Genomic DNA, 230,903 nt, shown 5'->3' with positions numbered 1-230,903 from the left:
AAATACTTTTGCATTTCCACGTATTTCACACATTGCTCATATCCTCGGGTTAACTAATAACAAGGTTTGGTTGCACAATGATACACATATTGCAATCAAGTGGTGGAGGATATTCAAAACGAGGGAGTATTAAAGTCTAATAACTAATTTTATGCTCACTTTCATTGCTAGATGGGCATTTTAATGGTTATATATGCTGCTGAAATACTGATTCATAATTTTTGGTCAGAAAATTTGTAGGCTGTGTATTGTTAATAAGTCCCTCCAGGATTTCCCGGGATTTTTTTTTTTTTTTTTTTTTTTCGGCCTAAAATGCCTGATTTTGCGGCAGCTTTTCCAAAAAATTGCGGTGAAAGTTGAGATGATTTGAAGCTTCTTTTATTAAAGTCATGGGCATTTGCAACATGGGCATTTGCAAATTACCTTGAACACTCTTTTTTTTTTTTTTTTTTTAGCCTTAAAAAGCACGAGGAATCAATGATTTTAAACAAACATTCATTCTTTTGTTTTGGGCAGCCAATGAGAACATAGCGTCACAGAACGCTAGCCAATCAGAGCGGAGCGTCACAAAACGTCAGCCAATGAGAGCGCAGTGTCACAGAACATAAACCAATCAGAGCGTAGCGTCACAGAACGTCAGCCAATGAGAGCGCAGCATCATGGAACGCCAGCCAATGAGAGCAGAGCATCACAGAACGCCAGCCACTGAGAGCGCAGCGTCACAGAACGCCAGCCAATGAGAGTGCAGCGTCACAGAACGTCAACCAATCAGAGTGCAGCGTCACAGAACGGCAGCCAATGAGACCACAGCGTCACAGAGCGTCAACCAATCAGAGCGCAGCGTCACGGAACGTCAACCAATGAGAGCGCAGCGTCACGGAACGCCAGCCAATGAGAGCAGAGCGTCACGGAACGTCAGCCAATGACAGTGCAGCGTCACAGAACATCAACCAATGAGAGCGCAGCGTCACAGAATACCAGCCAATCAGAGCGCAGCGTCACAGAACACCAGCCAATCAGAGTGCAGCGTCACAGAACATCAACCAATGAGAGCGCAGCGTCACAGAATACCAGCCAGTCAGAGCGCAACGTCACAGAACACCAGCCAATCAGAGCGCAGCGTCACAGAACGCCAGCCAATCAGAGCGCAGCGTCACGGAACATCAGCCAATCAGAGTGCAGCGTCACTGGAACATCAACCAATGAGAGCGCAGCGTCACAGAACGCCAGCCACTCAGAGTGCAGCGTCACGGAACATCAACCAATGAGAGCGCAGCATCACAGAACACCAGCCAGTCAGAGCGCAGCGTCACAGAACACCAGCCAATCAGAGCGCAGCATCACAGAACATCAACCAATCAGAGCACAGCGTCACAGATCATCAACCAATCAGAGCACAGCGTCACAGAACGCAAGCCAATGAGAGCGCAGCATCACAGAACGCCAGCCAATGAGAGCGCAGCGTCACGGAACGCCAGCCAATCAGAGCACAGCGTCACAGAACATCAACCAATCAGAGCGCAGCGTCACAGAACGCCAGCCAATGAGAGCACAGCGTCACAGAACGTCAACCAATCAGAGCGCAGTGTCATGTAACGTCAGCCAATGAGAGCGCAGCGTCACGGAACGCCAGCCAATGAGAGCAGAGCGTCACGGAACGTCAGCCAATGACAGTGCAGCGTCACAGAACATCGACCAGTCAGAGTGCAGCGTCACGGAACGCCAGCCAATGAGAGCACAGCGTCACGGAACGCCAGCCAATCAGAGCGCAGCGTCACAGAACATCAACCAAAGAGAGCACAGCGTCACAGAACGCCAGCCAATCAGAGCGCAGCGTCACAGAACATCAACCAATCAGAGCGCAGTGTCACAGAATGCCAGCCAATCAGAGCGCAGCGTCACGGAACGTCAGCCAATCAGAGCGCAGCGTCACGGAACGTCAGCCAATCAGAATGCAGCATCACGGAACGTCAGCCAATCAGAGCGCAGCGTCACGGAATGTCAACCAATCAGAGCGTAGCATCACAGAATGTCAGCCAATGAGAGCGCAGCGTCACAGAATGCCAGCCAATCAGAGCAGTGCGTCACAGAACATCAACCAATCAGAGCGTAGCGTCACAGAACATTAGCCAATGAGAGCGCAGCGTCACAGAACGTCAGCCAATGAGAGTGCAGTGTCATTGGGACTTGTCTCGTCTGTCCTCTTCCATTTTCAGCCGTTCTCCTGCATGTTTTACGGTTGAAAAGTGTCTGTGGAGCGGCCACTTTCGTTCGTGTTCCACCACAATATTGCAGGCAGTGCAGAACAGTATACTTCCGCTTTTGTGGAACACATCTGGAAACTGACTTGCACAAACTTTGGCAGTGATATTTTGTCGGTAAATATGAGTGTTTTGAATCGCGCATGTCTTCATCTTCTCAATCGTCAACAAGGAAGTGAACGTGATGACGTGATGTCACGTAGACAGGGGTGGGCGAAAGGGGGCTAAGGTGATTAATCAAATTTGCAGAAAATTCGCGGTGATTGGACAAAATTGCAGCGCCGCACAGAATTCGTGGTGATTGGTTGAATTTGCGTTCATAGTTGAGATCACAACATCGCGAATTCCTGGAGGGACTGGTTAATTATGCATTATTATTTTGTGTTTGGGTCATAAAGATAAGGTTTAATCGGTATCAATAACATAGGTGTTTTCTAAAGCATTCATCCCCAAAGACTGGGTCAGGAACCTTCAGGTCGGTTGTGAGTGATTTTATCAGTGTCGCTGAGTGAGTACATGTGTAAGCTTTATATTACCTGTAATAATCTGATAATGAGGGATTCAATACTGAAGATAGTGTGAAAAGATACGCAATTTATTTTGGTGATGAGAGGTAAAAACAATATATTTAATAGTAAGAAGAAGAATGGCCTATTGCCCTAAAATGGTGATAATAAATAAATATAAATATTGATTTTGTTGTTGTGATTTATTAAACATATTTCTCATCAAGGCTGGTTCTAAATAACATCATAAAGCAATGTACAAATTTCATTTTAAAGATGTGACTCCCCACATGGAAGAAAAGTACATTAGCCACAAGTATTGGGTAATGGAGAAAATAAAATATATTCCACTGAAATCTAGTTGATTGGAAATGTAAAGTAGCTAAAAGGGAAGAAAAATACTCAAATAAAGGACAACTGTCTTGAGTACTTGAGTAAAACTATCCATCACTGACAAATTTTGTTCAATAATTCAGTGCGAGAGTGATATACTGCTACTGAAAAGAAAAAAAAAACAAACAAAAAAAAAAACAGGACTGTAAGATTTGTCATCAGTCAAAAAAAAGTTTACTGTTGTTTATTATGCAGATAATTTATTCAAGTAAAAGTATGTAAGTTTTAACAGTAAAATTTACCTAATATGATAAGTAACATTATTGTGTAGTAAAATGATGAAAATTTGTAATCTGATAAGCAGTGTAGTGGTGAGTCATCTGTGTAAGTTCTCTTTACTCAGGTCATTGTTCATCCTTAACTGTTTTCAAAGTTCAGCTGGGCTAGTTTTTGTTATTGAAAATGTTTCTTTTCTCATCTAAGGGACTTTATCAGATTAAGACATTTTGGGACTGACACTCTGCGACTGCTACAGAACTGATGCAGTCTCTTGGATGAAAGGTTAAATGTTTTCAGGAACAAGATCCAGTCCAGCTGAACTTTGAAAAACAACTGAGAATGTAATGGAGAGTCAATCATAAAATGAAATCCCTCAAGTAGAGTGCTGCACATGTACATTACATTTGGAGCTATAGCCCTGAGTAGAAGTATCTATATTATAAAAGGGAAGTGGACTGTTTGTGTGTGTGTGTCTTGGGCATCACACAAAATCCTGGAAGGGCTGCCTGCTGCACTTTGGCATATTTATGTATTTTTGGTCAAGGAAGAAACTAGCAAAAACGGCCAGGTGATAGGGCTAATATTGTGGGAGATATTAGTAATTTTGGAATACAATAGCCTTACAATTACGTTGCTATGCCCAGAATCATAGAATTGAAGTGGGTTTCTTACCTAGCATCAGATAAACAATAGGAACACATTGCCATGGTGTCAAATTTTATGTGCAGAAACAGACATGCCATCTGAGAGGTTATTCAACTGAAAATGCCAGTGGAACCTCTCATGTTATTTCTCTCTTTCTTACTCTCTCTCTCTCTCTGTCTCTCTCATGTTATTTTTTCTCTCTTGCTCTCTCATATATTTTTTTTCTCTCTCATGTTAAATTTCTCTCTCTCTCTCTCTCTCTCTCTCTCTCTCTCTCTCTCTCTCTCTCTGGTTCCCTATGGGTCAACGCGCTGGTTTTAGTGTTAGAAGTCAAGTTATACTTTTAGTTTGCATACTAAACTCAGACGTCATTAAATGTGTTTAATCTCACCGGCTGTCATTCGTCCTCCAGACCAATAGGAGGCAGCAATTCACCTTTAACCTGTTGACTAAACTACGAAGAAGTAACGCCATTTGATTTGATCACAGTGATGTCAAATATCTGTCATTCTGGGGCGAATTTTCTGCGTTTTTATCCGGATTCTACATCAGATGAGTTTTGACAAGTTTGTTCCGAGGGCAGATTAGTTTTAGTTTGATTTAAATATGAGAAAAAGGAGATGAACAGGGCGCAGAAGTCATCACTAAACAGCAGAAGGTGGTCATTGACTTAATGTGTGTTTTAAAGGAGGTTTTATGGGGTTTTGTGTATTTACAGCGGTCCACGGTGGGTCCAGTGAAGCGGATCTGACCTGGACCATGACATCCACACAGAAGGCGCAGGATGGATCATTCTGAAGCGGGTCTGACAACCTGCTCCTCCGGTCCGCTTCAGTCCACATCACCGCTCCACTTCCTGTGTAAACCTCCCTCCTACAGACTCCACAAGTCCGCTTGGACACGTAGCTCAGTGTGGACGGACTGATCCGCATCGGAGACACCCTGAACCCCAGCCATGTCCCGGTCCAGTCGGCGGTACAAGCCTCTGCAGCAGAGCAACGGCGGCGGCTCCTTCCCCGGCTGTGACCGGATGCGGATGCCTCGGGCCCGGGTACTACTGCTGTGTCTGCTCGGGGTCCTGGTCCTGGCGGTGGTCCTGGGGGTCTACCTGTCCAACGATACCACCGGTCCACATGTGAACCGCATCCCGGCCGCAGACCTGACCAGGGACAGGGTAAGTCTGGACAGTCACAGAACATCTAAAGAGACCAGTAGAAAACATTAAAATGGTCAAATACAGAAATCTGTCTATCAGTAAGTATACTAAACATCTACAGAGAGATGCAAATACTGGAAGAAAACTAAACAGTCATTATAGATTTAACAGCAGACAATAGTGGAATGACAATAAACGATGCAATAAATAAATCCTATGTAAAATGGAATGGTGCAGGTGGGTATGGTTGTAGTGTTGCTTTAGCATCAGCTGTCTCTTCTTCTACTACAAATGGCTTAAAGATTCAAGATTAAATGTGTTGTCATATGCACAGTGAGGAAATGTGTTCCCTGTACAATGTACAATCTTTGCTTTGTTGTCACAAAATGCCAAATGTATAGGAAACAAGTATAAATAGGTAAAAGATTAAAAAAAAAAAAAAATAGAAGAAGATAGATAAAAAAAAAAAAAAATAATAATAATAATAATAATAATAATAAGTGCAAAAATACGCAGTACAAATGTACATGGTGCAATTCTGTCAGTGCAAATAAAAATGTAAATAGGTTACATGAGGTAGTCCGTGGTTGTAAACTTAAGTTAACTGGAACTTATGCAAGACCATCCCAGACCATGTGACTTCATGTCAAATACATGGTGATCCCGTGTTACATCCAAGCCCACTAGGGTTTAATCATGTGATATGACTCCAAAAGAATTAACAAAAGGTTTATTAAGATAAAAGGAGTCTTCTAGAAGAAACGTCCTTAAAACTATTAATGAACTGTGGTAGCTATATTACAAGTAGGTTTAAAAAAAATGTAAATAATAATAATAATAATAGATTTTATAAGGCTGACAAAAATATGCTGTGCTTTTCACTGCATGTTCCCTTACATCTGTAGAATCTGATTCGTTAGCATCTTTGTAGAACCATGATGCTTCATTTACTATTATCATTTACCTTTATCCACAAACTGCAGCAGATGTTTTCATTCTGTAAAACTATGAAAACCAATAAAGAGTTTGATCCAATGTTGTGTGTAGGGAGTGATTATAATAGAGAATGACCAATAATAGATTTTTTATCAATAGTTAATTAAAAGAACAAACTGAAATCGGCCAGTATCATCCTTGCATCTATATACAGGGTTCCCACGGGGAGTTAAAAAGTCTTAAAAGTCTGGAATTTACAAATTTGCATGTAGTACCTTAAAAAAGTCTTTAAAATGTATTAAATTTGATATGGTAGGTCTTACGTTATGTTGCCATAAACTTGTTTACTGTATTGTGTTTAAATATGTCTGGGAAATGTCCAAGCTGCAAAGAAAGTAACGTTAGTCTACTCAGGTCCACCCATTCCAACCCAACAATTTGTATTGAAATTAGGAACCAATTATTGCTAACTTTGCAGCCCCCAGTGAAAAATGATTACAGAACATTCAGCCCAACACATGTGCAAGGTTCAAGGTTACTTTATTTGTACCTGTGGGTAGATTTGTTTTGCAGACGAGGTGATTGCTTTTGGCGTTACAGTGCAGTCGTTAGTTATGCGCACGTCGCCCAAGAAAGCTGACTTTGGGAATGTTTTTTGAAATGTGCATTAAATTCTGTTTCAAGTAGTCTTAAAAAGGTCTTAAAAAGTGTTAAATTTAACTTGAAGAAACCTGTAGGAACCCTGTATATAAAAGTTGAATCAGAAACCAGATAACTGTTGGAACTTGAACATATAAATAAATAAAAAAATGTGGAACTGAACACGAAACTAACTGTAAAGGTCAGTAGGTGGAAGTGATATTTCACCTTTTATCTGTCATTTTCCCTCAGAGTTGGCATTTTGTGGTTTTTAAACCTAATATTACCTTTGCTGCTAAGTGAAAACCTGTGTAATTATAGTGGTTTGAATTATCAAGTGAATTATACATCAGATTGAAATCATTCTGTAATTTTATTTCTCTATAAATAATACATCTAAGTGTTTTCAGCCTTGATTTTCACCAGTTTAACTAAAAACTGTCATAGGAATGTTATACCAAATAGGTGAAACTGGTGATGTTACAATTCTGTTACAACTATATCTAGTCTAATGTTTATAATTTTACATCTCTATGCAGTGTCTTTTCATAGCATGTTAGGTAAGGGTTGTAAATTGTTTAATTTTCTTCAATAATATGAACTGTCCTGAAGATGCCTAAGAGGGGTTCATGTCAGTGAAATTAATCAGCCACATCCTGATGTGTTGATCATCTGTGCTATAATCTTTCACAGTAACCAGATATAACATGTGTTAAAGAGCTGATGGGCCTGAAATATGAGTTCAGTATTAAATGTTTCCTTTTGGGAGTACAGTACTTTGTCTTCCTACAGTCTTTCTCCTCTCCTTACTGTTGTGAAAGGGACAGAGTCGATAAGTAATGGCATATTTTTAGAAATGTTCAGAACCACTAAGAGCGTCCAGGTGTGCAGCTTGTCTCGGATCACACAGCTCTGGAAAACACTGAGGGGCCTCGCCACACATCCAGACCTGAGAAGATTGTTAAAAATTTGTGTGAATTGTTTTCTTTGCATTATTTGAGATCTGCATTATTAAACAGCCTTTGTTTTTGGACTTTAACATACAGTAGGGTGCCAGATAAATTTAATCAATAGCGGTAAATTACATCATATGTTCTTTATCATGAAAAAAAGGTCCCAAGAAGGTAGCATCGTCATTTTCTGTATTGTAGGCAGTATATTTATTCCATTTTTACACAAGTCTGCCCCTAAATATGAGTGAGATATTAGTTTTTTCCTTACAAAAAGCTTTTTAACTGTATATCCATCCATTCCTTAAGACTTCATGTTCTATCACTTCTTAGCAACATAGTCTTTATTAATGATAAACAAAATTTAACACATAGCAGTGCTTATTAATAAACTGATTACAACAAAATGACAGAGCTTAAAATCATAATTAACATCAACTTAATATCCTAAAATCTTTTCTAGAATTAAACATACTTGTGGCTAAACATTGCATTTGTGAACATAAGAGATGGAGAATGATTGACGTCCATGTGTTCGCACCGTCTCCAGCATTATTGCAGCCATGGCCTAGGAGGTTGCAGAATTTTTCCCCAGAGATATTGTTGGCTGATGTGCCCTTGAGTGAGACACTTAACCTCCCATTTGCTCCCCAGGCACCCAACATGGAAGCTGTAAGTCTGCAGTGTGTGGTGTTCCTGCTAGTGATGGGATAAATGGAGAGGGTGAATTTCAGTGTGTGTTACATGTGTGCATATAAAATAAACTGACAAATAAAGATTCTTAATTAATTTGTTGTTGTTCTGCAAATAAAAGTTCAAAGATGCAGCATTTTTACTTGGAATTTGGGAGAAATGTTAGTGGTGTCTACAGTTACTATAATAAAACATACACCTTTCACTGTAGTCCCTTCTTTTATTGGTGTTCTTTACTGTTTTATTCTGTTCAATAATGGGCTTTACAATCTGTAAAATATTCTTGAATCTTGATTTGAGAAAACAAATATGCCCTCAAAACTTTTAACAGGACAAAAGGGGGAAGTAGCAGAGGAGGGGTCATATTATACTGTACTTACAGAATGAGCATAATAATCTGGAAGGTCAGAATGACAGTTATTCTGTAAACAAAGCTGCTTTACTCTCTCTGCTCTTCTACCGGTGTTTTGGTTTGGGTTTTTTTTTTTTTGCTGTTTTTCTTAATTATGAGTCTTGTGTCTTGTGTTTCCAGCTTTCCCACAAACCCAGTAAGTGCTCTCCAGCTCAGATCCGACGTCTGGCATCACAGGTGGATGGGACTCGGCTTTGGGAGACTCACCTGAGGCCCATCCTGATCGAGAGACTCCCCGGAACCCCAGGCAGCCTGACTGTACAGCAGGTGTGGCACTTTGTACACACTCAACTCAACTTGGACTGTTCTTTTTGTTTTATTTTTATTTCACACAGCAGATTTGCATAATATAATAAAACTTCACATTAAAAGTGGTTTCATGAATGTGTAGGATTCATGTCATTCAAGGACAGTATAATGAAGGCCTGATATTTAAACAATTAAGTCATTTTTACCATGAAGATTTCTGTTTCCCTGACTCAAAAAGGTGAACAAATAACCACAACAAAAAGTAAACAAAAGAGCATCAGTGTCAGCCCAGAAAATAAAAAAAAAAAAAAAAGAAAGTGTCAGCCCAGAATTTCCTAGGTGGTCACCTTAATTGCAAAATTTAAATTTTCAGTAGAATAGAATAAAAAAGTCCCATATTCTTATGTAATGTCACATTTATCACTGTGATTTTATTTTTGGACACATAACGTTGCTGATCCTCGATCTGACCAACTGGACCAACGTGAGATCGTAACACTGCCCCCACAGCCTTGTGCTATAGGCACTAGGCATTCATCCTCCCCGACTCTCTCCCTGATCACTCTGGGACAGGGTCTGGACTCGTCAGACCACATTAGAACTCAGTCCTGTCCCTATGTTCTGAATCAAACTGGTGGTTGTTTAAGAAATGATGCTACTCACTGTATCACTAAACCTCCTTCCTTCATCCTCTCCTCACTTTGCTCCTCTTCAGCACATCATCTCTACTCTGTCGTCGTTGTCCGCTGGCTGGTCCATAGACTTAGACTCCTTCCAGTCTCCGACCCCTCGTGGTCAGGTGACTTTCACCAACATCGTAGCCACTCTGGACCCTTCGGCTCCACGCCGGCTGCTCCTGGCCTGTCACCATGACTCCAAGTTCCTGCCTCCGGACCCGCGAGTCCCCGAGAGAGTGTTCCTGGGGGTCAGTGACTCTGCGGTGCCCTGCGCTATGATCCTGGAGCTTGCCACTTCTCTGGATGCACAGCTGAGGACATTTAAACAGCAGGTATGTGTGTAGCAAGGCAACAACTACAGGGTGTCCCATAAGTCTCCATACATAGGACACATAATACATATGGTTCTAACATGTATTTCTTTATATTTCTTCTTTATAGTTCTTCAGCAGTGGAGGACACGCATTGAAATGTGTTCTTGACAAAATGGCAGTCATATAGAGCATATTATATAAATAAAAATGGTTTATGTCAAGAAACATTTATTTTTCCTATGTATGGAGACTTATGGGACACCCTGTACAACAAAGACACATATTCCTAATAGAACCAAATAGTCTTGTCTTCAGCGAGAACGAATGGCTCCAGGGTAAACTCATATGTTTGATAAAATTTCATAAAACTAGGAAAAGTTTGGTCCAGTCTTACAGACGTATTGAAGTGATATCACATCACTTAACAAAAAGTGACATTAAAACTAGAACTAGCAGCATTTGGTTGACTGAAATAAAAGAAAACATGAAAACTAAATGAATACTCAAGCAAACAATGCAGCACACACTAAAACGAAATAGAATTGTAGGCTGAGTTTCCCCTAATGATAATGGTTCCTGGTGTACAAGAATAAAATGTTGTTTGTACTTCATGGAAGCTTTTAAAAACAAGTTTTGTAAATTAAATGTGATGTCATTCTCTCATCCTACCTTTTTCATCTCCTATAAATGAAAGATTTCCTCATTATTCCTACATTTTAACTCTATAACTGAATTAAAACCAATCATTTCCCTAAAGTAAAGCTAAGCTACATATTCGAACCAACTGAAACAAGTGGTTCCAGGCACAACAAACCCCACCCCTCGCACATATTGTAGCTTATTTTGGCATTGATCCAACTGATGTCATCATGTCTATGTGTATGCAGATGTCAGCATATCAACTGATTCTATATATGTGCCAAGTTTGAAGTAAATTGAAACAAAATTGATGTTTTTATAGACATTTGAAATTTTGCCCATTACAAGTAAATGGGGAAATTAAAGACTGAAAAAATTCATGAAAAATGTGAACTTTGACCTACTTTTCCCAACATGTAATGACATTTATTCTGGGTCACTGGCAATCTATAAACCCATTTTGGTCTGAATTCAACCAATAGTTTTGCTGTGAGAGTGTTAACAAACAAACTAACCAAACCAAAAACAATACCCCTTGCCTCCCCTTTGGGGGGTGGGGTAACTAAGAAACAAACTGACTAAATAAAAATAACTGATGAAAACTACAACACTGTGTTTCATCTAACATGTAAACCGTGTTTTCTCCATTCTCCTTTGTCTCTTCCTGCAAATGATAATAGAAAGGTGTGAGATGCTGACAGAGAAGTTTTTCCTCCTTTTTTCCCTGAGACTCTTTATTTTGTCCCTCAGCCTCTGTAGCTGCAGTACAGGACACAAACTGCTGACTCCAGTCGGCTGATTTCAGTGCAGCAGTCATCTGTATATAGCACTATCTCTCCAGAGACGGTGATTTATGTAGTTAGAGCTGCACACACATGCATACTGCGACAACACTGCAGAACTACTGCTTTCATTTGATTTCCTTTCCTTCTTTCTCATCCTAGAAACTCCCAGTAACTCTTCAACTTGTATTTTTCGACGGGGAGGAGTCATTTGAGGAGTGGACCGCCACAGACTCCCTGTACGGGTCCCGTCACCTGGCTGAACGCATGGCCAACACCCCTCACCCTGCAGCCTCCACACATACTACCATGCTCCAGGCTGTGGTGAGAAGTGCACATCACCCTATGGTCCTCCTCAAATCTGATCCAGACACACTCTGAATGATTTACTCACAGGCTAAATTCGATAACCTGTCTAAACGCAGCATGTTAATGCCAAATAAAATACAAATAAACCAAATAAGAAGAAAAATAAATAAATATTGCAGCTTTAAGTGGGGTCATGTCCATGTGAATACCCCTCTTGATATTCATGACTTTAGGTGAAAATTTTCCAGAGGAGTTTCCAAAAAAATGAGGCAGTTATGGTTCATTTTTTATATTACATTGTAGTTTTAGTAATACCTACAATGATTAATGAATTAGCTGTCAACTATTAATTTAATTTGCAACTGTTTTGATAATTCTTAAGAAAAAAGTCAAAATTTTACTGATTTGAGTTTCACTATTGTAATTATTTTCTTGTTTCTTTCCTTTTATGTTTTAACAAACCAAATATCTGTGATTGTGTGAACCAAACAGCTCATTTAAGGATATAATCTTGGGGCATGACGAGCAATTTTCCACCATTTTCTGACATTTTATGAACCAAACAATCCACCATGTGTGTATATAATCCACTATGGAAGTAATCTTTAAGTGGCAGGCCTAATTTTTAGTCACATAGAGAAGGGACAATGTTAGTCACATTTTTTTTTTTTTTTTTTTACAAATATCAGTCTAATTTTAAATAACATATCACTAAATAAAATAAGTATCACATAAAATAAAGACCTGTAAAATTGTAATATTATTATTGTGCCAAAAATGCCAAAAAAGTTTCATATCGCTCAATATTGTATTATGATAAATGTCTAATCTTCATGTCTTTCTAGTTTAAAAATTGATATTTGGTTCTGAGTGAAAGTTGCAAAAACCTGATGGTTATTTTAAACAAATTATGATTTAATTGTCAATGATAAATCATATTATTTTTTAGACTAGACAGGAGTGCAATGCATTAACTGAACCTGTTATCCATAAATGTATACAGCTTCATCCCTCATGTTTTCTCTTCAGGCCTACATCTCTGTTTTCTGTCTCCATAATTGTCGTCTTTCCTGTCTGCAATTTCTACTGAGCCGTGACTTTATCTTGTGTATATTTAGTATTTCATTGTCATTTCCAGCCGCTGTCTGTCTCCTGTATTTCAGGATCTCTTTGTGCTGCTGGACCTTCTTGGTGGTCCTGACCCTTTGATTGCAAATCATTTTGACAACACAGCACGATGGTTTGACCGTCTGATCGCAGCAGGTAAATACTGGAAGCTTTAGATGGGGCTGTATCTGTGGGGGAACATTTTGAACTCTGTGTAACATGTCTATTTCCTCAGAAAAGAGACTCCATCGACAGGGTCTGTTGACGTCTCACCCATCTGAGCAGACGTACTTCAGGAAAGACGTGTACCTCGGACCTGTACAGGACGACCACATCCCCTTCCTTCATAAAGGTGAGTGGCATAGATGCACACGGATGGACACCCTTCACATTTTACACAAATCTCAAATATTATCATGAAATATTTACAGAAAAGTCTTTGTTGTGCTTCAAAAGGTGTGTCTGCATCACACAAACAAATGCAAATGATTTCTTTTGTTTATTGTCAAGAAGAAAGAATAACAAATCTAAACTCTTAACAGTTTCAACATGTCATGCCCTGGATGTGTTTCTTTATCTTGCTGAAACATCCGGTTTTGACCTCAACAGAATAGAGCATGTTGGATTCTGAGAATGAGATTTTTTAGAACATCAATGGTAAAAGTCAGTTTTAATAGCAAGGTTAGCCCTCCTTGGGGGAGAAGATGTGGTCTAATTGGGGATTTCTCACATGTTTTTTAGGACTGTCCTAACCTAAGGGTTTGTTGGGATAAAATTCAGAAGGAAATACAAGAAATTTTAGACTTGAATACCCCATTTGAACCGCACCAGATAATTACGTTACGTTACGATACGATGCAATACGATTACGATACGATACGATACATTGTACTTTATGGTCCCCTAAGGGAAATTTGTCTTGGACTCCAAGAGCTGCACAGGTGAAGCTGCCAATTAATAACACAGAAGTATTAGACTAGAACAAAGGTGCAATCACATAAACCACACATATTACACATACCCATATCGCACAAGACTCTCATAAATAGTTAAAAAGAAACAGGCTAGCAATAAATAACAGTGACAAAGAATAAAATACAGCAAGATAAGATTAGGGATAACACCATTATTGCACAATCCCACTACTTTTTCATGAAACATTATTCAAAACCCTGATTGAAGTGGGCACGAACGAGTTTTTAAAGGAGTTCAGTTTACATTTGGGGACTCTGTATCACCTACCAGACGATAGGAGTTCATACTCAGGGTAAAGGATGTATGAAGGATCTCTAGGGAATGTATGTTTAGAGGGATTGAGGACAAAAAATATATACATGCTTAGAGTTCTTGTGTCACTGGCTCATAAAATTATCACTAAACTGGCTTAAACCTCACCCACCCACTGTGGACCAGTGAATCCAAAGAATGGAAGCTGTGGACTATATGGAAAACATAACTGCACGTATGGAACTCCAGATGCACACTTACTTGGAAAGATGGTCCCCTGTTAAGTCATATCTGGCAAAGAAGATATGTTGCTGACTTGTGGAGGGGTGTTGTTTGTTTTTTTTTCTTTTTCTTTCTCTCTGCTTACTTTTCCCTGCACACGAGTGTGTATAAGTAGGAAAAATATGGATAAAACAAGAATTGTACAATTTGTATGAGACTGAACTGTATGTTAAGGAATTTATTCTAATAAATGTTTAAAAAAAAAAAAAAAAGAACAGAGCATGTGCAGAAGGGAGCATGTGGGTTTGGAGAATGCAGTGTTAATGTAAAATATCATAAATGTATGGGGTGTCCAAAAAACCTTTTTCCACCACTGTACACATGTGATGTGGTTAGTTTCATTCAACACTTCTTTCCTCTCTCTTCTAACATTCACACAGGCGTCCCCGTGCTCCACGTCATTGCCACCCCCTTCCCACAGTTCTGGCACACATTGGATGACACGGAGGAGAACATGCACCGTCCCACTGTGGAAAACCTGACCAAGATCCTGGCCGTGTTCCTGGCTGAGTACCTCGGCTTCTGAACCCGAAACACACACAGTGATGTTCATTTGTCAGTATTGAACCTGTAAACCTCCGCTCACTTTCACTCTGCTGTGGTGGACACGGCACACGATTGAAGACAGAAGACGGACGGAACCTGGATATTTGTGAACGAACACAGTGGATCAGGAAGGTAATGACTTGAACTAAACTGTGCGTCACACTGGAATATCAGCTAAAGTTTACCAAAGACTAGTCTGTGCTGGACTGTTAGTCATCATGGGTGCATCTGACCGACACGCGTCCAAATGACCAGGATAATAATAAGTCTTAAATCTTCAATAAATTGTCAACTGTGCTGTTGAATGAGCACAGTACCTGAGGAATGTGTCGGTGAATTCCAAAACATGCTAAATGATTATTTTTATGAATAATTAATCATTTCTGTGAATAAAATCAGAGCCTTATCCTTTCGATATGACTGAGGACTGTTTGAACGACCTCTAAGTCATACCTGTGAATATTTATTTTATGTTCACTTAAGTGAAGATGCATTAGGCCTTATATCACCTGCTCTTATGAATACCAGCTCTAAAATGTAGCTAAAATCCACATTTGTTGGTTTAATGTTAAGAGTCAAAATTTAACTCTGTAAACTAAAGGTTTACTGAAATGTCTGAAACAAAACGTCTGTGTTTTTTAATGACTTTTACTAGAGTTTGATTTAATTATGAGACAGGCCCACTTGAAATAAAAGGTAAATAAGATAAAACAAAAAAACAAAAAAACAAAAACGGTACCATTTCATCCTCGAGTTTGTGTAACTGTTTCTCTGATTGTTCCAAACATCTGGATTCTATGTGTGAATATTAATAATATATAAGAGACTTTCTGAAGTGAGATCCTGTCAGAGCTTTACAATGCATCTGTGAACAAGGATGTTGAATTTAACCCAGACATACAGTGCTGATGTTTTATTTCTGCCTTGTATCTCTATGTGTTAACACCCTGATGCAATGTCTGATAAGCCATGTTTTGGTAATAAAGTTTACTTTTCAAGTATTTGTGTGATTACATGGACTTTATATTACAAAACAGACTTTAAAAAGAATGACTGGGAAAATCTAGTGAATCGTCTATAACAGAATATGAGCTGACCTTTGTTTGTAATCAGTTTTTAACAGATTTAGATATGATATGAGGCATGTTCAATGCATACTTTTTGTTTTTATTTCATAAACAAAAACATTAATGGATCTGTTGCATTTGACACTAACATGCATTTGCAAATGTTTCTGACTTAAATATTCACGTAAAAGAAATCAATAAAAAGTCCTTCATTTGACAGTTAAAGATGAGAATGTAGTAACAAAGGGCTGGAGGTTGAAGGTCATTATCAGAAGGAGGACTAATTTCTCCAAACCCATTAGTAACATAAAAATAAAACAAAGAGTGTCACACAAAAAAAGGCAGAGAAAACTATATTTCCTCACAACACAATGGATTCCTCACATTTCAAGCACAAGAGGGCGCTGGTTGTGTGTGTTTACTGGATAAACTGAGGAGGCAGAACAGAACTTCATCTGCAGGGAGGCTGTTAAATTCAGTGATTCAGATCCATCATGTGACTGCAGTCAAACATCTAATTCATCAGGATAATTACCTCCGCCAAGGAGGTTATGTTTTTGCCGGCGTTGGTTTGTCTGTTTTTCTGTGTCTGTTTGTCTGTCTGTGTGCAAGATAACTCAAAAAGTTATGGACAGATTTGGATGAAAATTTCAGGAAATGTTGATACTGGCACAAGGAACAAATGATTAAATTTTGGTGGTGGTGGTGGGGGGGGGGGCAGTGATCTGCCTTGGCGGAGGTCTGCTTTTCTAGTGTAAACGTGTATTTGCTCAGCACAGTGTAAGAGTCAGAGCTGCATCATAACAGAAAAATGCAGGATAAACTGAGGTTAAAAAAAATCCTTCTGTCTCGTTGAGCATTATGTTTACTCTATACTGAGACTTTTCTTGGATGGTTAGTCTTAGAAAAGCATTAAACCCACTTTACTGGTGAGAGGAAATCAGAAGTGATTATGAGATAATCTGATGTGATATACTGTATGAAATGTTTTTATTCTGATATTCATGTTCAGACTTTTTTTTTTTTTTTTTTTTTTTTTTTTTTACTGTTGTTTGTTACCCCACCCCCTGAAGGGGAGGCAAGGGGTGTTGTTTTTGGTTCTGTTTGTTTTTTCTTTGTTTGTTAACACTCTAGCAACAAGACTATTGGTTGAATTCATACCAAACTGGGTTTATACATTGCCAGTGACCCAGAATAGATCTGATTACATTTTGGGAACAGTAGATCAAAGTTCAAATTTTTTATGAATTCTCAAAATCTTTTTTCGTCTCCTGTTTACTTATAATGGACAAGATTTCAAATATTTCTAAAAACATCAATTTTGTGTCAATTTACCTCAAACTTGGCACATATATAGAGGCAATTGATATGCTGACATCAGCACACACATAGACATGAAAACATCAGCTGGATTGATGCCAAAATAAGATACAATACATGCAAGGGATGGAGTTTGTTATGCCTGGCACCACTTGTTTTGCTCTTTTTTTGAAGGGTGACCAATTATATTAATAGTTATTTTGTATTATATAATTTTCAACTGTAATAGTTGAAGCCAATTCATCCTCAGAGACTATGTCCAACATCATCTAATATAATAATAACATAACATCCATCCACTGGTAAAGTCAAACTTTAGCCCTTTAGTTTCCTTTTGGGTGTAACATGCTGTTGTAGGATTTGAATTCATGTATTTTGAACTTCATCAACAGATCACACAAGCTAACATGTAACTTTGTTTTGATTTTCTCTGCCATGGGGTTAAAGATCTAAAAAGTAAACTTTACTGGACAACAATGCTACTACTGAAGAAGCTGAATCAGTGATCTTGGAAACAGGAGCCACAGATGTGTCCATTTTATAAAATCAGGAGCTTCGATCACATCAGCAACTCAAGCTCTAAGTGACGTTCTTGTGAAATGGACCGGCAAAACCTCCAGTACTGCAGAAGGAATGGACAACGCTGCGGTTTCATCAGCAATTCTGTTAATGCTGATGATGCGGCCTCTGAAATAGAGCAGTCAGACATTAAAGAATTACATTTTATTGAGACCAGAGATGCTGCAGGAGGGAGCACATGTACACCTCACCTCAGTTTAGTTTATCAGAGACTTTTTTATCTCAGTACATTCAGACATTTGGTTTATGTTGGTATCATACTCAGTGTATATTATTTTTTTCCTGTCAGAGAATTGAACAATTATTCATATATCTATATTAAAAAGGAATGAATAGATTTGTAAAACATGGTGGTGAAGCCTTCACATGGAGTTATTATATGTATTGGTTTATTATTTTTTTCAGATTCCAGCTTCTTACATTTTAATTTAATTTTCTGTCATTATTCCAGACTTTGTTTTAAGATCAAAGCAAAACCTTTAATGGTGTTATCTTGGGCTTGTTATTTTGATATATCCAACTGTACAGAAGTTTATTCATCTAATGTGACATACAAAGGCATATGCAGTGGTAAGTATAAATATCTCTTAACACTTCTGCAGCGTTTTTCCATTTACTTTGTTTTTTTTTTTTTACCTTACTACCTTCAGTTCTCCAGTGTGATGATCTTTTCACAGTGAAGCTAAATTCTTAAGAATCTCTGTTAAATCCTATGGACCTTTACCCTATTTCATTGCACATAGAAAATAAAATACATCATTGTGTCTACCTTGATGCAGCAGCTCATCTCCTCACAAATCTCAGAAGTTGTTTAGTAGAGGAAACCCTCGTCTTATACGATGCTTCCTCTGTCCCCTGGGCTCCGGCCCCTTGGTCTCAGGCTGGAGCTACAGCTGCTGAAGGATTTGGCGTCTATGTGGGGAAAAGGGGAAGCCCTCCAGCGGGGTGTAGAGGCCAGAGACGTGGCCCTGGTGAAAGGCCACTGCAGCTTTAGCCTTCAGCACGTTCTCCAGCTCCCCAAGGTGAAGGGAGGAAGAGGAGGAGAGGGGAGGAAGAGCCCAGAGGAAGCCTCAGAAAAGATCCATGCAAACACTCTGCAAGAGAACCTCATACATGCAGACCACCTGCTCCACTGTGGAAGTGGATAGAGGTCCTCAAAGGTCTTATTTATATTCAGTCTGTGTTGTATCTAAGTTTGCGCTAAATTGAGCTGAATGCTGTCAGTCCACGAACAAAAAGGAATGAAATGCATGTGTTTAGCATCACTAATCATGCTCTAGCAGAATCAAACTACTTGGATTATAACATATCATAAACCTGTCCCTCAACATGTCCGTGGATGTCCTACAGCAGGGGTGTCAAACTCATTTCAGTTTAGGGGCCACATACAGCTAAATTTGATCACCAGTGGGTCAGACCAGTAAAATACTAGCATGAAAACCTATAAATAATGACAACTACAGTTTTTTCTCTTTGTTTTAGTGCAGAAAGACAAAATTACAATAGACACATGGTTATAATTACAAACTATCCTTTCACAGAAAATGTGAATACCCTGAAATTTCTTAAGAACATTATGTCTCATCATTTAGACATGTGCAATACAACTCACAGATCACAATGGATATAGAAAAGCACAAAATGGGTAATAACAGGCATATATATTATTGTTAAAATTGCACTTATTTTTCTTCAGAAATTTCAGGTTGTTAATAGGTTATTCACATTTTTTGTGAAAAGATATTTCTTTATTAAAACTGCTGGAGATCAAATTGGGCTCTACTGTATGTGGCCCTTGAACTGTTTCCCAGTATCTGTCAGTTTCTTTAGTGTAATTTTTATGCTTGGCAAATTCATCCTCTGGGCTGGATTGGACCCTTTAGCAGGCTGGTTTTGGTATGTCTGTCACTTTCCTGTCCTAAAGTATAATCTTGACCTTATATTGTTTTCTCCTAGACAAATAGAGAGAACATGTTGCAGAGCAGCAAGAAAATGCATTTGAATAAAATTTTCATTCCAAATTAGAAGCAAAATATTCTGATGAATGATTCCCTGTACAGCACATAAAAGACAACAGACAATAATTACATTCTTCTTCATTCCTCTGTTATAATAAACATCAAACATTTTGTAATTGTAGTTTATTACAATGTCATGTAATATAAAAAATATAATGCATTTGAATACAAAAAAAGTAAAACAATAACCTTGAACAACAAAAAAAATCCCTTTCAATCTATCACAAAGGTCAATGGAATTACAACATCTTTGGTTAAATCTGGAGTCATATATGGTATGTATAGAGTAGGAGAGTAGAAAAATCCTGGCCTACAAACAAACAAGAAGAAAAATGTGCATAAAATGTGCAAAAGCACACATCAATGTTTACATACTTTGGTAAGATATGGCCCATGTACAGAAACAAAGGCCACCGTATTTTTACATTTTCAAGGACATATTTCCCTTTACTCCTAAAATTATCAGTCAAATTCAACAAAACCCATTTTTAGGTCATTTAATGATCTACCAAAGGCCATGTGGACTTAAACAAGGAGGCGACGCATTTCAGAATGTAGCGTTAACCTAGTTTCCATCAAAATGACTTTTAATATCTATAGTCTGAGATTAAAACCTGACAGTTTTAATTAAAATATGACTTCCTATCAGCGTATTTCACAAGGACCCTCCCTCACAAGAACTTTCAGTTGAAACTAGAAACTGATTGATACATGCTTTAAATATTAAAAAGTAGAAAAAAGACAAACAACAATCATAGTAAAAACAAAAAACAACACAAAGGCCATTATTGTAACTGGATGTGACACTGAAGTGTAGTTTTGTGTACCATAATGGGCCAAAGGTTTGACCACCACATGTTTGGACAGTGTAAAGCTCATACACTGACTTTAGGTTTAAAGTAAAGGATCTATTGGTGCGTTTGTCATAAACACATGACAATTATAAACCATAAAACTGAGTATGAACCTAGTCTCTGTCATAACAATGTAGCGGCGCAGCGTAAACATTGAGTGAATGAAATGTGCAAAATATACAAACACAGGAGAAACTATCACATTACACCTCACTGGACCTCCAACTAATACAGAAATAGAAGTTGTCTATATTAGGTAAATCCAAACATTTGGTTGGGTGTATACAGAAATCCTAAACTTGTACAAAATGTTTCTCAAAAATATCAAAACGCTAAGCTTTAATGTAAGGCACTTATCAGTATCAACAAAATATCATATCATAGTGAGATCACAGCAAACGTTTTAGTGTCATGCACTCTCATGCTTCATTCAACAGCTCAGCATTTTAAGTTTTTTTTTTCATCTCCCAAGTGAACTGACTTTTACGTCGATGAGCCACAAAGGGCCCTGCAGAGAACCCAACACAATTTGCATAGAAAATAAACCCTTTTCTGTTAAATGTCTAATAATGCAGAGAACTATTCCTATCAAAAACTGTTAATTACAGTAGTTGTAAACCTCAACTTCAGTAACTTATAATGACGAAATACTGTTGTAATTCATGGCTGAAAATGTGAACTGTAACAGCTTCACATAATGCTAATAGTCAGCTCTGTTAGTGAAGAATGAATTTGACGCTGTACTCCTGGACTGCTGTGTCAATAATGAAAAAGCAGAAGAAATGCAGACATGTGATTAACTGAATTCTCCACAGGCACACGATATCCTGCTATTTCTAGATTTAGCCTCTGCCAAATAGTCTGGGGAGTAGTTATTGTGGTGGCTCCATAACAAGCTACTGCTATGGCCAACAAAAACCACGGATAGATGAACTTTGTGAGCAGTCCACAAAACTGCAAAAAACAACTGACAAACCAGGCAAAGGTGCAGCACTGTGTGTGATATTACATATTCAAAGACCTGTAACGAGGCCAAGAGTACTAATCCGAGGTCGGTCATCTGTCTGGATCTGATAAAACAGGTTAGACACAGTTTATGAAGACTCCTATATGCACATACAGACTTTGCTCCATGAATTGACTTGTACTTTATATTCCCCATGGCAGGTGACGTACTGAACAAGCAGACAAACATCCTATATACTAGTAACCCAATCAGCTGGAATAGAGCCATCAAGATTGAGCTCAAAAGTGCCAGCTAAGGCCTGAACCACACTAATTCCAGAAGAGATATTTTTGTGTGACCTTCAATTTACAAAACGTCGAATCCCATCAAATATCAAAATACTGTACACACAAAAACCCAGAAACAACTAATGCTGAAACAAACCGCTGTTTGTGGCAAACTTTAAACATGTGAATCAAGTACTATTGTGCACACCAGAAGTTTTTGCCTGCTGATGATATTCAACAGCCGTGTCAAGGCAAGTTGTGAACCTCAGGGCTGATGTAACGTAAAGAAACAGCAGCTATTGTTGTTTTTGCATAAGGCACATGTTCATCACACAAAGCAACAACAGGCATGTGCAAATTGGGATGTGATGTCATTAGGTGTGTTTCTATTCAGCTCTTCCTGTTTGTGTTTTCAATTTGCGCATTAAAAAACACCAAAAAACACAAATGCCCAATATCTAAAGTAAAACGTGAAACAGCGCAAAAATGTCATACCTAAAGAGTTGGAAAAGTTAACATATCAATAAAATCTGTCTAAACACCTATCACATCTGTCAGTTCTCCAATCCACAGCTCAGGTAGTATGTTATCATATGAAATACTAAATCTAACAAACCGTTTTAAACCATAATGATGAAGCTCTGACTTTTAAAATTCATATTACAATAGTGGATGGAAAGGCACACAAATCCATATTCTCTTTAGGAGATTTTCTGAAAAAAAAAAAAAAAAAAAGTTCCAAATTTGTAATAAATTTGTAAGGAAATCTGATAATTTTTTCTTAGACTCTGCGTTTGTCATGTCAACATCACTGCTCTTTGGAAGGAAAGCTCTAAAATGTTGTTTGAGGATGAGAGGCTCAAATAAATATCTACATTACTGGTGATAGGGACTTGGTCCAAGATGGTAGTGGGTTTCACTGAACGAGTGTTTCTGCTGCACATGTCAGAACATCCTTTACATATTCATACAGTTCATAACAGACTGGTGTTAAAGGACTGACACTGGGTAATAAAATTATTGTAATAACTCAAAAAACAAACATAGTCTGTAACTGGATGTATATTCCCTTGGTTTTGTTTATAGAGTTATTAAAACGTCTACAAGCCCAGATCGTCATCCACAGGGACAGACTGTAGCTGGGTCAGAATCTTGGAGTCCCCGTCCATCTCCTCTGGACTTCCTAGTGGAGAACTGGTCTCCACGTCCTGCTCCGGAGAGGGACTCCCCAGGATCAGAGACTCTCCTCCGGGCAGGCCTAGCAGTGCCGGGTCTACGGGCAGATCCCCCTTCCCACGGATGTCAAACAGTGTCAGACCTGCTGAAGTGGACAGGGACACAGGGCTCCATGCCGGCTGGGACACCTGTGTGTTGGGTGTCATGCCGCTGTACATCGGACTGAGGGTGAGCATGCTCTCTGGGGTGAGAGTGTTCGGGGGGGTGGGGGTGACTGAGTGGTCCAGAATATGAGCAGAGGGGACAGCGGATGTCTGGCTGGTTGCAATCCCAGTCTCTGAAGCGCAGTAGAGCGGAGAGGAGCTGATGAAGTTGAGAGGAGATGATGTAAGCGCGCTGGTAGGTGGGGCTGGGGTAGTTACAGGCTGCGAGGCTACATGGGGGGTGGAGGAGGTCAGAATGGGACTCACTCCATTCACAGAGACTGGTGATGCTTCCGATACTGGTTTCAGGGGCAAACTGGTCAGCTGAATACCTGCTGGGATAGTCAAAATGAGCTTCCCTTGCTGGACACTCAGGTAGGGGCTTCCACTGAGGAGGAGGTTACCTAGAGCAGAAAAAAAGACAATACTCAATAAAAAAAATGTTTCATGCATCTTCAGGAGAAAACATTGTCTGCAAATGTTGATGCTTTACACAAACATATTACTAAAAAAGATTCATGTTTAAACTCTGGTTGAGTTGAATATCTCCAAACTAAACATACAGAAAGAGCATTTAGTTAAGAGACAAGTTATGCTGCTAACAACTAAAACAAACTGCTTAGATTTGCCACAAATGTAGACTTTTTTAATTCCAGGTTGAAAACATTTATCTTTTTATATGCCTATGTACTTACACTCAATAGATAAACTTCCTTTGCCTCAACTAATGGTCAGCTAATCGGATATTCCCATGAACAAATCACTAGAACACTCTCAAAGCTTGCCATTTTCTGCATATAGTTGTCAGCTCAGAGAATGAGTGAAAGGGACTTTGGCCACTCAAATAAATCACTTATTAGTCTCCTTTGGTTCTCATTATAAGCCCTAAACCTAAACACCCCTAGTATTAACCTCCTACATTTGTGAATGACTATTGAATTCATTGTACCTGGAGTGGCAGAGGGGAGTTGAATGATCCCAGAGTTTAAGAGCTGCACACCAGGTGCCACGCTGGGTGGAGTACCCACACTCTGAATAGGCCTGATCTGGTTTATCCGAAGAGGACTCTGTGCAACCCCTCCAGCTGCAGGAGGTGAAGTCAGAATCTGCAACGGCATTCCAGCAGAAGGGATAGAGAGTGATGGGCTGGCAGGTACCACTTGGGGGAAAGAGATATTGGAAGATGTTTGAATGGAGGACACTGGGACCAGCTGAGGCATGGACAGGGGGACTAACTGTGCAGAAGCTGGTGTGACTTTAGCCTGGGGTCCTGGGACCACTTGTGTTGGGGAAGAAATGGAAATAACTTGTGGGATTTGCATTTTGCTTGCGGTAGAGTTTGTGGTTTGGTCCGTGAGTTGGTTTGGCATTCGCTGTGAGAGCTGATTGTTAGGGAGCTGCGAGAGAGACACTATGGTAGTGGCACCTTCAGGTAGTGTCGACGCTTCCTGTTGCTGTTGCACCAGTCTGTTGCCTGTGTTTATTGTGCTTTGGAACTGAGGAGGTGGAGATGCAAGGGGAGACACTGGGACCAACTGGGGACACTGGGACATCTGGGCTCCTGAAGAGTGCTGGACCAGCTGAGACACTGGTATACCCTGAATTGAAGGCACAACCTGGGGAAGAGAGAAGACCTGAGGGGTGGAGGGGCTGGAGGAAACTACAGAGCTAGACGGACTTAAGTGGGAACTAGAGGTGGCAAAGACGACGTACTCCCCTTGCTGACTGGAGAGTGAGGTGGAGATAACCATGCCAGCAGATGACATCGAGGCTGGGTGGGTGAGAGACTGCTGGTGATGGGTGGTTTGTGTTAGCACTAGTGATGGGAGGCTGGTTGGGGAGGACAGAGTTGGTGAAGACGGGGATAAAGACGATGTAGATGAAGCTATCTGGTTGCTGCCATTTGATTTTGCTTCCATTTCGTCAGAGACGCTGATGAAATCAAGAGTGTTGTCACTCTCCGTCTTGGTTCGCAGAGGAACAGAGATGAGAGATGGCTGGTTTGAGGAGGCGGTGGCATTTGTGCTAAGAACGACTGCTGAAAGAGCGCTTGGCTTGCATTCTAGAGCTGAGGACTCCTGTTCTGGTGCAGAAACTACCTGATGCGGTGGCTTGGTTATTACCTGAGCACCGTTCAGTATCAAAGAAGAGCCACCAGCTGCAACAGGACTCAGGGTGACTGTCTGACAATCACCCAAGTTTAATCCATTGATTATGACCCCTGCGCCAGCACCAGAGATCAGGGAGTTTCCATTGAGTAGTAACGGTTGAGAGGCTGTGAGGAAGCCACTGGACCCGTTGAGGATGAGCTGGCCTCCTGTGGTACAGGGGACTGCAGAGAAAGAGATAATGGATGTCTCCTCTGGTTTCTCAGGGGTGTCGTCCATGACGCTGGCCTCATCCTCTGTGCTGTGGTTCCCATCAGACTCACTGGAACAGAAGACAAACAAATAAATTAATAAAAGGGAAACACTATATATTTTTTCTCAAACTTCTTTTAAATTACTTTATTAGTTCTTAATGTAGATGTCTTCTTCCAGACGCCCTGATAAAAATGCCAAAAACAATAATTTCCCCTTAAACAGTGCCAAGATGTTAAGCATCCAGACACTGACACATTAAATCTTAATTAATCTAGCTGCTTCCAGGAGGTTTGTCGAGGTGGTCATCGTTTCAGGCTGGGTCTCTTATTCCTACTACTATAGGTCAATCAGTTTGTTAAGGCCGATATACTGTAATAGCAGGAAAAATAGCAATCCAGATTAACTAACTGATATCAACTAAATATCTCAAAAAAGTTGACACCGATGGAATAAACCTCCATTTATTAAAAACTGGAAAATTTTAGAACTGAACGTGTTAGTCAAAGTAATAAACATCTACATGAATATGTCAATGCAACTGATGAACAAAGTTGGAGATGAGCATCAAACTTTCAAAACTTGTGTGCGATTTTTACCTGTTTATCTGTCTTTGTTTTTTAAATGAATAATTCCAAATTAGAGGCCTGATATTAAACATTGACCACTACGCAAGCCAAGGTCTACCAACAAAATATTATATCAATCTGTTGTTTTTCACCAGTCTGGGATTCTATGAACTTAAATGCAAAAGGGGTATACTTGTTTTATTGTTGCAAAGGTTTTTCTGAATATTTCAGTCTTCTTGAACCACATCACATGAAGAACAAAGTTAAGAGACTGTTTAAATTTGGCTGGATTTGCAATTGTTTCATGAAACAAGCATTATTCTATTATATACTACACTGTAGGTTTATTTTTGCTTACTTTACGCTCATTAGACCCATCCGTGTCAAAGAAGGCATATCCTCTCTTCCCAATAAACATAATATCATGCTTTAAAATGCACTTCAGTAGAAAAACTGAAAGATTTTCAGTTGAACCACACCTGCTGCCCCAAAAATGGTATAAAATCTTCAGTTTGTTCCTGTAATGGCAATGTCATCACATGGAATTATATCGCACATGAACAAAAATACTTAATATTAACACATGAATTTCCATTGTGTAAGGCAGAAAAAGTGACTTGTTCAGCAAAATATATCATTCAATGAACATAAAAACTACATCCAATGTTATTTGGCAAACCACATGGGTGTTATTGAGGAATCAATGTTGCAGAGATTGACTGTGTTTCCATGTTGACTACAGAGCCTCTGAATGTCCAAATAAGTCATTTCTGATGATGATGAAAAGCTGAATTATTTACATGTAAAATTTTAGATCAGTAGATGCTTTTGGTGCCAGTGGCTGTTTAGATCTTATAGAGTTAAAAACAATGTAAGGGGTAAAACAATACCTAAAATACAAGATAAAAATTATGGAAAAAAGAAAGTGTCTTTACAGTGAATAAAAAATTTGGTCTATGGCAATTCATGACATTCTTGTAAATTTTTACCCATAAGGAGACACTGAAGTTCAATGTTGGGAATCACTGGCTTAGAAAATGGTAGTGCTATAGTTAGTGTTAAGTATTTTGTTTACGTGCCACATAATATCATGTACATTGCCATTACAGACGCAAACTGAGTATTTCATACCATTTTTGGGGCAGTGGGTATTGTACAGCTGAATATCTTTGAACAAATTTTTTTCTCTTGACATGCACTTTAAGAAACACATTTCTAAACCACCACCGAAGGGAAATATCCCTCTGATTTTCATTAGTGTGATCTGAAAGTTGAATAGCTGAAGCTAAACGTCTTATAAGCATTACATTTTCCCTTTGGAGGCAGTGCTGTACGTATGGGCCCCAATAAATAAACATTAAATAATTCAATAGAATCACATTTATAAGGGTGTGCTGAGATATGAGGAGCAGATTAAATTAGATATCTACACTCTGGTCAGCTTTTCCATCCTGTTTCTGCCACAAAGCAGGATGTGAGAGACTTGTGAGTGTTGTAAAGAGGACCAGATCACAAGTCCTAGGAGGTCTGATAAGATAAACCATGTTTTCTCTCTTATCTCCCTCCAATTCCCAGCAACTCACTGATAAAAAAAACAATGTAATTAGAATCTTGGTGTGAATGCAACCTAACACGTTTCAGTAGTTCACTTCCCCCTTCTTTCCCTTTCCTTCCACCTCGGTCCTGGGCCTGGTCCTGGGGCTGTGCAGGGCCCAGCTGCAGTGCACTGTTTCAGGAAACTTGAGCCATGGTGGGCGCTGGATCTCACATTTCATAACAAAGCAACATGCTCTTGGTCTCAGACCTGTGCTGCTTTACGGCTGTCAACAAGCAGCTCCAGTGCCCTCATACTTACTGACAGGACACCTTTTCCAACCTTTTACAAGTGCATCGTGGGCGCATACTTGTGACCTGTGCAGACCTGTTTAGTGCCGAGCTTTATTTACGCAGGGACTTCCACAGACTGACTGAGGGATCGGTGAAAACATCCTGCAGCTTTTCGACCAACAAAAGAACCCAGCTGTCGCCTGAATAACACCAGCTCTACCTGTCTGATCCTTAGTCACATAAACGTGAACACAAGTGTGGTGCGTGTGGACGCGCTCTTGCCTTTTGCTGTGCGTCCCGGACGGGGTCCTGTCCCTCTGCCTGCGGTTCTTGAACCAGTTGCTGACCTGTTTCAGAGACAGTCCGGTCACTTTGGCCAGGTTCTTCTTCTCGTCCGGAGTGGGGTACCTGTTGCTTTTGTAACACTCCTTCAGGGCGTTTCTGGACTTCTCCTTGAGGAGGTACACGGTCTCCTCTCCATCCCAGATGGTTTTGGGTAAAGGGAACTTCTTTCGGAGCCGGTACTTGTCCACGGCTCCCAGGCTGCGGCCCCGGGACCTCTCCGCCTCCTTGTAGCGGGCTTTCAGGTACAGGTCCTGCAGGAACCCATGGTTAGACGGGTGGAAGTCGTGGCTCTCCAGGATGGCGTACAGCTCCTTGAATTCCTCCCGGTGGAAAGCCACCAGAGCCTGGGCCTTCAGCAGGGTCTCGTTGCCACGTAGCAGCTCGGACGAAGGAGGTATGGTGGATAGAAACCTCCACAGGCGATCCACATTGCCCGCCTGCAGAAGGGCCTCGCACAGACATGATACTTGGTCAGTGGAAAAACTCAGAGCCGACTTTTGGAAACTTTGGAGTAACTGTTCCGAAACGTGGAGTGCATCTTTTTCTTCTTTGACCTCTGTTGTCCTGGGCTCTTCTGAGCTGTTCTCTGATTGTTCTGTAGAGTCCAAAGACAAGGAAGCCATTTTTACTTTAACTTTTTTTCCTCCAGTAGTTCCTCCGCCTCCTCCTCTCCCTCCCTCCGCAGCTCTCCCTTTCTCTGCCAGTCGACGAAACCATGAATGTGTCTGCAAAAAAAAAAAAAAACAGCCCTCCGTCAATCACGCCCCTTCTGCAAAACTTACTCTACAGAATGCATGGAAAATCATTTAGACCAGAAGTGTCAAAATTACTGTATTTCAGGGGCCACATACAGCCCACTGTGGTCTCCAGTAAAATAATAACCTATAAATAATGACAACTCCAAAGTTTTCTCTGTGCTTTAATGTAATAAAGTGAAATTACATGAAAGTGTTGACATTTACAAACTATCCTTTTACAAAAAATTTGAATATGCTGAACAAATACAAATAACCTGAAATGTGTTAAGAAAAGTAAGTGCAATTTTAACAATATTATGCCTGTTACTAAATGTTTTGTCTTTGTAGATTCACTGTCATCTGTCTGTAAATTGTAATGTACATCTGTAAATGGCATAATCTTGTTAAGATTGCACTTATTTTTCTTAAGAAATTTCAGGTTGTTCATGGTTTTAAAGGATACTTTGTAGCTGGAGGTGGATCTGGATTGTTGTAGATCAAAAATATTCAGTAAAAGGCGTTTACTTCTCTTGGGATATGATAATTTGTAGATGTAAACATTTTTAAGTAACTACTTTTTTTTGTTTGTTTTTTTTGTTTGTTTTTTTTTTGTTTTTTTTACACAAAAACAAAGAACAATCTGGAGTTGTCATCATTTACAAGTTAATATGATTGTATATCTTTGGCCCACTTGAGATCATATTGGTCTGTATGAAGCCCCTGAACTAAAATGAGTTTGACTCCCTTAACTGTTATCGCAGTGTAATTTTTGCATTTCATAAATTCATCCCATGGGCCAGATTGGACCCTTTGGGGGGCTGGCTGGGGCCTGCGGTGAGAATGTCTGACACCCTTATATATTTAGAATTTTTTTTCCCCAGGCCTTAATACTTAACTGACCAAAATACTTCCCACAAGGCATTGCTGTTGGTTAATACAATAGTAAGATTACATTTCACCAAAACCATGAGTTAAGTATATTTTAACTTGAATAAGATTGCATTTCTATTTGTTTATGTACATTTGTACAATAGATTTATAAATCTTCCATTTGAAAGAACCTGTGAGGTGAGTGTATTGAAAAGTGCAGACACTGTTTTGAACTAGACCTAGCTCTAAGACAAACATTCCTTTTGAGTAAAACCCATTCCCCCATTAATTCTCACAATTTCACATTTTGACCCAAGACTGTATCTATAGCCAACTTACATTTTTGACTTAATTTTTCTGTATTTGTGACTCAAATTTGGTTTCAATTCTGGAGGCATTTTACTTGTAGACTGGGTTTATTAATACCACATACTTTTACTTCAGACAATAAACTTTCTAAACTGCATATCTGTATATTGGTGGGTTTTGAACAATGCAGATCATAACTTGCGTTTTTTTGTGTGTCTGACAGCTCTTGCCAATTTGATTTTCTTTTTACATTTCAATCTAACATCTATAATTGTTCATGTGTCAAACTGCTTTAATTCTCATTCACTTTGTATGGATTGTACATCAAAAAGTAGTTGTATCTGTGCACAGCAGGAGCTCAGAATATAGTCTGAAATCCTGAAAAATGACAGTTGTAATGTGCATAATCTCTTTGTTTATTCAGGTGGTGCTTGTCGTCAACCCAGTTTTCCAACTGCAATGTTTGGTGTGTTTCCCAGTGCAAATACTCTCTGTTCAAACACACTAGTAACCATTCACGAATAGTGTCATGTGAATTTATGGCATGCTAAATAACACGCGTCTGTATGGTTACATGTGGAAATACAACCTATACAACCTTGTTCTTAGGCACACACTGTATTTATATAGGGTTTTACTCCTGGTCTTTTTCATGATAAAGGTGCCATGGTTCCTCTGTATATTTTAAGACCTGCAGATGAGTGTGTCAATGAAGACTGAGACCTTCATCTTGATCAACAGCTTCAGGAATGTAAATCTTCTGTGGTGGATTTAGGGCCTGCGCAGCCCCCTTCGTCTTCTGCTCTGTGGGATGTTTGGTTTTAGCTCTTTACATCCTTTGATCTTCTCACTTCTGCCCATACATGTCCTCTTATCTCCTCTCACTGCTTTAGTTTTATTACCCAATCAAGCTAATCTGTCTCATAATATTTTAAATAGTTAGTAAAACAACACCACAAAATAAAACTTTTTATTGATTTTACTTGTTGAGTGGTACAGATTCTTGATCAAACAAATAGTCCTCACAAAAAATCAAGATTTTTGGTATCATAGTGTCATTTACTTTTGATAACACAATTTGAACTGCATGTTTATATTTCTTTTATACAATGGGCATAATCATTAATTGATAGTGACTTATGGGCTCTATAGTTCCTTAATTGTATGAAATTAAGGTTTAGGCATTTTTGCACTAGTCACTGTATTTATTTATTTATTTATTTATTTATTTAAATATACAGAAAACTATAGGACAATCCATTAACTTGAAAATTTGTCACTGCAGTATTTTAGTGTACATATTATGTGCTATAAATTTACAGGAATTTACTGTCTGCTGAGTTGCACTAATATTTCAGTAAATTTTGAGTAATTACTGTAATGTAATGTAATGTAATGCACTGCAATATATTGTGGTTTTACAATAATATTCATGTATTATGTTTTGTTGCTATCATACTCACCTATTTTAAACTCTGAATTTACAGTAATCAAAGAGATTGATACAATATTATCTTGAGATTTTACATGAAACTTTCACAGTAACATTATGTCTAGAATGCTGCAGAAACACAGTACTTCACTATGATTTTCATCTTCCCTGCTGTAAACAAATTATTGTATATTACTGTGACTGTACTGCAACTATTGCAGCAGTAGTTGCAGTACAGTAATAATTGCTCAATAATTTACAGTGAAATTATGACATATTGTGCACAATACATACATTATACACTACCAGTCAAAAGTTTGGACTCACCTTCTCATTTAAATGACATGAGATGGACCGCAGATGGCCAACAAGTGCTCAGCATCACTGGTAACTCCTTCAAGACTTGAAAAACATTTCAGGTGACTACCTCATGAAGCTCATTGAGAGAATGCCAAGAATGTGCAAAGCAGTAGTAAAAGCAAAATGTGGCTATGTTGAAGAATCTAAAATGTAAAACATGTTTTGAGTTCTGTCACACTTTTTTTTAACTACATAATTCCATATGTGTTCATTCATAGTTTTGATGCCTTCAGTGATCTACACTGTAAATAGTCGTTGGAAATAAAGAAAAAACAGGTGAGTCCAAACTTTTGACTGGTAGTGTATGTTTAAAGTTTAGGTTTATTGAAGAAAAACTGTATTGTATGTTTTATTTTTTAATTGCCCATCAGATCATTTACTGCAATTATTGCTGCTGTAGTGTTGTTGTTTTTTTTTAACTGGTACAAGATTGGAGACAAACTTTGTTGGATAGTGGTAAAGATTGTAGAATAGCGTCCCTCCGTGGTCATGGCGTCGCAGTTGTATCATTCTATTTGATGATGGGTTGCTGATTGTGTCCGTCAGCACTTGGCCCACCTACTTTGCTTTCGTTTGGTTACACTATTGGTTAAAGCGTTTGCTTCAGGACTTGATTGGTCCTTCCCCTGTCAGGAGGCGGGTAGAAGGTTCCAGAGCTGGGCGTAGCAGGAATTGATGCTTGTATTATTCTGGCACAAGCACAGTTAAGAGTTTTTACACCATTTTCAATTTGCAAACAACGCAACCGTCATGGAATCGTCAGTGGCCTGACATTGCCTGGTGATATAAAGAAGATTAGTTTAAGCTAAAGTTTACAATACAGTCGAAGGGGAATCTGCGTGTTCGTAAGTTTCCTTTCTGTGGAACCGCGGGTCTTCAGTGCGACAACGTGACTCCGGTGCCGTAGCTTCTAAACCGTTAGCATAGACTGGCTACATACTCTAAGACGGCTGAAATAAGAACATACACAAGGGAACACAGCAGCCCATAGTGTTAATTTCTGTATAAGAGCGCGTTTTGTTAACTTGACTACAAGGTACCACCAAGAGGGGGCATGCATTTGGGATGGGCGTAGTCTTGTTTAGTGGACCTGTTAACCGGGATTGAAGTTCTGATTTTGTTCATCGTTATTAGAAGCTCTGCCATAGGTTAAAACTCTGTGCTATTTGCTGACAGTCCACTGGTACAACCGATGCATTCATTAATTGCATATTCGTTTTTGTCAACTCCTTTCCCTCTGTAGTGTTTGAGCAGTGACCTAGCTGTGTCCATCCCACCTGCATAATGGACAGTGGAGTGACAGTTATCACCAACCCCACTGTGAATGTGCGCCTGACCACCACCCTGTCCTCCTTTGAGGTACAGCGCAGGTTCAACAGAGGGATAAGTGTAGCAGAACTGAAGGTGAGACCTCTTTACTTATCTCACACATTGAACTTGTCTCATGCATAAATACACGTCTTGTATTCTGACCTGAGAAGCGTGAAATAAAGTTGTTTTATGTACATCCCACTCTCTTTAACAGACACGTACAATTTTATGTGTTTTTTTTTTTTTTATTTGTGTCTTCTTCAGGGGAAATTGGAGATGATTGTGGGTGCACTTGCCTCTTGTATGGATTTGGAATTGTACAGCATAAATGACAAGTTCCTGCAGAAAATAGATGACAATGAAGCCTTGCTGGGCTCTTACCCTGTGGATGATGACTGCAGAATACATGTATGTATTTTAACAACTCAAAACCACTGATATTTTGGAGTACTTTGCTACAATTGTGCAGATATGACTTTGGTTACATGTCAGATGTTTCGTTATTGAACGTAATACAGATTTGCCCTTCTTAATCATTGAACATGTTTAACATAATAAGATGTCATCATGAATGTCAAGTTATGTTTCCATCTTCATATTTCATGAAGGGGATTAAAAATTACATTGAATGGAGCATGCTGCACATTTAGAAAACCCTCAGGCACTCTCCTTTAAACAGCAAAAACTTTTTTTATTCAGTTCATTATCACCATACTCTGACAGTAAAGGCATTTAAAACATCTCTTGGTTTCTTGACGCTTTAGCACTGAAGGAATATTTGTTTTCTTTTTGTTTTATACTTTGGGTAGATTAGTTAATAAACAACTAATTAGCCTTTTTGTTTTATCGAACACTTATATTCATCAATAAGGCAGATTTTTACTGTCAACTACATTATCATCATTAGTAATATCTGTAATACAATATTGCTTACATGCTCTTGTGATTAGGAACTGATATTTCAATGGGGGTTAAACAAAAATAATCACAGGTATTGACTTTTAAAAACTAACATAATGAATGTGACTTTTTTTGCTCAGGTTATTGATCGAAGTGGTGGTAAGATGGGCGAGTTCAGTGATGTTTCCAAAGTGGAGAAGTTTGAACTGTCAGATGAAGCTTATGACAAGAAAACAGGTATAGTGTTATCTATACGTGTACTGCACATCAGCCAATGAAATCAACTCAGTTTTATTTCTATAGCCGCAAATCACAGATTAACATTAGGCTTATGGTAGTTCTCTTTACTGTAATATTATTTTTAGTACTTTTTGAAACAGGGTAAATAAACCATTCTCTTTAATTGGCGTATCAAATGAGGACATCGAATATTATTGCAATTTAATATATATGTATAACTGGACAAACAAAAGTAAAAAGGTCAGAAGATGTTTCAGTTTTCATACAAACACCATCAGCAGTGGTAAAATGTGACATAGGAAGTAAATCTGGTAAGAAATGCACACAAAGAGGTCATGTGATCAGCACATGACATGTGATAAGAAATCACAACCAGATAACCAGTAACTTGGGCTGTTTTCAAAGAAGATTTACTTCCTGGCACATTTTACAAGTGGTGATGGTGTTTGGATGAACACCGAAATGACTTGTTGACCATTTGATTTGAGTTACATAGACAATAAATAAACTTGAAAGATCGAAAATTTTATTTGAGCAGATTATTTGGTTCATAAAAAATATTCAGCCATTGTCATTTAGCTTTATGCAAATATATCTACAGTATTCCAAAAACTAACTCCGTGGCATACTCTCACATTTTATTACATAATTTTGAAAAACTATTGGGTCTTATTTAATACAGAACATTTTAAGAGAATGAGAAAAGTATCATCCATTCACTATAATCTGATTTCCTTTCTTTCAGACTCAGCAAGGTCATTCATGAAGAAGCAGCGTGTTGGTCGCTACAACGAAGAAGACATGGCCAAGAAGAAAGCTGAACTTGCTGCTCGGGAAGAGGAACAGAAAGCTGCTGCTGATGCCATTTCTGTTGGCAACCGATGCCAAGTGCAGGTTCCCGGGCAGCCCACCAAGCTTGGCACAGTCATGTATGTTGGTAAGTGAGGATGAAACTTAGCTGCTTTATTTTGTGTAGGACACTGGTTTAAAGCCTGAGGATTGTCTCTCCAGTAGAGTAGCATTTGTGTGTTGTATACTATGGTGCCTGAGACCTTTTGTGCTAAATCAGCAAGAAATTCAGTAGGTTTTTCAGCCCGTCTCACCAGTTTCATCAGCATTGAGCAACAACACTAACCACAGGACTCCCACCAGAAATGTCTTTGTTATTTTGCTTTGTTAAATTTAGGTCTGGGTCATTTGCAAACTCATGGCTTGTGTCAGCACAAAATTAGAAAATCTACCCTAACCATCTGACTAGTATATATAATAATGTCTCACTATCAGACAATTTAGAGACTCAACAAACAATCTACCTCATGCCCGTTGACTGACCATGTTGTCTAAAAAAACTATGAGTAATCAGACGTAGTTTTTACCAGCATTTTATTTAGCTATTTTAAATATTTGTGATTTTCATTTACTCTACATGATCATATTTTAGAAATCTGATGCCATTAACAGTTCTCCTTCAATAACTGGCAATTACTGTTTATTGATCACAAGTTAGGAAGTTGTACATCAAACACGTCACCTAATTGAGAGATCTGTCTGGGTTAATAATAATAATAATAATAATAATAATAATGATAATAATAATAATTTAGTCACAGTTGGAGGAGGGGTTAAGAGCCAAAATTGGAGGATTTTGATATATAATTTGCATACCTTGCTTCTACAGCCCTCTCCTCTCAGTCCGAATCAAAAGAAGAAAAAATGACAAGATCTAATGTTTCATGCTGTTATGGAAAAGTGAAACAACTTTTTCTTAGCTGTGTAGTGCAAAATAGAGCAGTAGAATTGTGGTCAGGTCATGTCTGATGTAATCTGATCAGCAGTGTGTAATTACAGCTGTCAAGAGAGAATGATGATTGTTGTGCTAATGACCACCTTGTCAGGCTTGTACTGACCTCACTACTTAACAGGATTGAGTGTCACTGAAGATCTCCTATCTTCGCTATCATCAGTTTGTTTAACACCTTAGTCAATAACTTAATTTGTATATTTATACTTTTACTACACTGTAAATATTGTAGTAATTGTTTTTATTATGTTGTTTTATATGGACTTGTGTCAACAAGCAGCTGTTTGTGCAACAACTATGGCAGTACAAACCTTAGTCAATGCACTATCAATGAGAAGTGATTTGGAGTTTATTGAATAAAATAGAGAAACTGTACTTGTTAATGGCCTAATAGTTTTAGAATAACGCATTAATATGTGGTTTATACCAAAGCAAAGTGTCAGTCTTTCCTAATAACTACCTACATAGTTTTGTATCTTAATATAAAGTGTTACCTAACAATAGTTGAGTAAAAATGTGAAGAATATTGTTGTCATGTTGATTGCAGGAACGACAGATTTTAAGCCAGGCTACTGGGTTGGTGTGAAGTATGACGAGCCCCTGGGAAAACACAGTGGAAGGTTGGATCTCTGTCATTATGTCACTATCCACAAAGTTGATCATGTTAAGAGACTGGTTTTGATTTTGTCTTCCTTTAATTCTCTTTCAACAGTGTTGGTGGGAAGTGCTACTTTGAATGTGAGAACAAATATGGTGCATTTGTGAAGCCTCTGAGTGTGACTGTGGGAGACTTCCCTGAAGAGGATTACGGTCTGGATGAGATGTAGGACTGTATGGTCTCCCCTTCAAAGGGCTAGACTGCATTTGAGCATCAACCTCAATCCAATCACCAATGAAAGTCATTGTTATTGTACCCTTTTGGTTTTGTCTTATATTTCTTGGGATGCATTATCCAAAGAGTGGTGTCTAAAGGTATCCTGACTTCATTTCCTCATAGTAACACAAAGGTAACATAGCAGTGGCTGCCGTAAACACAAAAGAGGAGCTCATATTAGGTTGTAAAGGAGGATGTACAGCAGCATAATGAAGGTTCAGATCTTCTGTTTAGTTTTATCAAATTGATTTACCAGCACTTGTTCTCTTTTGCAGTTGTGCTCTTTAGGTTTCTCACAGTGGGAGCCCAGATCAAATGTTTGGAAACCTTCACTTCTCTTCATTTAGTGTGTACAAAGATGATTGTATATAAGTGTTAATAGTCAGTTGTAGTCATAGTAGTTTTGGTTTATTGTAAATTGTTGAAAGAGTGGTCCATTGACAGTAATTATTGGATCACACAGGGGAAGGAAATGTTCACCATCAGACAATTAAAATGAAAATTGTATTCTCAACAAACATCAAGTCACACAGATTAGCTGTCAAGATCAAAACATGAAATCACTCCTCAGCGGTTCACGTGAAACACAGCATCACCCTCATCTTTTCTCCCTGCATCAGTTGACATAAACATAAAAATACTAGATATGGCAATGACAAAGTGTCCAAGATTAGATGCATCATTTCCTTTGAGACAAACATACATTTCTTATATTTCTATTTCTTTTTTTTGGTATGTAGTTTGAAAAACAGTCCCATTTACTTGTTAATGTTAACATATTAATGTAATTTCCCCTAATTTTTGTGACTGAATAGCTCAAGTTTAGTTTTAAAATGTCTCCACTTGAATATTAATATTGAATATTAAGATTATGTCAGCAGGGAGGACCACATTTAAAGTAAATGAAAGCGTAATGCAATTTATATCAATTCAGATTGAAAGTAGACCTCAGTCAAATTCAAGGGTGCTTTTTTGTACACCAATTGATGACAAAATGAGGGTTTAGATTGTAAATTTACAGTGACCAATAAAGATTTGCAGCAACTGTATATTTACAAAAATGTTGGATTCTGCGTTGCATTTAGTTTTCTTAGATGTGTCTCAGTCTGTATGATGTAACAAATATAACTTGTACTAACATTTTTAATGACCTTCAGCTTCATGTTACATCATAATTATTAAAGTTCCTTTTTTGGTCTGTTTCACATGAGCATGACACATTTTATCATGTGTAGTTTGAGGACATTTTCCACTTCTCTTTTTTTCCCTCTGTCATCTAGCCTCTAGTGTTTTGCATTTTATGTACACATAGGAACATCTTTGTGTGTATATAGCTGTTGCATAAATATAACATGGATATGAGAGTTGAAATAGAACTTTGATGGTATGAATGTTTAAGTACGTTCTTGTTACATTAAAAGTTACAACTTAAATGTGTTTACTATGCCGGTTTCTCCATGGTACAATGCATCAAAATGTTCACCTAACAGTGAAGCGCTACATCACTGCCTCTCATAGTCCGTCATACCATCAGTTTCCCTAACGGTCAGCTTTTGTCAATGTACATTTCACGAATGATACTGTATGCCTTACTAACTGTTGAAATGTCATCTCAAGATTACAAATGAAATGTTAATTCATTATTCTGGTGGTTTCTTTTCCTTTAATTATTTTCAATACATACATAATGAATGCTGCTCATTTTGTAGAAGAAAAACAATGTCAGTCTCTTAGGTGCTGTTGTTACGATGTGCCAAAGGGTAATGTAATAATAATAAAACAGTTTGACAGTACTGTAGTTTATCAGATGAAATAGATGTGTTTGTACAAACAGTATAAACAATATTGTGTTCTATGCTTAACAATTCGTATTTAATCTTGTGTCTGCGTACTTTGACCAGTCAGCTAATTGTATTTCTTCTGCAGAGTATTTCAGAGTGCAGTGTAGTAGAAAAATGAAGCAAGGTACTAATAGCAGCAGTATTCAACCTTAAATGCAATATTCAGAGCTTCAAAACTAGAACCTGGTCTTATTTATTGTATCAAGTTTAAAAAGTTGCTTCAGCTGCCAGATACATAAGATTCTATTGTCGGTATATAAGCAGAGTTTACTTTACTGAAACTCCTGAAGATGGATGACTAAGCACAGCGTTTCATACTGTTTCATCAGCGGTGTCACTAAAAAGAGCTTACAATATTTATCAGCCTCACTGTTTTTATCACTCCCCTGAAAACACGTCACTTCTACGACACTTCAACGGAACTCTCGCGATACGATGCGCAGTTTCCCAGCCAGCAGTAGTGTGGTGTGTGCGCGACAGAGACAAGGAAAGATGGCGACGCAGGAGAGCGAGGCGACTAAGGCTACCGTGAGCAACGGCGAGGTAAAATGAATGACACTCCTGTAACCGCATTCGCTTTTTACCACCCGAGGTAGAGTAGCTAATTGGTTCTTCGGTTCTCTGCGTGTGAGGCCGTTAACATTTTAACGTGTTACCGATCGTTTCACGAGCTCCAGTGACGTTTGCAGTGCCGGTAGGTTTTAAAACGACCCCCTCCTTCCGTTAACGATGTGCTGAGAGATCCTAACGGCTACCGGTTGAGAGCGGTGTTGATGGATAAATCTCACCTGAAGACGTCAAATAACATAAGGGGGGCGGTGCGAGCAGTTGCCCGGTGGTCAGGTCGGGGTAGCCGGCTGACTCCTGCGGTGTGTCAGTTAGCTTTCACCAGGCCTGAACCTGAACAGCGCAGCTTGACTCACCAGGCCAGTCTCAAGCAGCTCAACCAATTTCTTACCTACTTAGCCCAAAATATAAGACATTTTGCGTTCATACTTTCACATCCTGCACACATTTAATACCGAGAAGTGCGTACCTGGTAGGCCTTTCTATTAAATTGACTACTTAGATGAAGGACAGGCAGTTTGGCTAACAGTGGATTTGACCGCTTGATTATTTTATAACATCATCAGTCCAGGTGATGAAGCACTGCTACTCATACCATTCATGAAAATGTCGATCACATGCCAACAGAAGAGAATCAACAGTCTCCAGAAGCAAACGGAAATGTTGCTCCTCACACTGTTAAGATAATTTGCCAATATATTTTGTATTATACTTGACTGATAGTTGAAGTCTCTTAGGTCCAGGTTTGACATGATTTTAATCTTGGTTTTTGTGTGTTTCAGGTTTAGTCATAGGTCATTCTTAGCCTGAAGTCATACTTGTCACCACAAAGATTTCCATCAGTTAACGTCAAAGCAGGATGTACTCCATTCTTTGAAAAAACTCAAAGGTAGAACAACACTTGTTTCATGGAAACAGTGTATATTGTTTTCAAAGCACATTTTAATGATTTGATTGAAATATACAGGTATAACTTATTCAAACACACAACACTGAAATCATAGACACTCAGTCCTTGGATTGAGTTCAAGAACATTAGAGGATTCTTGCTAATTGTCAGGGATTTGTTCTCAGAAAAACAGATGCTTATCTGAAAAATGCACTGCATGTATGGCACAAACACACTGCACTGGGTCTCACTTTATTAAAGAGAGAATACTCTCCACATAACTGCTATAGATTTTGTTGAGAGGGCCACTTGTGATGGTCTGTTATCAGATTAATCAAGAGGAAACGCTAAGTGGCTAGTAGCCAGATATCACAAGAGGTGTCATCTTCTCCTTTTCATTTTCTCGGTTTAATTTCATTTTCTGCTGAGTAGAGATTTAACAGTAATTACTGCACATGTCCTAATATCATTTGTCCTCTTGGGTGTAAATGCCAACTTTATTTTGAACAATATAATGTCTATAGGGGATGCATTTCACTGTCTTCGTTAGAAGAACGGCTGTTGCTCTGTGAACCATTTTAACTTTTTGCACCTAAAGTGACAATCCAGTGTGAACATTTTCTTTCCTTCCTGACAATTGGTTAATTTTTAATCCCTGTTAGGCATGCAAATGGTAAATTATTATCTTAACCTGGTGCTGACAACCTGTTTCTATTGTAGAGGATATTGGCAATCTTTCTGTGTTAATGGTTATTACACAGATCCCTCCAAGAGACACAAATCCATGCTTTTCAATATTAATAGAATAGTATCCATTGTAACCCAACTGGAGTTGGCCATGAGAATGAAAGGCCTATTTTGAGCCACTTCATGCCCATGAAATACGCTGTTTATGACGGTAATGCCAGCCCCCACTTCTTTGTAGGCCCACTCATCACCTTAATAAATGTTAGCAGTAAACATTTTTAGCAGTAAGTTGTGTGTGTTTGTAGAAGCCAGACTCCGGTCTCCCTTGTATTGGTGACAACAGGGGAGATTAGATGTTTAGATAGTGAATGAGTCTCATGACTTGGCATGTGCTTGTCTATTGTCTCACTTGAATAGAAATGTAGCCTGCGTGTCAGGGGTTACATGGACATGCTGAAGCTGGGAGCGGTGAAACTATTGAAGAACAAACTAATGAATTTTACAGATGCACAGATTATGCTTGATACAATTATAGCCAACAAGCTCACATTTTAATGTTCATGTGAGTGTAACCTTTGAAGTGTTGGTTCAATAACACAATAAAACCTCCTAAAATTCAGTAGTTCGCAGTCACATGAACTAATAGATGTTAAACACTAGCCATTTTGTCTCAGCGTATGTATCCCATCATGTTATTTAGTCAGTAATTGTTAAAAGCTGGACATTTATCTTCTGGCTTGTTGTTTTCAGTTATAAATATGGCAATTATTTGTTTACAACATAATAAATCAGTTGTGTGTTTAAGTTTTGTTTTTGTGTTTTTTTTACCCTACGGTCTTTACATAGATCAAATTAGACTCCTGTAGTTACCACTTTTGGGTTTTAGTTAAGCCCAATGCCTGTGTCTAACTAATAGCTGCTTTAGTTACTCTTGATACCCAGGCAGCTGTTGATGATATTTATTTCATAGCCTGTTGCCATCAAAGTATAATTGGTGTGACACTCCTGACCTGCCATATTTGTGGTTGTAGGTGAGCAGCAATGGGACTGCTGCAACAACAGATGGGCAAACTGTGCAGGCAGCTGGAAATGCACAGGACGCTCAACAGCAACAGCAGCAACAAGCACCAAATGCATGGCAGGTCATTAAAGGAGTTCTCTTCAGGTGAGTGATTCCTTTTCTGTGTTTTAAATTGTGGTAATGTCTTTTCACAAATGTAAAAAAAGATACTAGGGGGATTTAAATGTAGAATGTATGTGATGTGAGACCTGAAAAATGACAAGTGGCTTTGCCCCTGCACATAGCAAAAGCCATGAGTGCTTTAATATAGTCTATATGCATGTAGTTGATGCAGTTTGTTATGTTTGCAGGAGATGTGTGCTGTTTGCTGTTTTCGTGTGCATGGTTTTGTGGTTAGTAGAACTTAACAAAGTGAATATTTACTGTCACTATATTAGAAACGGGATAACTGAACATCTAAGTCCCAATAATTAATCAATAAACATGAAAACATCTGCCCTATATCCTTTTGAAATATTCTTTTGGTGGCGATTGATTGGCCATATTGTTTAACCCTTTATCAGGCAAGTGACTATTTGTGGTAATTTCCGCGCACATTACTAGACAGTGACAGCAACAGTTACAGTGAGGACAGTGAGTCAACAATCTTAGGTCCATTGTAGTCTACAGGGTCTGCAAGGTCCACCTCTGCATGAACAGTAAATGTACCTGCTTTGTTAGGTACCGTGAAGTAATGGTACTGTAAGTAATGATGTTCAAAGGGATCATGTGTATGTTGACAGGTGTCTGGATCAGCAATTACTTTGGTTTAATGTTCTAAAATACATGTTCCTTTCACCTTACATGTGTTTTTCTTGTATTTTTTCTATATACTTTTAGTAATTTTTTTCCCTGCTGCTTACAGGCAAGGAACCAAATATGGACACTTAATTGACCTTGATTTTCTACATGACATTAAAAAATTTTTGAAAAATTTCACAAAAGTAATAAAGTTTTGTTATGTTCTCCAATAACATACTAAGGTTGAAATTTTGAATTTTAGAATATTTCTATGAGTGCCCTATAAAGGGTTAATCTGTGTGTCTCAATTTGTTAGTCTCTAGAGTTTTGCAAAAATAGATTATATTTCCAAAAGTGTGGCCTAAGTAATCATGAAAAAAAAAAAATACAACAGGTCATGGTCTATTATCATATGTGAGTAAAGCAATACAAACCATGGCACTTTCACCATAACTCTGTAGTTATGAGTTGTTTTTTCTATCTTTTGTTGTTTTTCCGACATTCAGATCTACATTTTAAATATTTTTTGGTTAAAGTTCTGTGCAGCAAGTATGTTGAAGCCAGTGCCGTACACTTTTGCTGTTTTTGGAAGCAGTTACTTCGCCACTCAGCTACCTTGAAGTTGAGAGGAACAATTTGATTCATTAAACATTTTGTTGTGTTAACATTTATCAGGTTTAGCATTTTAACACAGGAACTGTGGTGTAAATAGTGTAAATAAACCTAAAATACTGCATAGTGTGTGCTGATAAAACAAAAATGAAGACACTCCCTCCATTCACATGTTAAATGTAATGCAGCCTGACTGGATACCTTTTAGTCAGATTAGCCTCTTTGTAGTTTCAGTATCCTGTAGTAGCTATATAGTTCTAAAGAGAAAAGGCCAAACACTGTGGCATTTTTACTGACATTTGTCTATTGTAAATGTAAATAATAATCTAAGTTTATACTCTTTTCTTTTTTTCTCTTCTTTTTTTAATTTCTTCAGAATTTTCATAATCTGGGCAATCAGTAGCTGGTTCCGCCGAGGGCCATCAACTCCAGACCCAAACACACCAGCCGGGGCACCCAGAGTACCCAGCAGGAACCTCTTTCCCAAGGACACCCTCATGGTATTTCACTTGTCCCCTCTTTTGACTTGTGGTTATGCGTAAATTAATTTAAATCTGTTTATTCGTCAACACATCCCCTCATACTCTGAGCCCCTGATGAACTGTATTTAGACATAAAACACATGTCCCTGTCACACTTAGCTGCTCAATCTCCCTGGACTTTCTAATGTCATAAACACCTTTCCTCCGTCTCTGTGCCTGTAGGACTTGTACGTCTATGTTTCCCAGGAGGAGGTGTTCTCTGACTTCAACAACACAGAGGCCCTGTTCTGGTTCCACAGGGACCTGGTCTATGGAGACTGGACCACAGGGGAGAATGGGGATGGCTGCTACCAGCATTATAAGGAGATGGACATCCCAGAGGTGGGGAAGGCAAAATGATTGAGGAAAGAAGGGTGGTGCAATGTGAAATATTTGTAACTGGGGGTGAGAAGAGGGAGGGTAGTGACAGACTAGAAATGGATAGTGAGAAGTAGCAGATGGAAACATGTTTGACCTGTTTTTAACTTAAAATCTCTTTTGGGTGTCTGCTTGTAGAAAGTGCAGCAGAATGGCTCCTTGTACATACACGTCTACTTCACTAAAAGTGGGTTCAACCCAGACCCCAAACGCAAAGGCCAGTATCGCAGACTGGCAACAGTTCATGCAACACGAAGTGAGTACAAGTATAGAACATTACACAAATCTGTAAACCTTCAACAAAAGGTTTATTAATGTACTGACTTGTGTGTTTATTTCAAAGAGTTAACAGCTCATGTTGTGTATTTACTCCCTCAGTGCTAAACAAATTTAAACGCAGAAAGTTTCTGAAGACCAAGAATCTGCTAACAGGAGAGACGGAAGCAGATCCTGAGATGATAAAGGTTCAAATTTTTAATCTATTATGAAATATATGGGGCATAGTCCTTTTGAAATACATATGTGGCCTCACAACCAAGTAGTAATAAATAAAGTAGAATAAATGTGAGTAGGACATGTTTATTTAAATAATTAAGTTGAATGAATCAAGCTGCCAGTGCTTGCACAAATGGTTGCCTGTGTAGATTAATTCGTGAAATTGCATTACAGAATTCATTTTAGTAACAAGGAGATAATTTCTCTTTAGTTTGTGGAAGGGTTCACACAGGAACGTATTCTCTAAATGAAAAATTAAGAACTTAATGTGCTAATAATGTAAATGATAGGTAACATTATGGTGTTTTTTGAAAAAGTCACTTGTTTCTGCACTAATACTGTTGATTTTTGGAAGAAATGTGAAATATTTGTTTAAACTCATCACTGATGCATCTTAAATGTATTTCTTGACAGCGGGCAGAGAGCCATGGTCCAGTTGAAATAATCTCTCACTGGCACCCAAACCTCACCATCAATATGGTGGATGACCACACTGCCTGGGTCAAGGGCTCTGTCCCTCCTCCTCTAGACCAGCGTAAGATCCACTACTCATCTCTTTACCATACAGAGAAAGTTTTTAACATTGCCTAATTGCAAAGTGGTTTAATGTACCAGATAGTGAGTGTTGCTTTATGAGTAATTTTAATTTATGGAAAACCACATGCTAACTTTGTACAACCTTTGTTTACTTTTTATTGTGTCTCACTAGATGTTAAGTTTGATGCAGTAAGCGGCGACTACTATCCAATCGTGTACTTCAACGACTACTGGAACCTTCAGAAGGATTACTATCCCATTAATGAGACCCTGACAAAACTCCCACTTCGCCTCACCTTCTGCCCGCTGTCTCTGTGGCGCTGGCAGTTGTATGCTGCACAGAACGCACGTTCACCGTGGAATTTCCTACCTGAGGACACCTATGAACAGTCTGATGAAGACCAAGACTCTGTTAAGGTCATTATTACTCTTATTTTTCTTAGTTTTAACTAGGGATGCACCGATACCACTTTTTTCCAGACCAAGTACAAGTACTTACATTTGAGTACTTGCCAGTACCGAGTACCGATATAAATACTTAATAATACCATTACAGTTCTTAGTTACTTTTGAAAATGTGCTTTATTGTCGTTGTCATTACTCTGACTGTAACAGAGTGCTGCTACTGACATTTAATGCATTGGAATGAGCATTTCTCAATCAATTCACCAGGGGGCACCGCTCTTAATTAACCATACTGGACAAATACCACGAAGAAGAGTAAAGTTTTTTGAGAAGAAGATGAAAGTCAGTAATTACAAGCATGGAGACGACAGAGGTAGCGTCTCAGCTAGTAAGGTTTAAAAGCAAAGCTTCAGAAGGTAGGGAAAAGATAAATGAGCGTTAAGGCTAGTATTCATTTCCACTGGCGGAGGTCCGCACTGCTCCTTACTGACATTATAAGTAGGACGGAAACTGGCCCAGCCCTGGGGAGTTGTCATAAATATGTCGGTAGTTTTTCGCTAACTCACACAATTGCTCTTTGAAAAGATCCTCTACCTCCATGGTTCCCAGTGGTATTCTCCGTCTGGGTACACATCCGCGAGCACCTGGAAAATGGATGGAATTTATGCAGAGGATGGACAGAACGCTCCATTCATATCTGTCTGTGTCTTTAACGTTACTTGCAGTCAGTGTTACTTTTGTCACCGTCATTTATTTTGACAAATCTTTACACTCCCCACACTCCTCCACCACGTACCTGCTGCTGTAAGTGGTATCGGTGCGGTTGTATTGGAGTACTTTTACGAGTACAAGTACACACGCTGAGTATTGGACCCGATATTGGTATTGGTATCGGTACATCCCTAGTTTTAACCCTACATATAAAACATTTCAGTGACATTTTAGGTGTTTAACTATTCTGTGTTATTTTGTTGCGTCTTAGTTTTCAGAAAATCATCACAATCTAAAAGAAACTGTAATGCTGTACATAGGTCACCTAGTGTTTTAATATATCCTTGTAACATATTTGGCCTTGTAGAATAATCTTGTGCAACAGACACCCTGCTTTGTGTCCCGAATAAAGTGCAGGTGGTGCACTTTTTCAGCTGCAGCCTCTGGACTTAATTCAAACACAAATTTGGGATTGTTTGTGTTACATTTCCGACTGTAGTTACAATAAACTTTCTGTTTGTAAAGGTGGCCCTTCTGGAAACCAACCCCTATCTCCTGGGACTGACCATTGTTGTCTCTATTGTGCACAGCATCTTTGAGTTCTTAGCCTTCAAGAATGGTGAGGTCACAAGAGTATTTGGGATTTCTTTCTCCAACAAGTTATTATAGTGTTGTCATCACCATCTTTTTTTCTCTTTGTCTCAGACATCCAGTTCTGGAACAGCCGGCAGTCTTTGGAAGGTCTGTCGGTACGGTCCATCATCTTCGGTGTGTTCCAGTCTCTGGTTGTGCTGCTGTACATTCTAGACAATGAGACCAACTTTGTGGTGCAAGTCAGTGTCTTTATTGGCCTTCTTATCGACCTATGGAAAATCACCAAGGTCATGGATGTCAAAGTAAGTCCCATTTTGTTTATTTTTATGTTTATTTAATTGTTCTAAAATGGGTGACTATTGAATGTAGCCATAGAGATGTAAAAACTACACTACTGTACATAGTAAATACTGGTTCATACATTATGTCATGCATTTGTACTTCTTATATTCCACTAACCACCAGATGTGTCTTTCTTAAGTTGGATAGAGAGAACAAAATCGGAGGAGTGCTCCCAAGATTGGTATTCACTGACAAATCAACATATGTGGAGTCTTCGACGAAAATCTATGATGACGTAAGTTAAACCATGACTTGACTGAGCACTTATACAGGCTGTTAGAGAGGATATGTAACATGTCAGATATATGATACTATATTAATATGTTGTAGGAGGGCAAGCATGTTTTACCTTTTTGTGTCAACAGAATATCCTATAAATAGATTCATTGTTTTGTTTGTTTTTTTTCCCCCCACAGATGGCCTTTAAGTACTTGTCGTGGCTTCTCTACCCTCTGTTTGGCTGCTATGCTGTCTACAGTTTATTGTACGTAGAGCACAAAGGCTGGTACTCATGGGTACTCAGCATGCTCTATGGCTTCTTGTTAACTTTTGGTAAGTTTATCTGAAGATTATACACTCCACTACCTATCTCTCATTTGTCTGTCCTTTGTTTTCTAAATTCAGGTCAGGTGTTAAACTGATGTTGATGACTCATAAACAGAGCTGGAAGCTAATTATTATTATTATTGTCTCTTAATCACTTTGTCTCTAAGTGGATGCATACACAGCTCATGTTTTCATACTTGCATCATGGTTACGTATCCAATTCCCAGGGGTCCACTAATGCTCTGTGTATAAATAGTGCACAGAAGGGCACATTCAGTCATGTCATCTGCTTTGTAGTTCACTGCCTCTGGTGTACAATTGTTCATACTGCCTAACTGATGTCTTACCTTATGTCTTTAAGGTTTCATTACAATGACGCCACAGCTTTTCATCAATTACAAAATGAAGTCTGTGGCCCACCTCCCATGGAGGATGCTCACCTACAAGGCTCTCAATACCTTTATTGATGACCTGTTTGCCTTTGTCATCAAGATGCCCATGATGTACAGGATAGGATGCCTCAGAGATGGTGCGTCTCCCTTTGTCTACTTGTTTACAGCACAGTGCATTTGTCTTTGAATATAGCAGAACAACAGCAGGTAAAACTAGTTAGTGTCCTCTTCTTACATTCAGGAGGAGCTATTTCTGGTTTAGATGAAGATGAGCAGAGAGGTGCAGTGTTTTTTGCTGGAGGTGGTTTCAGATTTTGCTCAGTGGTCACCACGGTGATAGCTAAAGTAGGCGGGGAGTTAATTTGGACAAATATATGGTTCATTTAGAGAAAATGCTCTGCCTCTCTTTCTTTTCAGGTTATGTCCTGTTACATTTTGATTAGAGGAAATTCAGTATTGTTATTCACTGCATTCTATTTGACTCAATATAATTAACAGATTAATTGTCAAATCATAATTAAAACCCTTTGTGTATCACCAAACCTGTTAAATAAACCCTCTAGCTCCATCTGGTGTCACTTTGCTAAGTTCTCCTCCTCGATTCATGAACTCATGTTGCAGTCTTAATTGTACAAGTTAAGTAGGTTTTACTAGACATCATTAACAAACTGGTTTCAAATACTCTGTTTGGCTCACAGGCTGCTTTTAAGGAACTGTTGACATGACAGTTTCATCGAGACAAAATTAGACATCAGCTGTTAAAGCTATTGTAAAAATCAAGTTCAGTATTTGTGGTTGTCCTCATTGACATCTACCTCTGCAAACGGCTGCTTATTTTTCTGAAGTAGTTTGAATTCATAACTAGATGAATTTTGGATGGTGGATCCATCTCCTGAATTCATTCATTTATTTACTGGAGTATTTCACTGAATGGGCCAACTTTAATGTTATTGTTATTAATATTATTATTATTCATATAAATTATACTATTTATTTCTAATGGGACTGACCTTTGTTTCCCCCACAGATGTTGTGTTCTTCATCTACCTTTACCAGCGTTGGATCTACCGGGTCGATCCCAACAGGGTCAATGAGTTTGGTACCAGTGGAGTAGACCACACTCAGAACAACACAGCAGCAGCAGACGCTGCTCCTGCAGTCACAGCCATCACAGACAAATCAGAGGGGGAGAAGAAGAACGATTAAGCATGACCACAACCTTATCTGCCTCCCTTGCTCTCACTGCTGGGGCAAAGAGGACTTGTGAAAATCAGGCAGGGAAGATAGTCGCTGTTTAGCAGTCATGGACGCCGCTACTAAAAAAAATACGCAGTTTCACTGTTCCCTCTGATTTCTGTGTGGATCCACAGAGAATCATATTCAGTGTAGACTTGGTAAATTCTTATTTCTGTTCCCCGCCCATCCCCACCCTCTTGTTTTGCAGTTCCAGTGAAGTAAAACAAAACGTGATGTACTGTATTCTGTATGATTTTCAGAGGGTAACAGTGTCTCCGACTTGAGGTTGGGAGGGGAACGGGTTGCAGTTACACTTTTTTTTTTTTTTTTATCTTTTTTTTTTTATACGGGGAAGAAAGAGGCCAAGTGCAACTTTTGATCTTTGTGTAGATTCCTTGTGAATTTTTCTTTTCATTCCATGTGAGCACCATTTTTCGGATTGCCTGGAAACTGGTGAGTAGTGCTGGAGGAAACTGGAAAGGTCCTGAGCCAAAATGGAGGTTTAGAACAGACTGGAAGGAGAAGGATGATCCTACAAGACACTACCCACAAGACAGTGACTACTACCTTCAATTTTAAACAAATGTTTAATGTTCTGAACTTGGAACATAAAAAAATAACAGCCTTGTTGGTATTAATATAAATATATTAATATTGTCAATGACTTAATTTTTGTTTTCAGTCACTGAAACATTCTTTTGTATGTCCTAAATCTGTACAGAATCTCAGCTTATGTTAATAATACTGATGTCAGAACTGTCCAGCAATAGCTAATTTGTAAGTTTAATTTCTTTTCCTCCTTCAGCCAGATTTCTCATTTTTAAATTGTTTCACGCTCCAAACCAATTACCTTGACAGGCAGGATGGAGACAGTCAGGAGTGTACCAGAAGAATTACAGTGTCTCTTGTTTTTATTTTGAGTGCTGTAAATCCTGAAACTAAGAGGGTTCCATGTTGGTACATATTAAATTTTGAGCATTCATGTTTATAGTAAAAAATTAAGTGTGATTTAAAAACGTCTAAGCACATTTATTTTGTTCTAATTTAACCCAAGCAATCAATGACCTGACTGGGTTTTCTTTTTACATGTTAAATTAGTTTTAAAGTACTTTTAAAGTGTGTGTGTGTAAACTCGTAAAGGTTTGAGTTCAGAAAAACCTTTATCTTTTATTGCACTAGCCATGTTCCTCTTTAACGGTTTGGCTTTAAGGACAATATTCATGTGTTCTGTTTGCAGAACTAGTTGCATGTGTGCTTTTATAAAACTTTGAGCAAGGGACTAATTATAATGCATTCAGATATCCTAAATGTTATTATTTTAAACCTTCCTCCAAACAGCCACATCTTGATACTGTTTTGCATGACTACTGTGGCACATGGTACATTACAAATCCACATTACTAATAATACTCCTTCAAGGACAGAAATGTCATTTAATGTGTTTGATAATATAAAGTATGTTCAGCTTTGTTTCTACTCATACTTAAGATTTTTTTAAGTTTCAAAAATTGTCATAATTGTACTTCAATCTGAATGTCACACTGGAGGCCTAGTGATGGATGGACTGGTTCCTTTAACATGTCATCTCACTAGTGTCACTTACCTTTTATCCTTTTATGAAGCATCTGCAACACACAAGGGCAAAGAGTGTCTCAGAACCAGTCTTCAGACCATCTCAGTCTGGCTCACAAAGTCTCAAAAAACAACACATGCAAAAAAAAAAAAAAAAAAACACTGCAAAGACAATATTGTGCTTCAGCTTGAAGACAGTATTTCATAGGTGATAGAGGAATGAACAGGGATTTTTCAACCTAGTGTTGTAACTAGAAAGAGGAAAAACAGCAAAATTGTTTTCTAACTTGACTTCCAGGTAGACAATTCTTCCCAAGTTGTAACAAAAAAATTACGGGGACTCTTGGCCATATGTTGCAACACAAGTTTCTGAAACTGTAAACCTTTTGTCTGATGGTGAATTTTTGTAGAATTTCATATTTAAAATCTTGAGTAACATGTACAGTGTTGCTTAATCATGCAACTTGCAAGATGTAGCCTCCTAAAAGTTGGGTTGCTTTGCTGCTTTTTGAAAGGTGTATTTTCAGTTGTGTGTTCTGTTCTGTAGTGGAAACTTCCTTCCTGCACATTTACACATTGTTTCAGTGCAAATGGAAGTCACCTGACCTACATCCTCATGTTCTGAACTTGACCCAAACCTTATGTTTATTAGTAAGTACATGTTATTCATCTGTCTATATGTTTTACTTAGATTTTCTGATTATTATTGTTTGGTTCTGTGAGTCAGCACTTCCTCTAAACAGTTGAATTTTCACTTTCCGTTTCCTCTAACTCGTCTATTCTCTGCGCCACCAGCAGGTGTCACTGCTGTGCTTCATAATCTAATATTTTAAGGCAGTCGGTGAAACGTGCACTGAGACTATTGGTTCAGTTTCACGACTATAAATATTCATGACAAATTTAGAAATTCCCACTTCTCCGTCGTTCTATCGGAAACGGGCTCCGGGAGACATGATGCAACCAAGAGAAACGTCCACACGTGATTAAAACTCACGGGAAGAGGATGGAGGCTCATTTACATATTCACTTCTGCTGCTTTGCATAGTGGTGAGGTCTTCGGGTTATTAATGGAAACAAAAGTAGTTTTTGGGGGGTCACGGGTCTCGTTTGGGTTGAATATTTAATGCGAGTCATAGCGGGCTCGTAAAATTCTCGTACCTGTCCTCCCGTGGGGGTTTTTCCCGTTAAGGGAGGCGTCGTGACGCGCAGGGGATTTCCACTCCCTCCGCCGCTGCGCACAAGGAGAGAGCGAGAGAGAGAGAGAGAGAGAGAGAGAGAGAGACGCACAAAACTACAGCAGCCTAAAGTTCACTCATCATTCTACACATGGCCTCGGATCCAACGAACTCCTCCTCGCGGGTCGGTTCACACATCCACAGCCGGAGGGTACACTGAAGATCCGCGTCCAGACCTGATCCACCACCGGAACCAAAAGTTTCCAGCGACCAGAGCGCACCGCCATTTATCCTGTTGGACGGAGTTCAGGGGCTCCAGGCGGACATCACTGTCTCCTTGAGGGACTCTTCATATGCGATGAAAGACATGGATATCTATGATAGTCAAGGTAGGTTTTAATTTAAAGGCTGATGTGAAGTGTGAGGTGAAAGCGCTGACATCACCAGCAGTAGTGACTGTCAGAGGAGCCAACACCCATGTTCAGAAGAAGCACAGCACTCACATTTACTGCTCTGCTCTGTACTGATCATTCAGCTTAAACAGTGTGAGTAGTTTACTGTCATTATCTGTGTGTTTTCTGTTCTCTATCCACTGACAGGGCTTTTTGTTTGTCCTGCAGAGCAGCCTCTCACAGACTTTGGTGAGTCCTCATTCTCATTTTGCTTTTACTTCTTCATGTGCATGTGTGACCTGCTGTAACCTGGAGCAGGAGAAGTAGATCAGCATTAGTATTTCTGCTTCCTCATCTCGTGTGTTGATCTTTCACACAAAACATACACTGATATGCAAAACAACAACGCAGTTCTATTTAACCCATAAAGACCCAGGGCTACTTATGTGGCAGTTCCTAAACAGTTTCTTCTCTTTATTTAACCTTTCTTTAGTAATTTATCACCATTTGTTATAATATTATCCTCTGTATTTTGTGTTTTTGCAGTAAAAATCAGGTATTTTCCTATATTTAATTCACTGATCATGTAGCTGTTCATAAAAGCTCAGATTAAAGTTGAGGGTTATATCAGAAATAGAAAACTGAAGAAAAAGTGACTTTGTCAGCAAAATATATTATCAAGTGAACAGAAAACAAGTGTGTCCATCCACTGTCACTGATCCAACTCCATGGCTTTTACTGGTGAATCAATGTTGTAGAAGATGACAGTGTTTCCATGGTAACCACGGAGCCTCTGAATGTCCAAATGGGTCATATCTTATGACCGTGAAAAGATGAATAACTGCATTTTATACCAATTATTTACATGTATTGATAGGATTAGTGGATTAACAGGTATTAAACAGTATAGATCAGTAAATGGTTTGGGTCACTGGTGGCTGTTTGGGTCTTTATGGGTTAATTCTAGTTTATCCAGAACCAAATTAATGCATTACAATGTGACTGTATGTTTTAAGCAACAGTACTAATACATCTGTACAACTAACTATTAGATAGGTGTTAATAGCTAGTTGTACAGATACTATTGTACAGATAATAGTACAACTAATAATATGTGGAATGACATGCATATTAGTGCAGAGAAGCTCCCACAAACACACAAACAGTGTGTTTTGCTGACAGTGTTTTTCTAGGACAGGAGTGACCATTGGACCTTTTCCTAATATTACAAGGCAAAGTTATCTTATCTCATCTCATCTCATCTCATCTCATCTCATCCTATTATGTATTAGTGAAAATGCCAAATTAATACATTTTTATCAGGGGCAAAAGATCCCATTAGTGAGAATGTTACAAGCACAAATATCAGAACAATTCGACCATTCGTTGTTCTTGCCGAAAGTGTTTTGACATGCAAATTTATTTAGTGACTCAACTAAAACTGAAAGTAGTAACTGGTCTTTAGAAATGGGTGGTTTATACGATCAGTAAAATGTTGCAAGATATTGAGCTCTGCTGTGTCGTAATATAAAAAAAATAGGACTTTGTGGAGAAAATTGCACTTTTAAGTTCAGTTTGTATATTAAAGAAGATGTTTTGATGCATAACACACTTAACATACATAGGGAAATGTATAATATTGTTTAGATGATAGGAAGTGATACTACTGCAGCACAACAAATAGTTCTTAAATAATCAGACTGTTTCAAGATATGGATATAATCTACACATTATATATCAAAATGATCATAGTGAAGAGTAAAATGAGCACATGGTGAATTGATAGAGATGACTAAAGTTCACCTGCTCTGTCAACACACAAAATACAGAGATCTGATGCATCACATCTTTAACTTCTTAAATTATTATGTAACAACCTACATTTTTGAGGCAGTAAGTCAGCATCAAAAGGGCACTTTTCAGGATTTGCTATTGGCAGATAGTGGGTGATGACTAATATCAGGCTTTTCAGGTAGAATTACTGAGTTTAGGGGAGAATAGTAGCTAAAAAAAAAAAAAAAAAGAAATTATTCCAAGAATATCTTAGGTTATTGATTAGGTGTATATCAACTAATACATTTCCTTGCAAATGTTCAGTGTTATTTCTTTATTTATTTATTTATGTGTTTTTTAGTTTGACTTGGATGTTTCTACTAAAATCAAAAGTAGCAAATTTTCAACAATATTGATTATTTTTCAGGGGTTGTGATAATTAGATTTATTAGTACTATTATATCTTGTATATGTATGCACTATCAGCCAACCTCTACTAAGTATTGATCACATCTATTAAATATGCATCATCTACAGTGTTCTCTTTGAGCAGTCAATGCTGCATTTTCATTGTGTAAAGTCTGGTTTAAAGCAGTGATTTTCAACTAGTTTCACTTTGGGATCCACATTTTCCTCAGGTTACTAAATCATAACCCACTTTTACAGAATTCAAATTAAGGAAATGTGTTTTCTAGAAAACAGGCTTATAAACACGTGTTCATTGTCACAAAATATATGTATATTTTCCTCACTGCAATTAGAACACATTGCTCTATTAATAATGTTAATGTGAATATCCCAACTACACATCTATGTTTGCACACAAAATATGTAAGACATACAAAACAGGGTCTGATATTTTGGTTCTGACTTGTCACAGAAATAGTGTTTTTGTAACTCCCTGTTAAACACATTCAGGGTAATACACTGTTGCCCATAGTTAAAATAAAATATTTATACCTCTTCTCGTGAAATAATTGTGATTATGTGATTTGTTCTTGATAAAGTGTAACTATGATTCAGTATGTAATCATTGCACTGGGTCAAAGGTGATTACTGGTTTTTATAAAAAGTCTGAAAACTAAATTATTCCAACTTTATATTTGTGCTACATCTTTCCTTTATATTGTAAATGTAGCCTGTCATGTTTGTTTTACCATGCCCATAGTTAGACACAGATTAGATAAAAAGCCATTAATAAGCTTGTTTTTTTTTTTTTTAACCACACACTTCACAATCCAGTTGAGAAAGTGGGGTTAAGCACCACTGGAAAGTACCAGTCCTCAGAGAGAGATGTGTTACATGTGCAGTACTGTGGGGAAGTCTCAGGCCACCCTTAGCTTGTTGTTTGTACATGGTTGCACTGAGAATAATATCTGTTTCTCAAGCTCTGTATGCAACAAAAAACAGAGAATACTGTGCACAGCATTAAAAACCCATAAAAAAATATAATCTACTTGGCCTCTACAAGACACAGTATTTAGTGTGATCTCTGTTCTCATGGTATAAAGTAGCTCCAATAATTGTTTGATGGAAAACAACAGATTAGTTACACTTAATGTCTGTGCTGAATGAGTTCATGTCCAATGGAAGGTCACAATAAATACTAGATACTTCAGTCTGTTTTTTTTTCTTTTGAAATTCTGGTCTTTAATGCTATTCTAGACTGAGAAGTACATGTGTACATTATAATATATAATGGTACTTTTGCTAAAACAACAAACTTACTTGTGTCCTAAAATTTTTGCGCAGTACTGTACATTATATTTATATGTTGACATTGTTTGATTAATTAATATCTATTTCTTATCTTCAGTGTCCATAGAGGTATTAACTTTGTGTATTTTTTCCACAGAACTTGTTGAAGAAGTTCTCCGACAGGATGATATGTGGACTGTTGACCCCCTTCCCGGACCACCTCGTCCTCCTGCCAGCTTCCTGGTCGAGAATCATAGCCCAAACCACAGGATGTCTCGGCAGACCTCCTCACCGCCGTCCCAGCAGCCTGTGCTGGTCCCAAGAGGCACTGGATGCACAGTAAGTGGATTAAGAACCGGAAAATCCTTTGCTTTTATTTTGCAAGGTGAGGTGATTTGGGTTGTGTTGATCGGCTGTTGGGATTCCAGTGCTGTTGGATTCCTACATTTCTAAGGATGACACAGACAAGAGGCGTGTAGTCCTTTCTTTCTGGTGTGTGCATGCGTGTGTGTATATGTGTTGATAGAGGAAGCAGTAACAGACAGGACAGATCATTCTTCTTTTTAGTCCAACGGCCTGAAAGGTCTAATGGACTATTGGTATCAGTTGGTGTCTGTCTGTCTGTAAACAATTTTTCAACAATCTTGGTCTCCGAAACCATCATGCAGAATGACTTGATATTTATTGTGGAACATCTTTGGGGTATGGTCTACCAAGTTTGTTCAAAGAATTGGGAAATATTGATTTTTAAAATTTTTTATGAATCTTTGAAATTTTACAAATCATTGGTTTATAATGGGACAAATTTCAAAGTGCTATAATTTGAAAACATTTGAAGATATTGTTATAATTACTGTTGGCAATAGATAGGAAGTCACAAATGGGCTTTCATTTGGTGCCATGACCTTTGACCTTGAGTGACCTTGAAACGTCAAACCTAAGGTCATCTATGTCCAGATCTCTAGAAACTTCTTCTCCAAAGCTGTCCGCCAGAATCAACTAAAATTCATAGCAGAGGTTCCTTGGGTCAAGGTCTATCAAGATTGTTCAAATAATTGACAAAGATCGATTTTTGATTTTTTATGAATTTTGGAAATTTGGTGCCATGACCCTTTAACCTTGAGTTATCTTGAAAGGTCAAACAAATGTTAATTAATGTCTTTGGACAACAAGACCCATTGTCCTATTTTTTTTATTATTTTATTTAGGAGAGGAGCATCACAACAGACTCAAAACGCAGTTCAGTACCCAAAAGACCTGTACATAAAGCTTTTTATATTTTTAGCTTGTTCACCCAGACGTTAAAGGAAATTATATATTGACATGTGATCATTTATATGAAAATGTTGGCTTGCTGTTTTCTCAGCTTATGTATATCCAAGTTACTCTATAGGATATACACTGTTGCCCATAAAAATGGAGTAACATATTTTTACCTCTTCTTGTGAAATAACTGTGACAATGCGATTTATTCTTTAGATTCTGATCAGATAATGATATTTTGTGGAAAAAGACAAGTTTTTCTCAATTTTCTCTATTTTGATACATTAACCTTTGAATTTACTCAAAGCTTTGATGAACACCTACATGATCAGTAAATTAAATACAGGAAAATGCCTGATTGTTGCTGAAAAAATGTAAAATATAGGGGATATTATAATATATTGCTGCCCGTAAAGTTGGAATAAAATACTTTTTTGCCTCCTCTCATGAAACCACTGTGAAAATGTGATTTATTCCTGATAGATAAAGTGTTACTGGGACTCATTATGTAATCATTGTATCTGGTCAAAGATGATTACTGATGTGTATAAATAGGAATAAAAAAGAGGAATGTGTCAGAGAAAACAAAATTATTCCAATTTTTTGGGCAACAGTCTATAATGCTAACCTTACCTTGGTCATTAAACTTCTTCTGATTATCTGGTTCTAGCTTCTGATATTATAATGTTGTAATAATTTAACATGTTGTTTTTCACTGAACACAGTCAGAACACATTACCATTAGCTCAGAAAACAGTACAGTCAGCATATAAAGTGATGAAAATAAGACCTTTACAGCTTTAAATGTACACAAACTGATCTTTTGTGTATATCTGTCACGAGGCCAGTAAAAAGTCATTAAAACGTGAGGAAGCTGTTGTTATCTCTGGATGTAAAACAGTGACAACAACTGTTTTGTTTATGTCTGTGCGGTGGAGGAACCATCATGTCTAGTTTGCCAACGATGGCGTGTTTATTGTGTCAGGCTTTTTACCAGAAAGCACGTGGTTTACAGTCAGCAGGAGATCAGAAGGACTGTAATCTGCTCAGACTGTAGTGACGGCGCTGTGTGCTTTAACAGCCAAAGTAGGGCACAAGAAAACAACATTAAGTCCACATAACAGACCACAACGGCGTGTAATGACTAGATTTTGGGGTTTATGTGTAGTTTGGTTTAAGAAAAAAAAAAAAAAAAAAAAAAAAAAGCCTTTTACTCTGTGAACAAGAGGAGGAGGAGGAGGAGAAGGAGGAGGAGCGGTTAGAAAACTTGAAGGACTGTAATCTGATTCCTACTTTCAGTTTGCCGTCGTTTCTGTTTACAAGCCAAACCCAGCAGAGGTGAAAGGTCACATTCTTCATCCCGCTTCCCCAATTGGTCGATCCACGTTTAGTTGAGCTGACTTCCTATTTCCTGTTCGCTGGTTCAGTCTGCCAAGCTTTTGTTTAGCCTCAGTGTTTTAAGGCTAACGCGCTCGCTGACATCTGTGCCACAATAGGACGCTGTGACATATGATCTCCTGCAGATGCATCACCCAGATGTCTGCAGCGACGATGTAATGAGCTCCCAGCCTACTTAACTGCCACTTCAGTGACAAAGATCAACATTTGTGCTTCTTTGTTCACTGCAGGTTTGACTTTCAGCTCTTAAGTTCGTCTCATTTTTGTTAAAACCTCAGTGTGATTTGTGATGTTTACTTTTTGCCTGTGGTACTTTGGTTCACTTTTCAAGGCCGTCGAAGGCCGCAGAGTGATGTTTGAAGTTAAGGATCTGCTGTGTATAGACAAAGTAACGGTACGAGTGAGGGGGCAACGGAAAAGCCCATGGTCTGTGGTGTAACGGAAAAAAATAAGACATCAAAATTCATAAGGAGGAGCCAAATGAACACATGCTTTACTCTGATAGAAAGCACATGTATGGATATTGCTGCTATTTCACTGTTAAGATGAAATGTGCTATGTCAACTGTCTTAATAAGTGGAAGATGTTTGTAAGTCTTTGGCTGCAGCAAGTGGCAGAATTACTTGACTAGAGAAAAAATCAGTTAGATAAGAGATGAAATGCCAAGTATTTGCTGATTTCAGTTTCTTTAATATAAACATGTTCTTGGAATTGTATGATAGTCATTGAGAAATCCTTGGCTTTTGGATGATGCCTTGGGAGGATTTTTATAGTTAGATATTTTGAAGATCTGTGGAACTCTGAGGTGCCAAATGTTAATCTGGACACAATGATTGTTTAATATTGTACATGACTTTAGCTGTTTAACCCACAATGACCCAAACACCTACTGGTAATCAAAAGCATCTACTGACCTAAAATGTTTCATACCTATTGATCCACTATTCCTATCAATACATGTAAATATTTGGTATAAAATGCAGTTTTTTTTTAAATCTTTTTATGGTCATCAGATATGACCCGTTTGGATGTTCAGGGGCTCTATAATGAACATTTACTTACATATTTACTTTAATGTGAAATGCTGCTACAAAATGGACAGTCTATCCTTGATATGTATAGCAATTTTGTGTTTTGTGCATAGTCAGAATTTAGTCTGATATGTGTAGGATTTTTGAGTTATGGGCATATGACATAGGAATTTAGGGTAGGTTAATTATAAATTAAACTTCATCCCTTTTCGAATGTTGGACTTTCTTTTATATAATCCTTTTGTTGTTTGGTTTTAATGCAAATTCGAAATAAACAAACTAGAAAAGCACTCTGAGAGCGCAGACCTCCGCCAAGGCAGATCAGTGCCCCCCTCAGTCACCACCAAAATTTAATAATTTGTTCCTTGTGCCAGTATCAACATTTCCTGAAATTTTCATCCAAATCCGTTCTTAATTTTTTGAGTTATCTTGCTCATGGACAGACAGACAGACAAACAAACCAACGCTGGCAAAAACATAACTTCCTTGGTGGAGGTAACAAACAAACATGAAAACACCATCATCTTCCACAACACTGATTCACCAGTAAAACCTGTGGAGTTCGATAAATGAGTGGATGTAGACACTTGGTTGATGTTCAGTTAATGATCTATTTTACTGTAAAAGTCACTTTTTTCAGTTTTGTCTGTTTCTGATATAATAACCCTCAACTTTAATCTGAGCTTTTATGAACATCTACATGATCAGTGAATAAAATATAGGAAAGTACCTGATTTTCACTGAGAAAACACAAAACACAGAGGATAATATGATAATAAATGGTGATAAATCACTTAGGAAAAGTTAAATATAGAGAAAAACTAATTTGGGTTAATATCCTCTTGACATAACACACTTTTTGCATGACTAATAATATGTGTTGCTTCTTTTTTGCAGCCATCCTACAACTTTCACAACACTCCACCCTTGCAACCGTCTTGCAGTTCCAGGGAAATGAGTTCAACTCCTTCTTCCAGGGAATCCTCCTCGCGCCACGGTCGAGGCTCGTTGACCTCAAAGAGCTCCGCCGTCTGTATCCAGTCTTCTCAGAATCTGTCAAGCGCAGAGATGCTGGAGCGGGTCCTGGAGAAGCCGACGCTGGTGGTAGTGGAGGAGCCCAAAGACAGAGGGATGAGGTTTCGCTATGAGTGCGAGGGGCGTTCGGCGGGCAGCATCCTGGGGGCGTCTAGCACTGATACCAACAAGACGCAGCCTACAATAGAGGTAACCATGAGTTTCTGTTGCAGAAAATGAAAGGGGTGGGTTATCACTGTTGCTGATTTTTCTCAGTGTAACTCCTGTATGGGTGGGGGGTGGTGGTGGAAGGATGTGGGCTGATAGAGTGAATTAGAAAGTCCCCGTAAATCCAAACTCGAATGTGGTCAAAGACAGGCGGTTTATCCCCAACCCTCATACCGACAAACACTCCTACACACTCATCTTCATACACATTAACCCATAAACACAATGTGCTGTAATTGTATATTGTATAATGTATAATGTGAATTTAATTTGGTGAATTATAAGGAAATGATTCGTCTTAGCTCTGTACATCCATTTTTATAATCTTTATCAGCTGTTTCTGTCTCTTCTTCATTGTCATTTCAAACCTGCATCTTGCGCCCTCTTTCTCATCTTACCATCCTGCTGCTTCTTTCAGATTCAGGGTCCCATTGACCACATTAAGAAGATCGCGGTCACCGTTTCCTTGGTGACCAAAGACCTTCCACACCGGCCTCATCCCCACTGCCTTGTGGGTAAAGATTGCCCTAATGGGTCAGGAATCTGCGTCGTCTCGTTGAATCCTCATAATAACCGACGTCACAGGTACACATCAGTTTTATACAAATCTTTTTCTTACCTTAGCGTTACTGATAACTAATAACCTGTTATTGACTTGCAGTTTTTCCAACCTTGGTATCCAGTGTGTGAGGAGGAAAGAACTGGATGCTTCACTTCAGAAGAGGAGAAGCCAAAATATCGACCCCTTTAAAAGTAAGAGTCATTGGAAGTGCTCAGCCTTTTGGTTAAAGGTTCAGTGTGTGTTCTTCAGTCACATCTACAGGAGTGTAGCTACTGTTATACCCCCGCCCTTCCTCTGAGGTGGCCACTCTTGTTTTTTGTTTTTTTTAAGATAGTGGACATTAACTCTCTACCACCCACCTTGTTTGGTCTGGACTTCTTTCTTTCCCCTCGACCAGAGTACAAACCAAACAACCCATCTTTGGTCAGACTGAAAGATTTAATCTAACACATTTTAGGTGGTTCAGACACTCAAGCTATCAAAAATTTAAAAAACAAAGGAAGAACAAAATGAAAAAGAACACAGAAGAAATTAGCCAAATTACCACTGTGCCAACATCAGTCACTCCTTCTCTATAAACCAACTACTGTTAAGTTTAGGCAGATGGAGCACATGTAGATAACAAGAGAGCGTATCATGCAAAGTTGTTTAGATTGGTCTCAAACTATGGTGTGAAAACAAAACTGAACCAGACGCCATCAGACATAGCTGGTTATTGTAATTCACATTAATGCTGGATCATCTGCTGGAAAATAGAAAAATGAAGACAAGGAAATCAGAAACATGGAGGTACAATATGGTGGATTAGCAGATATAAACATCTCAATCTACCTCAGCAAAAACACAGTAAGTCTTGTTTTCATGTGATTTTACATGAATGAAAATATGAGTATCAGGTAGATTTTAGACCTTAACAAACCATGAAAGCGTGTGAAACTTATCTGTCTGTTTCTGTTATCTTCTGTGTGGTTGTGATGTGTGACTGAGTCACTGTGGTCTGGTTGCCTTTTTGTGAAGTGTCTACTTTACATTGTTTTCTTGGTCCTTTTTTGACAACTATGTACATTAAGTTGTTTTGTAAAATCCTGAAAACATCTCAGTATTTAGTATAGTATTTAGGCCAAAAGGGGCCCACCAAAGGGTCCAATCTGGCCCTTGGGATGAATTTATGAAATGCAAATGTTATACTGAGACATAAACAGTCAAGGTTTTTTGTTGCATATTCGGGAAAAAAAAAAGCAACTGAAGTCAAGTGTGTCAAACCAGTCAAATACTATCATAATAATCTATGAATAATGAGAACTTCAAATTTTTCTCCTTGTTTTAGTGGAAAAACAACAACTAAAAGTACATGAAAATGTTTACATTTACAAACTATCTTTTCACAAAAATATGAATAACCTGAACAAATATGAACAAACTGAAATGCCTGAAGAGACACAAGTACAATTTTAACAATTACTAAATGTTCTATGCTTTTGTAGATGCACTGCTATCATCTGGAAGTTGTAATACACATGTGTGAATGATAAATTGAGGAATAATATTGTTAAAATTGCACTTATTTAGCTTTAAAAAATTCAGGTTGTTGATGTTATTCACATTTTGTAAATGATAGTTTGTAGATGTAAACATTTTCAGGATGTAATTTTACTTTTCCACTGTAAAACATATTGAAAAGTTTGGAGTTGTCATTATTTCTAAGTTATTAGGTTATTATTTTACTGAACTGGCCCACTGGAGATCATAATGGGCTGTACGTGACCCCTGATTTAGATCCTCTTAAATCATACACACTGGACTTTTAAATGTATAGAATAACTTAAGTGGCATCTTGATGGACTTATCTTTTCGTTTCTCAGCTGGTCATTCAAAGGGAATTGAAGACATGGACATGAATGCTGTGCGTCTCTGTTTTGAGAGTGAGCTTGAGTGGGAGGACGGCAAAAAGGACTCTCTGTACCCGGTGGTGTCCAAACCCATTTATGACAAAAGTAAGACTCTGGACACACAAACACACAGTCCTGACTGAGATTTCCAACATATGTAAATGGATTTCTAGATTTTAACACTGATGCATGCATGTTTTCTCACAGAAGCCACAACTACATCTCAGCTGAAGATCACTCGATTGAACCTGGACCGAGGCTCCTGCATCGGAAAGACAGAGGTCTACATGTTGTGTGACAAAGTGCAGAAAGGTGAGAGGAAACTGATTTTACTCAGGTTTAGGGTAAGACTGAAAAAGTATTACATCAATTTATGTTTAGAAAACTTCTGATATATAATTTGGAAATCTATCAGACATATTTCCAAATTGGATGGTCTAGATTCTGGTCTGTGATTTAGCTGTTGAGGAAAATAGCATCATAATTAACTATGGTTTGGGGAAAAATTCACAGTGATTCTGATTGGAGTGGAATTCTTTTCGGGCAAAATTGAAAGCGCTGTTTGTTGATGTTGCTCAAAAGATGAGTAATCATTTAAGTTTCATAGTGTGCTTAAGGAGTGTTCATCCTACAAATATCATGGTTGGTTTGGGCTCTTTGTGCAGCCGTGAATACTCAAAGCTTACATTCAGTTTATGTCGATTTCTATGCAATTTACAGGAGATGTTGCTGCATTACTGCAACACACCCTGATGTTTCAGGCTTTTTTGTTTTTGTACCCCTGTTAAAATCTGTTATAGAAAAGATAAGATGAGATTTTATTTATTCCTCTGTGGGGAAATTTCAGAGTTTAACAGCGGCAACACACAACAAGCAAGTGCAGAGAAAAAGACAGGTAGAAAAAAAATGAGTGAAAATGAAAATATAAAGAGAAAAATAAGAAATTTGGTATTCGCATGAATATTCATACAAAAACAGAATTTGAATTAAAAATTGAATGTTAATTTACATATTTATATCATCATGATGGCACTTGTACATGGTGTGAAATGGGGGTAGATTAAAAAATAAAAATAAATAATTTATAAGCAATAAAACTAGAGGAACTGTATTATATCAAAAGAGGATTTGCATTGAATGTTGTTCTCATTACTGCAAAGCCATTCATAAAAATGAGCCACGCCTATTTTAGTTCTTCATTTTCCTCTTTGTTGCTGCTGATCACAGACGACATCGAGATCGTCTTCAGGCGAGACTCGTGGAAAGCGAACGGGGAGTTTGCACAGACGGACGTGCATCGACAGGTTGGCATTGTGTTTAAGACTCCGCCCTATCAGGACCAGAGCCTCACAGAGGAAGTGGAAGTGAGTCTCTGCCTGCGACGCATCTCAGACCAGATGGAGAGCGAGCCTGTTACCTTCACATACCTGCCTCACAACCCAGGTGAGTGATCCAGTTAAGACCTGCAGCAGGTTAATGGGATATCTGACATTTCTACTCAGTCCAATTCATTTATGATAATAATAATGATAATAATAATAATAATAATAATAATAATAATAATAATAATAATGATAATAATAATAGGTGGATAGCTGAATAAGTGGATTTTCCGTGAGCAGTAGATGGGCTTGGGTCATAACCACTGAATCATCTTCTTTTCAGATCCTTATGAGGTGAGGCGTAAAAGAAAGATTAAGTCGGACAGAGAGAACCCTTGTGCGACAGGTGAGACTTGGCTCTTATTTGTCCTCTTTCTGCATTCTGACACATCGTGTGGTTCAGTCATTACAACAAATTATTATTATTATTATTATTATTATTATTATTATTCAAAACAGAACCTCTGAGTCTGAGCAAGTTAAACTATATATAGTGAAACATTCTTGTGAGATAAATCAGTCATTTAACAAATATATTAAGTGACTGACAGACATCTACAGTGACATTAATTTGCAATAAAAATGTATTACTTCTCCTGTATGCTCATCATCAAGCAGCTTTATGAAAAGATCAGTAAGTTTTGAGTAGTTTGTTCTTGAGCTTAATCTGAGGTGGGAATTTACATTATTTCTTAGCAATAAAAATACTAGACAATCTAGTTACTGTGATTTTCAACTGTACTGTAGGAACTAACAGGCTTATTTAAATTATAGTAAACACATAAATCAGCCTAAAAGTTATAATTATCAAATAACTGAGAAGATAAATAGTGTTTTGTTCCCTCAAAAGGCTAATGAAATTTTTTACATTTTGATAAGGATTAATTTAGGATGATTTGAATAAACTAAATTATTTACAAAGCTAGAATGGGTGCAGCTTTTCTCTGTTACACATTAGTCATTAGCCCTAGGAATGCCCGTCCAATCATGAAGTAAATATTTAAATTAAAGGAGTAATATTTTGCTGTTTTTTTAAAAAATGGAATTATGCATTTTAAAACATTTCCCTGTGGTCTACATAAACTGTAAATGCTATGCTTGGGTCTGAATTCTTCATTAATTCAACTCCACAGGTCCATCTTCAACCCTATTTCTGAGTAATGACACCAGAAAGGTTGTTTTGAGCGCTGGCCCTTTAAATGCAAATGAGCCACTGCACGCCCCACCCCTTCCAGGTTGCTGGATGTGCTGCTTTGTCCTTTTCAGCCACGTGTGTTCATTAGTACAACCAACAACTGAATATTTTAGCTAATCGGCTCGAAGTTTGGACATATTTTCAGTATGGACCACAACTGCTGCTGCTGATAAACAATTATGTCGTACTCGGAGAAATGTTCATTGGAAGTCTTGACCTTATATGTGCAAATGTCGTGATATAACTGGTTATAGACGTAACAAATTAAGCAAGAATTTAAACAGGTTGTAGAAATCCACTCGATTTTTGCCAGAATGAATATAAAGATAGCTTTGCAGCACCTGGAGGGTTCAAATTCAAACTTTTTGAACTGTTGGGATCAAAATACACAAATAAATGAACCAAAGACTACTAAAAGTGGGTTTAGCAAAATATGACCCCTTTAACATACAAAAGGGAAAGAACTCGATGCAGAGTTGGAATATTTAGTCCATTACCTTAAAGCTGACATATCTTAATTTTTCTTCTACAGAAGAGAGTGTTGCTGCCCCAGAGTCGTCTTTCCACTTTCCACAAACTCAACTTGGCAGTGATGACATGAGCCTCCTCACTCAGCTGCTAGAAACACCTGCACTCATGGAAATTTTTTCAGACACAAACATCATCTCTGCGATGTCCTCTGGCTTCGACCAAGGGCCTGACGCCAACGCCACATTTATGGATATGAACTTTAACCAGAACCCTGGTCAGGACTTTACCCAGTACAGCGACTTGCAGTTTAACAGGCTGGTGACAGAGAACTGGAGCTCAGAGCCACAGGACGGTTCCTTCAACATGGTTCAGGTGAAGAAAGAAGATGACGATCATGACCTATGAGGAAGAGTCAGTCAGGGTCATATACTGTCGTATTCTTTAGTCATGTTGGAAATGTGCTTGTTGCTTTGTTGCCTGGAGTTAAATGAAAAAATCAGACCCATCGCATTGTTCTTCTGGTGAATATGAAACCCATGTCAGATGCAAGTTAGCTTAGCTTAGCATAATGACAGAGAACAGCCATGGATGTAATACTAAGATCTTAATACATCTACAGAAACAGCAGCTTTCTCTTTAAAAACTGATATAACAATCATACATGAAGAGGAGACGGTCAGTTAATCAGACAGTGTTGGCCAAAAATTAACCATATTCATTTTATGACGAACCAGATAATTGTTGAAGTAAACGTCTAAGTTTAAGTAATTAATACCTGAACTGATCTGGGTCACTGAACTGTATTTTGAACTACTGCACTGGTCTACAATTTTTTATGAACTCTCAGTCTCAGATAAAAAAAAATGTGCTAAACCTTACATTAATAGGATGAATTGGAAAACAAATGACAAAAATGTTGGTTAGCTGTTTTCAGTGTATATGATAAATTATTACACATATATATATTAGTTTATATACATTTGTACAATAGATTTATAAATCTGCAACTAGACAAAACCTAAAAAGTGAATGTATTGTCTTGTACAGATAGTGTTTTGAAGTAGATCTGAAACAAATATTCCTTTTGAGTAAAACCCATTCTCTCATTAATTCTCACAACTTCACATTTTGACCAGACCATTTCTTAGAAACTACACCCAAATGACATTTTTGACTTAATATTTCTTTATTAATGAATCAAACTTGGTAAAGTTTCATTACTTTTATTCTGGAAGCATTTTACTTGTAGACCAGTGTTGCATTTCCCTAAAAGTCAGTAGTTCTTGTCAAGAAGCTGAATATTATTCATCAGCCAACTTCTCCCAAAATGTGCTATCAGTGCAGATTAATCAACCTGTCTTTACTTCAGAGAAAACAAGATGAGCCATCGGTAGTTTCTGTGATTTCCTTTCTTGGCTCTCTGAAGTCTTGCTGCCAAACCAAGAGTATAAACTAAAAGTAAATCATGAAATAGTCTTTCATAGAACATGTAAAACCACATTTCATTTTTCTACTTGTTTATAATAAATCAAACAGATCTAACCTTTTAGTTGCTGCTGGTAGAAAAAGTAGTAGTTGTTTCTGTCTTACAGTGTTTGTGCTAATTTCAGCTAACTTGATGGCTGATGGTGGCATAAAATTAAATGTCCCAAATTGAAAATGAAGCATCATCTGCATGCACTGTGTAAAGTGTTGTGAGTCTCATGTACTGTTTGCAGGCCTTGCTGGTCAAGGCTTCAGCTACTAGGAGCTGGTTACCATTCCTTAATATGTGACCATACATGAAGCAAGCATTAAGCAGAAGAAGTGACTCTCACAATCAATGTGAAGCTTAAAAAGACAATCTAGGAACTGCTGTCTGAGTAAGGAGACAAAGACTGAAACACCTGTAATGTTTGCGTTAGTTTGGGAAAAGGTCCTGACAGACTTCCCATTGGATTGTGTTGTCAGTAGCAAATGGATTTTAGATTAACTGCAAAATGTAAAAAAAAAATTGCTCCAACTTCAGTTGTTTTGCTGTCACTCTCTCGTTTCCACCTCAGCTGACTTGTTTAATATTTAATCGACTGTAATGCAATAGAAACCAGTCTTCATAATCATAGCTCTGTGTGTGTGTGTGCCGGTTCCTTTTGTTCTGCAGTTTCACTCATGCTAAGCATTCTAATTTCCACTCACAGCTTGTCACATGTCCTACCCGCTGTAGATATGTAGTATACGTGTTGCAAAGAAAAATAAATATGTCAAACATGTTATTTGTGTCCTGTTTTAACTTCCCTTGGAACTAACTTTTGTAATGCCTTACAAAAAGTAGGACATCATGAACAAAAAGCCAGGCAGTGACTATCTTTAGCTCCCGTATCTACTGACTCACTTATAAATAACAATGAGCCATGGCAGAAACATGTTGATGGTTTTGTGCTCTTGACATTAGAGCTTTAAAGGTTGGAAACATCACAGAAGAATCTGGAGCAACTTGTTTTACCAAGAAATTAGAGAGAAGTGTTTTGATGAAAAGTCTTTGTCATATATAACTAATGCAGTCCTTGTGGTCTATCTGTCACAGCGGGTTAACTTCACATAAGCAACAATGCCTTGTCTTCTCAAAAAGTTGTTTGTCACAACCTACAATAATCTCCATTCCTCTTTTTGTCATCAGTACAGTCGGGTTTGGTGTGGTCTCTGTTGACTCATCCTGTCTTCTATAAGGCCAGATGGCCTCTGGAAACTTAATGTTGGTTTACACATTGAGAAAGAGTGGAAAAAAGAAAAAGAACTTAACCTCAGATGACCTACTTAAAAACCGTTTGTGGGCATATGTTATTTCCATTCCACTATAATCTAATGATTACTTCCTTCAAAGTGTCTAGATGCATGCTATGTGGGGTAATAAAGGCCACTATCACTCAGTAATATGAGAGGCAACTCTACAGGAGGGTTATATTCTGAACAAGAAAATGTGTTGCTCTGAGATGGACAATAGACAAAGGCCCAACTAAAACACAGCATCACAGGACTGAACTTCAATATGTGCCAATAAACTAGATCAGGGGCTCCCAAAGTGGGGTACACATACCCCCAGGGGTACTTGGAAGAAGCCCAGGGAGTACTTGAATTAAAAAAAAAAAAAATACGTTAAATAAGTTATCATGTACTGAATACAAAATAAATGATGAGAATTAATGCTGAAATATAAAACACAATAAATACATTCATATAATAGTTTTATTGTCAGTCATCTTGTTTAAGCTTTGGTAACATTTTAAGAACATTTCTATTTTATATTATTCAAAATGAGTTTATTTGAGTAGCTAAGTAATTATTTTTTGTTGATGAAAGGTTAATTTATTATTTAATGACCAATTTATTTATTTTTCTTATCAATGAAAAAGGACACATTTCAGTTTAGATTTTACACACAAAATGTACTTTAAAAAATGTGCTATTTTTATATATTAAAGTTAAATATATGTTGTTTGTTTACAAAGTTTTGAAAATATGACACCTTTGGCACAGGAACTAATTTTGCCAATTTTTTTTTAACCAAAAATGCTGAAGCAAGAGCTGGGGGGTACTAAAAAAAAGTAGAAAAAAGTAAAAAAGTATATTTCAGGGGGTACTCCACTGTAAAAAGTTTGAGAACCACTGGTCTAGATCATATGCAAGTTACATAACAGAGCCAAAATGTGTCATAAAATATGGGACCCTTTAATGTTGTCCATCAGTTCATACATTGCTGCTGTTTCTGTGAGAGGGTTTGTATGATGTAGAAGTGGAAGTAACCTGTCTTAATGGACATGTGTGTGCCATCTGTGAGTATCTATGAGCCACAATTCCCTACCTTGTTCTTTTGTGTTCGTTCAATAACAATGGAGAGGAAAAAAAAGAACTATCAATATGTATTGAGGGACAAATCTTCAAATTAACAGTCAAAAAACTGTTATTCATAACATTAATCCTCAAAGACCTAACCAGCCACCAGTGACCAAAAGCATCCTCTGATCTAAAATGTTTAATAACTTATGAACCCCTAAGGCTCCATAGTGAAAATGGAAACACTGTCATCTTCTACAGCATTGACTCACCAATAAAAGATGTTTATTTTTATAATCAGTTAATGATATAATTTACTTAAACAGTCACTTTTTCGTCATTTTTATCCGTTTCAATATAATAACCTTTGAATTTACTCTTAGCTTTTATGAACATCTACGTGGTCAATGAATTAAATATATATCTGAAAATAACTGATTTCACTTAGAGGTTAAATAAGGATAAAAATTCATTTGGAAGACTCTACAAAAACACCTCTAGGTCTTTAAGGGATAAACAAAGATCAATCCACACAGTGAATAATTACATTTTACCTAAATAGAAAACAAATGTACTTTCTGATTCTGCCCTTTCCTCCCCCTGGTCATGACCATGGATCATGTCACCTCTGTAAAATCTTCCCTTTTCCACCTCCATTCCACATCATGTGTTGGATGAGCAGATGCTGCCCTTTGTGTCTCGGCCGTCACTGTTGACTTGACCTGAACACATGGCACAAAGCCACTGGGAAACTCCACACTGGGCTGGTGTCCAACTGCCTAGTATCTACTGTACACACATTAAACGAATACTACTTTACCCTGGTGCAAAGACACGTCTGAACACATCCACATCATTAGCCTTTACACATGGTGATCATCTGTTACAGGCAGCAGAGCAGTACTTTAACATATCAGATTCTAACCAAACCAGCTATAGGAACAAGGGAAGGACTTCATTAACAGCCACCAGCGATGAAAAGTATCCACTAATCAATAATATGAAATATCTTCTGAATAACTAGTCCTATCATTATCTTGTAATAGTTCAGATAAAATGCAGTTCCTCAGCTTTTCTGCAAACATCACATGTTTCTATTTTGGATGTTCAGAGGCACCGTAGTCAACAGAGAAACACTGCCACATTCTGAAACATCAATTCACCTGTAAAATCCTGTAGTTTGACAGATTACAGTGGCTGTAGCTACTTGTTTTCATGTTCAGTTAATAATAAATTTTACTGAAAAGTAATTTTTTCCTCAGTTTTCTCCATATTGATAACTGTTGAATTTCCTTAGAACATCTCCATGATTGGTGAATTAAACATAGGAAAATACTTGATTTTCACTGAAAAAATGTAAAACGCATACTGTAATACACTGTTTCCTATGAAGTTGAAATAAAATATTTGTACCTCTTCTCATGAAATGATAATGACAATGTGATTTATTGTTGATAGATAAAGTGCAACTGGGACTCAGTATGTAATCATTGGACCTGGTCAAAGGTGATTACTACTGTGTGTAAATAGGAATAAAAAGAGGAATGTGTCTAAAAACAATATTATTCCAACTTTATGGGTAACAGTGTAAATGGTGATAAATCACTTAGATAAGGTTAAACCTGGAGAGAAGTTTATCTGGAAGTTGCTACAATATATGCAGTTCTGCTCATAGGTTCACATACCCTTGCAGGATTTGTGATTCTTTGGCCATTTTTCAGAGAATGTGAATGATAATACAAAAACTTTTCTTTCACTTGTGGCTAGTGGTTGGGTGAAGCCATTTATTATCAAACAAATGTGTTTGCTCTTTTTAAAATCATACTGACAACAGAAACTATCCAAATGACCCTGATCTAAAGTTTACATACCCTAGTTCTTAATCCTCTGTATTGGCCCCTTTAACATTAATGACAGTTTGAAGTCTTTTGTGGTAGTTGTGGATGAGGCACTTTATTTTCTCAGATGGTAAAGCTGCCCATTCTTGTTAGTAAAACACCTTCATTTTGGGTTTTCTTGCATGAACTGCATGTTTAAGACCTCCCCAAAGTGGCTCAATGATATTGAGGTCAGAAGACTGAGATGGACACTCTTTCACCTTCACTTTTTTCAGCTGTAGCCAATGACAGGTCAACTTGGCCTTGAGTTTTGGGTCATTGTCATGTTGGAACATCCAAGACTGTCCCATGTGCATCCTGCCAGGATATGTAAATTTATGAGCACAACTGTATAATAATATTTCCAGATCCTCAGGTGTTAAAGTGGTATTCACATAATTTGCTTTGTATTTTATTTAGGTGAGAACCTTTAGAGAGAGGACATGAATTTTGCAGCTGAGTAAATGATCAACATAAACAAGTGGATTAACCATGAGAGTGAAAACTATAAGTGATGTCTTTGATATTAAAAACATCATTTCCATGCGACTGCTCTTTGTATCTAAACAGGACACTAGACTTCTTACATGACACAGAACAAGTCACTTAAATACCTGGCCTCACCTCAGTTGTAACGAGAGGCCATTATGTCTTGTCTGTTCATGTTCTTGAAGACTGCAGTCGTGTCCCTGCTGTATTCTGAATTAACTGTGACCTCACCTGTCCTCGGTTTGCAGAGGGGTCCACAAGTTTGTGGAGATTCTGGGGAATACAGCGCAGACACAGTGAGTCAAATGTGGTTAAAAACTTCAAGTATAGCCAAGGAGTTGCAGAGAGGTGTGTGTGGTTTTAAAATCAACTGTTTGCTGTCAAAAAGGGAAAGTATCACTTTCGGTTGTGTGTTTTATTGAGGTTAGGTCACATTGGCAAGTTCTCAAACAGTGATCAGGTGATGAACTGCTTACCTCTCAGCACTTTCTGGAAAAAACACTCACATTACACTAAATGAAGACCTGTATCGGTGATGTAAGATCCTCTAAATACAGTATTAAACTATTTGTATTTTTGATATTCCTGCAGTTGAATCCATTTATCTGCATATGAAAGTAAAAACTGGACACATTAAGTCATGTCCCATGCATAGAACCTCCTGGGAGAACTTCTGGATAAGACACCTGTAGACATTGTTTTTTTTTTCTTGAAATAAACAAAGCTATTACTCTGGGGAAAATAAAAATCACACACGCTTCAAAAAATGTCACCACAATCAGTTTCTTGCCGATTAAGAACATAAAAGCATCTTTTCATTTTTAAATCTACTGCTGCTGTTCCTAAAGTCACTTTTTAAACACAGTAACTTCAGAATTGGGTTTTATACTCGTTTTTTTAATATCAGACCTGTACACTAGCCTACTGATGATAAAAACCACATCCAGTCCACATAAAATAACTTTAAATCAAGTAATGACCTAAATCCATATTTTAAGGGGTTGCTTTCAGGGTCAAGGAACTGATTTCTACCATACATGTTTCCTTTAGTGTGTTTATATTCAATATCACATGTTCATGGATATGACCTAAAGGGACTATAAGCTCTGATTGTCTGGTTGTGTATGTCCCACATGACCTTACTACTCTGCATTATTTGGATAACACTGTGTTTGATCAGGATTTATTTGATTTTTTTTAAAATTCAAAATTAGATTAGTTCAAGATTTAATAGAGAAGTGAATAAAAAGGAAAAGAGGCTCATAGCTTTCAACAGTTAACAGTAATATTGATGGGAGGCATCTCCAAATTGTATGCATTTTAGTCTATCCCTATTTCTAAATAAGGAATGAATCTGTGAGTTTGCAGGTGGCGGCAGGTATTATTTTTTCTGTTGCCAAGATACAACACCCACGGGAGTCCCCACACCAGTAGGGACTCCCCATCGTACGAGAACAGCCTTCTCCAACCACAAACAACCACCGCTTTAACTTAGAGCCGATCAGGGCTGAAAGGGTGAAAGTGAAACCTGGTGACAAATGGCTGTTTAATGTTTTCATAAAACCTGACGCCATTTTTTCCATTGGGTCCAAGCACCATATAAGGAAGTTTCATTCATGATGTCAGTACAATGTGTCAGATTTCACTATGTTTGGTCATGCTGATGGGAAATATCCCCATTAATGTAAACATTTTACTCTTTAGTACAATCAATGCATCTCACAGTTCTATCCTTACATATATCCTAATATGGACAAATCTGCAGACATCCGTATTTTTTAAAATGTATTTTATCATTTAATATAAGTTTTATGTTCCTAACTCTCTTTCCTGTATAAATGGTGGCTGAATTAAGAATCTTGTATTAATGACAGAACTGCAAATTCTATATTATTTCTATCTGTCTAGTTTTTATAAAGTGGCTTTGTACAAGTCATTTATGAATGAAGTTTATGGTAAAAATAAGTCAGTGAATCACTAGAAATTGGTTAAAGCCTGAAGCACCCACAACTGAAGAATGGATCAATATCATACAGGACATCTAGATTCTGGAGAAATTGTCATTTTGTTTAAAGGGTCAGAGGGAATGTTTTTTCATTATTTGGCCAAAATGGACAAACAATATAAAACCTGTAACTGATGTGAATTGAATACATCGGTTATGTGAAAACATTTATATGATATACCTTTCTGTTTAGGTTAATGCAAATATACGCACCTTAGTGTGTTTTATCTTGTTGATGTAGTAGTGGAGTAAGCCCTCTCCTCCCGCCTACTTTTCTTTCTTTCTTTTTTTCTTTTTTCTATATTTGACTAAAAATCTTGGCTAAGCATCTTCGCTCAGATTTGATGTATGGATATTGAATTGTACCTGAAGGGAAGCTTTGTATGACATGCTTTTCCAAATAAACAAAGAATGGAAAAAAAAAAGTCAGTGAAAATTATTATCTAAACAATCTGTGGTGAGACTGTCCTGCTCAGTTAAAACATTTTAGCGCCATCTACTGGAAAATCACAGAAAAAGCATAACCTCAGTGATAGCTACGTACCTAGTTGAGTATTGATTATATGGATATTTAGGTATTGAGTTAAGGCTTTACAAACCTTTTAATGACATTTGGGACACCGTGACTGAGCTTGATGACTAAGTCTTAATCAAATACGACTATATTACCTAACATGTCATTAAAAATGTAGAATTAATGTATTATGCTACAGATACCATGTTTACTGTTTTACCTACAGTTTACTAAATGCTTCTAATCACTTTTTTTTTTGTTTTAACTCTTATAACACATTGTTGCTAAATACTGATCTGTATTACTGTTAATCTATGCAATATGTCGATAAAAGTATTCTTTATTTGGGTTCTGTCTTTGAATGAATGTCATCCTTACATTTCCCTGCATGATTCATGGATACAGATTTTAACTTATCACATTTAGGAAGCAGAATTAGTCCAGCCCAGTGGTTAATTTTTTGTCTTTTATGTCATTTTCAACTTTTTGCATCTTTGGTTTTATCACACTAAAATCACTTTTGTCCTGATAAGTCTTTTATCTCTTTGGATTTATGAGTCTTTCATGTCATTTATATCATGTGTGTTACATTTGACACATCTCCTCTGCATTTCCAATTTTGGTGGGATAAACATTCATGAATCCCTTCAGAGAAAACCTTTTTTCAGTTTGAATTAAGAAAATGAATTCATGTATCATACTATTGTTATACAATACTGTATATATTTTCCTCAGCCAACTGGTGACCCATTTGGGAAACACAGGTATATAATAATATTAAGTGGCGAATAAAACATCTAAATTAAGTTCCAGGTTCTTATTTCTTTATGATGTCCAACAAATAAAATTATATCACATCAGAACAAAACTAAACAGAACTAACCCACATTCTGTATCTGTATCAGACAACAGTATTTTACTGGCCCCAAACTGCGTAATGCATTATCAGACAAATCTCAACTTTAACAGTTATAATGAAAATGCTTTTCGGAAGAAGAACCTGAGAAATCCAATTTTGTGCTGCTGAGTACTGAAATCATAATTTAATAGCAAGTTTGTTAATTTCCTCAGTTTGCAGTGTGATTAGATTAAGGGGAAACTACATAATCCGTTTTTTACATCATACACTGACCACATGAGTCTATCTTTGCATACAAACTATTTTTAAACATATAGTGAGTTTAAAAAGGTTTTCCCCAATTTACATACCGGAATCCTGAGTTCCAAAGTAGGCAACATATTAAACAGCGTCTGAAGTACAGATCAGCAGAAACAAGGTTTAAGAAAAAGTGAATGTTTTATTTTTAAATATCCTTTTCTTTGTGTTGTATTTACACAGATCTTAAATCTTATTCAGGGGTCTTCAATGAAAGAGGAAATAAAACATCTTCAGTACGCATTAGTCCAACATGTCCTTTTCATTTGGGCCACTTTCATTATGTGTCGCTCCATTATGGTGACAAACACTGCACAGTCTCTCCCAGGTGTTCATTCAACACAAGTGTCAAACAGAAACTTTGTGACTCCCACCATGAAAAGAGGAGCAACAGTTCAACCTACTGAATCCTTCAGTTTGATGCGGTGCTGATGTCCCACTCATCATTTCTTCTCTGTAAGATGTGGCTCTAAGAGTTTCTGAATATGCAGCTCCTCCACCAGTTGGTCCACACAGGCCTTAAACAAAGGCTCAGGCTCCTAAAAAATAAAAATAAAAACACAGTCAGAATTCAGAGAATACAATAATACAAAAAAATAATACTGGACATTGTCATACGACTATGAAATAAGTCCATTTCTAAATATCATTTGAAACCGAACAGGATGTTTTTGTTTCAGTGACTGCAGCCCACAACAATGAAACAGTCTCGTTACTGCTGTGAGGTTTAACAGGCGATAAAATCTGAATGAACTGTGTTTGAGGACTATGTTACCTTGTGCTCCAGCTGCCTCTGTTTCTCAACGGCCTCTTCCAGACTCAGACCCACCCACTCTGCCTCCTCCTCTGGGATCTCAAACTGCTGCTCACCACACAGAAACAACAAAATTAACACATTAGTTGATTTTTAAGGTGTATCTCAAGTCAACTACCTGGTAAACATTTCTACCAAACTGTTTATAATGGAGAGCCACTGTTTCAATTATCAGTTATTATGAGAGGACAGCATTATTGAATGTTCCTTTGTATTGCTGATCACTTATACATAAACACATCACATAAACATATATGCGTGTTAACTTTACTTACTTTCTGAATGAGACTTAAAGTAGCAAAGCAAACAGAATGTATGCAAGACTTTCAAAAGAGAATCAATAACATGAGTTTTTTGCAAACGGACATAAGTGATGGCATAGAATAATGACTCATTGAGTGAGAACGCATCCCTACCTTGTATTTGCTGTAGACTTTCTCCCTCTTGACAGGGTCGTCAGGGTAAAGCTCTTTGTCTTTGCGTGCCAGGCGAAGCAACATTGCCCTCTTCAGGTCCATTCCCAGTTTGGAGTTCAGGTCTTCTTTCGGTGTCTAAAAAGAGTTAAAGTGTAATTTTACCCCTGCTGTAACTACACCGGCAACATTATTCTGAAAATCACCACAAAATCAAAAAGAGGCCAAGAGTGTGGCAATTAGAGGCTGAATGTCCAGGTGTGGATGTTAGACAGGAGTAGTTCAGGGACATCCGAAAAACAGAGAATCATAGGATGCTTATGAAGCTTTGAAAGGGTCAGTTTGTGTTTCTGTACTGATTTTATCACATGGCAAAGGCACATCTAAAACTTCAATATCAGTTAAAGTGTTGAAATAATTTTGATGGCTTTTTTTTGCTGTCATACTGTCCTTTTCCATGGGGAGCTGAAATCCTGAAGCCTCTGACTCCTACTTTGACAAAAAGAAACCTTCTACAGCCTGTGTTGTGTCATTGTGGTGTTTTAATATGTTATTGCGAATTCAAACAAATTAACTGATTGAGGCAAAGGTTTAACAAGGTAAAATCTCTGTCCCTGTGTGTGTTGAATGGTTTTGAATAGAGTGATATAACTATCAGTTTAAGTTGCAAGAAAATGAATGAGGTTTGGCAGAATCTGAAGGACCGGTGGACTGAACATAATAGAGTAGAAGCAGTAAAATGGATTTTCAATGCAAATTTCATGAAGTAGAGTTGTACTTGCATCAAGATGTGAATGCTCAAAAACATTTCAAAGCAGAATGTAGGAGTTGAGCTGTTTTCACTTTTAATACTAACCTTAAGATTTTTACATATTTGTCACTTTGTAAATGTATTATCACTAGTATGAATGTGTTTCTTCATATGATAAAATTCCCTTCACAGATTAAAAATCACATTTGTCATGTTATAGTGTCACTTTAAAAATCACATGTATGTGCAAGCATTGAGAAACATAATTTTGTTAACAAATTCTAAATCTAGAAGGTGAAAGTTTTCTTTCTCTTACTTTGAGGATATAAAAGTCGAAGCCATAAGCAGCATCGATGAGGTTCAGGGTGCGGGGCGTGACAGTGACAGTGAACTTGTTATCGAGGATCTCGCTGTAAAGCTCTCGCTTTAAGAGCTGAGGTTTCCATGTCTTTTTCAAACGAGTGGACAACTACAAAAAAAAAAAAAAAAAAAGAAAAGGCAGACATCACAAACTGAGGTTAGAAATTGAAAATTTACAGCGTATTCTTATATGATGTTTTTTTTTTTTTTTTAAATGCAAATTGGACATTTTACAATTAGCATTTAGTTCTCAGCTTTCATTTAAATACAAAATGCAGATAGTGTCATTATGAGCTCAAGTAGAGATTGTTTTAACAATATTTTTCTATTAAACACTAAAAAAAGAAAAAGAATATCAATCACATTTCCAACAAATCAAGGAGGTATATTCAGCATGTAATTTTTGGACAATATTTATCAAATCCTGAAATTTTTCAAGCTGAAAATAGAAAAAAAGAATAAAAACAATGACATAATCAAGAAAAGTGTTTTGCCTTAACACTCTGTTCTATTGCCCAAAATTCTGATTAAAACTGGAATTTTATTAAAATAATAAATTTTTATATGTGAGGTTGACAATAAAAGTAATGCGCGGTTTAATTCCCAGCACATACTTTTGTGATCTCAGTAACTTCAATTATGACATTCTATATTCATTCATTCAAGTTGTGGCACAGAGAGCAACAGCTTTCATATGCATCTTTATCATAACCATAGATGCAAATAAATGCAAAAATCTAATTAACTTTGAGGACTTTCACAAGGCCATGTAGTGTATTACCTTTTAGTAATGTTTATGTAAAAACAGCCTCTCTGTAGACTCACTTTGTCATTGTTGGCGTATCTGTAGCCTGATATCCAGCCCTCTCCTCCCCACAGACCATCCTGGGAAAATGGAGGGTAGTAGATTGGAATTGGGACATCTTGCACTCGTTCCTTCTGCCCCGTCTTTGGATTAGCTCGGTATTGGACTCCCAGGGGCCTCCAGTGGACAGGTGTAGGCTCCTTCTGCTCCAGGGACTTGAGGTAGTGTTTAGGGAGCCGGGTATAGATGCCCTGCTTCAACTTTAGGGCTTCCCAGATTTTGGGTGGGTATTTATGAAGTGGCATAGTGGTCTTTACAAGTTCAATCTAGAAGACATGAGGAGTAAATGGTTATACTAAATTTCAAATGGATACTGGTAGTACTGAGGATATAATAACACTAGTTATTGCAAGACATATTTTACAATACTGAAAGACATTTTTATTTGGGGTTGTTTGTTATGCCTATGAGAACAGTTTTCGTCCATTGAATTAGAACTGGGCTATATGACCAAAAAGGTGGATCTTGATTTTTTTTTTTTTTTCCCAGCAACTTGAAATTTCCAATACAGTTTTAATACAGATTCAATAACAATTTGCTACATTCTATGCCATATTTTGTAGACAAACCTATTCACAACATATCTATTGCAATAAGTGTTCAAGTTGCTGTTTGTATCTCTGTTGCATTAAAATAACTGTTTCTATAAAAATATAGATTTTGCAATTTAGTTTTTTCCCTTAGTTTCAGAGGCCAACATCTGCTCAATCACAATAATGCTACTAATTTCCTCCCAATGTTGAATAAGAACTTGCAGTCAGTGTTCACTGGCTTTCACATTAAATCAAAATTAAAAAAAAAAATTATTGAAGTTACATAGACATTCAGTCTCAAACTTAGAAAGTACATTTCGTTTTATCTTGCTGTGTCTTATAAATTTTCATCTTTTATTTATTTATATTTTTTTTTTGAACATTTTGCATCGTTACTTGTTTTGTTACATCTTGTATAAAACCACAAATTACTGTCAGCACTTCGCTCAAGACATTAAAGCTGTAAATACATAATGATTCGACTATGCTTGAAAATCACCGATATCGACTGATATGATACTGATTTAAAATAATCTTGATTAAATATATTTTTTGGATATATTGTCCAATCATGGCTGTTGGTCAAACGAGAAAAAAACTAACCTAAAGAAACATCAACTTCTTCACATAACCAATGCTCTCAAAAACAAGTAATTTCTGCAAGTGCACTCTATCCTAGTACTAATGAGCCCACCCTACTGTACTAAAATATCAGTGTCAGCTCTGATTATAAAGTGTTATTATATTTTTTAGCAACATTCTTGGTCACAGCTGACAACTTAGCTTAACAGGCTAACAACAGATAGCTACACGTTAACGATTTAACTGAATAAATAAACCTCCTTGAGACTGATATAGCGTTAGAAATACAAATACAGGTGAACCCTACCAATTAAAAGAAGTCAGTGTTCTCCAGAATGCGAACTGTACCTTAAAAACTCACGTTGAGTCAAAGTCATGCAGGTAAGGACATCATGCTCACTTCACTGGGGCAGTTTCCGGTCTGATAGTGCCCGCCTATATCAAGACGCAAAACGATTGGATGGTTGACAGGAAATTCTCTGTTTTTATTGGACTTCATAGGCTGTCAATCATGTTTTCCTCTACGGTGAAGCGGAAGCGGACCTTTAGTAATCATAAGATTGTGGGTCAAAGAAGTATTTTTACATTATTTATTACTCGTTCATTCTTTAAATTGTTGACGTTAATGTCGGTGCTAATTGCTGTAACTGTAAAACTGTTGTCGTTTGTGTTGAACTGTCACGTAAAGGACAAGACATTTAAGCGCTGTAGTTATAATGTTTTGTCGACACTTCCAAGTATTTAATATAAAGCATAATGAAGGAGGAAACTCGCCCGAAAGGTGGAATTGAACCACTCTGCCGCTAAGCAGCTACAGGTTTGAAGCCTGCACCCAGGACCACCCAGGCTCATCCGGGCAATAGAAAGCGTGTTCTGAAACCACTATATGACCTGCAATGACAACAACAGTCCTTGGTCATGGTGCTGCAACAATGACATCTGTACGTTCACGATAACTATAAACATAACATAGCACTTACGTAACATGACCCATGGGTATGAGTGTGTCTTATGGGAAATAATCACTGAAAATGTACAAGTTTGGCGTCCGTGTTGCTGTATGCAAAACAGGCTGGCTATGATTGGATGTGTGGGAATAAAAAGGTGGAGCCAGACAACATCCCAGGTGACAGATGACACACTCACTACCCACTACTGAAGTAAAATGACACAAGTAAGGTTCTTATTCTTGGACATTTAAAATAGTAACAGCCAGCCTGTTATTGTATTGCTGCCACAAATATCCTTTTTTACATGACACAATGGGCTCTATGCACAACCCCACTACTTCCTGAACTTAAGGCAGCTTCTTTATTTCCTGTTTTTCCTTATTGGACACACTGATTAATCTAGGTGGGTCTGCTGCTTTTTGGTGGGACTACTATGGTCAGACACACCTGGATTAATCAGTGTGTCCAATAATGAAAAACAGGAAATAAACAAGCCGCCTTAAGTTTAGGAAGTAATGAGGCTGTGCATTGAGCCCATTCATTTGATTTGAATAAAATATGATGCAAATAAGAACATCACTAATCTCAGAATTCAAGATAAAACATGTGTCAGGTTATTTTTTTCCGGTAAAAGTCCTGCAGCTAAATCAAGAATAGTTGTAGGGTTTTGCAATTGATTAAATAATTATACATTTCTTAATAGTACATTTTAATATTTATAGTGTTTTGAGTGGCTGCCTAATGCATTCATGTATAATTGGATAGAAAATTAAATCTAAATGTGACATTTTTGTGAAGTAAAACTGGCATCTATTTAGATGACCAACTGCCATGAAACCCACCTATTGTGTGCCACTGTCATATTACAGACCTTATAGTATTTTTTCAATTAAAAACATGATTTTTAGATGATTTAATGAATCCATGTCATCCACAACAGTCCAGAATTAGAGATAAAACCTTTGTCCATTTGATGTCCTACATCAGGATGTATGTCCTCAGTTCATCCCATTTATCTCAGACCAGTCAAGCACCGGTACTTTAATTTAAAGGACGTTTGTAGCAACAATACAGTAACATGACTGACTGCTAATAAAAAGCCACAGATGTTAAGCCTAATTTGTCTCATTTTACATAAAAATGTCATCACAGTGACGATGTGTTTCTCGATGTGTTTCAGGATTCAAAGTATTCTACTTGGCAACATTTTTAAACAGAATTGTATGCAAAAAAACCCTACCTCTTGATGATAGAGGCTTAAATGACCTGAATTTACCCTAAAACAAACAGAAAAACATAATGTGGAAGCAGAACAGGCACAATTGTATCTTGTGACATTAAAATAACATGTTAATATATGACCAGAATGTATTACTTTATGAAACACAATCTGTTGTTTTCTTACACAGTCCATGGCTTTAATGCACACAGTTTTACAAGTCTAATGTCCAAGCATTAGACTTAAAATAATATATTTGTTTTTTGACTCAACTCTATATTTAATTTGTAATTCTATTGTTATTATTTGTTTTCTGTGTGTTCTTTTTTTCCTCCACTGATACATTGAGGGGACATTTACATAAAAAATACTAGGTGGCAATCACTCAGACTCCTTAAATTATAATGCAAAACTTTGCTTAAGCATGTTTTTTTTTTTATTTTAGTACAAACTATATGAAAGAAATTCAAATGTTTCAGTAAGAAATGAGGCAGCATAAAAAGTTTCATTCAATTAAGAGCCTTAATCTTTCAACAGAGCAAATATTACATACAAATATATGGTTTAGCTCATGAAAATACTCCCACAAAACATGGGTGCAGTGTCATAACAGATAACAATTCAAAGTCAGTTTATTTTCCCCCAAATTCATTGTGTCTTATTTAACATGAGGATACACAGGATTTGGGCCACTGGGGCCAAAAAACAGATAATTAATGGAAGTTGTTCTCTAAGATCAGTGTCTGACGGTCTTTCTTTGTTTCTCCAGCTGGTGGCGCTGACAGACCCCTGCATCCATCTTCAAGGACAGCGCAGCACATGTTCCCAGCGCAGGCCTTTCCACAGGTGAGGCTGCAGGTCGGGAGGGGAGTTGTGGAGGGGCTCTCTGTGGCGCTGTCGGCCTGGCCAGCAGCGGACGGTGCAGAGCAGGATGTGAATTCTGGCTGAACGGTGCAGCAGTTCACACCAACACTCTGCAGCACCCTGGTGACCCCCAGCAACACATCTGCACACCTGGACATGGACAACATTGGATGGAGTATGAACACTTAGTTACTTGATATTCAAAAGTGATGATTGGTTTCCTCTTATGTTTAAGTTATTTTAAATAAACATCAGTAAATATGACAAATGTCATTTTTCCAGGGTTTTATTGCTGTTTATGACTGTATTTCATTGTTTCATTGAGATGGACATACACAGCCTTCCTGAAAAGTAATATATTTACTTTTGTTTCAGTTTTGTGGCATAATGTGTATGTGTAATTTTTATTATTTAACCCATAAAGACCCAAAGATCCACTGTTGACCAAAAGTATCTACTGATTTAAATTTTTCATCCATTAATCCTGTCAATACATGTAAATAATTGGTGTAAAATACAGTTTGTTATCTTTTCACGGTCATCAGATATGATCCATTTGGATGTTCAGAGGCTCTGTAGTTACCATGGAAACACCGTTATCTTCAACACTGATTCACCAGTAAAACCCATTGAGTTGGATCAATGACAGTGGATGGACACACTGGGATTATGTTCAGTTAATGATAGATTATACTTTTAAATAACTCTTTCTTCAGTTTTTTCTGATTTGATATAATAACCTTTGACGTTAATCTGAGCTTTTATGAACATCCCCATGATCAGTTTATTAAACATAGGAAAATAGATGACCAGACCATAACAAAGGTTACAACTATGTATATCCTCACTCATAAATCCCATAGAAAGCATCACTGATTATTAGTCCTTGAGATGCATTTAAGGAACTGAAACATCCTTCAAGATCTATTTCTGTATCAAGAAGGAGGACGAGGAGATGAGAAAATGAGGAGCTACAAATTAGAGAAATGACAGGAACCCATAGACCCTTGTGCTGCCCAGGGGTGTCAGCGGGATGCGATCACCTGTACACTGGAAACCCAGCGTGGCAGTGAATGTGGACAGAGGCCACTATCGACGAATCAGTCAGCTGCCAGATGTGGAGGTCATGAACAGCCTGAACGCCAGGCACATCCGCAATCCTCCGCCCAAGGTCAGAAACCGAGATGTGTGGAGGTGTGGACTGTAGCAGCAGCATTCCATATCTGAGGACCTGTAGTGGAGATTTACCAGTAAGACAGCAACTAAGACATCCAACATACTATACAAAAACTATGACATCTGTTAGCTTCTTTCTTTCTTTCTTTCTTTCTTTCTTTCTTTCTTTCTTTCTTTCTTTCTTTCTTTCTTTCTTTCTTTCTTTCTTTCTTTCTTTCTTTCTTTCACACTGACCTCTGGTAGTGCTTTAACAGTGAGTAGAATCACAGCGAGCACCGATAACACAGGATCCATGTAAACCAATACACTACAGGGTCCTGAGCACATTGGTCCAATCGTCAGCATCACCAGGCTGTTGATCAGGACCAGAATAGGGGTTAAAAGGTCCTGAATGTTGAGGGTAAATGGGATGAGACAGGCTGACTGCTGGCTGTTGGGTATGGGGCTTTTAGACTGATGTGATGATGTGTAAGCTGGAGGAGGTTTAGATGAATTCTGATCGTCTGAAAGGAGAAAATGAAGATTATCATACAAGCAGGACACTATAAGACACCAGCAGTTAAAAATTGAAAATGAGAATATTAATAAAAGTATGTTTTAGCCTAATAAATATTTACAACACAAGGAACATTAGAGGCCCTTCTGCAGCTTTCATTACATCTCATGATATGACATCAGGAGATTTGGCCATACAACTAAACTAAAACTAGGTGTCCAATTTTGTAAATTTAAATAAAAACAACAAAAAACTCAAATGAGTAATGCAATATGGATTAAAAGATAAATGCAGTATCATTTTTTGTTTTCTCCCATAATTAATGGTTCACTGTGAACAAGAATGATATGGGTTTGTGCAGTACAGCATCTTTAACAAACAATAACAATAGTTATGTAAGTTATATTTGATGTTATATATTTTGTCATCCCACTGTTTATACATTCTATACATCAAAACTTTCTGCATAACTCCTAAAACAAAGAAGACTAACATTACAGCTAAATAGAATCTGAAATGAAGAGCAATTATTTTCCCTGAGAACAAACTGAAAGTAAACTGAAATCAGAAACCACATTGAAAGGCAATGAAATGTATGAAAATTGTAATAATTCTAGTGTGACACAATCAGAAGCGCCACCATATTGAGTTTTGTCAACATTTGTTGTATCACTTTATTTCATATTGTAAAACACATGTACATTCTCCTGTTTGTTTTTCATGTGACTTCTTACCTATGCAAGTACTGTCTTTATGAATCTCTGTAATGTCCCCTAAATGAGCTTCACACGTGCAGATCTTTAAATCTGGAGCCCCAGTTGATGCTTCACCATCTTGTTGCATCGGGGCGGGAGAGTCAGAGTCAGGGAGTTTTAAGAAGTCTGGGTTACGGAGGACAAGCGCCCCGTTGTGGAGTGAGTCATCCACAGCAGGTTCCACTTCTCCAATGCTGTCCAGGACTCCGCCCCGCTCAACCAGGCCTTTGGATTCTCCTTCAGCCAAGACTGTGGGAGCCAAGAGGAATGAAAAACACACATGGACACTGTCTCATGTTCCTTACAGCTGAATATACACTTGGCACCTACTTCAAAGTGAAATCTGCCATAGCAATATCATCACCTGGTCAAGCATACTAAATCTTCTGTAGGAAAGATTTATTGTTACATAATGCATACCTAAGTACCTGCTTTCACGCAGATTATATCCATAACAGTAAAATTAATGCTCTCTTATTAAACATATTTCTGAAGAAGACAGGATATTGTTTTCATACAGAGGAGGTCTGTACAACTATTTCAGATATGTGCAACATTTTAAGAAGTACAGGTTTCAATTTCTCCAAAATGGATTAAATGGAGCCACGACGACATAGCAGAAAATCTGATCTATTCTAATCTAAAGAACTGAAAGCTAACACAGATCCACATTTTTATCAGCTCAAACTTCCAATCCTTAGCTTTAGTACTTTTTAATGTTCACTATGTGAGTAACATGAGCTTGTATTGAAGTCTTATGTACTGGTAGCTGCTTCTTTATTAGTGTCATCAAACTCAATTTCTAAGCTACTTCCTCAGTTTTCTGGATCCATGATAAAAATACAGATCAACTTAATACAGATTAATTGGCTGTTGACAGCCTGCACATTGACTTCAAACTAAAACTGTGTTTTTCTTTGCCTTACTTTTGCCCCTCTACAGCAGCAACATTACCTACCATTAACATAGAAATAGAGTTATCTAACATTAACAAATGATTAAACTCCAACACAACACAGATTCCAACACAAACAAAAAGACAAAGACGAACAAATTTTACATATTCAACCTAAAAAAAAAAAGTCTGGAAGGTTTTTAGTGATGAAGCTAAAACGACACTAAAGACTAAACTAAACCTGGTCAAAGCTCTGCAGAATGGCTCATATCTAACCTATACTGAACGAATGAATAATGAAATGATGAGATACATAGTTTCTAGGAGACAAGACAAAAAATACCTTGGGGCTGAGGTCCAAATATGGCAAACCAAATGATTATAACCCCCTCCCCTTTAAACAATCAGATGATGAACAATGACTCCTCTATATGAAACCTCTGTAAAGGAATCCCATGATGAGCACTGGCCTTATAATGAGGGTTTAGTTCCATAACAACACCATTCATTGTTAAAATATATATTTTGCCCTGTTTATATACATTGTTTAGGCTTTTGTATTGTTCTGTATATTTACATTCTGCCATTGCATTACATTTTACTACTGTGAACACCAGATTTTTTTCAGTTTTTAATTATTGAAGATTTCAGTGATCTAGTTTTTATTTAATTTCTACTACACATCAAAAATAGCTATAGATGAACTTTTGACTTTCACAATAAGTCTAAAACCTATGTTGAGTATTTGCATGTGCTCTCCCTTTAAAGACGGCCAAATATCTGACATCACTATATTGTTAATTTGCTTCATTTCTAAACTTTTCTGTCTTCTATTAGTTGCTGTTCATTTATTCTTTTTCACAATAGCCTTGCATAACGTCCTGTGACTGATCTGAGGGTCCAAACTACCCAAAAAGTGTTTTCACTTTTCATTGAAGTTTCATCCTGATGGTGACCAGCTCTTGTAGACAGAAGTGTTGTTCGGTCTGCACCATTTAGTTTGGATCAAACTGGACAGTCTGAAAATCTGGACCAAGTAAATTAAATGTGAAAGTCTTCATAATTATGCAGAACATTTTATTAAGAGGTAACTCAATTAAACAGCTTACATTTTGTTCACCTCACATTTAGTGACACATTCATGTTGTGTTATATCATCATCAAATAATCTTAACGTAGCAAAGTCCCTAAAATAAATTCTACCCAATCTACCCATTTGTATATTGTACAGCCCATTGAGATGAGCCATTCATTTTTGATATTAGACAGAATAAATAAAGCAGAATTCAAATAAATAAATTAATAGATTGCCTATTTCTCTGAATCTGAGTCAAAAATGAATACGATATAGACCATAGGCCTAATCATGTGTTAGATAATGTGGAAATGCTGTACACTGTTTGTTGAATGTGAGCTTTCGGAATAAAACTGTGAAATACAGTTTTGGACAGAATGGTGATGAATCCTGGTTGGAGACCCCAGAAAGAGTCCAGATTCTCCATTAGAAGATATTACTTACAACTTAAAACCCCTTCATGTGCCCTATCATAAACTGTTGTTACTTAACATCATGATGTCTGTGTGCATGGTGGTGTAGTTCAGCTCATAAAGTGCCTTTTCAATGGTAGTTTCTGTAATATTACCTCTGTGATTGACTTCAATGTGAGATTCTGTGTCTTTCATCTCTTCTGTGTGGACTCGGTCACCCTGCAGCCGAATGCAGCTCAGTCCAAGCACCAGCATTTTAAAGAGCAGACTGACAGCACCAGCCACAACCACCAACAGGGGCTCCTGTCCTGGCCGGGGCTCCAGCATGAAGTTAATGATTTCTATTAAGCAGGAGATGTTCAGACAAGCCAAAACAAGAGCAGAAATCAGCGCCCCCAAAGGCCGGATCCTGCTGTTGGCATAGTTCAGACCACAGTCTAGAGGAGGAGCAGGAGGAGCTCTGGAAGGCTGAGGAGGTGATTGAGGAGGTTTAAGTAATGACTCTGATGAATGAGGAGGTGCTGAGGAGGAGGGAGCAGGGGGTGAAGATGCAGGGAAACCCAGAGATGAGAGTTTTACACTTGAACTTTGAAGAGAAAAGGAGGACATTTGCATGAGGAGGTAGAGCGTGTGGAAACCATCCAACAGGGTGATCAGAGACTCGCAGACCTGACTGATGACAACCTCACACAGCAGCAACAGGAGGGTGACTCCCATCATGCACCAGTGTAGGACGCTCATAGCTGCAGCTGAGAGAATACACACATTTGACAAAACCACAGAAATATGGATGTAGATATGACCTTAAAATAATATTAACAGTCAAAATGTATGCTTTTGCTGGTTTATATTTCAACTTTAAACTATAGATGGACATTTTTAATAGTTTTCAGAGGTGGCAAATGACAAAGTAGAAAACTGTCATCAGGTATTTATTTGGGTGTTCTTTTTTTTTTTCAGACAAATTTTTCTCTATTTTTAATATTTATATTACCTTCTACTACACACCTGTGTCAGTGATGGAGCTATAGACAGTATTCATGGATGAAACCATTACATTGGTAAACTAATGTCTTTTTTTTTTTGGCTGTAAGACAAGTATTGTTTCATTAAATCTTCATTCATCTGTTTTTCCCCCTTCTTTTTTATGTTTCGTGATGTGTCTTATGTCTGTTCTTGAAAATGTAAAAAATAATTTTAAAAACATAAAAAAAAATCTAGGATTGTTGTTAAAGCCTGAAAACTAGAAGCCACTGGTTGTTACTCTAGTTCTATGAGATTCAATTAGTTAAAATACAAGTTTATGTCTTTATTTCCAGGTACACAGTGGAAAATAACTGCTAGAATATCAATCACCTGCAAACTGGCAGAAGTCTTTTTTTTTTTTTCCCATTCAACGGTTGCATTGGTTTCCTTACTTTATATGAATAAATAGAATCATGGTAAAAGTGATTTACAGGAGTACTGTATATGAATGTGTTGCTGTTTGTGGAGCAACATATATTAATCTGTGTACAACTAAAATAAAATGAAGTCAAATAAAATAAAATAAAAAAAGTTTTTGTATAATATAATAAATAATATATAGTAATGGTAATTTTTCTGAAATACTTTCAGTAATAACAAAAGTTGAATCGTAATGAGATGGATAATATTTGGTCTACCATAAGAGTTAATAATTCAGCATCCTGGGTTTAAGGACAGAGTTAAAGAAGTTAAAACAAAACTCATACATTGCCTATTTGCACTTGTTTCCCTGAAAATACAGTTCAGGGTCTACTGCATGTACAGGCTCACGAATGTCCCTCATATAAAGTGTAGAGGGACAGATGTTACTTTCTCTCAGGCTTTATTGGAGGTTTAGCTGAAATTCGGTGAGTTTTCCCTTCCTGACAAAATAAACTGTAGACAATGAAATCGAACACACATGCAACAGATGCAGCTTTTCTTCAGTCTAAAGGTATTAGTATTTACCCTGAGATGTGGAGGATCCTCGAGCAGCGTTCAGAACGGTGTCGTCTTGGATGTACTGTGCGTTGTGGCATCACAAAAATGTCATTCATGGTGCTCCCCATCTCTCCCTCTCTGTGTCCACCACACTCCTCCTCTGCTGTAATCGCAGTCATGTGAGCTGTGGAGGGGGCGTGGAGCATCGTCCTCTCCTCACTTATCCCTGTTTGCATTCCCCCCTAAGCCCCCCGGTGGGACAAATACCTCCAGAGGAAGATCGCACAGCCCACCCACTCTTCCAGCACCAGGAGTGAAGCTAATGGGCTCTAATGAAGCCCCCGGTGGGCTGACAGGATGACATAATCACACCATGTTGGTGGGACCTACTCAGCTCTGGTAGGACTTCAACATCTGGAGGCTGTTCCTATCTATCTATCTATCTATCTATCTATCTATCTATCTATCTATCTATCTATCTATCTATCTATCTATCTATCTATCTATCTATCTATCTATCTATCTATCTATCTATCTATCTATCTATCTATCTATCTATCTATCTATCTATCTATCTATCTATCTATCTGTCTGTCTGTCTGTCTGTCTGTCTGTCTGTCTGTCTGTCTGTCTGTCTGTCTGTCTGTCTGTCTGTCTGTCTGTCTGTCTGTCTGTCTGCGTGTGTGTGCAAAATGCTGTACATACTTCCAATATATCCAGATTGTCTCTTAATATAGAGACTGAGAAATGCATATGTGTGGTTATTAGAACTTTACTAAACCAACAAACCTGACAATTGCCCAGGACTTTTGTACAGTACTGTATGCAAATAATATTTTCACCATGCACCCATGAAAAAATGGAATATTTAACCCATAAAGACCCACACAACTACTGACAACTAAAACTATCTACTGTTTAATGGCTGTTCATCCATTAATTCTATCAGTACATGCAAATAATTGATGTAAAATACACTTTGTCATCTTTTCATGGTCATCAGATATGATCCATTTGGACGTTCAGAGTATTCATAGTGAACATGGAAACACCATCATCTTCTACAACACTGATTCAAAAGTAAAACCCATGGAGTTTGATGAATGACGGTGGATGGAGACACTGTGTTTACTTTCAGTTGATGACATATTTTACTAAAGAAGTCACTGTTTCTGCATTTTTCTCTAAGTATATAGGAAAATGCATGATTTATACTGATAACATAGAAAATACAGAGGATAATATCATAAACAAATGGTGATAAATCACTTAAGAAAGGTTAAATATAAAGAAAATTTCATTTGGGAACTGACATAAAAGTACCACTGGGTCTTTATGGGTTAATTATAATAAATTCCTATTTAGACATCTATTTATTTATTTGGATTTCACAGTTTGTTTGTCATTACACTGATCTATAAGCAAAAAACCTCTAGAAAAGAAGAGAAACGTAACAGTAGCACTAGTTCTATTTCTGACACTGTGTGTGCATTACACTCATTTAAATACATTCACTTTTCACATTCCTTCTTGTGAAAAGTTTATGAACATATTATATGAACATACATGAACTTAAGTACAGTAAATATATAATAACACTTTATCATATATCTTGAAAACACTAACCAACCAGTATGTGTCACTGGTTTTCCAGTTCATTTCCAATTCAGTCTCAATTTCTTCCTGTTTTCGGAACCTCTTAAAGCCTCTTCAAAGTCCTCTTCTAAGCTCCTGACCTCAGGAAATCTGTTAAGGGTTAAGATACTCTGAATGACCTTCATCTGTAATAGCAACTACCGTACCCACAAGAATTTTCCCAGAATCCCCCATCAGGAGACACTCCCTGCACCTGGCATCACTATGAGCAGAGTCTGAATGTTTTCTATGCATCTGATGTGAGATACAAACTGTTGCAAACTGATGTAAAAGTTTAGTGACATTATGCTATAGCATGATGCCTGCTATTGCATCCATTTTTTACCCTTTATTTGATCAAACTGCAAAAATTGCCCATTCATTTCCCACTGTACAAAATAGCTGAACTCACACCTTCGTTAGAGTCCATAACTTGAACATGGTTTCACAAAGAAACATGGTTGAAACTTGAAACAGGTCACAAAGCTTCAGACTTTATAAGACTTTATATCTTTAGAACTAGTACAGTGTTTATAAACTTACAGTTTTTATCTCTTGATCTCATCACTACACTGCAAAAAATCTAAATCTTACCAAGTGTATTTTTCTCATTTCAAGTCAAAATATCTCATCACACTTAAAATAAGACATAATCACCTAAAGAGTAACTTTTCAGTGAGATATAAGAACTTATTTTTAGACAATAGATCTTGAAAATCTTATTTCAAGAAATCTTACCAAGATCATTTTCACTTGTTCCATTGGCAGATTTTCTTGCTTGAATTAAGAAAAATAAATAAATAAATAAATAAAAATAAAAATCAGCCAATGGAACAAGTGAAAATGATCTTGGTAAGATTTCTTGAAATAAGATTTTCAAGATCTATTGTCTAAAAATAAGTTCTTAGATCTCACTGAAAAGTTACTCTTTAGATTATGTTTTATTTTAAGTGTGATGAGATATTTTGACTAGAAATGAGAAAAATACACTTGATAAGATTTTGATTTTTTCCAGTATAGAGTGGAGAGAAGCTCTTGAAAATCTTCTAAACCTTCCTCTTAAATCAGCTGTTCACAACATCAACACCATATTTCTCACACTAGCAGGTATATTTGTCTTCTTTCATTTAGATTAGATAGAACTTTATTGATCCCTTAAGGTTATTAGTGTGACCCCATTTCTGTTCAGCTCACTTTTAACATCATTGTCCTTCCCACATTTTCTGCTAAACCTACATGAAATGTTATATCTACACATTCAGTCCAGTTTCCTCTCCATCATGGTGAGAAGATTTTGGTGATGTGAGGTACTAGCTGTAATTGAGTGAGGTTTGGTACATGTTTGGTCACTGTCAGAAATGAGGGATCAGTTAAACTAGTTTGCGTTAATCAGCTCTTTCAGGCTCAGTAAAAGCGATTAACCCTTTCCGGCAATGATCCTGTTGGTCGGGGTGCAGGAGGCTTGTTGCAGTCCAGTGGGCTGCGAGTCAACAGGTCAGATAGGGGCTGACACCGCGGATAAATCCCTACTGTTTCACCAGCACGCCAGCACATTCCTGAGGCACAGCTAAGCCTGAGGAAAGACCCAGTGAGGAAGCTTTTTATCACTTGTCACTGTCCCAAAAGCATGGATAAAGCAGCAAAAACTGTAAAGTTATGTGGCTTCTTTCCCTGATGAGAGAAAGTGCCTATTATGTTTAAATACGTGCACACCAGTATGGACAGCAGTGTTATCCTGGTGGTTAACAGACTTGAAGACAGTATATTATACACAAAACAACATCAGTACCAAAAAGTACATTATGCACAATTAGATAACTCAGACAATGCTCTGAAAAAAAAAAAAAAAAAAAAAAAGCTATAATGAGGACATCTTCATCATTGTTTTAAATTCAATCATTATAATCGTTAATCAGTATACATTTTGCTTTATCATTAATAATGTGTTAATGTCTGTGATGTAGTATCTGTGCTCCTGGTCTATTTGGGCATTTACAGTCACAGAGAAAAATTATTAGACCATCAAAAGTCATCAAAAACAATGGTTATACAATCAAGTCCTAACTCCTGTGTGTATCATGTGACTAAAACAGACAGAAAAGAAAACATGGAATGCCTAAAAGCACTGTTTTTGTCAGTACAATGTCATAGCTATTGATGTAAGAACTGAAGTGATTTTGGTTATTATCAAGAAAACCATGGAAAATGGCTAGATATCAGCTCTTAATTAAACACTTATGAGCTATTTTTGTTATTATCATATTTGTCCAAACAAATGTATCTTACGTTGTACCAGGCATTAAAATGAACAAGAAACTGAAGAAAACAAGAGTGGTCTAATAATTTTTTTCTGCAATTGTATCTACATTTCTGTGCAAAAGTCCAACATTAATAATAACCACACATTTACATTTTTCACTCTCTGTATTAAGATACAATCTGGATTTATAGGAATATGTACAGCAGTAAAAACACAAAAGTTTCAGGGAAAAAACAGCTCCTTTCAACCAAATTGGTAGTATTTAGTGTGACCTCCAGTTGCACATGATGTGTCTTTAATCCCTTTATTCAGACAATATTAGATTTATTGCATTATTTTTCTGATGTTCCAGGTTTCATTCAACACATGTCAGGTGTTTCTAACTGTTTGTGCTGCTTCTTGTCATGGGGTCAGAGGTCACACTAAATATGGTTATTACAGATGACCTAACATCCAGTCCTTGTTACTGATTTTTCTTAGCTTGAACATATTTTTGTAAAACCCCCTTTAACCATATTATCTGACCTATTTTGCAGTTTTTTTAATGAACTGATAAAGAGTCACACACATAAAACTTTAGATTTTTTTTGTCTTCATCCATCCGTCCATTCATCAATCCATCCATCCATCCATGAGAAACAATGGGATGTTTACATTTTTTAGTTCTGTGACCTACAGAATTAGTTTAGAAAAAAACCTAATTTACAAGAAGTCAGTTATGTTAACAGTATTTAATGTTTGTGCTGCCTTTGCCTCAACCGCAAATGTAAACAGAGCTATACAGTGACGCAATCATGTGACTCTAGACAAAGCAAAACAGTCACAAGATGATGCAACTCTGGAAACAAACCTCTGGAGTTTGATGGGAAATTTAAAGTCCAAAAATATGTTAAAAAGCAGCATGGCAGCTCCTGTGTATGTTATGGCATCATGATTGACTTCTTGGTCCCATGTAATAACATGGAGGGGGTGGGAATGATGACCTGTGCTCCTGCATCCATGGGGAGATTCAGATTTTTTTGGATGAATTTCTGAGGCCCTGTCATTATATTTATACACAGTCTGAGGCGAAAAAAAAGGGAATTGAACCAGTTCTTCATTCTGGTCTCTGGGAGGGTTCCTTAAACCAGTAACTATAATGAGTTTAACCCATAAAGACCCAGTGGTATTTTTGTGGCAGTTCTCAAATGAAATTTTCCTCTATATTTAACCTTTCTTAAGGTATTTATCACCATTTAATCAAATATTATTTATTTAAAGTTTTTTCAGTGTAAATCATGTGTTTTCCTATATTTAATTCACTGATCATGTGCATGTTCATTAAAGCTCAGAGTAAATTAAAAGGTTAATCAGAACAAATCAGAAAAAAATGAGGAAAAAGTGATCTTTTCAGCAAAAATATCTTTAACTAAACATAAAAACAAAAGTCTCCATCCACTGTCATTGATCCAACTCCATAAGTTTTATTGGTGAATCAGTGTTGTAGATGATGACGGGGTTTCCATGGTAACTATAGAGCTTCTGAAAGTCCAAATGGGTCAAATCTGATGACCATGAAACGATGACAAACTGCATTTTTCACCAATTATTTACATGCATTGATAGAATTACTGGATCAACAGGTATTAAACAGTTTAGATCAGTAGATGGTTTTAGTTGTCAGTAATTGTGTAGGTCTTTATGGGTTAAATATTCCATTTTTTCATGGGTGCATGGTGAAAATATTATTTGCATTTAGTACTGTGCAAAAGTCCTAGACAATTGTCAAGTTTGTTGGTTTAGTAAAGTTCTAATAACCACACATATGCATTTCTCAGTCTCTACATTAAGAGACAATCTGGATATGGACCATATAGATATGGACCATGAAAAGATGACAAACTGCATTTTACATCAATTATTTACATGTACTGATAGGATTAGTGGATCAACCGGTATTAAACAGTTTAGATCAGTAGGTGGTTTAGGTCAGTGGTGGGTGTTTGGAGTTGGATCAATGACAGTGGATGGACACACCAAGTTTATGTTCAGTTAATGATATATTTTGCTGAAAAAGTCACTTTTTCTTCAGTTTTCTCTATTTCTGATATAATAACCCTCAACTTTAATCTGAGCTTTTATCTATATGATCAGTAAATTCAATATAAGAAAACACCTGATGTTCACTGAAGAAACACAAATAATAAACTGTGATAAGTCACTTAAGAAAAGTTAAATATAGAGAACAAAATATTTTGGAACTGACACAAAAGTACCACTGGGTCTTTATGGGTTAAAAAAAAACACAACCACCAAAAAACAGTTGTGTATAATAGATGCTCCACTGTAAACATGTTTATTTTCCTCACTGTCTGTTTTTATTACTCTGCTACTAGAGAACAGTGGATTATTTACTGTGGAATTCCACCAGAGAAGAATTACAGTGGAACGTACAGAACAGAGCTCCACCCTGTTCTCCGCCCCCTGTCACAGCTTCGACCACACACCCTCAGCTCCAGGAGACGTGAACCTCCTCACCCCACAGTCACACCAGCGCCTTTCTGTTCTTTCAAAGGCTCAGTTCACCTAAATCACCAAAACAAGAACACACCAGAGGTCTCAGAGTGTCCTTAAAGGTGTGGATACTTTCCACAGTCGCTTTATCCACCTCACATTAACTCTGTTTTTACTGCAGGACAATGAGGGGTGGAAAGTTTTGGATTTTTGTCACTCATAGCAATGATCATTCAGACATCAACATAAGCAGGAGATTAATAATTTTGTGTTTTTAGGGATGATATGGCTCCTCATATTTACTTTGCTTATAGTCAAATTAAGCCTTCACCTTTGAAAAATAACAAAATAAACATATTAAATCCTAAAAATCAGCTTTGTTGGTGTCAAAAACTACCGAAACATGGTCATTTTGCAGATGTTTTACTCAGATGGTGACTGTAAAAAGTATCCATATACCACATGGACAGAAGTATTGGCATTAAAGTTACATGCTTCAGCGTTGACAAAAATAAAATAATTTCATCTTGTGATAAATATTAGTGCAATTCATGTTTTAACTTTGTTTTTAAGTTTAACTTAGTTCATATTATCTAAAATGCTTACAAAAAACTGCAGTTTGTTTCTAATTCATTTTACTTCACTTCACTTGTATACGAGTCCTGAGTTGTGGTATTATGTTCATGGTGTTAACTTGTTCTTGACTGCATTTACTAGAATTGTATTTATCTATTTCATTCAATTTGTTTTTGCTGTGCTCTTACTCTTTTATTGTTGTGTTGTAAAGCACTGACGTGCACCAAATGTGCTATATAAATATATTTATCAATTTAATTTTTTATGATTATAATTTTAAAAACAGTGTACCTCTAGACTTTCTGAAATATTAATCTCGTTCTGATCATAAATAATGACTTCAAACCAAAAGTAACCATCTGGTTTCTTGGGCTCTAATAAAGACAAATCCTCCTTTAAACTTCGAGATGTTGGAAATTTATTGTGATAATTATTGGCTGATGTGAATGTTTTTATCCTAATAATTCAAATAAATAGACAAATTGGTGTGACATGTACCAATATTTTTTTGTATACTAGAAATCATGTTTAATCTGACTGAATAATCCTGGAATAAACAAACTTCAATAACAAAATCTACCCTCATAGGTTCTGCACCAAATTAATGCACTGCTACTTACCATACATTATTTACTATGATGACACTAAAAAGTGGTGCCACAAATTTTTTTCTTTGTGCAAAATCTGTCATTTCAGTCAAACATCCAGTCACTTTATTAGTTATTACATGCATTTATTGGAGAGAACAAATTTTGCCATACATGTCTTTGTGATTACCAGCACATTTCAATTAATTTAACAAATTATTATTAAAAATTTCTAAAAATTAAAGCATTACAAACAGTGGGGGGCAGCACACCGATGTTGATTTTTAGCTCTCGGATCCATCTGTTGGGGAGCGAGGGTGGAGAGCGGGAGGGTCGAATGCTGCTTCATCCAAAAGAATGAGAAACAAAACAAACACGCCCCTGTCTGCTTTTACTTCAGAGAACTGAGACGAGAGCGAAGAGGTGAATCTCCACACGCACGCACATGAAGATGATGATGATGAAGCTGACACTCAAAATACTTTTGCTCTGGAAAACTCTGGACAGTAGTTGTACGTGAGCAGAGATATCAGTGTCTTTATTCTGTGATGGTCAAATTACCATAAGTTCAGTCTCCACAGTGGGGAAAAAAAATACAAAAACACGAACACCAGCGCCCCCTTGTGGCCACAGCTTCACCCAGCAGATTTTGGAATTATAACTACATGAAACATGACAGTTGCTGCTCTTCCAGAACAAAGCAATCCTTGTGTTTATAACTGCACCCCAACTGTTTCCAATAGTCAACCATTCAATCATATTTACTCTTCTGTCTGACACAGAACCCCCCCCCCCCCCCCCCAAAAAAAAAAAAAAAAAAAAAATCAAAACTAAATATTTGCTCTAGTTTAAATCTGAAATAAACATCAAAAAATGGGGGACATCTTTAAAAGCAACCCCCACCGGAAAGAAAAATTAAAACAAGGAGGAGGATAAGGGGGAAAATTAATCAGGAAAGGGTCATATAGCTATAAAATAAAAAAAAAACAAACTGATTTCTTAAAGCAGCAAAAAAAAAAAAAAAAAAGCAAGGTGACTTTCAAGGCAACATGGATGAGGAGCTGGATCTGAAAGGTGAGATGGCACACAGTACCAGTGGAAGAAGGGAAGTGACGACAGGCCAAGCTACTTCTCATGAAAAATTGCACACACAATGACTGGTCGGACAGATGGATAACAGCGCGAAAGACCAGAGAATAAGGAAAATTATTACTTTTTTAAAACTGTGAATAACAACCAAAATCAGACGGGTTTGGGGGTTTTCACTGCGACGCAAATTATCGACTTGGAGGCTTTGAAAGCAAACCTGGAAGCGGTTTGGTTGTAGCAAGAGTAGAGCAGTTTGGCAGCTCCTCGTATATCAGAGTCACAGGGGCTGAGCAGAGGAGGGGGACGCTGATTCCTGAGGGAGGGGCCCAAGTGAGCAGAGGATGAAAAAACAGAAAGACGTGAGGGAGGTCACTTTGGCAGAGGTCCCTTAACAGAGTTTTAGTCCCGGGGAGAGGTTTGAAGGAACGGGCTGAGGACACAGACATAAAACTTTGACATTTAAACAGACACGTTAAAGTCTTCAGCTTCGTTGGATATAAAAGCCTCATTTCCATCGGTCGAACAAACGTTCTGCTTGTTTAAAGCCAGCAGGTCCAACCAGCGGGGACTCAGACTAGGGCCCCGCTTTACTTATTACCGCTTTGTATGTGTGCATGGTGAAAAAATTCTCTGAATTTCTTCAACGACAGTCAAAATCAACACAATAGAGCGAGTAGCGGTGTGATAAAGGTCTGTGTTCTGTCTTTGGTTAGTGTTTCATACTCCTTCCACCTTCCCCACTTGTCTCGCTCACAGGTGGCTGCTCAAGTGTAAAGATTGCAGATTGAAAATATGTAGTGCTAACAGTGACTTTATTTGTCCTTTGCCATCTTTCTCATATTCAGTGTTGACATACTGGTTTGTGTGTTTCAGTGGTCGATGTAGTGTGAATGTGGAGAATTTCTTGTTTGTTACAGCCAAGCTTGAGGCTTGATTTAGTCTTTTGTGTCTTTTCCATAAATTTCTTGCACAGAGCTTCGGCTGTAAAAACCGGGTCTTCTGTCCTTTATGGAAAGGTTGAGTTTGTGGTAAAAATTAGAGAAATGACAAAACAGTGTAGAGCAACCAGAGAGCTGTTTCCTCCCGTCCTCATAGTCCCTGTAAGAGTTGAAAAGAACAGACAAATAAGTGTTTTATGGAACAGATGGAACAGGGGTCAACGTAATCTACACTAATTACAGCCCTATTTACACCACACTGTTAAAACATGGAGACCAGAGTAGTTTGTAAAGACTGTAGAGGTCATGTGTGATCTTAAAAGGAAAATTATTTAATATTCCACATTAAAAGCTAAAAATGACTTGGGCTGTTATATACTCTGGCTTGGGCAATTTCATTATATCTGTAATTTCATTCAATGTTACATTTAGTTCTCCACTTTATTGAGATTTCTCTCAGTAGTGCTGCATTGTTACTAATGTTACTTGATGCTATTTCATTATAAAGAAGTGCCAACACATGAAAATATGTCACAGAGCACAGTATGATTAGAAATCTGCATTATATTATCAACATTATTTCATCTGCAAACATGATTTCTGTCATCTTTTATATTGGCTGTGATGATAGAAGCGCTCATTATTGTACAATGTTATTGCTTTGTGAGGTCTCCAGTTGGCAGAAATGACAAACTCTGTGCATGAATGTGACATTTCTGTTACTGTCAAGTGATGCTGTGTACTATTCCCATGCAAATGGGCGTTGCTGTGATTTTTTGGTTTTCTCCACTTTTTAACTCGGACCCATCAGGGGAGAAATACGTTCACACATACAGAAGTGACATCTTTTATGGTTGTTGATTACATTTTTTTCCCACTAATTATCACACAATTTTCTATGCTTAGCCATGAAAAACACCACTGCCTTCTTAAGACTGAGACTTGAAATAATTATTTTTATATAAAAATCAATCAATGCAGAATCAACACAAATCAACTATACTCCCAAAAAATCCACAGTATTTTTGGGTGAAAATATAAAAATGATTAGAATGGATACATTTTCTTAATATACATTATATCAAATGTCTCCAAAGACATGCGAATTCAGAAAACTGTATAATTTAACAACTGTTCATGAATATATGTGAATAAACTGAACTATTTTTTTAGGTATGCCTTAGTGAAATGTCCCAGTGACCAAGTTCTGTGACATAATGTAAATATTTAAAGCTTTTATTGTCAAAGTAAGAAGAGAAGTGAGGAATTTGCAATATGTGACACTGACATCATGAACTATTGTTTTGATTGAGAAACATCTAGTGAAGGAAAACAGATCATGTGTCCATTTAATAGTATCTCTAAGGCTACATTCACACTGAAGGTCTTAATGATCAATTCTGATGTTTTTTGCTGCAATTCAGTTTTTTTGTGTGGTTGTTCACATTATAATTCAGACGTGACTGGCATCAGACTCATAAGACCCGTCTACAGTCCTGAAACAATCTGCATGTGGGAAGAAGATGTGACGTTACATGTGGAGCACTATGTTTACAGAAGCATAAGTTGGATGAAATGCATGATGACTGTTTAGACTGAAATCACTTTGCAAAACATCAGATATGTATCTGATTTAGGATCACATATAAAAATGATCTCAGTCTGATGTAGGAAAAAGAAAATCATCTGCCAGAAAAAATCAGATATGGGTCACATTAGGTCAAAAAAAGTTGGATTTGGGTCATTTTTAGCTGCAGTGTGAACATAGCCTAACTTTGAACAGATTATAGCCTGTGAATTACAGATGCCCAATAAAATCAAGGCCTTCAAAACTGACGGTCAGCTTGAAAATCACATTGCTTATATATGGAAATAAGAGTAAGGGTGCCCAACACTGGTCACACGTCAGCTAATACTGGAAGTAAACAAAATCCTATAGACAGTATAAAACACCTGGGGAATAGTATCAGTAGACAGATCTGCTTATCCCATGTGAATATGCCTCATGACATGGGAGGGAGGAAATTTCAAGATCACATGAGATCCTGTGTGAATAGGGCTTAAGTCTGTGTGTGGCTGCCTCTGATACTACACGTCCACACAGATTTGTCTTTACCTCAAAGCCTCATGGTGCATCTCTCCCCGTCTCCAAACTGGCTTCTAGCAGCAGCTCCTCCAGGTCCTGTCCACAGCTGACGCTCACTGCACCAATGACATGCAACACATGTTATCATACAGGTGTTTACCCAAGTCTGATTCCACATTAAGGTTCAGCAGCTAAGATCAGTGATTATAGCGACTCACCATGCTCCATGACGCAGCTGCCAGGTTTGGGGCTCTCGGGGTCCAGCAGATGGAGTGAGAACTCAGGCTTCAGGCCGTTGGGCAGAGCTGTACCTGTGACCTCCTCGTCCATGCTGATCAGAGCCTCGGCTAAACACTCACCATCATCTGTGGAGCTCTCATCCTCTGAGGCTTCCCCAGCTTGTGGATTGGGCTCCTGTGTGTTCCCTTCAGTCACAGACACTGACTGTTCATCAGTGTGGACAGAGACGACAGGCTGCGGTTCTTCCTGTTTCCCTGCCTCTATTTGTGGCAGGTCACTCACTGGCTTTGGACTGAGCTCTTCTTGAATGAGCTGGCAGTCATTTGTCTCTGTTAAACTCTTCTGGTCTTCAGAGGGCCTGATTACTGCTTCCTGCTTCTGCTCCTCCTCTTCCGCCTTTGTATGGTTCAGTGGGCAGGGCTGCTCTGATGCAGATGCTAACTCGTTCACTTGTTGTTCGAGTGCAGATGCTACTGGCTGCTGCTGTATTTCCTCTGTGAGGAGTCTGTCAGACTGTTCACACTCCTCTCCTAGCAGATGCTCCTTATCCTCTCCAGCCTTTGTTTCTTTAGAAAGCTTCTGTTCTACACTATTGGACTGGGGCTCTTTAGTGCCCTCTGTTACTTCCTCAGTGAGGGGACATGCTGCAGACTCTACTGGTGAGGAAATTAAAGGCAGGGCTGGTACATGTATGCTTGGATTTGTCACTTCAGGGTCTAAAGTGCTTGCTGTTACATCCTTTGTGGGTTGACTCCCAGACTGAGGCTCTAGTGTGTGGATGTGTGAAGTATGTAGAGCAGACTCTAAGTGTGGAACAGGACTCTGTTCTGTCAGTTTACAGTCTATAGACAGAGCAGGTGAACTGTTCTTCACATCCTCCTGTGTCAGTTGTGTTTGTGTAGGTGTGTGCAACGCAGTCTGAGTCTGCTGTGGTGGTGTGTCGACTTCTGCAGGTTTCATGGAGGCGTCTTTAGCCAGGCTGGAAGCTGCACGTGCACTTATCTGTCCCTGATCCTTCTGAGGTTGAAGCTGTAGCTGCTGTTGCTCAGGGGGGCTCTCAACTCGAGTAACCATGAAGATCTTATGACCCCTGCCTGGGCTGGAGACCGAAATACAGCGTCCTGGTGATGGAGGGGCGCCGGTGGGAACAGGGGATTCTGTGACTGTAATGCTGGACATGACACTTGGTCCTGCAGCAGGAGAGGCTGACGGCGATGAATGGGAGGCACTGAGGGGAGGCTGTGAAACCCCAGTCTGGGTCTGAGGTGCAGGAGAGGAGTCCGAGGTGGACGGGGCCTTTGAAAGCACCTCCTCCTCCTCATCCTCAGTGTCCGAGTCTGACTCCACCGTCGTTTGATGAACAATTGTTTCAGGACTTGTTCCTGACTGGCTACTTGTCTCTCCTTCATTTTCTGTTGTTTGGCCCCCTCCTTCTTCACCCTCTTTTTCTTGTTTGTCACCTTTCTCCTCTGATGTTTGTTCCTCCTCTTCTTCTCTTGTTCCCTCTTCTGTGGCGATCTCAGCCATGGATGCTGACTGCCTCATCTTCTGCTCTGTTTCCTCTTTTTCTTTAGCCAGAATGAAGTTCCTCTTGCAGCCATTTTGGATTTCAGCCAACAGGGCACGCTGGGTCTCGATGAAACTCTTTACCTACAACACAGAGCACAAAGGTCTAAAGTATGCTACAGGAGACTGCCTCCTTGCCTCATCTCATTTTCCCCTGCCAGAGAAACCAGTTGAGTTTTAAAGACCAATATGAATGTTGTTAGTATTAAACACAAACACAGGTGAATATATAACAGTATTAGTTGAAACTGCTTGAGGTGCTGGCTCGTGGATTTTTTTGGTAGTGTTTTTCTATAAATGTTAATAAATGTAAATGTTTCTGTAAATTATACATAAAGTTTCTTATTTGAAAATGTGTCTGCACAAAGTGTAAAGGCCTTCACATTGATTATTATCTAAAGACTTCAATTCTTCTTTGAACTGTCATTCCACGAAGTCAGATGACAGCAAGATTGGGAGAAACATGTATTACATCTAGAAGCAGCTTTGCTCTTGACAACCATCACACCACATTGAGACATACTGGTTGGATGTGAACAGATACCTTCTAACTAGGCTCCATAGTTTGCATTAGTGGCTATTGGCTCAATTTTGGTTTTGTTACAGATCAAGTAAAATTTTTTCCTTAAACATATTCATGAATGAGGCCGACATTAATGTGATCTGATTAAACTAAAGTTACATGACCACAATATTTTTGAAGACCTAACAATCTTGTATTAAAGACATTTTAGAATGTTTTAAGCTCCAGAAACCCCTGCCCTAGGTCGTATCCCCAGGCTCACAGTTTCTTTTTTAGGCTCCCGGTCGAGGTCCAGACGTAGCAAAGAAGTATTGACTTTTAGGGCAAGAGACAGAGCCATCAGTCCTCCAGTTTTGATCTCATTCTCACGAAGGTCGAGGCGCAGAAGTCTGGGGCTTTCGGCGATGAATTCAGCCACGGCCACAGCTCCTACAAAATCAAAAATGACATGGAGAGTCAAAAGCAGAAGACAGTAAAAACCCCTGCACAAAATATTTTCTGAGGAAGATGGAAATGGCCAAAGTTCAGGCCTTGGTTTCACACCTTCACAGGACAACTTGGTGGAAGCGAGTCCCAGCCTGAGCACAGAGCGGTTTCCAATCAGTCCGTCTTTCAGCTTGTGGACCCCTTCGTTACCCACAGAGTTATGGCCGAGATTCAGAGTCTCCAGACTCTGTGTGCATGGCTGAGAAAAATAACAGGGACATTAAGTTTGTGTTTCTATCTCTGTCAAGGTGTAGTAATAAAATAACATTGTGAATTCACATGAGATTTTTCTCAACCACAACATCTATATAACAGCAGACTAACTACTGAGTTAATTGATAAGACTCTTCAAGTATCGTTAATGCTTAAAGTATTGTTTAAAACTACATTTACCACACAAGTGGAAACCTCATATATCTAGTAACGAAAAAGTTCAGGCTTCTTCTTCTTTTTCTGTTCTACAATGCCAAATATCAGCAGTCACGGGGTTCGCTTTATCAGTGAGATTTGATGTTTTAGGGCTTTTGTGTGCTCAGAATAATTCTTAGAAAAGCTCCAGAGTTAAACAGTTGATAGTACAAAAGTAAAGCCATCATGTGAACCTTTTGTCTATAGTTAGACTGATACATTTTGTTCTTTTGTGAAGTAGTTATCAGTTATTTAATTTTACAGTCATCTGTTGCTCAGAAGCTGACACTGAAAAATCTGTTTCCTCAGTTGTTTAAGTAACTCCATCCATCTCCACTTACTTTCAACAGTAGTTACAAGGACTTCATCTAAACACATTTTCAGAATGGAAAAGGATATAACACTAGAACAAATTCATCACAGAAATATGCAACTACGATAGATTAGCATTACATATTACTAAAGGCTTATTTTATGGTGAGATTTTTATTAAACCACAGCTATTAGATGGCATTTAGTGAGGGATTTAATTATAATTATATCATATTAATGAATACATGTGTCAACCAAATTGATTTTATTTAATATACCAGTATGGATTAATGGAGAGCGATGTGAGCAGCTGCTCCATTAAAGGCTTTTAAAACTTTATTAATTAATTTATTATTATTTATTTATTAACATGTGGTTTCATTAATGATCCACATATACAATAAAATCTCTGAGCAAAGCACTAAGAAAACCATACATTCTAAACAAGATAGTAACTGTACTGATTCAGCACTATCTCAAAGTTGCTACTATAGAAGTAGAATCATAGGATCACATCCTAGGAGGAAAACACGAAAGTGAAACTAAATATTAATAGAAATTAAACCAGTGAATTTAATAATGATTTATCAGTGACATGAAACATCTGTGAAATGCAACTAAGATGAAATGAGAAAAGTGGCACAACATTAAAATTGAGCCATGACTGAGAGGTGACTTCTCAAAATGTCAGGTGTAGTAATGAGGCGCCTACATGGAAATGTCAAGTAAAATCAGACGTCACAACATTATTCGCATTGCACATTAAGTGACGTTTATACATAAATCAGATACCAACATGAGTCATTCAAAGACCTCACTCATATTTGTTTAAAAACAATCCCCACGGCATTATGAAGGACGGCAAGTTGTTTGACAACCTTCAAAGTTGAAGAAGTTGTCTTGAGTAAATAATTTCTACTGTGTACTTTAACTGAGCTACAAGTGTGTGCATATGCTGCTGCTGCTGGAATGTTGGATTATTCTCTGTCATTCAAGCAAAAAATGTATTTTTAAAATAAAAAAAAATACACATACTTATTGCATGAACAAAACACATGTAGAGCTATAGCTGAACATGTAAAGACAAATGAAGAAAACTGATCTGCTCCTGCCTGAGCTGATGCATACACCTGCTGTACAGATACATTAACACACACCACCACTGTCTGCAGATCAGCAGTACTACCCCAAAGTGTGTCTGGCAGTGTGATAGACATATTATTGTTTGTTATAAACAGAAAAAAGATGCTAGAGTCTAATAACCTGTGAGCAACTTACTGCTGAGCTGGGAACATGAAGAACATCACATTTCAGTGGAGACAGGATGCAAATAACGCAGAAGAGACGACAGACTTCACACCCTGAATCATGTTCTTTTTATTTAGTGTTTATTGGCAGTTGGCCAACCAGATTGCTACAATTACTACCTAGTTGACTGGAGTAGCGTTGGCAGTCTCATTAAGTTCCAGTGTGACCCCTATTGTTAAGATTTGGTAAACTGGTCCAGTCCAATGTTTGGTTTTCTGTCAAACTAGTTGAACATTTTTACAATAGTCTTACATCATACGAGTGCTTATACTGATGTGAACAAGTTATTAGTTCTGTATATTTAAGCATTTTGGGATTGTGAGGATATCTAAACCTGTTTTGTTAAGAGTTCAAATTGTGTTGTGATAATTCAGGTCAGTACTGTACCAGTGCAGCAGCGAGGTAGCTCATGCCATTATGTGTGAGCTGGTTGTTCCATAGCACCAAAGTGACAAGGCCTTTCCTCTGCTCTTTTAGTCCTTCACACACATAAGCCAGACCTGTGACGACAAAAAAAAAAACCGAAAACAAAAACAAAAAACAGTCAGCCCATTGGAGTTAACACTCAGATAACCAGGCTTTTACTAATGATCATGTGAACTTCAATTAACTCAGAGCCTCATTCATTCTATCTCTTTTTTCACTTCAGGGATATCTTTAAGAGTAAATCCAATTTAATCAGATGCAATGCAATCACAGAAGAACCAGAAGTGGAATGGAAGTACATGAATGACAAATCACAAAGCAATTCCACCTTGAGGAAACACTAAAGATACATACAATGACTGTGCTACATCGCGGCCACTTACCAGAGTCAAGGATGTGGTTGTTGCGTAAATCCAGGATCTGAATGTTGTAGTTAAACTTCAGCAGGTTTCCAAGTTGAGCCGAGTCCTGGAGGCCATTGAGCTTATTGTCCGCCAGGTACAACTCCCGCAGGTTCATATTCATCTTCAGAGCAGTGGCTAATCAGAATAATATTAGATAAAGAAAGGTGAGCAAAAATGGAGAAATATGGAGAATAGACATAAAAAGCAGTAATAGAGGGATTAGCATTCTTTGTTCAACCAGGTAAAACATTTTACTGAGGCAGGTGTTGGAAAGAGAAAGCACTACTTCTCTTCCCTTTGTGCACCCCCCCCCCGCGCACTTGCGCTCTGCCCATCATACCCAGTAACATGAGAGGTCTGCCAGACAGGCCAGCATTCTCCAGGTGGAGGACTGCCAGGCTGCCACTGATCCTGAGCGCTCGTGCTACAAAGGGAGCTGAATGGTCCAGCAGAGGAGTGTTACGGGCGTCGAGATACTGCAGAGAGCTCGTCTAAGAGGGAAACACAAAGCCACAAAATTAGAAACAGAAACAAAAGCTGTATGGATCTAGCAATGTAGAAATATAGAAAGCTTCTATATTATAAACAGTAGTGAGATGACTAGGGGTGGGAGGAAGGGGGTGCGACACATTCTTTAACCAAATTAACAGTACATATACAAAAGTATTGTTCTGTGAATTCACATTTGTACACATTTCTCACAGAATGTATGTACTGCCCAACCCTTGTACAACTTCCTCGTTTTGTCTCAGCTGCTCAGAGTCCTTCACCTTTTCAGAAGTAGTCCTTTTTATGTCATATTCACTGTCCTCCAGATTTATTTATGCTGCCTTTACACACATTTACTGCCTATCTACATGCCATGTGGGTCAAAGTGTCCTTAAACTTATTAGAAATGTTGCTGTAAAGAAAGTGATTGGTGACATAATGATACCAATGACAGACCATGATATTCATTGACTGCTGTTCTTCTACTGTCACAGTATACATCACCTACTTAAGTGTAATAAAGAATAAATAAAATTAATCATGTAAAGGTGAGGGTTTTAAATACTGAGTTTCCACTGGCTGAACCTAAAACCTCACCTCTAGTAGTTAGGATACGATGTTACACATCATTAGAGGCTGTGTTGTGAGGAGTTACTCCTTTTCATTGACAAGCTTCAACTCACACAATGTACAATTTGTTATCAACACAGATTTTATCAAGTTCATAAAGAGGGCAAAACAAGAAACAACACACTGATTAGATTACAGTAATAGCTGTGAGGACTGTAACACTGATAAAAGTTTAATTCTGCCCCCCCAGAAGACATTCAATTAAATTGTAAATAAACAAAGTAGTAGGCCAGAATGTTAATAATAAAATATAAATGAGAGTTGTTTACCGTGCAATCATCAGGGTAGAGCAGTCAACTTACTCAATCCAAGATATACAACCACCAACTCGTAAAAGTAATATAAAAAATTACACTGATTGATTTTTTTCAATAATGTTAAATTTACAGCATTTGGTTAGCGAACTGTTTGTTGTATGAATCTCACATTTCCTCTTCTTCAGAGCTGCATTAAACAATCAGAATGGAATTAGCTCCTCATCTGATCTCCTTTTCACTCTGGCAGAAAATCAACATCTCTTCCCCATGCTGTTTGATTAAAAAAACTCGTCAAACTAACAGCAGCTGTTCATATCTATGCTTTTCTCACCTATACTGCTTAGACTATAGTAATGAGTCTGCCTGGCAACCCATTTGTATACTCAGTGCTTGAGTAATTTGTGAATGACGTCAAAGTACATCATAAAGGACACAAACAGGGAAAGTCCGACCTCCATGACTGGACGGTGAGAGGAAACAGCAGTGCATGCATAAACTCATCCAGTCATGAAAAAACAGTGGACAGTCTCTTGGCTTTTCCCAGGGCAAAAACATTTACAGAGGCAAGGCAAACTATATTATTATCAGTTAACAACACCTTACAAAGTGAGCAGTGAGGTGTGGACGAAATTTCTGTGATCGTGTTAAATAAATTATTCTCTTTATCTGCGTTACCCTTCTGTAGTGAAAAACCTATAAAGGATCTTCATCTCTCACCTTTCTCATCATATGGGCTGCAGCCTGCCATCCCCGTGTGCCGATGTGCTTGTTGAAGGAGATGTTGAGATGTGTGGCTGACTCATAGTACTCTATCATATCAAACAGAGCAGATGCACCCTGGGAAGAAATGAGGAAAGGGAAAAACGTGTTAAACTTTATGTCCGTGCAGGTGACAGAAAACAACGAATAAATATCACAGGTGAAGGCAGTGTCACAACCCTTAAAAGATACAGTGTGAAGCAACGGTGGTTGCCTTGGTAACAGTCCCTTAGGATAAGTGAGACTTGCTGAGGTGTTTCCATGAGGGCCTCACATGAGGGATTAAGCAGCAAGGACGAGTTCAAGTCTGGGCTCCTGTCTAATGCTGCAAGGCTGAGCATGTTTTAGACATGGAAATGTGCACAAACTGCACTGCACTGGATAATGACTAAAACCCATCTACAGACAAGTTGGAACATTTTCTATAATGCAATACGAATTAAATCAAATTTGTTCATTTGCTTGAATCATAATTTAGCTGTCAACAGGACAAAGAAAATATTACTGGAATTTTATAAATATAAGCAGATTTTCATCCTTGCAACACAAAAATAAGGCTGACAAAATAAGGCTGACAAGTTAGTAATAACATGGTTCACACTGTGATTCCACAAGCAGTACACCAACTACAACAGGCGACAGCACTTATGGGGTTTGTAACTAAACACATAAATGAGTACTGAAATGAAACCAGAGATTTTTTTTGCTGACTGATGAATCAATAATCCAAATAAGAGATTAAGTTGGTTGACAACTAATGATTAGTCATTTCAGCTCTCATTAAGTAAAGCTGATAAAGTGTAGAAAAATATGAGCAGGTTAAAGTGTCAGGTGGTGCAGCATGGAATCAAAGTGCACCCAGAAAGCTTAAATCTTATTTTGGTGTTTGAGTTGTCACATTGCGCTGTCTTTTTGAATTGTCACTGAGATGCAGATGGAGTAAAAATGTACTAATGGCAGGGGATTAAAGATACTGTCTGGTAATTGTGCTTTGATGCAGTTTTACATTAGTTTTAATAACATACAGCATCTATTAATAAACAGTTTCAACTCATTTTAACAGGAAATCTATTGTATTGGTCATCAGGCTCTTGGTGTAGCCTGTGCCCCTCCTGTCTGTCATTGAGCTACAATTAAAAGCCAGGCCAAAAACCACTAAAATCACAAAATTAGTGGTGGGCTTTTTGTGCAGATTAGAAGGGAGTGTGAGTTTTTCTTCCACTCAGCAGATGGAAAGAAACAAAACAAAGAGCCGCAGTCTCGTAACCTTTCATGCTTTATGTGTGTATACAAGTAGGGTGAATCTACATAAGTGCGTTTATCAAAGGGGTGGACAAAGATGAGTCACATCCAGTCCAATACAAACTAACTTTTGTTAGAGCTCCCCATGCTTTTAAACATATACTTTCCAAAACCATTTAGTATCTTTCATCTTCCTGTATCACTCCCAACAAGACATCACTGCAGGCAGGGATTTCTGCCAAATCAAGCTTTCTATTGTATTTCTCTAACACTACCTTAAAGAGAGAACATACATTCTCACATCCACATTCAATTCCTTTTCTAATCCATCTTTCCTCTTTCTCACACTTGCTTTAATGTTTTCTTTTTTTCCTCATTTCATCAGAGCCTAAGGAGAGACACTTCTTTCAGACTGAGAAACTGGTGACTCAGTGACTGACTCATTCAGCTGCTTCATTCACATTTCCGGGGCAGCAATCCATGTAGGATGGAAAAAGTATGCACTTCCATGTGCATTTGTTTGGATTATGTAAATAGGGTGTGTAAAGAAGATGCATATGCATTATCTAACAAAAACATCTGTTAAAAGCAGATACTACAGTACTATTCAAAGACTGCTGGTTAGATGGTGTCTTATACTAAATCTAGGATACTAATCTAGGATTATTTTAGTGACACAAAACATAATCCATTAACATTTGATGTTAGTCCTTCTTAGGGGATACTTTGCCTCTATGTGACATTGTAAGAGCAACTATGGAATCTGAGCTTTACAATTGTGACTTAGAGCAGTTCTTTACATCATACTAAATCTGATTTTTTTGTAATGTGACCTCAGTCTGAACAGTCATATTTCTTCATGCTAGATTGACTTTTGCCACAACTAGGTGCCAGAATGAATAAAAAAACAAAACAAAATTCTTTATCCTCATCGTTCTCCTTATCATCCTCTCACAAATTTGGTGCCGTCCATTGCACATCAATGCTACCTTATAAATCAAACTGCAAACGCTGACTTCAGTGACCCCCACGTTACTTCTGAAAGACAGTGATCCGCATGTGACATCTTGTCCTTTTGCTTTTGGAATCTGATATTGGCCACATTTAAAATATTAGGTGAACTCACCAAAGAAAAAAAAAAGAAATAAGAAAAATTAATCCTATGTGAGCAATAAATCTGAAGTGAGCACTAAGTCTAGCAGCGTGAATGTAGTCTTAGCCTGTTGCTGGTTAAGATGCATAAAGGACCAGTGTCAAAGATTTAATGGAATGGAAGAAGATCTGACTGCAGAAAATTAAATACAATATTCATAATTATTATTTCACTTGTGTGTAATCACACAAAAATGACAATTATTGTGTTCTTCCCATCTAAGAATCAGATATATATTTGTGGAAGGACAGGCCGCTGCCGAATTTTGTCATTTTTATGTTTTACAGTGGGTGGCCTACAGTGTTAAACTACATTACTGTCACTTACGATGCTCGAGCATGGACCAGAGTTAATATCCTTCAACAGATAAAACATACTGGGTGTATGTCATAGGTGTGAGTGTGTGTCTGGGGGATGTTCATGTGGTTGCAATGAGCAAATTCACCGATGTATGTCCCAAAATTTTACTAAATGAACCTTTCAGCACTATCGCCTCATAAATGGAAAAATGTAAGACTGCAGCTTTAACTGACAAACTTTGATTAACATCCCTGCTGCGCAAGTATCCACAAACCTGCAGGTGTCTCTCCACACACACCTAAAAGTCTGCTGAAAATGGCAGGAAATTTAGGTTTAAAGTGACTAAGTGGTTAAAGGGTGAAAGTACTGACACTGCTTAGCCAGACAGGAATAAAATAATTGCTTTGCAGTAATTAAAATGACCCATTCTCTACTGCAGAGATGTCCTGCGTGGGACACAGTATATTTGGAGTTGTGTGTGGCAGGAAGTGGTCATGGCCCATGTCCTTCTGCTGCATACTGCACACTGTCTCTATCTGTACATGTCTACAGCCCAGACATCCCTAATGGTGTTTACACAAGTAGACATCTAGAGTAATCACAAAACCCATGACAAACACCCCACATCCTGCTAGTGCAGTAAGAGTGGAAAAATAGAGAGTGACTGAAGGCAGAGCACATCATTTTAACATGATCAAATATATGCAACAGAGAGGCAGATGAAAGAAAGTGGTACACATAGTGGATTGAGAAGAATCAAAGAAGAGGGAGATGGATTATTATCGGATCTTCTTACATCTTCGTCCAAGTTTGTCTGCTCCAGGTCTATCACTTTAAACTGGACCCTCTTCAAAATCTCCTCCAGAGACTCACACGCCTTGTAGTCCAGCTTTTCACCTGAAGAAACACACAAAGAACTGTAATAAGTAGGGCTGGGCAACAAGATCCAAAAATGATAAGAGTTTTTTTTTCTACGAATTTTCACAATATCAATGTTTTGGTATTGGGTGACTGTACGATACATGTGAATTAATGAATTTGTCCATTTGTGGTATATTTGGTGCTTACCTTTTAGATCTAAGCATTCATTTCGCTGTGTCAGGTCTTTCAGTTCCTGCAGAAGCAAAAAGAAGTTGTGTCATTAAAAAATCTGTACAGAGTTTAGAAGTTCCCCATTTCAGAAAAAATTTAATTTCCATATTCACATCATACATAAGGCATGAATCATGATGCTGCAGGCACTTGTTTTGTACGTATGTGTGTGTAATTGCTTTCTTGCTCTGGTAACACTGTTAAGTTCTGTGATTTATGTTCTGTAAGTCAGAACTATGCACAGAGCAGTTCACAGAAAATAAGTCCTATTGTGAGCACACTGATTCTTTCAACATCTGCATGTACAACTGTCAATGAATGTGTGTTACCAAAAAAAAAATAAAAAAAATACAACAGCAACAACAAAAAAACCTCATCAATATCTGACTTACACTGAATAGTCATTACAGATCAGAGTGTAATAATATGCTTAACCTCTTATCCTGGTGAAACACCTGCCATTTACACATGAAAACATACAGAGTGCTGCTCTTGAAACTATGTACCAGCAAATCCCTCTCTCTGGTTGGTCGGCTGGCCCATTCAGGGTGAACTCCATAACCTCTAGCCTCATGCCATGCTACTATCCCTTATCTGTGCAGACGAACGCTGTGATGCTGGTGAAGCTGTACTGAAGGTTCACAACCCTCTGCATGACGTGGCAGGTCCCAGTTTGTTCAGATTCATGTTTTTTTAAATTTACATGAGAAACATTAGTCCAGTTTCACATTTTAATGTGAAACAAAAAGAGATATGACACTAATCCAGAAAAGCAAGAAAATAAACAGCTTACGGTTTAAGTCAAAAAGTCTGTGTGTTAACATCCAAATGGTGTTTAGTATACCCAAATATATTTTGGGCAAGTCAGTCTTCACCCACAATTAACTGGGGCACCTGTCAGTGAGAATGACTTTATCAGTGTAAATACCTCTCTGACAGAGCTGCCAGGCCCCAAAAATAGTACATGACGCACTGTGCCTCTGCATGAGTTGTGCTATGGGTGTGCATGTGGGTGTGTTATGGATGAACCAAATCTGAGCTACTGATACCCCTTTTAATCATATACACTCAGGGTTTGGCCTGTGATCCTGCTCCTTTGTGTAATTTACTGAATCACTAAAGACTTTTTACAGGCCCAATTTACCATTAGTGTAAAAAATCAAAAGAAGATGATGGAGGTTGCAGATGCTCATCCCCTTAGATCCTGCTCCCCACACTGAATAATTCCTCTATAATTTGAAAAACACACATATTTATATTTATCAGGAACACCCATCAATTATGGCAGATTTAGAAATGAAAACGCTCTCAGTTCTTGATGGTTTTCCAGATCAATCAGAAACTTCATCTCTCAAGGGTGAAGAACATATTAAAACACTCTAGGATCCCAATCTAGATGCAGATATAGATTCAGACCATTTTAGAGAAGGATCAAGATACGAAGACTCCCATCTTGTCACCAGATTTGCTGTTTTGACTGTTTGCATGGACAAACAGACCCAAATACAACAGACTGAGGGTAAGATTTATGTCATATGGAGTCCATACACAGTAGGACTAGCAAACAACTGGTGTAAAAATCACTTTCCATACAGGTCCGTCGCGTTACCTGTACAATTATGTCAGACATTTCTGTCCTTGTTGGCTGATGAAAAGATTCAAGTGTGAGCTTGACAGGGCAATATGCAAAGAGCGAGCTGTGTTGCATTGAAGACAACGTCACAAAAGTTACACGCAGCGTCGCTATGGTGACCAGGTACTCTAAAGTTGGTACTATCCTGTAATGGAAACGGCCTCCAGGAATAGTACCTGGTACCTAAGTTGAGTTGATTTCGAGCCGAGCCAGTACCACGTAGTGGAAACGTGGCTTATACACTGAGAAAGTGATTTGACTCATGTGCACCCTCCCTGTGAGTGAGACACTACATAACAGGGTAACCACTTGTCCTTCTGGGACTTACAGCAGCAGAATGACACAAGGTTTCCAAGTGTCCAGGTCTTAAGACTCCTGTGGGAGTTACTGCAGAGCAGGCATTCAACATGCAGCTGCTAAATAGTCAGCCAGAGATACACAAACGACTGCCCTGAAAAATACATAACCTGTAGGGGCCCTGGCAAGCTGCCACGTGTACAGTTGAGGTGGACTTGATAATGAAAGCATTTAGAGCGAAAGAGGAAAAAACAGTTAACACTCCTCTTGCTTACCCCCCCCCCCAGTGGCCGGCCATTTGGTCTGACTGGCTTGTTTATGTGGTTGGTTACTGCAAGGATGACTAAGCAGAAAAGAGAGGGGGCTGTGGATGAAAAGACTACAATGGTAGGGAGGGGTGGAGAGAGGCAAGATGTTGCAGCTATGAGTAACAGCACATTACAGAGAAATCTTTAAAAAAAGACTTATAAACTCTAGAAAAACAAAAACAGAATATAAGGGAGGGAGAAGGAGTGAGAGGTAGAAGTGGGATGCCCCCTGTCATGACCGCAAGTCACCTGCTATTTAACGTCCAGTGAAAATGTACTAAGAGTATTCAAGTCTAAATGAGGCCAGCAAAGGCAGGGGCAGAGGAGCAGTTTAGCACAAGGATGTGCATTTCCACAAGTATCTACAATGTTAACACAGCTCTTGTCTCTCATCTGATTGAGTGTATGAAGATACTTTCTCTCAAATTTTTAATGGATTCTAAATGAGGTTTGTTTTACTTCAAACTCATCTTTCACAGATAGAAACACACCTGTGGGCACAAATGTGCAGAGCTCCTGCAGAGAGGCCCAGGAAAAGGTTTGATAGTGTGACTGCAGAAACAGGAGAAAGTACTAATGTGTCCCTGCTGCAAAGACAAACACTGCCAACTCCTCCACTCTGTCAGTCTTGCTAGAAGCTAGAAGAGAATCTGTTTGGTGACAGGATGTTCCCACACATATACAACAAGAGAGATGGGCTCACTTATGTTTGCACACAAACTGTTTTTAAGTACAGATCCAGCATTTTCAGGTCCAACATCGTATTTTCAGCAGTAGACAGTGCCTTTAATTACCAAAACAAAGGAGAAAATTAGGTCATTATTTGCTACAATTTTGACTGCTTAACAGCACATATGGTAATGGTAAGATTGTTTATTGGCATTAAAAACTGATAGAGATGGTCACACTTACAAAAAGTGTCTCGACTCAAGAAACCCAAATCTTCACTTAAGTTAAACTTAAATATCAGTCAGGTTTTTGCTGTACTTGCTGTATGTGAATCACTGTCATGTTTCTAGTTTAAGAGACTATAGATGTGTTCCAGAAGGAAATAAAAACAAGTAAGCTCTCTTTCCATTTATTCATATTTCTCATAAGAAACATGGGAAATCCCAAAACGCATGAAGCTCATGCAATAATTCATCTACAAAAGGCACAAGGTCTGCAGAAATATAAAAACAGCCCTGAGGCTCCCCCTGACTGGATTCAATGACCTGCTTATACAGAAGGATTACTGGACACATGACTGTGCTGGCTAACTCACAAGAGACGGCAGAAAAAAGACATAAAACACCCGTGTGCCTGTTGGGAGTAACAACCACCCTGTTCCGATGAAGTCCCTCCTTTACTGGATACTATCAGACCACTTGTCCAGAGTCATGCCAGCCTGCTTCATGCTAAGGCACCAAACCACATTAAGGGACTTCTGAAATGTTTTAATCACCAGAAGGAAAGAATTAGGACGTAATTGTCGGAGCTAAATTTTGCTGGTGCTCACGAACAGGAACACTCATATTCACAAAGACTATTGGGGTGGAGCTGGGACTTCCTAACAAACCTCAGATCTTGGCTTTGCACTGCACCATATGCCTCGATATTGCACTCTGGACTTAAGTGTTTAAGGGTTTGTGGTGTTTCTAATATATGCCAGGGTTTGCTAATCGGTCAAATTCTTCTATTAGGGCAAATATAATATATTTCATATATTTATACTACATTCACATATTTGTCCTACATACTTTTGAGTTGCCTTTGTGCAAGTTTACACCCTACAGAAAACAGTGTGAAAGAAATTTAAGGGTTTGCATGTTTTCAGAGAATGTGATTCCCGGCACAATTTGATACGACATAACACGAAACAATGTATATTTTTCAATTGTCTGGCAATGCATCTTGTAGACATGGTGAAAACAGCCTGCACAGTCTCTTGTAGGTCATGTTTACTAAGAGCTTTGGCAACCAACTTGTGTTGCATAGCCACACTTTTACCTCCAGTCTTCATTGCTGTGCCAGTACTGTAGATAGGTGAGACACCCTAAATCAACAGTCTAGAATAGGGGTCAAAGTTATTTGGCATGTTTGTCTAGTTCTTGTGTGGTGGATGCGAGATGCTTTGATGTTTTTTGTTGTTGTGCAAAATAAGTTGTTTTGGTGAAATATGTGCATGAGGAAGTGCTTAGTGGTATTACTTAGTGACTTACTCCCTACAAAACAGGACCTAAAAAAAAAAAAAAGGACACATGACTTTGTCAAAACTTACCATTTCTACGGTGTGGTTACGGCTTGGAAGTTGTTCTCTACATTGTGAGGACTTAAAAGTGATAATGCACAGATGGCAGAAGGAAGCAGAATGGCATTTCTGCCATTGCGCACCAAAAATATTCCTTATTCTGGCAGAGAACATCCAGGGAAGCCAGACCACAGCTCTACTTTTGTCTCACAAAAACTTTGTGGGCTGTGATTAAGCCATGTCTTTATAACTAGATGCTCAATCTCTTTTATGCCCTAAGTACCGTATGTCTAACAGCAGACTACAGTGCTCTTCAGGTTCAGTGTCAAATTACACCACTAGTTAAACTACAGAATGAATTTTACAAAGCAATAATAAAATTAATAGTCAACATTATCTTCATATTAATTAAACTACTGATTGAGGATTTAGTCAATGTTTCCCAAAGCCAGGCACCAACTTCTTCTACTTAATGCCCTCATAAAGAAGCTTCAGCCCTAAAAACGGCAACATTCGGCAGCTCCATGACAGCAGTGTCAATGTCAGTGACAAGGACTGTTCTACAGACGAATTGGCCACTTCAAATTGGAGATAAAACATGAAAAAAGTTGGAGTTCAGCAGGCTAGAGCTGTGATGGCTTTCCACACTGCCAGGGGATTTACGAAGGGATTATGACAATGCCCTAGAGGTGGCAAAGAACTGATTTCAAATGGAAACAACCACACATTCATTAGTATGTCACATGTTTTTTGAAAATTAGCTTTTTTTTTTTTTTTTTTTTTTTTTTTTACTTGTGTGAAGTACATCATCTTTTCCACACAGCAAATTGTTAAAGTTACAAAGCAGCCACAGATACTCAAATAACATAACAATAACATAAATGTCATGGGACTGTGTCAGTGATTCTTTGGGTACAACATTATGTACGCAATCTATGTTGTGATATGTCTGTTCATCTGTGTTTGTGTGGGATTGAGCCTCACCTGTATCTGTTTGAGCACTTTAGGTATGGGTTTACAGTTGAGCTTCTGACAGCCCTGTTTGTATGAAGAAAGGATCTCCTCCACGGTCACGTTCTGAGCTGCAAAACACAGTATTAAAAGTTACAGTTAGTTTTACTGCACAAGTCTTATCAATTTCTAAAAGGCAAACACGCAAACACATACAAACAAGAAGGGAAACTGAACAAAATCAGTTAGTGCTTCTTGTAAAATGTGCTGGAGGTTGAATAAAATGTGTGAATAGGGCCTAGGATGATTCAAGAATGTTTTCTGAAACCAGTAACATGGCTTCAATACTGGTTCTGGACAACTGCATGGGCAAATAAGATGTTGTTATATGATAGTCCAAGCGTTTTTGGATTAATATATAAGCACTTTCATCTTGGCTATGAAAATACTGATGTCCACTACCTAGTCTTATGTATAAAGAAGTGTTACTGTGTCTTACTTCAGTAGCAACTGAAGCAGATCCATATAGAAAGTTCTCAGGAAACAGTATTTCCTCCGTTTTTAGTTAGTGATGTACCACCACAGCAAATATATTAGCACCCTTGCAAACATGTGTATAAACACTGGCGATTTAGCTTTCTTATTATCTTTAAGTATAGCCCACATGCTTTAGAAGAAGTGATCCTAAAATAATGAAAATAATTTTTATCATCATAACCTCCACTTCAAATATAATTAAGACTCAAAGACATATGAGATGAAGTGACAGTTACATTAGAATTATGGAGGAAACACTGACACTAATGTTCAGATGTTTACCTTGGAGGTGTGTTACAAAATGATCCTTAAATACATAAAATTTATTTCCAACCCACAGCTGTTCTGCTCACACTGCTTGTTGTCACAAGTCATCATATTATAAGACTACTTTATACATATTTATGTAGGGTATTTTTGCTGTTCACTCTCATATGATGGTCTGGTAACTATTTGTAACAGTGTAATGGTAGTGTTTTGACAGCTCCTACATCCAAAGTTCACAAATAAATATGGGCTGAGACCAGGCTTTCAATGGTGGATCCACTGAAACTCTGCTAAACTGACCCTGATTTTGATCCAATAGATAAGCCCAGGACATTACTGCACCGACTGTACATTTTAAATAATTAAGTCCAGGACTGGGTAAATGGAGTTCTGTATCATGACCTGTTGTGTGTCTGCCTTTGGGAGCACTCTCTCACTACAGAGAGGATCAGAAATTGCAACCCTTTAAGGGCTTCCTTCTTAAGTTAGTAAAAGAAGGTATTGTTCTTGCTTTGTGTGTAGGTCAGCCGCTGCTGCCATCCCAGACTGTTGCAGGGGCTAACTCCAGTCAGATGACAAGGCAACATTTAGACCCAGTGTTCAGGCTGAAGAGACTCAGCTGAGAGATGAAGTGAGGCACTTCAGCACAGAGAGGAAAACTTCTGTATCTACATGAAAGGTCAAGACATGAAATTACATTAAGACAAACAAGACAATATGTGTATGTATACACAAAAACTGAGCTGTGCTTACTGATACAGCGTCCTATGCCTCCACTGTATTCACAGTACTCCATGAAAATGCTGGAGGGTATGTCTGTGTGAATCTGAGTTTTTGCTGCAGTCAGCACTCTGACTTCTTTCACTAAGGTATGAATTTATGTGCTTCAGCTTTCAGCTGAGTTCTCTCCACTCAATCTCCTACAGTATCCCTCATCATTGCAATTCTCAGGATTACCCACCCATCTGTGTAATGACTGTCAAAATGGACTGGGCTGAGCTGAAACTGATCAAAATCTATAAATATACAAGGCCTCCACAATTAGAGGAAAATCTCTAACCTGCAGTAACATTGCTCAATACTCCAAGAACATGATTTTCAATTAAGAAGTAAACTAACCTCGATTCTACCACTAAACTGACATGAATTGATCGGTGGGTAGTGGTTGGCTCCATCTGATGGGTCAAATGACACAAATATATGGTCCAGATAAATCCATTTGATCAACAGCACCCCACATGCAAATAATAAAATTTGCTATAGTTTTTGTGATATAGTTATCTTATATAGACACATATGATGACCGAAGAGTCACTTATTTGTCAGTGCTAAAATATATTAGAAAATCACACTATTTGGTAAAACCCCAAACCAAACCCATGATGAATTTATGCTCAATCTTAGACAATAAAATTGATGATCTGCATCAACTGAAATGCCTTGACTGGATTTTGAGAAGAAGCATTTAGAGTACCAGTTAAAAACCTGTGTGAACATATCTGAAACAGTGTGCCTGTCCCAAACTCATAAAGAACACTGGGAGTAACATTGGCTGATTAACATGACCAATCTAAAGTAATAGTGCATCTGTGTTTGAGGGAGAAAATGACAGAGGGAGGAAGGGCCAGATGAATACAATGAGAGCAGCTACTGTACAACCCAATTTTTATTGGTTTCCAGCCAACAGAATAGAGAATAAAGATACATCATACAGATACACATACAACATAAAGAATATGACTTACGCAAACACTTAAAGCTAATGTTCTGATGCAAAAACTGACACTATGTCTGAATCTTCCAAACACTGGAGAACAGTGACAATTTCACTTAATACCATTTTAACATGCTTCTGGGTGAGGAAAATCAAAACCACTCACACACTTTCTTTAAAATGATACTAGTTGGAGAAAGCTTTTTGAAATGGGTATCTTGACAAAAAAATAACTAAAAAGGTAGGGGGTACCAACAATGAACCAAAATGTTACGAAATGGTCTTTTCTACCTTTTGTGACTGACTTTCAGAGTAGTTTTTAAGCTCAGAATTACCATTTTGATTCGAGCCCCCCCCCCACACCCTTTTGTCTTTACCTGCCAGCAACAGTGTTATAGAGGAGGACGAATGTTTTGGAGGTTTAGCTCGTCTCTAAAACCTGTGTTCCAGTTAAAATTATCTTAATTACTGCTGTACATTAAACCAGCAACCATGTGCTGCTCTTAAAAACAGAACAAACAGCTTGTCAGTATGAGGATGCTCATTCATTTATTTCTGTTTGAGTCTTTACTTATTTTTCACCAGCAACTAATTAATACTCATCATGGGCTGTGGTAAAGACCACATGCATCAAAATACACCATGTAACTTCCTTCTAAAATGCCTATTTTCATATGAATATGAATATTTCTACGCATGCATGCACAGTCAGTTATGTCCAAGGTTTTCATTGTGAATGTTCTCTTCAAACCTTGACTGGGTTTTTCATTAATCTCAACCCCCTGCTTGGAGAATACAGAAAAATCCATAATTATCAAGCCATGACTAAATTGAATAAATTCCTCACAGATGACTTTCCTGAGGTGATTCACAATCAGTGTCCTATAGATTAGGACATCTTCAGTAATAGATCAAAATCAGCATAATTTACAACCATCCTCATTTGTTCCCTCTGACTGAATGGGGCAGAAATGTGAGCCATGCTTACATTTTGCAATACGATCAAGTTATGAAATATGTCCCTCTAAATTAGGTAGAAGGCCCAACAGTACAAAAGACGTCAAATCAATACTTCATCACAACAAAGAAAAATGATGAAATTACATTCTTAACCAAAACGGGTAAATATTTTACAGAAAATTTAAATTGATTCCAACTATCAGAGTTTCATTCAAATAAATAAAATGCTGATCAATTACATGTATGTTCTTATTTGCTACTGTAATGCTGTAGATTCTTTTAACATTTGATCCAGTTTATCCTGCTTGCAGAGGTGGTCCACAAACTGATTTGTACACTTGAGAGTATTACCTGAACGACTCTACTGCCAGTGTTTGAGTGCAGCCTTGTAAATTTGTACAGTACAGTGTGTGCATTCAAGTGAACACTGTGTCCTTGGAAAAGTGTTATTGTGCAGAGTTGCTGTGGCGCAAGTGTGTGTGTGTGTGTGTGTGTGTGTGTAAACATTTCCTGAGGGAAGGTGGAGTTTGGTGGGTGGGAGCATAGTGGGGAGGGTGCTTACACAGTATTTTCTTACGAGGGTTATTAATTAGAAAAGAAAGCAAGGGTGGGAAAGATGGAGAGAGAATAGAAGAAAAATGTTAAAACTATTTGTTTTAGTGACAAGTAATATCATTAATGTACTATATACACACACACACACACACACACACACACACACAACAGCTAGTATATAGTAAGTACAACAGTAAGTATGCTGAAATAAAAACATTCAAAAAAGATAAGGCAAGAGATAAAGACAGAAACAAATGTTCAGGAATTAGATACTCAATGTTAAACCCAATCCTGTGTGAGCTTCAGCCCTGCAGGATCATTAAGAGCTGATCTGCAGCTGTTCCCTGTGTTTCTGCTTGTTGTCTTTGTTTTACTGCACACCCTGCTGTTGCTGGTACATGTATGGAGGGAGGGGCAGGGAGGTGGACCGCAAAGGAGAGAGGGAGTGGAAGAAGACAGCAGGCGCAAAAGACTCCTCCAAACAACGTCTTTGAAAACCAGGTTAAAACTAAGTACAGATGTGATGGGCCACAAACAGGAGCCCACATTGGGCTGAGTCAATAAGTCTATCTATCATGCTCACACAGACCAAAGGGGTGAGCAAAAACCACCACCAACTGACAAATTTACCACTACCAAGACAACTGTATTATTTCATTACTCAAATATACATGTTATCCCTGCCAAGGAGGTCATGTAATTGCCTGAATCTGTATGCAGAGTTACACAAAAAATACCACACTGATTTTTTTTTTAACCTCGGTAGAAGGACAGGGGACGAGCCAGGGCCGAACCCATTAAAGTTTGGAAGAGATCCAGAAAAAGGCCATGGCAGAGGTTTGTGCTCTACCGAGTGTCCTTCTGTAGTTCACTGTGCTGCCTTAACATACTTTACCTGTTAATCCATTTGAGAAAACCTGCTGTACATGTTGCACTGAAGAAAGAGTGGAGGGAAGGGCAGCTGTTTCAAAAACACTGTGGACTAAAGAGTGAAAGGTGAAAGGTGTCCACCACTGCACTGAGTGAGTGAGTCTGCTAAATGACACTAACATACCCCTTTTCTCTGTATTATTGATGTTGGCTGGCCTCCACTGTGCATCAACACACACATACACTACAGCTCTTGCTGCCATTGCTGAGTGTGTGGGGAAGAAAGAAAAAACCATCTTGCTGACTAAGATCAACAGATGTAAACAAAGCATTATAGACTTTTTTAAAATCAGGATTTACACTCAGACGGGATGGAATGACATCAATCAATCCCCCAGGCCCTTATCATTTCACCTGCAATTATTAGGGCTGAGATTAGATTTTTTCTTCTGATCAAGTAATTCATTAATCTGAATTGCTATTCACCAAAATACCTTATAATAATGAATATATACAATAGCAAAAAAAAAAAAAAGTTTATCAGTGAATTAAATGCTTCAATTGCATAATATTCAGATTTATCTAAATGTAGGCCTTCATGTTCTTTGCCTCACATCTAGTCTGCTGCGTTGGGATTACAGTACTTAGCTAGTTGGATTAGCATCTTGGGGTGAAGAAAAACTGCAGGCAACAAGGGAATAATACCTTTTAAATCAATTACTTAAGAGGTTCAAATGGTGGACAAGTGCAGACACATAAAGTAACTTGGGAAAGGACAGCCATGGGAGAGCCACATTCAGAGCTCTTTCAGAACAGCTGAATACAAGCAAATATGTTCAACCTGTTCAAACCTTTATCACAATGGAGCCATGAAGTGCAAAATGAGAACAAGATTTGTAGTAGAAAAAAACATCTTCAGCCCAACATTCATGCAGATATTCAATCCATTTACATATGACAGATCATGTCCAGAGGTTTTCCCTCAAGAACCCCATGAGCAACACATTTCACTCATTCCAAAACAACATTTACTCTCAATGAAACTTTTAATACATTTTACTGTCACGTCTTAAGGAAGTAAAACTTGATACAAGCACAAAATAGTTTTTTCTGCACATATGGATAACAGATTATATGGCAAAAATCTATCTGATGTCTCAAGACAAATACATTTTTTGACAAATTAAAAACCTGAACAGTCATATAAAGAAATTAACTGTCACCCCTTTTTTATCTGATGAGAAACACCTGACAAGGTATTTTTGTGGCATTAAAAAAACAAACTGTACACCGTTTCCTTTTCAGTTATCTCCAGTACTGCTAATCTAATTAGACCCTGCCAGTTCTGCATTTCATCTCATCAAACCATTGTTAACACCTTGTCATTCATTTTGGATATCCAATTAACACTGTCTAATGAGCCCCTACGATCCAAATATGACAGCTTGTCAAAATGATACATTAATGAAAGCAGCAGCCAAAAATACAAAGCTTCTCTTTGTATCTGCAAAACATCATAACATTGTTGCAGTCAAAGCCTCCATCACCACCCACAAAAGGTCAAAACAGATCGACTGACTGAGTGCCCACAGTGTGGGCTTTAGTACCAGACTCTTCGTTGTAGTCTTACTGGGACAGATGAGTGAACCAAATATGCATGCCAGTATTTTTGCATATAAAAACATTCCTAGATATCACTGCTCAGGTAGACTAGTGAGAGTGAAGCATTACTAGTGAATTCAGCTTTTCCCTTTCTCCAATTCAGACCTTTCAAAGTGCAGTAGAAAGCAACACAACCAGGTTGTTTTTGGAAAGTCATTAAAATAGTGGGCAAGAATAGCACCTCCCTTTGACAAAACATGTGAAAGGAGCTTTAAGATTTAAGGCCTCTAAAGTGGTGTGTAACATTTCTTAATGTTCTCTTGATGTTCAAGGCCAACCTACAGTCTATCTTCATACCATGTAAGATCATGTGAGGTGGTTAACACCTCACTTTCCAATAATCTGCTGTTGTATGGATGTACTGTATGAAACAACATTATCTGAACATAAAGTAATACTGTACTCCACATTTGTATGATCATTTCAGGAATGGTGTGTAATGCACAATATTAAGCACAGAGCAAGCATGTTCTTGTCTGACAATTTCCATGCATGTTAAAGTTTGTAACCTTAGTATTGTCTACAGATAATATACTTTATCCTCTTACTACAATAACAAAGCAGAAACAAGCAGACAAGTGTTTGTATGTGTCCAGAGTAAGAAGGGAAAGAGTCAGACAGACAAAACAGAGGAATTCATTGCCACATGAAAAAAACAACAGCTTGCATGATGTCTTGATTTCTTCTGTTTGACTAGCGTGCACATTCTGGTTTCACAAGTTAAAAGTGAAAATGCACATGAAAACTTTGAGGAAAAACTCAAAAACTGACAGTGATGGGGAATGTGGACTGGGCCTTTAGTTACTGCAGATTAACACCTGACTTGTCGCCTGCACACATCTGGAACTGAACACACAGCTAGGATTTCAACGGAGAACGTTAAGTTGTATAACACACTAAGAGAGGTGTGTAATGGGAAACAGAACGTAGAGGTTTGTCTGCATGTTGATTGAGCTAACACCTTGGAAAATCATTATGCAGAAACCAATACTACAACCTCATGACAACTGACAGCCCATCAGTCACAATAATGGGAGGAAAGCTAAATGTAGTTTCAATGATCTGGAGTGTGGCTTCACCTCAAACCAATCATTTAGGCAATTATCAAGTTATAATGTCTACACTTAACGATAAAAACTAAGCAACCAGAGTTAACAGATTACAATAATAAAAAAAGTGCTGCAGTTTAAAAGACTGGATACAGACCACTTGGCAATACATGGATGCCATGTGCTTAGAATACAATATGCTCATTACTGTGTGTGTTTACTTTCAAGCAAACCAATAAGTATAGGATTCTACTACCTGACAGCATTCAAAGCCTCATGCATTATCACTGCAGTATTTGAAGCTCAAAGTGTGAAAGTATGCTTGACTTGTGCATACAGGTACAGTATCATGCAAAACTAGCCTGTGAGGCAGCTTCATTGATTAAAATAAAAGTAAAACTGTTCTGTCAGACATGTGCATGTGTGGAACAGACTGAAAAATGTTGTGCAGACAGGATTTAAGGGTGATTTGTCAGAGATAGACATTGTACAACTTGCATAATAGTGCTGTCAGACGAAAAGTTACAAAACTTACTCAACTTATTAACAGATTATACATTTTCGATTTCAGTGTAAAAACATATCCTCTGCAGGGTGCTTGCTGGGTGCATATGAGAACTCCAGACTTTTTCAAAACTGCTATCCCCTACCCACGAGACCTTGACTTTATGCACTTTTGATTGGCTGACTTTTTTGGTTGAGATTGTACCTGTTGTGTGTAGTAGAAAAGTTAATTTTAATAAATGTATGAATGAATGAATGCATGCATAATTCACAATAAATTATGTTTTACTGACAGTAACGTTTTCAAAACATATGAAAAACCCAAAAGTGCATGGAAATCACATAAACAAGTTTCACTAGAATCATGCCAGTACCGAACGGTTAGTGACATATCAAGTTTTTTTATACGCTTTCCTCATGTATTTCTTATCTTACAAGATTATGTGCATTTGAACATACTCTAAAATTTAACTATGAGAGAAACTTTTTTCCATACTTTATTAAGACTTTCACACAAAATTCAAGATTTTTAAAGGTCTGGAAAACAGTGTTAAAATATTCCATACTTTTTAAGGCTTTCAAGACCTGTGCAAGCACCCTGTCTCTGTTCAAATCATCTGCCTAAGTGTTTTAAAAAGGTAGAATCAAGCATTGTAAGCGAGCACAACTGACAAAATCCATGTGGTCCTAAATCTTTTACAATGATGGCAAAATCCATCTTTTACTGTACTAGTTCATGCATTTATTTTCAGCAGATTAGATTAATACAATGCCATTTTTTCAGAACTTCCCAAAAAGACAATAGGCAGACTACAACTCATCCTGAAAAATTAAACACATCAGCCCTGTTCTGTTCATTGGCTTCCGGTACAATATCAAATTGACTTTGACAAAACACTACTTCTAGTCTACAAGGCCCTACATGGTATGGTATTTGACCTGCTCACTGGCTATAGTCCCACTAGATCCCTCAGATCATGAGGCAAATGTCTCCAGAATGCACCTAAAATTACAACAAAGCTATGCTGTGGAAGAACCTGTAGTGGCTTGAGATCTGCAGAAAATTTTTCTTTTAAAACTCATCCCAAGATGTTTTTCTCTTAAGTGTTTGCTTGTTAGTGTGTCTGCATTCATTGGGGAATTGAAAAATGAATTTAATCCTTTATATATTTTACTGTGAAGCAAATTAAGTTGACCTGCTATATTGACTGATTGACAGTAATAGGAGTAGGGGCATGTGGCTTTCTGTATAAGAAATTAAATGAGAAAGTCCTGTTGGTGTAACTAATCTGTGAGCAGATACAGTCTAGAGTAAAAGACACTGGGTGACAATATTTTCACATAGATATGAAAAAGAAATAGCAAGGATGGCCTTTAGGCAAACTTCCAGAGGTATGTTGAAGATGGGATATAGAAATGCTGCCAACTCCTACTTAACATGCAAGTGCCAGTGTTTAAAATAGCCACACTCTCCCAGTCTACAGCTCTGTTCTCTCCCATTTCACACTGCTGTGTTGTGGATGGTGACAGCAGCGTCATTCACACATGACAGCTGGCTGCCTGGTTGGTCAGAGGTGGGGGAGAAGGAAGGGTCTGGCATCACCGCATGTGCCTCCACTAGTCTGGATGACAAAACTATGACAATATGTAAACACAAGAGAGAGAAAAGCACATAGTTTTCAATGGCTAGCTTCCAATCAAGAAGGATTTGGAAAGGTATACATTTATTTGAAAAACTGAGTGCTTTATAAAATAGTACTTTTGCTAAATGGCATCACAAACTGGATAAATGCTAAAGCACAAGAAAGCACAAAATAAACACTGAACTATGGATGCTACAGGAAACCTGTGTTGACAAAATGTATCCAGCTAGCAAACAAATCCGTCATGGTGTACAGAATAGCCGCTAGAGTAAGTGAATGATAATGTTGACTAGTCGACTGCAAAAGGTCAAAAGTAATCAAAGCAAATTTGATGGCATCTAATGGAGTGGCAGAAGAAATACTAAGACAATCGATTCTAAGTCACTGCACGCAGATCAATAATTAACACACAATGTTCAGGGTTGACCTAAGCAGCGACAGAAAAAATGACCATATCTGCAACCTCTAGGTGTCCTATGGTAATCACATTTCATCTTCTTTGTACTCATACAATGCAGAAATTCAGAGTTTCACAGTCTTAGACAAAATAATACTGCACCATGTTAATTATAACCACCAGTCTGCTGTATCCTCAGCTGTGCATCGACAATACATTGTCTCTTCATAAAGTAGACTAAGATGATTACTATAAAAAAAGAAACAAAACAAAAACAGACCAGCCATTTTAACCAGTTGACCACCAGGCCTGTATCTGAGAGAAAAAGCTGCTAGACCAGATAAAGAGTTGTATTATGGGCAAACAACAGTTGTATGCTCTGTTTTTAAATGAGAGGGCATTTTGTACTATGTGTACACAGAGACAGTAACATCTGTCACTGTCAGCTTCCTAAGAAGTGATAAGCGTGTGTATGAAAGGGGAGAGCAAGGAATTCCGGTTCAACAAGGAAATCTAACACACTCACTGAGACAGTGAAAAATAGCCTCTAGACAAATACTAGCACACTTCATGAGGACAGATGTGTTGTTTTGTCGTACCATACACACCTAAAATATACTACTAACTAATACAATGGAAACATATCAAAGTTCTTCTCTTTCATGTTTTTGCTAGGGATGCATTGAATGTAATGGTCTTGGTCAATTCCATTTTCAGATGCTAGTCTACTGATTCCCATTTTCTTCTAAAAACTGTAATGGAAAGTACACACAAACTATTTTAAACTTTTCTTTGATAAAAAAAACCATCAGCTATATCTTCACATCCAAACACTGAATATTAACCCAATAATTTCTGTACCAGGTAAAAGGACCTTCTCTCGCTTAAAATAAGATTATTCCAAACATTTTTTTTTTGCACAAATAATATCCAACTTAATGAATTGTGATGTGTCCCACTTCAACTCATCATTTCTTAGTCAACATCATAGCAGTAGCAGATGAACGATTACTCATGGCTCAGTTTAGCAGCCTGATGTAACTACCGCAGAGTCGTTAAGTCACCTCTTCAAATTCTGCTCTTGTTCACTCATGACAAACTTACAAAGTGAAAATATTGGCAAATGCACAGCTGTGACATTTCTGTTCACATGCTGAACTGCTGAACCACTGTGGAACTTGTGTGCGCTAGCAAACATTTTCTTACTTGACTGCAATTGGTAAAGTAACACTTTGTTTGTGTAACTACCCAGCAGGGCTCTAACATAAATATATACTTCTTTTTCACACAGACAAATAAAAAAAGTGTGTGTGTAGACACCCAGGGAATCAGAATAAGTGTATAAACAACAACTACATCCAAGATGATTATATCAGCTGGTATCACTATTTCACAGGCAACCTAGCATCAGCATGTATTATTATTGGCTGGGGGAAAACACCACTCCAACTAAGAAATGAATTTCATTACACAATTGATGTCAGTCTACAGTGTTTACAAAACTGCACCTGAGTTGGCAGAGCAGCTGTGAGGCATCCAAGATGATGCTGATGCCCAGATATAGCCTAGCTGGCAGAATGGAGGACTCCTCCAGTCAAGTATCATACTGCTGTATGTTGTATTTGTAATATCAAGATTGCTAAATGTTCAAGTAAATGCAAAGTAATCATTTCTCAATAATATGAAGAGTTTTAGTTGGACAATATGCAGAATTTACACAATACAATATCTACGAACAGTTAAGCCTTGGCCTTGATTTTCTTGACTTTTTAGCTTAAATTACATTAAATGTTTCCAATGAGGCTAAAATTCATAAAAAAAACAACAAATTTATTCACTATAAGTGTGCCACTTGGTTGTCACTCAACAGTGTCATATCCACTACATGACGCATATATTAAACAAAAGTAGTGGATCTGCTATGTGCCTCAGCTGACATCTTTTGCTATTTGCAATTGAGAGATGTCTGGATTAAAAAAGGGCATACAGTTTAAGTTGGTTTAACTGTCAATAATGATACCATTAATATTACAAAAAAGATGTTAACAAGGAAGAACTTTCAGAATAACATAAAATATTGAAAAATCTTCTTTTTAAATCTTAAAGATAACCAGACACTAATTGACAATAGAAAAGCAATAAACTGTTAAAAGCTGCTGTTCAAGTATTATCTTTATCAGATGTCTTCTCCGAGACTTTTATGTTCTTTCCTCTATTGGCATCAAATACACTATTCAGGTTATTGTGCAAACTGAACCAACTTAAAAGGTTTTCAAAGCCCTAGTCCATTCTCTACACTGAAAGCTTTGCTTATCAGTTTGTAACTTGGTCTGCAGCCATAGCACACAACATTTCATGGGTCACGGAGCCACTAATAACCTGGTGCCAAGTAGGCCTTGGGTCTGATGACAGAGGATGGTGCTGCACGTAGACCAAAGTTTGAGTCATTAATGAAAAAGATTTGCTGGCATTACTGGAAATAGACTTTAAATTATTTACATAACATAAAGTTACATATATAATTTCACTTGCTGAGGTTAGAGTAAACAAACATCTTGCATCTTGAATTAACAAAAACAATCTCTCTGCATTTCAGTTTGTTTAAAGCAGGTGATAAGTCTGAGAAAATGGCACTTACTATGTAGGAGCCAATGCTTTTGTGATGATATGCATTGCTGATATGAGTTGCAACAAAAGAGTAAGTGAGAAAGAGAGAAACAGGAGGAGAAGCAGAAGGAGTGGGTGAAGCAACACTGGCTGTTGGGAAGTTCAGGAATCTCAGGATATGATGTAGTATTTGCCCAGGCCTGAAGGAAAGAACAAGCACCCCTCAAGTCTGGACAGGGAGACGACACAGCAAAAGGACTGTGTTCTACACTAAACAAATTTATATTCACATATGACTTCCCTTATGTTGTCCAGAGGACATTAATACCATTAAGCTGTAAAGTACAATTACAACAATAGTTCAAATAACTGCTGTTTGTAAACAACTTTCTTTAAACCTTGTGTGCTAGGTGAAACCCTTGTCAGACGACCACAATTCTTTGGAAATGAGAGTGGCAAGAAATAGACACGTAACACCTCAGCTGGCTACCATTGTTTCTCTGAGTTTTTTTCCTCCTGAACCTTAGGAGTTTACATAAAATACAGTTTTCTAAGGCCCATGAAGAAATCTCAATACAATGGCTTATTTGGTAAAGGTAATTTATGAAAAAATGTTGTTTTCTAAGCATTTAAAACAAGCTCTTTCCTGCACTGTTGTTCTACAGCAGTAATTCACACTGTGCATGAAGCTCCAGGCTCTATATCAGACCCACAACACTGTTATGTTCCTGTCAGATGACATTAGACAGAGACCCAGAGAACCTGACACTAGATCTGGAGATAAAGGATCATGGATCCATTGTGTCACGCTGCTTGCTCCTAATGAAGCACCAAGAGCCTTGGGGTGGAGATACATTTCATTTTGTAGACTTTGCCTCTAGTGCACACACACTCAGCAGAAACCTGACAATAGAACAGATATCCAGGTGAATGCATTAATTCGGACAGTTACACACTAATGCAGCGATTTACAAACATAACATGATTTTAACACACAGTTTTTGTTTTGACATACAGGCAAAACAGCACAAGCACCTTAAAAACAACAGAGGAAACATCTGCTTAATAGTTTAGCTCTACTGGATGGTACTGAATTGGGTTAAACTATTTAAGTGAATATTTCATTTGTTTAAGTTTATACTTAGAAGAGATTACAGCCCACAAAGACACAATAAAGTTGTATTTATATTTAGGTATTTCAGAAAATGCAGTTTAAATTGATAAATTTGTCTGAAGCATTGGACTGTGTGATTATCTTTGCCTCCATTAAGATACAGAGGAATCTAAATCATGTGACTAACTTCAGCCCTAACAACTGACTGTCTAACTCTGTATCAGAGGGCATGCTTAGCTGAGCCATTGAAACTTAAATAAACTATGTGATAAGTGTACTGAGATAAATAATCAGGTACCATACAACAGTCATCTAGATAATCAAAGTATTCTCACTGCTCTAGCTATATTTCATAAGATCCTACAAATCTTGACAAACTGGTCTGGACTTTACCCCTTAGTGTTTAGCTACAGATATTTTATGTCCAATTTACTATCAGATTGGAAGTGTGGTATGCACAGTCACTGTAACCAGATACAAAAGCACAGAAAAAAAGGTTAAGTGACAATCAGCCTATAAACATGTCAGTTAGGTTAAATTGTTAAAATATTATGTAGCTATGTTATTTCTGTCTGGACAAATATAGGACATTTTCATGTTTCATACTGTCTGTTTGACCATCTGTAGGTGTATTAATAGCCAAAATTTTATATTCTGCTTACTGTGACTCAGTATTGTTTATGCATATTAATCTTGCGGCCATTGTCTGCTTTTCTCTACTGCCCCTCCCCCATCACTGACCCTTGCCTTGAACTGACCTATCTTTTCAGAAAGTAAGACTGGAAGGCAGACGGTATTTTGCATGTTGTCAAGCTGCCACCAAACACAGCACCAAAACGAACATCAGATAAATACCATGACTCTCGATCTGTCCACACCAGATGAACAAGCAAGTGAGTCATGCTGACATCATACGCAACCTGCACGTTCCTCAAAATAACAAGTAAACATAAAGTTATACTAAAGTAGCACTGTATTCCTGAGTATTATTGGAAAATGGAATGTGTTTTTAATATTTATCATGCGCTTTTTGTTTTACTGGTACTGTGAATGTGATTTAATTAAAAAAGTTAATTCTGAGCATAACTGAATGATGTTGCATGTATCTAAAATTTGCATATTACAAATTAAATGAAAAAAAGAAAAAAGTTACTCCTCAAACCATTGAGACTTTGAAGATCAAGAGCAATCAGCACAAAGGCTATGCCACATCCTGTATGAACTTACAGCAGCAATGTTTTTACTTCACAAACAGCAGTCTGCTGTGATAAAAACGGCACACCTCAAGGAGTGGTGGGATCCATATAGAATGTGCAATAAGGGCCTGTGGCTATATTTAGATACAGGTGCAGCTGATGATGGAAACTCCCACAGCTGGGATTCAGTTGAGTATCAAGAGTAAGAAATAAAGTTGTGTTTGAAAGCGCTGTTGAGGGTTTGTAGGTGCTGCCTAAACGGACTTCAATGTGACGTTACAAGACATGATGAGCTTTGACAATAAGTACAAAAGAACATTCCTCTCAAAGACTGGCGCACCCATTATGACTCTGTTAACATCCTTCAACCAGTCGTGTGTTCTCACCAACCACACGTGGAACATGAAGCATGACAGGACATATTTAAACCCAATTTGGGTAGAGTGATTCCCTAAATACTGAGTGTGTGAAGAATATTCACTGTCTGATCAGTGTTGTGAGTCCTATGAGAATAAATAATGGAAAACCATGTTGATCTAACATGTTCATGCAGGCACTACAGGCAAGAAGAATAAATAGAATCTCATTTACACATACAGTCATGCAGAAACACATTTAATATTACCATGTCTCCAGGGGTCTTTGGGCTCTACTGCTCCAGACACAATATCCTCATCTGATGGAAACGTCACCCTTTTCCCACTTGGTTTGTGTTTATCTTCTTCTTCCTCCACTGTGGGGTACAGCCCTGCCCGCTCTATGGCAGGAGCTTCTGTGTTACTCTTCTGGTTTGCATCTGACTTAATCTCTGCCGTGGTACCCGCTGAGACCTCATGTGTCATGCGGTCTGAGTCTAAGGTATTATCTGACAATGATTTGTCAGTTGTTGATTCAGTTTCCAACACACCACTTTCATCGAGACTGAGATCCACACCAATGTCCATGTCTGCACCATCATCGCTATCTCTGGTGGCAAACTTTGAAAGATCACTGTCCTTATCTTCTTTCATTTTCTCCACCCCAATATTGTCCTTATGCTGCTCATTATTAGAGAAAATCAAGTCAGTGGGATTTGCTAAAGCAGGGGTGTCTTGGGCACTACTCTTTCTATTTCCATTGACCTCATCAATCTCCAGTGTGTCTTGTGCCTTGTGGTTATCCTCCTCAGCCCCCTGAAGGTTGACGGTGAGCTGAGGCATCAGGTACGTTTCAGAGGCCTCTGTAGGAACAATAGTTTGTTTTTCTGTGTTACTGTCCATCATCAGTTCTGAGATCCGGGGAATGACCCCATCTGTGTTGTTGGTAGTGTTGTGATCACCATCCACACTGCTTTTTGTCTTGACATTGCACAAATCTAGACACTGCTCTTCGATATTCATGTTTTCATTTCCAGTGAAACTGAGTCTTTTACTGTGCCAGACAGCCTGGATATAAAGTTAAACAGTAACTAGGAACCAACTGGCATGAAAACGCTTATCTCCTTCCTCTGTCTCACTACAATGCTCTGAGATGTGCAGCTATCCTACTCCTGATTAATTCAAGTGCTATCAGCAAATTATACCAAGATTTTGACTAACGTACTGTTTTAATGGATAATGTGATCATAGTCACTACTACACTGGCCTACAACACCGGTTATTCTCCCTCAATGCTGAAATAGAGACATAATTGCAGTGCATTTTAGCACAAATCTTAAAACACATATATCAGTGTGAAAGAGATAGTTTTATATTTGTCAACTTTTCTCGGCTATCAGTGAAGCAGCCACAGATAATAAGTTGCCACCTATTAATTTGTGCCAGCCGTGTCCTATTGCTCCAAAAGGGAACAAATGAAAGGCTTCCTGGTCGTCAGCACATTTCCAGCACTATTTACGAGACCAGGACAGTCAATTTAAAATGAACAGGTCACTCAGGGTGCCTCCATTACGCTAGCAAAGTGAGCTTACAGCCCGAGACTAAACCAGTTCATTTGCATGAATTAAGGGAGCTAACGTTAGCTAGCTTGCTAAAGTTGTTGCCCAACAATGATATCCAGGCCTGTGTGCAGTCGCATGCCCCCTTCTTTGCGTGAATCTGTCTGTTTCCCAGCGTTAAAGTCCATTCTTCTGTGTCAAGAAAATATTTTCCGACCGTAGCTCTTGTCTCACCCTCTGTCGTGCAGCAAGTCGATTCGCATCACAACCCTCGACCAGCGGCAGCGAGAAAAAAAACAGGCGTCACACTCCGAGAAATGAGCATGTTTCAGTGGCTAACGTTAGCGACAGGGATGCTTGTCCTGATTACACCTGCCGGTGCTGACGGTGCGAATTGTTAAATAAAGGAAATTCAGGCGGTGCCGGTCTCGCAGGTATCTCACTATCCGGGAAAAGTACGTTGGACCTGTTTTTGTCAGGGTTACCATTCGCTAGCTTGTTGAAGTCCAACAACTGTTTGTTGTTCACACGTCTTACGTCAGCACGTCGTTACCCACGGGGGTACGTTCAGCAGACGCAATGTTACATAGAGTTGCACAAAGAAGAGGCAACATTTTCTTAAAGCCAAGAGAAAACATACTATTTCAGCAGTTTACTCTAATATAGGCTATAACTGGACAAATTCCGCTAGACTTTTGCCAGACTGCTATGTAAATACTGTACTGTTTCTTTTCACCATGACATATGTCAGAGGTATTTATCAAACTATGGAAAAGCAACTTTTATTAAAGCAACATCTGTTGAGAAAGACTGACACCACTTCCATCATGATCACTAATGAAGTCTTTGGTCTGTGTTCAATTCAGGTAAACATTTCAGAAATTTTCAAACTTTATGGGTCAGGTCACATGAACTGAGTGACATTTTGGTGTTTAAAAAAAAAAAAAAAAAATTACACAATCGACCTGTCTGGTAGAAAATAAAGGTGTTCACTTGCAAGGAAAACATCTGTGGTACAAATAGGCATTTCCTTTCTCTCCATCCAAATCTGCACATGGCTCCTACTAACACAGCTGGTCACAGGTAGTCCAGTCTAGGGGACAGAATGTCTGACACCTTATGCCATCCACTGAATATTGACATATCCCTGAAACCAAGCTCCCCAGTAATACAGACAAGCATACTTAAAACAAGAACTTTATTATAAAATTATGTAATGCAACATGGATATCTAGAACTCCTGAGACTGAACATCTTTGGCAGTGCTGTCATCTCTGGACATCTTTGTCTTCTTGGGGAGTAGGATGGCCTGAATATTTGGAATAACACCACCCTCTGAGAACGTGACCCCTGACAGCAGCTTGTTAAGCTCTTCATCATTCCTCACGGCCAAAAGGATGTGACGAGGAGCAATTCGTAGCTTCTTGTTGTCTCGGCTGGCATTTCCTGCCAGTTCCAGGATTTCAGCACAAAGGTACTCCAGGACAGCTGCGAGGTAAACTGCAGCACCAGTGCCAACTCTCTCTGAATAATTGCCTCTCCTGAGCAGCCTATGGATGCGGCCGACAGGGAACGTAAGCTCTGCTCTGGAAGATTTGGACACAGCAGATTTAGGCTTGGGTGTAGCCTTCTTTCCACGGCCAGACATCTTTGTTCTGTATGAAGAGAGATAAACTTAGGATATATTTTTGTTTAAATATTAAACTGCAGAAATACATCTTAAGAAAAAGCAGTTAAGGAGGCATTTTTACAAGGCCTGCAGGTTTTAAGAGGATTTTTTCTGGTACAGCAGAAGATAAAGTATTAAAGTTGGCATTTTAAGGCACAATTTACAATATTAAAATAATCACTTTTCTGACCGTAACCACACTAAATTGAGTTTAAACTCACCAGATTTGCTTAGTCCAAGTTAAGATCTCAGCTGCATGCAGATGCATGACGACTGCTTTTATACACAATGCAGGTAGTAATTGGCTGATGGATGACACCTGGCTACTCTGCTCCACTGTCCTATCAACAAGCTCTAAGAAATAACACTGCAAATGGTCACTTTTATTTCATCCATCCTTATCTGTCATTCTATTCTGCTAATGCACAAGCATTTATGATGAGATCTCACACAAAGTTGCCCAAAAACATAGCTTACAACTTTGGGCTCTTTCCTTTTAATCATTTGAGTGTCTGTAGATGATGATACCGTTGTATGTGTGTATGGTATGAATGTTATTAAATAAAAATGTTCTGTATTTGAATGTTTATTTACCTCACCAATCAGCTTTATTCAACAAGATGATTACCTTGTTTTCTTACTTTGTTTTTGGATGTCCATTTATTGAAATGGTGAAAAAATATTGAAAAAAAAAAAAAAAAAATCACATTTAGCTGGAACACAAGAGAGGACAATTTACACACAATTTATCACATTATGGTGCCACAATTAAGTATGCTTTTCCTGGCACTTTTTGAAGCTTTTCTTTTGAAGAATAATTTTTCCCCCAGATTTACTATATTCCCCTCAGCCACATATTGGACACTGGTTGCCATTTGAATTTCTAAAACTTTAGCCATTTTTGTAGCTTTTATAGAGTGATTTGTTGGCGGTGAGCTTCCCTGTTCTTCATCTTTATCCTCCACAGTCCACACCAATACACCAAATAGTTCACTTACAGATGTAAAATATTTCTAACCAATGACACTGTGAGAACTGTAAGACAACTGTGAGTTTCATGACTCTTTGAACATTTTACACAGTGGGTTGGAGTGTCTTTGAATGTTTTCATGTTCTCTCGGGGCAGAGAGAAGTGCACTGACTTTGAACTTTATCAAAGCAGCATTTATTACCTTTTCTATGTCTTGATTTTAACTTTCTATTTATTTTTTCAATCATATTGTATTGAACTGCTGTGCATAAGTACAGTGCAGGTTTTCCACACTTAATGTCTGTAATGCCCATATCGAGTTGTTTCTGCCAGTATGTCCTAAAATAATCGTGCTGTTTTGCGCTGTTTAGACTTTACAGAACATGGGAAAAAAAATAACAAAATCCTTTTCATTGTGTTGTTGAGTTATTTCACCTTTTCCATGTAATGACATTTGTGTTCATGTGGACCTGTACATCACTGAAGACTGTTCAAGCTATAAAAACAAAGAGTTTTACACATGAGGGCAGACATTTGTTCCCTCTCATACTGTTTGAGTCTGACAGCAGGTGGCAGCACAGACCTCCAATTCACTGTGAACCCTGTGGCTGTATGTTTTTATTTTTTTGAAGCTAATGACACACTCTTAATGATGGAGCACTTATAAAACCACACTTAGTGGTGTCATGATCCTTCACTTTATGATTAGGTGCTTGACTGTGTCCCTCTCTCTAAGCGCCTGATGTGATTACTAACTGCTTAGGGAGGGTGATGACTCATCTCTGCTAGTGTGTACAACTCAGTATCAAGTGTTTCATTCCGGCATGCTCAGAAACATGCAGAGATAAGCAGGGACTCTCCACATTTAAAGATCTGCAATGTAGCTTAAGGAGTTACTGAAACTCTGTAAACCAAACACCGTCATTTGTTTATAAGCACCAGGTGAATCACTGACTTAACCAGGCAGTGAAGATATTTCTTGGCCTTGAAAACACTTAAAGGTCATAATAGCTTTTCCTGGAGGTCTGAGATGTATGGTCCTGGGAGTCATGTCATGTCAGCTGATATCAACAGATTCAACTCCACGGCAAGGGAATGACATCCACCTGCTAATGAAGAGAAATGAGTGCAAAGAAACGCCACGTATTAAATGCTGACTCAAAATGTTTTCAGCAAAGTTTCATAATAGATAATGTTATTGATTTAAGAAACAAATGGGTGACAAATTAAAGGAAAAACCTGAAGAGCATAGCCTCTTCTAGAATGAAAATGGCTCCATCCTTAGAACACGAAGCCTACACGCATTGTGTAAGTATGAAATGAAGTGAATCATATACTATGTCCCTCATTGTCATACGATCTCCCTAAAGACTTTGAACTGATGCATTAGACAGTGTTCTCCATCACCATCCCTAAAACATTAAATGGCGGAATATCTTTTGGAAAAACAGTGTTCATCCTTCCATTGGAGTTCACAGACATAGAGAATAAATGTCAAAGGCATATGGAAGCTGTTTTGACAGCACATGGTTTGTCTAACGCCCTTACTAAGACACTTTAGGATGGTTTATTCTTTAATTTGTCAGTTGTAAGTGTGAAAATATAAAATATGTGTGTCTGATTAGAGAATATACAAACACTGGCAGGAGAGCATGAGCATAACTGATAAAACTCAGTGTCTTCTTGCTGATAAAGACTCAATGATCAGCCAATTTTAACTCATTCTGTAATACAACTGGCACAAAATAGTGGATTAATAAGCTTTTAATGCACATAAATTCAGCAGAATGGACAATGAAGACCTCCCCAGGCTGAGCTCAAAGTAAATATTTTAACTTGAAACTTCAGGTAACCTTGGTCACATTGTTATTTCAGCATGTTTCTAAGCTTTCTCTGTTTCCTTTTGCTTTATTGCAATGATGGGTGGCTCTGACATTGCCAATTCCCTCATTGCCAAATCTGAGGGCAGCCAGCTTCGTCCTTTACACCAGTTGCCTTTTCTCCATGTACTGATGGTGAGAGATGGAGGAGAGAAAGAGAGAGCGAGACATTTTGTCTGTTCAGATTCACTTTAAAGTATGGCAAAGGGCCAATAGCAGAGCAGTGGGAAGACAAATTAAGCGGGGACCTTCCCAGCAGGTCGTCCTTGGACAGATTGGATGTGATTCTGTTCAACCTCTCAACATCCTCCTGACAAGAGGAGGACAGGACGGCACTCACTAACTGTCACAGAGCAGTTCCCAGTGCATATCTCTGCTGCCTTCATGTGAAGTGTAAAGCCAGTATGCACACTGACTTACTTTCTAACACAATTTATTTGCACTCAGCAGAGACCAGAGTGTGTGTAAGACTGCAAGCTGTAGTTTTTCATCATGTGAATTGTCATCATTGAGACAAGCAATTTGTTTTCTCACAGTCCTCTTGAGAGTCTTCGTCTGGATAAAGGCTAAAGGCCCTCTGTATTTATTAGCAACAGTAGCTAGTAACACTGAATTTTGCGGTCGTATGCCGAGTGAGGAAAGGAGATGAAAGCAAGAGCAGAGGAAGCGTCAAATGATCCAAACATACGATATAACTTAAGAGTTTGAAGGCAAAACCAGACACCAGAGCCTCTAACAAGAATTCTTTTGTATCTGTTAAATCAATACACTTTAACCAGCAAGACTCATCAATCCCTTAAATATTTCTATGCAAAACTGATTACTGAATTTACAGGTAGGCCTTTTCTTTCTTTGTATGAGCTAGACAAGTAGACAGGTAAACAGTGATAGCAGCCTGTCTTTCCTTTAACTGACATGTACAGGGAGGATTCTGCCTCTTCTCCCTGAGCAGCAATAAATCTGTAGATGTGGCTTTTAGGAGGATTGTGCTGTTACTTCAAGTTCTAGTTTTTCCCCTTTCCTCAGCTTTATGGAGATGTCTGAGGTGGACTAGAGGAGTTTGTGCCTGATCTTAGGAAGTAATTAATCTTGCACATAAAACAAACTCAAGGGTCAAAGCTTTCCTTTAAACAGGTGTGTACACTCACAAACATGCGATATGCTTACACAAGGAATGACTGGTGGTGATATTTGAGCTACTGCCAATCGTCAGAGGCAACAACCCCATTAAGGATGACCAAATCTGTTGAAATTTTTCACCTCTTACAACAGATAACAGCCTATTCATCATCAGCCACCTTTTCCCAGATGACAGTGATATTAGCTTCAGACGCTGCAGGAAAAAGGTGTTGACTACGTCTGGCCCTTCCGTAATTTGAAGTTAATAGAGAGACAATTACTGTGAGGTGTCCGCAGTAATGGAGAGTGAGTCATTGTCATCATGGACCCACTTTAATTATGAAACCTTATGGACACCTACAGCACTGCTGGGTGACATGAGGTCCCTGGACTCATGAGCCTGTCACCTCCTGAAAGCCTGTGAGGAAGCAACTGTTTTCCACTGTTTCTTGAGTTACATGGGCATGGGCTCACAATAGAACAATGAGACAAAGGACTGTAGTAGTATCTCTATGCCACAAAGGTACAAGACTGTTTATGTGACTACATGTTGTTAGCTGAATGATTGTTGTAAGAAGTCATTTCTGAATATACAAAAGTCTAGTAGCATCACACAATCTTCATGTACAAATAAGGGGATGACAGCAAAAATAGTGATAGATATCTATGCATATACTTGTCAGTTATTAGACATATGATGTTATTTAAGTTTATTTATGTTGGATGTACCCAGCATACTTCACAGTCACTATATAACAACAGAGGAGTGACAAAATGAGTAAGAATGCAAATTATAAATACAAAATACCACCACAAGGTGATCAGATTGTGATCCAGTCTTACATAACCAGACCTATCTCCACACTTCATTAGCACTATTCCACTGCTGTAGATTGGTCTGCCATCCTCCACTATTGTTCTAAAACAGGGGCGAAACTTATCTATGTTGTTCGGTTAGTTCTTGAGACTGACCACAGGATTAAAAACTGCACACAAAAATGCATGTCTTTGCCAAAATTGACTGGTTTTTTTTGCCATTTAGGGTGTAGTTACAGGCCGGAGGTTGTTGTTCTTTTATGTAGTGGAGGAGACTATAAAAGCAAAAATGCAATGATACTGAAAGGAAGGAAAATCCAATTCTGGCACTGTGCTATATAAATATTAACTCTTATTATTGTCAGGGTACTTTCCACAAGCCAGGCTAGTGTGAGTGTGCATGAATCACCAAATGCAATCAGGTTTAAACATGGGATGTAAACAGAACAGATTTGTTGATACCCCTTCATGCTGAATAACTATGAACGCTCTCAAAAGATATACTGTATTGAATGACTTAACCATTCAACATTCTTGTGTGATGTGAATTAATTTTTTCTATCAGCAGTTGCTTTGAGGTTTCTTGGGATGGAAGTGATGTAATTTCAGTGCCAATACTGTCAGTTTTGTTATCAGACTGAGCATGTACATGAAAAAGGAATGACTAAAAAACAAATGTGAACATACTACATTCCAGTGTTTTTATGTTCAACTCCTAATTCTAAAGAAGCCTTATGAATAGAATTGGATCTGGAGGCAGACCATCTTCTTGAAAATGTGGGGCAGACCTACCTTTTAAAAACTTTCGAGTAACATGAGTTATGATTTTGAGATACTGATGCAGACAAACATACATAATGTATAAATAGTGGAACATTTTGTTGATATCATCTATGTCTCACATGTTTACCATATTTCCAGTGGTTATAAGTGCATTTATATTATTAAAATCATGTACCATGTAACCAATTGTGCTTATTCATAATGACTGTAATAAACTAAGTGTTTTTTATGGGCTGAGAAAATCTTCCAAATCCTTTAGCTAAATAAACTCATGTATTAGCTAGGAAATATATTGTCACGAAGGTGAAAACAGAGCTGTTTTCTGAGCTTATGAAACAATATAAAATAAGCAGCAACTTACACATTAATGCATTAGTAAATGAACCCATGTTACAATATAATATATCATCATGATACATGTATATCTTAGTAAAACATTGCTGATGATACATATATAATATGTGTATGTTGTTACTCATAATTTTACACTGTGAAGGTTGAGTGTGTAATATTTATGGCATGTTGTGGTGAAGATGCACACTAAAACCAACTGGTGACACCTTGGAGTCATATGAGTAAGTGCAGGAAAAAGAAACGGTCTGGAGACAAACCTTAGACGGATTCCTGTCCAGATTCCAAATGGAGGCAAATGCAACAATTCTTATTTTAGGCATTCACACAGTAAAAAATTATGTACACTCCATCATCAATTAGATCCTCCTAAATCCTCCTAAATGTCACACACTGAAGCCTCAACTAAAGAATCTCAATACTCCTTCCACAATTGTATATTTCTAAATTGGCTTGTCAAATGTATGAAAAGAAGAATAGGTAGCTTTGGGAATTTGTTGAACTCCTTGCATCCTGAAAAATTCTCATCCATCTATGAATAAGTAATAATGTCAGGTTAGCTGTTTCCAATTGTAGTCTGATCTGTATTTATTATTCCTGGGAAATCTGGAGTTTAGAAATTGAGGATAGAAAAATTAAGTCAGTTGTCCCATCTTGTCTTGTCTCCTATCTTCTTTCGTCATCCTTCCCATCACTCTACGCATCTTTTATCCTCCTAAGGTCTGTGATGGCTACCATATGTCCATACCACATGTCACTGGATTCTCAATAAAAACCATTTCCCCATTTAAACATTGTGAAAACACAGGTTGGATCTTGGGAGATATAAAATCATTGTAGGATCTGATCTGGCACTGAGCACCTATGTGTGGGGATTGACCAAGAAGAAAAAGAAGCAGAAGAAGGAGAAGAAGAAGAGGAAGAAGAAGGAGAAGAGGAAGAAAAAGGAGGATGAGGAGAAGAAGAAGAAGAAGAAGAAGGAGGAGGAGGAGGAGAAGAAGAGGAGGAAGAAGAAGAAGAAAAGGAAGAAGAGGAAGAAGAGGAAGGAGAAGAAGAAGAAGAAGAAGAGGAAGATAAAGGAGGAGGAGGAGAAGAAGAAGGAGGAGGAGAAGAAGAGGAGGAAGAGGGAGAAGAAAAGGAAGAAGAAGAGGAAGGAGAAGGAGAAGAAGAAGAAGAAGAAGAAGAAGAAGAAGAAGAGGAAGAAGAAGAAGAAAAAGAAGAGGAGGACGAAGAAGAAGAAGAAGAGGAAGAAAAAGGAGGAGGAGGAAAAGAAGAAGAAGAAGAGGAAGAAAAGGAGGAGAAGAAGAAGAAGGAGGAGGAGGAGGAGGAGGAGGAGGAGAAAAGGAAGAAGAAGAGGAAGAAGAGGAAGGAGAAGAAGAAGAGGAAGAAGAGGAAAAAGAAGAAGGAGAAGAAGGAGAAGAAGAAAAGGAAGAAGAAAAAGAAGAGGAGGATGAAGAGGAAGAAGAAGAGGAAGAAAGGAAGAAAAAGAAGAAGACAGGCACCACAAATCCACTGCCACGTCATTAGAAGAATGGGGGAAGAATGAAGGACAAAGAGATTTTCCATCATCCACCCAGCCACCCATCCGTCCATCCCACCTGTGCAAAACTCCCATTCCTCCCTCTTTTTAATTCCTCCATCTGTTTTTCTCTCTTCCCTCTCTGCCTTTCTTCCTTTTAGCCATAACTTGTTTTGGCTCTCTTTCACACTATTCTCCACTGTATAACTCGTTTTTTTTTTTTTTTTTTTTTTTTTAATGTAATTCTCTTCCTGTCCACTCTCTCTCCTCCTTACACCCTTGGTACCTCATCATCCAGCTCACACTCACACTCACACTCACACTCACATTCACACACATACACACACAGCCATATTCACACACTTCATTTCTTTAAATATTCATTTCCGTCTGTCTGTGATGTGTTTTGGGGAGTTTCCTGTTCCCAGCCAGCCCGTTTCCTTGAGAACCGCCATGTAGGAAGTGGCAGTCCTGGCACTGGTTCCTCATCCCACTCCGACTGGTCCCATTCCCACCTCATAGAAACTGACACACAGTAGACGGAAAGATTGAGGTGGACCTCCGCCACTGCAGTTACTGTCCATTTAATATTACTAGTTTTTGGATTCTGTTACAAAAATTGTTGTTGCAATAGTCCTTTCCCAGACAATATCACCGTCTTTACAGCACAACCTGCACAACCCTGCCTGCTAATAAACTGAGCATATTACTCTATTTCACAGCTGGAAGTTTCTCAGAATTTCTCTAATTCTTTTGACAGAAACAATCCCCAAGTTGTCACTCAGGAAGTTTTGGCATATTTTCCTTAAAATAAACATATGAAGTCAAATCAGTGTGTTTTATTTCAGGCTGGAAAATAACTATTTTTGACATGTTGAAGAATACTTAAAGTTTTGACCAGGTTTTTTGGCAGACAATGTGCTACTAAGATGTCAAAAGAGCAGGAGACTCTATTGTAAATCTTTTGGATTGTGATTCTATTTGCTTCACCTTGCCCTCCATGCCTTTGGTTGTATTTAACTTCTTCCTCTTCATATTCCTCTTCCTGCTCTTCCATGATTCCCTCCTTCCGATGCCTCTGGTCTATCCCTCCCTGCTTGTCAATAACATATAAAAATAACCTGTTTCAGGATTGAGGCCCCGGTGCTGACAGCTCAAGGCTGTTCTCATGGTTGTGTTTGTTTGCGTGCATGTCTGTGAATGTTTGTGTATTTTAGAGGGAAGAACAGATGCTCTCGAACCTTCAGGCTTGGTTTTCTCATTCTGGCTACAAACAGACGTGTGATTTATGTTATTGTGCTGTTGCTTTGGCCAAAAGAAGACTGGAAGAAGGATGAGGGACAGTGGGACGGACAGAGGGGCGGTGAGACGGAAGAAAGTGTCAACTACTCAATTGTGGCTTGGCAGGGTTTGAGATGTCGACTGTATGAAGGTTGTTCCATTACTAATTAGAAATTTACATTACTAGTGTACGCAGAATGTTGACACTGACATAGATCACTTAAAGTGTATTGTAAAGCCAAGTAAAAAAAAAAAAAAAAAAAAAAAGATAAAAAATCCGAGGTAGTAAAAGGCACAAGAATGTCTTAATTAATTTAATTCAAACTAATGGGGCGTTGGATACTTCATGATCCTTTAAAAGTAGGCTGTTGTTTTAGAGGACACAAAGTAGTGGCACAAGTAGAACAACAACAAAAAACACAAGAAATACAAATATACTTCATATGAATGGAATAAAATATATCCTACATTGGAAAAATATCTAAGAAGGAAAAAAATGTAAATAAAAGTACAATTAGACTACATCTGAACAAACAGGGGTATACAAGAACTTTGTATGGCCTCCTCACTTTATTTTAGTCAAACTGTGTGAGAGGAATAATTAATCAACAGAAGTGTTAATATTTATGAAGTTAAAATGTTTGTTGACTGCATGAAAATCCGCTTTTGTTGCATCTATAGCTTAACAGCGTCTGAAAAAAGCCTGCATCTCCTCTGTATAAGTACACTTTTATACAAACAACACATCCTGTAACTCACTGAGTGCTCTTATTATGTCAAACATAGCAAACACTGTTTATAATTCTCCATGTTTAAAAGTTTGTGAATATCTAACAAACTCTGATTCTAGTGATTCTGACTTCTTTTCTAAGTGATTTATAGGTACCCTTGAACTCTCTGGGATAAATCTGCAGCTGTTTGAACTGTTGACTCTCAGTCAGATCTCAGGATCTTCCTCTGTCAGTGAACAAACATACTGATCATTCCCTTACAGTGTGAGTCTCTATATTCTCCTTTCATAAAGGTCCACCCAACATTTTAACTTAGTCTTGATCGGGTATGTTAAAATGAAGTAGAAATGGATCATGTGATTTTGTTCATGTAGTTTTCTGACAATAACACTGATTACAGATGGGTGTTTTGTTTGCATGCAGAGTTTTCATTACATTTTTTGAGTAGTAAGTAGTCTTAAATGATGGACATACTGTCTATAGTGGCTTTTATGCACATTTAACATTTACATTATTTATAGTACATTTGTTTTCACATGCAAATGGAGCATGAAAATATTAATAATGTCAGCTGATACAATGGTCAGCCAGAGATTTTTTGTGACTAACTTAAGATTATTTGCAAGTTTTTTTTTTAGATGAAAATGTAGACAAGCTATGTATGTACACTAGTCTCCAACCACCAGTGCTGCAAAGTAAGATGAGATTACTTTTTGGAATAATTTAAAATGTACAAACTTGTAAATGTTATATGTTTGGTTTTCTTTATTAGTCTCTATTATATTGTCCTATATTTTAGGTTCAACTGTGGAACTGGATTGGTAGTATTTTTTTTTCTGAGCACACAGATAAACCTTAACCTTGGGGGCAGCTACTGTTCTATCTGTGTTACCGTGGTAATGCTACGCAATAATTGTAGCAATATATACATGCTATACATCCACGTAAGCAGAAGAATGTTAGCTTAATCAGTCACTTCTCAGAACAAATAGTATAAATATTATTTTTCTACCAGTAAAAGTCACTGAGGGAGCTGAAGAAGAGCAAAAAAAAGGTCTCATAATGAAGCGATGAGTAAAATTTTGTCTTACCTCTGTTTTCTGAGAATACGTTTTATATGACTGGAGACTCTGCTATCAGCAAATCCATTGGCTTGTGCTTTATTAAAATCATTCCAACAAGAAATAAATGGCCCAGGATTTAACATGTTAAAAAGAAGAAGGTACCTTTGCAGTTTGTTTGGTTCAGGACACAAAATAATAAAATGAGTTGAGTGGGCTGTGTTGTTGCTGACGACCCTGATGAAGTTAAAGACTGTTTACCATTGTGCACTATGCTTTTTTACTGGTTGTAATTGCCTCACTCATTGTTGTGAACTATATGCTAAAATTGGGTGGCCATCTTTGAATTCGCAAAGGTTGACCCATTGGTTAACCTTAACCTACAAAGCTCTTCTAGGTATGGTACCGTCGTACCTATCCTCTTTTCTCCAAAAATTAAGCAGTCAATATTCTTTACAGCCTATATTATTTGAATCTACCCAAAGTTAGAACTGAATAGGGGAAGGGAGCGTTTACCTTTGCCAGCCCCTCTGCCTGATATACTCTTCAAGTAGAGCTGAAAATGTCAGAACTCATGTCATTGCAAGCTTTCCTCTCTGATTAATGGATTAGACAGTGAGAACAGACAATGCTGTGTTTTTGAATAGCTGTGACCTCAACTGAATTTTTGGACTTTATTAACTGCACTTTAAAAAAATTGTCTAACTTTTCTGTTATTACAATATTATTACTGTTTGTTTGAATTTATTGTTACTGCCTGTCTGTAAAACCTGTTTTCTTTCATGGCGTGTGTTGCTGACCTCTTGGCCAGGTCACCCTTGTAAAAGAGATCTCGATATCAGTGGGATTCTATCTGGTAAAATAAGGTCCAATAATAAAAAATAAAAAATAGCTCTAGGTAAATAAACAAGACAAAACAATAAGTGTTTCAATGGGTCTGGAACCTTCTGCTATGATTCTGGAAAAGGGGTATAAGTATTGTGGGTTTTCTTGGGCCTTGTTGATCACAGGATTCTGTGACCAAAACAGTTGGTTGGAGTTGTTCAGGTGGAGGAGGTGTGATGAGGTATTAAAATGACTAATCCCCTGTCTTTGTTAAAACCTGACATTTTCAGGGCACAGTTGTAGCTTGGAGGTTGTTGGTCTGTCATATCGTGAGGGGGAACTTCAAAAGCGCTAATGCACCCATAATGTAACAACATACAACATCTGCCACTGTGTGATGGAAATGTTTGCCTGTATTCCTACAGAGTACTTCTGTCCAGTCCAGACTATGTGATACACATTTCTTGTTGCTGTTGTTACCATAGATGGAGCCTTTGTTCCTAAGCTGCTTCTTAAATAAATGAATTCAAATGGAGCAGGAAGGATGTTTATAGGACATAGTTTTTGGTCTTTTCATCTTGTGAAGAATAAGGAAATCTGTGTCCTTTCTGTAAGCATACCCCTTTAATACGCATAGAAGGTGTTCTGTAATAATTCTTCACTAATTTCCTATTGCCAGGCATCAAAACAAGTGCATAATATGGACACCTGCTATAGCGCTCATTGTTATTAGAACAGGCTTTGTTGAGATGGAAATGCTCCATGGCCTCTTGGCTGGCTTTTCCTTTCTTCCTTCCTACTAGCTGTGGTCGCAATCTGCCAAATGTGCGGTACATAGCATCCACACACACACACACACACACACACACACGCACGCACGCACGCAAGCACGCACACACACACACACACACAATCACTCTCTCTTGCGAGTGCGCGCGCGCGCACACACACACACACACACACACACACCTACAAACACACACACCTGTATTTGAGTCAGAGTTAGTTTTGGGAATCTACAGGACCATGTGGCGTCTTGTTTTCACTTAAAGAGGGTACATGCTTCCAGTAAACCACTGATCTCAGCTGGACATCTGGTCAATGGTGAGATTGGAAAAGCTGGTTTTTGGATTAACATTTGTGTTTAGTGAAAGGTAGACATTAAAAACAGAAAAAGGAAATACGACTGTTAAAGAAATGAGAGTTGCTTTATAAATCTAACAGCGGGCCATGAAGACTATCAAGTTTCATCAAAACACAGTATTTTTAGACACTAGGAAAGCCTGTTGCACCTGGCATGATTCAACTTACTGCATTTTTCAAGTTGTAGTAATCAGACCATAGTAAAAACAATATCACAGCTGCTATTCTCACAACACTGGCGCAGATACGGTAAATAATGTTTTTTCAATTAAATTTGAGCTTACATTTCCCAGTAAGCCTTGCTACCACCCATGACATCCTCTATGAAATAGCAGTTCGACGGACAGTTACAGGAATATTTTCTTTGTCTAACAAGTGACAAATAAGCAGATATGTTGGGTTGGATGACTCTTTTGTGTTGTATAGTTATGGGTGTGCCAGTGTTGCTTTCTTGTGAATGCAGACAGTTTATTTAAGAATATATTCAGCTGAAATTTGTGGTTTGGGGTTAGCATTCTTGTGGTCTCTCAAGGGTCTCAGCTCATCTCTTCATTTTCAGACAGTATAATTGAGTCTCCACCAGCCCACCAGTGGAGATTAGAGGGTATATATCAGTCTTTCCATCGCTTTGTCTTCATACAGTTCCCACCCTTCCTCCCTTTGGAGTTACAGCTCAGAGCTGCTGGAAACAAGCTCATTGCTAAAAGGGAAAAGGAACGGAGGAAACCCTTTCCCTCCAAACCCAGCCAATGCTTTCTTCCCAGTGGGTGCATAATGGTGAAGTGAACGGTGTCACCCCTACTTTACTTACCGGGATGGATGGTCTGGAAGAGGGTGTTTAATGTAACACACATTATCAAGCCTTACAAATACAGCCCTTGGGGGAGGTGGGAGTGTTGACACTAAAACACTCCATAGGAAGCACATATAAGCTGACATAAAACTGTCACATACTTTGAATTCATCAGGAAGCTATGGCTCATAATTTGGATCACCTTTCCTCTGCCATCCTAAATACACACAGAAGACACATACCTGGAAAATAGGTGATATTTTCCACCTATGACGGAATATAATTTTGTCATCTCAGTTCAACACAGGTGAATAAACATGGAACCACATCTGTGCATAAGTAGACATATTATCCAATCCTGAAGAGAAAAAGCTGGCTGTTGATTGCTTGTCCTCCTCAAAATTACATTACGGCACAAATGGGCTTTTTTTCTTCTCTGATTTTCATATGAGCTCCACAGAAGTGATGAATAAAAGGTCAAGTTTCTAAATCACAGCTAACTGTGAAATTTTTATGGCAGTTTTAGTTGATATTAAGGTGCAATATCATTTTTTCCAAATATATCTTAATACTAGGCAAAGCAAATTCTTCTCTTCTCTGTAAACTAATGTAACTTTGGTGGGGCAGCAAATAAATCAATGTTCCCAGAATGTATGCTTTTGGCTTAGCTACTAAACTATTGGTTAAAGTTGGGAAAAGTCTGTGGATATGGCTGAAGGACACATTCTTTTCCAGTGAGAAAATCATGCATTTCATGTGTCAGTCACACACTTTGCTCATCCTAATCTCTTGACCCTAATAAGCTCCACCAATGGGTGCCGTGCTGGAAATAATTTAGTTCAGAACCTGGACATTTCTTTTCCTTCTTGGACCAAAAGTGGTATTTTTTTTTGTTTTGTTTTGTTACCTGAAGTGTGAACCATGACAACATCAGTAAATGTGATGCAGAGGATGACGACAATGAAAAAATAAATAAAATTAAATAGTCAGATGATGGAGCTCTGTGGTTGCTTCAATTTAAAATGTAGTGTGAGAAAAGGATAGCTGCCAAGAATTATTTGAGGCTGGTTTCAACTGAGTGCATTAACATGTAATGAACAAATAAAAAAAAACATTAAGGTTCACTGTGTTTAGTAGGATGTAGTGGTGACGTTTTGGGATGCAACCAACCCAAATATCTGTCACCTCACCTCACCGTGTGGCCTCGAAAAATACAAAAGCTATTGTAACAGCCAGTCTTTGTTTTGTCTGATCTGATTAATTCTGACTTGCTCTGGTCAGCATCATTAAGTAAACATAATGTGCTATAATGCTAGAGCCTACTCACTATAAAATGAAAAAAAGATAAAGAGGAAGTCCATCCAAAGCTACTGTAGATATATGACGGTGCAATGAAAATGACTTTTATTTTCCTTTTATTATACACTAATAAGAACATAAATCTGATCCCCTTAAATTTCACACAATTAACCTGTAAGTGTCTCAAACAGAGTTGTCTGATAGGGGTGGCTGGATGAAGTAAGCTGTAAGTTAAAGGGGTCATAGTTTGCTAAACCCTCTTTTTATTAGTCTTTGGTACATTTATTTGTGTATTTGGATCCTAATAGTTCAAAAAGCTTGAATTTGAACCCTCCAGGTGCTGCAAAGCTATCTTTATATTCATTCTGGCAAAACTCGAGTGGATTTCTACAACCTGTTTTAATTCCTGCTTAATTTGTTACGTTTTGTAACTAGTTATGTCTTGACATTTGCACATATAAGATCAAGACTTCGGACGAACATTTCTCCAAGTACAATGTAATTGTTTGTCAGCAGCAGTGGTTGTGGTAAAAACTGAAAATATGTCCGAACTTCTAGCCGATTACCTAAAATGTTCAGTTGTTGGTTGTATTAACAAACACCAGTGGCTGAAGGAGACAGAGCAGTACAGTCAACAACCTGGAGGGGGTGGGGCGTGAGATGGCTCATTTGGATTTAAAGGGCCAGCGCTCAAAATGACCTTTCTCGTGTCAATACTCAGAAATAGGGTTGAAGATGGACCTGTGGAGTTGAATTAATGAAGAATTCAGACTCAATCATAGCATTTACAGTTTAGACCACAGGGAAATGTTTTAAAATGCATAATTCCATTAAAAAAAAGCAAAATATCACTACTTTAAGGTCTAGTGTAAAACACCCCTCAAAGGCTACCGTCATCAGACAATTAAATAATAATATGTCTTTGTTAGTGTCTATTCAAGACATCAGCAGCCTCATCATTTAGGCAAAGTAAAATGCAAGTGACAGGACAGGACAGAGCAGACAAACCACAAAAAGGGGGATGAGGGTGGAGGATGAAGAGGAAAGAAAATGTGAGATCAGACCCAAATCTGTGGGGAAGCGGTAGCTTGGGCCGGACGAGTTCACAGATGTTTTAAAGTGCTAATCTAATCTTTATGCCAGGCCTTCCCCTCTCCTCTCTCTTTTCTTTCCCCTCTCCGTGTCTCTTTTTTTTTTTTCTTTTCCTCCTCTTGCATTTTGCAGGGAGGTTGGAAAGGCTGTGGCCTGTGTTAATGTATCTCAGGAGCACCATGTACTGCTGCTGCTCGGTGATGGGCCTAGTTATTCATAAGCCTGTTATCAGCCCTGTTTTCAGACTCAGACACATGTGTGATTGCAATAGACGAGGTCTAGAACTGAAAAAGCAATATGAAAAATAACCTTGCAGAAAGCTGCTTATGAGAAAGGATAAAAGAGGGAGTTTGTCTTTTCTTTTTCAGGACATCACCCATGATGATCATTCATCAAGTTCAATTACCTTTCTTTTCTTTAACACCCTGACACCTTATTGGTCCACAAAGTTAGCTTTTTATTGAAGCTCTGTGAGAACGTGCTGCATTATGAGTCCTATACAGGATACAGAGAGATTAGTTTGACCTCTTTTGATGGCAAACCCAATACATGTCAGGGTCCGCTTCCTCTGCTTGTCACTCTCTTTCTAAATTTCCCCCAGTGCTTTCTCTGCCTTCCTCTCTCTCCCAGCCTGATAGGAAGGAGACTTTGTGTTAGACAGTAGCAACATTGAAATACACCGACAGCTCCCTCAGATGCAGCGGATGTACTTGCGCAGGAGTTAATCTCACTCCACAGAATTTAGCTGCAAACCCAAATCCTGTGGTTTAAACCTCTTCCTCCTGACACGCTAGACAAGAAACAAAGACATATTGCCAGAAAAATCCCCCAGGTAACAAAACATGGAAACATAGACAGAGATTAGAGCTACGTGTGGAAGTGTGAGAAGAATTAACACATTTAATCATGCTTTTCTGTACATGGGTGTGTTAATTATTAAGTTGACAGCAAAACCCCATAAAAATAATTGTTTTCACAAATTGATTTAGGAGGTAGATGTGACTACTGGTTGTTTGTTTCTTGTGTTATTGGGCTGTGATAGAACATTTCTGCCTCTGATTCTCTGAACACGTAGCACTTTGAATGTGCAAGTCATAAAATACAGCATGATGAGTCCAACCTGGCAGCAGCAACCAAACCTCCAATCACTCACATCCTTCTGCTGCTCTCTCTCCTTCGCCCCTGCCCTGCTCTTCTATTCCGCTTCCTCTGTGCTGCTAAACATCTGGAGAAGAGCGATATCCTCAAAATAAACACACCAACAGCTGTCCACCAGCTTCGCGCCATCTCTCTCTTCCTTCATCACTTGATTACTCCTCCTTATATTTCTCCTTTTCTTCACAGTTTCTGTTGCAGTCATTCTGTCCCTTCTGTCTGTTTGCTTCTTGTCTGTTGGCTCATCGGCATGTAACCGTCATTGATGGATGTGTTTATGCTGAGCAGAGCCTTGAGATTGAGGACATCGGGGACACAGATTGAGTGATGCTTTAAGGCAAAAGACAAATGCTGTAATATTTCCCAGTAAATTTGACAGAGCCACTGTAGATTAAAGAGTAATTATATGCCTGCTGGGTATGAGCATACGCAGACAAGTTATTTTAATTTTTTCTTATTCTTATTCTTATTATTGATCTGTATGAATTTCAGTCCATGACATCAAAATTCAGGAATAGCTCTGTCACAAATTTAACAAAATATGGGAGCCTCTCTTGCGCTGCATGAATATGTTATCTGGCCTGGAACTGTAAACATATTTTAGTTGTTTATATTGTTATTGATCTGTTTTGTTTATTTATTTATTTTCTTTCTTTAAACATACCAGAATGCACTGTCTTGTTATGTGTGTTTTGTTTGTATTCCCTTTTTTTCTCCTTTTTTTCCCCTCCATTGATTCTGATTGTTTATCACGTCAGCTGTCACTCTCTGTATTATGAACACATTACCTGAATTTATAAATGTTATATTAGTTAAATGAAAAGTTCTATAAATGTTGAAAAGTTCTATAAATAAAGTTTAAAAAAATCAGGAATTGCTCCTTCATCCCTACACTACAAACACTGATTTAAATGTTAAGTTTTGGTCAATTAATGTGTTTATTTTTCTGTTTGATTCTTCTCTTTCCCATTTCTTCGTTGTATGTTATTAGAAATTGGGGGCTCATCTGAGATTATTAATTGGAAAATGATAAATAGACTTACACTTTTGTTCTCTCTATCTTTATAGTACTCAAAGTGCTTTATAAGTGAATACATATACACCAATATTTCACTATGATTTGGAATTTGACAATATTCAGAATGTGATAGGTGTCATGTAAACAGCATATTCTGCATGTGTATTCCCAGTTAGGGCTTTTATGTGAATTAGACATGTGGGATATGCTGATATTGTTCTAGTTTTAGGAGGATTCTTTTGACATGTTTTCAGTGTATTCAGAAAATGAATCTAATTTGTGCATTTTAATGCAGGTTGCTACACACATCTGTTTATGGTGAGCTGGAGTAAAGACAAAGATCCTCTGTGGCAGAAATGGACGTTGTAAAGACAAATTCATATTTCAAGTTGGAAGGAGAAATACACTTGCTGTTAAAAATTAGTTAAGATATTATTGACAGGTATATGAATTTGAATAAATATCAAAAAGATTACCTTTTTCCTGAAAGTGTCCGAAGGAATAAAAAGAGAATCTGAGTTCATATTGTTTAATGTTAGCCACCAGTGGAGGACTGGAAAAACATAATTTTAAATGGGCTGTGCTATGCAGAGCTGTGTGTAAGGAATATTAGTGGAATATTCATTTTCACTGGCCAATTAGAGAAAAATAGAAATATTAGTGTGCATGTAAATGTAGTCAGTGCATCACAATTACCCATTCATGGACAGCCGTGGCCTAGATGGCTGGAGAGTCGACTTGAAACTGAAGGGTCGCTGGTTAGATTCCCTGGACTGGCAGAGAGTTGTTGGCTGATGTGGCCTTGAGCATTTGCTCCCCGGGTGCCTGACATGGCGAGCTCACTGCTCCTAGCATGCAGTATGATGGGCTAAAGCAGACAGAAGACAAATTTTGGTGTGTGGTGCATGTTTTATGTGTGTGACAAACTACTACTGACAAAATAAAGATTCTATTCTATTCATTCACACCTGTAAACACTCACACATCAATGTAACAGTCACTGGGAGATACTTTGTATTTGATGTTTTGTTTAAGTGCAATATGTGGATGGGGGTCAGGGACTGACCCATCAAACTCCCAGTTTTTGGATGACTGACTCAAGTGAGCCACAGCACTCCGATTTGGCGACATGAGGGAACAGATATGATTGGCTAACAGTGACACATGTGACTGATGCATAAGTTATTTAGCCAGAGGTTAGCTGTTATGTTTTCATCAATAGTGAAATAGGAAATAATTTGGAATCTTGTGGCTTTAGTCTAAATATTGCTTTTCATTTGGTCTGGACATGCATTAAGAATTTGTTAAATGGCATCCAGCAGTGGACACACCAAAAATATCTGTTAAACATTTCTAGTTCCATTCATTACAACCTCATTCTCTGTTTTTGTTTTTAGACATTTTGGCTGTTATTTTCTTTTTTTTTTTTTTTTTTGGTTTGATTTGGGAATGGGGTGCCAATTCAAGAGAAGTCCAGTGCATCCAGACGAATGCATTAAAATTTGGGGGAAAGTGTTTATACTGGCTGGACAACAGCTCACTGTTCACTTTTGTTTTACTGATACTACCATCATAGTTTTATAATCAAGTATCCCATGTCAATGCAAAAACAATGTGACAATGTGAAAGAGGTCCTACAGTGATTTATTACCTAATTCTGCAGCTTCCCTCTGCTTTATGGGACCTTAGCAACTCTTGGCTTATTGTTTGGCGGTCTTGTCTGCAACTTTACAGTTTTGGTTCACTCTCACCACGCTAATAATGTTGTTTTCGTCTGCAGCTGTTTGCAATAAGACATCTTTAAAACTTACAGTTTGCTGCCTGATTAACACACATGCTGAACGAGTGCCAGATATTTTCCACAGGAGTATATAAAGATCAAATTATAGAGTTAAAGGTGGAGTGTTTATTATACAGACAATAACTAGGCGGTCACAAACACAATAAACTGAAATAGATAACCTTAGTCTGTAGCTGCTGTGTAATTTAGTTTGCTAACAGGTTTATCATCTCAACAGAAGACTCAAGTCGAGTTTAAATGTTTTTTTCTGTCTTAGGTATGCAGCTACATTGCTGTTGTACAGTATCATCTGATATGCAGTTACAACAGTATTATGGATCAAGTGCAGTGTTTTGAAGTTGACAGTGGTTATACTGGTTCTGTTTTGACCAAACTTTCTGTAGATGTACAATGAATATTTTTGAGTGATTTTACTGTTAGTTTTGTCTGAAATCTCGCCAGAGTTCAGGAATTGTGTTACTACCGTTGCAAATGATAGCCAAAACTATGAAATAACACTCACAATGCAATAAATAAGAATTATTATTCTACTTTGACTGTCTCTGCAGAGAGTTCAGAGTTAAAAGTCATAACTAATGTAACATGGGAGGTCTCAGATCATTAACTTTGTGCTCAGAAGCTGTCTGATTAAAACTCCACTGATGGACATCTTCTTCCTCTTCTTGCCTCCAGTGTTATGTGTCCCTGAACACATGCCTCAAGTGTTGAAAGCAAATCAGAGGCAGTGAGAGAGGGTAGGAGTAGCAGAAAGAAGAGAAGGAATGAATGCAATTTCCATTGAAGCAGGGAAAGCATCCAGATTGCGGGACACCTGTGAAAACATCATTTTTCATCCTTGAGCAATAATGGAATGGGAGGCGAGAAGATTGAAATCGGTGGCTGAATGAAAAAATGGAAGGACTGAAAAAGAAAAGGAAGAGTGGATGCTGATGTTTTTGATTCTTGTTGTTGAATTATTCGGTGTTTAGACTGACATGACATGCTAGCTGCAGAGACTTTTAGACAAGTGACAGGGATGGGTTCAGGACAACATCTGGTCCTTATGCAACCTTCTATATCAAACACATGTGGAGAGTAAGAGTCAAAGACACGCAGACAGACACAGCATTTTTCAGGGCTCAGTGTTCTGGCTCGTGACAGGACTGCTTCCGGCTGGCTTGCCCGTTGTCTTGATGTGCTGCACCTGCCTCACTCTGCGGCCCAGAAGTCCAGTCCTGCTCGTTCAGTTTCAGCATGGGTTTGTCTTTGAAGCTCCAAGGTGAAACCTAAAACCCTCGCTATCTGTTTTATGTGTTCCAGACTGAAACCACCAACTCAGCAGCAGCAGCGGCAGCACACAACTAGAGGATACGTCCACATCTGCTACAGTGATTTGGGACACTATCATTTTATTGTGTGACACACTATATATATATATAACTGCATTTTAGTGTACTTAAGGGGTTACCATGATTGAAAACTAGTTCTGATGTCCAAAGCGGAATCTTTTGCAACCATTAGGAGTCTCTGACCTCAGCTGTATAAGTGATGTTGTAGTACTTTTGCTGCTTTATTTCTGTCATCTTGGCTTTTATGTTTCATGTAAGAAACTTGGAGGCACACACTGCATATACAATACCTGAAGTCCACATTGGGTTTTTTTTAATAAAAGGCATTTTTTCCTGACAGGTCTGTAGTTGTGGTTAATAGCTTACACTCTCAAGACTGGAAAATCACTTCATTATGCAGTATTTGATAACGTTTACCATTTTATTCAGTCAGTAAAAGACAATTATTTTATTTTTGTTGCTGTAGAATGAACCAGTTACATCTACAGATTTCATCATGATGTGTTGCCATGTCCTTTTCTTTTTCCAGTTTATGGTTGGTGGCATCCAGCATTAGGTCATATAACTATCACTAACTATGTCTGTCCAAGATTAATAAAATTAAAAAGTTCTGAAGGTGGGGGTGCATTCAGTTTTGTGCAGTCTGCAACCTCACCACTAATGCTGCTTTTCCTCTGATTGTACCAGCTCATCTCACCATGACTTTACTTGGCTTTCTGCATTTCTGCTGCTGGTACAAACAAATGGCATTATTTATTTATGTATTTTTTCAGTCAAGAATATCTGGTTGTTATCACAAATGCATCTGTCAGAATAGATCTTTATGAATTTCCCTGATGTAGACCAAGGCTTTGACACTTCATGTTTGGTTTGTCAGCCCTTGATCTGTTTTGTCCAGTTCAGGGGAAAGTAAATAAATTCAAGATTTTTGTCAGTACACAGCTAAGCCTGAAGTGACACACTGCATTACTGTAAAGAGACCAGGAGCTTAGACAGGACATAAAACTCTTAAAACTGCAATCTACTGCAAGTAAAAACTGTCTTTGGTAAAGTGCACTGATAACTGGTGCTTCATTAAAAAACAGACATATTTAATAAGAATACAGACTCTGATGTTACAGAGTGTTTGTATCTTGAAATGAATTTTATGATACTGACTGTGGCATTAGACTCATCAACTGGATAGTTTTTAGACTTCCAATAATATAGACAGAACCTACTTGGAAATTTGCTCCAGTGTTTTTGGAAACTTTGTGCTATTTTGGTTTGTTGTATCATAAACAACATGATGACACATATTGACATATCGATGCAGCAACAATTCTGGTTCAACAAATTTTTGATGTGCTTGATTTTATGTCATGTTTAGTAGTGTTTCAGTGTTTTTGTGTGTTCTTTACTGAACCACTGAATGTTCAAATGGGTCATATTTGATGACAATGAAAAGCTGAGTAACTGCATTTTACCTGAATTATTTACATGTGTTGATAGGATTAGTGGTTTAACAGTTATTAAACATTTTAGATTGGTGGATGCTTTTGGTCACCGATGTCTGTTTAGGTCTTTAAGGCATAAGGGAGCTATAACAGGGCCATAGCTAATAGTGAAGACTTTGAGGTCACACAGAATCACTGGTGTATTAAGTTTGGTGTTATATATGTATATGAAAACAATAAAAAAACTACATTTACCACAACTTACTGGGTTAATACATTACAAAATTGCGGTTTATATTATGACTTGAGTAACACCATTGTTTTAGTGAAAAGAAGGAGAACGGGGGTCACTTTCCTCTTAGTATGCAAGTACATTGAGTCACATTTTCAGAGGAAAAACCATAAATAAATAAATGTGGAGATTTATGAAATACTCTTTTACTGGCTTGTCAGTAATTTCTTGGCTGTAATGCTATACAGAGGGTCTAGGTAAAGCCCCCTCACATCCATCTTTTCTTAACCTCAAAATTTCCCAGTCCACCTCTTTCATGAAGAGCTTTCCGTAATGTGTGACATCGATACTCCTGCTTGCCCTTTCCCTGCATATATCATAGACAAATTCGGACACCTGGTCTGAATGTGGCCATGTTTCTGTGCGGCCTCGTCACTGGGAGTAACCCTGCACAGCTCCTCCGTTAGCCCCCCATATGATTTATGGACTGCGGGAAGGTGTTCCTCAGTGTTGACTGGGTCAAGGCTGCTGCTCCTTGGCCTCAAAAAGACTCAAGATAAGCCTGATTATATCCTGTCTCCATGGTCCACAACCTCACCCTTAAGGATTCATAACCAAAGAATTAGCGAAAGTAAGAAAGAGGGAGAAAATATGCTCTGAAAGATCGATATGACATAAAGAAGAGGAGACTTTATGAGGGCAGAGGTCAAGCCAATCACTGCCATTTGATGGAAGAAAAGGAAAGAAATCATTTTTGAACCATAATTAGAAATAAGTAATCAACTAAATAAGGAATGAACTTCATTTTCACTTCTGAGAAGCTTTGAAGCTTTTATTACACATACAGTCTTTAAGGCTTGAAATTATATAGTGTTTACCTTGTGCAACATTTTATAATTTAATGACAGTACTATACATTACACTATAATAATAATCTTGATTTCTGAGCATTATTTTTATTCATAATTCAATAAAGCCTGACATGTTTTGTATCTTTCAGCACTTTGTCATTTTCTGCAGAAACTGAAATTGCTGCATCTTATGTGTTTCTTTCAGTCTATGGCGTCTTATATTTTCATCAATCTTTCGTGCATTTTCAATATTATTCACTATATTTAATCTGATAAACAAAAGGACGATGCAGCACCTGTTTCTCATCTTTCACTTAGCAAAGACAGAGTTGCTGTTTCAGATTTAAAGGGAAAGAGAAAAAGGTCTGTAAATGAAAACTGAGTAACGATGGACATGTGATTGATAAATAGGCTGAGATAAAAGACAGCTTAATGCTGTGATTTGTAAAGGGGATGCTGAAGGATGAGGGAGATAGATGAGTCAAAAAAGCTAAAGGAAGAGGGGAGTTGTGGGTAGAGGAGTGTGTTGGAGGTCATGGAGTAAAAAGGCCAGAGGTTATCACTGAGTCATTAAATGAATCGGGATGTGTTTCAGTCCTTGAAGTGAAATGTACCGGCACTAACCCAGAGTGTTATCTATGAATCCTCAGTAGAGAAGAGGAGACACATACCTCTATCTTTCTGTTATATGCACTTTCTTCTCTTTGATTTTGCTTTGCCCTGTTCTTGTCTCACACACTCATACATATAAAGCAGCCACTGGTGTATCTCTGACAGTTGTTGAAAGGTGAAGGATGGAAATTAAGATGGTTTGGAGAGTAAGTATTTGACAAGTGAAGAAAATATAGGCTATAATGGAAATAAGACCATTAAAGTATTCATTCATTCATTCATTCATTCATTCATTCCTTTTTTTCAAACTGCTTGATCCTTGAGAGAGTCTCGGGGATGCTGGAGTTTATCGCAGTTACCAATGGGAGATATAGTGAGCACCATAAAATACATAAAGTCAGTTACTGTGGCTTTGTTCGATTCCATTTACTGTTCATCACTTTTACAGTCTTTCTCCACTGGGTCAAAACAGACTGTTCCTAAAGTCATCTGTTCTTCAGTAGTCACATTTCATTGTTGTTTGGAATAGATTTGTGTAATTAGGTTGATTGGCCAATCTAAATTTCCCATAGGTGTGAATGTGCATCTCTGTACATCAGCCCTGTGATAAACTGGTGGTGTGTTCAGGTTGTACCTCGCCTTCGCCAAATATCAGCTGGGATTGTGTCCAACCCTCATGCAACCCTCCAGAGGATTCAGTAGATTATAGACAATTAATGAATGTTTTCAGTGCAACTTTGGGTATTTTAAACAATTTTGAAAACAACTTTGTAGTGATTAATTCACTTTATTATCCTCAGAGTAAATTTGGTCTCTGCATTTTACCCACACAGCACCTAGCATTAGCATTATAGATACAGTCGTGGAAAAAATTATTAGACCACCCTTGTTTTCTTCAATTTCTTGTTCATTTTAATGCCTGGTACAACTAAAGGTACATTTGTTTGGACAAATATAATGATAACACCAAAAATAGCTCATAAGAGTTGAATTTCAGAGCTGATATCTAGCCATTTTCCATGGTTTTCTTGATAATAACCAAAATCACTTAAGTTGTTACATCAATAGCTATGGCATTGTACTGACAAAAACAGTGCTTTTAGGCATTCCATGTTTTCTTTTCTGTCTGTTTTAGTCACATGATACACGCAGGAGTTAGTACTTGATTGCATAACCATTGTTTTTGATGACTTTTGATGGTTTAATATTTTTTTCCGCGACTGTTGATAGATAGATAGATAGATAGATAGATAGATAGATAGATAGATAGATAGATAGATAGATAGATAGATAGATAGATAGATAGATAGATAGATAGATAGATAGATAGTGATTATTTTTAAACTCGGTTTCAGTGATTCTGAATTTCATCCTAATTTAGAATTTTTTGCAGTGTTTTAATTGTGCTACACTTATAATGTCTTAGTTTAGAAAAGTTTACTTTCTTGAAGAATGAATAAAATTGTTCAAGATTGCTAATGTAAACCTAATTAAATTACCATATACAACAATATGTTATGACCATAACCCTAACTGTCATTAAACAAACTTAATCAACCTTAACAGACCAACATTAAAATTTTTGTGAAATATTTGGTGAAAACGTTTTAGAGTATATTTGATTAACTTTTTAAAAATACATTTTAACTGTAAATGTGCTCAATAATATTATGGTGTGATGGTAATATTAGTTGACTTTGTCGCTATGTCATCAGTGGTTTTTTCCTACCCACTGATGAATTTATTTTTTTTTTTAACTTTTTTTTTTTTGCTACAGTGCTGCAGGATGTTAATGGTTTATGAGCAGAGCTGGTACAATATATTCAGGTGTGAGTGTTTGGTGTGAAGCCAAACCCTTCCCTAGCCTGCCCTCCATGGGCTACAGTGAGCTGGTCCATCTGCTGGAGGCTGAAAGGAGGAGGAGGAATGTGGAGGTCAGAGAGGCTGCTGGGGCTGTTGGTTTGACCCGGGTGTGGAAGAACAACCTGAGGCTGAGCGCGCGAGCTGCCGCCTCTTGCCTGCTCCATGTGATGTTCAGGATCAGAAACATATGTGCGCTGCGTGTTGTGTAAAGTTATATGGAGGGTCACTGCTGGTGCCTGTGAGGATATGTGAAGAGCTTCCAGGGACATCTTAAGCTCCAGCTGTTATGAAGCTACCTCCTTCGAATCATGTACAAATCTGTGATCTGCACTTTTTCCAAACATGGTGAAAAGTCCACTATCATGAAAATAAATAGAAAAATACATGTATTTCCTGCTGTAGTTACAGTTTGGGGTATTTGTAGTATTCCCATTTTAAGGTGCTTTATACGTCTACAATATTTAAGAAGGAAATACTGTTTTTACTCAACAAATCACCAGCAGACCATTAAAGATTAAATTTGTTATTTCCAAGCTTTTTGTCCTGTCTTTCAGAAAGCTGTTTGTGGAGTTGTAGTCACATAATACCATTTACTGCTAAATAGCAATTTCCCCCTCTAAACTCACATGGTTTTATTTGTTCAGGAGACTAAATGACTAACCAAAAAGGACATATTAATGATCTGATGATGTCATATTGTGATGTTTCAGTCAGCATGATGAAACTTGTACTTTTACTTCGGTGCTTTAACTACATTCGACTGAAAATATCTTAGTACTTTCACCTAATTAAGATATTCACTTAAGTGTTTTTATTATTATAATGCTGTACTTGGACTGAAATAAAGGATATGAATGTTTTTTTCTACCATGTGATTGATAAACAGTGATAGATAGAGGTTTAGACCATCTAAAACACACACATAAGGCTTTTCTCTTACAGTCAGGTCCCAGAAAACAGAACAACATCTGACATTCAAGGCCTATATATAAAAAAGTGTTGATACAACAGAAAAGTCATATAACAGTTGTGCTGTTTGCTCTGTTTATTAGAGGTATATTGTCAAACATTTTACAAGCTGTTGCTTAAATGTTTCCTTTCAGAGAGAAAAATGCGACACTGAAAACAATTACGTAGCTCAGCAGAGAACACTTTTAAAGCCCCTGTTTGGAAGGCACTAAAGTCCCAGTTTTAGTATCAGTCACACATGCAGACACAACTAGCAAAGACACCTGTTGTTACACACTTCAGTAGCTACAATACATAGAGCTTTCGACCGATTGGTTAGTTGAGCTTTTAATGGCAACACCACGTATGTCTGCTATCATGTGTTGTACACCAAAAATGTCTGCAATGATTACATGGACAGTTAACATAACACAGACTTTTAATTCAATACATTGAACATTTGTACAGATGTGAAGCGTCCATAACTTACTTCGTGTGGGAGGCAGGCTTTCAGTTTGCTGTATGCTCTGTTGTGTGCATGTATCTTAAATATTTTCAAGATTAAATACAACATATTGCTGCTATTTAAATACATATGTGTCTTTTAAGTTAGAGTCATTCAGTGGAATTATGTATAATCACAAGACAACCATCACTTGGATTTTCTTCACGTCTGCAAAAGAAATGTACAAAAAGTTTTTAAATAATAATGATAGAAGTACATTCAAACAATAGCATAATAGTTCCTCAGCATTACAACATTGTCATGGTTTTAAATAGCTTGTGATGTATGGGTGCTTGTCAGGGACAGTCTGTCATTATATTAACCTCTGATGTTCATAAAAATGTTTGCACCCTATCTCTCACTTCAAATACTGCAGACAAAACACTGTCAGATAAAACTTAGATGCCGTGCTGGTGCCATCGTCGTATTGCTAGTGCTGCTGATGATCAGCGAGTTCATCAAAAGATACACAGTTAGCATAAAATACACTGCAGAGCTGTAAATGTCTCTGAAGCTTTGGCATTTGGCTCTTGAAGACTATTTTAACACACGCATGTGCCTGTCAGACATTCATGTGAGAGTGAGATGAGCTGCAAACATGAATGCAGACTAGAGTTATCTGATGTTAAAGCTGGCACCGGCTTCTTATGAATGAACAATTAGCCTGTCAATTAACTGTGTAGACTGCTGCATCGTCATTAAATGGGCAAATGTATATAATAACTTCTGACAGGTTCGACACTGACTTCATTGCTGTTGCACTTCTTCCTTTGCTCTGTTTTATAGTCATTTCCTGGCTTGTCTGATCTGTTTCTTTTACTTTTTCATTGCTCATAATAATGATTATTTAGCTGCTATATTCATTCCCTTATGTTCCTTCTCCTCTTCTTGCATCCCTCTTTGCTGCTACATTTGTCTCTATCAGTCTGTACGTCTGTTTGCAGTTAGCTGGGTCCAACACTCTCCTCTTCCCACCATCTGCCTTTTATGCTTATGTTTGTCTCCTTTTCCCTTCAGTCTGGGTCTGTTCTCCACCTCACTACCGGCAGCCACAGCCTTCCACCACCATGTCCTGGTAATTCTTCAGTACCACTCTGTCTTGAGGGTCCAGGTAGAGCAGGGCGATGGGGCTGAGGGAGGTGGGGACGCAGCAGGCCCGGGGCACTGCTCCATTCACAGAGTTTACCAGAGTCTGCACCATAGCGTGGCTAGAGGAGTTCATGTGTTCGGCCAGAGGAAAGCGACACTCTCCCAGGCAGAAGAAGGCATCGTAGCCGCTGGGAGCGATGATCCACCTGTGCCAGCCCACGTCATTGAAATCTACGTACAGAGGATGGCGGCGGCATCTGTTACGGGAGAGGCGTTTTAGTTTTGCTGCACGACCACCGTTTCTTTTGACCCTTCCACGGTCGCTCCAGCTGATCCCTACCTTGTCACCTCCCCAGCCTGGCACTGTATACCCTGTTTTTTTAGACCTTCCCCTGGTTTGGTCCCTAAGGCGGCCCATGCCGCTGGTCCTGGCCCTCTCCTTTGTCCCATTTCTGCCTCGCATTTTCTTGCCACCACTGGGGGTCCTCCTGCCATGTTTGACTAAAGCCTCTCCACGCCCGTCATGACTGTAAGTCACCAAAAGGGGTCTCTCTTGAGCCCAGCTGTGCTCATCCTGCCCCACAGACCTACGTACCCTCAGATGCCCCTCTTTGTGTTCCATTTTGTCCTTCTTGTCTGCAGCAGACAAGAGGTTTTGTTCATATAATGAGGTGCTGCTATTCTCCGGCCTGACCTCCAGGGAGAAACCCAGGCTGCCAGTCCCAGCGAGGGCCTTATGGAGGAGCTCTGCATTCAGACTAAACGCCTCCCAGACATCACTCTCTGTGGGATTATGGAGACCAGTACTGAGTAACCTTGTCTCTATCAGGGTAGGTTCTGCGTCATCATGGATGTCAGAGAGGAACAGGTTCAGTCTGTGGGGCCCGGGGCCCAAAGAGGCCCTGGCATTGCGGAGGAGTCGGAGCTCGGCGGAAAGCACCTTCTCATCCTGCGGGATGGAGGAGATATTAAAGGAGATGAGCACCTTCTTATGATCTTCTGCTGCTGGACTGTCTCCAAATGGCTCTATAAGAGAAAGAGAAGACAGATAAGAGGGTATGGGAGTGAGCTTTATCATACTTGGCCATTAACAGAGATGCATCTTTGACGAGACAGAAATGGACCTGTAATTTGTCATATTTTTTGTATGACTTCAGAAACAGGATCCTTGCCAATGTTCAAATATTGCGAGCAAACAAATTAAACTACTGTGAACTACAGACAATTTCCAAATAATATTTTCCTATCTACATTTAGTTTTATGTTTTATACAGATTAAGGGGGGTATCTTATTTGTGGTTGATGCACCAGGCATGCACAGTACATTTGTGTGTAGTAATGTACTTTCCAATCCTTGGATATACAATTTCTATCAAAATAAAGCTGTGTTAGCAACTATGCAAAGTCCAGATTTGCAGTGTGTTTTTTGTGCCTCTCTTGAAAAAGAAAATGTGCCAAAAATATAAATCCTCAATATATATATATATTTTACATGTTATTTAGAACTGTTTTTTAAAAAATATAAGCCCTGGAAAACTATACACATTGCACTGGGAGGTTGCAGGTAATAGGGGAATTAACTGCACAGTATGCAATGTCTGCTACTAGGGGTCTCACAGGTCAAAATAATATGAGAAATAGAAGTATATGACACTGTAAAGTAGCATGGAATGTTTCTGACATATCTCAGACTGAAATTATGTCTTTTCACATTATGATATGTTGATATCAGATAATTTTATCCTAGTGAAACAGCAGAATGTATTGCTGATTGTTAACATTAGTCAATGAGGTACTGACTGACGACTACAGATTATTCAAAATTTTTAAGTTGGAAACCATTAACTAAATATATACTAGACCAGTGTAGTTGTTTTTTGGGATATTTTAATGTGGTAATGTCACTTATTACAGGTTTGAACATTGTAACGAGGGTGAAACACGTTGGTATGTTTTGGTCGGCTTGTGGTTTGAAATGTTGAACTCAACCCATGTTGCTTCCAGTTTAGAATAAAAGTTCACGTGTTATTTCAGTAAACATACCGGAGTGGTGAAAGCTGCGTACGGTGTTGGCCTGCTGGATATGTTGGCTGGGGAAGCTAAATAAAGGGTCCTCCACTAGATGGTACTGCTGCTGATGAAAACGGTAGAGATCCAGGAGGTAACGGGGCACCTGCACTCCAGGCTGAGGGTCAGGCTGCGACTTCAGGCCCAGTCGGCTCAGGAGAAGACTCTGGATGGTCTGAGCCAAACCGGGTTCAAGGTGGGTACCAGCCGGTGTGGGTGATGAAGGGGGAGGCATGGAGTGTACCTTTCCATGGTTGATCTCGCTGGTGTCTCCACCCTGGCGACCAGACGAGGCTTGAGGTAGCAGCAGGACCATGAGGAGGAGGAGGTTAGCAGGGAACATGGTGGACCTGAAGATGAGGGGAAACAAGTAGAGGATGTTGAAGAATTACAAAAGAGGAGGGAGAAGCAGTACATGAGGAGAAAAAAAGGGGGAGAGGGGATGTAAGGTAATCATAAAGCAAATTGAATTCAGGTCCACTAAAGTTACATGTTTATACACAAATTTTTTTTTACTGTAAAACAATGTAAATCATGTGACATAATGACACAATATAAAGTATTGGTCGAGAAATCTGCAAAAGAGATAGGTCCTATGAGATACTGCTGGACTCTGTATATCATGCTTATGTCTTCTCCTTCCTGGACACGCTAGTTTCTCATTAGTCCTCAGCCTTCATGGGGCATATGTTCAAGAAATTTACTGTCTAGATATCCATATGAAGTTGTTTGCTTGTTATTCATGGCTGTAGAAACAGTGCGACTTTGTTTTTGTGTTGTTAATTTATGGCACGCTTCATACTCCCAAGGCCCATATATCTTTTTGGACACCAAAGCTGGAGTAATTAGTCTTTAAACATGTTGTGTGTTCATGCATAGAAAAGATGATGATGCAGAGTAAGAAAGACATTTAACATTAATCAAAGCCTGTGTACTCCAGTGGCATAATGAAGTTGTAGAGGCCTGTCACGATGATAAATAATGCGTTTTTTGTTGTTATACTGTTCAGATGATGAGGGGTGTGTTAGTGAGGTCTGGCAAGTTCACTTTTTTCTACACCCCCAATATTTTTTTATTTTTAAACTTATAGTCTTTGGCCCCAAGCAACATTTTGAGGCAGTTTATCAGACTTTATGCAGCTCCCTCTGGAGCTACAAAAGGCTTTATACAACTTAGGCATGCACATATGTATCCTTTAGTACCCCTTTAATACCTTTAAACAGAATTTGATGTAGAAAATTAATAACTGTTCCATTTCTGTATAATGATGTTAAGAACAACAATAAAAAAAGTAAATGTAGATAAATTACACATACCAAAATGTTTCATTGGATTACAAAAAGGTCAGGTAGTGAAATTCCTTCTGTCTTTAAAGTCAGTTCTGAAAAAAACTCAACAGACAACAGTTCTCCTTTCGGAAAACTTCAGTGTGTTAAGATAGTTCAGCCTTTTTTAGCTGACTCAAAACATGTGATCATCTTATCTCCCTCCATGGATCTGCTCAGTGCGAGAACACAATGACATGCAGGGGCCACACAATTAGCACTATGACCTGGCTAACACCCTGCACCTCTGTAATGTGGGTTGTTAGCCAGAAAGTGCAGTATAGACTGTAATTAGACGCCAGGAAGTTAATGGCTCCCTTGACCTGCAGAGGCTGAGGTGAGGTGTTAAAAGCGTAAGACAAGATGTGTCATATAGTAAAACTTGTACTCTTTAGTGATCTTGACTGAAAAAGCAAATAAAAATAAAAAAGAAAATAATTTACTGTCAATCACTTAGTTATAGAATCCCCCTAAATTTTCAGTTATCTCTTCCCTTGTTTGCCCATATCTCTCTTCCTCTCTCCTCTTTCTCTTTATCTCATCTCTGTAAGGGACAGAGAATTGATTAAGGCCTCTGCAGTGAGATAGCAAAGGTGTTTATGGCAGAGCAAACACATAATGACACTGAAATGACTGCTAATCTTACCACACTGTCAGAAAACGGGTTACAAAGAGGTCACAGGTGTGAAGGTGTGTGCATAAGTTAATGTGCGTACATGTGCAAATTGTGCATATGAGTGTTGTTTGTGTGCTGCGTGGTTCAAAGGGCAGGCCTGGGAAAATAAGAAATCCCCAAGCGTGGGATCGTTCTTAGGTATCATTAAACTCTCAACCCCACCCAGAGCTGTTTCACCTGGGGCTACGGAGAAGAGGACAATTACAGATTAGACACTCTGCTGGACAGCCTCTCCCATAGAGTGGAGGCTTGTAAAGGAGATTAAGGAGAGCAACACCACCTCTCTCCTGTACTTTCCTCACCTATACAAAACCACCCAGGTGACTCTGGGGTTCAAAGGTTCGGTCATCACACAACAGGGTGTGTTTCTTCTTGCAAAACAAAGACAAAAAGGAAGAAACGGGTTGTGAGCAGAGGCCAGTTTGCCCTACATCACTTTGACATACATACAGCTACTCTCTGTGGACGTCTGTGTTATGACTGGCTCTGTCTAATTTAAACTTGGCAAAGACTGATTTAGCATCTTTATGTGTCATGTGTATCAGGTTGACACCCACTGTGACACATCAACTCATTCAGTTAGTCAGAAAAGCTGCCATTTTTATGATTATATCCAGCAGTTCCTCCATTTATGTCAGGTGATCCTTGCTCCACTGTGCTGTGTTTTCTTCTTCTTCTCTAACATTAATCTGGAGAACTGTGTGATTGGTGGGCGAGGGATAAGGATAGATGAAGGTTTTGGGGTTATAGTGCTCCTGAAGCCCTGTATGCAGGACTGTAACTGGGCTAAAACCTATTAGACATATTAGATGTGACCTGACCTTCTGAGCAGACTGTAGTGTGACCCTGGCGTGCGGCGGACGAGTGTTGTCGCCGGTCTGCCCCATGATTTTCTGTACTCACTGATTAAAACCTCTGACCTGTCAGCGTCTGTTTGTAACTCCTGCTTTTGTCATGACTCCCTTATTTTTATCTATTTCAAACCTCTGCTCATTTTCCCCTTCCTCCTTCCTCTTTGCATTCCTTGAACTTTGTCCTTTGTCTTTGTTCTCTGTTGTAAAACACCTTTTCTGCTTAAAATCACACTTATTTTAATCCAACCTCCATTTCTCTACTGTGTTTCTTTCAACCTTCCCATAGTCTCTTGTTCTTTTTTGTTTTCATGTTTCTCTGTATCACTCTTTCATTCCCTATCTCCTCCGCTCCTATTAACATCAGTCTTTTTTTCCCCTAGACTTTAAATGAATGGTGTTTTTGCGGAAGAGTGTGGTGGACTGTTGCCGGGCCAGAGGGCCGGAGTGTCACCGCAGCCGGCTGATTTATCCACCGCTGCTGTCTTCATGTTACGCCTGGTCCCTCAACTTTCCCTTCCTGTTGTTCTTCCCGTGTTTCTTTTCCCAAATTCCTCCTCTCACTCTCCCTGATTTCTCTCCCCCAACTCACTTTTTTTTTTAAAGCTCTCATTCTTTTAGAACATGATACGTGTAGCAACCATGCCACAGGGTTCATTTTCTCTCGCTGAGCAAATGCTGAAAAATATGACATATCAGACAGCCTCATAAGGCCTAATATGATGTACAGTACACACACACACACACACACGCACACACACACATACGCACGCACGCACGCACGCACACACACACACACACACACACACACACACACGCACACTACCTTTTCTTCCCACAATGGCCCTTACACTGACTGTTCATACAAACGAGCATGCACACCACAGTGTGTATAATTAACTGTGGGGTTACAACTGCACATATTCCCACTGCTAAACTAGTCATTTATGCATGACTTTAAGCTGTGGAATTAATACATAATGGGGTGGAGTGAAACATGTTCAAAACCTTTGAGAGTGCAGTTGTGGTTCTGCTTTCTGAGGCGTAACAGATGAAATCATTACAACAATATTCCAGGTAGGCTGCTGTGTGGTTTTATTGGACACTATTAGTACAGCAGTCTAATTTATCCCAGCTGGACCGATTAGTCGGGCAATAACCCAGACATCAAATGTACATTTCTGTAACACACACTCAGACATGTATGGAGACACACATGTCTGCATGCTAAGGGTTTAAAACACATACTAACTGCCAGAATATGTGAGTACTAACACGTATGCAGAAATGCACGCCAAGCTGTATAAATGTGAAGGAACTGCATTGTAAATATGTGAGAGCTGTTGGAAATAGTTTAAAACTCACAAAGACACCCTAACTATATACACAGGCCTGGTGTAGAGTGGACCTGGTGTATTTCTACTGCTTTAACATAACCACAACCTGCTCTCAGTGGCTGAACAGGTCACACACAGTGTTTTAGTGTCACATATGTGAGCATCAACAGGTTGTCTTGTATTTCTAAAAGGCTCCATTCATCCTGAACTTCTTCTAGGAGGTTTTCTGGTATCACAAGTGCATTGTGGTTAACAGGAGACCCCACTGAGACAGAATACTGGAAAAGCATCAGTGGAAACAGTGACACTTCTAAACTGAGAAAGCTCAGAGACTGCTCTTGTTGAAAGTCTGACAGCTGAATCAATGTGAAATACAGAACAAAAACACACTTCTGCTTTTTACATTAAAGCTGCTCTGCATTAACACTGAGGGCCGATTCATACCGGGTATGCTGAGCTGTGGTGAGTTACGTTATGCTCTTTGAACTCATAACGGGCACATTATTCTTGGACAACTTGCTTACCGGACAAGATTTTGATTGAGCAACACAGTGTGCCAGCAGTGTATGCATGTGCATGAGTGTGTGTGTGTAAGCGTTTTTCCCCAGAGTGACTAATGGTTTCAGCAGCACAGCTCCTGTGGCCTGTTGCTTGACAGACAGACAGGCAGACATGCATGTGTGTATGTGTGTGTGCATGAGAGGGATGCACTACTCACGTCCAGGTGTGTTGGGATGTATGCAGAGTCCATGGTTTATCCTTGAGCTCCAGTGTTACGATCCCTCGTCTCTCGCTTCCACTCCTTTGGACAGAATGGACAAAGTGGACTTTTTACCTCTTTTTCCTCCCTGTTATCTCTCGTTTTCTCTCTCTTTACCTCTTTCAGAGCCTGTCTCTCCTACGTCTCCTGTGTAAATGCACTCTGGGTAATGCTTCTCTCTCCATGTTTTTACTCTGCTGTGTTTTCTCTGTTCCCTTGCTTAGCTTCTCATCCTGTTGTCAGTGTCAGATAAGCAAACTCTTAAAAACATCCACCGGCTTCCCCCTGTCTGTCTGTCTGCCTGCCTGACCTCTACTAGTAGGCAATTCCCTTTCTCTGTCGCTTACACTTCCACTTCTGGATGTTTAAAACACACCGTTGCTGTCACTGTGCAAGGAAGCTGCAGGAGGAAATTCAAAATTGTCTGTCTTTATCACCGGTAACAACTCACTCTTGTTCCTAATCCTCCTTACTATGTCTCTCTCCCTTCCTCTCCACTCTGTTCCTCCCTTTTGTATCTCCTCCCCTTTTCCTCTCTCTCTCCCTTGCTCTCTCTCTCTGGACACACACACTTTTCTTTTGCTTTTTTCTAAGCTAAACTAAGTGTCCAGCTGGTAAACTCAGTTTAACTCTAATTGACTTTCCTGGCCACTTAGATCCTCCCAAAAAGTGATGTCACTAAGACCAGCCCCACTCCATTTGATCACTGTTATCTCTCTCTCTCTTTCTCTCTCTCTCTCTCACATACACCCACAAAGTTTAATGCAAACACACAAGTTAACTCTCCATATGCATATAACACATAATAGAAAACCAAACACACAGAAAAATAGAAACACAAAAACAAGTCCCCAGTCTCATGTGAACACACAAACACACACATTTCAGATCATATTATTCTTATTTTCCTTTAACTAACTCACCTGCTGCTTTTCGTTGGCACCATTTTACGGGTCGGCCAACATTCTCGCAGTCAGTCGCTCCGTGATTATAAATACACGGCCCCATGTCACTGAAAAAGAAAAAGAGATTACAGATTACAGATTATAAAATAAAGATATGAATGGATGACTCATAAGGGCTTGCATGAAGTCACCACAGCTGAGTTTTGTGATTGGATGGAAGTAGATCTTGAGGAAAAAAAAAAGACAGCCTGTACTTCTCCACTACGGTTTGAAGCAAGGTGCATCCGTCCTTCCAGCCCAGAGCGGGTGGCGGGTGAATTTGTATTCATAAGGTGGGCCCATGAGAAAACGTCTCTTTAGGATGCACCGTCTCACATATTAGATCTCATCTGGAGAATCACTTGCCCACCTCCCTCTGCTCCTCCTCTCTGTCCCCTCCACTTGCTCTTCCCGTCCACTCTCGTTTACGTGCAAACACACAAAAACTCATTCACAGACCTCATTCATCCCAAGCCTGAGTAATTGTCCCAGAGCAACTTTACACACAAACACATACACACTCCCTACTCCCAACAGAAACCAAAGCTTTTGAAAAACTTTTTTTCTTAATCACACAACTCTTAACCTCACAGTCTAGATTTTTTTGTATCAGATTCAGGACATTTTTGTAAATGAATTGCTGAGATGAGAGAAAAGAAATTTCATGATTTGCACTTTTATTGCTTGATTGGTATTCCTCGATTCTCACATCCTTCTGTGCTGTCAGCTGCATCTAAATTTACCAGCAATTTAAAGTCATGCCAATGACCGGTTTATGCCGTACACAACATGACCTTCAGTCCAGAGAGTCTGACCACAGGACTGACCTCCTGTTGCCACCAAATGATCCTGACCTATGACCTTACAGATGAGAGATTTCAGTGAACCCAGAAAGTAGTATCAATAGAGACACGTGCAGTTTGAGTTTATCGTAGCCTTTGTTATTGGTCAGTGTTAGTTACAAGAGTCAAGAAAATAACACCAGAATGCGAAAATATATTTGCTGCAGCTCTTTCCCCTCTGTCCTAAACATAGACTGTGGGTAAAGATGGGAAATCCCATTGTTAAACAGCACAGCCAAAATACCACAGTTAGTGGGGCTATCATAATTTGTGTCTTAACTTTCATCCCACAGATTTCTCTAAAAAGACCAAGTAGCCTAAAAAAAATCCAAAAGTGTAAGTCTAGTTTCCTCTCAGACAGCATCAAATAAAATAGGCTGAAAGGTTGTTATAGAATTTATAGAAAAGAAATACTGCCTGCTGCAGCTTAAAATAGAATATACACAACCATATAGACAAACACTAGAAGTATATTGTGAATAGAGAGGTGAAGTCCCAACCATCTCGCTGTAGCCCATAGGGTCAAACTTAAAAAAAAAAAAACAAAAAACAAAACTGAGCATCATTATATGTGTAAAAGATGGCATAAATAAAACAGGATAAAAAAAAAACCACTCACCACTAACTGCAACATACAACAAGTGGTGCCAGCCACAACAAACCCACACATATTTCGCCCATTAGAAGTAAATGGGAAGATTTTAAAAATTCATAAAAATTTTTAACTTTGACCCCTAAATGTAATGAGGTCCATTCTGCGTCACTGGCAATCTATAAAGTCAATTTGGTGTGAATTCAACCAATAGTTTTGCTGCTACAGACTTGTGAAATTGGGTCCATTACAAGTAAATGGGAAAAAAAAGATAAAAAAAAAAACATAAAAAGTTGAAACTGATGTACTTTTCCTATAATGTAAGGAGATCTAATCTGGGTCACTGGCAATCTATAAACCAAATCTGGTATGAATTCAACTAATAGTTTTGCTGCTTGAGTGTTAACAAACAAACAAACAAACAAACAAAGCAAAAACAATACCCCTTGCCTCCACTTCGGGGGGTGGGGTAATAATTTGTTGGAAATGAGGTCCCATGGGCCACAACCAGAAGTTTGCTTCTCTTTTGGCCTCATAGATGATGATGCATCTCATAAACCACAGTACGTCAGAGTCCTGGTTCTCTACAAAATGTTATAATAGCTAAAACAGACAACTGCCTGTAAACTAAAGTATAGATAAGTCCAAAATAAACTCACTAACCTATCAGGGAAAACATTCAGAACTATCCTGGTAAGGGTTTTGTATAAACCAGAAATGAATTTGACAGTGTTAAAAGTATTAAAATCCACCACACTGAACTGGAATATGGTGAAAAGTGTTGAGAATGAGTGACCTTCATAGTGAGCATAAAAAGGTATCTGTGAATGAATGAAAGAAGGAAATCATTTGCTAATAGCAATGGACTTTCATATCTCAGTCTCAGTTGACACATGACAAAACACAGTTTCAGCTTTCGAACTTTAGAGGTACTTATGGGGAAACTAGATGAGATGAAAGTCTAAAGACATTCAGGAATCTTAGCTCAGCCACAGCTCTGGCTTTTCCAAATGAGCAGTAATTCCAACCTCCAGGTTTCCCATCCTCTGGAAAAGCCGTCGGCTGCCTGTCCCGCTGACTTCCGACGGGGGTGGAGAGACACTTTTAAAGTAATACCTCACTGCCCTCTTAACAAGCCCTCCATCCGTCCTGCATCCCAGCATTCCCACCTCCAGACTGCTCCATCCCTCCACGGACATAGAACGAGGCCGTGTCATTAGAGGAGGAGGGTGGTTGGATTCAGCAGTTCTTCTCCATGCAACTTCTCCTCCCTGTTTTTTCTTTCAGCAAATTATCACACATAATTACTTATCAGTCAATATGGTCATTAATCCAGTGTTGGTTCGAAAGGAGCAGTAAACCTGGATAAACAAAAGTGACTAAGTCTCATAGCAGTAGCAGTACAAACACCACACACGCCTATTCAAGTGTATGTGTAGTTTGGAAGGCAATAATATAAGAATTTATGAGTCTCTTTATCCTTTCCATAAATGTCCTAACAATCAGTCCAAACTCACATTATCTGTGCTCCACCAAACATCGACCTCTCAGTAATATGAAACATGACTCTCCATCATCACTCAAAGGTAAATTAATGTCAAAGCCATATTTTGTGTCTGTTCATAGTTGTCCTCCACACATACAGTAGTGGTTGATGACAGTAATCAGCTTATCTTAATGTGTAAAGTGTAATCAGACTAATTAGAGCAGAGGTGGAGTAAGTCATGCATGTGTAGGCAATCAGTAAGCAAGCAAGCTCTAGGTTTCTATGGTGGAAATCAAGCAAGTCAAGCCACTGATCAGGTCAAAGAAGTCATGATATATGAACAGCTAAAGATCTGTCTTTCATGAAAAGCTGAGCCATCGATCACAAGCCAATGGTGAGTGGTGCTGTGATATCAAAACACAGCCTTATTGGTGTAAGTGGTTCCAAAATGAAAACAGAAGTTATTGTTTATATTATCAGTTACAATAAACTGACTATAACTTACATTACTAACAGCGGTGGCATATAACTAAGTATTTTTTGCTAAGAGAGCATTTTACTGCACAATGAACACTGTAACTTTTGACACAAACAACATTTGGCAGATTAAATTTAGTGTTTTACCTACTTTTAGTCAAATAAGGTTGATAATACAATACTTTTACTTGTTGTGAATATTTTCACAGTTTGCATTTGTACTTATACTAAAGTGAGTGATCTGATACTCCCCCCTCTTCAGACTTCACTATGACATCAATACATAGAAATGTCTTACAACAATTGAAGTAGTTTCAGCCTCTCTGAATATTGACCTATCAATATGCTTTATGTGCAGGACGTCTTGTTAACTCATGTGCCCCAAGTCTAACTCGAGGTAAGTCAGGTGAAAGCAAACACAGGTGTGAGTCAATTAAATTTTAAGTCCTAAAAACTGTGACTTCTGTCTTACCTTGGCTAATTAACACTACCTATTCCTCACATGCTAGCTCACAGATGGTATAAGCCAATATGGATTAATGCTAACATTAGCTAATGAAGCTAATTTATGCTAAAGGATGGGTGTTAACTATTAGTAAACTTCATCACTCAATCCTCTGATGGTCTTGTTTGCGTAACCTCCCTACCACACAGCTGTATGTCAACAGTTCTATTCAAAGAAAAGTTCTGAAAGTCTGACTCTGCAGCCCAACCAGCTGTACATCAAAGTCCACCCAGACACCCACCACAGCACCCATCTGACACTCACACTTCCCACATAACAATGTATAACTTACATTCTTAATTAAGTTTAAACTGCTGGGTTATCTTCAGTTATCATCGACGCAGAAACTACCTTTAGAGACAAAAAACATTTTTGTACCATGCTGTAAACATTTTTGCTTCAACGGATCTGCAGTAATTGACTCTCACTTTTGGAGTGACCATTGTGGCCATTTGAGGAAGTGCAAGTTTTGGAACTTCAGCTCTAACAAGTGACACTTAGGGCCTGATTTACTGAAGATTTGCACATGTAAAAATGTGCGCAAACTTGACTGTGCATGCAAAAACACATTGAAGCTTATCTACTAACAGGACACACCAAGGGTTGCGTCTCTCAAATGAGCAAAATAGCGTGTTTGCCTTGATGAATATGCAATACAGGGTTTTCTGTCAGAACATGCAAAATTATTGGGAGGACTAGATGTAAATATTTATTTAGTGTGCAAAATGTGATTTAGCGAACCTGAAACTGATTGTGGTGGCTGATTTTGTTTCTATATTTACCACTTCTCAAAGGCAGGTTTTAACTGGCACAAAATAAGCTGCAGTTGTTGTGGTGAGAAGGCGGCATAGGCACAACCAGAGGCAATGCAGAGAACAAATCTTTTCTGCTCACGTTAACATTTTTGGAATGACGGAAGAAAAAATTATTGAGACGTATCGCCTACCTAGCAATGCCATTCTAGAACTTCTTGATGAACTGGGGAATGATTTGGGGCCAGTCACATGGAGGAGTCATGCAACACCGTCTATGACAAAACTCCTCGCAACTTTACATTTTCTTCATCTGGGTCATTCCAGTGCACTGTTGCCATTAATGATGGTGTATCCCAGAGTAGTTTTTACAGTGTACTGTCTCCATGATGACAACCAGTAGCGCACACAAAATCCTCATTTAGATAGGGCGGTCTCCAAGACTTAGCACCTGTTGTCATTTGAGCAGGCAATCATAACTGATCCCTCGTGACACGCAAATCAATAGCATGCGCATTTTTTAGTGCGAGCAAGCAAATTTGCCCCTGTTATTTGCAATCTTATTAAATCAAGCCCATGGTCTTTGCAGGTACATCTACAGCTGAATCACAAAATAGTTTATGATCACAATAAGATTAATGTCGTAACTTAAGGCTACTATAGTGATTTCCACTTGTATTTAACCAATTATTGGGACAGCATTTCAGCAAGTAAGAAATAGCCCAAGTAATGACTGTGTGTGCTAGGATTAATTGTGGTGTAATGTCAGTAAATCATCAGTAGTTGCTGGAGTTTCTGCTCATATTATCATTATATAAACACATTTAGTTGTTATGAGGAGTTGCTGTGTGCTCCTGGTCTACATTTACTGCTGACAGTATTGGACTGGACCTTTGAAGCTCTGTTGTGTCTGATTCTACTTGTTCTCTTTGCACCTTCTTGAAACCAAGTCAGTGTTGTGAAGTTAATTTAACTTTATCTACAAGCTGCCGAAAGAAAAAAAAAAAAATCAGGGAGGTGGATATCTTGGAGCGCCCCCCTGTGAATGCGGTTCATTTAGAACCAGACACTGAGAGGGCAGTGTGTACCCGCAGCTTATGAAAAGTGCCAAAGTGGAAGAAGAAATCACAGCAAAAAGTAAAATGTGTAAGTCTAAGTGTATACCAGCTCACTGTGAACACTGAGTGAATGTAAAAAACATTAGTGGGCTCAGTAGCTGAGCTGAAATTAAACACTCCACTGGGGATGTGACGAGGGCTTTGGGAGCAAGTGTGTAGGTGTTTGTGGTCAAGCGATAAGGAAAGGTGGACCACACTGGGGACAGCTACTGGACAATCAGGGAATGGTAGGAAAAGACTGGGGGTGGTTCATATTCATTCATTCATTCATTCATTCATATTAGAAAATAAAACATAAAGATACTAAAATACAACTGTGAGATTGGTGATCAATGTCAAGGAGAGTGCAAAAGTTCAGACTCACCTACTCAAATGTGATGGAGAAATCTGTAGTTTGGTAGAGAGGCCAATGAGCAGGAACTAGTACCACCTGTGGAGTGGACCTCTGGTGATTAGTAATAACTGTGGAGGTTGTCTGTGATGTTAATTGCATAAAAATTTGTGATTTGTGAAGTAAAAATTCTACAATAAATGAATGATTTCAGGAAACACAAACGTCATGTTAGCCCTATGTGAATCGACATTTGTGTGATTTGGTGTGATGTGCACCAATTTTTACCCTGCCCCCCGAAGGGGTTATTGTATTGGGGTATTGTTTTTGGTTCTGTTTTTTTTGTTTTTTAACACTCTAGCAGCGAAACTATTGGTTGAACTGATACCAAGCTAGGTTTATAGATTGCCAGTGACCCAGAATACATCTGATTGCATTTTGGGAACAGTAGGTCAACGTTCAAATTTTTTATGAATTGTAATTTTTTTTTTCTTATTTACTTATAATGGGTGAAAATTCAAATGGCTGTAGCAGCAAAACTATAGGTTGAATTCATACCAAATTGGGTTTATTGACTGCTAGTGACCCAGAATAGATGTGATTACACTTTGGGAGAAGTAGGTCAAAGTTTAAATTTTGTTATGAATTTTTAAAATCTTTTTTTTCTTCCCATTTACTTATAATGGGCGAAATTTCTCTATCCTGTCTATGTCTATGCTGACATCAGCACATGCATTGACATGATGACATCGTCTGGATTGATGTCAAAATAAACTATAATATGTGTGAGGGGCGGGGTTTGTTTTGCCTGGAACCACTTGTTGTTTCTGCCATGCATTTATTCCACTTATATCCTGATTGAGGATTACGAAATCTGCACTGATGATGATAAATGAAAGTGTTTTGGTTGTAAATTCACACAGATATCCACTAGAAACATAAATCCTTCAGATAAGTGAAATCTAAAAAGATGATGAGGATGACATGCATGACAGCTCCAGGAACAATCATTTTTCTGTCTTTCAACAGTTGTGTGTGCTGAGCCTGTCCTTGACATCAGAACTGGGGAATCATTTCAGTAAATTCAACTAAACAGATTTTGCCTATCCTGTGTGAATGCACCACATGAAACCCACAGAGGTTTAATTTCCAAATGGTCAGATCATGGGCAAAATATTGATATAGAGAATCTAGAATTTTTCTTTTGAATCAATGAACCTTTTTACATGACCATTACACGTCCATTTCCAGATTTCTTTCAGAGTACACACATACGTAGGGACGGTAGACTCAAACTTCCTATTATTGTCTTCTGATTATATTTGTCTACATCTGTTTTCTACAATGTCTTTTTTTAACACATGCACAGATGTAAAAGAACGTATACATGCATGACGACATCTGAGTATTGGGGAGAAATCCAGGTGTGTTAATCTGATTCTTTATAATCAGATAACCGCTGTTATCTGGTAAAGCATATCAGATTATGCTGTTTATACAATCACTTGAATAATCTAATAACTCCATAAATAAAAAAAAAATCTTAGTTTTAGTGTGCATGTGAACAGGCTCATTGTCTCATCTTTAAGGAACAGATCTGAACATAAGTACAATTGTTTAATCTGTTGTTATGGTGTGTAAAACATTTTGGGGTTTGCTTTTTTGGGGGGTGGGGGGGGGGCTTCACTCTTCTAACTCATCTCAGACTGCAGCTTGGTCATGAGCCCTTAGTGTTGCCAGTTTTTGAGATGGCAAAGTACCAAGTAAATGCCACTGTGAACCCATAAGTGTTTTTTTTCCTTATTAAATCCTTGCGTGAATTGGATTCTATACATAACATTGACAAAAAAAAGTCAAACACCCTGATAGTTCATTGCACTGGTTTTAACTTTGATTACAATTGCCATGGCATTGTTTTAACAATGTCACAGCATCTATTTGGACACATGGGCCATTTCTCAATACACATTCTTGTCTGTTCTTCTGTTCTCACGTTCTCGTCAAACGTCATCAGTCATGGCCCAAGTACTGTTCCAATTGCCAGTTCACATAAAACAAAAATACATGGAATACTCGGATGTTAATCTTGCCTGCTAGCTTAAACCAAGGATGCACTGGTTGGTGACTTGTGTAGACTTTGCTGGGAAATAATTCCCAAGATGCAGTTTGTGCCAGCCCGGTCATTAGCCTGTTGGCTCAGCTGGGAGCCGGGTCCCTGTGCCCAGCTGAACTGATGAAATGTATTACAGTTTTGAAAACTATACAAAATGTATAAATGACATGTAAATAATAGTACAAATGTACTGAAATCAAATTGAGTGACACTGTGGTGATTTGAGGGAAATACATTAGGGAGCCAATGGCAGAAATACAGCAGAGCCAGGGAGGAAAGTTCACAAGTATGGAGCCGTTCCACTTATAGATAGACTTGTGTTCTTAGGAAGTACGTTCTCTGGGACCGCTCTTACCAAGACTGTACTCACTGAGTTCGCAAGACTGTACTCTGCATTCTTGGTATTGAGGAACGGCCAACATGTTGTTGAATCTAGACTTGATCAACTGAAGCAACCCCAGGTCATGATATTGCCCACGCAGGCTTGTACTGTAGGCACTAGGCATGATGGGTAATCACTTCATCTACTTCTATTTTCACTCTGGGACAGGGTCAATCTGGACTCATCAGACCACATGAACTTTTTCCATTCAAACACAGTCCAATCTTTATGCTCTCTATCAAACTGATGGTTGTTTAAGAAGTGAGAAGCTACTCACTGCATCAGTTAAAGAATTTGTTTCAGCTGAAACATATTAATTACTGGCTCTTACCTGTTTGCTTAGATACTTCCAGGTGGGGACTTCTTTGGTGGATTACTGTGGGGGAATTGATGGGTCAATCGTGGATGGTAGGAGTTTCTTTTAAATGTTCAGATTAAATGACCTGATGGTTTACTACAGTCAGAAGCAAATCTACTCTGTGACACTGAAGAAATACTGAAACAGAAGTCGCTACCTCGCTAACTCCTTAGCTAATCCTTCTTCATGGTACAGGCCTCTGGAAACTCCTATGAAGTCACACAGTAACCAAACAATGGTATAAATCACTAAATGTAAACATGGACTATACTAGAATCTAAACTAAACTAGATCATGGAAACACTTAATAATATGATTATTTAAAGCTGGTGTGTGTTGTGAGTGAGTAAAGGCTCCTTTTGTTGAAACTGAACAACAAATCCCAACTGTATAAAAGTGAAGCCAGTGAACCAACACTGATAAACATCAACATAATGTCAAGTGTTGTTTACGTAACTTATTGAAACAATACAGCTTAATCACTGGCTTGTCTGTAGTCTTTTTTCCCAAATCAAATTTTCCTCAGGAGAGCACGTCACGGAGCAGAGTGAGTCATGAGAGTAAAGCTCCACGTCCCCAAAATAAGCAAAGATTGATGTTTAAACACTTAGTATGATCGATGTCTCAATGAGTAACAGTCTGAATGACAAACATGAAGAGCTGGAGAAGTCATTCCACTGATGACCTTACATTTACCTTCATTGTGAGGACGTAATGAAGTTACATTGTTTTCCTTTGGGGGCAGGAGGGGATTAACTTCTGGATGCCTGTGATGTATATGAAACTTTGCAGACTGTCTGCATTTAACACTTGACATTATAAATTCATTTGACATTCACTCGGCTCACATTTAACATAAATAGAAGATACATTTTAAAAAATGTATACACTCTTAGAGACATTTCTCTTGGCAGAGATGGACTGAATGATGGACTTTTGCCACAGAGTAAATGTTAAAAACCAAAATCTGCAGTAGCGTAAAGATCTGTTTGCTTCATTGTGAAAACACTACCATTGTTGAGGTCGTCTCCCGTACTCTTTACCTTTCCTGTTCAGGTAAAAACACACAAACTGAATTATCATGAATTTTTAAAACCTCTTTTAGTGAGGTAAACAGCAGCTACATATGGATGAGAGACCATAGAGAGAAACACAGTGGTGTAGTGGTCCCTGGAGAAGTGGGTATACTCTCAATTATTGGCTTCTTTTTTATTTATTTATTCATTTATTTTAAAGTCCAGTAAAACATTGTTTTAGAAACAGTGACATGTAAGACTACTGTTTACTTTAATCAAAAAATCAGTCAGTAGTATTTGCTCACTATTATGAAATTATCATGATTTGATCAGGAGCAGTTTGTAGGTTTTACTGGTCACACAAGCAGCTGCATGAATGTAAATGTATTCAACATGTGGCAAACATAGGATAACGCTAGCCTTTCACAATGTTAGCCTACTCACAAAGTTTTACTATTGGCAACAGCATCTCTTCTCTAAATGTGCAGTCATATGACCAGTAGTTTAAAAGAGTGACTCATTCTGAAACCACCTTAAAACTTACCTCAGAATTATGTATTCCATCAAAGTAGGTTCTCTCAATATGTGTCAGTCAGTTGAAAGACGTTTATTCTGCTATTCTCATTTGCATTTCCAATAATCGCACATATTTCAACAAGACGTGCAGTGACCTGTCAATCAGCTGGGGTGGAACTGGCACCTGAGGTTTCCAGTCATGTTCCAGAGGTGGCCAGCGCTAGTTAGCAATATTTTCCTTGGCATAACCCGCCCTACTCTGCCTCTGATTGGCTCATCAGTCCTCATGCCGAAAGTGACCCAATCTAATCAGTGAAGGCAGCGAGTACTAGTCAATTAGAGGTGGAGTAGGGCGGGTCACCGTCTTAGGGAAAAAAATGGGCAAATTAGCTCAGATACGACTGAATGGTGCACATCAGGGGGATTTAGAAGTGAGTATACCCAATGCTGACTGAGCATTAGTGGGTATACTCCGTATACCCCGTATACTTAGCCTGTAACGGTACACAAAATTTTCGGTTCGGTACGTTTTCAGTTTTCAAAGCCACGGTTTGTTTTTTTTAAAGTTTGGTACGGGAAGAAAGAAAACCCCTCAAAATGTCTATTAATGCATTTATGAATTTTTAAAAACATTTTTCCCCCAATTTTTGGAGACAATAGAATATAGAAAAACAGGAATAATATAATTCTGCTGCTACAAATCAAATAGAAAATAAAATAAATTATCAATATTACTAAATGTATTTTAAACATTAGTATTGCACTTTTCCCTGAAAGGTAGTTTCGAACAAACAAGACAAATCCAATCACAGTTCTGTCAGTTCACATTCTGCATAAAAATAACAAAAAAATTCCACATGAAGTGCAACATTGACAAGAGGGTAAACTGGTATTCTGTTGAAACAAACTGAAGCGAAACACTGACAACACAATGAACCTAATTATTTATTTTAGGACAGAGAACAAACTGTTTAGGACACTTTGTGTATTTGTGTGTGCCTGTGTGCACAGGGGATTTTTTTTTATTTTTTTAAATTTTTTTTTGTCGGAGCCAGGGGGTAGGAGGGGCGTGCAGTTATATACCTGGGGGTGCGTTCCATAACTAATGTAACGAACGCTGTCGTGAAACGAAAATGAAACTTTACATACTTTCAACGTTCTATTTATTCCTCTATTATACAGCGTGCGTGATAGACAGACAGACAGACAGAGCTGGTGTAAGTGTTTTAGAACTACCGTAGTTCCTAGGGGCCAAACAACGTCTGTCTTATTAACGTCTCTTTCCTCGTTGTTGTCTTTCACCTGAACCTGAACTGATCCAAACTGGACTGGACTGATGGTGGAGGGTCTTCAGTCTCTTCCTTCCAGGTTCACATCATATTTGTTGTTTTTATTAACCTTATATCAGCTGCTATTTCATGTTTTGGGTCAATGTGTGCGTCCTTCAATATGTCCGTGTGAAACTTGCACGGATTTAAAGTTCTGCATCGATTGACGTCTTTCATTCCTTTTTCTTTTTCTCAACATACTGTGCTGTTTCGGTACAGCTGTGTACCGAACTGAACAGGTGCGTACCGAAACGGTTCGGTTCAGTACATGTACCGTTACAGGCCTACTGTATACCCTGGACTACACCTCTGGAGAAACATTGTGAAAAATTTTGCAAAATTCTGCAAAATACATTTGTTTTCAAACAGTGGAGTTAAGCTCAGTTTCTTTTTGCTCATAACAGTGGGCAAGCAAATTTGGCAGTTGTACAACAACAATGTTTAGACTAAACAGTCGTTTGACCAAGCAACCAACAAATAACTAAGACAGACCCAGCTTTAATTAATGTCAGAAGCGATAGAGTCTCTGTTTGACTCTGAAGGACTTTAGTCACTATCTCACTGCTTGGTGGTTCATGTGGTTGATATGAGACTGACAGACTGGATAAAAGCAAAGGACAGTGAACAGTAGTTGCAACTAGTGTTTTCAGAAAAATTGTATTTTATTTTATTTATTTATTTGACAGGAACAATGCAGTCAAATATTGTTACAGGCTTACAGCTGATGTGATGCATATAGAGTGTATTCCTAGCGCTAATTTTCAACTCCTGTCCCTGGTTGGGCTTTTCTACAGCACTTCAGTACATTACAATATATAGTAAAAAAAAAAAAGAACAAAACAAAACAACAAAAACACTGTTCTAAATAAAAACACAGTTAATTGTTGATAATTACAGCAGAGCATTTACATAGTATAAAACATTTATTCACTCACTCACTCACCTACACATAAAACACACTATTTACAAATTGCTACAGTTTTGTTTTTTCTTTAGCCAAGATTTAGTTCTGATGGTGAACATTTTAAACTCAGAAATTAATTCTATTTCAAGTGGCAGTGAGTTCCAGAGTTTAAAGCACTTTACAGGAGAAAGCTGACTGTCCAAATGTTGTTCTGCAGAATGGGATTTTGCAGTTTTGGTTTGAGGAGCCTCTGGTAGCTCTATTGCTGTTTTGTCTCTCAATAAATCAGTAAAGTGACTTGGTTGCTAAGTTGTTAAATGCTTGTGAAGAAAAAGTAGGCCTGAGTTTTTTAATGATGTAGTAAATGTCTGTGTATTGTAGTTCAATAAAAGTCTCTGAACACCAACCAGACACATGTTGGTGAACATACATTTTCATTTGCAGTGTTGTACACTAGAGTTTGTAGAAATAAACACAGTCTGGTACCAAATATAAACCCACTGAACAACAACTCAAAACATAAGTGCTGTGTGATATAACAAATTATTGTCAGAAGAAGGAGAGAATTACAGGAGACACAAAGATAAAAGCGCATTCAAATGAACACACATCCAGACACAGAGGCAGACACACACAAGCCGACAGACTTTATAGAGACGCACAAACAAGGTCTGACATTTTTTAGTCACCGGTGAGGAATTCAAAAGAGAGTTTTTGCAGTGATAAGATTTCATTCCTTTGTCCTGAGGTCACTGTTTCTGTTCAGAGGGGCTGAGGTGTGTATGTGTGTGCTTCTCATGCCATCATGCCTCTAGTATTTTACTCTTATACACTAAAATTTAGAATAAGAATCCAAGTCTTGAGGCAACGTTAAATACAAGTTTGTACTTTACTGTATATTAATAAATGTATGTGTTTATTTTAGATGTTATAGTATATTTCCTCATCATTTTTGCAAAAAGGTTCATTAACAGATACTGTAATATGCTTTTGCAATGATAAAGACTTTTTATTACAAACTTGAGCAATGGTGCATGTTATGTCTAATGTTGTAAATGCTGTTAATAAAACCAGCTGATATTAAATATTACACTTTACAGTAAATATGAGTAAGCTGTTTTAAAAAATGTGTCTTAATTTTTGTGCAAAGCAGTTACTGGAACAAAAAGGAATCAATATTTCATTTAGTTTTTATTTAATTGTTCATTGTTGAACAAAACTTGATTTAACAGAGCTACAACAAAGGATTACTGTACAAGAGCCAATTGTTCTGAGACTAAACCACTGCAGATAATCAATCAAACACCGCCACAACCCATGCTTTATGCCCACGTGCCAATAAAATAAAGAATGAAAACAAAAAGCAACTGGAAATCTCATGGTCACACTCCTCTACAGCATATTTCACTGATATTGTGTTTGCAGATGCTAAAGTCAAGGTCGCTGAATGGGCACAAATGGAGATTGTGTTTGTGTGTGTGTATGTGTGTGTGTGTGTGTGTTCGTGACAGAAAGAGAGAGTAGCATCCAGAGAGGCGTGCACGCATTCATTATCTCTCTGAAGGACATTTAAACAAGGATGGATTTGTCTTCCATTCAAACACACTCTGATAATACTGCACTGTAGCAGAAATCCATTCAGCGAGTCAGTAGTCAGCTGAAGGCAAACACACACCCACTCTAAATTACACTCTAAACCACAAAACATTACTTTGTGAATGAAATAAACCCTTTAAGGCTTTGGAAGGCAACGCTGGCATGCAGTTGCATTACATACAGTATATTACAGGTTTGTATAAGAGTGTGTGTGTGTGTGTGTGTGTGTGTGTGTGTGTGTGTGTGTGTGTGTGTGTGTGTGTGTGTGTGTGTGTTTTGGTAGTGATAACAGGAAGCTGACCCTCCATACTGACAATAACCTGCCCGGATGAGCGGCCAATTGAAATAAATAAACAAACATTTGAGGGCCCCACATACCTTGTGAGTGTGTCCTCCGTGAGACTAAAATAAGAAATGCTGAGTGCTCAGCGCCGTCAAACCCAAACAGGAACACCTGCAGCACAGCCCTCTGCCCGGCCTGTTGTCATGACAACCAATTGCAGCGCTTGCAAACAGTTTACAGTAGGATAAGGATCGGTGGGAAGAGATTTTGCAGATGCCAGAGGGCTTGAGTGGATGAACTACAGCTGACATACAAGATAGAGTGTAAAATTAGAACCACAGCAAAGACTGGAATAAAGTAAAAGAAACATATAGGAACAGACACACACAGGAGAAAAAAGTATGTATTTAACAATAATTCAAAAGATCTGTGAATTTTTATCTGTGTAATTTTTTCCTGTTAATACACTTGAATGTATGACACAGCTGTTTGTTTAATGTCAGTTGAGCAAAGGAGTGAGCAGCTTCAAAACCCAGTGGGAATAAAAAATAATATTGCACTTTTCTCCAAATACCATCTAACCAGTGGACTTTGGCTTTATGTTAATGTGGAAAACAACTGAACAGGACATGTTTTTATCTCTCACAAATGAGCATACACATAAATAAACATGTGTAGACCCAGTTCATAACTATATAATAAAAACACTACAAACATTTCATCTGAACCCTCATTATAGTTGCATGCCATGGGTAGATATTTATTACAGATTCTTCAGTCTAAAGTACCCGGCATTTTCTTTTTTTTTTTTTTTTTTTTTATTTACCTGTAATGCTTTAAATGTGGACCTGATGACTAGTTATTCATCTACATGCATGCTACAGCACAGGATGACTTTGTATCTGTGGGACGACTGTGAGGGAGGCTCAGATCCTTAATTTGGGATGACTTGCTCAGCGCTGCTTGTGGGCTCATCTGGGAGGTTAAAATGCCCTCAAACAGCTGCAACACCTGCTCGTATTTCTCTCCGAGACAGTGTGATAAAACACAAGTCTCCTTTCATACATAAAATAAAAATGCAGCCTCACAACTCATGAGATGGCAGGACCGACCATCTGGTCTATGTCTGTGTGTGATTACATGATTTAATATACATTTTGTCTTTCTGCTAATATATATAATCACTTCATTGTGCAAGTACACATGTATACACCACACATGGAGCGGGTGTACAGTATATGTTATAGAAGTGCATGTCCTTCTGAGTTTGTGTATGTCCCAGGAAGAGCATACTCTCCATGAGTGTTTTGTGTTATTTATGCATCCCTTTGCTGTCTCTGAATGTGTTAGTACCAGATGTTCTGTAGTCAGAGTAAGGCTGCTCACCCAGGTCTAGATGTGTCCAGGTGTGGCCTGTGGTGTCACGCCATGCGGCTCAGACTCTCTTCAGACTGTAAGACAGGCCACAGGGTCAGATACACTATCTGTCTGTCTATGACGAATGTAAAAATAAAGATGTCACCATTACAGTCATGATACCAAGACCTGTATCCTCGCACCCATACCACTATAATATTTAATATGTCACAAGAAGATCTAGTGTGTCCAATACATAGCCCTACTGAATCAGTTATATTTTGCAGTATGCAAATCTTACACTGTTAAAAAGTGGATGTTTCTGGGACATCTCCCACCAGGGTTTTGGACTACTGTTTGATGCCACTAGTTTATATTTTCCTTGTTGCCATCTTGAATTTTTGTAACCAGAAGGGAAAAATATGACAGGAGACGGGCTAGTGTTAAGTTTATTTTTATCAGTAAGCTAAATGCTATCTTCCTGATACAGTAACTTGATCTGACGTTTATGTAAGTCATAAAATGGACTTAGTGTAACAAAGATACTTCTACACTGGCTTCACTTTCAAGACTCTTGATGTAAACTACCCAACTACCACCTAACACCTAACAGTCCTCTGGGCCATGGGACACACTGGTTACCTATCACATACATGGTCATTTTACCTGTTTATTTTTATTTTGGCCACACCATCTGTGTGAGAGGTGCTTGTCAGGTGCTTGTTGAGCAAAGCAGTACTTCATTACCTCCGCCAAGGAAGTAATGTTTTGCCGGCGTTGGTTTGTCTGTCTGTCTGTCTGTCTGTGTGCAAGATAACTCAATAACTCGATAGCTCTCTTTTCTAGAAAAGCACTCGGAGAGAGCAGACCTCCGCCAAGGCAGATCAGGGGGCCCCCGTGGCCCCCCCACTCCCCCCACCCCTGATCACCACCAAAATTTAATCATTTGTTCCTTCTGCCAGTATCAACATTTTCTGAAATTTTCATCCAAATCCGTCCATAGCTTTTTGAGTTATCTTGTACACAGACAAACAGACAGACAGACAGACATGGGGGGGCACTGATCTGCCTTGGCGGAGGTCTGCGCTCTCCGAGTTCTTTTCTAGTTTATAAAATAGACAAGATGCCTACTCTGCATTTGTGAGCGAAGCAACTTACAGTAAAACACACAGTGACAAGACCAATCGATAGCCAAACTAACATCATGATAGCAATTTTACGTAACTGGCACCTTTTATTGTAATTTAAAAGTAAGTACAAATCTGAATGTGTCACAGACAGGAAAAACATATTCCAGTGTCCAATGTCTTCCTCTTGTCACTTTTGTCAAATGTGAAACTGTTCAAATTTGGGGTTGCATTTCAAATTTTAAACTTTTTTATTTTTCATCAAATTAGATGCCATGGGCCGCAACAGATGTATGAGTTGCAATATTGCAATATGTAGTATGTCCTAACTTTTTACATGTTGTATGTAACAAACATACTTTGTAAAACCAGCTGCAGCATGTACTAAAGTAAAAGGTATGTCATGTGAAATGCAATTACACTCCCCATACTAAATTAACAGCAAAAGAGGATGTATTTTAGTTGTTTATGCAAGTGCATGAATCAGTCGGCAAATTAGTATGAACTTTTCTTGCACTTTTGTATGAAAATGAATGGAAATCTTCAGCTTGGACAAAGTAATCAAGTGATTCATCTCTGTGTTACTATCTTTGGCAGGATGTGACTGTCTATCCAGTCAGGACAGCTGTGTCCGTTGATATCTTCAGCAAGGAGAACAGGATCGAGCTTAAGGACAGAGATCTGGCAATTTTACAACAGGAAAAGGGCACTCAAGTTTTACACACTCTCTCCGAGGGAATGAAGAGTGAAAGAATGGAGAAAGGACGAGCTCTCACGAATTACAGAGACAGAGACGAATGGAAAGAAGGTCATAGCTTAAAAGAGATTTTAAATGAAGATTCAGCAGTGGATGTTGGAGAGATGTATAAGAAGAGTTTGATGTTTGTCTGCTATGAAGATGTTTCACAAGTTTATGGTGAAGAAAGAGAAAGAAGAAGATGTACTCTGCTTATCTAGCGTCACTGTTTACTCAGATTCCTCCTTACTGATAGCATCAGCAAATAAGCTACGGCCAAGTCGACGTGCTGTTGAACCAAGCCACAGCTGACCTTTTGCCTCTGAACACGCAACACACACAACATATACTGTATATACACACAGTCCTGCCATTCTCAACAATCTGCTCACTTATAAACACTGAACATTTGTGGGGCCAAAGAAAAACAAGAGCTTGGTTTAGAACAACTTTAGGAATCTAAACATAAAGTTTACATTTTGCTCTATGAGGTCCTGTCTTGAGATTTTCTGAAGACTTTAAATAGTAAAGAATTACAAATAAGAACCACCACATGACATTTAAATATAACATTAATTGTTATATTTATTTATAATCACAAAGGTTGAAATAGTCAGGTCAATTATTATTTGGACAGTGACACATATTTATGATTTTGCCTTTGTATATCATCACAATGGATCTGAGAGGATGCAATCAAGAACATGATTGAAGTGTGAATTTTCAGCTTTAATGCATTGGGTTTAACAAAAATATTGCATTGACCATTTAGGAATTACAACCATTTTAACTGTAGTTCATTTTCAGAGGCTCAAAATGATTTGAACAAACTAAGATCATTATAAATGTGAGAACTGGTTTGAATATTTGGATGAACATGCTGTGCAGTCAATGACGCCCTGAAGCCTGGAGCCAATAGATGCCACCAAACACTGATTTTCCTTGCTGGAGATGCTTTGCTAGGCCTTTACTACAGCCACCTTCAGTGACTGTTTGTTTGTGGGCCTTCTGTTCTAAAGCCACTGAGAAAACTCTACTGAGTTATGTTGGGGCCAATGTAAACTTCGTTGACCTTGAAAAATACATAATCCCTGCAGGTGTTGATGTGTGAATAGACAAAACGAGTTACAAAAACCATAATCCATGTATTCCATCCTTTTTTCTGCACTTTTCTTTGAGAACATTGATTGTAGTTGTTAACATTAATGACTTAAAGCAAAGCAAATAGCAATACTTGTGCGGAAAGGGATGGAGCTGAGGTACATTCCCTGTCTGCTTCTTGTCATCTTGTCCATTCTCTGAATGAGTCCTCAAAGGATGACTACATTATAACACTTGAATAGCTGTTTGATGAAGCGAAGAAAAGGCATTGAGGTTTCATATCATTGTGAGTATCTGTATCATTCACAAGCCCCAGCCTTCTGCCTACACACCACATCTCTCATTCATATTCTACCTCTCCCTCTGCTTTTTTATTCCTCTCTATGTGCGACAGAGTGATGTGACAGTAGAGAGCAGACAATGTCGGGTTACCCTGGTAATTTGGGAAGGAGGACGGAAGTATCCTGAGCAGGCAGTGTCCCTCCTCCCAGCACGGCGCGAGTCCCATTGATGATTCACCAGCCTGCACGATGAAGGTTGGTGACCCCAATTTGAGTAAGGCAAGAGGAGGAGGATCGGCAGAAGAAGGCAGATGAGGAAGGGGGATAATAAGAAGGAGGGGGTGCCGATGCCTACGTCAGTAGCACTTGCTAATAGGCAGATGTCCTTGTCCCTGACACAAGTAAATCATGTCTCTTGGGGAAAGAATAAAAGGAAGAGAGGATGGGAGGAAACAAGTGAAGCAGAGATTGAGATTGCCGTCTGAAGGAGCCATGCACTGGTTAGATTTGTGTGTGTGTGTGTGTGTGTGTGTGTGTGTGTGTGTGTGTCTAGGTGAAATTAGAAGCAATTAGTTCAGCCTCTGAGCCCACTGAAAAATGCTGTTTTGATGATGTGAAAGAGAAGCAAGAAGGTAAATGATTCAGTTTTTTAAGATGTGCAGAGATGAGTTCTGTTTTAAAAGCAGAGACTTGAACAGGTGAGCTGCAGAGATGGAGAAGAAAGGGAGGGTGGTAAAGGGCAAAAATACGAGACAGGAGGAGAGGAGGAGGGTGTTCAGCAATGTCTCTTTCATCTTTGTAGGAAGCACCTTAAGTTTGCTGCTCTGTCCCACAGACTAAGTTAATGCCCACAGGAAGATAAACTTTCACAAGTATGCGATCTTCCCCCTGATTAAATAGCTCTGTAGCAGACAACACCCCCCTCTGCCAGGACAGCTTCCCCTGTGCACACACCATCATCCATCCACATACCTTCTTCACAAACAGCACATCATAAAAAGCAATGCAGTCATGTAAGGTGATGGAAACATTTCTGCCATATGTGTTCCCATATACGATGCTGATGATAATAATAATAATATGATATGTTTTGAGAGTGGGCATACACAGCAGCAGTCTGGATTGGATGTGTGCCTTTAGCAGCCCCAACAGGAAACTGCTTCTCAGATACCCGCATGACTACTTCCTATTTTTGTCTAATAAAAGATTGTCGCACAAAAATGGAAAATGCTTTAGCTGCTGGCATAGTTCACCAAGTGAGTTTCTGTGCAACCTGTGATTTGAATATGTTTGAGAGTTGAGGTACAGAGTGTTATGATGTTGCAAACTACTGCTTGGACACAAAACAAGGAACTGAAGTGGATTTTATAGTGTCTCAGTCCTACAGGATGTCAAGCAGTCCACCTGTGGAAACCTGAGTGTCACAGGAGAGTTCCTATTTATCTGGTCCAGTGTTGTGATAGTGAACAGACTCAGCAGCAGGAAAGAAAGAAGAAACAGAGGGAATAGACTGAAACTGCTAAAACACCAGCTGTGTTCGCATCATGAACTGATTTGGAGCAAATACTCTGGGCTGCATTATGTTTTCAGCAGGTGGTGATGTAGGCTATGTTACACACTCTAATAACTGACTCTATTAAATAAGGTGAAAGAAATAAAGTATCCTGTTGTTGTTTTCCATCTAAATTGATGTAATGTCTTTTTTCATGGAAGAGATGAGAATAACTCAGTGTCCAGATCAGTCTACACAGACTGTTTTACACTTTATCAAAAAAATATATGGGAAGTCTCATCTCAAGTGAGTGAAAATGTTTCTGTAGAATTCATGATTTTTTTTTTTCTAATCTATAATTATTTTTATTTGACAGGTTTATGGAAATGTACTGGCAGATAATTGGATTTAAGTTGGCTCATATAAACACTAGATCAGGGTGGTGAACTTTTCCTCCAGGGCCACAATGAATTATGTTTAAACTACATTAATTTGTACCCATGATGGTACATAACAGTACAACAGCATGTTTGCAGCTCAGTGGATGTTTCAATCTGCTTTACTCTGCTTACATACAACAACCCATGTAACTGCATTATCAGGTATTAAATTAGCCTACATCTATGATAACTGATATGAGATGGTATATATCAAAAAATGTCTGTTGGTGTATATTCTTTGAATACTGGTACTCTTGTGACAAATATTTAGATGTCCATTCTCGGTTATAAATGCCTGATGACCATATCAACAATGTAGATTCCTCCCTTGGAATTAAGTTAAATAGCAAACAGACCCACTGTAGTATTTCTCAAGATTAACTTAAGCCTTCATATGTGAGGGTGTGAACATGTCCTCTGAATTTTGAGGTACATGATATCAGTGTAAACAGTAGTGGACTGAGCAGACAGCCTTGGGGGACTCCGGTGCTCACCATGGTTGATCCTGAAATTCTTTTGCCTAGATGAACTGACTGTGCTCTCAGTCAGGAAATCCAGAGTCCAATGACAGGTAGATGCTAAAGATGATAAAGATGCTAACTGATCATCATATTCCTGTAGCAAATGTCCTGCAGTTTTCCATGGGTTAGGTGGGTTTGTAGGAGCTTCCATTGTTAATCTCATTGTTTATAATTAGCTGGTCAGTTAGCTGAAAGAAGTCAAGCTCTTCCACATAGCATAGCATTTAATACCCAAAAGGAACAAAAAAAAGGCTGTTGAGTTTGCCCATGCATTTCTCCAATAAAGGCATATTCTGTTTATGAACTTGTAGTGACATCAGTTCCAGCTGAACCAAAGGCAACCTTGTCTGTATTTCTTAAGGTTGTGTCATGGACCTTAAGTTGCTAATGCACCACTGTTTTCATTCATCATTTTTTTTATTGTTACATGCAATGAAACATGCAATAGTATAAACACTGTCTAAAACTCCTGCCTCTCTATACCTCTCAAATTCTTGTGGTCATAATAGACTTCTGTCCAGAATATGTTGCAGTGAGAGAGCAAAGAAACAGTCCTGCAATACAGAGTTGTCCCCTCTGGCTAAAACCTCTAAACCTAGAATCACTTTCAGAATCAAGGCTGTTTTTGTTTTTCCTAATACAAAAGTTCAAAGAACCTGATGTAAGTTGTATTCACATACTGAAATGGCAGTTTTTTACTTCTTCTGATTGGTCAGGGTTTTTCCACAGACGGTGCTTAGTTCTTGTATCAGTGGTCTAAAGCATCACAGACACTAATTAAAAACATCTTCCTGTGTTTACTCCTTTGGGAGGGGAGTGGACCACAATGGCGTTTGCAGACTTACAGATAAATGAAGATAACTTTAATCTTACTTTAATGAGTGCTTCCCTTCTCCTCCCATCTCTTCATAGTCTTCCTGTAGACTTTGTTTGTGCATATGTGACCCTCACTTCCGGTGCTGTGGTCACATATCGCTCCTGTGGTTTCTGCAGACTATATTTCTGCAGGTTGCAAGTCATATTATTGTCCACCAGAGGGCAATGAAAATAATAAAATTCAGTTAAGGATTTGGCTGGGTAGTGGCTGGCAAATTTAACTAAATGTGGCAGCATATTTGCTGAAAAATAGAAATAAAATTTGTTGTTGTAGAGTATAATCTGGAGTTGGTGTTTATGTTCGGGATCCAGGCTGTCGCTCACTGGGGTCTAGCTGGCAGCCTCCCTGCTGGCCTCTTTATCTCTCTGGCCACTTGAGTCAGGGAAGTGAGGCTGCCTCACAGCGCCTGGCCTTCACAATCACTGGAGCTCCTCCAACATTCCCCCCGATGGCAATTCAAACAAACCTGGGGACTTACTGTGACTCAGCCATTCCTCTTGTTCTGCATGTCTGACTGCCTCAACAACACCTCCAGTGAGCACTGAGCAGTAAATATCACCATCTAATTCATAATCACAAAGGGGTAATGGGACATTTTAGCAGAGCTTGGAACAACATTGAGTTGAGTTTAGTAAACTAAATCACACAACTTTGCCGAGAAGTGAGTTAAAAAAAACAAACAAACAAAAAAAACAACACAACCAACAAACAAAAAAAACCCATTGCTGTCTGTGGTGTCCAACAGACATATTTCCTTGTAAGGCAAGAATTTGCCTCAATATTCCACTGTTTTTGTAATGTGATGCTGTTAAACACTCTCCCTAAATGTACACATGTTATCTGGATACCTGTGATTATAGACATTCATGTTTGATTTGTTATTAATTTCATGACATTCTAGTAATGTTTGGATCATTTTTGTTTTGTTTGGATTGTTGACAGGAATTACTAATCAATAGCAGGATCAATAAAATGATCTACATACTTGACATTGGAAAATGTGTTTAATTACTGTTGTGACAATTATGCCAGCTACACCTATTATCATTAATTTGCATCATAGTTAATGGAGGTACTATATTCAAATTATCTCCACTTGATTTAGGATCTACATCACAGCAGCAACACAAATATATATATACACAGTATAATATGTAATGATAGTATATATATATATATATATATATATATATTTATATAATATATATATTAAATATACATACACATACATATATACACACACCCACACACACACATATATATAATGTATGTATATAGATATATATATATATATTAATATATAATATATATATATAATTGTTATTAGATTTAAGCAGTCAGCTCTCAATACAATACAATTTTTCCATCAAAACAGTCTAAAACTCCCAGGGTAGCAGAGGTAACTCCATCATCTGGTAAAGAACCATAACCTAGAACGCCCAACCTGATACTAAGTGTGTCAACCTCTGAAAGGTGAAGCCAGTGTGGAAGCATCAAAATCTTCAGTAACTTGAATGACCACTGGGAGCTGATCCCCAAAGCAATCAGTCCCCATAGACCCCCATGTTAAAAGAGCCTACTCTACTTACAGCCTGGCACAACAAGTTTTGGTCTCTACAGTTCAGTTCCCCTCTGTGACCACTGTACAGGAGATTCAACAGGTGAGTTATATGAGTCACTATTAGATTATATTGAGGCTATAAATAAAGCAGAATTAAAGCAGTGGACATAGTGATTGACAGGGGAGTGCCATCTGTGTCCGTCATGCTGCGTGGACTTTGGTTGACAGCTAGTGTTAGGTCAGCAGCTGAGCTGGAAACTTGTTTTTCTCACAACAGGCACTCTGTCATAGCTGTGTTTAAGCCATAAAGACCCATGCTACTTTTGTGTCAGTTCCCAAATGAATTTTTCACTCTCTTTAACTTTTCTTAAGTGAGATATCAGCATTTATTATAATTTATCCTCTGTATTTTTCTTTTTTTTTTTTTTTTTGTGAAACAGGTATTTTCCTATATTTAATTCACTGATCATGTAGATCAACGGTGTCAAACATGCAGCCCGAGGGCCAAAACCGGCCCACCAAAGGTTCCAATCCAGCTCAAGGGATTAATTTGCAAAGTGCAAAAATGAATATTAACAGTCAGTGTTGATGAACTCATTTTAGTTCAGGTTCCACATTCAGACCAATATAATCTCAAGCAAAATAATGGCATAATACCTATAATAAGATCCAAATTTTCTTATTGGTTTAATGTGAAAACAAACAAACAAACAAACATGCTTATTAATCATGACAACTCAATTTTTCTCTTTGGTTTACTGCAAAATAACATTAAATTATGAAAATATTTACATTAACAAACTATCTTTTGTAGATCTGATCTGATCCGTATTGCACATCTATCATTGATAAGTTGAGGCATAAATTCAGTTTTTTGAAGCTGAGTTATATATTATTTTACTTTCTGGCCCCCTTGAGATCAAATTAGGCTGAATGTGGTCCCTGAAAAAAAAAAGTTTGACACCCTGATGTAGATATTCATAAAAGCTCTGATTAAGTTGAGGGTTTTATATTAAAAACAGAGGAAACAGGAGAACAAAGCAACATTTTCAGTAAAATCTCTCATTAACTGAACATAAACCCGGTATCTCCATCCACTGTCATTGATCCAACTCCATGGGTTTTACTGGTGAATCGATGTTGTAGAAGATGACAGTGTTTCCATGTTCACTACGGACCTCTGAACTCCAAATGGGTCATATCTGATGACCATGAAAATGACACGCATTTTACACCAATTATTTACATGTATTGATAGAATTAGTGGATCACATGTATTAAACATTTTACATCAGTAGATGCTTTTGGTCGCCAGTGGATGTTTGGGTCTTAATGGTTAAAAAGTCGCAGTGACAAGACTTATCAAATGATGATCTCACTGAATTTACCATTAGAGGCATGCTGCATCAGCCAGTGTTAGCATTCATTTATACTGAATCATATGGTCTGTCAGGTTGCGAACAGTTGTGTGTTAATACATTTCATGACTTTGACATTACTGCTATCAAACACAAATGTATGTACTAACATTTATCAAGTAGCTGAAATTACTCGAATATTTAATATTGCATTGTTAATCGATGTGGTTGGTGTTTTTGCTGTTTTCCACTTCCATCCTCTTGATCCAAATATGGGGACTTTCCAAAAGGTTAACATGGTGATGGTGATTAGGCTTCAAAACAGCAGAACACAAATCTGACTGAGGGTTTAATTCATGATTTATCTGACACAGTTTAAAGTGCATTTTACTGCATACACCCTTTATGGTGGTTAAGAACTAGATATAGTACATCAAGGGTTGCAAGTCCATTTCTGTGACTTTTCAATGCCTTTTCTATGCAATTTTCTTTACCATTCATTCACTAAAAATCTGTGTATATATGTAAAATAGGTATAAATAGCTGCCCAATTTACCACTATATCTTAATTAGAGATAATGACAGTGTGGTTTGATACAAAATATATATTTAAGCAATACTGACTCTCCAGTGAGATGTTGGAGGGGCATAAATATGAAAAGCCAACTCTATTTCAGAAATAAATGAAATATATTGCCTTTGATTTGATACAAAGTTTCTCCAAATAAAGAACCTGTGCAAATCTGCAAACCTGCATACACACCTGCACATATATTTTATTATACAGATATTTGAGGTAAATTTCCATTACTTATACAAAACTTTCTGAGTGTATTTACACTGAACAAAAATATAAACGCACCACTTTTGTTTTTTGCTCCCATTTTTCATGAGCTGAACTCAAAGATCTAAAACTTTTTCTGTGTACACACAAGGTTTATTTCTCAAATATTGTTCACAAATCTGTCTAAATTTGTGTTAGTGAACACTTCTTCTTTGCTGAGATAATCCATCCACCTCACAGGTGTGGCATATCAAGATGCTGATTAGACAGCATGATTTTTGCACAGGTGTGCCTTAGGCTGGCCACAATAAAAGGCCACTCTAAAATGTGCAGTTTTATCACACAGCACAATACCACAGATGTCACAAGTTTTGAGGGAATATGCAATTGGCATGCTGACTTCAGAATCTCCACCAGAGCTTTTGCCTGTGAATTGAATGTTCATTTCTCTACCATAAGCCATCTCCAAGCTGTTTCAGAGAATTCATGAAGAACTGTGCAAGGAAAATGGTGGTCACACCAAATACTGACTGGTTTTCTGACCCCCCTGACCACCCAATACGTAAAACTGCACATTTTAGAGTGGCCTTTTATTGTGGCCAGCCTAAGTCACACCTGTGCAATAATCCTGCTGTCTAATCAGCATCTTGATATGCCACACCTGTGAGGTGGATGGATTATCTCAGCAAAGGACAAAGGAGAAGTGCTCACTAACACAGATTTAGACAAATTTATGAACAATATTTGAGAGAAATAGGCCTTTTGTGTACATAGAAAAAGTTTTAGATCTTTGAGTTCAGCTCATGAAAAATGGGAGCAAAAACAAAAGTGGTGCGTTTATATTTTTGTTCAGTGTACTTACTTTTACTTTACAGAAATTCTTCAATTTAACTTTTTAAATTTGTGAACAGACTCTAAAAAACTGTTGAAGGTACAGCATCAAACTATCACTGGATAAACAGTTTAATTCTGTCTCTGTTTAGTTTCATAATAAGGCAGCACAGATGAACAGTTTCATTGAGTTGTCAGATGGAAGTCCTCATTTCATAACTCACTTTCATGACTTCATAGAAGGCTCTGTTTTCATGAAACTCTGAGATATGTTTATATTTTACAGTCAGCCTGATGTTAGATCTGTCTGACAAAGTAATAAAAACAGCTGATACATCCTCCATTTAAATAGGTTTTGTATGAATCATCCTTGTCACTTTGCAAATCTCCCAAAATACTTTATCATGAGGTCACTGTCCAATTATTTTGGTCTGTAGGCGGGAGTTTTTAGCAAAGGGTGATTAAGTGGTTTTGTAACTTATCAGACACTTGCCAGGAAGTGAGAGAGGGCCACAAACAGGAAGGAGCGGAATGTGCTTCCTGTTGGCTGGCGGTTTTATACAGGGCAGATTCCCTGCACCATCATGACTGATGCACTGACACACCAACACGCACACAAAAATGCACATGCATACGAAGGGGCAGGAATGTTTTTCCACTGAAATCAGGGAGAAGCAGACTGTCAGGAAAGACAAACAGTAAGAGTAGATAACATTGAGACAGTTTGTCCCTGTGCACAGCTACAACTTTGAGACCATAAATCCAAGACACTTTGTTAAAGGATCATTTCAGTTTTCACACTGTTACACGTTTTCTACATTAACTTCATTCGGATAATGCTCTAAAAGTAATGCAAGACATTCATTTTTATGCAAATAGTAATTTGCACTTTAACAATCAACCATTTCTGTACTTTAGGCAGTTAGATTTTAACCCATAAAGACCCAAACAGCCACCAGCGACCAAAACCATTTACTGATCTAAACTGTTTAATACTTGTTGATCCACTAATCCTATCAATCCATGTTAATAATTGGTGTAAAATATAAGTTGCCGTCTTTTCACGGTCATCAGATATGTCCCATTTGTCCCCCGTTGAGAGGCTCTGTAGTTACTGTGGAAACACCGTCATCTTCTACGACATTGATTCACCAGTAAAACCCACTGAGTTGGATCAATGACAGTGGATGGAAGCACCAAGTTTATGTTCAGTTAATGAGAGACTGGACTGAAAAAGTCATTTTTTGTTCATTTTTTTCCCGTTTTGATATAATAACCTTTGAATTTACTCTGAGCTTAAATGAACATTCACATGATAAGTGAATTAAATATAGAAAAATACATGATTTACACTATAAAGGCCAAATACAGAAGATAATATTATTATAAATGGTGACAGATCACTTAAGAAATTTTAAATTTACAGAAAAATGTATTTGTGAACTACCAGAAAAGTAATACTGGATCTTTTTGGGTTAAGTACATTTTTCTATTTTATCAATATATAACAATATGATCATGGGATATGGAACGTAAATGGTATACATTATAACTGACTCCTCAAAGTGGAGTGCTTTCTCTCATTCTTAATCACATTTTCTTGTTTTTTTTTAATTCCTTTTTGTTGGAGCACTACATCACTGAGTTGTCATGCAGCTCCTTGTTTTAATTAATTCATCTTAATGTGATTTAAAAAAAAAAAAATTCTACTGTATTTTATGTGCTATGTATGATGCCTGTCAATCTTTGGCAATGGCTTCAGTTTTCATGTGAGCATTGAGAGGTACACGAGCATTATACACCTACTTTCTTGAACTGATCATTTTTAAGCACCAATTTGTACCTTTTCTGTTGTAGTTTTTGGTGGAAATGTCTAAAGAAAACCCAAAACTCAGGCAGCAGCTGACAGTTCTCTCATGTGATAATATCCCTGCTGAGTCCACACACATTATCATAATTACATTTGCGACAAAAGATCAGTGTGAGCTTGTAATTCGTTTTCATATCTGGAAGTAAAACAACATGGTGCTAAAGAAGAAGACATAATTCCACCCCTTATCAGATCCATTATTCTATATGAGTAGTGTTACAGTTCTCTAAATAACTGCCTCCACTTATTTCTTGTTTTTACTGGGGGAGTCAACACTGTGAATATTTAGGGGATCACTGTGTAAATGTAAGTTAGTAGTGTGTGTTTATTAACTGTTATGTTTAATTGTCTTCACAGTATGATAAAGCTTCACACTAACAGACTTTTGTCCTGCAGATGATGCAGACGCTCATCACAGCAGTGAGAGTGAGAACTTGTGCAGTTGAGGGCTGCTGGTCATTGAACAGCATGCCTGTGTATATGAAATTATCATTGGTTGTCCTTGAGAGCTTCCTGATTGAATCACACAGGCTCAATGACGTCATGCGAGGTTTAAGTCATATTTTGGATTAGGGAGGGCGGAGGGTAGAGGCAGAGAAAAGAGGGTGGGGTGGGGGTGGGGGGGCACAGAGGATGAGTCACTGCCTCATTGATGACTGTCTCCACTGAGTGGTCAGATAATTCAGGTACAAAAAGAGACACAGGCACAGCACAACCTCCTAATGGCACTCAAATAAAATGACTTATTGGGAACTCGCAAAATACACCTTTTAGGAAGATTAAATAGTATGGATGCCCCCTCCTCCTACCCCCCCTCCGGCTGGTGCTAAACTATGATGAATCCTGCTCCTCTATATTATATTTATGACCAAGTATTTAAATAACTAATGTCAGTGCTGCCATTAGAGGTGGGTTCAATGTTGGCTGAATTAGGCTGGAAAAAATATCTCATGTCCACCTGATGAATGTAATGCCTCTGTACTTTAAAGGACTACAACTGTGATTCAGACTAACATCTATTTATAATGATTATGGATGTTTTTAATCTGTAAGTGAAAGGAAAGGCTAATTAATGTGGGCTCTTTCACTTTATTTACTATTAAGTTTAGAATTTAAGTCCCCCTCGTTACAGCGGCATGAGATGTTTAGACAGCAGTGATCAAAGGTGCGAACAGCTTTTGCTCTTTTTGTGGCCATGAGTAAATTGATTTTGGGAATGTCTTCATATTGGCTTTAACTACCTTATATTGGATTACAAACCAGTGATTAAATGTTTACATACTGGCTACAAATACTAAATAGGGAGACTTAAAACATAAAAATACTGTTACTTAATTTAACTGGTTTCATTTAGTGAGGTTGCTATAACCATGATGTACAAGTCCTACAGCTTTCAGGAGCAATGATACTGCTTCAGCTTTAGGAAATAGTGTAACCACAACTATCATTATTATAAATAACAGAATTCATTCACTGAACAGCATTACAGTTAAAACTGGGCAATATCTTCAAGTACATGTGCACTTTTTGGATTACTGGTGGGGTTGTCACGTAGCTTTTAGTTTATACATATAATAAAACTAACATACATACTAAAAACTTGGCTGTTGCATGAAGATAGGCATGTCTCATTTGAAACAAAGGCTTATGGCTCCCTCTTGTGTTAGCAAAGGGTAACTGTCTGTTGAATGCATGCTTACATGTTGGTCTGATTAAATGAAAAAGACTTGACAGTGTAAAGTGTAAAAAAACTGGTTGCAAAACATCACTTGTGGTCACGCCATTATGCAGAAATATAACAAACTTTATATACAACTTCAATTCCAGTGCAAAGTGAGTACAAAATTTAATCTACAGCACATTTGACACCAAAGTCACCAAATTTAAGTGTTTGCTCATAAATCAAAAGTCAATGAGATCACATCCTGACATCGGATCAGTGCTTCTTTCTGTACCCCTATGGGAGTGTGCAGGTCTGACACCTGAAAGTTTAGTACGTCAATGTCTGAAGCTCCAAACGTGGCTTCCACCTTCACCTTCTCAAACATGTGAAAGTGGACCTTCTTGTTGGCCATGGCAAGGAGGCACCTTAAGAAACGCTCTCGCAGCACAGATCGCGCATGCTGCTCTCTCTGCAATTCCTCTGAGTCAGCATCTGACACAGCAGACGACGAAATAGATGTACGGCAGAGAGAGATGTAGCGGGGTGATTTGGGGTCAAATCCACGGCTGTTGGGGTCGGGTCCTTTGGGCAGGCGGAGCACAGGAACTGGTGTTGCCATGATGTGTCTTTCTGCCAACACAAAAATGGACACTGGCTAGTAGAGCTGCAATGAATATTCAATTAACTGATTAGATGTCAACTCTGAAATAATTTCGCAGCAATTCTCAACATCAATTAATCGTATAGTTGAGTCTTTAAGAAAGAAGTCCAAACTGTCTTATTCCAGCTTCTCATGTGAACATCTTATGTCTTTATATCTCTATGGTCTTAGACTGAAAATCAGGTTGTGGACAAAATGGACATTTGAGGATGTAAAATATTGTTTCAATCATTGGGGTGGGCACAATGGCCAAATATGGTATGTTATTACAGTCCTATCAGTTCATCAAATTTATATGCATTTTAAAGATTGATTTTTTTTGCCCTGAGTGAAATATTAGCTATTTGATTAACAGTTAAACACTATCATCCATCATCCATCACCATGTGGTGAACACGGTTGAGTTTTCTTGGGTGGTGGCTGTGGCAGGATGTCCGAACTTGGGTCATCTTCAGGCTCTCCCTACCCCTCTTGAATTCAGCTGCCCACTTTGCACAGCTGAATAAAGCTAGAGCATCGTAATGTAGCACACCATGCCAGCATGAATGTCGTTGGGGGCTAACTCCTTTTTCTGCACCACAGTGCCAAATTTGAACCATTTTCACAAAATGTCTCTAGTACTATCCAAAGTCCTGAATTATTATCTGATGTGGGTTTATCCGGAAGGAAACCATACAGTTAGTATCAGGAAAGGTTGAATTGTATGACAAGTTTCACTGCTGTGGAATAACTTCGTCTTAGTCAGCCTATGAACTTTTCAGCCCACCCTCATACATTTAGGAAAGACAATTGAGATTAATATACTTTGAATAATCAACAGATTGTTCAAAGTATAATCACAGCAAACAACTACTACCTTCATAATCACATTAATTTGACATTTATCAACAACACACAAGAAATCTTCACACTGAGCAAAGGATTTTACATTGGTTTTAAGACAAAATAAGCTACTTAATATGTCGTCTTCGACTTTCACAGGATCCACAATAAATGATTACAAGATAGAACGTACTGTACCCCAATTTATACACATCACCTATGGTGTAGTTATAGTAAAGCAAAGCTGGATCAGATTAAGGGTGCATATAATGATGTTCTTAGAATATTGCTGAAATATCCAAGGTGGGAAAGTGCAAGTTATCTTTTTGTGACATGTAATGTTCCTACTTTCCATGCTTTGCTGAGGAATTTTATATATAAGTTCATGTGCAGGCTCAAGATATCTAGGAATGGAATCCTAATGTCTCTGACTTACTCTAATCTGAGTGACACATGGTACACCTCCATTTTTTGGAAATACTGGCACAAACAACTATATGTATTTTAACTGCTGACCACTGACTAACATTGTATATCTGTGATTTTTATCTCTGTGCCTTGTGTGTGTGCGTGTATTGTCTGCTTTTGGACTTCAAGTCTGCAAATAAAATAAAAGAAACACGACGGATATTTCATACCGTAAGACATAATGGTGCGATTTCTCTGCAGCATAAAGCAGTGTGAATAACGCAGTCTTCTTATATCCCGTATTTTATTTGGCATGTACAATATTAATAGCAAACTTAGCTTAATAATTTATCGGAAAGCCTTGTTTAATCAGCTAGCTTAATAACACTGACTGTTAAACATAATGACAGTATTTGAGTGAGTTAAGTTAGCAACTAGCTAATACGAGGGTGCTTCTTTACTTCAACACTTAATTATGACAGATAATAACGTATTTTTCCTTACACATTAGCGAAAACAGTAAGAAAGTCTTGGCAAAGATGCAGTAGTGGTTTAATCAGTTGTCTGTGCTAACACTTACTGGCTCGATTCCTGTATACTATCCTGTAAAAACAGCAGCTTCGACTCCTGTGGCGTTTGGCTGGTCCTTCTTCGTCTTCGTGGGACTTTATGCTGATTGGTAACCAGCTTTAAAACACAATACCGCCACCTGGTGGACTGGGGGATAACAGCATATTAGGCAAGACAAGACAAGGCGAGGCTGGTTGATTTATATAGCGCAAGTGCTTACATAAAACATTAAAAACATTACAGCAGGGAGTCAATAAAAGTATAGGCATGAGAAAAACCCCAAAAATAAACAGATAAATAGATAAAATAGATAAAAAATTTAGCATAAAGAAGCAGTGCAGATCTGAACTGATGAAAAAAAAAAAACTCTATTCAAATGCAAATTTTCAGGGTTTGTTGGAAATGGGATAAGGAAGAATGATTAACTTTTGGGGGTAATCCGGAAGAAATCCTGGATTCTGGAACACTTTGAAATTTTCGTTAAACATTGTGGTAAAATGGGGCCAAAATTTTCGTTTCCCAATATCTCGCTTAATTATTGACCAAAACTCATGAAATTTAACTCAGGAATTGACAATGGGGTCCTCTATCACATTTCAAAGGCTGATCCGGATCTGATCCAGAAGGCGGATTTTATTTTAAAAAATAAATGTAGGATTTGTATCACCGATTATGTGGGGAATTTTTGCGCTTGGCGGAGGTCTGTGCTCTCCGAGTGCTTTCTAGTTTTTTTTATGTATTTACAGTTGTAAATGAACTCACTTCTCACTCACTTATACAAACTCTTCTAGACTGCAGTCATTTTTATGAAGAAGTTTATAAGCAGCTTAAATCATAATTCTTAAAAGCTACGTTGGTTGCTTATTAAATTATATTTACCTACTAGAAACACAAACAGAGCACTTTCCACAGCAATGATCACCATCACTATATTCATCTGAAATGGTAATTTGAAAAAGGTTACAAACATTCCAATTTAATCTGCAAACATTTCTATGACGGAAACTATACTATACTAAACACTATAAATTTTCCTTATAATATGAACCAGTCTATGAATATAATTAAGGATAGTGTCTTTATTAAAGAGAAAAAGCATTTTACTTTTCTTGTTCACTGAATTAAATGTTCTTCAGACATGTATATAATAGTGAAAGTACAAACTTCAGCTCATGGGCTCTATGCCCAGCCTCACTACTTCCTGAACTTCAGGTGGGTCCTTTATTTCCTGTCTTTCATTATTGGACACACTGATTAATCCAGGTGTGCCTAATTAATCAGTAGTCACAACAAGAAGTAACAGACACACCTGGATTATTCTGTGTATCCACACTGAAAGACAGGAAATAAATGACCCACCTGAAGTCCAGGAAGTAGTGAGGCTGGGCATAGAGCCCATTAACATATGATTCATACAGTCAGTGTTAAACAAGATTTTATGCTGTCACAAGCCATGACAACCAACCAGAAGGGTGAAAACAATGCCAGACTTTATCTGGTACTAACCAACAGATACCTTGCAAAACACATTACACCCTTTCTTTCAAATGCGTGTACAGTTAATTACATTTCATTTGTGTGTGTTATGTAATGATGATAGTAGTGATGTTTTAACAACCACTTAAGCAACACATTGTTCAGCAGGTTCAGCAGGGTGATATCTAGGCTTTCTTGAAGGTGGAAGTGCCCATATTTGGACTGCAGGAACACAAAGGGCTGTGTGAGGTCAAGGGTGAGCTACAGCTATTTGTTAGCTCATTGCATCAAAGGTAAACTTAAAGCATTGCACAACAAAGTCCTATAGAATAGAATAGAATAGAATAGAGTAGAATAGAAAGCAAAGGTGCACTATGGGACTATATACAACACACACACACACACGCACGCACGCGCACGCACGCACACACACACACACACACACACACACACACCTGTATTTGAGTCAGAGTTAGTTTTGGGAATGTACAGGACCATGTGGCGTCTTGTTTTCACTAAAGAGGGTACATGCTTCCAGTAAACCACTGATCTCAGCTGGAGGGAGGATATACATGCTACCTTCATCTCAGAGGTTATTGTGTACAGAGAAATGGAGAATTGGGATAGTGGGAAGATCTGGGATATATACAGTAGCTGCTGAAATTTTGTAAGAAGTTGTAAGTTTGGTTTATGTAAACCTCTATAACCCAGGGCAGAGGTTGGAACTGGAGTCACAATATATAATAAAGGGATTCTACAGAAGAGGACGTGGACCTGTCAAACACCTCTGTACTGCTGGTGACCGTATAGCCAGTATGTCTGTTTGGGTTAGAAGTGGACTTGGCCTGAGTTGGGTTTAGTTTCTCCTCAATCCAACCCGAAATAATGACTGCTTCCATAGTTATAATATTGTGTCTTCTGTTTGTGATGTTCCAGGTTCAAGGTACTTTATTAACCCACAGGGGTAAATTATTGTACGGCCAGCAGAACACACATCAAAAGCAAATGTCAGATCTTCTTCTTTTCCCTTTCGGCTGTTCCCCTCAGGGGTCACCACAGTCAATCAACCCTATCCTCTGCATCCTCTTCCTCTCACACTGTCTGCCTTCATGTCCTCTTTCACTACACCCATACTCTGGTCTTAGGTCTTCTTCAGACCTCCTGCCTGGCAGTTCCATCCTCATCATCCTCCTATTAGTGTCATGTTGGCTTTTGGACTGTGTCTGTCTTGTCTGTTTTGTTTGTCATTTCCTGTTTTATTTTGTTAAGTTTCCCTCATGTGTCTTGTCTGTTGTCTTTACTTCCTCTCCCTGATCGTGTTCACCTTTTCCCTGATTACCTGACTCCTCCCTGATTATCTCCACCTGTGTCCAATTGTCTTCCCGCCCTCCTGTGTATTTAAACCCTCAGTCTTCCCCTGTTTGTTTGCCAGTTTGTGCTCTACAACTTGTTGTGTTCACTTACCAGCGTTTTGGATCCTGTTTGTTTGTCTGCTGTGTTTGACCTGTTTTCGTCCTTCGACCACTGATTCAGCCTGTTCCTATCCTGCCTGCTCGTTATCGACCTGGTTCATTACCCGACTCTGTCTCTGCCTACTCCCTTTATCACCTCAGCCTCCACCGATTACCTGTGCTTCGACCTTCACCTGGATTACTACCGTGAGTTTGCCTGTCCCCCATGTACCGTTGCTTGTGTGACTGCTTTCCCGTGTATGACCTGGCTTGTTTTTGACCACCTCTGTTTGTCCCTAGTGGGAATTCCGTTGGGGTTTTCCCGGCTCAGCCAAGCTGGTCGTTTGCCGTATCCACCCGCAGCCCAGACGTTTTTCCCCGGATCTGGTGGCTTCACAGAAGTTGTATTATCTCTGTGTCGTATTCTTATCCCTGTTAAAGTGTTTAATAAAAACACTAAACCTTACTGGATTTTTGTGGTCTTGCTTTTGGGTTCAGCCTTTGTACTTAGCCTATCACAACTAGTATATTCACTATCCCTCCTCTGTACATGTCCAAACCATCTCAGTCTGGCCTCGGACTTTTTCTCCAAAACATCTAACATGTGCTGTTCCTCTGATCTACTCATTTCCGATCCATTCTGGTCCCAAAGAGAACCTCAGCATCTCAACCTCTGCCACCTCCAGCTTTGCCTCCACTCTTTTCCTCAGTGCCACTGTCTCTAAACCATCCAACATGGCTGCTCTCACCACTGTCTTCTAGACCTTTCCTTTCATTCTTGCTGGCACACTTCTACCACAACACGCTTACATGTTTCTCCACCCATTTCAACCTCTTTTCTACACTCACCGTTGCTCTGGACTGTTAACCCTAAGTACCTAAAATTCTCCACTTTCTATCTCTGCTCCCTGTAACTTCACTGTTCCGCTTTGGTCCCTCTCGTTCACACGCATGTATTCTGTCTTGATCTTCATCTCTTTCCTTTCCAGAACAAACCTCCACCTCTCTAGGTTTTCCTCCACCTGCTCCTTGCTCTCGCCACAGATCACAATGTCATCTGCACACATTCTTAGTATAACTATTGGTCCTGCTACGTGGGAGGGCATATCTGTGATCAGACTGAAGCAGTGTAAACTCCGACCATAGAGGGTGTCTAGGGTCATTGAGAACCGACTGGGCCTTAATCAGAGTTCTGACCTTATGCAGGTGTGTAAGGTCATTCAAGGTCACACTGGCACTTCTGCTGCGTACCTTCACAATACCCTGGAGTCTGCTTTGATTTTTGATGTTTTTGATTGATTATATAAGTATCAACATATAAAACCAAATACAACAAAGAAAACAAAATATAAAAAGAAAAAAAAAAAACATATTTGAAAAGGAGTGGGATGAAGTTCAACTTATATACTCCCACCCCCTCTTTCTTTTTTTTTACTGACCATAAATTTCCATGGCAGCTCCCCAAAGTAACTTAACAAACCTTACACATATGAAGATAAATTCTGATAAAGCCTGCACAAAACACAAAAATGTTATACATATAAAAAATAAACTCTGTCCATTTCATAACTGTATTAATCATCAAAAATAAACTGTTAAGGCCAAACCAACAGACAAAAGATAACAACTGACTCACTAAAACAAAAATAAAAAATCTGCATAAAAGTCCTGTCAACATTAAAACTCTGGAGCTTCCAATGAAAATACATGTGTTACTGTGTGTTTTCATTTGTAAAACAGCACAGCACAATGTTTAGGTTATAAGTCCATTTCAGAAGTAGTTTGGCATTTTTAATAAAAACTCCTCTTTGATGTCAGCAGTACCCTTTGGGAAGGGGTGTTACTGATGGGAATAGTTTGGTAGAGAAGACTAGAATCATGTGTCTAAACAAGAGGAATTTTGCAAGAGCTGACAGTTCCGAAAATGATCCTTGTTCAGGCCTGACATCTGCACTCATTACCCTTTTATTTAGAGTAGATCATGGAAATTAAGTGGCCATGGAAAATTGTTAAGATAGGTGGGTATTTGGAAGGCTCAGTGGGGACGGTTACAGAGCTTTTTGTATCAGGTCACCAGTTGTCAGTAAACTACATAAATATATAATATGACATGTGAATTCATTCATTCAGAATAAATGAGTTAAAATAGGGATGAAACAGTCCCTAAATTCTCAGCCAATACCATAAAAGATACTTAAAATTGCATTTTTGCTGACACTACTTCATGTTATTTTGTATTCTGTTTTTGTGTATAAAATATAATTTTTTTTAGAAGCATGAGTACAGTGGAGAAGAGGAAAGAGTGGATTATGTTTGCTGTATTGTCACAAGTATAAATCAGAGAGAGGTATTGAAAAAATCGGTTATAAATATTTATTTTAAGTAAGAGACAAGTGCTAGAGGACACTACGTATTTAAGATCAATAAAGTTATTACATATTCTGGTTCTTGTGGAGTATGTATAACATTAACACAGGTAAAACCAGACCTCTGAAAATGTGTCTTTGTTTAACTCTTCCAGAGTTTTCCTTGTACATCTATCCCAGATACTTTAATATCTTTGTGCAGTCTTACCATGTCAGTCTTCTCAGACTTCTCCTTTGCTTGCTAGTGCATTTCATCACATACAAAAGTCTTCCTAGGAACATATTTCTGTCTCCCATTTGGTTTAAGCCATTGTTCAGTTGCCACTTTCCTCCCTGTTACATCTTCTCCTCCCTTTTCCGTTCTCTGTTCCCTTTCAAAGACATTCCTTGCATCTGCATACAATTAATCATATTCATTCTTAGTTTCTGCACTTTCACTGGCTTTCATCTTCTTCACATTCACTGTAGGCCAGCATAGATGGTTTTAGTCTATCTCTTTTACCTTTTGTCTTTTCTTTTGTCTATTCTGAAAGATTTATCCAGAAAAATGATGAATTGAACTCAAATTAGTCCCACAAAAAGCATTAGACTGTATGATTTTAGTGCCATGCCATAACACGGAGGGGTAAAGTTTATCATCTGTACTGCACTCAGACACTTGGGGAAGATCAGGATGATTAAGCCTTAATGAAAAAGCATCCAAAAAAGGCCAACTACTAAAATGAATTTCAAATACATTCCACATTCCCCTCTGGCAAGTCTCAAGACCTGTAAGAGCAGAGGTCAACCTGCCCCTCCCTGTCAAATGGTAAGGCTCCAGTAGGTCTGGTACTGGAGAGGATTTCCCTTTGGCAGAGCAACATAAAATTAAATAATTAAAGAAGATGGCTATCATATTGTGGTGTGGTTTCCTGCCATTGCAAATTATGTGCATTAAAAAACTGCACTAATTTAAGTACAAGGATTTGGTGCAACTTCATCTATTTCTAAAGTGCACAAAGGAGAAGAACCAACAAAAGATCAAGAACTCCAGCAGCATTATATATATATAGAAAAAACTGACTTTTTTGCAATGAAACAACTAATCCTATGCATCCACAAATTTATTGACTGATAGGATATTTGCAAAGATGGATTGGGTACATTTATAGGTGTCTCTAGGCCTTGTACCATGTAAGCGAAGAAACAAGGATAACGTACTGCATGTATTTGGATGAAAGTGATGTTGTTCTACATTGCAGTTGTATATATAAGTTATTTATTACAAAAAATGTTTGCTATAACTGTGTAATAGCACAACAGGAAAGAGAAGAACTAAGGATCAGGCTCTCAAGGTGTGTGACCCTCTGCTCTCATTGGCTGGCGTACTGTGATGCTGTGCTCTGATTGGTTGACGTTCTGTGACACTACGTTCTCATTGGCTGACGTTCTGTGATGCTACGTTCTCATTGGCTGATGTTCTGTGACGCTGCACACTAATGGGTTGACGTTCTGTGACGCTGCTCTCTGATTGGTTGGTGTTCTGTGACGCTGCGCTGTCATTGGCTGACGTTCTGTGACGCTGCGCTCTCATTGGCTGATGTTCTGTGACGCTACGCTCTCATTGGCTGATGTTCCATGACACCGCACTCTCATTGGCTGAGGTTCCGTGACACTACGCTCTCATTGGCTGATGTTCTGTGACGCTTTGCTCTGACTGGCTGGCGTTCTGTGACACTACGCTCTTATTTGGAGGTGTTCTGTGACACTGTGCTCTCATTGGCTGGCGTTCCATGATGCTGCGCTCTCATTGGCTGATGTTGTGTGACGCTGCACTCTTATTGGCTGATGTTCTGTGGCGCAGCACTCTCATTGGCTGATGTTCTGTGACGCTGCGCTCTCATTGGCTGACGTTCTGTGACGCTGCGCTCTCATTGGCTGACATTCTGTGACGCTCCGCTCTCATTGGCTGACGTTCTGTGACGCTCCTCTCTCATTGGCTGACGTTCTGTGATGCTGCGCTCTCATTGGCTGACATTCTGTGACGCTGCGCTCTCATTGGCTGGCCTTCTGTGACACTTTGCTCTCATTGGCTGGCGTTCTGTGACGCTACATTGTTATTGGCTGGCATTCTGGACACTACATTCTTATTGGCTGACGTTCTGTGATTCTGTGCTCTCATTGGCTGGCGTTCCGTGATGCTGCGTTCTCATTGGCTGATGTTGTGTGACGCTGCACTCTTATTGGCTGATGTTCTGTGGCGCAGCGCTGTCATTGGCTGATGTTCTGTGACGCTGCGCTGTCATTGGCTGGCGTTCTGTAACACTGCGCTCTCATCGGCTGACGTTCTGTGATGCTGTGCTCTCATTGGCTGGTGTTCTGTGATGCTGCGCTCTCATTGGCTGACATTCTGTGATGGTGCGCTGGCAGCATTTTGGCAAAAATCCAGTGGATTTCTACAACCTGTTTCAATTCCTTCTTAATTTGTTACGTTTTATGACTAGTTATGTCAGGACATTTACACATATAAGGTCAAGACTTCTGATGAACATTTCTGCGAGTACGCCATAATTGTTTGTCAGCAGCAGCAGTTGTAGTCCATACTGAAAAATATGTCCAAACTTCGAGCCAGTTACCTAAAATGTTTCAGTTGCTGCTTGTGTTAACGAACACAAGTGGCTGAACAGGACAGAGCACAGTCAATAACCTGGAGGGGGTGGGGTCATGTGCATTTAAAGGGCCAGTGCTCAAATAACATTTCTGGTGTCATTACTCAGAAATAGGGTTGAAGATGGACCTGTGGAGTTGAATTAATGACGAATTCAGACCCAAACATAGCATTTACAGTTTATGTAGACCACAAGGAAATATTTTAAAATGCATAAATCCATTTAAAAAAGCAAAATATCACTCCTTTAAAGGGTTTAAAGTGTATGTATAAATTCTCTAACGACTCTGCCATTGTTAGCCTCATCACAGATGAGGACGACAGGTTGTATAGAGAACTTATCCAGGACTTTGTGGACTGGTGCCAGCGAAACCACCTCCTGATCAATGCCAGTAAAACCAAGGAGCTGGTTGAGGACTTTCATTGGCGCCCCCACATCCCCACCATCGCCAGTGAACATCCAGGGAAGGAACATTGAGATGGTGACATCTTTTTAGTACCTGGGTGTTCATCTGAATTATACACTGGACTGGACTGACAACACCACTGCACTTTACAAAAAAGGGCAGAGCAGAGTTTATCTGCTCAGGAGGCTGAGGTCTTTTGGGGTGCAGGAGGCACTCCTGAGGACCTTCTGTGACTCTTTTGTGGCCTCTGCCATCTTCTGCGGTGTGGTCTGCTGGGGGAGCAGCATCACAGCAGCTGACAGGAAGAGGCTGGACAAACAGATAAAGAAGGCCAGCTCTGTTCTGGGATGTCCTCTGGAACAGGTGGAGGAAGTGGGGAAGAGGAGGCTGAAAGCCAAGCTGTCCTCCATGATGGACAAAGACTCCCACCCCTCTAACCCACACTCACTGCACTAAGAAGCTCCATTAGTGACAGAATGAGACACCCCAAGTGTTTGAAGGAGAGGTATTGGAGGTCTTCCTTCCTGCAGCTGTCAGGCTCCACAACAGAAACTGCTCCAAATAACTTTGTACAATATTCCTGTTCAACCTGTAGCATTATCAACATACACACAACTGTCAATAGTGTATATAGCTTTTCCGATTTGTCTTTATTTTTTGATTTTGCACTTCTGCTCTTGTGTGCTTTCCTTGTGTGCTTTTTATTCTTCGCTGCTGTAACCTGGAATTTCCCCTTGTGGTACAAATAAAGGCACATCTCATCTCATCTCACCTCCTCTTGGGCTGGGTCTAATGGCTTCAGTACCTACATAAAATAAACCTGGAACATGCTGATGTTTTTCATTTAAATGTCCTGCGCCAGGACTCTTTGCATTATTTTTGTTTTAATAGAGCTTCTATGTTCTGTAATATCTTGTAATAAATACTCTGCTGCAGTAAATGTTAAGGTGCATTTAAGGGATGTTCAGCCTGAAACTAAAAGAGACAAATCTTCTCTGCTATAACAATAATGGATGTACCCAGTTGCAATGTTTTAGGCCTTCCATCAGTTATGTGCCAGACCTGATGAAGTCATACAGGACAATAAATAGTCCATAAGTACAACTTGGAGAGTCCATATGTGAATTTGATTAAAGTGACTGAGAGAAGCAGTGGACAGAATATTAACTAAATACAGCATGCAACATCACCATCCTTTAACGGAAGTGGTGAAGTATTGTTTACCTAAAGGATTTTAAGGATTCAAGTGGACTTTAGTGTCATTTTATAAGAGAGGAATTAAATTACTTATTCAAGTCACAGTCAAAAAGTCAATGTCAAGATGATAAATTGCAAACAAACAAACAAACAAATACATACATACATACATGCATAAACACATAAAAAACAGACAATAAACTATATACAAAACAAGGGATAATACATAATGGCATACACAAAAACAAAAATGTTTCAGTGTAAATGATGGCGCATGCCAAGTTGCATATAAACAGATAAAAGAACGTATCTGGGCATAAAAGTGACTTGTCATTCATTTTCCATTTTGACTCACAGTAATAGAAATCTTTGGTTGGAATTCCAGACTTGTGATACGGTTACATATTTTCTTCCCACGCAGATACAGACTTAGGAGAAATAAAGACTTGAAAATATTTTCTTTGATTTCTTAGGCATGCATAGACATGGCAAAGATAAAGACGGTGCTGATCTCACTTGTTTACGGGATGGCGTCATGAAAGGAAGCAACACTAGTGACTCATTCATAAACCAGTAAAGTTTTTTATACCACAAAAAAAGCTTGAGACATAAGATTATACCCTGTCCACGGTTCAATAACTTTCAGGTTTGGATGTACACTCTCTACGTGCATTCTTGTTTTATATATTAACCCTTTACCTGTGGATTTTGAGACAGAATTTAAATAAGCTATTTATAATTTATACATTGTCAACGTGATATCATGAATTGTGTATAGATAACACACCACTTTTAATTGGCGTGTTATCTCTACGCATCAGGTTTCTGCGTGTATGTTCACACTGCGTCACATACCACGCAATTAGTGGTTAGAGTTAGCGGTTATGGATATGTAAACCAGAGATCTTGGTGTACACTCACACATGATCAAATGGCTGATTGTTGTCACCTGTGTTCCCCTACCTCATGAATGAACAGTCCTGTCTCCCTTTGTCTTGTGCAGTTCGTCTGATTTCATCATGGTGTTCACGTCAAGCGGCCAACCAGGTGTTTTCCAAGTTTTTTTCAGGTTTTTGTTTCAAGTTTTTCTGAAAGAGGTTTTTGTTCATCATAGAGATCGTTTTTTAGTTTGATATATCCTCCTTGAGAGTGCTTTTTGTTAATCACTTTTTTCATTATTAAACACCTTTGTTAAAACCTTCCATTTTTGTGAGTCATGCATTTGAGTCCACCTTTTCATGTGTCAAGAAGTTAATATACTAGTAGCAGAACTTGTACGTCAGATGTGTTAAAGGCTGCGGGTATGGGTGGCTGACGATACAGACTTAAATAAATCACGTTAAAGACAGAGGGAAAAATTAAAAGTCTGTTATAACAATACAGTCCCAAGTTTACAGTAGTGCCAGTGTCTACCAAAACTTTCATTTTTTTGTTGACGAATTTCCAATGTCAGAACAATATCAGAGTATTGATACTGTGGAGGCATGGATGCTTCAGCTGGATTCAGTGGTGCAAGGTCCTTTGTTATTGCTTGGTCACTGTCACAGCATTTTTTTTAACCATAATTGGCTCATGCAAATAATCTAGTGATTATTGTCAAAAACTAATAGATGCATGTTGTCCAGCACCAAATATGATGCAACAAACTGTCATAAACTCAGTGCCTTAATACCTGAGCATTACATCTCAGTATTTTTAGTTTTCTTCTCCAAGGTTACGAGCTCAACTTCTACAAATATGGCACAAATACTGTAAATCCTTAAATCTGGCCATCTAGCTGGATTCTTAGTGTTCTCCGGGGATGATCAAACTCAAACAAAAAGCAAACATCTGCATGCTGAATAATTACACAATTTTGTGAGTACCCCAGAAGACACAGGAAGCGTTATTTCAAAGGGTTGAAAAACTGGCAACAGAGTTGGAGTGATCACCTTGTTCCTATAATCACACTGAGTCACTGCCTTAGTCTCTGCTGAGAAACTGTCTCAATTGTGTGTAATTTCAAGGGTGCATCTATAGATCCTTGGTCTCCTTGACTCCATATCTACTCTTATCTATCTGGTATGTACACTCCTGATCAAAATTTTAAGACCATTTGAAAAAACTGCATGTATTTACATTTTGCACTGTTGGATCTTAAGAAGGTTCCAAGTCAGGGTTTTTCAACCTTTGTGTCGGGACCCCACGTGGGGTCACCTGAAATTTCCAGTAATTGATAAAAAAAACAAAAAAAACAAAAACCTAATAAATACATGGTAAGTTGACAGAGACAATCACAATCCATAAAAGACATGACAAACTGAGAGTCTGAAACTGAAGCACTGTGGTACTGTTTATTTGTCAAAGGTTCATTGTGGTCAGATTCAGATGCTGCAGCTCTTTCATAATTCATAGCTTGAGTTATTGTTTGTTCAGTATTAATTGTTAGCCTTGTAAATCTAAGCTGGACTGACTGTACATATCCTGACCAAGGAAAATCAAATTCTCACTTTGTGCAGTAATCTACACCTGGCTTTTCTGCCTCTGTCCAGAATAATACACGTTATATAGACTAAATGCCATCTAAAATTAACATTTAGCTGTAACATAGTATTGCAAACTATTACATGATTAAAAACAAATTAATTTTAGAAAAAAAAGTCTCCATTTTGAATGTCTAGGGTTGCCAGAAATTTATGAAGTTAAAATGGGGATCACAAGACAAAAAAGGTTGGGAACCACTGTTCTAAGTAGAGTTTCAAAATGCAAAAAGAAGAAATGGGAGTGATGACAAAAAAATTGAGAAAGCAATTTATTGAAAACAATTAAACTGAAATAGGCTGTTCATCAGCTGATCAAAAGTTTAAGACCACAGCCTTTAAAAGCTAAAATCTGTACAAAACTGTGGATTCAATTCCTTTTCTGTCAGGTGTTCACACTGTCATGACCTGATGGCGAAGGCAAAAAAAGCTTTCTCTCTTTGAATGCAGTCGGATTGTTGAGCTGCATAAGCAAGGCCTCTTGCAACGCACCATAGCTTCTGAGGTTGGACGCAGTAGTCATTTTGAATCCACTGTCTGGAACTTATGTCCTTTTGTAAACTTCCCTTGCCATCCATCCCCAAATGTTCTCAACTGAATTTAGATCAGGGGAACATGCAGGACGGTCCAAAAGAGTGGCATTATTCCTGTTCTCAGTCCTTTGTCAGTGTTAGAACCAGAGACACAAGGCTTGGACCCAAATGCACAACCCACAGACAGGAATACAGTTAATGAGTGTTTATTAAACACGAACAGGAAAAACAGTTCACAAAAAGGCTTTTTGAATGAATCCTCGCTGGTTAGTCTGTGTGGATTCGTCACAACGTCCGAATCCAGTAAAGGGAGCTCTCTGCCCGGGTCGGGAGCACACGAGGGGAACCCGACTAGAAACAAGCAGAGAAGTGTCAGGGGACAGACCAGGTCATACACGGGAAGTCCAAAAAAACAGGCAACGGTACATGGTGGAAAAGCAAAAAGCACTAACCATAAGTCCAGGCAAAAGGTCGAAAACCAGTGTGGCAGAATCAGGCAGAAGTACCGATGAGGGGATCAGGCAGGCTCAGAACAACGAGAAACAATCCAGGTCAGGAACGAACAGGTTCAGAGAAACGCTGGTAAGTAGACACAACACAAGGAAGGAATACAAACTGGCACAGGACAGGGGAAACACACAGGGCTTATATACACAGAAGGGAGGGAAGACAATGAGACACAGGTGGAACAAATCAGGGCGGAGACAGGTAATCAACACAGGTGAAACAATCAGGGAGAGGAAGCAAAGACACCAGACATGACACAAGAGGAGGGTTAACAAAATAAACAGGAAATGACACACAAGACAGACAAAACATACAAGAGTCCAAGTACTGATATGACAGTCAGGCGGACACTGTGAACTGCAGCGTTGTCCTGTTTTTAAACCCAGTCAATACCACAGACCAGGGCCCTCAGTCATGAGGGATGTCCCCTGCAACATCTCCACAGACCCAGCCTTAGCCGTTTGATGTCCCTACACAACCATCCATTGTTCCACTGAAGGAAAAAGCACCCAGATCATGATGGCACCCCCTCCACTGTACCACCTAGAAAACATCTCCAGTGGGATCTCCTTTTCATGCCAGTAACACTGTAAGCCATCGGGACCATCAAGGTTAAATTTTTTTCTCATCAGAGAATAAAACTTTCCTCCACATTTCAGTGTCTCATGTTCGGTGCTCTCTTTCAAAGTCTAAACAGGCAATTTTGTGGCGTTGAAGGAGACAAGGCCTTTGAAGACATTTTCTGTTCTTAAAGCCCGTCTCTAGCAGATGCCATCTGATGGTTACTGGGCTGCAGTCAGCACCAGTAACCACCTTAATTTGGGTCAAGGATCATCCCGTGTCTTGACGGACAGCCATCAAAAGTAATGTCATCACTGGAGAGTGGCCTGATGCCAGTTGGAACTGTTTTATTTCCCAGAAAAGAAACAGCTATCAAATAGAAGACGTATTTACAGTAGATTTATTAACTCTTACGTGTGGCTGAGAAATTTGCTGTTGATCAGAGACTTTGTACAGACTTGCGTTATGATCAACATATTTTTTGTGTATTATTGCAACATGCAGTGAAAGTAAGCTGTGGAGGTGTAACATCTGACTCATGACGGTGAGAATAGCTCACATGCTGTTCACGTTAATTGAATTCAGACTTGATTTTACATTTTATTGATTTTTTTTTTCAAATTATCCAAAAATACAGAAACAACATGGATCAACCTGTGTTAGATTTTTAGTGTTAGTTTTATGGTTTTTTTGTTTGTTTGTTTGTTTTTTTTGACAAACTGTACTGGAAATTAAAAATTTGTGTTGACTTTCTCCATCCATTCGTCCATTTTCCGAATCACTTAATTGTTGTGAGGGCCTTTATTTGCCTGTTTATTTATTTGTCTTTATTTGAGGGCAATTGATTCTGCTGCAGTGGCAAGTAAAATACCAACAACAAAGGACAATAACAACAACAGTGGAAGACACAAAATGACAGTCACATAAAAATTGGTGGTGCAATAAAACACATACTTAAATAAAATGTAAACTAACTGCAACCAGAGTTGAACATAGAAATGACAGAGTAAGAAAGAGTGTTTGTATATTTGTTTTGGCTGTTTGTATCAGGCGGGTACAGAGCAGAATCTTAAATTCAAAGTGCAGCAGGTTAGCACTGTCCAACATAATGGATATTGCCATCTTTAACACCTGGTTATCGTACAGTTCTGTAACAGATCTTTGCTGAGTACCAATGGTGTTACACAAAGCACTGGACCACCAAATAAAACTCAAAGAGTGGAATATACTGTAATTTACTCAATGGACAGATCAGTTTTCAGTACTCGTAACAGTACTCTGTGAACACATCAGTACTCTACAGTCCAGTTTGCTTTGTTTTATATTAATGTCCCATCCATTTAGTTTAAAGCAGATTTGATATTGGGCCTGTGCACAATGCTGCACAATCATACAATCAGTACTTATCTACAAATGCACTAAAATTAAAGTAATAAACCTGTTTAGAAAAATGTAAAAAGTAAGTACAATTTTTTGTTAAAATATAGAGTGAAAGTAAAAAATGTTAAACTCGGCTTAAGATCATTAGAGATGTATTCTTTATTCCTGACCTCTTGTCCTAAGACATTGCCATGACCCAGCATTTGTCTTTTGTTTTTTATCCAGACCCTGACAGAACTTCCTCTGTTGCATGCTCAGTTGCTTTCTCTTTTCTGTTCTTGAAAAACCCACCACCTGCTCTTTGGATCTGACAGTTTCCACTCCTGTCTGACTTCCATTTGAATCATCCACTCTTCACTGTCCTCCTACTATCGGACTAAGCCTCCAGAACACTCACCAGTCTTCTCTACCCTCACCAACATACAATAAAATGCACTCTCAACCTCTCTTCCTGTCTGTAAGAGTCCTCCTGTAACTGAATGTAAAAGTAAAATAAAATAAACATCTAAACATTGTACGTATTTTAGTTTGAACCCTGCAGTGTTTTGATTACTGCATTTAGGGAAAAGGTCAGAGCAGAAGTCTGGTCAGCTGCTCGGCCAGCTGTTGGTGTGGTACCATATGAAGCCAAAAGACAGTCAGCACATTGTGTTCTTCAGACTGAGCTGTACATGACTTTGGTATCGTAGGTTTTGGTAATACACACATACAGAAGTTTATTCTTATTTGGACCAACAAAATTAATTGTTTCAGTATTTGAGTGCTGACAGACATAAAGGACTCCTGAAGTTAAGTCTCTAAACCAATTATTTCAAGATAATTCATTCATGGTCTTCAGAGGGCTTTCTGTTTGGAACATCTGCTTCCAGTTATTGTCACTATGTCACACAAATGTTTCCTTATCAGTGTCTGTTAAAAATACTCCCTACACACACACCTACACACACACACACACACCTACACACACACACACCACACACACACACACACACACACACACACACACACACACACCATTCAGTGGCTGTAAAACTGTTCTAGACAGGCAGACAGACGTCTTTTTTTCTCTGCCATTGGTTTTATGCGTTACACATTCATAACGGCAGTGGGGACAATGGATTTTCTGTATCGGTCAATCTTGCAGTGACCTATACTTTACATGTTCATCTCTAAGTCTCCACTACAGTCCCCAGTGAGTCCAATCTTTTTACTAGAAATGAGCTGCATTACCACAAGCTTGTGCATTACATAAAAATGAGTTGTATTTAAAGTCCAATTTGTTTGGACATACCCAATTACAGAAAAGTTGGGACACTGTGTAATACAGTTCACGATAAAACGTGGATGAACACAGCATTTTGAGGTGTTCCAGTCTGGCTTTAAACTCGTCATGAACTGAGTCAGCACTGCTAAGTGTTCTCAATGACACTCTTTAGTTACAGACTCTGGTTACTGTGTTCTTTTGGTTCCGTTGGACCTGATAGCTGCCTTCAATACAGTGGACCATCAGATTCTCCTGTCTCACATGGACAACTGGTGGGCATTCAGGGTGTAGCTTTAGAGTGGTTCAGATTCTATTTAACTGAGAGAAGTTTTGTGTCCATATAGGACCCAATGAGTCTGACGCCCCTGACATGTGGAGTGCCTCAAGGCTCCATACTTGGCCCTCTTCTCTTCTCTTCTCTTCTCTTCTCTTCTCTTCTCTTCTCTTCTCTTCTCTTCTCTTCTCTTCTCTTCTCTTCTCTTCTCTTCTCCCTTCACTTACTTCCTGTAGGATCAATTCTCCATAAACATCACATTGCATTCCACTTTTATGCTTAGTTACAGGTACTGCAGCAGCAGCACTGCACAAACAGATAAGTTCCTGAAAAACACAGGATAATAAAGATGAGGCAGGGCAACAGCGTGTCGATTTCTCTCAGTTCTCTGCAACTATATTTATTAACATCTGTAAAGCAGGTGATTTTACCTTCAGAATCATCTCTATGCTTAATGTACAATTGTTTCAATGTCTTTTAACATAACTCTTCATTTTAGCATTTCAGTTCAAAAACCATAACAAAATGATCCCTAATATAAAAATAAATAAATGTTCACACACTTCCCTGATTGTATTTACTCTATTACTCTACATGAAATACATAAACGTTGGCATAATCACTCATTTCACCATTACAACACATGTATTTTCTATAAGCAAAGCTCATTCCCTGTAAATGTAAAACAATAGATGGCACAGAACACTCTAAACTTGTTTCCATCCTACAATATGTGTGACTTAAAATATCTGATTGACAAAATAACAATTTCAGCTTTAAATTCGAAACAGAAAACTCTGTACATTAATCTAATACAATGGGACATAAACTAGACACAGCTAAACCATAAATTAATACTTCTACCACATATACATTCACATTACAAATGGAGAATTACATGTGTGTGCCACAATGCCTAAGCTAATAAAATACATGCGTCATCATTAGCTAGCATCCCTCATAACATAGCTAATCACATGTTATACGTTGAAACCGATACAAAGAAAAAGACACATCTTACTCAACAAACTATCTGGCCAGCATAATTAATTGACATCTCTATGTGGTTTTTATCCAGATTTGTGATATTGTACTAGGGGCTGCATGATAATGGAAAAAACTGACACTGATTTTTTTAAACCCTGCGATATATTATATATATATATATATATATATATATATATCTATATATATATATATACACATATATATATATACATATATATATATATGTGTGTGTGTTGTATATATATATATATATATATATATATATTGCGATATGAAAAAATACTGAGTATATACTAGCTGTGTGGTGCTGACATAAATGGTCAAACCAAATTGGTTTTGTTACCTCTCGTTGTGGCAACAGGTGCAAGGCACTCTCAGCACAGAACACGTGTTTCAATATCATCCTTCTTGTAGCTGAAATAATTTCAGCTAACTGACGTGGCTTTTCTTTTTGCACCAAGTCTCATTTACGGTGATTTTTTCCAGTTTGTTGCTTATTTTTCAGTGTTGTTTCCAGTGACTCACTCCAGACTGATGGGGAAGCTAATGTGATTGGTGGATTGCTACACACAGTGTGTGTCACATACCCTTAAAATTAGATGAGAACACACTGGGTTCATTAGCAGGACCTGCGATGTGACTACTGCGCACACATACATCGTGATGACGATGCTCAAACACTATATTGTGCAGCTCTATATTGTACATGTTACTAACCTGAAAAAAACAGGATATAAGATGAGGTTTGTCGATTTCTCTGAGTTCTCAGCAGTTATGAGAGGGTGCACAACACAGATGCAGAGAACTCACTACGTGACCGCGCCCCCTACTGTTACAGGGAGTATTGTCCACTCATACCAATTGTTATCAATCTTCCTAAAACATACAATATCTTTTGATCCCTGGAGGATAACTTTTCTCCAAAATAAAATACATTTCAATATATATAGAAAAATTACAATAATTCAAAATTAAATATTTCAAAACACACTGTACTTTTGTGGTCCTCACACCTATGACTAGTCAAAATTATTTACCACTGAAGCTGGAAAATACATAGCGAAACACCTACTACAGTGCATTGCAGAACTTAAGGTATGGATGTAACTAAATTTCTTACACCTAAATGATAAAAAAAAATATGTGGTCATGCTGTTTGGGCCTAGTGATACCTCCAAATTGACGTTGATCTGGGTCCTTTACATCAACATCTGACACATTCAGCAGCAAACCTGGGTGTAAGGCTGGGCAGTGATCTTAAATTTGATGCTCAGACTAAATCAGTGGTAAAGTCCAGGTTTCTTCAACTGAGACAGGTGGCCATAGTTAAATCATTTCTCCCTCTGCATCAGTTTGAGATTTTAATCCAATGCTTTTATCACAGCCTGTTTAGACTACCACAGCACACTTTGTTGGGCTTGGCCAGATGCCTCTTGCTCGACCGCAGCTGGCTCAGATCACTGCTGCTGTTTCTAAAGTCTCAGTGGCCTTCCCCACAGTATCTGTCAGACCTACTTCAGCCGTACACTCCTTCGTGCTGTCAAATTGGTAGATCAGTCACTGTTAGTTATCCCAAAGACACAGAGGAAGCTGAGAGGTGACAGGGCTTTTCAGTCTCTGCCTCCAAACTGTGGAATGAACTACCTTTACACATCAGGCAAGCCGACTCAATTTCCGACTGATCTCATGAAATCGTGTTGTATGTCACACCAGTTTTTGTGGCATTTGGCAAGCTATATGTACACATTTTCATTCTTCTGCGTTATTCACCGGCATTTGATTGCGTGTCAATGTATGCCAATATCTCCAGTTTACATATTCGTAACCGCTAACCCTAACCCTAACCACTAATCGCATGGTACTTGACTCGGCGTGAACATACACGCAGAAAGCTTATAATGCGTTCAGATAACAGGCCAATTAAAAGCAGCGTATCTGTACGCAATTCATGTTAGCATGTTGCAATTTCTATTTTTAAATCCTCTCTAAAAACATATTTTTTTCTCTTTGGCTTTTAACTCAGTGTGAGGGGTTGGCTTATATTATTTTAATGTATAGTTACTTTTGTTGTTTTCACTAATTCTTTATGTGTTTTATTTGTTTGTATGTCTGTGTACAGCACTTTAGCCACTGTGTTGTTTCTACAGTGCTTTATAAATAAAGTTGACAATTTCAGAATATAGTTCCTCAACATACAATTACAAAGACTGTGAATATCTCATCATATACGCAGTACATAAAATTATCAAAGATTCCAAGTATCTGGAGACATCTCTGCACAAGGGAGATGGCTGAAATTAATGTCAGCTACTCGTGATCTCTGGGCCCTCAGATGGAACTGTTTTAAAACCAGGCATTATTCTGCAAGACAAATCAGGGCTCAGGAACACTTCCAAAACTAAGTGTCTCTGAACACAGTTCACACAATTCATGTAAAGGATGAGCCAGAGATGATCCAGAAACTTTTCAAGATTCAAGATCCTTTATTGTCATTCAACATGTGAAGAACAAAATTACAACCTACAGGATTGACAGTGAAGCGGATATTTTAAAAAAGAACCACTCACATAGAAACAATAGAAAAACACAATTTTCAGGACAGCAAAACACAAAAGCAAAGTGGTAATAATGATAAATTAATGAACACAGAGGAGGAACAAATGATACGAAATGTAAACATATTTTCCATTTTATATTGTAATAAAACTGCCTGAATATTACAGTGTTATTATATTGCATATAAATGAACGGTACTTGAGTGAGTTATGGTTTGAGCTGAACGGTCTTATGTTGTTGTGGGTAGCAGCTGTTCTGAGCCTGATGGTTCTGGCTCTGATGCTGCCATCTTTTCTGGGCCAAAACTCATTTAAAATGGACTGAGGCATGGATAGGGCAACCACGGGGCACAATGGATGCCACATGCCCCAGACTTTAAGAGAAAAGGGACTGTCCAGCTTATTGTGCAGTTCAGTTCAATTTTTCACCTTTGATGGTATGGGGATGAATTAGTTCCTATTGAATAGGTGACTTGTACATCTGGAAAGGCATCATCAATGATGGAAGGGAGTATATTTTTAGAGTAACATATGCTCCCATCCAGATTTTTCAGGGATGGCCTTGCATATTTCAGCAAGACATACTCAGTCACATACTGTACTACATATGTTACAAGAGCCCAGTTTCATAGTAAAATATCAGGTTGTGAATTGGCTTTGCTTGCAGTCCAGACGTTTAAACTATAGAAACACTTGGCACATCATAAAAGGGAAGAATATGAGATAAGGCTCAGGGCAGTTGAGCAAGTACAATCCCCTATTAAAGAAGACATGGCTCTACACGGTTATAAACATGGCTGTCTCAGTTTTTTTGGAGACATGTTGCTGCCAATTCAAAATTACCTTATTTTATCAGTTAAAACTTTTATGATTTATACGTCTGTTGCCTGCTTTTCTACACAAACATTTTCTTCAAATGGTGCTTTGACCCTGGATGCCATCTTTGTGATGTGTTTCTGGCATGACCACCAGGATGCTGGATAGATAACATCTCTGTGCTGTTGTCAGAGGAACTCTGCATCCCACATTGTCAGGAAAGAGGGACAGGGTCTCTTCACTTCTGTTTAGACTGCCATCTTCATGACTCAGACCCACATAAGCAGCAGAAAGTATTGAATGGATGGCAAGTGACATTAAATTTATGCAGTGGTGGCTGGTGGTCTTAACACTAGGGGACGCAAAAGAGAATAAAAAAAAGAATAAGGGAAGCAGAAGTAGTACTTTTTCCAAATCACAAAACTTATGGATTTGTATGTGAATTCCACCCTCCTTTCCTTCTTAGAAATAATTAATTACCCTATCATACCAAAACGGACTCTTTTCTAGACTCTTTATCGATTTCCTTTCAATGGCCATCAATGCCAAGTTACCCAGATGGTTTTGACCAAGACAATAAGTGACAAGCAATGAGAATACATTCAATGATTCTTAGAAGAATTACCAGGCACAAAAAAAACTCCTGTACCTGTTTCACAGTGAAAGCCATGAGTCCCATCATTTTGTTGGTCCTCGGGGGGTTTTCAAGACCTGCCCCAATCTATTCATCCTTATTGATGCGATGAGTCCTGGGAAATGACTTCTTAATATATTTGTCAAAATCGAGAAATCTATTGGAACTATTGTGATTTACAATAAATTACTTCAAAAAGGCTAATAAGTACAGATGAAAAAATGGGGTATTTCATGGGAGAAACTGCTTTCATGAGAAGAAATCTCCTGACACTATTCACATTTTTTTTCTGCTTAAACTTTGGGAAAAGAATTGTTTCCCTTGTAGTCTAGAGCAGCTGCATTTGGATCTGTGAGTAGGTGGCTTGTAAACTAACTGTGTTACTAGCAGCATACGGAAAAAACAGGTCTTGTCTGGATTCACTGACAACTATTGCCAAAAGGCCAGTTACCATGAGTCAAATATTGCACCACCCTCAGCCTCCTTCCGCTACATGATGCAACAGTTTGAAAAAGGCTGTAATTATTACCATGCAAGTCCCATACAAAGTCTCTGTTTGGATTAACTAATTGTATTTGGCAAATCAATCAATTAATTATTATTTATGACTTTACTGAGCCGTAATGCTGTTGTGCTTGATTATTCGCATTTCAAAACAGTGTTTTGAGGAAAATTTTACGACACCAGTGCACCATCCTAGATCACAAATTATCTTTCGATGCCAACACCGACTCTAATGCAACAAGGTCAACCTAGTGGATGCTCAACAACCTTTTCAGGGCCAGAACAAATTAATCAAAATAATAATACTTTATTAATCACAGGATGGGCAATTACTGTTAGAGGCTACACAGAACAAAGAGAAGACAGACGGCTAAACAATAGCTATGTATACAAAAACACACAATAAGAGCAATGACATCAAAGAAATAAAATACTGTTAACCGTTAAATAATGTGCAGATGGACAGATTGGGAAACCAATTTTAGTCCAGAAATGTCTAGACAGTCATCTGACACACAAGAATTGAACAGTCTTATTGGATTGGCGGGAAAGATTTTCATGCTCTGCTTTCTGCCCAGTATGTGGTGAAGAAGCTGGTCCAGATTATCCATATTGACACCAGTTTGCCTCAGTGTCGTCCTCTTCACCACAGTCTCAAAAGTCCCTCCTGTCTGCAGCCGATACTAATCCAACCCTTGTAATCAGTGTGTATTATGTCTGTTAGTGTTACTGGCTGCTATACTGCTCCCCAGCATTTTTTTTTTTTGTTAACAAACTGCTGTGTCCTTTATGACACCTCTGTGCTGAATTCTCTCTAGAATATAGTACAATAAAACTGCCCCCACACACTTTCATCGTTAATATGCTAAAACACTTGTTGTCAGGACGAAATGACTGACTGGACTCATACATGCGGTGCTGAAGGGAGTGATGCAGGTTTTATTAACAGAAAACAAAAGAAGAATAACCAACAAAAACCTGACAGAGGAATAGAGTCTGCAGGGCTGTGACAGGGCTGTGAGTGTGTGCTTTATCACTGGTATGAGGTGTACATCCATGAAAGGC

At 38.3% G+C, this 230,903-nt stretch overlaps 11 protein-coding genes across 18 annotated transcripts; 4 read left to right on the top strand and 7 right to left on the bottom strand.

Annotated features, from left to right (window-relative positions):
• Positions 1–4,481: 4,481 nt before the first annotated feature.
• qpctla (glutaminyl-peptide cyclotransferase-like a) lies at positions 4,482–15,943 on the top strand. The gene is made up of 7 exons (XM_030152697.1): positions 4,482–5,198; positions 8,931–9,077; positions 9,775–10,068; positions 11,634–11,795; positions 12,944–13,043; positions 13,123–13,239; positions 14,777–15,943. The coding sequence occupies exons 1-7, from the start codon at positions 4,980–4,982 to the stop codon at positions 14,920–14,922; spliced, it is 1,185 nt and encodes a 394-aa protein (XP_030008557.1). The 5' UTR covers positions 4,482–4,979; the 3' UTR covers positions 14,923–15,943.
• Positions 15,944–20,040: 4,097 nt separating this feature from the next.
• six5 (SIX homeobox 5) lies at positions 20,041–29,122 on the bottom strand. The gene is made up of 3 exons (XM_030152696.1): positions 28,431–29,122; positions 24,342–25,822; positions 20,041–23,796 (listed from the first exon to the last, which is right to left on the bottom strand). Exons 1-3 carry the CDS (start codon positions 29,114–29,116, stop codon positions 23,114–23,116), a joined length of 2,850 nt encoding a protein of 949 aa, XP_030008556.1. The 5' UTR covers positions 29,117–29,122; the 3' UTR covers positions 20,041–23,113.
• A 3,728-nt stretch (positions 29,123–32,850) lies between these two features.
• tbcb (tubulin folding cofactor B) lies at positions 32,851–38,968 on the top strand. Of its 3 annotated transcripts, XM_030151174.1 has the most exons (8): positions 32,851–33,043; positions 33,317–33,327; positions 33,464–33,605; positions 33,777–33,920; positions 34,553–34,649; positions 35,398–35,589; positions 37,001–37,073; positions 37,166–38,968. In XM_030151174.1, the coding sequence occupies exons 3-8, from the start codon at positions 33,486–33,488 to the stop codon at positions 37,278–37,280; spliced, it is 741 nt and encodes a 246-aa protein (XP_030007034.1). In that variant the 5' UTR covers positions 32,851–33,043; positions 33,317–33,327; positions 33,464–33,485; the 3' UTR covers positions 37,281–38,968. The 3 variants fall into 3 exon arrangements, with proteins under 3 accessions (XP_030007034.1, XP_030007033.1, XP_030007032.1); XM_030151173.1 differs by lacking the exon at positions 33,317–33,327 and having other exon boundaries at positions 32,851–33,046; positions 33,456–33,605; XM_030151172.1 differs by lacking the exon at positions 33,317–33,327 and having other exon boundaries at positions 32,851–33,046; positions 33,445–33,605.
• Positions 38,969–39,589: 621 nt separating this feature from the next.
• Positions 39,590–51,351, top strand: clptm1 (CLPTM1 regulator of GABA type A receptor forward trafficking). Its single transcript, XM_030151164.1, has 14 exons — positions 39,590–39,711; positions 42,343–42,476; positions 44,101–44,224; positions 44,429–44,587; positions 44,762–44,879; positions 45,002–45,087; positions 45,533–45,653; positions 45,828–46,072; positions 47,297–47,390; positions 47,477–47,667; positions 47,847–47,942; positions 48,124–48,259; positions 48,615–48,782; positions 49,673–51,351. The coding sequence occupies exons 1-14, from the start codon at positions 39,604–39,606 to the stop codon at positions 49,849–49,851; spliced, it is 1,959 nt and encodes a 652-aa protein (XP_030007024.1). The 5' UTR covers positions 39,590–39,603; the 3' UTR covers positions 49,852–51,351.
• An 881-nt stretch (positions 51,352–52,232) lies between these two features.
• On the top strand, positions 52,233–67,832 carry relb (v-rel avian reticuloendotheliosis viral oncogene homolog B). 3 transcript variants are annotated; one of them, XM_030151166.1, is made up of 11 exons: positions 52,233–53,017; positions 53,249–53,269; positions 56,649–56,830; positions 61,081–61,407; positions 61,844–62,010; positions 62,087–62,178; positions 63,850–63,981; positions 64,084–64,188; positions 65,104–65,319; positions 65,542–65,604; positions 66,986–67,832. In XM_030151166.1, exons 1-11 carry the CDS (start codon positions 52,987–52,989, stop codon positions 67,327–67,329), a joined length of 1,680 nt encoding a protein of 559 aa, XP_030007026.1. In that variant the 5' UTR covers positions 52,233–52,986; the 3' UTR covers positions 67,330–67,832. The 3 variants fall into 3 exon arrangements, with proteins under 3 accessions (XP_030007026.1, XP_030007025.1, XP_030007027.1); XM_030151165.1 differs by having other exon boundaries at positions 52,234–53,017; positions 53,228–53,269; XM_030151167.1 differs by lacking the exons at positions 52,233–53,017; positions 53,249–53,269; positions 56,649–56,830 and adding an exon at positions 59,002–59,382.
• Positions 67,833–76,897: 9,065 nt separating this feature from the next.
• mrpl28 (mitochondrial ribosomal protein L28) lies at positions 76,898–81,560 on the bottom strand. Of its 3 annotated transcripts, none has more exons than XM_030151170.1 (6): positions 81,442–81,560; positions 79,939–80,244; positions 79,070–79,222; positions 78,006–78,140; positions 77,551–77,637; positions 76,898–77,314 (listed from the first exon to the last, which is right to left on the bottom strand). In XM_030151170.1, exons 2-6 carry the CDS (start codon positions 80,221–80,223, stop codon positions 77,219–77,221), a joined length of 756 nt encoding a protein of 251 aa, XP_030007030.1. In that variant the 5' UTR covers positions 80,224–80,244; positions 81,442–81,560; the 3' UTR covers positions 76,898–77,218. The 3 variants fall into 3 exon arrangements, with proteins under 3 accessions (XP_030007030.1, XP_030007031.1, XP_030007028.1); XM_030151171.1 differs by having other exon boundaries at positions 81,455–81,527; XM_030151168.1 differs by having other exon boundaries at positions 81,401–81,526.
• Positions 81,561–83,968: 2,408 nt separating this feature from the next.
• LOC115431021 (zinc/cadmium resistance protein) lies at positions 83,969–91,031 on the bottom strand. The gene is made up of 6 exons (XM_030151249.1): positions 90,911–91,031; positions 89,092–89,685; positions 86,533–86,802; positions 85,537–85,805; positions 85,170–85,357; positions 83,969–84,276 (listed from the first exon to the last, which is right to left on the bottom strand). Exons 2-6 carry the CDS (start codon positions 89,675–89,677, stop codon positions 83,976–83,978), a joined length of 1,614 nt encoding a protein of 537 aa, XP_030007109.1. The 5' UTR covers positions 89,678–89,685; positions 90,911–91,031; the 3' UTR covers positions 83,969–83,975.
• A 7,532-nt stretch (positions 91,032–98,563) lies between these two features.
• On the bottom strand, positions 98,564–137,071 carry ppp1r37 (protein phosphatase 1, regulatory subunit 37). The gene is made up of 13 exons (XM_030151757.1): positions 135,262–137,071; positions 119,595–119,692; positions 114,119–114,164; positions 113,847–113,947; positions 110,314–110,433; positions 108,561–108,711; positions 108,200–108,355; positions 107,778–107,890; positions 105,420–105,561; positions 105,139–105,305; positions 102,766–104,437; positions 102,578–102,663; positions 98,564–100,621 (listed from the first exon to the last, which is right to left on the bottom strand). Exons 1-12 carry the CDS (start codon positions 136,013–136,015, stop codon positions 102,587–102,589), a joined length of 3,597 nt encoding a protein of 1,198 aa, XP_030007617.1. The 5' UTR covers positions 136,016–137,071; the 3' UTR covers positions 98,564–100,621; positions 102,578–102,586.
• Positions 137,072–137,782: 711 nt separating this feature from the next.
• Positions 137,783–138,199, bottom strand: h2af1al (H2A histone family member 1a like). The gene has a single exon (XM_030151758.1). The coding sequence runs from the start codon at positions 138,197–138,199 to the stop codon at positions 137,783–137,785; it is 417 nt and encodes a 138-aa protein (XP_030007618.1).
• Positions 138,200–165,209: 27,010 nt separating this feature from the next.
• Positions 165,210–174,802, bottom strand: bmp16 (bone morphogenetic protein 16). 2 transcript variants are annotated; one of them, XM_030153072.1, is made up of 4 exons: positions 174,661–174,802; positions 173,696–173,779; positions 168,765–169,138; positions 165,210–167,747 (listed from the first exon to the last, which is right to left on the bottom strand). In XM_030153072.1, exons 1-4 carry the CDS (start codon positions 174,681–174,683, stop codon positions 166,672–166,674), a joined length of 1,557 nt encoding a protein of 518 aa, XP_030008932.1. In that variant the 5' UTR covers positions 174,684–174,802; the 3' UTR covers positions 165,210–166,671. The 2 variants fall into 2 exon arrangements, with proteins under 2 accessions (XP_030008932.1, XP_030008933.1); XM_030153073.1 differs by lacking the exon at positions 174,661–174,802 and adding an exon at positions 173,855–174,265.
• A 30,596-nt stretch (positions 174,803–205,398) lies between these two features.
• On the bottom strand, positions 205,399–207,823 carry gemin7 (gem (nuclear organelle) associated protein 7). Its single transcript, XM_030151185.1, has 2 exons — positions 207,750–207,823; positions 205,399–205,908 (listed from the first exon to the last, which is right to left on the bottom strand). Exon 2 carries the CDS (start codon positions 205,895–205,897, stop codon positions 205,511–205,513), a length of 387 nt encoding a protein of 128 aa, XP_030007045.1. The 5' UTR covers positions 205,898–205,908; positions 207,750–207,823; the 3' UTR covers positions 205,399–205,510.
• Positions 207,824–230,903: the final 23,080 nt, after the last annotated feature.

The sequence above is a fragment of the Sphaeramia orbicularis genome, chromosome 13, assembly GCF_902148855.1.
Source record: "Sphaeramia orbicularis chromosome 13, fSphaOr1.1, whole genome shotgun sequence".
Taxonomy (NCBI): Eukaryota; Metazoa; Chordata; class Actinopteri; order Kurtiformes; family Apogonidae; genus Sphaeramia; species Sphaeramia orbicularis.
Note: the sequence above shows the minus strand (reverse complement) of the source record. Positions and strands in the feature narration are given on the sequence as shown.

Bases quoted from the DNA above. Each gene is read 5' to 3' on its own strand.
- qpctla (XM_030152697.1), top strand. From the start codon at position 4,980: ATGTCCCGGTCCAGTCGGCGGTACAAGCCTCTGCAGCAGAGCAACGGC. The intron at 10,069-11,633 runs GTATGTGTGTAG...TTCTCATCCTAG, and splicing joins TGAGGACATTTAAACAGCAG to AAACTCCCAGTAACTCTTCA. The intron at 11,796-12,943 runs GTGAGAAGTGCA...CCTGTATTTCAG, and splicing joins CTACCATGCTCCAGGCTGTG to GATCTCTTTGTGCTGCTGGA.
- six5 (XM_030152696.1), bottom strand. From the start codon at position 29,116: ATGGCTTCCTTGTCTTTGGACTCTACAGAACAATCAGAGAACAGCTCA. The intron at 25,823-28,430 runs GCAAGAGCGCGT...CTTCTGTTCCAG, and splicing joins TCCGGGACGCACAGCAAAAG to TGAGTCTGATGGGAACCACA. The intron at 23,797-24,341 runs GTACAATGAATT...TTTCTGCTCTAG, and splicing joins ACTCCCCTCTGCCACTCCAG to GTAACCTCCTCCTCAGTGGA.
- tbcb (XM_030151174.1), top strand. From the start codon at position 33,486: ATGGACAGTGGAGTGACAGTTATCACCAACCCCACTGTGAATGTGCGC. The intron at 33,606-33,776 runs GTGAGACCTCTT...TGTCTTCTTCAG, and splicing joins TAAGTGTAGCAGAACTGAAG to GGGAAATTGGAGATGATTGT. The intron at 34,650-35,397 runs GTATAGTGTTAT...CCTTTCTTTCAG, and splicing joins AGCTTATGACAAGAAAACAG to ACTCAGCAAGGTCATTCATG.
- clptm1 (XM_030151164.1), top strand. From the start codon at position 39,604: ATGCGCAGTTTCCCAGCCAGCAGTAGTGTGGTGTGTGCGCGACAGAGA. The intron at 47,391-47,476 runs GTGAGGTCACAA...TCTTTGTCTCAG, and splicing joins GTTCTTAGCCTTCAAGAATG to ACATCCAGTTCTGGAACAGC. The intron at 48,260-48,614 runs GTAAGTTTATCT...TATGTCTTTAAG, and splicing joins TGGCTTCTTGTTAACTTTTG to GTTTCATTACAATGACGCCA.
- relb (XM_030151165.1), top strand. From the start codon at position 52,987: ATGAAAGACATGGATATCTATGATAGTCAAG. The intron at 62,179-63,849 runs GTAAGAGTCATT...TTCGTTTCTCAG, and splicing joins AAATATCGACCCCTTTAAAA to CTGGTCATTCAAAGGGAATT. The intron at 65,605-66,985 runs GTGAGACTTGGC...TTTCTTCTACAG, and splicing joins AGAGAACCCTTGTGCGACAG to AAGAGAGTGTTGCTGCCCCA.
- mrpl28 (XM_030151170.1), bottom strand. From the start codon at position 80,223: ATGCCACTTCATAAATACCCACCCAAAATCTGGGAAGCCCTAAAGTTG. The intron at 78,141-79,069 runs GTAAGAGAAAGA...AACTCTTTTTAG, and splicing joins TCGACTTTTATATCCTCAAA to ACACCGAAAGAAGACCTGAA. The intron at 77,315-77,550 runs GTAACATAGTCC...TTTATTTTTTAG, and splicing joins AGAGGCAGCTGGAGCACAAG to GAGCCTGAGCCTTTGTTTAA.
- LOC115431021 (XM_030151249.1), bottom strand. From the start codon at position 89,677: ATGAGCGTCCTACACTGGTGCATGATGGGAGTCACCCTCCTGTTGCTG. The intron at 86,803-89,091 runs GTAATATTACAG...TGGCTCCCACAG, and splicing joins CATTGAAGTCAATCACAGAG to TCTTGGCTGAAGGAGAATCC. The intron at 84,277-85,169 runs GTGATCGCATCC...GTCCATGTCCAG, and splicing joins GCTGGGTTTCCAGTGTACAG to GTGTGCAGATGTGTTGCTGG.
- ppp1r37 (XM_030151757.1), bottom strand. From the start codon at position 136,015: ATGAATATCGAAGAGCAGTGTCTAGATTTGTGCAATGTCAAGACAAAA. The intron at 119,693-135,261 runs GTAATATTAAAT...TGTGTTTTGCAG, and splicing joins CAAAGACCCCTGGAGACATG to CTCAGAACGTGACCGTGGAG. The intron at 108,712-110,313 runs GTGAGAGATGAA...TTTCCCTCTTAG, and splicing joins CAGCCCATATGATGAGAAAG to ACGAGCTCTCTGCAGTATCT.
- h2af1al (XM_030151758.1), bottom strand. From the start codon at position 138,199: ATGTCTGGCCGTGGAAAGAAGGCTACACCCAAGCCTAAATCTGCTGTG.
- bmp16 (XM_030153072.1), bottom strand. From the start codon at position 174,683: ATGGTGCCAACGAAAAGCAGCAG. The intron at 173,780-174,660 runs GTGAGTTAGTTA...TTCTGTCCAAAG, and splicing joins GTGCCAACGAAAAGCAGCAG to GAGTGGAAGCGAGAGACGAG. The intron at 169,139-173,695 runs GTGAGTAGTGCA...CCTCATCTTCAG, and splicing joins ACATCCCAACACACCTGGAC to GTCCACCATGTTCCCTGCTA.
- gemin7 (XM_030151185.1), bottom strand. From the start codon at position 205,897: ATGGCAACACCAGTTCCTGTGCTCCGCCTGCCCAAAGGACCCGACCCC.